Below are 288,358 nucleotides of genomic sequence, written 5' to 3'. Positions count from 1 at the left end.
CAATCAAGAAATGGGCAGAAAACATGAACAAACATTTTTCCAAAGAAGACATCCAAATGTTCAACAGACACATGAAAAAGTGCTCAGCATTGCTCGGCATCAGGGAAATCCAAATCAAAACCTCAATGAGATACCACCTCACACCAGTCAGAATGGCTAAAATTAACAAGTCAGGAAACGGCAGATGTTGGCGGGGATGTGGAGAAAGGGGAACCCTCCTACACTGTTGGTGGGAATGCAAGCTGGTGCAGCCACTCTGGAAAACAGTATGGAGGTTCCTCAAACAGTTGAAAATAGAGCTACCATATGATCCAGCAATTGCACTACTGGGTATTTACCCCGAAGATACAAATGTAGGGATCCGAAGGGGTGCATGCACCCCGATGCTTATAGCAGCAATGTTCACAATAGCCAAACTGTGGAAAGAGCCAAGATGTCCATCAACAGATGAAGGATAAAGAAGAAGTGGTATATATATACAATGGAATATTATGCAGCCATCAAAAGGAATGAGATCTTGCCATTTGCAACGACGTGGTTGGAACTGGAGGGTGTTATGCTGAGTGAAATAAGTCAAGCAGAGAAAGACGGGGATCATATGACCTCACTGATATGAGGAATTCTTAATCTCAGGAAACAAACTGAGGGTTGCTGGAGTGGTGGGGGGGTGGGAGGGATGGGGTGGCTGGGTGATAGACATTGGGGAGGGTATGTGCTATGGTGAGCATTGTGAATTGTGCAAGACTGTTGACTCACAGATCTGTACCTCTGAAACAAATAATACATTAGATGTTAAAAAAAAAAAAGGAAGAAGAAGATAACAGGAGGGCAAGAATGAAGGGGGGAAATTGGAGGGGGAGACGAACCATGAGAGATGATGGACTCTGAAAAACAAACTGAGGGTTCTAGAGGGGAGGGGGGTGGAAGATGGGTTAGCCTGGTGATGGGTATTAAAGAGGGCCGGTTCTGCATGGGGCACTGGGTGTTATATGCAAACAATGAATCATGGAACACTACATCAAAAACTAATGATGTAATGTATGGTGATTAACATAACAATAAAAAATTTAATTTTTTTTAAATTAAAAAAAATTAAACTTGCAACTGACATATGACCTAGTAATTATACTCCTGGGCATTTATCTCAGAGAAATAAAAATTTACATTCACACAAATACCTATACAAGAATGTTTATAGGAACTTTATTTGCAACAACCAAAAAGTAAAAAACAACCCAGATGTCTTTTAATGAGTAAATAAGCAGAAACATCTATACCACAGAATACCCCTCAGCAATATAAAGGAATGAACTATTGACACATACATTTACTTGTATGAATTTCCAGGGAATTAGACTTAGTGAAAAAAAAAGTTTTCAAAAGGTTACATACTGTATGATTCCATTTATGTAACATCTTTTATGTAACAAAACTACAGAAATTGAGAAAAGATCAGTAGTTGCCAGGGGCTAAGAAGAGAAGTATGAAGGAAAGAAGATTATGTGGCTATTAAAGTACAATAGAAGGAATCCTTTTGGTGATGGAAATGTTCTATTGCTTGACTGTATCAATGGTGATATCTTGGCTGTAATATTGTAGTATAGTTTTGCAAGATATAACCATTGGGAAAAACTGGGTAAAAAAGTACACAGGATCTATGTATTCTTTTTTATAACTGCGTGTGAATCTACAGTTATCTCAAAATAAAAGTATAATTTTTTTAAAGATTCTATTTATTTATTTATTTATTTATTTATTTATTTATTTATTTGTTTATTTGACAGAGACAGAGACAGAGACACACAGAGTAAGCACAAGGAGGGGGAGCGGCAGGCAGAGGGAGAGGGAGAAGCAGGCTCCCCGAGACGCAAGAAGCCCAACATGGGGCTCGATCCCAGGACCCTGAGATCATGCCCTGAGCCAAAGGCAGATGCTTCACCGACTGAGCCACATAGGTGCTCCTAAAAAGTATAAGTTTTTAAGAAGGATAATAAAGAAATATTATGAACAGCTTTATGATCATAAATTGAACAACTTAGATGAAATGGCAAATTCTTTACAAGACGTTAACTACTAAAGAGAAATAGATAACCTGAAGAGTCTCATATGTATTAAAGAAATTGAATTTGTAGGGGCACCTGGGTGGCTCTGTTAGTTAAGCAGCAGACTCTTGATTGTAGCTTAGGTCATGATCTCAAGGTCATGAGATGGAGCCCCACATAGGGCTCTGCACTGTGTGTGGAACCTGCTTGGGATTCTCTCTCTCTGCCTCGCCCTCTGCCCCTCCCCCACTTGCTCATGCATGCCCTTTCTCTCAATAAAACAAAATAAATAAATAGAAATTGAATTTGTGGTTTAAACCCTTCTTGCAAAGAAAACTCTGGGTCCAGAAGGCTCCACTGGTAAAGTCTATGAAGCATTTATGAAAAAAAATAATACCAATTCCACACAAATACACACACACACACACACACACACACACACACACACAAATCAAAGAAGAGAGAACACTTTTCAACTCATTCTAAAGTGCTAACATTACCCTGAAGCCAATACCAAAGATATTACAAGACAAAACTACTACAGATGGATATCCCTCATGAACATAGATGCCAAAATTCTACACAAATTTTTAGCAAATTGAATTCAATAATATATAAAAAGATGATATATAATAACAAGTGAGATTCATGCCAGGAACGCATGGTTCATTTAACATTCAAAAATCAATGCATTTCAATACATTAATAAACTAAAAAAGAAAAACCATACGACCATCTCCTTGAGGCAGAAGAAAGCATTTGATAAAATCCAACACCTATACATGATTTAAAAAAAAAAAATCCCTGCAAAATTGGATTAGAGGGCAACTTTCTAAGCCTGATGTAGGACATCTATAATACCTACAACAAACATCATTTCTTTAAAATCAGGAAGAAGACGATGATGTCTGCTGTCACAACTTCTTTTCAGCATTGTTTTTGTTTTTAAGATTTATTTGTTTGTTTTAGAGAGAAAGAACATGAGTGGGGAGAGGGGCAGAAGCAAAGGGAGAGGAGCGTACTCCTGCTGAGCACAGAGCCCAACACGGGGCTCAACGTGGGGCTGGACAAGGGGCTGGACACGGGTGCTTGATGCAGGGGCTTGGTGGGAGCTCAACACCAGAACCCTGAGATCAGGACCTGAGCCGAAATCAAGAGCCGGATGCTTAACCAACTGAGCCACCCAGGCACCCCTGTATTCAGTGTTGTGCTGGTGATTCAGTTCAATCAAGCAAAAAAAGTAAATAAAAGGCATCTAGATTTAAAAAAAATAAGAAATAAAACCTTTTATTCACAGAGGATATAATCATCTATGTAGAAAATACAATGAAATCTACAAAAAAAAAAAAAAAAGCCCCTCCTAGAAGTAAAAAGTGAGTTCATCAAAGTGGTAGAATGCAAGATGAATAAACAAAAATCAATTGTAGTTCTATATACTAGTATTAAAAATTGAAATTAAGCATTAAATATTTTAAGTACAGTTTAAATATCATTAAAAATATAAATACTTAGGGGGGCCACCTAGGTGATTAGTTGGCTAAGTGGCTGACTCTTGATTTTCCCTCAGGTCATGATCTTGGAGTCCTAGGATTGAGCTCCAACTCAGGCTCCGTGCTCAGTGCAGAATCTGCTTGAGTTTCTCTCTCCCTCTCTCTGTACCCCTCCCCCCACTTGCACACATACACACACACACACTCTCTCTCTCTCTCTCTCTCTCTCGAATGAATAAATAAAATCTTTAAAATATATATATATGTATATACTTAGGGATAAATCTGACAAAAAATGTGAAAGTTTAAAACACAAAACTACAAAACATTGCTGATAAACATTAAAGATTTTCTAAATAAATGGAGACATATACCTTATTTATGGGACAGAACACTCATTATTAACATACTGATATTCCCCAAATTGACCTGTAAAATTAATGGGATCCCAAATCCTAGTATACTAGTTGTAGAAAGTGACAAGCTGGTTCCAAAATTCATACAGAAACTCAAAGAACATAAAATAGACAAAATATCTCTGAAAAAGTAAAAGAAAGTTGGAAGGCTAGCACTACCTGATTTCAAAATGTATTATAAAGCTAAAATAGTTAAAGTGTGATATTATCGTAAAGACAAAAAAAGATCAATAGAACAAAATAAAGACTCCAGAAATAGACCATGTAACGATGATTTTTGACAAGTTGTGGAGGCAATTCAGTGGAGAAAAAGTAGTCTTTTCAACAAATGATACTGGAGCAATTGGATACACATACTTTAATAAAAGAGAAAAAGGACTTCAATCCATGTTTTGCACCACTATATGCAAAACTTAACTGAAAAATGTATCATAGATCTAAATTTAAGCTTCAAATTACCAAAGTTTTAGAAGAAAGCATAGAAAATCTTTATGAGGGCGCCTGGGTGGCTCAGTTGGTTAAGCAACTGCCTTCGGCTCAGGTCATGATCCTGGAGTCCCGGGATCGAGTCCCGCATCGGGCTCCCTGCTCGGCAGGGAGTCTGCTTCTCCCTCTGACCCTCCCCCCCCTCATGTGCTCTCTCTCTCTCATTCTTTCTCTCAAATAAATAAATAAAATCTTTAAAAAATTCTTTATGAGCTTGAATTAGGCAAAGAATTCCTGGATACAATGCTGAAATCACAATGCAGTAAAAAAAAAATTGATAAATTAGACTTCATCAAAATTTGAAAATTCTGCTCTTCAAAAGAGGAAAATAAGCACATGAAAATATGCTTGTCATCATTAGACATTAGGGTAATGCAAAAAATCACAGTGAGATACCACCATACATACCAATTAGAGTGATTAAATGAAAAAGATCATCCATACCAAATGTAGCAAGGGCATGATGGATCTAGAACTCTCATAAACTGCTGGTGGGATTGTAAATATCTTCCTTGGGAGAACAGATTGCTGTTTCTTAAAAAGTTATACATATGCTGACCATATGTGCCAGCCATTTCACTCCTGGGCATTTACCCATGAGAAAAGAAAGTATATGTCCACACAGTTATACACAAATATTTTAGCAACTTTATTTGTATAGCCCCAAAACTGTAAACAACCCAAATGTTTATCAACAAAGGAATGAATCAATAAGTTGTGGTATATCTATATAACAGAATCCTACCCAACTATGAAAGGAATGAACTGCTGATACACAGAACGTGAATTTTAAGATGATCATGCTGAATGAAAGAAGCCCAATATAAAGAAAGTACACACCGAATGATTCCATTTATGTAAAACTCTAGGAAATGCCAACTAATCTATAGAGACAGAGAGCAGATCAGTTAAGGACGGGGGAATGAAAATGAAGGAGTACAGAAGGCCCTGAAGAAACTTTCGGGGGTGATATATATTGTCATTATCTTGATTGTGGTGATGATTTCATGGTGTATACCCATAACAAAACTTATCAAATTGTGTACTTTAAATACATGTGGCTAATTGTGTGTCAATTATAACTCAATAAAGCCATTTAAAAAGAATGTGTGTATGACTCAGTTCTGTCCAGCAAGAATCAAAGAAAAGGTTGCTAAAAGTTTGGGGGAAAGTTCTTCTTTGATCTTAAAAAAAGTCATAAGAACTCTCTCTCTTTCTTTCTCTCTGTCTCCCTCTCAGTGTCTCAGTGTGAAAAAGAGAATGTATGTTGTCCATGGTATAGCTGGAAGCCATCTTTTGACCAAGAAGAAAGCCAGCAAGAGAAAACTGCTAACACAGAGACAGGAAAACAGAAAGAAATGCCTCTGAGGGGAAGGGAGCCAAAGTCCTCATTGCATTGGATCTGAAGTCCTGTTTATCTAAGGAGTTCAACTACACAATCTAATAATATTCCATAATTGTTAAATCATTTTGAGTTGGGATTCTATACCTTGCAGTGAAAAACATCTTAACCAAGATAAGCATATTCTCATTTGAGAACCACATTAATAATTTACAATACGCAATCAGGATGGAATTCTATTCCTGGAATTTAACCAAATTACATTTTTTTAAAAACTGTAGTCTACGTATATCTACTATGTGTCAGGTTTATAGGTGCTACAATACAGGGAATATCAGATGTTTATACCCTCCCAACATCTCTTTTTCCTTCTTTTAATTATAGCACTCCTGTTTTCCCTTAGCAAACAGCCTCTCTGGCACTCTTAGGTCATGTCTTTTAGTTGAGAGTTTCTTTGTCACTAAGAGTAGACATATGATTCAAAGGGCATTGTAGGAAGATGGGCAACTGACCCCAGATCCCCGAAGCCCCCTCCCAACCCCCCTCAGATACTTCTCCAAACAAGAACAAAGTTGGAGCAGGTAAGCAGGGGCACCTGGATGGGGCACTTGAGTCATAGATTTCATGGTCTTCTAAAGGAAAAGATAAACCCTCACTCTCCTTTGTTTGGAGCATGCATAAAGCAAAGGTCTGGATTTCATGGTCCCAGTGAAAGCTAGTCCTGGGAAACATATTAACACCTCCAGGAAAGAGCTACACATGCTTACTTATGTGTTTCTTTGTTTGTTGTGGGAGTTGACCTAATCCAGACAGACACTATGGAGGAGATCTGTACCCAGAGATGAGTTGCTCCTGGCCCCTGAGGCTAGAAAAGAGTCCTCCCTTGCACCCGAGGAGATTTAGAAGAAGAAAGACTTTCTTCCAAAGCCTCAGCTGGATGTTGACTATTGCCAGTTGCCTCACCACCAGCCCACAAGAGCAGAAACTTTCCCCCTTGCAAATTTGCCACTGCATAAAAGACCCTAACTACTTGACCCTTACTTATAGGTCAGTGTATACAAAGTTTGAGGTCTGAACAGGAAGTGGAAAATAACTACTTGCCCTAGTAGTACCAACAAGCCAGAGAGGAAAACCAAGATAAACACTTCAAACAGGTGTTTCCCTGAAATAGAACTGTTGGCAGTCAGATGAAAACTTTTTTAAAAAGTAATAAAATCACTCAAGAATATATAACTAAAATTTAAAAGATTAACAGTTAAATCTATGACAGATGCCCTAACTAGAGGGAAAAAAACTATCATTTAAAAAATATGTAATAACTCCATGTGTTTCTCACAGTGTGCACTTCTTGACTGAAGTAACTAAGATGAAATAACTAATAGAAATAACTGATTGAGAAACAAGACAGAGGATCATAGGGGAATGGAGGGGAAAATGAAACACGACAAAACTAGAGAGGGAGACAAACCATAAGAGACTCTTAATCTCAGGAAACAAACTGAGGGTTGCTGGAGTGGAGGGGGATGGGAGGGATGGGGTGACTGGGTGATGGACACTGGGGAGGGTATGTGCTATGGTGAGCGCTGTGAATTGTGTAAGACTGATGAATCACAGACCTGTACCCCTGAAACAAATAATACATAATATGTTAATAAAAATTTAAAAAAAGAAATAACTGATTGAAATGCCACATAACATATTCTAAAAATTAATGCATTGCTGAGGTTGCATGAAAGTCAGAAATTCATATGTTCTCAAAGCTGAAAACAGGAATGAACAGCTGAGAAATTGCCTGTCTAGGCCTTGTCACTATGTAAAAAGGAAAAAATTCTCTCCTGGGAATCCATAACCACTCAATTTATATGTGGAGGTCAAAAACACTTGAGTAGGGAATTTAATTTAAAGTGTTCCCAAACTAGGGGCACCTGGGTGGCTCAGTAGGTTAAACATCTATCTTTGGCTCAGATCATGATCCCAGGGTCTTGTGACCAAGTCAAAGGTTGTTGTCGGGCTCCCTGCTCAGTGGGGAGTCTCTTCCTCTTTCTCCCTCTGCCCCTCCCCCCACTCATACACATGCTCTCTCTCTCAAATAAATAAAATAAAATCTTTAAAAAATAGAAAAAAATTTTTAAAGTGTTCCTAAACTAATAATATACCCAAAGTATAGGCAAAAAGAAACATAAATATTCTCTGGAGTATTCAATTTTAATCTAAGCTTCAAAAAATTTCCAAAGATACAGTTTCAAGAAATGTAGACAATTTATTATTTTAAATGCAGTTGCTGTAGTAAATAGCAAATAAGATGTGGTTAAAGAGAGAACTGGTGAACTGGAAGATAAATCTGAAAAAGAGAATCAGTAAACTGGAAGATAAATGTAAAGAAATTATTCAGAATGCACTAGGAAGAGACAAAGATATTAAGAGATATTGGAACATAAAAATGACAGTAATAACTTCATAATGGTATTTATAATATTATTAGTAATATTAGTCAATATTGGGAAACACAATAGATTAGGATTTTTCCAGAATTGTTCAAAGATATTAAATTCTAAGATCCAAAAGCCCTATTAAAAAAAAACAATAAAATTAAAGTACGGCATTTAAAGTAGACCACATCTACATTCATCACAAGGAAATCAGAAAAAAAGGAAAATAAAAGAAAAAAAATCAGAAAAGCAGCAATTAGGCTGTTCCAGGCTGACTTTTCTAAAAGCAACAATGAAAGCCACTTTGAAAAGAAAAAAGTGACTCAAATTGACTTTAATATGATTGTACCTCTATTGCAGACGCTGAAGGGCTGGTGTTACTATTTTACAAAGTGACATTTGAGCACAGACCTGCAGGAAGTGAGGGAGTGCACCATATGGAGTATTGCCCAGTGTTTCAAGCATGGAAGACAGTGGATACATAAGATCCCGGTGGCAGTGTGGGGAGTGTGCTTGGGGTGTTCAAGGAGCAGCAATGGCGGATTTTCTGGGACAGAGAGAGTAACCAGTGGAGTGGAGATGAAATCAGAGAATCAGCAAACAACCAGATTATGAAGGATCTTTTTAGATCATTGTAAGGACTGTGGTATTTGTGTTGAGTAACTGAGGAAACGATTGGAAGATTTTGAACTGAGAAGTGACCTGATCTGACCAGGTGGATGAAATGCTTTAGAAATAATTTAGGTTCAAACCACCAAAAATTATTTTTCAATGGACCAATGTAATCTGGTACTTAGGAGGCTTTCTTCTGATCTAGTCTCTGGTAAGAATAGATAGATTCTCTTCCATATTTATAATCTCCATCTAACAGGCTTGTAAAAGGAATGGGATTCCTGAGTATTTCAGGTCACACTTGTATAATGATATTTCCAGGCATTGTACCATTCTGTTCCCCACAACCACCCTTTGTCCCGGTCAGGATGAATTAATTGCAGGAGTCTGCATGCACCACTATAAACTGACCATTAAATTCTTTTTTTATAATAGTGACTTTGGACTTGCATTATGTTCAGGATATTCTGCTTTTTCTCCTCCAGATCCATTCTCTCTCTCCACTTCTCTCCATCTTGCTTTGTGCCTCTGGCTTCCATTTAAGTCATCTTAATGGGAAACACTGGAGATGTATTGGGTAATATATTCTGTTGGCTCCCTCCCTGCCATGGGGTGAGCTGTCCGTGGCCAGTTCCTCAGTGAAGTGCCCAACTCTTTTCTAAAACTCTTCTCCTACAGCTACCAGCTCTTTCATGGTTCTGGGCAACCGTTCTCTCTCCTTGTCTTTGAAAGCCTAGGAGTGGCAAAGTCTCCCTTTTCTTGTTATCTCTGGGATGCTTTGCCATCACTTACTGGTTTCCCTTAACTTTGCCCCACCCCTGTCAAAAACTTCTTCATTAAATTCTCCTTCATGGCTCTGTTAGGTACCCTCTGCTTTCTGTCCACGCTCAGATTGCTCCACAGAGCAAGTTCAACCGGTTATATTTATCAACTTGGATTTTCTTTTTATATTCTGTACTTTTTTATTTTATGACATTATTTTTGAAAGTTCTACATTTTTATATTAAAAATAATAAATATGGACTCAATGATTTATATGATATATATAACATATATATCATACAGTTCAATACAATGAACTAAATATAATGGCCCAGGAACTAGAGAAGCAGATAAGAGGATCTTAGGCAATTTTGGCTGTTGAAAAGGGCGCCACTGAGAAAGTCAGTAGGACTTGGCCATCTATCTCACTGTCCTCTTCAACTCAGGGACTGTGGACCTCACTGCATGACAGCCTTGGGACCACCAGGGGTAGCTGTTCCCAGTGTGACTCCCAGCTTTATGCAGGGCTCCCCTGCTTCCCCAGATCTAACATCAGCTCCTGCAACTGTGCGGGCACATACACTCAACACTCACACACTCAGAAAAGGTTGGCTGGAAGGACTATATAATGCTGTAAAGACAATTCATTTATGTGAAATGACTGTACTTTTAAAGCATACTGAATTGAAATGGGTTTTTTTTTAAGATTTTATTTATTTATTTGACAGAGACACAGCGAGAGAGGGAACACAAGCAGGGCGAGTGGGAGAGGGAGAAGCAGGCTTCCCGCCGAAAAGGGAGCCTGATGCGGGGCTCGATGTGGGGCTCAATCCCAGGACACTGGGATCATGCCCCGAGCCGAAGGCAGGTGCTTAACCAACTGAGCCACCCAGGTGCCCTGAATTGAAAGTTTTAAAAAATTGTTGAAACAGTGAAATAGTCAATAGATAAACAGCATTATTTGAATTTGTTCTTTAACAAGTCCTGGGGTGCCTGGGTGGCTCAGATGGTTGGGCCTCTGCCTTCGGCTTGGGTCGTGATCCCGGGGTCCTGGAATCGAGCCCCGCATCGGGCTCCCTGCTCCGCGGGAGGCATGCTTCTCCCTCTCCCACTCCCCCTGCTTGTGTTCCCTCTCTCACTGTGTCTCTCTCTGTCAAATAAATAAAATCTTTAAAAAAAAAAAAAAAAACAAGTCCTGAAAATGTTTTCTACAGAAGTCTTGCTGCCAAAATGATGAATGGAGATCTATTATAATGGATATTACTCTTACAATGAGTTCTTCCAGATTTCTATAAAAGTTTGTCAGGAGAAATATATATGCAAGGACATGATTATTCTATTAAAGATATATATATATAGAGAGAGATTATTAGATATATTAAAGATATATATATATATATATAGGCATCAGACCATCACTTATGAATAGCCTTGACAACTAGATATGGAATCTTTCAGGAAATAGAAACCTCCTTCTTAAAAACAAGTAATTGACAGCTGTCTCAATGGGATGCCCATTAGCAAGTCTGATTTCACTCAAACCAGTTTTGTTGGCTTCAAGTAGCCTGACAAGCCACCCTGGGTTGCTGGGGACTGAGATGTCCTACACAAAGTGTTTCTATGCTAGAGCCAGAATAGTCCCGGGCAAACAGGGATGAGGTGGTTTTCTGGCTCCGTGTCTTTATGCCAATCAATAGAGGATATCTCTGTTATGAGTTGTGTCCCAACCAAAATTCATATGTTGAGTTCTTAATCCCCAGTAGTTCAGAATGTGACTGTATTTGGAGATAGACTCTTTAAAGAGCGAATCAAGTTAAAAATGAGGTTATTGGAGTAGTCCCTACTCCAATATGACTGGTGTCCTTATAAGAAAAGGAGATTGGGACACAGACACACTGAGGGACCCATGTGAAGACACAGGGAGAAGACAGTTATCAAAAAACTAAGGAGAGAAACTTCAGAAAGAACCAACACAGACAACACCTTGTTCTTGGACTTGTAGCCTCCAGAATCATGAGAAAAATTAATTTCTATTGTTTAAGCCACCTAGCCTGTGGTATGTTGTTATGGTGGCCCTAACAAACTAATAAACTTCTAATAGCCATCCTTGGTTCCGGTTTAGTGCATTTCAGCTGATGATTAGAGTCTAATCTCCGAAGCTTCTCTTCGCTTCACTTCTCCTCACTTCTCAGACAGGAAGACTTGTCCTCCCTAATCCCTTCACCTAGACTGTGACCTCTACATATCCCCCTTCTCTTTTCTTCTGGCACCTTGCTGCTTCATTAATCTTCTCTCTTTTATGAATTCTACTAACTCAGTAAACTATCTTTCAACGCTTCCAAACTTTCTTTACCCCTGGCACTCTATAAACGTTAGTTAAATAAACGAAGAATCACACTAATTTCTCTTTCCTTCCTTCTTCTCCCTCCAAACTCTGAGATTCTTTTGCATTTACTGCCTTCCCTTCTCCATTTCCCACTCACTTTTTAGGTTAGATTCTGGCTCTTGGCTCTCATCATTATACTGAAACAATCCCATAAAGTAACATAGGACCACGGCCACTGTTATCATCACCATTTTGAGCATTAGTAAAATTCTCTATTCTTCCAAACAGAGTGAACAGAGTGAGCGGAATACAGACTGTTTTTTTTTTTTTCCTTAGCTGCAGAACCATGCCCTATAACCATGTACGGGATTTCATAATGTCCAAATTCAACTGTCTTTTCTCATCCTCACCTTTCAGGAACTGACTTCAGTATTTGACACTGTAGAACACTCTGATCCCGGAAACTCTCTCTTCTCTCGTTTTCTAGGCCTTCTTCCTGCCTTCGATGGCACCTCAGGAGTCTTTAGGCATCTCCTGTCCCCACCCCTCCCCCAGCTTGCTCTTGCGCTCCCTGTACTCTCGCGTGCTCTCTCTCACACACACACACATCAATCCCAGCAATAATTATTCCTCCGATTTCTCTCTTTGGTTCTCTTCTCTTCCAGCTCTCTTTGGTCACTCATATTGGGTCACGACTACTATCATGCAGTTCTTTCTTGATTTAGAGCTCCAACCGTATGTCTCTCTGAGCATCAGGCTTGAATTTTCATTTGAGCATTAGTCACTTTCACATGGAGATCTCATTCAGTTTATCATACTTAGCACGTCTAAAACTGAACATATGATATTCCCATAGATTCTTTCTCAGTTGTGATGTTACCATTCCAATCATCCAGCCTAAAAATCTCAGAGCTGTCTCTCACTCTTTCTCTTACTCATACTGCCCATATAACCTATAAACATGTCCTATTGGCCCTATCTCCTAAAAATCTCTTAAATTCTTCTCCTTTTCATTTCATTGGAAAAATAGTTTAGTGTAGTGGTTAAGAGCATGGGTGCTGGAGGCAAATCAGCTAGGGTCAAATCCGGGTTCCCCTTCTACATATTGGTTATGAAAACTTAGGACAATGATTTGACTTCACATCTGTAAAAATGGGGGTAATAACCTATCTTATACAATTGTTGGAGAATTAAATAAGTTAATATGTATGTAGCAATTATTAACCATATGCTCACTCAACTTGTTTCCTCTTCCTAAATACCCAGCCAAACTGTAGTTCCTGGATCCATTGCATCGAAGTGGGACCATGGAATGTAAGCAGAAGTATTGTGTCACTTTCAATTAAAGACATTTAAAAGAAGACTTAACATTTCTTATGCTCTCTCTTCCTTTTCTGAGGCAACACTGGAAGCAACAAATAACAATGGTGAAGTTGGATGATGGAAAGATTCTGAATCGCTCGAGAAGAGCTGCCCAGGTGAGCCACCCAACCACAAACCTTTGCAGTGAATTTTGTGGGAAAGAGAAGTAAACTTTAAAACTTTTATTGTGTTAAGTCACCGAGATTTGTTTTTTTTATTTTTTTTAAGATTTTATTTATTTATTTGACAGAGAGAGAGACACAGCGAGAGAGGGGACACAAGCAGGGGGAGTGGGAGAGGGAGAAGCAGGCTTCCTGCAGAGCAGGGAGCCCGATGCGGGACTCGACCCCAGGACCTTGGGATCATGACCTGAGCCGATGGCAGACACTTAACAACTGAGCCACCCAGTCGCCTGACATTTGTTTTTTTTTTTAATAGCCGCTAGTATTATTTACTCCAAACATCATATAAATACACTGGAAACAATGTCACAAATTGGAAGAATTCGATAAATGATAGAGATTACTATTTCTACTACCATTACATTAGCTTGAATCCAAATCATCTTTCACTTAGATTATGAAAGGATCACATAAAATATCAACTCTTTCTGGTCTGAGTAGTTCATTTATTTAGGATGTATTTTGCTATAAAAGTCTTTGAAAAAGAAAGTATTTGTTTTGCCCACTTTTATTGTTGGTAAATTCCAGAATGACTATTGTCTAGAAGCAGCAAAAGACTATTATTTTGTGATCTCTATAAAGAGGAAAACAATAGATATTCCATTCCTTCTTGTCTGCCTCAAAGAAAAGTGTAAATGATGTCAGGACTTCTATATGTTCACAAACTGCAACTTCTTTCCCACCACCTGCATCTCAGCCTCCCGCATGTAGATGTCAAGTTGACTTAGATTCAAATCCTGGCTCTCCCACATCCTCTCCTTCTTCCTGAGTCTCTCCATGTATAGGATATGCTTTTATGGCCAATTCTTTGGTGAAACAATACGTACTTCCCCTGTTTCCATCAGGCCCTTAGTTTACAGTTTTTAAGAGAATAGTCTTTTTGAACATTTCATTATTATTTATGGGATATATTTTAAGTGCTATGAGTGTGCTTTAGAGAGGTGATAGACAAAAAATGTTAGCAGGTGGGTGCCTGGGAATAAATCTAGATTATTTTTTAAGATTTCATTTATTCACCTGAGAGAGAGAGAGCGCACGCACAAGGGGCTTAGGGAAAGGGAGAGACAGACTCCCCGCTGAGCAAGGAGCCCAACACGGTCCCAATTCCAGGACCCTGGGATCATGATCTAAGCCAAAGGCAGACATTTCACTGACTGAATCACCCAGGCATCCCTAAATCTAGATTTTTTTCTTTTAATTATTACAACATACAATTCTACTTTTAGGAAGTGGAAGTGGCAGTCTTTTTGTTATAAACTGTGTTTTAAAGTCAGACTTCATGCCTTGAACTCTCACCACTCCATTCATCTGGGGTTTTTTTCCTCCTCATCAGTTCACTATCATATTTTTTAAAATATTTTATTTATTTATTTATTTGAGAGAGAGCACATGCGAGCACAAGCAGAGGGAGTGGCAGAAGGAGAGGGAGAAGCAGGTTCCCTGCTGAGCAGGGAGCCCACTGCGGGGCTTGAGTTCAAGAGCCTGAGATCAGGACCTGAGCCAAAGGCAGGTACTTAACAGACTGAACCACCCAGGCGCCCCCAATTCACCATCACATCTTATCCACTATTCTAACATCCACTAAATGCTATCTTCATTTGGTTTTTCCTCTGAGAAACAACTGCATTGATAATAATAACCAACATAAATGTGAGTTTCCTGAGCATCTGACATGTATCTCATTTGACCCTTACAATACCAATATGGGGTGGGTATAATTATCATCCTGTCTTACAGGTAAGGAAAAGGAGGCTTAGAACAATGATGTTCCTTTTCCAGGGTCACACAGCGACTCAGGGCAGAACAGGAGTGCATTATTTTCTGTGAAGAGCACAATCAGGTACAGTTTCAAAGGTGAACTTAGCACTGGACTCCACAGCTGAAGAGCATAAGCACCTGGCAATACTGCAAGCATCGTGGGTTCTCTCCCTACCTATGCCTAAGGATTTGGTGTACCTCCATGAAAACATTCATTGTACTCTGCCTTAGATTATAATTTCAAGCACTCCTTTGTGTTTTGTGAGCTCTTTGAAGGCAGTGATGGCAGTACATAAATATCCATTTGCACTGATAGAAAAGATGTTAGTATCTATTAGATCAGTGACATTCTTCTTTTAATATATTAATTTTTTTATTTTTTTTTTAGAATTATGACCGTTTTTTTTTTCTTTTTTAAGTAAACTTTGTACCCAACACGGGGCTCCAACTCACTAGTCGGAGACCAAGAGTCATATGTTCTACCAAATGAGCCAGCCAGGCGTCCTAGTGACATTCTTTTTTAAAATGTATTGCTGTCTTTATCTTCATTGCAAGGGAATACAATTCTGGATTCTTTATATAATCTAAAGGGGAAGGTGATTTCTTTGCCTTCTCAGATTGGTTTTATTCTTAGTGAAATAATCCAGAGTACAAATTACTTTTGTTCCGGCTATTCCCTAAGGGGTCATTCTTCTAGTAGAGATTGTATCTTCTTTCTCTTTTGCAACCACTTACACAGGCTACTTGAGTGTCCATGCAATAGGACCTGCTAACTGTGCAAGCACCACACAGAATACGGCAAGCACTCCAGTGGTGGCGAAATGAAATGCTCCACTATCAGCAGGGAGAGATGTTGCAAAGCTGAGTGGGTTACCCAGTGTGTGTCAACAGTGGAACTACATTTGCCCTGTAAGCCTAGGAGAAAATTAATGTCAAGTCTTTTTTCTTAGGCTAAACGTTTACATTGTATAAGCTTTACATTCTCTCTCTCTCTCTCTCTCTCTCTCTCTCTCTCTCTCTCTCCCCTTTTGCTCTAGAGCTCGGTGAGGTAGGGTTATTATAATGTAACACATACATTATTGTTGCATATATACATCTTAGTCCGCTAACTTGGGCAGCTGTAACAAAATACCACAAACTGGGTGGCTTATAAACAACAAAAATTTATTTCTGGCTTCTGGAGGCTGAAAGTCGAGCTGGTCTGATGAGGCTTTTTTCCAGGTTGCAGACTTTTCATTGTATCCTCACATGGCTCACATGGCAAAAGGGAGGAGGTAGGTCTCTGGAGTCGCTTTCTCTCTCTCTCTCTCTCTCTCTACCAACAGCATACACAAGAATTTAATAATTTGTTCAGTTGTCTGAATATGATATTTTCTTTTAATATCCCTGAGTGAATTGAAGGATAGGAAGTGGGGAATCTAGCCTTTGCAGTGCTAAAGCCGTGTATTTGCAGCTGCTGGCCCATTCTTCAGGAATTGGTTTATGTATGCCAAAAGATAGGCTTGTAGAACAAATTGTCCCACAAATCATCATAATAGCTTCCAAATAATTTGTGGATTTTAAAAAAAGTTTTTGTGTGAGTTTTTTTTTAATTTTATTTATTTATTTGAGAGAGAGAGACACAGCGAGAGGGGGAACACAAGCAGGGGGAGTGGGAGGGGGAGAAGCAGGCTTCCTGCTGAGCGGGAAGCCCGATGCGGGGCTCAATCCCAGGACCCCGAGATCATGACCTGAGCTGAAGACAGACGCCCAACGACTGAGCCACCCAGGCACCCCAATTTGTTGATTTTTTGACTGTTGTGTGTGTGTTGTCTGATACAGCTGTCACTAGTCAAATGATACCCTTTTCGTGTCTCTGTTGACATGGAGGAGCATGTGTACTCCTCAATAACTTCCCCATCAAACTGATAGTCATTGGATGATGTATAGTCTCAGTACATGGAAAAACAGTCCATGGTGTTCAAATATTTCTGTGTCATTTGCCAGTGTATTGAAGGATGTGATAAAGGATACAAATCAACGGCCAGATGAAGCGATCCATAGGGCAAGGCATGGGAAAAGGACACAGAGCTTCCATGCTCTCTCCAGGCATGCCATTCTTCCCCCACCTCCACGTGTTCACCAACCTGGGAGCTCATGGAGTCTCTTCTAAGGGCACTAATCCAATCATGAGAACTATTTACCTCCCAAAGTCCTCATAGTACCTTCACTTTGGGGGTTAGGATTTCAACATCTGAACTTTCAAACATTCAGATCATAGCAATACAACATATAAATGTAAGACATTACAGATAGTTATTATACAGCACAATGTATAAGCCATAATGTTATGTTTATTGTACAAGTGAAGAAACTGAAGTTCATACAAACTATTACTTGGCAAAGGTTACACAGATAATTCAAGGCAAAGCCAGGTTTCCACCTCAAGTCTGATTTCAAGTCTAGTGAAACCTTTCCATTTCATCTTGGCTCCCATCGCCAAGACCTGTGACCAAACAAGTTGAGGTAGCTTCATGACCTGAAGCAAGTTGTACCCTTTACAGAAATGCAATTCAGGCCTGTTGTATCACCGAGACGGGTCTTAGAGTTTGCAAGACTCAGACGTATGGATCTGCATTTGTGAATCCCCATCACACACTAAATCATTTCTCATTGTCAATGTATGCCCTATACAGATCTCAATCTCAAAATTCTCTGGACAGGGGTGCTGGGTGGCTCAGTCGGTTAAGCATCTGCCTTTGGCTCAGGTCATGATCCCAGGGTCCTGGGATTGAACCCCAAGTCAGGGCTCCCTGCTCAGTGGGGAGCTGCTTCTCCTTCCGCTGCTCCCCCTACTTTTGGGTTCTCTCTCTCTCTCTGTTAAAGAAATAAATAAAATCTTTTTAAAAAATTAAAAAGTAAATGAGATAAAAAAAATAAGTGCCTAGCATACTCCCTCGCATATAATATTCACTCAAGAAATGATACCTAGGGGCACCTGGGTGGCTCAGATGGCTGGGCGTCTGCCTTCGGCTTAGGTCATGATCCCAGGGTCCTGAGATCGAGCCCCACATCGGGCTCCTGGTCTGGCGGGGAGCCTGCTTTTCCCTCTCCCTCTCTCTCTCCCCCTGCTCATGCTGTCTCTCTCTCTCTGTATCTCTTTGTCTCAAATGAATAAATAAAATCTTAAAAAAAAAATGATACGGGATGTGGGGCTCCTTGCTCAGTGGGGAGCCTGCTTCTCCCTCTGTCTGCTTCTCCCCATGCTTATGCTCTCTCTCTCTCTGACAAATAAATACAATCTTTAAAAATATATATATTTAAAGAAAAAATTTCTCTGGACACCAACATTTCCAAAACCCAGCTTCAGGAGAAGGGAAATTTATGTGATTTCACAGACTGGTGACAAACACCACACAACTTGTCCTTTCCATAGTCTTGATGTGTGAAATTCCACATCTGGGCATTTTTTCCTTTGTAGCCTGATAATGACAAATGCCCTTTGACACGTTAGGGTAGATGAATTCATAAGAAACATTCCTTAAAGCAGGTATGTACAGGGTATAGAAAAAGTGTTAGGAAACAAAGCAGGAATACATGAAAATTAACTGGTGAACCAAAAAGAGCAGGTGGGCAACTATTACAGTTTTGCTTACTGTAACGCACTGAATTGCATTCCCTAAAAGATAATGTTGAAGTCCTAAACCCCAGGTCCTTATGAACATGACCTTATTTGGAAATAGGGTCTTTACAGATGTAATCAGGTTAAGATGAAGTCATATTGGATTGGGATGGGCTCTAAATTCAATGACTAGTGTCTTAATAAGAGAAAGGAGAGGGAGATGTGGATGAAAAGATACAGAGGAGACACAGAGAAGAAGGCCATGTGAAGACAGAGGCAGATATGTGAGTGATGCAGCTAAAAGCCAAGGAATACTAAGGATTGTGGGAGCTCCCGGAAGCTAGGAAGAGGCAAAGAAAGATTCTTCTCTAGAGCCTTCAAAGGGAGCATGCCAATAACTTGATCTCTGACTTCTGGCCTCTAGAACTGTGAGAGAATAACTTTCCGTTATTTTAAACCACCTAGTTTTGGTAATTGTTACGGCAGCCTCAGGAAGCTAATTTATCTGCTTAACACCCCATCCTCAATTTTAAGTTTATTCTGTGGGAAAATTTTGAATTTGAAATTTGATTTAATCCATTTTACTAAATAATACTCTTTATTTTTTGTTCCCAAAATATGTCATGATGGCTCTACTCTTCTAACAATCCTATCTCTCCATTCTTTCATCAATGGGCTACCCCACCCCCACTTCCCCACACCCCACACCCCACATTCACTCTGCGAATGTTCACATCTGCCCAGTAAAGAAAACTACTTCCCTAATACTTTTTCGTTTCATGGAAGTTTGCACTCTTTATACTCATATGAGTGGCAAAAATAATTTTACGTACACTATATATTCATCTACTAAAATACAATATTGAAAACATTTCTAATAATGTCTTTTTTTATAGAAGTATTTTTAAAAATATTTTATTTATTTGAGAGAGAGAGCGCGCGCAGGCTGCGTGCGGGCGCCTCAGGGCAGAGAGAAAGGGAGAAGCAGACTCCCCGCTGAGCAGGGAGACCAATGCAGGGCTCAATCCCAGGACGCTGGGATCATGACCTGAGCTGAAGGCAGACGCTTACGGACTGATCCACCTAGGCGCCCCTCTAATAATGTCTTATAAATAACGACATGGGGTTTCTAAAAAGTCATTGTCTTTAATCTTTATAAAATTTCCTGGATTCCAGTTGTACAAATAACCTCTGGGAGTTAAATGAAATCGCTTCATGGTAGACTGTTGCTTGATTCCAAAGACATTGCAGAGACTCACCCCAAACCCAGTCAAAATGGATCTCTACACCCCTGCCAAACACTCCTTTGAGAACCCTGTGATTGCCTCGGGGAGGGGAGGGAGGGAGGAAAGGGGGCTGGGAGCCGGCGTGAAAACAATGGCCAACTTGCAACCGCAATCAAATGCCATAGCAACACCGCGTGGTGATTGCGTGCTTATTAGGGTTTTTAAAGTTAAATTTACACAGTTGTCACGGAACCCAGTGGTGAGATAATGAGCTTTACAGTATCTATTTCAGCTCAAGGTTTCTTATTCTGGGAGCTATTCTATCCTAAGGTATCCCCAGCCCTTTGCCTAGCAAGGTGCCAGGCACGTAAAGAAGCCCATAAGCTACAGAATGGTGGTCACAGGGAGACCTGTCTGCCAGTTCTAATAGTGCTCTCTCCAGAAAGAAAGAAAAAAACTCCCATCCGCTGGATCAGTATTCTCTTTATCAGCTGGGAACCAAAAACTATTGCTACCACCATTACTATAATTCTATCCACGGTAATTATCATAAAGGCCTGACAACACCCTACAGATGAACGTTCTGAATAACTGTCATAACCAGGAGATTTAAGACCTCACCCAAAACCAGTAGATGTTCAGAATCCACTGGACAGAAGTCAGTTATGATATAGCAATCCCATTTAATCTGTGGAGAGATCTGTGTAAACGAGACAACTTAAAAGGAATATATAGATGAGATTTCTTTTTATACACAGCATGCTTGGCTCCAGGCCGCCCCATCATCCCCTCCAGATGCTTGGGCCTGTCCTTAGGGCTCTGGATCGCCAGACTCCAACGGCCGCGCAGCCGTCGCCTCCGCGCCGCCTGCCTCCCGGGACAATTCGGCCCCGCGGGCGCTTCCAGGGGGGCGTCCCCGTCCGCTCCTGCCCTTGAGGCTTTGGGAGCGCCCGCTGGGGAGCCGGAGCTCCGCAGGGCACCCGGGCGTCCCGGCCGCTGAACGCGCGCCCCCAGTCCTGCGTCCCACAGCGGCCCTTAGGGGCAGGAGCCGAGCCGGGGCGGCGAGGCCGGGCCGGGGGCGCACGGCGCCCACAAAAGTGCGGGCTTCCCCCACCCCCGGCGGCGACCCCACCTCCCGCCCCCGCTGCGTGCGCGCGGGTGTCCGTCTGTCTTCTCTCTCGACGTCAGTGGGAATTTCCAGCCAGGAAGTGAGAGAGTGAGCGAGAGAGAAAGAGAGAGAAGTGCACCAGCGAGCCGGGGCAGGAAGAGGAGGTTTCGCCACCGGAGCGGCCCGGCGACGCGCTGACAGCTTCCCCTGCCCTTCCCGTCGATCGGGCCTCTCGCCGCCGCCGCCGCCGTCGCCGCCCTCGGCCTGCGCCCCGCCGCCGGCCCCGCTCCGAGAGCCCAGCGCAGCCCAGGCCGGAGACGCCGCGGCCGGGAAGGCGGCACTGCCGCGGCCCGGCCACCGCGCGCCCTGCGCTTCCCTCCGCCCGCGCTGCGGACATGGCGCGGCGCTGACTGGCCCGGCCCGGCGAGACCGCGCGCCCGCTCGCCCGGACCCGACCCGACCCGCACCGGACCCGCTCCGGCTCCGGCCGGCCGCTGCTTTTTCCTTCAACGGCCCGCAGGCCCGCGCCGCCCGGGAGGGGAGCCCACAGGCGCAGGGAGGCCGAGCGCGGACTCGCCACCACGGTAAGCCGAACTCGGGCCAGTGGGGGCCACGCCGGGGACGTGTGGCCCGAGTCCCGCCACCTACCCGCCCCGCACCCCCTCTAGCCCTGTTCGGACTTCCTCATTCCTGCGCTAACCGCTGGGCTAGACCGGACGGAGGACCAAGTTGACAGTAGTTGAGAGGCACATGGGCTTGGAGAGAGGGGCAAAAGGCACATCTGGACTTCGCAGGGGCTTGTTGGCCAGAGGGCCGCTGCTGCCCGGGCCGTCCTTTCTCCTCGCGTCCCAATGCCAGGCGGGAACCGGGACCTGTGGGGGGAACTCTCGCAAACTTTTTTTTTTTTTTTTAATGTTCACCCCCACCCCCAGCCCCTCCTAGCGGGTGGCTTGAGGGTTGAGGTGAGCTTCGGAGAGGGGAAGGTGGTTGGTGCAGTGCTGAACCAGATTTCACCTAAGGGCGTTCCATGAAATGAAAGCAGAAGTGTATGTCAGTCCTCTTGACTGGGAAAGCCCTCCCCAGCTCCCCCAAATTGAGTAGAACAGCCTCATTCCTTCATCTCCTACTTCAAAAAGAACACTTCTCTCTCACTCTCTCCCATTCCTTCATCTCCTACTTCAAAAAGAACACTTCTCTCTCTCTCTCTCTCTCTCTCTCTCTCACACACACACACACACACACACACACACACACACACACACACACACACACACACACACACACACACACACACCGACCAACCAGGATGTAATGTATTCACCTACTATAGGATCCGTATCTTTGTTTTCAAAAATCAAGGAGGGCCTGGTACTAACCCTACAGGGCCTGGCATTTGAGAAAAGAAATTACCTACTTAGAGCACTTTTTAGACACTGATTATGTAAAGCACTTGGACAACAGCACCGTGTATCATGCATGACCTCTAAAACAAAAATAATGATATAAACAAAGCCTATCCTAAATACAAGTTTTCTTATGGTCTTTAAAAATAGATAACAGTGGAGATGTTTGCCCTGATTTATTGGCCTATACTGAAACCTAAATGGGACTTGATGATATAGTACTTGATTATCAAGATTTAAGACCTTTTCATGGACTTCGTTAAGTAGGGTTTTTCAGCATTGCAGCTTATTAAATAACTATATTTAACTTAAAGATTTTGTTATAAAGCCCATAATCTGAGAACATGACTAGAGTTTTACTAAAACATTTAATAACTCTGGCATACAAATGTTCTGTAAACTGGTGATCTTTGGTAAACACTGAAGCTTGGGATCAAGATGTCCGGTGCTTATTTTTCTAGCAAAACATCTCGGTAGAATATTCTTGAATAGTTTAAATTGCATGGTGTTTGTTAAAACTAAAATGGACTCTTAATTAGAATAAAGTTCTTAGCTGAAGTATGTTTTTTTCCTCATTTTAATATTGTGCTTTCTAGAGATGAATCCTTTTACTGTTTGGTGCACTAAAGAAATATACATAATTTAAAGCAAAGTATTTTTTGAGCTTATGAGCTTGGGAAGACAGGAAATATAAAGATTTGTTTCCTGTAGCATTTTACGTTTATCATGTAATTAAGTTGCTAAGGGGAGTTGAACATATATCATAAATGGAAACATGAAATCTCCTGAAATTATTCATCCATATTGATATACCTGCAACTCCCCAATGCCCTCTGGAGCTTGTTTAGATAAAATGTCTTCCTGGGCCACAGCCTACTGGACAAATGTGAACACAAAGAAAGGCTCATTATGTGTAGATTTAATGCTGGCACTGAAATACTGCTTGCTGTGAATAGTAAATCACTTCTAACCTGTTTGAAAGACTTTTTAAAGGAAATATTATAATCCAATTAGGTGTTGGTGGGTTTGGCAGTTAGGGCTTGAAAATCTATTATCTTTGTTTGCAAATTTCAATTTGATCTTATGTTCCGCAGCTGGCATTCAGATGGGCTGAATAAACACCCTGTTTTTCAAACCCAGTTAGTAAATACTAGAGTATACATACAAAAATAGTTGTTCCCCTTTGTAAGCACTACTTTGATCTTCACACTTCCTTCTTACTTCTACCTCTTAAGTTCATCTGTGATGACTGAGTTGCCTTTGGTAAAAAGCTTAGTCTGAAATAGCTAGAATGTTAGATTTAGTGATCATTTTCCTCCTATTTCTCTTGTCATGTTCCTTGGAACAAACTGAAGCTAGTTTAAGAAACTAATATTTAAGGCTGGTTTTTACTACTACTTTCAGACTTCCAGATAATTGAAGTAAGTTACTACCTTCACTTTCCCGGATTGCTCATTGTGATAGATAGAAGGGCTAGATAAAGACCTGGCGGCTGCAGGAATCTTGGACTATCATTCAATCAGCAAGATCTTTTTTTTTTTCTTTTTTACCTAATTTATGAGAGGTATTCCCCTGTTCAGAAGAGGTGAAAGTTCTGGCTTCTGGGGGGAAGTGGTTACTTCATAATCTTCAATTAGTTTGAACTTGGGAGAAGTAAGAACAGTATTGACATTTTAAAATAATAAGTAAAAAAAATGTGAGTTTCCATGTGGATTTTTGATAAAGTAGTGAAAATATCATCTTTTTCTTCAGAATTTCTTAGAAGATGTGTTCTTCTGCGCATAGAGATGGCTGGAATAGAAAGTGTGTCTGGAAATGCAGAATAGTTTAACCAATAGAGTAAATACTCAGATTATGCTCCTCCAGTCTACAGATTGAACAGGAATCACATTAGCAGGAATGGATGCATAAGAATCAGTGGCTATGCAAATTAGCAGGGCGATTGTTTTATTGGTTTTCTGTTTATAGTATGAATCATCTAAGGTGGCAAGATCGTTACATATTGTAAGAACAGAAGAAGGAAGAGAAGGAAGAAAAGAATTTTAGTGTCTTAGGACACTTTTAAATGTTCTACTCTTACATCTACATTTATGTCTGATTAGAGTTAATTGACAACTGCTTCTTGGTGACCAGTAAACCACACTGAAGCAATTTGTGCTGCTTTCTGGGAATTCTCATTTGCACTCTTGCACCTTCCACAAATCCTGAACTCCCCTGTAATGTTCTTAGAGGTGAGCAGGTAAATCATCAGAAGCATATATACCCCTATGAGTTGACCCTGTCACTGAGGAGACCTTGAGGATTTTCAAGAACTAGAGGCATTCAGCCTTAGGAAGGAGTGTTTGGACTTGTGTCACAGTCCTACAAGTTAGTTTGGCTCCTTGACTTTTTTTTTTTTTAACAATGAAGATTAATATTTGAAACCACATAATTTGGTAAAGGTAGTAGAGTAGCGTAACTAAGACTCTTATCTTTGTAATATTTCATTAATGAGTACCTAGTGCCTCACTATTGAAAAAAATAGCATTCTTTTCATGATGATAAACTTGCTTTGTACCTTTGGTCTCTGCTGTATTAAAGAGGGTATTCCTGGGTGCAAATTAATGTGCTGTCTTTTAATATTTTGGGTGAGGTTGATAGACCTACCCTTGAAAATCAACTAATAGTTTAGAAAATAAGTTGTGAAATAATATTTTATTGCCTCACTACAAATAATTTAAAGCCTAACAGTTTTACATATAAGTAGTATAAGATGTCATTTGTTAAAGATCATAGAATCCTCAAGAGTAGATTATGAATGAAAACATTTAGAGTATTAATCATAAAAATATTGTATTTTAAATTTTAAAAAGAAATCAATTAATTATTATTCTCTCCTTATTTTCCTGTAGTAACTAATAGATTTAATTATCAGTAGTACAAGTTTCATCTGCTTTGATTTGTTGCCTATTTTTGAAATTAGAATAATGAAATGGAGGCTTAATTCCCCATTACAAATTGGCTTATTACTTTTTATTTATATTTCACCATTAGGCCAAAATATTATAACCACCTTTTATTCTGACCCATACTTTCAATAGATATTAATAAATTTAAACTATAGACTCAATTTCCTTAAATGTGAAAAAAAGATTCTGACTGATGGAGCTTTAAAGAATATAAAGATTCTATATGGCTTATTCTTTAAGAACCTAATTATTTTAAGAAATAATAGAAAGGAGGGGCGCCTGAGTGGCTCAGATGGTTGAGCATCAGGTCATGATCCCAGGGTCCTGGGATCGAGCCCCACATCTGGCTCCTGGCTTGGCGGGGAGCCTGCTTCTCCCTCGCCCTCTGCCTCTCCCCTGCTCATGCTCTCGCTCTCCCTCTGTATCTCTCTGTCTCAAATGAATAAATAAAATCTTAAAAAAAAAATAATAGAAAGGAGAGGAAAAGAGCTATCTGAAAGAATCAAAATCCTATAGTTCTGGCTGAAAAGAGATCATCTCTAATTTATACTGACAAAGGCGTATCTAACATTCAGCATTGCGCTTGTTGGTACTAGTAGGTCATCAATAACTATTTTTTGAGTGAAGGAATGGCATAAGTTTTGTTTTGTTTGTTCAAAATTAGGGCAGCTGTTTTCTACAAGGAACAAAAATTACACTATTTTGCCTTCTGGGAAGAAAGAAACCAAAAACTAGTTCTTGCTTCCTAGATATTATATTCTTATCTAAAGAGCACACAAAGTTTACTAGAACAAGGAATTTCTTAAAAAGTACCCAATGCCTTTCAAAAGGAAAGCATTTCATTCTGAAAGATGAGTTTATGAACTGGAAATAAAAAAGGCTTTTAGTTTCCAAGTTTTAGAGGCACTTACGAAGCCAGGTAATAAAGTAATTGAAATGATAATAGGTGCTTATGCAAGTGAAAAAGTGTAACTTTTTGGCTACTCTAGAATTTCCCTGAGCTCCATTGAAACTGTAATTTCAATAGTAGTATCTCCAAAAAAGGAAACAGTGCTACAGACACTGCTTTGTAATCCAAAGATTGTTAAAGCCTATCTAAATTAATCAATTAAAAAGTAAAACCAAAATATGTTAAGCCATCCAGAATTAAATACTTACCTAAACCTATAAAAAACGAAGGGGGAAAAGTTATTAGCTGGAAAACCTCAGGAACAAGCAGGCAGTTAGTAAGGTATACTGTATTTTCCACTTTCACACTTTAGTGATTTTGCAATACCCAGGACCTCCTCACATCGGGGTGTTGTTGATTATTTTTCACTTGTAGCATTTTTGGAAAACTGTCCTTGAAACGCTAAAGCTAACCGTGTGTTCTCTGTGGACACGATTTATGAAGTCTGCCATCCAGACTAGAAAAGAGCACAATGCCAGCAGTCCAGGCCTGGTGTCCTGACCCCAGGGAGAGTCAGAACCATGTTATTGGAAATTGCTGATTTCTGTCCCCCCTGCTCTGCTGCCCACTTAATTCTGGTGCTGACACGGACCTCTCTTCGAATCACTTACATACATTCAGGTTTTAAAAATGAAATTTAAAGAATTGTTTACAAAGATTTCTATGTGTAATCATTTTTATGGTTGCCAATAAACTGTGGAAGAAACTACCTGTGTACTTATATAACAAGTACACTATAAAGCTGTCATTGTTGAAAAGTACTCACAGCAGTGTTTGCTAGTTAAAATAATAAAATATAATCCAAGTACTTTGGTAGCTTCCCTACGAGAAGTTTCAGAGAAGGATAAATTCCGCTGTGTTCCGTTACATAATCAGCTCAGTCTACAGCTGATAAAGAGAAACATAACAAAAACATAAACATAAACAAAAACACAAAACTATAATGTTGGCCTTTTTTTTTTTTACTGTATTTGTCAAAAATCTATGGCCAGCTCATACATTTAATAGTGGAAAATAAAGCTATGGATTTTTCTTAGTTTTAAGGCTTTTGATACATGAGTATTTGTTGGTGAGATTTTTTCTTTAACTTGAACTAAAAAAATACAAAGCCTGCATAAAGTTAAGCATACCTCTATAGAAAGCATTTAATATTAAAAAAATCTGATTGCTAGAATGAATTTGGTCAAAATAGCAGTCATTTAAAAAAAATTGTTTGTTGTTATTGTTTATCATGTGATTCAGACTGAACATATTATGCTCTATTTCAATGTCAGGACATACCGCTCCCTCCAGAAGTCAGTTTTTATCTCCAGAAATCAATTCTAACATATATCAAGCATGAAAGAATAATAATTAAAAGTGATGACAGACTCCCTAATCAGTCTACCTGTTTATTGGTTCTGTGCCCACGCCTGCAATTCATTCAAATAGTGAGAATAAATTACTTGATTGTCTTAGAAAATAGGCCTTCCGAGGCAAGAATTTTAGGAATGGAGAGAATGACTATATTTTGAGGGTTCTATAAAATTAGATCTTGAACTTTCTTACTGACTTGAATATGAACAAGAAAAATAATCTAGAAAGTGAATCAGAATTCCAGAGAAAAGGATAAGTTCTGTGTATCATGGATGAGAAGGGGAGAGTCATGATGAAAAGAGAGAGATTGAAAAGAACTTTTTTTATAGGCATTTCACTGTGGATTATCCTATTTTTGATTAATTGCAAACAATGGCTATTGCCTCCTCATTCTGAAAACATTTTAGAAGTCACTTGTGATTAAGCAAACCTCAGTACACCTGGGAAATTAAAATCAAAAGCATGGTATTTGACAATTAAATGTATTTCCTTGCTCTCATGCCATAACATAGCATTCATTTGATAAAATATCTTGATGGTTTCTCTCCATGTCATTACCTAATTTCCCATTTTAGGCATTTAACTAAATTTAACAAGTACACCTTAGAACATTTTAATATTTCCTGACTATTTTATTTTATTTTAAGATTTTATTTCTTTGAGAGGGAGAGAACACAAGCAGGGGGAGAGGGAGAAGGAGAAGCAGACTGAGCAGGGAGCCCAAGGCGGGGCTGGATCCCAGGGTCCTGGGATCATGACCTGAGCCGAAGGCAGACACTTAACCGACTGAACACCCAGGTTCCCCTGACTTTTTTAAAACATTGCCTTAGCAGTCAGTTACCCTCAAGTTCTTTTTTATGATGGTCAGAGAAAGTATCCCATTTCTCTTAGAAAGTGTACTGTAATAGCCAAATAGGAATCAGTCCAAGTTGTTTACAAAGGTAGTTCAATCCTGTATTGAAATAAATGGATGATTGGCGGGGGGGGGGGGGCAGTTGTGCTATATTTACTAAGGATTTGTTAAACTGGAAGAATCCAGTCATTCAAGGCAAGCCACAAAAAAACAGTAATTTTATTGTGGAGCCACTTAAGTATCTTCACATAGATATCCCCATCAGTATGCCGGTACCAAATTTATGGTCATCCTCATTCACCACATTGCAGTCCCTCCCCCACCCCCCACGCACATTAAGGCATGCTGGTGTCAGCCCACTGTGATCCATTTGGTAGGTTCCCCGTGCCAGAAATTTAGGATCCCATTCTTCATGCATTCTCATTTATCTCCTCCAGTCCCCAGGTTCTATTAATTCAGCCTCCTCCTCGCCTCCAGAACATCCCTTCCTCCTTGAACTTCTAGCTTTCATTTTTGCAGTCTCCTGATTCATTATCTCCTTCAGTTCTGTCATTCATTCCAACATAAAGGTCAGCTTTCCAAAGCGCAAGTCTGATCATGTCACAAACTTTATATTTCTGAAATGAGTCTCTGTTGTCTTCACAGGCTCATTCCTGCACAGCTCACCTCCCACCCTTGCTCCTCCCCCACCCCTATTTCTCAAATCATCCACATCAGTTTTCAGTTCTTTACCTTCTGTGTGTTCTCCCTTTGAATGCCTCTGTATACTCACTCCCTGTGTGAGGAGTGTCCTTCCCTTCCTCGCCAACTACTCAACCTTCAGGGATGGTCCGGCGTCATTTCTCTCTTGCTCTCCTCTATCCATTCTCCCTGACCTCTCCATGAAGTTAGGTGCCTGCAATCCATGTTCTCTTGACTTCTTAGGTTTTCTAGACAGAAAATATGTTGAGGGTGAGGATTTTATCTTGACTTTTTCTTTGCGTAGCACCTGGTAGGTTTGCTAAATGAGTAAGTAAATAACTAGACAGAATGTCAGCAGGTATTGATGAGGTAGCTATTGATTAAACTGTGTGGCTCTGGGCAAATTAACTTCTCTGGGTTTCATTTTCTCTGTGTATAAAAATGAGAGGGTTAGACTAAATGACCATCTACTTCTAAAATTCTTTGTTTCTTTGATATAATAGTATTATTTGGAAGACTTCAGATTTTCTTGCTCTATTGAGCAAGGTCACCTTAAGGAAAATGCGTGTGAGAAGGTACAAAGACAATTCTTGACTGTCATTTTGATAATATGAGGAACTGTTCATTTTTGGATTGTGAGTTATCATTTATGGTCTTAGTCTAGTTTCTTTCTGACATCAGGTGTTTCTGGGGTTGCATCTTTTTGTTATTAATCTCTACTATATATTTACATTCATATTTCTCCAAAGAAATTGAAGACACACTTGATACAGAAATTGAATATAAAATACAATATTTTAACTCTAACTGGGTTCAGGTTCTCCTTAATTATAATTACAGTTGGAGGAGGAAAAAAGGGAAGTGGTAGTAATGTAAGCTCAATCCTCATGTGTCAGAACAAGAACATAATGTCTAAAATCGACAAATTAAGAAAAAAGATATAAACATAGTATTTGGAGATATGAAAAGAACCCCCAGGAAAACCAAAAAGAGAAAGTTAAGAGTGTTAAAAAGTCAGTCACTCTGAAAAGCAGGATTGGAGATGAGGAGAGGTGGGGTAGAGGAATCTTTGCTTTTTTGTAGAAGCTCTTCTACCTTTGCATAGTAAGATATCTTTTTTAACCATTAATTCATTTGAATATACATTGGGTCCTTTCCATGTGCCAGGTTCTAGGAACTGGGAAAATACTGAACAAGAGAGAAATCCATGATTTCATGGAGCTTATTAGATCATGTAATGTTTTCAGTTTTTAAAAATTTTCTCTTTACATTAGCCTTTTAAAAATTGAAGAATCACATAACTAAAAGATTGCATTAATCATAAGAGTACAGCTTTAATGACTTACCTCAAAGTGAATACACTTAACTTAGGTGGTGCTCTAGAAAGAACATCACCAGCACCCCAAAAGCCCTATTTCTGCCCCTTCATAGTCAGGACACCTACCCTTCACTCTCATTTAAAAAGTTTCACTAATGGAGCACCTGGGTGGCTCAGTCGGTTGGGCATCTGCCTCAGGCTCAGGTCATGATCTCAGGGTCCTGGGATTGAGCCCTGCGTGAGAAGCCTGCTTCTCCCTGTCGTGCTCCCCCTGCTTGTGCTCACGCTTTCTCTCTTTCTCTGTCAAATAAATAAATAAAATCTTAAAAAAAAAATAAAAGTTTTCACTAATGACTTTTGGATTATATGCGTGTTGATTCCATGAGTCCACATATAAATTCATCCACATACAATTGAGAATTGACTGAATGAATTCATTACTCCAAGGTGCTAAAAATGAGCTTCACACAAGTAAGAACTGTGCTATGATTAAAAGCCCTAAGATGAGTTCATTTGAGACTTTAATCACTAAACAAAATATAATTTGTAAAAATAAAAAACAAATCACATTTTCATATTAATTTGTCATTTACGAGTTTGAGTAAATATTTTGTTTATTGCCCAGCAGTCAAGGTCACTGACAAAGAGATATGGGAGAAAGAAGTACTCAAATCAGACCTTATCAGACCCGAAGAGAATGTAGTTTTTTCCTCCTTTATAGACTGACATTTGCATAAATTAAAGGATTTATGTGAGTGGTCAATGTGGAAATGGCTTCATAACTAGATTTAAGGACTGAAAGTTCCCTGTATAAGGCCTGGTTTTGATGCTTGCAAATCATCATTTGTGTGTTTGTGTAATTGGAAGGTCACTGTTGTTCTTATTTCTTCAAGGAAACCTTTTCTCCCTCCAGAGCGATTGTCACCATATCCATGGAACCAAGCAAGTATTGCTGGTTCACATGATTAATTCTTTTCATTTAAAACTTAAAGGATATACTTTATTATAGATATGTGAGGATAAATAAAAATGAAAATCCAACTGAAGTCATACTCAAATTTAAGAGAACTTGATTGTTTTCTCTATATCTGATCAAAATAATATTAATCTCTAATTCATAATTCGTGAGGTCTACTTCCTCTTCAGTCTGACAATACAAATACTCCAAAATGGTGCTCAAGACAAAGGCCAGACATGAAATTAAAAGTTGGTTGTACTACATTTTTTTAATTAAGTCTTAATTTTTTTTACAGCAGTTTAAGGTTCACAACAAAATTGAGGATAAGGTACAGCGATTTCCCATACACCCCTGCCCCTGTATATGCATAGTCTCCCCATTATCAGCATCTTTCATCAGAGTGGTACATTCATTACAGTTGATGAACCTACATTGACACATTGTAAGCACCCAAAGCCCATAGTTTTGTGTATGGTTCCTTCTTGGTGTTGTGCATTCTTTGGGTTTGGACAAATATACAAGGATATGTATCCATCATTATGATATCATACAAGAGTATTTTCACTGCCCTAAAAGTCCTCTGTGTTCCACCTATTCATCCTTCACCCGCTACCCCCACCATCATACTCTTATTTTTAGAGAAGAAACCTGTAGTAAATCAAATCCCTTTCTTATGCCACCTGAATGAAAGACCTCAAACTTTGAGTAAATGTATTGAATTGGTTTTTGTGTGGAAATGGAAGACAACAATATCTCATGAGTGAATTCAGTTATAACATGTAAGGTTTTATCTAATTTACTGTAATCTTTAGAGAACTTCTCTAGCTATACAAATTTAGATTCATCATTTTCATCCTACTATAAACAAAAATAAATTTTACTTAGAATGGAATCTGCCATTTAATATATATCACCCTTAATTATGATTAGAAAATGTCCAGAACATCTTTTTGACCCTATAAATTTCAGTCATTTATGATTAAGAAAACAAGCATAGGCAAAGATTGATACTTACGGAACATATTAGAATGCATTCTGATCTTTCTCAGAAAATCTCTGTCCTCCATGGGTACAGTGGACATGATACAGTAAGAATTTATATGCTTCTCTCACACAGGGAAAAGAAGTTATATTTACTATGTTTTATTGATTCTAAGAGGTACTTCTCTCCCCTCCCAGTTTAACATCTTGATCAAAATGTATTTGAGGATTTTCTAGGTATCTTTCTGTTACTGGTTTTGAATTTAATTTTACTGTGTTTAGATAACATATCTGTATGCTTTCACTTCTTTGAGATTTATTGAGGCTTGTTTTATGGTCCAGCCTACAGTCTGTCTTGGTGAATGTTCCACATGCACTTGTGTCTTCCACAGTTATTGGAGTGTTCTATACATGCACTTAGTTTTATTAATGATGTTGTTCCTACATTTTCTATATCTTTACTGATGTTCTGTTGATTTGCTTTCATCAATTACTGAGAGAAGAGTGTTAAAAATGTTAACTATAATTGTAGATATTTCCATTTCTTCCTTTAGTTCTGCCACTTTTGCTTCTTGTATTTTGAAGCTCTGTTAATATGTGCATACACGTTAAGATCATTATTTCTCTGTGATGAATTGACCCTTTTATTCTTAAGAAATATTTCTCTTTGCCCCTGGTAATATTTCTTCTCTTGAAGTCTACTGTATCTGATACTTTAGTATAACATGCTTTTGTGTAGTTAGTATTTCCATGGTATATCTGTCATAACTTTCTATCCTGATACTTTTAAACTACTTGAGTCTTTAATATTTAATTTTTAATAATTTCTATGAAAAGCATATATTTGGGTCTTGCTTTTTTTGTCCACGTTGACCATCTCTACCTTCTTTTGGTCTGTTTAGTCTATTGCCATTGAATATAATTATTGTTATGGTTGGGCTTAAGGTACCGTCTTGGTAATTATTATCTACTTGTGCCATCTGTTCTTTGTTTATTGTTTCCCTCCCTTCCTGCCATCTTTTGAATAAGTTTATTTTTTAAATTCCATTTCATCTTCTTCATTGCCTGTATTTTAAACTGTTTACTTTAGGGATTACAATATGCATCCTTGAGTCTACCACAGGTTAATCTGTAACATTTCATATATAAGAACTTGACAGTGGTATACTTCTACTTGTCCTTTAACCTTCCTCTGTGCTATTTTTGTTACACATTTTACTTCTGCATATGTTATAAACCCCAAAGTATATCATATTTTTTTAATTGCACATGAGAGAAAAGTCTTATATTTACCCACATTTTCATCATCTTTGGCATTTTTCATTCTTTCATGTAGATCCAAATTTCTATCCAGTATCATTTCCCTTCAGCATGAAGAACTTTCTTTAACAGGCTGCGGATGAATTCTCCCAGCTCTTGTTTATTTGAAAAATGTCAGTTTCACCTTAATTTTTAAAGGTTATTTTTGCTGAGTAGAGAACTGTACGCTAATCTTTTTTTCTTTCACAATTTTCATCATTGTTTCTGATAAGTCAGCCATCATACTTACCATTATCACCCCTTGTCCTTGGATGTTTTTAGGATTGTTTTCTTTAGCATTAGTTTTTATCAATTTGGTTGTGATGTGACTATGCATGGTTTTGTCTTTATCCAACATGGGGATCTTTGAGATTCTTGGATCTATGGGTTGATTTTTTTTTTAAACCAAATTTGGAAAATTCTTGGCCATTATTTCTTCAAATATTTTTTCTTCTCTCTCTTTCTAGGGCTCTAAATGACACATATGTTTAAGACCACCTGATTATCATCTCATAGGTCATTAAAGGTGTCTTAATTTCTTCCTGCCTTTTTTCTCTGTGCTTCAGTTTAGATAGATTTTATTGACTAATATTCAAGTTTATTGATTCTTCCTTCTAGTGTTCAATATGCTGATCAGGTCACCTAATAAAATCCCATTTTGATTTAGAATTTTCCATTGGTTCTTTTTCTTTTTTATTTCTATTTCTCTTCCAAGATTCCCTATCCACTTATTATGTTCATCTTTTCCTTTATATTCTTGGACATATTGCTATTTTTTTTAAAGATTTTATTTATTTATTTGACAGAGAGAGACACAGCGAGAGAGGGAACAAAAGCAGGGGGAGAGGGAGAGGGAGAAGCAGGCTTCCCTCTGAGCAGGGAGCCCGATGCGGGGCTTGATCCCAGGACCCTGGGATCATGATCTGAGCCGAAGGCAGACGCTTAACGACTGAGCCACCCAGGCGCCCCTGGACATATTGCTATTAACAGTTTTAAAGTCATTGGTTGCCAATTCCATAATCTGTGTCATTATTTTCTTTTGAGTCATGTTTTCCTACTTCTTTGCATGTTTTGTCCTTTTTGTTGTACATTGTGAGTACTACATTGTAGAGAGTATGTATTTTTGTCTTCCTTTAAAAAGTGTTCAGTTTTGTTGTAATACGCGATAAATTTACTGGTGAATCACCTGGTTTTATAAAGTTGGGCTTAGAGTAGTCTTTATTCTAGGGTATGTCCCTTATTCCAATAGCGTGGTCTTTCTGGGGTCATAGCTGAATGCTTAGATCGTTGAGTGATGTCTCTACCCTGGATGATTGGAATTTCAGTGTTTCTCATAGGTTCCCAAAACTTCTGGAATCTCCATTCAGCTCTTAGATTTCTGGCAGCCGTTTTTCTAGTAGACTTGTCCTGCACTAGTACAGCTTAGTATGTATTCATTAACCAGAAGTGACCCCTATATAGATTTCTGAGCCTTTTTGTCTGTGTAAATTCCTCACTTCTCATACCCTGCCCAGTGAGATTGCTGTTCTCTGTTTGGACTCTTACTTCCTTGTGTCATGGTTTGGAACATACTCTCAGTCAAAAAGTGAATTTAGAGCTCACCTCAAGTGTTTCCATGTCCAGTGACTTCCATTATTGTTTCAGTTATTGGTATAGTTTTACAGTTGAGTCGGGCAAGTTCAATAATCATTACCCTGTCATGACTGAAACCAGGAGTCCACATTTTGACAAATCTGAAATTGCAGTGCTTCCTACTATTAATATAATAACAATTTTTAAAAGTCCTTAGTATTTACTAATTTGGTGATACAAAGAAGCGAAGCTCTTATATCTACTTTTTAGGCATTTTATCCACTTAAGAAGATGGTAAATATATAAAGTTAAATTGTAGTAGACCAGTATGTTGTCAAGTGTAAAATCACCAGTACACCTAAGGGTTATAGCCTTTGTGTGGACTGCATAGCTGTAGGTTTTAGAGGAAGTACAGGGTTTCTGGGCAGAGGTCAGATTTGAGTAGAGGCTTGAGGAGTAGGTAATATGTAAGTAAGAAAGATGGCATTTCAGGATGCAAGGCTACCATGAACAAAACACAAGATGGAAATGAGCAAGGCATTTTTACATGATCAGTCTGTCTGTAATAAAGGGTTTTGGTTAGGACATAGTAATAGATGATGTTTATAATATGATTTAATGTAATAATATAATCTGAGTGGTTGAGGGCTTTTGACCTTATAAGGGAGAACAGTAGGGAGGCTACTACTGTCATTCAGCAGTGAGGCAGTGAAAGTTCAACTAGGGTACAACAGTGGGAATGGAAAGTTGGGGGGGGAAGATACAAGAAATAATATAAGGAAGAAATCAGCAGAAATTGGTTATTGACTGAATATGTGTGAAATAAGGAGAGGGAAAGGAGAAAAAGGTGACTGAATTTTTGACCCTGAGTACCTGAGACAATGATATATTGGCAGAAATTGGGAAGTCAAGAACAGAGCCATTGCAGCAGGAATGATTAATTTGATTTTAGATATTAGAGAGTTGAAAGTATTTAAAAGCTTTATAAATTGTTTTTAATGGTATCAGTGCTTAAAGCTAATAACACTGTATTAATACTTACATTTTGAAGGCTTTTCAGTAATAATTTTATTTCTGTTTACATTACATTATTTTTGACTAATGTACTTGTTTCATTTGTTTTATTAGGAACTGAATAAGCAAACACAGTAAAAATGAGTACAAAGGGTGGGGGCTGGGGAGTGGGTTCTGAATAGGACCCTAACAAAGAAAATGTAACTACTAAATTACCAAGATAAATAACCCATGCCCTACACACCCTCCACTTCCCGTGACCCTTACCATGTTGCGTTCCTTTTGCCTCTCTGTCTTCCTAACTATTGCATTAGTTAGCTTTCGCTGTGTAAAAAAGTACCACAAAGCTTATTAAAACACAAACATTTGTTATTGCCCTCAATTTGGTGATCTCTCTAGTAGGTCATCTGGTCCGGGCTGGCTCTGCTGATTTCTGAAGTCTTGTGGTTGCTCATCTGATGCTGTCTGGTTTAGGGGGGCGTCCAGTAGGACCTCTCTGCTCCACACGATCTCTCATTCTCCAGTGAGCTAGCTCAGGCTTGTTCACATGGCAGCAATGTTCCAAGAGAGCAAGAATGGCTGTTGCAAGGCCTCTTGAAACTGGTGTTTTAAACTCACACTTCTGTCTCATTCTGTTGGTCAGAGCAGTTACAGGCCTGCCAAGATTCAAGGGATGGAGGAGAAAGAGATTTTATCTTTTGTTGGGTGGGGTTGCAAAGAACATTTGGTCATTGCTTTCAGTCGACCACAGCTGTGGGCCCTGGGAATACACTCTTGTATACTTTGCTGTCTTTGGTAACTGACACATAGGAAGGCTAAATATTTTTTTTAATGAATGACTAAATTAATGGAGGGAGGAATGCATTCAAGGAATATTTCAATGTACCTTAGTTTTAAAGATATACATACTTTTATTATACCATTAGTGAGTATGGTGTTTTCTATGGACGTATTTTAGAGAGTCTCTTGATTCTCCTTCTATCCTTTGTAATTGAACAAAGGAGATATTCAAAGCTATTGCTGGAGTTATTGTTGTTTTGTATTTTCACCACATTTGACTGTCTCAGGAAGAACTGACTTGAGTGCATTGTCACAGTCCTATTCGGCTTTTCAGGCTATGCTATGGGTAGACTAGCTCCAACTGAACATGCAGAAGACCAGAAGCAAAGATGCTGGATGAAAATGAATAAAATTGTAAGTCAAGGAAAAAAATCATATCTGCCACTTAGGTAAATGAACGAACCATAGTCTGTGAAGTAAGATTAGCTCGCATTACTCTGTCAACCTAAGCAAAGGACTTACTCTCTGTAAACCTCAGTTTTCTCCTCCAAGACCATATTTCTCAGGAATATGGTGAAAAATAAGTGAAATACATGAAGCACTAGCTATAATTCCTGATTCATGAGAAGTAATCAATAAGTTTAGTTCTTTATACATGTGAACCAAAGTACTGTCATTTGATGGCATTCATCAGGGTTTCTCTTTGTCAATAATGCCACTTAGGGTCAGATATTTCTTCATTGTAAAGAGTTGTCCTGTGCATTATAGGATGTTTAGCAGCATCTCTAACCTCTACACACTAGATTCCAGGAGGACTATCCACCAGCATGACAGCTAAAAATGTCTCCAGACATTGCCACATGTCCCTAGTGGCAAAATATGCAGACATTTTATTCAAGAGTAATAAGGATAGAGAGAAAGAGGGAATGTGGCAGTGTATCCATACATGTAGAATAGGAAAGAAAAGTACTTGATTGTTCTCAGAATGCCTAAAACCCTTACTGTCTCTATTACTTTTCCCATAATCTAACATAAACAAATTTGTTACGCTCTAAGAAGATGCTTAACATTTACTATGTGCCACTGACTATGCTAATAAGCTTTGCATGAGTTAACGATTGAAGGTTGTATATGTATCTGCCATCTCGACTAGATTGGCATTCCACTGTGAACAGGGACCTTGTACCAGCCCCAACTGTGATGTATTTGTACTTCTGAGGGAGCTATTTTCTATGTTGGTCACATTGGTAGCATTGCACCCAAATAAAACATTAAGGAACTGAAAATGGTTGGAGGTGTGGAAAACATGGAAAGTGAGTATACAAATCTAAAATGTGGTAGATTACAAATACTGATTTTTTTTCAAAAAGTTTTAATAGAGCTATTTTGAGAAAAGTAAACCCACCATTAACATTTTTTTCATCATCACTAAACCGATATATCAGAAGAAAGATGTAAAAAAGTAGCCCCTTTAAAGTTAAATTTTTTCTATTATATTTATTTGAAGAGGATGCCAGTAGTGCTTAGAAATTGTTCACTCATTCATACTTCATGTGTGATTCACTATGTCATTAATTGTTAAAGATGTCAGAGTTAAACTTTAAGCTTCAACTTTAAGTTCAGCAGTGTTTTTCTCTTTTTTCTTAACATATATTTCTAATTACATAGATGAGTTAGAAAATTAAGACATAGGAATGTATAACTTAAGGAGTAATAATCTCCATGTCACTATATATGGATCCAAATTATTATTTTTAACAGCTACGTAACATATAAGCTATGAGTGTAGCCTAATTATAATTAAGCAATCTGCTATCAGAGGACATTTAGATTGTTTCCAGTTTTTTGCGGCAGTGCATATCCTCGTACTAATTTCTTTGCACATATGCTCATATAATTCTTTAGTACAAATTTCTGGAAGTGGAATTGCAGAGTCAAAAGATAATCTCAGTTGAATGTTTCCCGTTACGTGTAGTACACATGTGTGTATACCTTACAGTACACTTCCAAAAAATTCCTCTGTCTAGGGGCACCTGGGTGGCTCAGGTGGTTAAGCATCTGCCTTCGCCTCAGGTCATGATCCCAGGGTCCTGGGATCGAGCCCCACGTCAGGCTCCTGGCTCAGCGGGGAGCCTGCTTCTTCTCCCTCTGCCTCTCTCCCTGCTCATGCTCTCTCTCTCTCTCTCTGTATCTCTGTGTCTCAAATGAATAAATAAAATCTTAAAAAAAAATTCCTCTGTCTAGATAAATAGCCTTTATCTATATCAATTTATTATTCAACAGAGAAATGGTGAAAAGTCACTGTCTTTCCTATAATTTCATCCTCACTGCTCTCCAGGATGAGGTATTAAAATTACACCTAAGTGGTTTCTGTTATAGCTGATTATAATCTTGAAAATAGAGACACTTTATCTCTCTGATTCCCAGCTGTGTCCTCTGAATGGCACCTAAAATTCTGTTTTTCAAACTGCAGATTGTCACCCATTAGGGGGTTTGAAAAGTTTGTTGTTTTTCTTTTTAGTGAAATCTAATAGAACAAAAAGAGTATGTTTCCTTACAGTGGGCCCTGCCCAAAGAATGTGAATATATCTGATCCTAGAAAATTCCTCCACTTATAAGGAGGGAAGTGGGCTTGGTCTTGCTGCCTTCACTAAGAACTCTTTGTGCTGGCCTTTGAGGTCAGTGGTGCGATTGTCACAGATGTGCAGAAAATAATCCATTAGGCATTTCATATAGAACTAGTCGCGTGTTTAGAACTTAGCCAGTTATAACATTGTGCCTCTCATGTGAGAAACACAAACAATTCTCTGGAGAAGCTATTTTTATTGCTAGCTAGCTACATTTTCTATTTCTCTTTCCACGGGTGAACATTTTCCTGAAAACTTCACCATTGGAGGAGAGAGATGCAGAGCTTAGGCCCATCTTCTCACTAGTCAACCCAGTATCTTCCTTTCTGTTTCAAGGTCCTTCCTCAAAAGCACAGAACTGTGCGAAGGGAAAGTGAGAGGAAGGGCTCAGGGAGCAGGGGGGCAGGAGGGGCTTTCCCTGGTCTTTCCTAATCCTTCAGTTCCAAAAGCTTAGCTGGTATTTCAGAATTTTGAAATAAAACTTGCTTTTACAATTGATGCAAATATTACTCAGTGATTCATCCTTTCCAAAGAATTCTTGGTTTCTTTTGACATTTTATTTTTAAATTATGAATTAACATTGACATCACTCCGAGGGTTCCTGTTACCTCAGCTCTTTACGGTGAATTTAACTGCCTTACAAAGCCTGTAAAAGTTCAGATTTTAATCACCACCCTGGTATCTCTTGGGCTGCTGTTGGGCTTTTAAAACAGTGATATTTTGGCACACTTTTGGGCAAAAAGCATGGAGAGGATGTTGGCAGGAGGACTGTGTTTAATTGGGTATTTTGTTCAGTGCCTACAGTTTGGAGATCTTCATTAAAGTTTTAACTACAGTAAAGATCATGATAAGAACCCTGTGGCAGTTCTAATAGAGTAATTTTAGTTGAGTTTTTAAAATCAAAGTGAGGGCCACTTTATATTCAAAGGTCAGGAAGCCATCCACAGCCGCATGTACAGGTACACATATATATTCAAAGTAACAGGTACTCAATGGATTCTGTCTATTTAATAAGTCAACAGTCTCGCCTCTGCTTTTGAAGACCATAGGCTAAGATTGTTTGAGAGGATTCAGGTGGTCAGCCCACATTAATGGAAAGCCTAAAGGCAAAAAAGAAAAAAAATTGTCTTAATATCTTTCTTGGAAGTTTGGACTCCTGGGTGTTCTAAGAATAAGGATTTTCCACATGGAATATTGCAGCTGGCATTAGCACTGCATTTCAGTATAACACTTATTATTTTACTAGTGTTCTTCAAATAACTGAAAATTATGATAATGACTCTTTAATATAGATATATACCTAAGTACATGTAAAAATCCAAGTTTACAAAAAGAGCTGTGATTTGTTCTTTGAGTAAGCATTTATTAGTCAACTAACCTACTGCAAGCTCAGCAAAGTTCTACTGTTGTCAGAGGTCGATCCCATCAAAACCTCTCATTTTACAGATGAAGAAACAAGGCCATAGTGAGTTTCGTTGTATATCCAGAGTCACACACCCAAGTAGTGGAAGAACTCTGGAATTTTGAATGACTTAATTCCTTTTTACTGTATCAGGGCAATCCCCCCCCCCCCCCGTTTTTTAAGCTACTTATCTTAATTGATTACAGTCATTTGTCAATCTTCAGCAGTTTTATGTTTTAGACAAATATTTCTTTCAAATCCTCATGGAGTTATATTTATAGGACACACCTTTCTCCCTTCTGCTGAAGTTGGACACTGCTCTGTATCCCACTAGCAGTTCTCAGGAGGCTTGCTCACTCCTTGTCAGGCACAGAGGCCTCTGGCAGGAGAGGATGTCATTGAAAACCGGGGTCCTCTTTGAAGGATCTTGTCCTTTACTGGAGACGTAGTCATTAGACTGTATTAATAGAGAGACCCAGCAATGCCCTACGTCAAAGACCAAAGAGATTTCTTTCTCTCTCACATCACTACCAGTATTAGCTGCCACTCATCATCATCTCTGGTAGAAGCTGGGTCTTCTTCATGTCTAGGTTTTATCCAGAAGGAAAGAGAAAACACAAAACAAAAACATGGAGGACACATGTCAAGGGCCTTAAGCCCAGACCTAGAAGTGGCACAGAGATAGTTTGACATTCCACTGGTGAGCATTTCATCAAGTGGCCATCCCTCATTCTAAGGAAGTGTGGGGTATAGTCTAGCTGAGCAGTTACATTTCCAGCTACAACTATTACCGTGCAAAAGGAGAGTACAGATTTTGGCATACAGTTAACATTCTCAGCCCGAATCCCAAGTGCTTTATAGACTTCATGGGAAAAAAAAAAAACAAACAAAAAGCTTGTCTCAGGAATGTTGTATACCTGAAATTAATGTAATGTGTCAACTATATTTCAGTAAAAAATGAAAGAAAAATTTATTTCAGGAATTAATATTTGCTTTCAGCCTTTTTTGTCCTTTAATCTTTCACGTAAATAGATCTAAAATTTGATCTAGGTAAATTTAAGTAAAATCAGCCTGTATTTAAAGTAATGAGAAGGATATTTCTTAAGTAAGTAAATCCAAAATGATATGTGATTTTTAGATACTGTTTTTATCTGGCCATGTGGTTTCTCACTTTTTTCAGGGCCTCTGGGTAATAGAAGACTGCTAGGGCCTGCAGTACATTAATATCTGGCTGGGGTTGATTAAATCTGAGACTGTAGCCTTGATAATAAGGACTCTTACAATCTCTCTCTACCACTTTGTTTTTTTTTTTTTTAAGATTTACTTATTTAGAGAGAGAGCACGTGAGCGTGCATGCGAATGAGGGGAGGGGCAGAGGCAGAGGGAGAGAGAGAATCTTAAGCAGATTCCGCTGTGAGCGTGGAGCCTAACACAGGGCTTGATCTCAGGACCCCCAGACCATGACCTGAGCCGAAATCAGGAGTCCAACACTTAACCGACTGAGCCACCCAGGCGCCTTTCTATACCACTTGGACAACGGTAGGAAATGACTTACTGCAGTGGAACGCACTGGAGGGCAGAGCATGGCACACCATAGTTGTCCCCTCCTAGTGCTGCACAAATCACTGACCAGGCCCCTCTGACAGCAGGAGGACCTTCTCTGAGCTTTTCAACTCTAGAAGTGGGTAGAAAGCTTGGATACAGTTCTAGTACCATCGCAGAATTCATGAAAGGTTGGAAAGTAATCTACACACAGAGCTAAGACTAAATCCTTGAAGTCTAGATGGTGACAAATAGAAATGACCTCTAAGAATTTCAGTATGTATGATTTTTATACAGAGGATGAAGATTGGTTGCACCAAACTCCAGGACACTGTTGTGAGCTTGCCATGGTTTTGGATTGTACATACGTGGTAATTCTTTGATTGTGCAATTTTCCTGCTGGTAGATTTCAATTTCAAAAAGGAACTTCTCTTCTAAGGTTGATGTCCCCCCTCCTAAGACTTTTAAAAAGGATTATGTTTGGTCTTACTGGAATAATATAGTTTACTCCTGCATGATGGAATTCTTAAGTGTCATTACATTCTTATAGTCTGATTTTGTTTTGTTTTGATACACAGCTCCAGAATGGCAGAAGACGATACATATTTGGGAGGGCATGAACAAGTAAGTATTATAATCTCACTGATAATTTTTTTGTAAATGTATTCATATTTTTAAATATACAGAGGCAGCAGTAGTAGTTATCAGGAAAACTCTAAAATTGGTAGAAATTTATTTTAAATTGTTTTTGCAGTTTCCCTGTCCCTCCATGTGAGGTCAGAGAGGACGTGTCATATAAAATGAGTAACTTAAACCCTCCTAGCACACGTACTATTGCATAAAAATTATATATGCTACGGGTCAAATGATAACTACCATATTAGTTTCCCAGGGCTACTTTAACAAATGATCACAAACCAGGTGGCTTAAAAAAAAAAACAAAAACACAGAAATATATGGGGTGCCTGGGTGGCTTAGTCAGTTAAGCGTCCAACTCTTGGTTTTGGCTCGGGTCATGATCTCGGGGTTGTAGGATCAAGACCACATCAGGCTCTGTGCTGGGTGTGGAGCCTATTGGGATTCTCTCTCCCTCTCCCACTGTACCCTCCCCCTCTCCCTCTCTAAAAACAAAACAAAACAAAACATGAAAACAGAAATATATTCTCTCACAGTTCTGGAGGCTAGAAATATCAAAATCCAGAATCAAGATGATGACAGGGTTGGTGACTTCTGGAAGTTCTGAAGGAGACTCTCTGTTCCCGGCTTCTCTCTCCTAGCCTGCTGGTGGTTGCCAGCAATCCTCAGTGCTCCTTGGCTTGTAGCTGCATCACTCCTGCAGACCTGCCTATTTCCCTGGGTGTCTCTCCTGTGTCCCTGTATCCAAATCTCCCTCTCGTTTCTCTCACGAAGTCCCCAGTCACTGGATTTAGGGTCCACCCTTCAGTATGACATCTTCTTTACTTGATTACATCTGTGAAGACCTTATTTCTAAGTAAAGTTACGTACACAGGCACTGGGGGTTAGGACTTGAATGTGTCTTTTTGGGGGGAAACACAAAATATTTATTTAAAGCTTATCTAGTGTGGAGGCAAATTAGTGTAGTGAAAAGAACTCTGGCCTTAGAATTCAAATATATTTTTGTAGATGCTGACTTCTACTGATCAGCTCTTAAAACTTGAAGAATCACTTGGCCCCCCACCATCCCACTTTTCTCATTTGCAAAATAGGAATGCTAGCCCCATACTCACAAGGATGTTGAAAAGACTGAATGGGCAATGAATGTGTTTGGGGAACATATAACAGTTCATTATAATTTTATTTTCGGTTATGAAGGGATACCAATTTTTTTTCGCCCAACTTTTTACTTTGAAAAATTTCAGGTCTATAGAAATATTGAATAGTCCAACAGATCTTTGTTGAATATTTTGCTTCCTCCCCATCCCTCCCTCTCTTTCTCCCTCCCTCCCTCTGTATGTGCATACATACATATGTGTTTTATATATTTTATATTAGATGTATATAAAATGAACCATTTGAAAGCAACTTCCAGAGTCTAGGGTAATTACAATAGCACTATTAAATTTTTAACATAATGATTTTTAAGGAGTATTTCGGCTATTTATTGAGGCATTACTATGTACCAGAACATTGGCTAAGAAGGACTACAAAGTGATAGAGCTGCCATTCTAATAGGAGGAACAGAAACATAGTTTCTATATAGTGATAAATGCTGCCATAGTAGTTTGTACAGAATGAGCTAGAAATGTCAAAAGGGATCACTCTACTACCTGGAGGGAAGAGCAGAGTTATGAACGACTTTCCAGAGAAAGTCTTTGTAAGCTGCGATTTGGAAAATGTATTTTGCTAGACTAGACAAGGAGAGGGAACACTAGGTACCAGGACACCCTGGCCCAAGATTCATAATCATTTCACATTAAAACTTCACTGGCAACCACCTAAAAAATGGATTTTCCAAATGTATGCATGCAAACAGGAAAATAAAACCAAAAGTGAAATACTTTTCAAGGGATCTGGTATCACTTCTGCAAATAAAATATTGTGTAGCATTCACTACTCTTGACAATCTTCTGATTTATTTAGAAAGAATGAATATACATTGCTTTTCACATTAAGATGCTCTTTTTGAATTTTATTGTACAAATGGTGATATAGGATCAATCTAGGAACATTTTCTTTGATTACAGCAGAAGAGATATTTGGCCACTCATATTATCAAAACCCATGTTTTACCTTTCATTTTTAATATGCTATCTCTAACATTTGAAGGCAGACTCTAATCAGCATTAGGGTTGTTCTCCTTGGTTTTAGACCATGCTTTCCTGTCTATACACAGGAAATCTTATCAACAAGAGATGGTCCTTTAATGCCACACAAAAGTAAAACCTGCTGAAAACATTCATTTCGAGAGTTTTTCTTATGTGGGCACTTTTGTGATCATCAGCAATAGGGGTGGGGTACGATCTGATATTTCCATTTTTGAGGCGAGAGGTCCTTGAAGTAGGAGGTTTTTTTTTTCTCCTTGTCTCAAGATTAACGGTATATATTTCCTGAAGTGTACATGTCCTCAGTGAAATATCCCCAGTGTTTTTAACATATTCTGGAATTTGCTGTCCAACCGTGACCTGATACACAATGCAAGGTGCAGCGCACAACGTGGCTTCTGTCTTCCTTGTCTGAAGTGGAGTGTGCGCCTCAGTTCCAAGACCACCGCTCTTCCCTCTCCTCGGTTATTTTAGCCACTCGCAGGACCATAGGGAAGACATTTTTTTGCTAGGTCATCTCTTCTCTGAGACTGGCAAATACTCTGTAAGGTGGGGCCCATTTTTTACAATAGCATGTTTTTTGATTCCTATGTTTCCTTTCCAGTGAACAATGGATAGCATAGATGAACTTTACTCTTAAGCATTGAAGTGGAGCAGATTTACTGTTCCTCAACTGAAAATTTGCATACCTCACAACTGGATCTGAAATGTTCTTTATTTAAACACTGTGCTTCTTACTCTTGATTTAACTAGGCATACTAGCTCGTAGGTTCCAGGAACCTCCAACAATATAGTAATAAAAGAAAAAAAAAGGAGGGGTGCCTGGGTGGCTCAGTCGGTTAAGCATCTGCCTTCGGCTCCAGCATCTGCCTTCAGCTCAGGTCATGATCCCAGGGGCCTGGGATCGAGCTCCGCATTGCATCAGGCTCCCTGCTCAGCAAGGAGTCTGCTTCTCCCTCTCCCTCTGCCCCCTCCCCGCTTGTTTGCTGTCTCTCTCTATCTCGCTGTCTCGCTCACTCACTCTCAAGTAGGTAAAAATCTTTTTTTTTTTAAAAGGAGTAAATTGTAATGCTCCTTTTTCTTTTTGTTTAATACCAGCTTACTAACTAGCGTATCATAAAAAATGAAATATGGTTGGTTTTTGTGCGGTCCACAGACTTTAGGTTGAAACAAATGCTAGCTCAGAAGTACAAATTTTAAGTCCTGAATGAACTAAATGGAAAGGAAATTTTCTCTTGGGGTAAGTACTTATTAGTAACTTATCAAGATAGAATATATAATTCAATCAACACATATTGCTTGCCCACTGTGTTAGTTCTCTGTTGCTACTGTAACAAATTACCAGACATTTAGTGACTTAAAACAACACAAATTTATTCTCTTACAGTCTGAAGGTCAGAAGTCTAAAATCCAGGTGTTCACAGGGCTAAATTCCTTCTGAAGGATTTCTTTTCCTTGCTTCTTTGAGCTTCTACAAGTGGCCTGCATTCCTTGGCTTGTGACCCCTTCATCACGTCAGCTTCTTGTTTCCATTGTCATATCTCCTACCATTCACTTTGATCTCCTCCATCCCTCTTACTGAGCCCACTTGAATACTTCAGGATTATCTCTCTATGTCCATATGAGAGAGAGAGAGAGAGAGAGAGAGAGAGCACGAGCAGGGGGAGGGGCAGAGGGACAGGGACAAGCAGACTCCCTGCTGAGTAGGGAGCCTGATGCAGGGCTCAGTCCCAGGATCCCAAGATCATGACCTGAGCGGAAGTCAGACACTCAACAGACTGAGCCACCCAGGCGCCCTTCTGTGTCCATATTCTTAATTTAATAACATCTGCAAACTCCTTTTTGCTATATGAGATAGCATTCACAGGTTCTGGGGATTAGGATATAGTTGTTTTGAGGGGAACCATTATCCAGCCTATCACACCTGTTAAATTCCAGGTATTTTGCATTGTGCTAAGTAAGTAGAGGTGGAAAAAAAAAAAGTGAGGGAGCTCTGTGCTCAGTTATATCTGCTGCTTAGACTGTAAGTTACATTTTTAGTTTTTCTGTAAATTGCTCCGGGGCTGTTGCCTAATTCTTATAGGTCTTGAAGTTGTATGGCTAGAGCAGGAGTTTCTTTACCATCATCAGAGAAATATTTCTAGGATTTCTAGGACTATATTCTTACTCTCATATTTTTGAGAGTACAGCTTTAAATCATTCATTAAAAAAATATTAAGTATCCACTCTGCGATAAATATACACTGGGCCCTAAAGATATACTAATAAGCAAGCTACACCAGGTGCTGGCCTCTGTGGACTTTATAGTTAGGTCATTCTTCTCAGATCCCTTTGTCACATAAACATGGCCCAAACATGTAAAGTTCTGTACACATGAGAATTTCGCTAGGTCTCATGAACATGTTTTTAAAATCCTGACTTGAAATATTTTCAGATTTTTCTTTGTGCTTTCGTTTTTGTTCCAATAATTGTTTTAGGTGTTTCAACTTCAGATATTTAATACAATGTTGGAAAAGTAAAGATTGAATTATTTAAATTTTTTTTTTACAGATGTTTCATTTGGATCCTTTGACTCATACAATATTTAACCCAGAGTTGTTTCAACCAGAGATGCCACTAACTACAGGTAAGAAAACTCCTCATCCCTGTTACCCTGTCATTTATTTTGCTTTTGTTTTTTTTTTAAATTCAAGATTCCCTAATAGCTTCTTGTAGCAAGTCACTAATATGCCTAGAAAGGAAATGGTGATACATGTTTTAAAAACCAACTTTCACTAGACTTGTTGGAACTATATTTGCACAGACTATACTTGCACAAAAGTGGTGTTCCATCCCACTTACCCATTGTCTGACTTAATTGTTAGTGATATCTGTGAGGATGGCTCAGAAGGAATTTTTTTCCGGTAGCATTTTCCTTTTCACCCAGTCTTATTAGCTCTGGGTTCTTTATAACTCCTGTTTCCTTTATCCCAGATGCACATGAGGTATTCTCCACTTCTCACCTCTGTTCCCCAAACATTTATTTGAGCGTCTGTTGTGTGCCATCCAGTGTGCCAGGCACTGGGGAAACAAAGTTTACAAAAGTTTACAAAAATCATAAAAATCATCTCAGTAGAAAAATCATCTTTTAAAAGCTTTTGGCTTCATAGTCTGACCAATTGGATAAAACTTAGGTTAATCATCCTTCCTTCTAATATGACTGTATTATTGCCATTGACAAATTGTTGAATCTCATATGGATGATTTAAAAAAATCAGCTCCTTTAGTCTCTTTTTATTTATTGATTTGTATGTAAGCTTTGTGTGATGGCTCTTTTTATGTGCTCCTCATATCACTAGTGGGACTTAACATATGCTCTGAGGCAGCGTGAGTAAATTGTGGAAGTTGTATATAGAACAGAGAGTGTTGTATTTGGGGGATCTGTCTGGTTCAGTGAGTAGAGCATGCGACTCTTGATCTCGGGGTTGTGAGTTTGAGCCCCATGTTGGGTGTAGAGATTATCTTTAAACAAACAAACAAACAAAAAACCCAGAGACTTGTAATCACCGAGTGGACTTCAGCTATTCTATTTACCATGGACTTGCTTGTCCTCATTGGGAGACTTCATCCAGTTTGTATCATTCTCACTTAAAATTAATATTGTTACTATGGTAGCCACTTTTTCTTTTTTTAGATCAAAATATTCTGCATTTTTTTATCACTATTATGTATATCTAGGAATTCTTGGGAGGGAAAAAATAAATCTGCTATATGTTGACCTTCCCTAGCAGAAGTTGTATGGCTGAGGCCTTTCTCTTTACCCCACAGAATGTATTTTGTAGGCTGCTGTAGGAGAGATCTCGTGAAGTGCTGTCCAATCTGAGCTGTAGGTCAGCTTCCTGGGAACAAGTAAAGATCTTGGTAGCTTCTGTGTTTCCTGTGAACTTTTTATTCTGGGGTTCAAAGTTCTTTCTTAGTATCAAAGTTCTTTCTTAGCTTTATTGAAAGCCTAAGAACTTGGTTCTGTCGTCAGAAAACATAAACATTTCCATTTAATGCCTTGTAAATGCTAAATAGTACCCTGAGTAAATGCCTTCTTAATGTTTTTATTTCATCAAGTTTATGGAGGTTGAAATAAGATTATAAAAAGAAACATCTCAGTAAATATTATGTGGTCAGAGCTTCATGTTGTAGAAATTATTTTGCCATAGTATTAGAAAAACTCTTAAAATTATACCTCAAAATCTCATATTCCAGTTATTACCTCATCATTTTTATTGTTATGTTTTTCCCTCTCTGTTGCAGTGGCATAGTCCAATTTTTATGATCCAAGATGTATGGATGTTTTATTCACTTTTTAAAGGGTAGAGAGGTTATTTAAGCCAATATTAACTTGTAATTCTCATGGATGTTTTATCTTCTTGAAATCTGAAACTATTAGTTCTACTACTTGTTGAAAATTTTATGTGATACGGTACAACTTTTAGGTCTATAATGTTATATATACTGTTAAGTTAAATTTCTCTGCATAGTGGGATGTTACTTCATGGCATAGAAACGTGGCCAAAATAAAATTGGCATTAAAATGACTACATGCATATCAAATCTAATTTTCTAGTTGATTTAACTTTTGAGTGTGTTCCCTAAAAGAGAAAAATGGCCCCACTTCACTAATAAAATTCCCAAAACTTGGAATTTCACATATTTAAAGGAAATTAAGCCATACAGCAAAAAATAATAGCAAATCTTCAAGTATTTTTAGAAGAGTTAATAAGTGAGAGACTTGAAGTTTAACATAAACGTGATCTAACTCTTCTGTATTTTCCATGACATACAAAGGTTGCTTTTTTAGAGCCTTCTCTTATTGATACAGCATTCAAGAGGGAATGTTTTTATGAGTAGATTTGTTACATTATCACAAAGCTGTATTAGTAGTGTGAAAATGTTTCTATTTCTAAGCAGTTTTATTTCCCTGTCAAAAATTAAGTTCTAGCCATTTTTTGGAATTTTTAAATTGCAATTTTTTTCCTAAAAGTATTTTAAGGTATCCAGGATAAATTTCATACAGACAAGAGAAGATAATTTTCTTAAATTAATACTGCATTGGCCAGTCACTACCCATTTTTCCTTTCTTGTGTATGTTTTGCTTCAAATTCAGTCATTTTTCAACTGACTTCCTTATAAATTTCTTGCATAATAACAGGAAATAATTATACCTTTGTTTCCTCTCTAGCCTTATCCTGATTCATCATAACACTGAGAAGATAAAAATAAATTCTCTCTTAAGTTATAGTTGATTTTTTTAATTTCAACATGAAGATTTAAATCTTCTTCATAAACTTATTTATCTAAAATAATATGAACTTCTGTTATCTAAAAGAATGAACTTCTGGTTAAGAGACTGTGAAAGACTGAAATGAACACAGAAACATTCTCCTACAATTTTGTTAGTATCAGACATCTTAATTTGCAGTCAAATGAGTGAGAAACACCATATGCCTCTATTGCAGAGCTGAGGGTTATTATACTATTAACATAAAAACCAGCTGGGGAGCTTAGGGACTTTCTCATATTGAACAATTTGATTTTATACTACCAGAGGTTCTGATTTGCCTTTGAATTTTCCAAAGTCAGATATAGTCTGGGTATCGATTAAGCTTCTAGTCTTCTTTATGTTTTTGTCATAATTTATTGAAATGCAGCTATTGTCAATTAAATTTTTTACAGGATTTTATAAAATGCCTGTGCTGTTTCAGAAGAGTTGATATGAGAGTACTCAGTATTCAGAGATTGTATACAAACATCAAAAGCTATGAATTAGCAGGAAATGTCCACCAGATTTTTGGTGCAATAGACCAAATGAAATTGGGAGGGCAGGGAAAACAACCTAGCCAGTTGGGGAATGAAGGCAGTACTTGGGGATTCAGATAAGGGAAAGGAACCAAACACTTAGTTCAGGAAAGGCAGGTAGCCTGAGATCACTATCAGTGTATTTCACACATGTGGGCGCTAGCTCAGTCTCTTCTACTTTCACATTAAGCACGTTCTCTTTGAGGAATGGAAGTCAGTGTCTAATGAGGTGAAGGCAAAAGGAAATGTCATGGTGCCCAGGAAATGGTTGCTGCTTTTAACTGGTATTTGTGTCATTTTAAAAATGCTTTGTTAGTAGTCAAGATTTTGAAGGCTGTTGACATCTTCATCCTTGCCAGATGGACATCACACCTTTTCTTGGATTGGTGCAATGTGCTATCACCATTCAACATATGTTTATTTATCGTGGTTCTCTAAAGGCATAAAACTGTTATTAAAAATAAAGTTACTAGTCAAGTGAGGAAGGTAATTATATCAGTATGGAATTTTAGCTAACAAATGAATTTGAAACCTCTATTTAAAAACATAGTTTCAGGGTTTTTTTTTTTTTTTTACTTTATATTTTGTAGCAAATTTGAGAAGCCTCACAGTTTCTTTTGCTTTCTGTTTGTTGTTTTCACTTTTAGCAGATGGTCCATACCTTCAAATATTAGAGCAACCTAAACAGGTAAGAGGATTAAAGGGATGGGACTTCCTCTTTAAATGTGAGATCCATAAGTCTCATATTCGTATCTCAAGCACTGAATAAAATAATAAGTGAATTTTATGAAGGAAGTAGCTTATCTAGAAGTTTAGCAGCCTACTACCAAATTATTTGACAACATTATTTGTCTGCTTTACATTTCTCTTAGTCATTCTTCCAAGTGTCCTGAGCCTCAGTCGTAGTTCTGTAAAACCTAGATGATTACAGATCCTTACTACCTCACTATCTCCACCATCTCTGTGCTTAGCGGCCACTCCTAGGAAAGGCATAGGTTGTCTCCATTCATTTTCATTTATAAGGAAACAACCGTACATGCAGTTCATAGACACTAACTTATACCCATCAACCCTGTCCCTGCACAGACGGTAATTTCTTAGCCTTCCTCCTTCCTTTAGAAGCTCCAGCCCCTTCTGTTTTTTCTTTGGGACACATGACCTAAGGTATTACAAGTACCAGTGAGGTGTAGGTAATGTATTAGAATGGACAGTTGAGTCCTTCTCCCTCTGGGTGTTAGCCTGAGACTCAGCCCCTTTGGAGACAGGAGAGGAGCATTTTATTTTATCAGGTTCTTCCTCTTAACCACTAGATTTTGTCGGGGATGCTTGGGAATTGAAGTGGCTACCTCACCATGCCCTGACTCTGTGGATAAATATTTATTGGAAATTGGATGGGACCATTGCTATGAAAGAGGAGGAAAGAGAATCTTCATGTTTTTCTTAGAAGGTATAGGGGAGAGCTTAATTATGAGGGGATTTTTAGGAGACTAGTATAAGTCCCCCACAGAATGAGGGCAGAGCAAGTAAATCTCTGAATGGATGTGATTACCACATTTGTGTGAGACTGGAGATGCGTATACCTGCTGTCTTGCAGTTAATACCCAAAACCTTTCTTAATGTTTCTAGTAGCTCTTCTGCATTGTGTAACATCTAACAAATCCTAACTAGGTCAAGAACTTAAATAAAGCATCCATTGTGGTTACTGTAATTGTGACATGTGTTTAGATTTCAGTTAGAATTTAAAGGATAGAACTATCTTAACTATCATTATAAGGCTGGACTGAGATAAAAGTTTTTGATGCGGAGATGGAATGCCACATGAGACTTTGGACACTGTTCTGGTCGTTTGCAGTGGCAGACCGACTCCATGGGCTGCCAACATGACTTGCCTTTGCTTTACCTCCATGTCCAGTTCTTTAACAGTGACTTCTCACAAGAGGTAGCCAGTTTTCTCAAAGACCCTCCCAGTGGAAGTTTATCCCCTTGGAAATCTGTGCAGTGGTCTCGCCTCCTGGAAAACTTCCTAGCTTTCAAAATCTGCTAGCTCTTGAAAGTGAGAGATCAAACTAAAATCTGTGTCTCTGCGTACCAGGCAAAGCATGTTTTTCAAATATTTATTTTCAGAAGCATAAACAAGAATTTTTAAATGCAGTTCCTTATTATGGGTCCAACAGTTATAAGGAAAAATTGACACATATGATTTACCTAAAGGGCTGTGTAAATCCAAAATTCAAAATTTAATTCACTATGCGTAGATGTCTAAAAGCTCACCTGAGTAAAACAATGTGTTTGTTTACCAAGCTGATGTTATTTTGATGTCTGACTCCAGTGAAAGTAAAAAGATTGTATTTAAGTCAGACTTTCTGACCGGATGAATGTAGCCCTTGCCTTTGAGGTTGATGACTCATCGTAAGCAAATGGAGTTACTAAAATGAATGGCTGTGGATCGACAAACCTCTAATCTCAAAACTTTAGAATCAGAAACACATTTAGACTATACATGTGAAGACATCTTATCTTCCTGAAAAAAAATGTAATAAATTTCCATCCTCAGGCTAAAAATTCCTTTGCACAGAAGTTTAGATACTCTTATGCAATCATGAATACTATCTATTGTTTTTCAAACTGTTAGCAAGCTATTAAGACATGTCTCTTTACTCATATTCTATTTGACACGACTCCCAATAAGATATAGAAGTATATATGTATATATTTTTCCACCTGCCTAAAGGAATTTTGTTATTAAAGACAATGAATTACTTTATTAAAGTTTTTATAATAAAAGTTAGAAAAATGTTTTTTCTTTGCCACAATTTTCCCCAGCTCTGAGATGAGTCATAGCGTAGACTACTAATCTTTAGAATATCCAGTTCTGTCGCATATTATTCAGTGCTAATTATCTAATGCTTTTTAAAAACCAAGGTTGTATTTAAGTAGATTAACAGTCAATAAATATCTTTATGGCTAGTCACTTCTGGAGGCTCATGTCATGCATGCTGTTGCTTTTTCGTGCTTTTAGAAATTTCATTTAATTATTAAAAATAAGCCAAAAGCCTTTGTCTACAAAAGGTACAGGGCTGAACATGTAACTTATTTTTTGGTTTGAATTTGGTGAGAAGCAAAACAGAGGAATTGCTCCTAAGCTCACCTCAAAAGGTTTCCCTGGTATTAGGTTTGAAATCTCCTGAGGAGTCATATGCAAAAGTTGCTTTAAGTCCCAATTTATTGAGTTGATCATACACTCCAGATCCATGTGTGACTTGAGGAACTTTCCCACACTAGGGAATTTACTTCAGGCCTCACTCATCCCGTGAAATATGCTTTAGGACTGATCCCCTTTGGAAATCAGAAAGTTCTCAGAAAATATAGGGACAGTTCCAGATTGTTACCAGAGGTTTAAATTATTAGTTCAGGGCTCCTGGACCACTCAGACTATTTTGCAAGACCCTATGAAGCATAATGAAATGTAGTGCAATCTAAGGAGGGCAAGAATTTCTACATTGGCCCATGAGCTCAAAGCTGTTAAAACCTTTGCATTTGCCAGGCTTTGCAATTGTTGAGTATGCAAGGTAGAAAGCCCCTACCAGCAAGTAGTGGGTGTGCGGAGCTCCTGATGGCCTAGTGATCTAGCACTGTTTATATGAAATCAGTCCCACTGTAAAAATAAATGAAAGGTGAGGATGTTTCTTAAAGTATATTAAGATATTTGAAAAGGATTTAAAAAAAGAAAAACTGTCTGATTAAGCTTAAACTATAACACTAACACATATTGACTGACAGCTTTATAAAGTTGAGTCTTTCAGGAAAAATATTGAAAGCTCCCTCATTATTAAGCTTCCTTAATATCAGATCCATTTTCATAATCGTCCTTGCTTTATTCTTGGTATACAAATACGTACAATTATCACTGTTAGTTTTGTAAATCATAAAATGCTAGCACTGGATTAGACCTTACAGATGGTCTTGTCTAATCTTCTCATTTGTATAGATTAAAAAAAACAACAACAACAACATGGAACTTCGGTGTTTATCAGCCCACAGTAGTTCACATGGTTAAAGGCCTCCAGCTGTCTCTTCACTGATGTACTATATCTGTAGAATTCTTGGGTTAATAATATTGAAAGAGATTATCTGGTTTTGGATTATTCGGGTCAGTTAGTATATCAAGCTTGAGCTTGATGATATCAATAATCATAAAATCCAAAATCTTCTGAACTGTTGCATGGAGTGTGTTCTACAACACGGATGCAGTATATTTAACGGGACATTTCTGTATCCCCTCCTGAACCAACTGTAATCAGAGTAGATAAAGGAATTCCTTTAAGTAAGAGTCAAAGAAGCGTAAGTCAGTAATATGGCCAAGTTCAGAGCTTGGCAGCAGCAATTCAAGATGAGGAAGCTCTGATTCAAACAAGCTGCAGCATGTCGAGTCCAAGGCTTAAAATCTTCAGCGGCTCACTCTCCGCATATGCACAGCAGGAGAGGTCCTGCAGGGTTAGCCACAGCTAACTTAGCCACAGCTCAGTACACAAGTATCAGTTAACATCTATGTTTATAATAAGATTATGGGAAAAGTGGTTCTCATTTGCAGAGTCCTCTTTCACAGTGTATGTTTTTCCTCTCTCACCTAATACACACAAGAATTAAACATTTGTATATAACTTTGCCCCTATAATTTTTAACAAGTGTTTCTCAAACTTGTTGGCTCTGTATTCACCTTTGCAGAGAGGATTTCGTTTCCGTTATGTATGTGAAGGCCCATCCCATGGTGGACTCCCTGGTGCATCTAGTGAAAAGAACAAGAAGTCCTACCCTCAGGTCAAAGTAAGTCTGTGGTGTCCTTCTATATGATTCTGGAAGATTTGATTTCCTAAGAGCAAAAGAATGGAATGCTTTAAGTGAATACCATCTGCCTTTGCTCCTAAGCTGTTCGCATGATGATTATAATTTTTAAGTAGAAATTTGTCTCTTAGCAATAGAAGTGACACGTTTTAAGATTCTATTAATATTTCCATGGAGTAGAACTTACTTCAACATTAACCAACTTTTACTATTTCTTGATCACCTTCAAGTGTTTTTTCGTTGTAATACTTCCTGAAATTTTAATAAGTCTTCGAAAGAAGTGCTTGATTTCAGCCCTTTGGAGATTCAGTGAGAGACAACAGATGACTGGGTGTGTGGATTATGTGGCACGGTATTTAACAGCATGAACTCCGATCCAGGCTCTCACTGGTTTGTCCAACACTTCTAAACCTCTGGACCCTAATGTGCACGATGCAGAAATGTGAATGGTGTGTACCTCATAGAGTCTTGTAGAGAGGGAATGAGAACATGAATATTAGTGTTCCACAGAGAGCCTGAAAGTGCTGTAGGGCCTCTCCTTGAGCAACTGTACAACAACACATGCCGGTCCTAGGAACCTACTGCTTCCTGATGTGCCTACAACGGGCTTGGTCCAGCCTTTTACACATCCTCAAGTTCTTTTTCTGTCTGTTAGTTTAATTGAGAATATTGTTCTCAGAGTTAGTTTGAGTTTTTTATTCTCATAACATGACTCCGTGTTTCGTAGGCTGATTGCTAAGCGTTTTGCAGATAAGCCAGTCAATAATTACAATTTCGCCATTTGTAAAAGTTTTGTTTGTTCAGTAATTCAGGACTTTGGCAAAAGGTTATCAGCTCAGTTCCCACTAAGGTGTGTGTGCCTCTCAGGGTAGAACATTCTCATATCTTTTGTTGTTGGTTTGTTTTGAGGACTAGGTGAAGGGCAATAGGACAGAGCCTCAGTAAAACTGTGATGTGAAGGAAATTTGGCAACACGGAAATTTGTCTCTGGTGTTGCCAGCCTTGTGTTCTGCCTTCTCCCTCTCCTCCCTCTCCACCTCTAGGTGAAGGCCTCTCTAATTTCTTATCCCTGTTCCAAGACAGAAGACAAAATACTGTGATGTTATTCCTTACCTTTTGAGTGAAACTCACCCATAGTATCTAGCATCTGCCCTACCTGTCATGTTTGCAAGCTGGCTGCCGTGTGGGATGGAAGATGTTTTTCCCATTCAGGGTCATCAGGGAGGGTAAATATGATGTGTTTAACTCACAGAAGGAAACCACAGCCTTATGGTCTCAAGTCCTTTAGAATCTGGGTGAGGAAAGAGGAGCAATTAAACAAAGGAATTAGCATTTATTAAGCACCAAAGAGTTGCCAAATGCTTTACATATATGAGCTCTTCTAATCCTCTTTTTTTTAAAAGATTTTTATTTATTTATTGAGAGAGAGAGTGATAGAGAGCATGAGAGGGGGAGAGTCAGAGGGAGAAGCAGACTCCCTGCTGAACAGGGATCCCTATGCGGGACTCGATTCCGGGACTCCAGGATCATGACCTGAGCCGAAGGCAGTTGCTTCAACAACTGAGCCACCCAGGCGCCCCCTCTTCTAATCCTCACAACAATCCCCTGTAAGTAAAAAGTGTAATGTCTGTGAGGAGACTGAGGCTCAGAGAGAGGACTTCACTCACCTTTCTCAAGGATCGCTGGCTCTTCTTCGAAGGCTGTTGCTTGTCGAACTCTCCCGTGGAGTGTGTGCATGTGTGGTGCTGGAGGCAGGGACCGAGGGCACAGGGCATGGGAGGAAAAGGGCAAAAAGGAGCAGAGAACTCTTAACTCTGGAAAACAAGAGGGAGAGAGGCTGGGGGCGAAGGGGTACTCAGATGTTAGGGAGTCAAATCCACCACTTTTTCCCTTTTCTTTCTTTTTCTTTCTGTCTTCCTTCCTTCCTTCCTTCCTTCCTTTCTTTTCTTTCCCTTTCTTTCTTTCTTTCTTTCTTTCTTTCTTTCTTTCTTTCTTTCTTTTTCTTTCTTTCTTTCTTTCAGAGAGAGTGCATGCATGCAAAAAGTGAAGGAGAGGCAGAGGGAAAGGGAAAGAGAGAATCCCATGTGAGGCTTGAACTCACAACCCTGAGATCATGACCTGAGCTGAAATCAAGAGTCGGATGCTTAACTGACTGACCCACTCAGGCCCCTTCCAGTGCTTATCTTTTTAACATATGTGACTGTGTATCATCTATATAAATATTTTATGTGTTTATGGGTGTGTGCTTACAATAAGGATAATTGAAAGATACATGTTATCTGCTTTGGTATTGTTTATAATTACTGAAGAATTAACATTAAGAGACAAACTGGGTGTTTTGTTTTTTTTTTCCGGACTGGCTCTGTACCAAAAATGTAAATTATGGTATTTTCGTGAACTATTTACTTGAATTCCTCCAGTCTCTTGTGGCTAAGTAACAATTTTTGATACTAACAAATACATAGCATTACCTTTGTTGTAAATTTATTACCTAATTAAAAAAAACTTTATCCATTTATGCTCAGTCTTCATACATCCTTCTCATGTAGTGGTTGCTGCCTCACATTTACAAAATAATTTAGAAATGAAACAGCCTAGTGGAGACATTAGAGGTTCTTGTCAAATCATAGTTTCTGTATCAAGGAGTTTAATACTTAGTGGGAAATACAGGTATATAAACAATTAAAAATAAAGTCAAAATATAAATGTGTAAGATTGCTCATTATTACACCTGAGCTACAGTGTCATTATTTCACCCAATCATTTATTTTTTATTCACTAATTCAACATATACTTATTAAGCATTTAGTCCAGTTGTAAGAGAAGGAAGAACAGTTTAGAGAATCTGTTACAAACTGTCATTGTTCTTCTAGCTTGTCTTTGTTCACTGAGAGTTTAAATGCCTCTGCTGTTCATAACAGTTAAAGGAAGTCATTTTATTTATCTTAAAAGCTCTTACTCAGAAGGCTGGAGAAGAGGGAGAGAAAGACACAACCATGAGGCATTTGTGCTAGAGCTCTTCTCCCAATCTCACTTTTAATAGTGATCCTAAAAGGGGACCTTTCAGGTTACAAAGGGATTTTAAATCCCTACTCTCTGTAAAATTTAGAGGAAAGAGTTGCTCTCAGTATCTGTCTCTCCTCAGGAGGATCTTTACAATTGTACGTGTCTTCTGTTGTAGTGAACTAAGCACCCTTCTTGTGTGAGGCTGGAAGGGGGAAGCAGTGGGCCAGATACAACTATATCAGGGTTTCTCAGACTCGGCACTACTGACATTTGGGACCAGAAAACTCTTTGTTGTGGGGGGCTTGCCAGTGCGTTGCAGGATATTCAGCAACATCCCTGGCTTCTACCTGCTAGAAGCCAATAGCCTCTCGACAACTGTGACAACCAAGTTATCTAGGTATTGCCAGATGCCCCCTGGGGGGGCAAAATTACCCTGCCTTAGGACCACTGATCTAGATGCAGGGTCAAATCAACCGGAACCTTTCTCCTATGCGTACTTTTCTACTTATAAAGCTGTTGCACATGGGTTATATGGAATTGCCCAAGTATATTATTTTGCAAACATACGTACTTTTCTCCATTATTAGTAGATACTTATTTTCAAGATGATGATCACAGTGACTGTATAATTTCTTCTCGGATCTCTGAGCTAGCGTACTGGATATTAAAGAGAAAGAAAAGAGAAGAAAAAAGATGTCTTCAACCTTCCATATTCTGATAACTGCGTATCTAAAAGTTAACATAGGAGCTCTGTTGGCACTCGGGTATGAACTGTTGCAGAAGAGAAAGTGAAAGTGGAAACAGGCTCAGCCCAGGCAGCGAGGCTGCAGGGCCGCTGTCGGTGTGTGAGCAGTGGGAGCATCAGTGGAATTGTCCTCACCCTCCCTTCCAGTGGAGGAAGGTATAACAGGGGGTGCCCCACACTCACCGCAGAACCCATTCCTGCAGGAATTCAGAGGGAGGGCATTTAGATTTACTGGGAAGAAATGCTATTTCTGAGGTCTACATATGCTACATCCTTACTAAGTACATTTGTTCAGTTTTAACAGTGAAATATTACGGGCTCTGCCTTTTCCTCACCTCCAGCCTCCTACTGTTCTCTCTCTCCCTCTCTTCGAGCACACCACTCCCGTGAGAGGCCTCTGAAAGGCTCCCTGTGCTGTCACACGCAGGCAACAGCAAAGGGTCGGGGGCCACCCTGAAAGCTGCTGGGGTTCACTGTGACCCCTAACAACACTTTATAGAGTGCGTGAACGTAAAACCCACTTGGCTTACTCTCTTGCTAATTGTCCAGATATGATACTCAAGTTAAATCATTTTAAAACAACTCTAGGGGTCTACCCACTCCTTTTTCTACTGGAATTTTGTCTCATGCCTAAAACCCTATTTCTGATAAGCTGGGTGTAAGCCAGGCTTAGACGCACTCTTGCCATGTGGAGATTATTTCTAGAACTCAGGCTATGAGCTACGGGACCATCTGGTGCTCTGTATGCTTCTTTCAAGTCAGAATCCTGTTCCGATTTCTAGAGCCTTGCTGTGTAAGTCTTCACAGTCTTTTTATTTTTTTTTAAGATTTTATTTATTTATTTGACAGAAAGAGGGAGAGAGAGAGCACAAGCAGGCAGAGGGAGAGGGAGAAGCAGGCTCCCTCCTGAGCAGAGAGCCCGATGCAGCACCTTGATCCCAGGACCCCGAGATCATGACCTGAGCCGAAGGCAGACGCTTAACAGACTGAGCCACCCAGGCACCCCTTCACATTCTTTTAAAAAAAAATTGTTTTAATTACAAAATACTTCAAGCATATTTTAAGAACATTTAAAAATTGGTATGACAGACACCAGGTACACCATCTGGATTTAATAGATCTTAGCATTCTACCATGTGAGCTTCTAATCTATCAATGAAACGCAGTTACAGCTACAAGCCTTCTATCACTTTTTCCTTCTTGGTAAGTAAACCACTACTCTGAACTTTCATTCTCTGATATGCTTTAATACTTTTACTACGCTGAGTATGCTTCCATAAATATTGGCATTTTCAGGAGAACTAATTTTTACTGGCTTCCACCCTTATTTTCTATTATATTTCATGGCTCCTTTTCAGGGCAAACGAGAGTTAAAACTAGGCTCCGTCGAAGATCAGTGTTCACTTTGATCCTGCTGATTCGTCTTTATCAGCTAGAAAGAATTTATTCATTTACACTGTGGAGCTTATTCTGACTCACAACAACAACAAAATAACATTAAGAGAAAAATCTAGGGAAAGTAAATATGTGGACGAACCATTATATCTTGCCCTTTTTAAAGAAAGCTTTCCTGTTGTTAAACATTTAATATTCTATTATACTATCCAGCAAAATTTCTCTTTAAGTTTCCTCACTTCTGATTTCGTCACGAAGCTCCTAATGGAAGAGGCTGGTAGAAAAGCCCAAGTAGCTTCCTCGGGGCCAAGCTTGTCCCTGCCTGTTTTTGACTCAGCAAGGAGTGCCTAGGAAGGCTCGTTTCCCTTTTTCCCGAAAGTTATGCATCAGATTTTTTTATTAATCAAGCTGCTTTCCTCTTCACAGAGGTGGAAAGGCGCCAATAGGAGCAGCTCCATGGGGCTTTGTAAACTCCCAGTGATTCTTTTCCAGTGTGGCAGAAAGTACCCATCCTCCAGCAGAGCCCACTCTATGCCAAACAGAAATCAGTGTCAGTGACCTTGATTCTAAAATACAAATAGCTTACCAGTGGGTATTTTTATTTTCTCTTTAGTTATAAATATCAAATGCAATGGACTACAACTTGAAACACAGCTGATGGGAGTGTAACTATTTTTAATCGAATGTTTTCTGAAAGCTTGTCTCACATATGTGTTCTTTCCTGAGTGTTACATTGAACAGAAGGCATGTGTTGAAATATGTAGGTCAACAACAGCTTTTTTGTTGTCCCCCCTACCCACTTGATTTCTTTTTTTTTTTTAAATCTCCACTCTCAGTGCCTCTCACTTAAAAATCCTAAATGGTGAGTTCTGTCAAGGTCCAATAAAGACTGGCTGATCTGCTGTGGCATTTAAGGCTATCATATATCCTTGCATAACCTTTCCTTTGTATAAACTTGTCTGATCCAGGAGGTTTGCCATTTTAAGGATCTAGTTTTAATACGAATTTTGAATAATTTAATCTGACTCAATTTCTAAAAACAGGGAAGAAAATCACCAGTAATCAGTTAGGCATGCATATAGAACCTAGGTTCATAGCATTTATTAAAATTTCCATCAGCAACCCTAAGCTGTTTCCTATTTGCATATGTTCATAGGGGAAATAACAACATCCCCTAGGCAGAGAGCCCTGTGCTCTGTATATTGAGGAGAGGGCTTTGTGGCCTGGGTCCCTTTTTGTGGTTTCAGAGAACTTTGAGACTTCTGAATTTCTGTGCAGAATTTTATGCAAATGTACATACATTTTTCTGAAGAAATAACTTTTTAATCAGATATTCAAAGGGAAGGACTCAAACATGGTTAAGAATCAATGCTGTGAAGTACGTCTCTTTAGCTTTTTGATAGCAGCTAATTAAAAGATTAGTTGGTGTATATATATGTATAGAATGTCTTTGTAAATTTTTTCAGTTTTTATTTTTGTATATGTTTTCGCATTTTTTTAAATCCATTTTAAGTGAGTTGAAATACTTCAGGTTGCCAACATAAAGCTCAGGAAAGCCTCCCTTTACCTTGGTTGTAGGGTGGAAAAGAAGGGAGACTTACTATCAACAGACGAAAAAAGTGAATAGACTTCACTGCTTTTTCTCTCTTGCCCTTCCATATTGATGCTGATTCAGCATGAAGATAACCATTAGTGATTGAAATTAAAAGAGAGAAAATTCATTTAACAAATATTCTTTGAGCCCTGTGTGTCCGGTCCTCTCTAGGCAAGCAGACAAAACTCTCTCCAGTGTGCAACCACAATCTAGACTTCTAGATAATTTTTCTTTCCAGTAGTTCAGAAGTTTTGCATTTGGCCCCTTGAACAAAATATTACCTGGTAGAATATTTTTAAAAATAGCCCTCTAAACTCACCATATGTGTTCACTGTCTCTATTATGAACTAGAGAGGGCTACTCATTAAGGAAACTTCTAGCAGAGATCATAGCTGTGAAGCTTAACCCTTAGAGATTATCAAGGGAACCCCAGATTGTCTGAATTTTAAGTTTTGTTTTGTCGGTCCTGGCTTGGTGACCTTCCTCTGCTGGTCATTCTTAGTTTTCTTCCCTCTACTCTTCTTTAAATACATGATTGTATTTGGGACTGGGACTATTCTTCAATCTAAAGCAAATCTCTGATGGCTTCTAACCCTTGTGGTCTCAGTCTGAAGATTATATATAGTGTCTCCCCATTCCATTCAAGAATGTAGGTCTCATAAAGTCACATACTGGTAATTCTTCTTGATAAGATAAGAATATCCAGAAGTACTATGCCCTCAAAATGTGTAACACCTCCTCTTCCACCGACAAGCTGTTTCTCAGCCTGTCAGCTGGTCTAGAGGTGAGATGGTAGACTCCCCTGCAGTCTCAGCCTACTATTCTCACCTGCGGGGGGGCGGGTCCCAGATCAGAACCCTCTGGCCTATACTCGCCTCCCTGAGGTCTCCTGAGGGTGCACTGGAAGGTGCGTAAAGACTTTCACAGACTGTTCCTCTCACATCGAGGTCCCCATCAACCCAATAGAATGATTATAAGAATGGATTGTTGTGCTTACTTTCATCATCTCATTTAGGCATCACAACAATCCACTGAGGTAGGTTCTCTGATCCTCATTTGATAAATGAGAAAATCAAAGCCTAGAAAAGTTAAGAAGCTTACCCTGAGTCTCATAGTCTTTCTGGGATGGAGCCCAAGATTTCTGTTCAGACAGTATGATTTTTTTTTTTAAGATTTTATTTATTTATTTGAGAGAGGGAGAGAGAGCAGGAGTAGGGGAGCGGGAGAAGCAGGCTCCCCACTGAGCAGGGAGCCCGAAGTGGGGCTCGATCCCAGTACCCTGAGATCATGGCCTGAACCGAAGGCAGACCCTTAACTGACTGAGCCACCCAGGCAGCCCCAGACAGTATGATTTAAGAGTCCATACTCATGGGATACTATTCATTATTGAAATATTAAGGGTCTGTCTATTCGTGAGGGTCCTTTAAATCTGTGGTTCTCGGTCAGCAGAATCACCCAAGAGATGCATCAGAGATGCCTGGGACCCGTTCCACACATGCTAAATCACAATGGGTCGTTTAGGGGCGCCTGGGTGGCTCAGATGGTTAAGCATCTGCCTTCGGCTCAGGTCACGATTCCAGGATCCTGGGATCGAGCCCCACATCGGGCTCCCTGCCCAGCAGAGAGCCTGCTTCTCCCTGTCCTTCTACTGCTACCCCTGCTTGTGCTCTCTCGTCCTCTCTCTTTCAAATAAATAAGTAAAAATCTTAAAAAAAAAAAAAGCAACAATGGGTCGTTCAGCCAATATGGGATTCTATAATTCTGTGATAATTTCTAAGGACTTATGTCATATAATGACAAGATATAACAACAGATGAATGAATAGGTAAGTCATGGTATAATTGCAGAATAAAATATGCCACTGTTTCTAAAAAACAACATAATTAAATAAAATTTAAAAAAAATGAAGACTGTACAACACGGAAAACTGCTCATGGGCTAATGTTAAGAAAAAAGCAGGATTCCAAATTAAGAATATAATCTCTGAAATGATTTAACTCAGTGAATGAGTTAAAATCAAGATTAGAGAAAGTCTATTTCAATTATCAAATGGAAAAGTAGATCTGAAATAATTTCCTGGAATGTAGCACAGAAAGATGGAAAACTTGAAAGAAAGGGTGAGATAAAGGGTGCAGGAGAGAGAGCAACAGGTGAATGACTGAAGGCCTGGAAGGAGGTGATAAAGCTGTAGGTTTCTGGTTCTATGCTTAGAGGTTCTAGGGCTCAGGTAAGGTCAGGTGTGGCTTATGGACCACACCTGTAGGTTTTAAAGCATTAGCTCTGAAGTCAGCTAGTTTAGGGTTGGGCGTGATGTTGATTCCTTGTTTTGCCACTAACTAGCAGTGTTGCTCAACTTGGCCAAGCCTCAGTTTCTTCATCTGTAAAGTTGAGATAAATAATACCTACTCCATAGGATATGCATATAAATTAAGTTATTCAGTGCATGGCACACAGTAAGCACTTAAAAATGATAGTTGCTTTTATTTTACTTCATTTTATTTTGCTTTATTTTATTTATGAGAGAGAGCACATGTGAGCAGGGATTGCGGGGGGGGGGGGGGGGAGGGGCAGAGGGAGAGAGAGAATCTCAAGCAGGCTCTATGCCCAGTGCAGGGCCCAATGCGGGCTCAGTCTCATGACCCTGAGATCATGACCTGAGCCGAAATCAGGAGTCGGACGCTTAACCAACTGAGCCACCAAGGCACCCCTTTGCTTTTATTTTTATATACCCACACTAATTTAAGTGTTGAGTGACAACCTTCCTGATTGGTTTATGGAATCATGGAGTTACACAAAAGCTTCACCAGTCCACTAATTATTTTTAGCACAACCTCACTAATTAGTATTGCTTCCACTCTATTTACACCATGTCCTTCCTTCCTTCTGGGGTTATTAAAGTAGGAGATTGAAAAGAGATCCTGTGCCAAAAGCTTACTTGTACATGTAACACATGATTTCTTATGAAAATATAGGTAGTTGGAAGCCAGAAAGCAGTGTATTAAACTTTTGTTAGGCTCCTTAACTGTGTTTTCTTTGACACTATGCATGCACTGATTTCATTTGCATGAGTACTGTATTATAGTTTCCTAGGGCTGCCATAGCAAACTACCACAAACTGGGTGGTTTAAAGCAAAAGAAATTTACTCTCTCACAGTCTTGGAGGCTAGAAGTCAAAACTCAAGTTGTCAGCAGGGCCATGTTCCCTCTGAGGGCTCCAGGGAAGAATCCTCCCTCCCTCTCTCTAGCTTCTGGTGGTTGGGTGCTGGCAATCCTTGCCAGTGTTTGACTTGTTAGCGGCAGCACTCCACAGTTTCTGCCTTTGTCTTCACATGGCTGTCTTCCCTCTGTGTCTGGATCTGCCTGTCCTTTCTCTTATAAAACATCAGTCATTGTGTTTCAGGCCCACCATCGTCCAGTATGACCTCATCTTAATTAATTACATCTGCAAAGACCCCATTTCCAAATAAGGTCACATTCTGAAGTGCTGGGTGGACATGAATTTCAAGGGAACACTATTCAACTCATTAGGCGTATGTTCTGGCATTAAGCTTATAAACTAGTGGTCTCGAAGTATGGGATAAAGATCATTTTAGCCCCATTTTGCACTCAGAAAGACATTTACGTGTATCCATTGTGTTCCCTTATATATCATTAATATGTATTTAGGGAGTAGCAGAAAATCTTTCAAGTTAGAGAAGTTTGTCAGTATTTTGAATAATTTATTTAAGAAAGTAACTCCTGTGTTATTTCCCCCATTGAGTAGATGTTGGGCCTTCATGTGTGCTGGTAACTGTTTAATGACCGGCTCTCCAGGAGAACAAAGCAAAGCCCTGATTTGTAGTATTTGTCAGTTTCCTGGATGTAAGTACTCCCACCATGGTCAATTTCAAGCTATCAGTGTGAAATACTGGATTGCAAAATTTCTGGAAATTTAACAGCCAACTCCTGTGAGCAGGTCAGACCAATTCCATCTGTACCACTGCAAGATTTCATAAAGAGAAAGGTATGAGATCATATCCTAGATATTAACCCCAATGAACAATAGTTGGATCTACAGAAGATAATGAATTGCTTCATATAAGTATTAGAATTAAGTGAAGTAATTGACATAAAAGCACCCAGCACATCTATAGCATTAAGTGTTCACTCAGGATATGTTTATGTTTTTAATTAAAAAAAATCATGAAAATGTCTGTAACATGATTGTTAGTTCTGTGAGGGCAGGCAGGAATTTTTTTTTTCCTGTCTTGTTTACTGCTGTATCTCCAGCACCTGGAATCATATGTAGTGGGTGACCAATAAATTGTTTGGATTCAACATGCAGGAAATGCTAGAATCAGACTTCCCAAAAGAAGCACTAGTACTATCATAATGTAGTAAAGAAGAGACACTTAACATGATGTAATAATAATAGGTTGTTACTGGAAGCATCACGTCTTTGACCAGCCTTCAAGGCTTCACTCCAGTTGCTGTCCGTCTCGTTCTTTCCATCTCACCAGCCTTCTCTTCCTTTTCCTCCCTTACCGTACCTGACCGAGAATCAGGTGATCCATGTCTGTGTCCCAGTGAGTTGGGACACTATAACTTAGACCTTAGCCACATCTCTAACTTTTCTGAGTCAAAATGGGCCTCTTCTGCCTCAGACTCCTCAGAGGTCTCTCTCCATGGCAAATCTTCCCTACAGAACTGCTCCTCCTAGTATCTTTCCCTTCTTGGAAAATGGCAGTTCCATCCTTCCACTTGCTCAGGCCAAAACCCTTGGGGTTATCCTGAACACCTCTCTTCTTACACCCCACATCTGATCCATCAGGCCATCTTACTGGTTGTGCCTTCAGAACCTACCCAGGACGTAATCACTCGTCCCTACCTCCACTGCTGCCTCCCTGGTACAAGCCACTCTCCTTGTCTTCTTCTCCCAGTGGTTTTAGCATTCATGGATGATTCTTTACTGAATTATTTATTATTAGCAATTGATGATGACAAACTTGTGATTTTCGACTTATATCATTCCTTTTACTTTTTGTTAGTTGGAATTCTGTTTTAAAAAATCAAGCTTTCTCAAAAAAGAAAAATACAGAGCTTTCTCTTCTTCGCATTCCTTTAAAAACTTTTTTTTTTTTAGTATCAGTATGTACTCATTGGTCATTTTGTTAGTCAGTGTATTATAAGCCATTCCTGTCATTATTTATTTTGATGCTTAAATTGGTCCCAGTCTTGGCCAGTGAGAGTTATTTGTACTTGCTCCTCTGTCCTTTTGATATGTCCCCACTCAATTTTTGAATACTTCCTTATTTCTGAAATAATAGAATGCCCTAAGCTCACCCTGTACTTTCCCTGTGCCAACCCTGGATTCATCCATCTCTTCAAGAAGCCCTGGTTCCTTTTATCAGAGAAATTTCTTCCAGGTTTCATTAGACAGAGCTAGAAAATTAATTTTTTAAAAAAAATTTTTGAATTCATACCGATACCTCTAATTCCAGTCTAATCCCCACAGACTTCTTCCTTTCCTTCCCCCATTCCATATTTGTGTCACCTTTCTCTAATAATGAAAACCCTAGTTGCCAGCGATACCAGTATCCCTACTCATTTTTGCTCAGCCCCGTAGTACATACAGAATAGCTTCTAAATTGCTATACTGATATCAATACAAACTTAACTAAATATAGTTCAGACTTTCTTTGCAGTTTTCTTTTTTGACCTTCAAATATAGTCAAGAGAGGATATTCAAAGCAATGGGTGCAGAAGTGTCTTGGATTAAATTTTTATCCTTCTATATAGGTACGGTATCATTGGGATACATAGTCATCCTTTTTGCTGTGTTCAGTTTTAGGAATTTCCCATCCTTATTGATTTCATTTTATTTGTTTGAGTATCAGTATTTTTCAATCTCATTATCTACCATTTACATGAAATTAACTCGACTCTTTAGAAATCATGGTAAAGTCAAATTGTTTTGTTATTTTTAAAAATAGGAATATAGACACAAAAGGAATCAGTGAGAGCCTTGATGTAAATTGTGTTCTGGATTATTAGTTCAGAAACCTGAATCCATCTAAACCTAGGACATTCCATGTGTAGGTTTCAAAGGCTGCTTGGCTGTCCTCCCTTCCTCACATTCATGTAGCACATGTTTATCTAGTACACCCCACATGCCAGGCAGGGTGCTGAGCTATGCGCCCTGGTCACACACATGAATGTGATCATCTCTGCCTCCCAGGGCTACATGGAAACAGATATATACAGGATGGTAATATAGATGTTACCCAGATTTGCTGGAGGAATGCCTCTTCAAGGATGCTCTGCAGTGCGTGTGTGTGTGTGTGTGTGTGTGTCTGTTTGCGTGTGCATATGTGTGTGTGCGTGCATGTGTGTATCTTGGGGAGGGCTGGAGGAAAACACAGCCTTACATGGGATCACCTTCTGGCTTCCACACTTCCAACTCGCCCCCATCCCCATTTGTAACAGAATGCTCCTGGCATTTGATAGGTTTATTTCCAAACCAGAGGCTAGAGAGCTGGATATCCATCTCAAGCACCTCAGTAAGACCAAATCCCACCAAGTGTACCTCCGTGTCTTATTTGACAGGTTTCTGGAGTGGGAACATGGTTGAGATGCTGGAGATCCTCTGGTTTGGTACTTAAGGGGTTAACAGTATTTCTTTTTTTTTAAAAAAGATTTTATTTATTTATTTGACAGAGAGAGACACAGAGACACAGCTGAGAGAGGGAACACAAGCAGGGGGAGTGGGAGAGGGAGAAGCAGGCTTCCCATGGAGCAGGGAGCCCGATGCGGGGCTCGATCCCAGGACCCTGGGACCATGACCTGAGCCAAAGGCAGATGCTTAACGACTGAGCCACCCAGTTGCCCCTGACAGTATTTCTTGTGTTGATGCTGTCTACGGGAAGAATAGTTCCAGCCTTAGGGATCTTTCCCCAGCCACTTCAATGTGTTTTATCAATGTCTCCAGTGGAGGCCTTACCACATTTGCAGAAACATGAAGTGATAGATAACAAATAATTTGAGTTCAAATTTATTTTGAAAAGCTGGGGCAAAGGGCTAAATTCTTCTTTTTTTTAAGACTTCTTTATTATTTGAGGGAGAGCGTGAGAGAGAGAGCACGCGAGGTGGGGGTAGAGGGAGGAGGGAGAAGCAGACTCCCCACTGAGCAGGGAGCAAAGGGCTAAATTCTTAAGCAGTGATATTTAAAGGAGATGAAGGCATCCAAAAAGCAAATTACCACAGATACAGAGTGGGGTACGCAGGCAAAGAGATCTAGAAGTTTTAGGTAACAGTGGACTTAACATCACAACAGTGTGATGTGACCACCAAACAAGTAATTCCATATCAGGCTGCATTAACAGAAGTAGGGTATATAAAACCAAAGAGGTGGTGGTCTCGCTCCCACTCTTTGTTGAAAGGCCACTGGAGGAGAACTGTGTATACTGACAGGCACCGCATATATAGACAAATAGAAACCAACCTGAGTTTGTTCAGGGCAGAATCGTGACAGAACTCAACCTTCAAAAGGGAGTAGTCTTTGAACCTGAGATTGTTAATAGCCTGGAGAGTTTGGTTGTTATCAAATATTTGAATGGCTATCATGGGAGAGGAAAGATGAGCTTTATCCTATCACAAGAGGATGAAATGAGGAACAATGAATGGAAACTCTAGGAGAGAGCGGTTTCAGTTGTTACTGAGAGTTAGAGCTGCCTAAGGGTGAATGTATAGCCTCAGGATGAACGAAGTTCATTGTCACTGCACTGGCTCAGGAATAAACTGGAAGACTACAGGGCAGGGAAGCTAACTTATGTAAGATCCTCTATGGTCAGAAAAGTTCCTTTTTATTTATGTCTTTAAAAATATTTTTTTGCTTAATAAATTAATAACTTTATAATAAGGGAAATCAGGATTTGGTTATAAGGCAGTTATAATTTTCTGGCAAATCCCCAAAAATGGAAATTAATAACTTGCAGATCATTTCATCCAAGCATCAGTGTGTTTGAGTCATTTAATATACTTTGTGTTTTAGTCATTTTATACTGAACTGAACAATATAAAGTTATCACATTGAAGGGGTTTTTTTTTGCAGGTTTAAAGTCCTGCCATTTTTCCAAATTCCTGGCTGTTATTTTAGAGCTTGTTAGAAATTTTGGTGTTTCCCCCCTTCCTCCTTTTGCTTACATCATAGTATGTAGATGGTACAACATGTTGGTTAACCTCAGTCTGACACTTAGGTCGCGTTTTCTCTTTTGCTCCATCAATGTCTGGGATGTAAATTAGCCAATAAAGTGGCAACAAGAAATCAGACAAAGAAAATTTCCCAGTTCTACTCACTCGTAATTCTCCTAATTTAGTAGGGGTTTTCCACAGGAAATCACGGAAGAAGAGTTGAAATGCCTTATCTTATGTACTTTCCTTCTGAAGAAAGGAGCAGTTAATTGTCTTCTTCCCAGAGTGGTCCACATTCTTGTACAGGCAGCTGTATTTACTCTAGTACAAATTAAATTCTACATCAAATGATGTCTCTGAGTACTTTCAGTCATTGAAAGCCAAATTATTTAATTACTTCTTTAACCAGTGGGTTTCAGTGAAACTAATAGAATGGGTTTTGTAAGCAAGAAAAATATGTCGTGAGGATGATTTTATGCCTTTAAGAAGAACGAGATTAGTGATATCTAATCCCAACTAAATTTGAATATCCCAGTTGGAAGATAATCTTAATTATCTCAAATCATGTTTGAGTCAAAAACAATGTGTTGAGAGACTTTAAACTATTTAAAGATAATGTTAAAAAGTTATATTAATAATTTCTGTTTTCAAAGAGTAAATAAATCAGAAACCTAAAATTTTTATTTTGGACATACATCAGTCATACCTTTTATGTGGTCTAATCCTTCTAATTATTTTCATGTAGTTTGTATGGATTTAAAAAAAAACTTCCGTAGACTAAAATTTCTCCTTCTGACTTTGTTTTGCTTGTCTGTCCCCACTCCCACCCACTTGTGTAATTGACGCATTTCTGACATATCCCCAGAAGAGACCGATCTTTATTATCAAGACTTAACTACCAGCAGGGCCCTCCTTGAATTAACTGAAAATAAACACTGTGGGTACTCAATTTCAGTTTTAATGACAAAAGTTGAAATCTGTGCCTAACATAAAGGTTTTCTTTGTCTCTGAATTTTGATTTTCCATGCTATCAGAGGCCCCATTGCAACAGGTAATTTGAGTGTTGATTGTATGTTTTCTCAGTTTGTAATTGTGGTGACATGTTTTTAAAATGTTCACAGTTTTAAAATGGAGTTTATCTATTAGGTTCCTTCCAACTCAGAAATTCTGTGATCTTAAACTTTTTTTTTTCCCCTTCAGTTTGAAAATGTGATCTTTGGGTGTTGTCCTGTGTGTCCTATACCTATAAACAGGAATCATAGAATTTTAGAGCTGGAAGATGTATTAGTCATTATGTAGTGATTCTACAAAGACTTCAGGGGCCCGAGGAGGACAGGTGGCTAACCAAGGATCGCAGCAGTGGCTGTGGTTAGACCTCTGGCTGCTCACTGGAGCACGAAAACTTAGCACTAAAAATTAACCCAGATGTTCTTACCTGAAAATTTGCAGACTTCAGGAAAACATTCTTGCATACATTTAAGAATTTTGAGGCCATTTATGTTAAACACAATTTATTCATACTCGACCAACTGTGCTGTCATCCCTATTGTTTTCTCCAAACCTGGGATCACACTAAAAAATAAGTTAACGGCTTCAGGTGGGTTAAATTTTCCTGAGTTTGCACTCCTGGGATATTTTTCAGTGACTTAAAAACATAAACTGACACGGTGAAGTTCTGGCTGCTTTCTTTCAGGCGGGAGGGTGACAGTGCGTCTCTGGGATGCTGGTGGGGAAAGCCCTCTCCTGGCAGCCGTCCCTGGCAGAGTGTGGCAGGGATGGGGTGTGCGAGGTCCACTTCTCTGATCACCCAGGGCCTGTGGCCCACGCAGCACTTCCCTCCTCCAGCTCTCACTTCTGTTTTACCTGGAACCGACCTCGATGATTGTTTTCCAGCCATCCTACCACCTTGGCCTACCCCCAGCACAGTTGGGAAATTGTATGTCAGGGTTAAATCCCGCCTGAGAACTGAACTTATAAAACTTAAAAGAGGTAGCCTCGCTGCGGCCAGTCTGTGTATAAACGGCAGTTATTTTTCTCAGTGGAAACGTGCTTCAACAAAATAATCTCCTAAGAAATAAATACAGGGCCAGGGTTCAATGGCCTCACTGTGATTTCAAGCCAGGGAGTTAGTAGAGTTAGTAGAATTTCACACACTTTCTGTTAAAACTTTTCAGAAACTCCTCCTGGGCAGTCCCTCCTGGTTCTGTTAGTGAGACAAACCCTGTCACAGGACAGTGACCTCAGGGCAAGATAGCCTGGTAGGCCCTGCAGTCAGCCCCCTCTCCTCTCTGCTCGCTGCTGCCCCCCCAAGTGGTTAACCACTTGCTGCTCCTTCCTTCCTCCTTGTAGCCTGGAGCCAAATATTTTTTCATTCATTAGTTCTTCTTTTATTTACTTACTTACTTATTTATTTATTTATTTATTTATTTGGTGCTGAAACCCGAGATCGAACCAGACTCATTAATTCTTTTAAGAAGGATTGATTAAATCGATTCTGTTCCTGTGCCGGGGGTTAGGGAAAGGGAAAGAAGAATTAAATAGCCCCTTTGTCCTCAAGGATCAATCAGTTTAATAGAAGAACTAAAACATGTCCTGAAATAGCTGAAAGATGAAAATACTGTGTTTGTTTTGTTCACCGCTACCTAATCAGCACCTGTAGCTGGCATGTAGGGGTGGCTGAATAAAGTTGTTTGGGTTTTTTTGTTTTGTTTTGTTTTTTGGATGGAACAATGAATGACCTAATGGCTCCAAGACAAAGACAAAGAGCCAGCTAGTTAGGGTGGTCATAGAAGACTTTGAGTCAGAGATTGCATTTTGGCCCGGATCTTGAGGGAAAGGTAGAAATTTGAAAGCAAACCTCTAACTGGAGAAAAGAACACAAGCAGAAAAATCAGCAGCAAAGCCTCAAAAATAGAAATCTGAGGTTGAATGGGAATAGTGAATAATTCTGCTGGTGTGAAGAGTACATGAAAGAGAAAGGTAGGACTAAGGCTTGAGAGGTATGACCGGGCCAAATTGTGTAAGGCTCAAGAATTTGGCCTGGGTTTGGGGGAAAATGGGTAGATTATTACGTAAGTTTCAATACAAGAATGAGCTGCTATACTCAGCTTTGTGCCTTCACAATATAACCCTGGTAACAACGTGCCAAGGGATTTTGGAAGCGAAAGGCACAGGAACACCAGTTAGAAGAACTGCACTGGTTCTCCATGAGTTAAACTCGGAGGTCAGGCTGAGATGGATAAAAACTAAGGCAATGAGAGCAGAAGAGAAAGACAAATGCCAGAGATTTGGGGGGCTATGACCTGGCTGAAATTTGGCAGCTGATTGAGTGTGGAAGACAGTAAAGAGTCTAAGATGATAGGGAGGATTCAGGGCAATTGCTTAGAAGGGGGTGGTTTCATCAAATAGTACAGTAGGTTCCAGAACAAAGGCGATTAATTCAGTCACGGGCAGATGAGTTATAAAGATGTTATGGACAGGAAGATGCTCTACAGACAGCCGGCGGTGTTAACAGACGCTTAAAAGGAAGGTAAACACACGGGTTTTAAGTTAAGGAGTTACCTGCTTGGCACAGACAACTCTGGGAGACTAGAAAAGAACATCAAGAGAGTGATCATGGTAAAGATAAAGACTGAATCACTGAAGAAACTTCTCTTTGGGGAGGAAGGAGAGCACCTTAGCAGAAGTGTCCGAAAAGTAGGAGGGTAGAGTTTCTAGAAGGGAATGGTAATACAGCCCAGGTTTCTGAGAGGTTAAGTAGGAAGGAAGAATAAGAAATGGCTAGCGGGTTTGGAAACAGGGAGTCCGATCATGACCTTGAAGCACTTTTCCTTGGGGGGGTGCGGTGGATAGGGGATTTAGTTCATTTGCAAAAGGCTACAGGTTAAGTACAGCATAGGTGATGAGAGCTTTGTCGGCACACTTGGTAAGGAGAAATACCTTTTAAGAACCTTTCTCACTGGGTTATTAGGGAAAAGATGAAATGAAAGAATCATTCTCTTTTTCTGTATTTCTTGGTGTCGTGCCTGGCCCATAGGTTTGAATAAATGCTAATAACCTTTACAGTTGTCATCATTTATCAGGAAAGGGTTTTTTTTTTTTTTTTTTTTTTAGAGTAAGGGAGAAGACTATACATGTTTTGTGACTAAGAGGAAGGGTCCCTGTGAGAGTAAGGGAGGAGGGTAATTGAAGGAGGTCTGAAATAAGTAGGCACTAAGGGCAAAAACTGAGTGGTTAACTCTGGAAAAGGGAACAGCCAGCCCTACCTTTCTCAGAATTAGGGGAGGCTATGTGAAGTAACAGAGACATTTTGAGCCTGAGGAACAGTAAGGAGGAGGAGGTTAAACAGATTCGCATGCAGTGGTTTCCACCTTCTCAACAAAGTGAGAGGTGACCTCAGTTGCAGATAATCTGTTTAAGGCATGAAGAGACAAATGAGAATCACTGTCCTTTATTTTGTGCCTGCCAGGTACTGAAAACTATGCTAGACACTTTAAATGATCTTCTTTAATCCTCGTGAAAATTCAGAGATTATGTATTTGCATTCACATTATACAGATGCGAAAACAAGTCAAAAAGGCTAACTCTCTTTCCCAGGATCACATAGCAAATAATGGGAGGAGCGGGGCATTAGAGCCAGGACTGTCTGACTCCAGAGCCTGATCTCTATGGAAAGGGAGCCTAGGGGAGGGGAAAAAAAGGAGCCCCAGTAGATTGAGATCTTGCAGGTGTAGCTGTGCTGTCTCATGATCAAGTCCTGCGGGATGGTTATTGCTGTCAGTCACCAGAGTGAACATCAAAGAAGAGCCCTCTCACATGGGGAGGAAGGGACTGTGAAACCAGAGTGGACCAGAAATATGAATTCTGGGTCCCTGAGGGCAATAACAAGGCACAGAATAGAGATATGTTTGAGTCAGGGGCTAGGACTAGTTAGCACTGTGGAAGAATGCCTGATGGGCAACAGTTAGGGTGGGGAGAGGGAAGGACCTGGGGGTGTCTTGGACTTTAAGAGGAAAGCTGCTACCTTGGTTTTCCAAGGGAGATGATTTAAGAGTGGCCTTTCCTTCCCTTTCCTACAGCTACCAGAATTCCTGCCACTCAGCAGTTAGATTCCTCTTACCGTCCTGGGGTTCCAGAGCGCCTACCCAGACACCCTTCCACCAACATAGGCTAATGTGGTGCTCTGATGTAAAATAATCATATTCTAATTTAAATAGCCTACTGAGAGGTTACACTGGGATCTAGCCATGTTTTTTTTTAATATTTTATTTTATTTATTTGAGAGAGAGAATGAGCGAGAGAGCACGAGAGGGGGGAGGGTCAGAGGGAGAAGCAGACTCCCTGCTGAGCAGGGAGCCCAATGCGGGACTCAATCCTGGGACTCCAGGATCATGACCTGAGCGAAAGGCAGTCGCTCAACCAACTGAGCCACCCAGGCGCCCCTAGCCATGTTTTTCTTTTGGAAAAGCTAAAATAATAAGAGAAAGAATGTAGTTACCTTATTTCCACTTCCTACTTAGCACAGCTCTTTATATTTTAATAAATTGCCTTCCATGGATCACATTTTAATCATAGCTTAATTATTTCATCGTGCATTCACTAAAGATTCAATTATCGAATGCCCACAATATGACAAACATTATTGCAGGCACTGGGGATTTATCAGGAAAGGAATCGGTGTCCCTACTCTGATAAAGCCTCTATTCTAGTCGAGAAGAGAGGCAATAATCAATACAAGTAAAGTGTGTTGTAAATTAAGTAGAAAGAAGAATAAAGCAGGAGAAAGGAGCAAGGAATGCAGGGATTGCAGTGGTCAAGTTCCGACAGTGAGCCATGAAAGCTCCCCCCCGCCCCCCAGAGAGAATGGCATTCTGCAAAGTCGGAAGAAAGACACAATAATTTGCAGGTATCCGGAGAAAAGAGTGTTCCAGGCAGAGGACACAGCAAGTGTCGAAGCTCTCAGGCGGGAGTTGAGCCAGCCAGGTCCAGAACAGCAAGCAGGCTATGTGACTGCTGGGCTGGGAGCAGTAAGAAACAAGATCAAGGAGGAAATGGGGTGGAGGTGTCAGATCGCCCAGGACTGTTAGGATGGAAAGGCATTGGACGGTTTGGAGTTGTTTTAACTTCTTATCATGGAAAATCTTAATCATATATACGTGGAACAATATAATGAGTCCCCTCGTGCTAATCATTCAGCTTCCACAGCTTTCACTTTGGGAGGACTTTGAGCAGAGGAGTGACAAGACTTGACGTGACCTGACTTGAGCAGGATCACTCAGGAGAAAGGGCGGCGGGGAAGTGCGGCAGGCACAGGAAACACAGTTGGGAGACAGATCGCAGTGGCGGTGGGGAGAAGTGGTCAGAGTTGGGATATTTTTTGAACGGCTGACTAGATATTATATATTTTTTGCTGTGTTGGAAAAAAAAAAAAAGAATTTGAGCACGCACATAGTGCAGTAAGGAAGGTAAGAGATGTACCAGAATCCCACTGCTCTAGACTAAACCCCAGTTCCAAAAAACTGGCTTATAAGTGAACATTTGTAACACGATTGATTCATAAGTTACATGTTGTGTAGTCTTCCTCTATTCTTTTGCAACCATGGATGATTGGGCCATATAAAGGGTAAGGATTTATTTGTAGTTCACTAATGAGGTGATGACACCTGTTGAGGTACAAGTCCCAACAATTCTTGAAGTTAGGGAAAACATATTACTTATTTTCTGAAAGAATCATGATTTGTAAGCAGCTATATTAATGTAATAAAACAAAATTAAAATAGAACAGATAAAAAAGAAACATTAGGTCAAAGTATGACAGAAAACTCAAGAGTTTGAAAGCAGAGTTATAGGTAGACAGATTTTATTCCTCTCTCTGTGTAGTTGTAACACCCTCTTAGCGCATTTTGTTGTGTTGATGGCAGTTTGCCTTTCTTATTCCAGCCTGACATCTGAGTCATATGTGTTGTTGGTCAGGCAAGTAGGACAGTAAACAAGGTAAAGGAATGTGACTGACTCAGTGCACAGCCAGGAGCTCTACTGGAAAAACAGCCATGTCATCAACAGTGAATGGGTCAAAGAGGATATTTTCACATCATCCCACCTTACCAAGAACACCTCACTTACATTCAGAAGACATAGGGTGAATTCCAAGGTCCTCTGTTTCTTGGCTGTCTGACCTTGGGTTATATCACTTGTTAATCTGTCTCAACTTCTGTCTTCTTATCTACAAAATGGGGATGCTAGTGTCATCTCTGTCTACCCAAAAGGGTCACTGGGAGGCCCAGGGAGAACCGGGCCCTTTATAAAATAAAAGAGAAGGAAAGAAACTGGTGCCCCCCATGGAATTGGCCATGTGCCCGGCCCTGTGTAGTCCTTCAGCAGCCATCTGAGGTCACATTACTAGCCCATTTTGTAGCTGAGGAGCATGAGGCTCAGAGAGGTTACCTAACTTATATGTAAGGCCACAGAGCTAGAAGAAGAAAGAGTTGGCATTTGATCCCAGACTGGATCAATTTTAAATCCCCTACCTTAAAAAGAAAGAACCAGCTTTACTGAGCATCTTCCTCCTCCGTGCCAGAAAGTGTGTTAGACATGGTTCTGTCCTGTCTCATTTAATAAAGGTGATTCTGTACTTCCTGGGTGCTCAACAAAGAATAAAGAATAGTAAAATCTATTGGTCATCACCAAGAGAAGATGTGTAATGAAAACTATTATTTTCCTTCTTTCTCCTCTTCTCCTTCTTCTTCAACCCCCTCCCTGGGCCTCCTGCTCTCTTTCTTCTTTGTTTTATAATCTGAGGTGCAACCTAACAGAGAAGAATCAATGTATAGTTGAGTGGTGTCTGTGGCATGGTTTTTTTAATGAAGGAGCCTTGCAAGAGGGCAAGTGCACTTCTGCCATCTCACTACTAACTCTGAGACCTCCTTTCTCACAACACACACGAACAAAACCAAACAAACAGGTTATTCAGGAATAACTGTCTAGGCAAAGTGTACTAGGCAAAGGAGAGCTGTAGGACACCAGGAAGATGGGGTATTTACAAAAGAAAAAGTCATTGAGCCAGTGGTAGCCATGTAATGGAAAATGAGAATGGACTTTGGAGTTGGACAGACCCAGGTTCACAGGGCTGCCCATTACTCCAGTTATAGGAACGATGGCAGTTTGCTTCACCTTAATGTGTCTCAGTTCCCTCAGCTGTGGAATGGGGTACCACTACTCACCCCACAGGGCTGACGTGAAGATTGGCTGAGTTAACACGTTCCCTTGCCTTCCGTAAGAACAGTAAGTTAGGAGGTATAGATGTATGTGCTCTGGGTGTTTAACAAGCAAGAGAGGTAAGCCAATAACCCTTAAGTTGCCCATTGGTTTTACCGTCTTCTTGTTGCAATAAGTTGCATTTGCTTTTCCTGCCCCATTCCAATCACATTCACCCCAAAGGGGACAGTCGTGGAGTTTTGTGAGCTAAAGTGGTGAGGAGAGTGCCATGGAAGATGCATATTTAGGTCCTACCTTTGAAGAACGAGTGGTTCTAGATAGGGAAGAGATGGGAGGGACACCCCTGGGGAGATTGGAACCACTTGCAGGAAACCCTAAGAAGTTGGTGATGAGTATGGCTTGGGGGGACAGTGAGGAGGACTCTCACCACAGAGCCATTGTACATGCTGTTCTCAACCTGCTGTCTCCTACCCACCCCTTCCATTGTTACACTCCTGCCCCTCTTTCAGAGTTCAGCGCTCATTGCTCCCTCAGGAACCTTTCTCTGACTTCTGACCAGGTCAGATCCCTATTACCTATGTCTTTTGTAACGGCTTCACAGTTAGGTGTGTATGTTTCTCTGTGAGTTTCTTTGAGGACTATCAGCCCCGCTCTTTAATTCCCATCAGAACAGAGGTTATGTCTGTTTTGCACTCACATTGTATCCCTTCATTCCCCGACCTGCTGTAGTGCATGAAACATAGAAGGGGCCTAAGAAACATTCACTGAATAAATGGATATGTTTTGCTTTTCAGTGAAGTAATAGTCTGGATAGGAGAAAGGGTTTATATTTGAGATTGCTAATCCCATTAGGTGCAAGCGCGGTATTCACTCATTTAATCTTTAAAAACAATTTGTGAAATCAAGTGCATTTCATTTCATTTTAAAGATGGGGAAATTGATGTCCAGAGATGTTAGCCATCTTTCCCTATTGACCCAGCTATAGAATAAGTGGCAACAGAGGGATTTGAGCCTGGCAGCTTGACGTCTGAGCTCTTATATTGAATCAGATTGCCCCGTTGCTTTAGCGGAAGAGGGACAAAGTTAGGTACACAAGTAAAGTTAGGATAGATTTCTGTTTGAAAATTATGGATTTTTTTCCCTCCTCCTTCTGGTCACTTATCATCATCATCATGGTTATCACTTCATGAGAAAAACTAAACAGAAAAGAACTCCTTCGTGTGTCACGTCGCACATTCATGTTACTCTTCTGCCAAAGTGATTCGGTCAAATTTCCTCAGTAAGTAAACCGGACATTTCAAATTTTGATTCCCAGAAAATTTTGGGCTACTTCTCTTAGTCACCTTTTAAGAACCAGTATGAACTTTGCTAGAGCATGACAGAGAGTAACTTTGAATAAAAGGAGGTGATTTGACTAAGTTTGGTATTATATGCGACACTAGGTTTCTGTTTTTTACTCAAAAAGCAGATCTAGCCTGTGGTCGTCAGGACTATTGTGTCATAAAGCTCCTGGAAGAAAGGTTTAATTTCATCAAGGAAGCTGAGAAATCCTGAGCACCTCCAAGAATGATAGCTGTTACTATAATAACACAATTTATTACTAAAAAATTAACAAAGCCCAATAAAACATGGCACTCTGGGAAAAAACAAAAACTTAACCCTAGGAACAAAAGTGACTTGAATTGGTCATTTATTCCAGCCCCTGCCTTTAGACGGGAATTTTAAAAAATCATCTCAGGGCTGTTATATCTCTAGGTAGGGAAGTACATTACAGTAATCAATAAGATAATAAGATAATAAGATAACACCAAGGCCCAAAGATAATAGTTAACACTGTATATTGCTCTTATTTACTGGGCAGCATTCTAAAAACTTTAACATACTTGATCCTCATAACAAATCCGCAAGGCCCTATTTTTATCCCTATTTTACAGATGAGGAACTGAACACTGCCCAAGGTCACACAGCTAGTAAATGGTGGAACTGTCTTCAGACCTGGATAGTCTGCCCTTGAAGTACACGCTCTTCCAGTGTCCCTTGGTAGCCAATTACTCACATTTTCACCTTTGTCTCCCTGGCTTCACTGAAAGCTTAACTTGTATTTAAGCCCTTAGCATGTAAGAGCCTGCTATGTTCAGACTCTTTCAAAAATAACCCAGCCTTCCTGGCAGATACAGTTGCTTTCTGTAAACTTAGTTTTCAAGGGAACCACTATTCAAAGAAGTAGGGAGGCTGAATAAAAATAACCAAATTCTGTGTAGAACAAATGAATTTCTGGATCAGTTGCAAATAGCTTTCAGTCATGGCAGCATTCTCTGAAGTATGGCCTCCCCTAAGTTAGAATTCCATTGTCTTCATTTGCCATACAACCTGAAAATAGTATCATTTTTTTTCTGTCCCCACACTTCAGCTTTCTTCTTTCAGTCAGTATTTTGGAAAGTCCACAAAACCCAGGGGCCTCCCTGTCGTTGCCCTGTGGTCGGTGTAAAAACCAGATGATGCCATGCTGACCTGAAGTCTTTTAAATGGATCAAACTGCACATTAGTCACTGGCAAAGTTTTCAGGTCCTTTTACCTCAGAGACTACTCAGTTCCTCATTCTTGCCACCCTTCAGTCATGAAGTAATAGCAAGAAAAGATGTGAGTACTTTTTGAGGACACCTCGTACTCTTTCCTTCAGAGTGACTGATTCCTTCAGAGTGGTGACATTGAAGGGTCCTGGTATCCAAAGGCATTGGGCTCTAATTGCTAGATTCTTTCTGGTGTTCTGCTTAAGTGGAGAGCCTACCTGATTTCACCCAAGTGAAGCATTTCTTCATGCCTTACACTGTTGCATTCCTGTGCTCCGAGCACGTAGGAGTGAAATTACATGGTCTGTTGAGTGCTTTTCACTGTTCATTTATTGCTAAAGAAGTCCCTGTAGAATATGTCATCATAACAAAGGCTGATTTCACATGTTGACACCAAGGCCCAGAACCAGCATTGGCAATCCAGGGACTATTGCAGGCACAACAACCAAGTTTGGCGCAAACCCAGAACTTTTCATTCCCTGTCCTGCCCTGAAGGGCAAAGCCTTTCTTCTGCCTGTTTTAAAAGGGATAGCACTAAGTTCATAATTATCTTTGTGCCCAGAAGGCTTTTTTAAGTGCTATACCTGCTCTAGAAATTATTTGTGTTCGAAGGTGGCAGTCAAATCCAAATTTAATCCTCAGCATTCTTTGTCATGAGCTTGCTCTGCAAGGACAGGAGGCCACTTCATGGGAAAGGCCTTCTTCTTGGGAAGGTTTGGCAGCAGCTCTGGGCCAAAGTTCAGGCAGAGAGGCCCTAGTGTTTCCAGGGGAGCTATACTGTTGATTAGAAAGGATTCTGTCCTTTGCTCAGGGCGGGAAACTTCTCTCCCCAAAACCCTCTGCCAGACAATCCCAGCTCTGATCAACTTCTCCTCAACTCTTGCAGTGAGAGATTGCATTGGGAAAAAATCCATATTGAAAAAATCCTAACAAAACCCTGCTTCAATGGAATATGAATCCATTTGATGATATTTATAGTAGAAGTAGACTGGTTGAAGGGGATTCTGTCTTTTTCCCAAGAAATTTTATTGGCAAGTGTAGATTCTTCCTCAAGTTAATGTTGGAAAGACTTCCATCAAGGATTCGTTGCTAGATGGGATTTCGGTCTACTTTCTTTTCCTTCCAAGCTATGGGCTGCTTGTACAGAATAAAATATTTCTGATGATTGTATGGTTGGGAGATCCTGGATTTAGGTCAGTCACTTCTTCAAAAAGAGACAAGATGAGCTAAGGAAATAGGATGACCAGCTCTTCCCAGTGTTAGCCCTGAAAGCCCTGGAAACCCCCTCAGTCCCAGGCAAACCAGGATGGCTGGTTACCCTTTAAGGAAATATAGTGCATTTTCAATAGTTTGGCTGAATTTATCACAGTATTCTGACTTACAGGATTCAGGAAAGTAAAAATAAGGCCGTTGGTCCATTCTGTTAGTATGATTTTAGTACTGGGGCTTTCTCAAGGGAGGAATCCGTGGTCTACTAGAGGGGGCTGGAGGACCAACTGGAAGAGAAAGGGTGTCCAAGCTGTCTTTGCTTTAAAATGCCATTTTTCTCCATGCTACTTCCTTTTTATGGCTCCTGTCATCATTTTAAAAGTATGACAGTTAAAAAGATAAATGACCTTAAATAGAAAAATCTGGTTTTATAAAACAAGAGCTAAATAGGTGTCAGACCTAAGGATTGGCAGGTAGGGAGTGCACTTACTTGAATTGAAGAAACTTACTATGACCTGGACATATGTAACTCAGTTATCAGAGCTCATAGCAGAGAGTGCTGATGAAGGCTGCAGTGTCCTGACAGATCACCACAGGCCAAGTCCATAGGCTTGGATATCCATGGCCAACCTTCAGAGCCAGGTCCCTGGCAGGACTGTGTCTCCTGCCTAATCTCATGGCAGAGACTTGGGGTTACATTGCTTCTGCTTCCCTCTCTCCTTCCCTCGATTTCCATCAATCCATCAACGCCACTTCCCTTCCCATGGATCTTTTACCCAGCATTCATTCATGACTGAAAGTTGTGATGAGGGTACAGATGAAAATGTGTTCTCGGCTCATAGGAAGGGGGATGCTTCATGGCCACACAGCATCATCTACGAAGTGCTGTTCCAACTTGAACAATACATGCAACATTTTAAGTGGCCTGCTTCCTGGAGTATATCCTCCATACCCAAAACAACCAGCATTAGCATTTTACTTTATTTCCATCCCGTCCTTTGTTCATCACATATTTTTTATTAAAAAATGGAACTGTGGTCATATATGTACAGGTATGCCCAATTTTGTATCCTACTTTTTTACACTTACTGGTTTGTCATAAGCATTTTTCCATGTTGCAGTATGGTCAGATGTACTAACTTTTTAAATGTGCTTCTTACATAGATCTGCAACTATGTGGGACCTGCAAAGGTTATTGTTCAGTTGGTCACAAATGGGAAAAACATCCACCTGCATGCACACAGCCTGGTGGGAAAACACTGTGAGGATGGGATCTGCACTGTAACTGCTGGACCCAAGGACATGGTGGTCGGGTAAGTGAGGGTGTCTGATACTGTGGGAGGCAGGAGCAGATGCAACATGGCACCTGGGGAGTTTGACTGAATATGTCCTTTTCATTAGGAACCTTCCCAAGACTCTCAGAGGTCCTTAAGATGAAACTGTGAACTCTCACTTGGATTCCCAAGGAAAAAGAAACCCGCATGTCTGGGTTTTTTTGAGTTTGCATGGTGGTTCTGGCCTAATTATTTATAGGACCCCCTTTTAGTCTCAGAAGTGGCCCAGTTTGGATGATAAATTATATGGTCACTTAACCTATGAGGCATTTGTGCCACTTTTAGCTGTATCTTCCTTCTGGAAATAAAGATAAAGACAAATTAGAAGAAACCGAACTATGGCAGAAATAAACACCTTATAGACCGTTTTATACTCTTGATGATTCTTTTAATGAACTATTGAGTCTGGATTTATAGGGTGAACATTTTGAGCATGAAAAAGATAGATAAATATTGTTTCAGTTCTCTGCTATTTAGAAAGTGTACACAGAGAAAAAGTGCAGGAATGCAAATTTGTTTTGGCATTCATTAGACTTGAAATGTAAATACAAAGGGACATACTCATTTAAGAGTTAGACAGACAGAACAAGCAATTTTAAATGAATGAAAGATTGTAAAATAAATTCAGCCCAAAAGGAGTAAGAAACTTTAAATTAATTTTGTTTAATTCTTAAGAATATCCTTTTAGGGTTTCCTAATACTGGTTTAAACAGTTAATGATAAAATCCCAGTTAATCTGGACTATTCGCTCAAAAGAAAGGAATTGTTTAAATCAGCCGTAAGTAAGCATTTCAGGCTTTGAATTCCAATCAAGTTTTAAGTTGGTTGGTATTGGGGAGGTTGAGCTTTCATGTTCCTAGGTATTTCTTTGTTTGACTGTGAAAATATTCAAGTGTGAAAAACCTAGAGAGAGAGCTTTCTTTTAAGTCACTAAAATCTGATTCTTTTGATGTTAGAAAAAAAAGACTCTAGATTGGAGGAAGAAGCTTAAATTGATTTGAAAAATTCAGTTGTGCTTTATATGAACTTGTTTCAACATTCTCTTGAAAGGCTGGCCTGTTTCCTGTTGACTATCACAGTTGGTTCATCGTCTGTTTTGGAATACTCTTACAGTTCCCGGCTGACCTATGAGAGCTTTGAAATGCAGGGTAATTGTCAGAGTTTCAGACTAATTGATCACTTAGTGTTTCTGCGGATTTATCCCAGTAGGGTGCTGTCAGTTTGAAGTGTTGGTCCTGTTTAATCTGTGTGATAATCATATCCTTTAGAGGAAATTGTAGATGAAGTTCCTTGCTAATAATATTTGTTATTATAAAACGGCCAGTATGTTGTCTATAATTTGGTGTTTCTGTGGCTTGGCTTAGTAATCTTCTAGGATTTTAGAAGGAACTAATGGTTATTTGGTTTGAAACCTACAGCGGGAATAGAAGTAAGTTCCCTGTTTCTAAGGTAGGGAAAAAAATCCTTTACTCTCCTGCAGTGGGGTTCTGTTGTTGGGAGAACTCATTCATTCAGCAAACATTTTGAGCATCTTCACTCCTAAGTTTGATCATCAAGATGTCTCATCATAATGCTGTGGGATTTTTGTAACCCCTATAAGAAATTTAGTCAAGAGGATGCCACGTAAGAGTTACAACAGACTCAGTAGACTTTCTTATTTAGAGCGTTCTGTGAAACACTGGTACTCCCTTTATAATTGATTTTTAGTTGAGAAACTTTTGCTTACAGTGTTTTCTAAAATACAGCAATTCCTTCATGATTTGTCCCATTTATTTATTTATCTATTTATTTAAGTTTCTAATGTCAGAACCTGTTGCATTTTAGTAGAGAGAATATGCTAGTAGTCTGGAAACCAGAATTCTCTTTTCATTTCTGTCACTCTCAGCAGTAGGGTTAGGGGCAATTTATATGACTTGTTGAGCACTTTAAATCCTTCCCTTATAAAATATGAGTGTTGGGCTACAGAGTTTATCTCCAGGCCCTTTACCTCTCAAAAATTGCAGACTGAGCTAACATTAGCTAATATTATGACACAACATGAGCTGACTTGCAACATATGTATTTATGGAATGTCATCGATTACTATTATTTGGTTCCAACTTGTAGGTAAGAATAGCACCTAGGGAAATTTAGGAAGATAGCCAGAGTTATTCCTTAGACTTGTCAATACTAGAAATGGAACCAAGATAACCTGTCTTCAATAATACAGCTTAGGCTAAGAGTATATATTCATGAGCAGGGCACCAATCCAACATATCAAAAAGAATATATATGGAATAACTCAGGGGAGATAAATAACCTTTAAATTATCAAAGCCAGAGGGGAAGTTGGGGGGAGGGTGAAATAGATGAAGGGGATTAAGAGTACACTTATCTTGATGAGCACTGAGTAATGTATGGAAGTGTTGAATCACTATATTGTACGCCTCAAACTAATACAAAACTATATGCTAACTATACTAGAATTAAAATTTAAAAACTAAAAGCAAACTAAAAAAATAAATTATCAAAGCCAAAAAAATACTTTTCTTTGAGGTTCTCAATAAAATTTAGTTTCTATTTTCAAAGATATTTCGTTATCTAGATTAAAATATTCATGTTTTAGATAACTTGAGTCACAACTGTAGGTTTGAGTGCTTACATTTGGGGGATTTTGCCTTTAAAAATTTGTTTTTATTTAGCTTTAATTTTTTACATTTTATTATTTATTTAGTTAGCTTTTAGTGCCTGTCCTCATAAAAATAATTTTAGTTCGGTATTTTATTTTTGACCTTGAATATCGACGGTTTATTTCAACAACATTTTAGTTCTCTGAAATTTTCAATCAATGGAAACTGTTACTTGACTTTGCTTTAAGCCACCTTCCTCACCAATAATCACCACACCCTCTGTTTCCTGGCAGCCCTGATTTAGAGAGATCTGAAGTCTTGTTTGAGGACTTGTTTGATGGATCAGAATATGGTGTGGTTGGTAAATGTTCCTTGTGCACTTAAAAAGAATGATTAGTCTAATCAAGTTGAATGCATGTTCTATAAATGTCAATTTAGTCAAGTTGTTTGATAGTGTTGTTCAAGGCTTCTGTATCCTTATTGACTTTTTCCCTACTTGTTCTATCAGTTATTGAGAGACAGGTGTTGAAATCTCTGACGATATTTATGGATATATCTATTTCTTCTTCCAGTTTATAAGATTTTGTTTCTTGTATTGTGAAGCTCTTTTATTAGATACATAAACATTTAGGATTCTTATGTCTGCTTAATGAATTGATCCTTTTATGGTTATGAGATGACCCCCTTTTATCCCTGGTAATACTTTTTTGCTCAAAAATCTACCTTGACTAGGGGCGCCTGGGTGGCTCAGTCGTTAAGCATCTGCCTTCGCTCGGGTCATGGTCCCAGGGTCCTGGGATGGAGTCCCACATCGGGCTCCCTGCTCGGCGGGAAGCCTGCATCTCCCTCTCCCACTCCCCCTGCTTGTATTCCCTCTCTCTTTGTCAAATAAATAAAATCTTTAAAAAAGAAAAAAATCTACCTTGACTGATACTAATATATAGCTATTTCACCTTTTTTTTTTTTTTTAAGATTTTATTTATTTATGCAGGAGAGAGAAAGCACAAGCGGCGGAGGGGGGCGCGGCAGAGGGAGAAACAGACTGCCCATTGAGCAGGGAGCTCATCTCTGGGCTCGATCCCAGGACCCTGGGATCATGAGCTGAGCCAAAGGCAGATGGTTAACCAGCTGAGCCACCCAGGCGCCCCTCAGCTTTCTGCTGATTAATGTTAGCATTAATTTTTTTGCCCATCCTCTTAGTTTTAACCTATTTGTGTCTTTATATTCAGAGTAAAGATGCACTGCATATAGTTGGGTCTTACTTTTTTTATTCTATTTGACACTCTCTGCCTCTTAATTGATGTCTTTAAATAATCTCTATTTAATCTGATCACTGCTAGGGTTTGGTTTCACTTTACCATCTTGCTATTTGTTTTCTGCTTATCTTATCTGATTTTTGTTCCCCCTTTCCTCTTTTTTCTGTCTTCTTTTAGATTAATTATTTGCTATTATTTTATCTCCCTTTTGGTTTATACCTCTTTACAGTTTTTAGAAGTTGTTTTACAGCTTCCTATACTATCTTTAATTTATCATAGTCTACCTTTAAGTAACATTATACCTTTTCATATATAGTATATGAACAGTACTTCCATTTCTCCTCTCTCAGCCTATGTACTATTGTGTGCTCTGTTTTACATCTACAGATGTGATAAGTTCCACAATATACTGTTTTTTTAATTTTTGCTTTAAATGCTCAATTATCTTTTTTTTAATTGGTTTCATAGGTAGAATTTAGGTATTCATCGGTTGCATACAATACCCAGTGCTCATTACATCAAGTGCCCTCCTTAATGCCCGTCACCAACAACCCCATCCTCCACCCACCTCCCCTCCAACAACCCTCAGTTTGTTCTCTAGAGTTCAGCATCTCTTATGGTTTGCCTCCCTCTCAATTTTCATCTTATTTTATTTTTCCTTCCCTTTCCCCTGTGTTCATCTGTTTTCTTTCTTCCACATATGAAAGAAATCATATGGTATTTGTCTTTCTTTAACTGACTTATTTCGCTTCGCATAATACCCTCTAGTTCCATCCACATTGTTGCAAATGGTAAGATTTCATTTTTTTGGATGGCTGAGTAATATTCCATTGTATATATATGTATACCACATCTTCTTTATCCATTCATCTGTCGATGGACATCTGGGCTCTTTCCATAGTTTGGCTATTGTGGACATTGCTGCTATAAACATCAGGGTGCATGTGTCCCTTTGAATCACTATTTTTTTATCCTTTGGATAAGTACCTAGTAGTGCAGTTGCTGGGTTGTAGGGTAGCTCTATTTTTAACTTTTTGAGGAAACTCCATACTGTTTTCCAGAATGACTGCATGCTCAATTATCTTTTAAAAGAAATTTTAAATAAGGAAAAAAGTATTTATATTTAACCACCTACTTATCATTTGCAGTGCTCTTCATTCTCTTTCATAGGTCAAGAATTCTGTCTGGTAGCATTTTCTTCTGCCTGAAGCCCTTCCTTTCCTTTTTCTTCTACTGCTAGTCTGCTGCTGATAAATTCTTCAGTTGTCATACATCTTTAAACTCCTTATTTTGTCTCTGTTTCAGAAAGATATTTCTGAAGAGTATAGAATTCCAGGTTGACAATGTTCTTTCACATTCTTCAAATATGCTGCCCCAGGGTCTTTTGGCTTGCCTTGTTTCCAGCAAGAGGTCTGCTGTCATTTTGGTATTTTGTTCCTTTTCACATAGTGTGTCATTTTTTTCTCTATCAGCTTTTCAGATTTTCTCTTCATTAATTTTCATTTCCCTTCGCTAGTTTGAAGCAATTTTATTATGGGCTTTAGCATAGTTTCCTTCATGTTTTCTTTTTTGTGCTTTGGGGCTCATTAAGATTTTTAGATCTTTGGGTTTAAAGTTTTTAATTAAATTTTAAAACATGTCAGCCATTATTTTTCCAAAATATTTTTTCCATCCACTCCTCTTTTTCCTTTTCTTCTGAAACACCAATTATCTGTATATTTGGCTGTTTGAAATTGTCCCATAGCTCACTGGTGATCTGTTATTTTTAAAACTTGTTCTTTTTCTTGTGTTTCATTTTGGATTGTTCTCTGTGTCCTCAAGTACATTAATCCTTTAGCCTATAGTGTCTAACGTGTTTTTAATTCCATCTAGTGTATTTTTGTTTTCAGCCATTACAGTTTTCATCTCTGTAGGTTTGTTTGACGTCTCTTTTATATCTTGCAAGTACTCCTTAACATATTAAAGTTTTTTACCTTCTTAACCATATGGAATATATCTATAATAGCTATTTCAATGTACATATCTACAAATTTTGTGTTCTGTCTCATTTCTGGATCTGTTTCTATTGAGTCATTATTATTCTCATTATAAGCTGTATTTTTCTGTGTCTTTGCATGCCTGGTAACTTTTGATTGATTGGTATACATTTTGAATTTTAGGTTGTTGCATGCTGGCTTTTTTTTTTGTATGCCTTTAAATATTTTTGAACATTGGAATGAAATTAAATTTGTGAACAGTTTGATGCTTTCTGGACTGACTTTTAAGCTTTGTTAGGAAAACCAGATCAACCTTTAGTCTGAGGTTAATTTGACACCATTACTAAGCCAGTAACTTTCTGAATATTCATCCTGATGATTCATGTATTACAAGATTTATTGAACTATTCCAGCCCCACTGTGCTCCGAGAAATGTTTTGCCTGCTCCTTTCTGGTGGCTTTTCCCCCCCAAGTCTCTGGTTGTTTCCTCACACACATGTTCTGACCAGTACTTAGCTGAAGACTCAAGGCAGGGCCACTGTACATCTCTGAATATCTCTCAGTATGTGGTTCTTTCTTCTCTGGTTCTCTGCCTGTGAATTCTAGCCTCTTTAGCCTCCTCAAATTTTTATCTGTCTCCAAAACTCAGGGAGATTACCAGGTCCTGTTTAGGTCTCCCTTCCTATGCTGCAGCCTGGAAACTCTAGGCATTAACCTGAGCATTATTTTAAGAGTCACCTTAGTTGTTTTTCTTAAGGATCACTATCCTGTGCTGCCTGTTGTCCAGTGTTGGAAAACCATTTTTTCATGTGTTTTATGTTACTCAAGGCTAAAGGTTCAATACGGTCCCTGTTACTCCCCTCATTATCTGAAACAGAAGATTGGCTTCTGTATTGTTTCATTTATGTATTTATTACTGTTTTTTTATTATTATGATTTATTTATATATTATTGTTTCATTTATTACCAGAGTAAATAAATTAGTCACATAAAAGATGCCCTTTTAATAGGGATTAAATAATATACATGAAAATCACTTTCTATATGGTAAAGTGTAAAGTGTTACATAGGTGTTTGTCACTGTCACTACCTATACGTAGGTAGTGGTGGATGATCTACATAGGAGTACAGCCTAAAGGCCAAAAGATGAAGGTGTTGTTTCTGGAAAACTGCCGGTGCTTCCGTGCATATCTCACGATGTCATGTTGCGTATTTTTCCGTGCTGTATGAATTCATGCATTCATTTATTCAACAGACATTTATTAGACACCCATATGTCAAACACTGTTCTAAGCACTGGAGATCTTTGCCATCAGGAGCTTATATTCTGTTGGTCTGTTTTCTTCTCTGTGTGTCTCAGCTATTCTACCTTTTTTTTTAGTATAATTGACACACAATGTTACAATAGTTTCAGGTGTACAACATAGTGATTTGACAGATTTATACATCATGCTACTTCATGTCCTACTTTTTTCTGTCACTATCTGGACATGTTTCTCATTGTGTCTCTGGGCCTCTGTATGAACGCTCATCTCATTCTGCCTTCACCTCCTATATTTTCTTCTTCTGGTTCATCTGGTCTTCCCACACTATCTTATTCTTTGTTTCATCTAGTCCAGTTGTCATAATATTTGTCTTCCATTACTAATCTTTTTTCTTTCTTTCTGGGTAAAAGCCAGAGCAAAAGAAAAGTCTTTGCAAAAGCTTACAGGGATTTAAAAGATCTGTGTGCCCACTTATCTCTGAACTTTTCACTTACCACTCACCTCTTGTTGATTTTCCTCCAGTAACTTCGGCCTTCTTGCCATTGTTGTCTTTTGAAAACACGAGTTATGGTCCTACTTCAGGGTCTTGGCACTGGCTATTCCTTCTGCTTTGAACACTGTTCTTCCATATATCCACATCTTTTCGCTCACTTTGTTTGAGTCTTTGCTCAGTGTCATCTTTTCAATGAGACTTTTTCTGGCCTCTCCCTATTTTAAAACATCATGTCTTCTACTACTGTCTTTCCTTTTCTCCATTCCTACCTTATTTTTCTTGGTAGCATTTATTACCTTCTAAATTATACTGTAACATCTCTTCTTTGTTTCTTCTCTTTGGTTACACTAGCATATAAATTCTACGAAGGGTGAATATATTCCTGGGTGCTGACGAAAGCACCTGGGACACTGCCTGGCACTAATAAGGAGCTGAACAAATATTTGTTGAATGAATGGGTCTCCTTGGTAAAGTACTTTTTTGTTCGTTGTATTATGTTTATTGAGTATACTTTTTTGTTTCATGTACTTTATTTTTTAAATTTTTTTTACTAACACATAATGTATTATTTGTTTCAGGGGTACAGGTCTGTGATTCATCAGTCTCACACAATTCACAGGACTCACCATAGCGCATACCCTCCCCAGTGTCCATCACCCAGCCACCCCATCCCTCCCACCCCCCACCACTCCAGCAACCCTCAGTTTGTTTCCTGACATTAAGAGTCTCTTATGGTTTAAAAATATGGAAGCTTCACGAATTTGCATGTCAACCTTGCTCAGGGGCCATGCTAATTAATCTTCTTTGTATCGTTCCAGTTTTAGTATATGTGCTGCCAAAACGAGCGCTGTTCCATGTACTTTAAAAAATGAATGGCTGGAGTAATTTATGCCTTTTCTTTAAAATCCCTTAACTTGTTTTATTTAGGTTATTAGCATATTTTGCCCAAAATGTATGTAGACTTCACAAGATAAAAGGTTCTCCGTCCTGAAAACATGTAGCGTTAGATGGCATTCTAGTGGTAATAAGTAATTCCAGCCTTAGAGATAACCCGCAAGGAGATGGGACTCCACTATAGACTTTAAAGCCCCTCCAGAAACCCAAGGATGATCCAAAAGAAAAAAATCCTTCCAATTATAATATTCCTCTTATTCTTTAAAAGAATTAGATAAGTTAGTACTATATTCAGAAATTCTCCTAGAAAATACTTCAAAATGAGTCTAGGTAAAACTTCCTTACCAAGACATATATATGTGTGTGTGTGTGTACACCCCACTCCCTGAATCATAGTTTGAAAGTTGAATAAACCCTGAAAACCAAAAGATTTTGCTAAGTTTGCCACAGACTCATTTGGTGGCAAAACCCAGTCTGACCTGATGTGGAGTGGTTTATAGTCTTTATTATTCCATTTGGTGAGTCTGCTTTATATGTTTCACTGCAGACATAGTAATGTGTTTGATTATAGTGTGGACTCCAGCGATTGAGGGCTTGTGTGTTTTTTTAAAAGCCACTTTGCTAAAGTAAAACCAGACTCTCGTCATTGACGGTCTAACTTTTGGGGGTGATTGTTGCTGTTATTGTTTTTTCTCCAGCTTTGCAAACTTGGGTATACTTCATGTGACAAAGAAAAAAGTATTTGAAACACTGGAAGCACGAATGACAGAGGCATGTACAAAGGGCTATAATCCCGGACTTTTGGTGCATCCTGATCTTGCCTATTTGCAAGCGGAAGGTGGAGGAGACCGGCAGCTCACAGGTGAGTGTCGTGCTCCCAGCCTTGATCCTTTGAGATCAGCTCTCCTTTGCTTGTGTGTAGACTAGGTGCTCATCTGTCTGCCCCAGGTTTCTCCTTCTCCCAGACTGTACCCCAAGCTGCCAACACACTTTCCCTGCTCAGAAACCTTTGATGGCGTCCTACGGTTCTCTAGATAAAATCTGTACCTCCTTGGCCTGGTATACAAAGCCGTCAATCTGGCCCCAGCCACCTTTCCAGCCTTATCTCCAGTCCCACCACATACGCCCCTCTCCCCATCACTGCCCCCTGAACAGACTCATACAGATATGCAGATTCATACCTTCATATGTGTCTTCCTCGACCTAAAACACCGCACCTTGCCCTTTACAGCCTGTCATAACCAATGCATAAGCCAACACTTAGTTCCTCTGTTTTAGTTCCCTCTGTTTTACCTCCCCTGGCTCACCTTATTAGAAGGAATCTCTTCAGGCTCTTCAGACACATCATAAACTATTCTTTCTGGTAAAAATGCTATAATTTTATGTTTCCCTGCTTTTACTTATATTTTTTTTCTTTCAACCCCAATCCCTGTCCTACCACATGTGCCATTGCCGCTTTCACACGTTGTCCATTAGTCTGGTCATCCTGTCATCATCTGATACTCAGGCAACCCAGCCTCCATCAAGAGACAAGGAAGGAGTCAAATGCAGTTGAGTCATTCAGTTTCTCCAGAAGCACTTTTTGAATACCTCCCATGTGCCAGGCATTGTGCTAGGCGCTATGGAGTGAACACAGTCCCTGTGCTCCGGGAGCCTTTGGAAGACTTAATTTTCACATTTCACAATACAACGGATGCATAATCAACTTATTGCATTCCATGGCCTCACATCTTTTGTGCCTTTAACTGTAACTGTAGGGAGAAACAGGAGAGGTCAGAGAAAGAAAAGAAAGGAGAGAGGCAGTTTGATACACAGAGGACAGTTTTCACTATCATCCAGAGAAAATGCAAGTCTTCTTCTGATGCCTTTAATTTGGATGACATAAATGAGACAGTTTTTAAAATTGTATTAGCAATACAAACACTTTCAAAAGAAAAAAACAGATTTCTGTTTTCAATTCATGTTCTTTCTTTGGGCTTTATTAAAACATCTAAAGTGTTCTGGTTTCACTCTTTCTCTGGGCATGAATGCGCTGTGCTCTATGGTCCTAGATCGGGAAAAGGAGATCATCCGCCAGGCAGCTCTTCAGCAGACAAAGGAGATGGACCTCAGCGTGGTGCGGCTCATGTTTACAGCTTTTCTTCCAGATAGCACCGGCAGCTTCACGAGGCGCCTGGAACCCGTGGTGTCAGACGCCATCTATGACAGCAGTGAGTCCTTGACTTCTACCACGAGGCAGCTCGGTGTAGTGTCAAGTACAGACTTAAGCCAGCCCTGGGAGTTACTGACTAGCTCAGAGTCCCAGGGCCAGTTACTTAATCACTTGGAGCCTCACATTAATCATCTACAAAATGGGAATACTAAAATCCAGCTTGAAACGTTGATGTCTAGATTAAAAGTGAATGTTACGAGGTGCACAACAAATATGGTTCTCCTTCCTCCGATGTGCATGCTAGACTTTTATGTGCCATTTGAGGGTGACAGATCTCTTATTACTTTGAATCACTTATGGCATGAGGATATATTGTCGGTGCTCCTAGAAAAATATCTCAATATTTTCTTTTGAGGCTCTAAAGAGATGTTAATAAAAAAACAACTGTTATTCTTATCCATCTTCATTCTTGCATGTTCTAGCTTTTATCAAGATAAGGACTTCAAGTTAACTGAATGAGTAGTCTAGACAATATGTGACTTCAAAATTCTATTTCAGTCTGTAGTTCCTAGAACTTTTTAAGAGTTTTACTATGGTCTTCAACCTTTACCCTGCAGATTTCTTGTCTGGTATGCATGGGATTTATTAAACAAATCAGAGGGTGCAAGTGTGGTACTTAGGCTCACTGAAACTTTATAGAGTTTGGTCTAAGTAGAAAACTCCATGCCCCAAGTATACAACTGACCGATTTCTCTAATTTAAACAAGTTGGAAGGGAAGTGAAAGAGTTATAAAATGATGTAGACTTGTATACTAAAGATCACCTTAAAATGCAGCTGTGGGAGGGGGAAAAAAAAAGGAAGCTTTATACTATTACCACAAGAAACTTTTGCCCCTAACCACACAGAATTCTAATTTAGTCTGGGGAAAAGAACTATAACCTCTCCATTTTTCTTTTCTGTAAGATAAGAATTTATAAGCAGTTTAAGAAAATTGTGCTTTTTCTAAATTTTTAAGACTCTTGTAAATAGTATATCACTATCGTGGAAATAATTGAAGGTCTTGACCTACATGAAATTCCACAAATCCATTGGCTTGGTACTTCCTGAAACATCAGAAAAGCTCTTTCTCTTTCTGTATTAATCTTTCTTACTGTGTTAGTGGGAGAAACAAATATTGTTCCTTTCTGCCTCGTGTAATGGTAGTAATGAATGATCCATGCTCAAGAAGTGAGGACTTCTCAGGACTTCCGAAAGCTTTTTTATTTGTATCCTTGTTAAAGCAATATAAGTGAAAGCATCTATTTATTTTTTTAATTAAAGTATAATTAACATACAGTATTATATTACTTTCACACATAAAACATATCAATTCGATAGTTTTATACCTTGCTTAGTGCTCACCACGATAAACTGTTTTAACTTTCTTTGGTTAATGTGTGCTAGGGGCAGGGTTCCCCATAAGAGATTGGCTTATGAAGCTGAGGATAAAGCATGATGTTTGTTGTTTTTCTCCTGTGGACAGAAGCCCCCAATGCGTCCAACTTGAAAATTGTAAGAATGGACAGGACAGCTGGATGCGTAACTGGAGGGGAAGAGATTTATCTTCTCTGTGACAAGGTTCAGAAAGGTAAATACATGCTCTGATCTCAAAATGTGAAATGTAATTCTGAGTGTGTCTGTGAGTCACTTTTTAGCAGTAAATCCAGTAATATGCCTCTTCTGCCATAGAACTCCTTTAGAAAATTTACACATTCACCTCTTCCAAATATGTCTGTGTTTTTTTTTTAAACCCAGCTAATTCATTTTAAAACTTTCAATAGAAATTAAGAGAAATTAAAAAAAATAGTGATCATTGTAATCAGTGACATTTCAATGTTTCTGTACTTTAAACTTTGGTATCTGAACTTAGTTAAACTAAAATAAATGAGTAAGAGCCCATGCTTCACACACCTGCGTGCACACACACACACACACACACACACACACATGCACACAGAGTAAATAATGTTTTATATAGTGTAAAATTGTTAATTTAGTTTCTCTTATAAGGCTTCATTGCAACACTGAGAAAGCTTCTCTAAAACTTTAATGTGACACTGATGTCCATTATGAAAAAGAGAATAAGGACTATAGGGAAATTCTCAGCATATTTCTCATAATTTTCACTTTTAGGAAAGGTTCTTGGCATTTACCTTTCATTAGTAATGGTACAAGATTTATAAATTAGCAAAAGCTGAAGGAGATTGTGCTATTTTCTCAAACAACTCATTTTTAAAATACAGTGATAGAGAGTATAGTATAATAAAGATCTACTCACTACAAAGTGATGAGCATTTTCAAAGTAAAGAGTGCATAACTAAAAATATAGCTCTTAAACAAAAGAATGATGGCTTTAAAAAAAGAAAACTCTGATTTGAGGCAAATGGCCTGAGATTTAAAAGTCAGAAAAAAATACAATCCAATTTTAAGGTAAAAGTATATCTATTTTTATCCAAAAAAAGTTTACACTTTCTCTGCATATCCTGGTATCAGCCTTCTTTTAGCCCATTCTACTCAGGTAATATGTGTGCATTCAATGAGTAAAAACAATCTGACTACCTTTATTTATAAATGCAATTCTTAATCATTATCATTACATTGGAAAGGCTTATTAAGAGAAGTCTTGTACCTGGCTTAAAGAGTCTGAAAAACTAAGTCCAGTTTAGTCCTACCCAAAAGCAAAGGAATTGACCAGGAGATAAGGAGATGATTTATCCAACCCTAATATTTCTAAAATTCTTTTAAATAGAAATATGAACTTAGTTTTCATAAGTCAGTAGTACAGTCCTTCCTATAAAATGGAAAGTGAAGCCAGGGAGATGCCAATCTGAGTTAAGTCATCATATTTCTGCAGAGGTAGAATCCATGACACAAGTGTGAAATTTATACATTCTTATTTCATCCAAAGGGACTTGACTAATATAATATTTTTAACAGCTTCTCAGTATGGACTAGTAAGGTATTATAGGGAAGCAGCATAGTAGAATGTTTATGAGCCTGGAGTCTGTGTTCAAATTCTGGCTTCTCCATTTAATAGCTATTCAGCCTTGGATAAGTCACTTAACCTCTCTGGACTCCAGTTTCTCTTCGGCAAAATGAGGAGTTAATAGTATACCTGCATCACAGTTATTGTGAGGATGAAATCAGTTCATGTATACATATAAATCACTTAAAGTAGTGCCTGCCATATAGTATACTTTATATAAGTTAAATATTATTATGTAGATCTATATGAGTTTGAACCACCTTTTAGGATTCTGATATTCCTCAGCATCCTTCATGTTTCTCAGGAATGAATTGGGTTAGTGATGGAGAAATGGGAAGATCAAAGACTGATTAAGAGAAAAATCAGATTGAATAGGTAAATCTAGTATTCTCTCAATGTAAATGAAACTCAGGGTCCATTACTGTGGTAACTAATAAAAAAAAATTCAGTAATTTGTGAAAATTTTAAATGATTCAAAAGTCTATTTCATATTAATTTTTAAAAAGTTTAAGTACATAGTAGGTAGAATCTCGAACCAGCTGCATTTTTTCAGCATGCTTATCAATATTATTACTCTATGTGAAATTATACACCTGAATGTGACTGTTGGCAGATGACATCCAGATTCGATTTTATGAAGAGGAGGAAAATGGTGGGATCTGGGAAGGATTTGGAGATTTTTCCCCCACAGATGTTCATAGACAAGTAAGTGGATGATGATGGTGGTGATGATGATTTTACATTTTCTGTCCTATTGAAATTCAGTACTTAATCTCCATGTATGAAAAAGGAAAAATCATAAATACTTATTTAATTTTCATAAAAGAGTACTACTTTTTTAAGACTCTTGCAGGTCTCTCAGAAAAGTTACCAACCATAGAATTATGAGCAAGGCCTTGGACCACTGGCTCTGAGACCTTGTTAAGACATATCATTTGGATGTCTGGTCACATACCCATTAAGGCAATGGCCCTTGGGTCCTTTAGTGGAAATATTTTAAGTATTGGTATTAGTCTCTTCAGACTGCCATAACGAAATACCATCAACTGGGTGTATTAAGCAACAGAAATTTATTTCATCATAGTTCTGGAGGCTAGAAGTCCCAGATCAAGGCCTGACAGGGTTGATTCCTGGTGAGAGCTCTCTCCTTCTGGCCTGCAGACACATTTTGGCTGTGTCCTCACATGGCAGAGAGAAGAGAGGAAGCTCTCTGATGTCTCTTCCCTTCCTATAAGAACACTAATTCTGTCCAGTCACAACCTACTACCTTCATGACCTCATTTAACCTTAATTACTTCCGTTACTTCCACAAAAGCCCTTTCTCCAAATATAGCCACACTAGGGATTAGGACTTCAACATGTGAATTTTGAGGGGATGCACTCGTCTGCTATGGTGTTCTACCACAGTAATTATGGTGAGACCTGTTAAAGAGATATTCTAATGAAAAGTGTTGAAAGGAAGAGTGTTCTACTTGAGGCTGATATCATCATGATAAATCAGGAGTTCCCAGTGACAACTGAGGATATGACCAAGAGGCGAAAATGCTGTTAAGCATTTTAATCACTCTGAGTGATTGAGAAATACTATTTTCACCCCCCAAAATTGGAAACAATCCAAATGTCCATCAGTAAGTGGCCAGTTAAATGAATTATGGTGTATCTGTGTGAGGGAATATTATGCAGTTATTAAAGAGAATGAGTAATCGATGAACTAATACGGAAAAATCTCAAAAGTATAACATTAAAAACTTTTTAAAGATATAAAACAAAGTACATATAAAAAAATTGTTCGTGTTTGTATACGCATAAGGAGTCTCTGGAAGAATACAAAAAGAATGAGTAGCGTCATCGTGTTTCCCTCTGGGGGCCTCCTCAGAGTAGGAACTGCCTGGATCGGAGTGCCAGGAGAGGTGTATGCAGGTGTCTGCAGACACAGCGTATGCCACTGTGTACCTTTCTATATTTTACAAAGTCTTGATCCCTGGGAATACATTACATAGTCAAAAAATCGAACAAGAAACTGTAAAAATGCCAAACTGTTGTGACACTACCAGAAATTAATGAGGAGGCTAGCTTAGAGGTGTTACAGAATGTCCTCGATGTCAGAGCATTGGCCATCCTCACTTGAAAATACATGTTTCCCTTGCAGCATTTAGCTTCCTCTCCTTGTCGGCCGTCCTGCAGGCTGATTGTAGTACCACGTTCTTCACTCTCTCTTTCCACAACCAGGGTTTCTGATGTGGCTGTAAATAATTTTGGAGCATTTTAAGACTGATTTAGAAGAGAAAGAGGAGTATGCAATGTATTTTACTCACATGGTTATTTACAACTGGAAGACATTTGAAATATTAGACAAATGAAAATAAAGATTTGCAAAACATTAGCATAGACTTGTATTTCAATTGCACAGCGGCAATTTAATCACAACATATGGGCATAGAATTCTGAGTTTGTAACTTTCTCTAGGATGCTGTATTTTTTAGTATACTCTGTCTAAACATTGGGCATAAAGAATACGTTTAACGAGTAGCATTGCTGGAAAAAAAATATAGACCTACCCCAACATTTGGATCTTTGTATCCTGCAGTTCGCCATCGTCTTCAAAACTCCAAAGTATAAAGATGTCAACATCACAAAACCAGCTTCCGTGTTTGTCCAACTTCGAAGGAAATCTGATTTGGAAACTAGCGAACCCAAACCTTTTCTCTACTACCCTGAAATCAAAGGTAACTCGGTGGCTTACAATCTTGTGCTGTTTCCCATAAAAGGACAAAGCTGATTAGAAAAGATCAATTGGCCACTTCCTTTGAATGGTTTCCTAGGAATTAGCCCCCGGTCCCATGGTATTTATTTTTAGAGAAGAGAGAAGTAATATATTATTTTGGGGATCATGGAATTAAGTCTAGCCTTTCAAAATGGTGTTAACTTTTACCAAGCTTATATGAGATTTAGACATTTTAGGATTGGTCTTTGAATCTGAGAACCTGCCATTTGTTGAGGATCTTTGGGTTCTGCCAGTTAAGATGGCTGTTCAGGGAATCAGCCACTCCATCAACTGGCCTCAGGCAACAGAATGGGAGACTCAGCCACCATGCAGTGCGGAACCATAAAAATGAATAAAGTATCATTCTTTTCCCCACAAAAGACACCCCAAGAAGGGGAGAGAATAGTCTCCTTACATAGTTATAATGCAAATTAGGATTTTGATAAACTCCCAAAGGGAAGCATCCAAAAACACTTATTAGAGTTCCGAGGACCCTTGATTCGAAAGAAGCCACCAAGAAGCAGGCTTCTTCAAGGTTCTTCAGCCTGGGGGTGTATTTCAGTAGTTGGGTGAGAAACAGGGAAGGTAGGGGTTTCCTAGGCTTAAGAAACTTGAGGAACTGAACAGTTAGTGTTTGTTCAGAAAGAAGTGAGCCTTATGAGCACCAAGATGGACCACTGCAGACCAAGGCAGGTAAGGAAGGCCAGGGCCAGGCTCAGAAGTGCTGTGATGGGCAGCTGAAGAATTCTGATTGATTCTGGAGAGGGGAATGATCAGGCCTGTTTGGATTTAGAATGATGGCTCTGACATCCTTATATGGACACTGAGGAGACTATCTGAGTAGCAGACAAGGAGTCCAAAGAGTAATGCAAGAATCCAAGTGAGAAAAGGTGAGGTTCATAAAGGTATTAGTACAGAGAATGAAAGAAGAAGGTGGTGTCAAGAAGACCCAGATGCTGGTTGAGGTAGGAGGTAAAGGAAAAATTCAGGAGTCTAGATGTTTCTAGGAATCCCAGCCGAGGAAGGTTGTTACATGGTTGAGTTGGTAAAAGAATCAAGGGAGCAAAATTAGGTTTGAGTGAGCAAAGAGGGAGCCCAGTTTAAAACATGTTGCATTTTTAGGTTTCTCTGGCAAATTCCTAATAAGCTGATCAAAAGGCAGGACTGGAACTCCAGAGAGCAGGGTGGGAAATTCAGCATTGAGAATCCTCACAGAATGAGTATGATAGGCCCCTAAATGGGATAATTGTCCAAAGATGTGTCTTAGCCTGGAGTCCACTGACCCCCAAAGGGTCCAAGGATAGAAATGGACTTTAACATAATTAGCTTTTTTTATAATCCTATTTTGTATTTTACATATTGATAACTATGATTCTAAGAAGAGATCCATAGACTTCACAAGACTGAAAAAGGGGTCATGACACAAACAAAATCAGAAACCCCTGGGTTAGAGGGAAGTGAGACCATTGGGGGAGGTCAGTGAAATGATTGTCACAGGTCATGTCCTGACTGACGTCAGAAGCCACAAAGGTGCCGTAGTGATGGTGCACATGGGTGTTGGATCCTGTGATAGCCACATGTGATGCGGGATCCTTGAAGAGGGCTTCTTTTCCTAGAATTCACAGTGTGGCAGGAACATTTAGAAGATGATTCTATGCGTTCTTGTTTCTTTTCAGAGGTTGTGACCTGTCCCCTAATGGGTCCAATTTATAGTGCATTCCGTTACCATTGTGTGAAAACATTGTCAACAGAAGAGCCTTTTTTCTCCCTCCACCTAAAATTTCATGCAAAATCCCAGTACTTATGCCCAACAGGCTCTGGTTAAAGTGGAAGTGGGGAGCCAACCCACTCGGCCTTCCCTAGAAGCCCACCTCCCCTTATTTCTCCAGCCAGTGACAGCCTGAGGTCTTCGAAATGTATCAGTCTGCATAAAGATGAAAATCACTGCTTTCGATTAAACACTTTTCTTTAATAGACACAGAAGAAAAATATGGCTAATTTGGGGGGTACTTTCTGAGGGAAAAAACAGATTTCTTCTCCTAAAATATATCTTCACATAATGTCAGTTCTTTCACACAGAGAATTATGTTTAAAAAGGATACCCAGATTACCTACACGTGTATGAGCCTAGAAACATTCAAAGCTGAGCTTGGTTTCTAGGCCGCCTGTCTACCTTTTCCAGTGGTATCTGTTCATCAAAAGAGTAAGATACAGCGGGGGCATGTTCAGACATTCATTCATAATAGGATTTATCAGATGCTGGGGTTAGAGAATGGGGTCTCCTTAAAGTTCAAAATCCCCACCTGTATGCTTCAAGCACTTCCAGACTGTCATTGACTAAAAGTTCCATGTAATACAAACAAATAAAAAGAACCATCTGGAAAAATAAGAGAAGTTGAGCCCCACAGAGAGAATGGCCAACATACATTGTGATTAAGTCGTGTGAGATTAGAACTATTTTATTGAAGGTAACAAATTATCTTAGTCAATAAAACCTTCTGGATTATAAAATCCCAGGATGAAATAATGGCAAGGAGCAATCATCACACCAGACATATGACTGGTTCGAAAAGTAGCGGGCCATTTAATGTAAGAGTAAGTGTATGAGAACGAATCCAAACTATACACCCCAGAGAATCATTGTATACATTTCTCAGAAGTCATTGAACACAACTTCCACTGCCCCAGGCCCTGCAGTCACTCCTTATGTCATTGCCTAATTTTGTATTGTTCCTTGTTTTTATCAATACGTAAAATTGTCTTATCTATTAATTTGTATATCTATTGTCTTCTTCCATCTCCAATAAGAAGAATATCCTTTCAGTCATCGATTTGGTCTTTCATGTTCATTGCTACATTTCCAACATCTAGAACAGTATATGTCATATATTTTATTTTTTTAAGTAGGCTCCATACCCTCATGGGGCTTGAATTCATAACCCTGAGATCAAGAGTTGCATGCTCTACTGACTGAGCCAGCCAGGCACCCCTTAATATACATCATCTGATAGATGCTGAGATATATCTGAAAGCTGACTTATTTTTTTTTAAGTTTTTATTTTAATTCCAGTTACTTAACATACAGTGTTATGTTAGTTTCAGGTGTACAATATAGTGATTCAGCACTTCCATACATCCCCCATGCTCATCACAGCAAGTGCACTCCTTAATCCCCATCACCTATTTCACCCATTCCCCCCCCACCTCCCCTCTGGGAACCATGTTTGTTCTCTATAATTAAGAGTCTGTTTCTTGATTTGTCTCTTTCTTATTTTTCTCTTTGTTTTCTTTCTTAAATTCCACATGAGTGAAATCGTGTATTTGTCTTTCTCTGACTGACTTATTTCACTTAGCATTATACTCTCTAGCTCCATCCATGTCATTGCAGATGGCAAGATTTCATTCTTTTTTATGGCTGAATAATAATCCATATTATATATACATACACACATCCCACATCTTCTTTATCCATTCATCAATCGATGGACACTTGGGCTGCTTCCATATCCTGGCTTCTGTAAATATGAAAGCTGACTTATTGAGTGACCAACCAAGTTGCCCTCCTCATCCAAAAGGCTAGTAATTTGTTGGGTGCCATCAAGGAGGACATCAGACAAATAAATATAACATATTCTTTTCAATGTATAGAATCATCCATCCCAGAACTCTGCACCCTGTATGGTTATTGACATTGTACCTTATAAAAACTTCAGGGAGATGGTTGGGTTCAAGGAAGACAAAATAATAAGAAAGGGATGATTGAAAAGGTAAGAAGATAGTTGAGGAACTGCTGTATGAAAGCAAAAAAAGACCATGTGATTTTTCAGTCAGAAAAGAGAGAGATTCATAAGAAACAGAATCATAATCTTTAAATTATGAAAGGAATGCAGACATCTTTACTAGAACACTAGAACCTGAAAAATGAGAATGAGGTACTTTTAAGGCATACACACATCAAAAAAGGGTAGAGATTAAAAGTTTACGTTTGTGAACTAAACTATTACCATAATCATCGATTATTAAAAGAAACAGAGGGGTGCCTTGGTGGCTCAGTGGGTTAAGCGTCTGACTCTTCGTTTCGGCTCAGGTCTTGATCTTGAGGTCACGGGATCAAGACCTGCATGGGGCACTGCGCTCAGCATGGAGTCTGCTTCAGATTCTCTCTCCCTCTCCCTCCTGCTCAGTCTCTGTCTCAAGCAAATGAATAAAATCTTAAAAAAAAAAAAGGAAGCAGTGATATTTTGGAATGTTTCCCCAAAAATGGAAAGCTCCCTAGACTTGGGATCTGATCCTTACTCTGCCCTGCTCTCTGATAAGTCCCTTAATCATCCTGGCTTCTATTTCTTCTTCGTAGAAGGAGGGCTTGCAGTGAGTGACCACTTAGGTCCCTTCTAGAATAGGTTGATGTTTCATAGTACAACGCATGATGCCACTGTCAAAGGCAGACCACAAAGATAAATGAACACAGTGGGAAAATCTCCATGTTCATTTCTGGGGAAATTTAGACTGCAGGTTCTTTTATTTAAAAACCTGTCATAATGAAATTTTCCGTATCAGTTTCTTGTCATTGAAATCTTAAATGGGTATAAAATAGTTAATATTTTTAATTGACTCTCAAAAATTCCCATTTTACAGTGAAATATAACCATTGAACATCTCTGTTTTCTAAGTCAGAAGAATTACATAGCAAATACCAAATGATCTCTTTGCTAGAAAGCATGTCAATAGATAACATTCATGAAGATGAATAAATGGTCTGCTTCCCTCTTATGTTTCATATTTCTAGTGAATTAATATTTTATGTGAGATCAACTGTATATAGGATGAGTAATAAGTATGACTGTTAGTTGGTTATAGTACAACTGACAGAAAAATATTGTAAATCTATTCAAAACCTTTATTAAGGACATTTGTAAAATTTTTCCACTTTGAGGCCAACCTTTCTAGTGGAAGCACATTCTCTTCAAGTTGACCCATATTGGCTTTCTTCTTCCTAACAAGTCTGGACATGATCAGTTTCTAAACGATTATTTGTAAGGGTATTTGGCTATATCTTATTCCATGCTTCAGTCTTCCAGTGGCACTAAGGTCACTGTGAGGTAATCAGTAGGAGCATTCTTTCGAGCCCTGAGATGACTGGAACAACCACAGAATTAGAAATAAGTGGAGATCTTTCTGAACATAAACACTAACCAAAACTGACCTTGAAGAATCAGAAACAGGACGGTAGTTAAGTATCAGGCTGCTGACTGAAAAAAAGAACACCACACTGGCTGTTTACTTAAACAAAAACCTTCCATCACCCTTTTAGCCCAAAAGAGAAAAGGGAGAAAAAAATTTATGGTAGGAAGTCCAGAGAAGAGAAAGAAACGGAAACAGAAAGAAGAAACAAGAACACTGTAATGGACCACAAAGGCAGTGGGGCTGGTGAGAACAGGGAGTGAAAAGCAAAAGAAAAACAGCAACTACAAAAGGAATGAGGGTCTAGACCTTGACAGTCAGCAGTCACAGTGGGCATCACTGTATTCTAGTCAAGTTGTGCTCTTAGACTTTCAGCCTCCCATTTCCCATCAGTCACCACTGACTACCAATCCCTCTTTCCTGGTATTTCTGGGGTTCGCCCACTTGTATTATCATGGTGCCCACTAAGGAACGGCCCCCATCTCCTTATGTCTGGACTATCTCTGCCTCTTGCTTTGTCTCTTCATTTTGTCCCAAGCACCAATAACAGAAGAAGCTTCCTAAAATACCACCCTGTGCACATCATCCCCCAGTTCAGAAACATGTAGTGGCTCTCCTGCTGGTAAACCCCTTCGGTTCATGATCCAGAGCTCTACAGGGTGGTCCTGATCCACCCCATTTCTCAAGACTTTCTCCTGCTCAACTTTGACCTCAGCTAAATGGAACCACTACAGCCTCAGAAGCACACAGTGCACATTCCTTCCTTTATTACTTTCCCTCTATATCCCATCTTCAGATCATCCTCCCGTTGCCCTCTCCTGATATAAAGTTGATTCTTGGAAGCCTTTCCTGAGTTTTCCAGCCCATAGGGACTTACTAGAAGTGCTTCCATGAACTCCTGGAACACTGGTGCGCACCATGTATTTAAGGAACATAGCACTGTGGTGCTCTCTCTCTCCAGGTCTCCCCCTCCGCAACCTTGAAAATATATTGGGGGCTTCCTGACAGCAAAGACTATTCACACTTCTTGTTCTCCCTAGCACTTAGCTCATAGTAGAGGTATTATCAGTGGTAGTTGGTTAGTCATTGTTTGTGAATGACCAAATGAAAATGCTCAATAACAGTTTTCTTATTCTGTGTCTTTGGTATCTTAACCTTTGATGGGAAATCTAGTCATTCACTAATTTGAATGACACCTGGGACTTAAACTGTTGTGGAGGGGATTTGGGGGTGTACCGCTCTGGGGTCTCTCTGAGGCCAGTTCTCAGGCTTCAGATCCATTGGAATAAATACAATGCTTCCTGAAATTTGGCATCTCTTCCTCCTTGGGTGACTTCTGTTTCCCTTTAAGATGTTTAAAAATACCGTCAGAATCAGTATTCTTTCTGTGGCTAGTAGTGGAATTGAATCAGTCTTTTCTCCTCTGGTTTCTCTTCCTTTAAATACAGATAAAGAGGAAGTGCAGAGGAAACGGCAGAAGCTCATGCCTAATTTCTCAGATAGTTTCGGCGGCGGGAGTGGGGCTGGAGCCGGAGGCGGCGGCATGTTTGGCAGTGGCGGTGGAGGAGGGGCTGCCGGAAGTACGGGGCCAGGTACGAACCAAGTCTACTCTTTCTAAAGCTTCTCAGGGCGGCGGGGAGGCTCAGTCAGTAAGCATCTGCCTTCAGCTCAGGTCATGGTCCCGGGGTCCTGGGATCGAGCCCCGCATCGGGCTCCCTGCTCGGCGGGAAGCCTGCTTCTCCCTCTCCCTCTGCCCCTGCTTGTGTTCCCCCTTTCTCTCTGTCTCTCTCTGTCAAATAAATAAATAAAATAATAAAGCTTTTCACGTGGGAGAGCGTCGAATTTTCCTTTCCTAGGTTTCCCAGACTGTCTGTGGGTCCAGTGCCTGTGACGTTATTGAGTGCGATATATTAATTAAAATTTCCCAACAGAATTTTTCAAAGAAACGCACGTTCATCTTGCAGTACGTAGGTAACATCAAAAGCGGTAAAGAAGAAAAAAAGTCACCCAAGGCCAGTTATCTGAAGACTGTGTCTATTAACGTTTTGGTATATTTCCCCTTTCTTTCATCCTTCCTTCCCTCCCGTCCCTCCCTTCCCTACTGTCTTGGTTTTCTTTGGAAACATTGAAAGGATTTCATATTATATATACTACATTGTAGAAAATCTGAAGATAATAAAATCCTGCCATTGAAGGTTAACTTCTTCACATTTTTTTTTCTGTGCAATTATGCTATGTATTTTTTGCATTTGCAATTTCAAATTTCAAAAGCTGCAGTCCTCATAATGCATAGTATTTTAATCTCTTTACCTGTATGATTTATTATCAACACATCATGATTGTGTATATAGAGTCATATATGCTGCTTTTCCCTAATGGGTTAAAGGAACATAAGCATTTCCCTGTGGCAATATAAATTTTATGTAAGCATAATATTTTAAGCATCAGTTTAATGATTCGTAGCACTACTTACTTGAATGTGTTTCCTGTTTTTTACTGTCCTTTGCTGAACTCCTTTGTCCACATTGCTTTTCTTTTATTCCAGATTGTTTTTGTAAATTAGATTCTTTGGAATGGAGTAAAATTACAGTGTCAGAGAGTATGACGTCTAATACCAGCTGCTTCCCCCAAAGAGTTTTTTAGTTTTTTTTATTATGTTATGTTAATCACCATACATTACATCATTAGTTTTTGATATAGTGTTCCACGATTCATTGTTTGCATCTAACACCCAGTTATGCCCTCTTTAATACCCATCACCAGGCTAACCCATCCCCCCACCCCCCTCCCCTCTAGAACCCTCAGTCTGTTTCTCAGTCCATAGTCTCTCATGGTTCATCTCCCCCTCTGATCCCCCCCCATTTTTCCCTTCCTACTATCTTTTTTTTTTTAACATACAATGTGTTATTTGTTTCAGAGGTACAGGTGTGTGATTCAACAGTCTTACACAATTTACAGTGCTCACAATAGCACACACCCTCCCCAATGTCTGTCACCCAGCCACCCCATCCCTCCCACCCCCCACCACTCCAGCAACCCTCAGTTTGTTTCCTGAGATTAAGAATTCCTCATATCAGTGAGGTCATATAATACATGTCTTTCTCTGATTGACTTATTTCGCTTAGCATAATACCCCCTAGTTCCATCCAAGTCGTTGCAAATGGCAAGATTTCGATTTTTTTGATGGTCCCCAAAGAGTTTTACATACGAGTTTATGCTTCCACCAAAAATGCCTGAGAATGAACAGTGTGGCCATGTTTCCTTTGAGGAGTCAGTATTTTTTCTGTATTTTGTTTGGTTCACTTTTAACCGCCAGAGGTTATTTCAAGGTCCTCTGTGTCTGCAAGTCTGAGTTTGGGTGGTGACCACTCATCATTGGCTTCTCCTTTCCACACACTAGTGGGAGCCTTTCTCCAGCAAACACTCCTCCATGCTGCCCCAAGCCTGGGCATTGCCGGAGTTGCCAAAATGTAAACTTGATCAGAGTGGAATTCTGATCATCCCACGATCCCCTACAATGTGTCTTGCTAACTCCCAACGGAAGCACCATATCGGGCACACTGCCCTCCCACACCAGAGCCTGTGCTCACCTTAGGAAAAGACACCAAGCTTGGCTGAGTCTTTGTTAAAAAACAACAACAACAACAAAACACCAAAAAAACAAAACATCATGAGGTTTCAGTTGTTTTGCTTGCCATTTCAGGGTACGGCTTCCCTCACTATGGATTTCCTACATACAGTGGAATTGCCTTCCATCCTGGAACCACTAAATCTAATGCCGGGATGAAACACGGTAAGTAAGGTAGTTTTTTTAATAGTGAGAAAGGAATAAAAAAATTAATGCCAAGAAGTTTTTTATCATTACCTATCACAACATTGTCACCTTGGGAAAAAAAATTGATAAATGCCAATAAACTAAGAAGGTACTTTTCAAAAAAAAATATTATTCCCTGTGGTGAATATAAATTCTATTCCCAGTGCTGTGTTTATACTTATATATTGACTTTGTAAGTGGCATGACCAGGGGGAGGAAAAGAGCATTAAGAAGGGACATATAGAAAGACTTGACTCTTCAAACATAAAAAAGTCACCAAACTTAGCTATTCTTTCCCTTTTTTTTCTTTCTTCTCAAATACTATACTTTTGCAGATATTTTGAGTTTTATAGGAATGGCCTTTCCCATCAAATGCATCCCCTAATTTGCAGTTGTCACACCACGGGTTCATAATTTATATTGCACATCCATTCTAGTCTACCCGTTGAAGAGATAATACAATGAAGCCTTCCCATGTATGGAATGCCTGTTTTATGTCAGGGGCTGCTACATATTTTAACTGTAATCTTCACGATTGCTCTGTAAGGAAAATAGTAGTGTCTCCATTTTACAGACAGAGGACACTGAGGTTCCGACATGTTCATTCACCCCCTGAAGGCACATACCTGTTAACAGCAGAACCTGGATTTGAGCCAGTTCTGCTCATAAAACCTAGGTGTTCTCAGAGCACGTGTCAGATAGCGTGGTCGGCCCTAAAAGAGCACAGAAATGGTGCCCCAAGTAGCTCCCACACTAAAGAACGTGACTTGATATCACATCTTAACAACTTGCTTGGTTAAATAGCATTAGGAAAAAAATAATTCCTCTGTTTTTATTTAAACTTAAAAAATTCCACTTCCCAGGGGCGCCTGGGTGGCTCAGTCAGTTAAGCATTGAACTCTTGATTTCAGCTCAGGTCTTGATCTCAAGGTCGTGAGTTCAAAACCCCATGCTGGGCATGGAGCTCACTTTAAAAAAAAAAACAAAAACTACTTCCCTACAATTCACAGAAGAGCTGTATTTCTTTTTTTCTCCTTTACAAATAAACAGAATGAAAGGTAAGTCTTTAGAAGTATAAATAATTTTTTAAGATCTTAAAAGTTCCTCATCACAAGAAAAAAACTTTATGACTATATGTGCTGACTGATGTTAATTATTGTGGTGATCATTTGACAATATATACAAATATCAAACCATTATACTGTACACCTGAAACTAATGTAATGTTATATGTCAATTATGCCTCAGTAAAAATGTGTCTTTTAGAAGTGAGCATTTAAAATAGCCCCCAAACAGGTTACTTAATGATTTGACTGTTTTAAAAGGAATTTGAAATTACTGTTTTTTTTTTTTTTCCCTTTGCAGTAAACTTGCCTCCCATCTTTATCTGACAGTTGAAACAGTAAATTATAACTGAATAGATTTTACTGAGAAAAAGCTGATATTTTTGCTTTTATCTTAGGAACCATAGACACCCCATCTAAAAATGATTCTGAAGGTTGTGGAAAGAGTGTGGATAGAGAGGCGGCCAGCCTCCCTGGGAAAGTAACTGAACCCACAGAACAAGATAAGGAGTCCAGCACTGGGGATGACGAGGTTGCTCTGACGTATACAGTGGGAGTAAAGGGAGAGAACTGTAGGTTTCAGGGTAAGTGAGCGTACACACGATTACATTGTACTGACTGGTGAGGAGTTGGGTTGTGGTTGGAGGTGTGGAGACTATTGCCAAAACACAGGTTTATTTTCTGTTAATCTAAAAACGATGCATCAATACGTAGTTCAGTGTGCTTGCTCTTCAGAGTCCTGTGTGCTTTTTGAAAAACGTGTCTGAACATTTTATTCACACCGAGATTTCCGTTTTCTGCGTGTTGTTCTCGAATATAAAGTACTGAAGTTTACGTACGCGTTCTCCAATCATAATTATGCAGTTTTAGGGTATCCTGAGCGATCATCTAATTCATTTCTATCACAGATAATAGGGAAAAGTTTCCATAACTTTAATAGTCTCATCTCTCGAGACTGTAGCTTGACTGCCATACCGAAGTAGAACTTTGCCTGAAAATAAGGCCGTTTCCTTTTGCCCTGATGCCCTCTTTGAACAATTAGGATTAAGAGGGACCGAGCACTTCTGCGCATATTTTGAACCAGTGCTCATTAGAGAAAAGGGAAGGGAAAGATGGCAAATATTTCTACTTGTTGGCCACTTATGGTCTCTATCACATACTCTTTTTTTTTTTTTAACACCACTTTAAAAATGTACAAAGCATGGTTAGTTAGGTGGGGGGATCATATAAAAACAGGCCACCCATGGTTTTGGCCTGCAGATCTCAATATGCCTTCCCCTGACCTTCCAGAAGCAAACTTCACAAGCACACCGAAGGCCTGTGGAAAGTCTGTCTGTGTTTTTTGACACTTTGTCTAACTGGAGAGTTGTTTAAGACTCCAGTGAAGGATTATTTCATCAGGAGATGGATTATTTACAATATAGTAAATCAAATCAACATTATTTAGAGATTGAGTGTTCCCCTAAGATAACAGACATTTCTAAATTTGTTTCCCCTGACAAACCACAGACCGATTTTTCAGATCAGCCTCTGTATTTGTTAGTAAGCCAATGTCCAGTTGTGCTTTTTCTAGTGAACACAGTGCAGAAGTACTGAAAGGAGCATTTGCAACTCAAACGATGTGTGTCGAGGTATCAGAACCCTGATGCCGATGGTTTTGACCTCGAGCATGCCGTACCTATAGAGCAAGTATAGGAGGCTCAACTGTGATTGTGGTCGTTGCCTTGCAGATGAGCTCTTTCTAGAGAAGGCTATGCAGCTGGCCAAGCGGCATGCCAACGCCCTTTTTGACTATGCAGTGACAGGAGATGTGAAGATGCTGCTGGCTGTCCAGCGCCACCTCACTGCAGTGCAGGATGAGAATGGGGACAGGTAAGTCAGGACTTGTGCAAACAAAAGTTGTTTTCGGGTCGGGAACAGAGAAAATCACTGTATGCCCACTGGCTGGAGATAAAAAGAATCATTTAAAGGTACTGGGTCCTGTCACTGGAAGACTGTGGTGGACAATAATGTGTCAGTAAGGTCGCATCCCTACTTTGCTTCTCCTGTCCCATGGCTCTCACCTGTTGGGCCCTAGCGTAGCTCGAGTCCTCATCTGAGAGTACATCGTTCTGGGCAAGAAAACGAAGACGTGTGTGGGGAATGGTGGTACTTTTTCAAAAACCTTTCTTTATTTATTGGGATAACATGTGGAATAACATTTAATAGACCTATTTATTTATGGGATTAATAACATTTGCTTTATTTACTGAAATGGTATAATAATAAAATTTGGTCCAACCAGATCCCTCAAGCACTTGTTACCCCAACTGCGTATTTACGATGGCCGTGTACTCAAGAAAAAGCCCAAAGAAGACAGCGCAAGGACAACAACAGAACAATTAAGAGCCGACTGTCATTCTTTCCCAGGCACTGGTTCCTTCGCTCCTGCCTTCGTTACTGGTTGCCAGTCTGTGACCGGTCAGGCCCCTGTGTCTGCTCTACCTCACGCCGTGTGGGAGGCGAGCATTCCAAGCACCGGTGGTCAATCTCTGCTGTTACTGAGCTGATATTGGCAAAGCACCTGGCTCCTTTCTAAAACCGTTCTCTTGGGCCTTGCACTGAGGCTCCTAAAATGATCTCAAAAGCCTGTGAGAACAACAAGAGACAACGGCCCTCAGATTCAAGTCAAGTGCCTTATCTAAAACTTTCCAAAAATAGTGTCAACCCCGAGAAATCCTTTTCTGTAGAGGAGCTCTTGAGTGTTGCGTTTTAAGCCTCGGTTTAAACACTGAACCGAACGCTTTAGGAAAGTGCCAACCTCAGGGTTTCAAACAGAGACCTTTGTTCTCATTCCTTGCAGCGTAACCAAGGATGTGGTATAACCACTGGCCTTGTTAATACAGTACGAGAGGAACTGGTACAGCCTCCTTTGTGTAATGCTGTGAACAGCAGAATGCTTTTACGGGGTTGAAGACTCCAATTAGCATTCAGCAGCATAGAACCACAAGAGAAAGCAGCCAGTTACCCAAGACAACAGTGTTTCAGGTGACATTTTTATGGGCCTGCGGAATTGAGGAGCCTAAGAAAGATGAGCACATGGAAGCTAGCGGGAGCCTGCGGCCTATGGAGGGAGGGTTGCGCAGAAGCTACAAGGCGCATGCATTCAGTGGGTGCATGGAGGGGCAGGTGCAGGCACGTGTAAGGACGCATACGGAGGGGCCCAGGAGGTGGTCTTCCCTGCCCAAGCAGAACATGAATCCTTCGAGTCCCCTCCTGGGATCCCAGATATACTCCTACCAGCAGGCTCTCAGGGTTTGCCGCAGCTGGAGGTGGAGAGGGGAGACCCAAGAGGAACCCTCATGAGAATGTGGCCAGGGGAAAGCTGCTGGTCCTCACACCTCAGGGCTGTTTTCATTGAACTTGTCATGCTCAGCTAATAATCTGAGTCCTGGAGCCATTAGTCATCACAGAAAATACAATAAAGAGAAGAAAAGAACTTCTGGTGTTGGGGACATTCCCATGAGGGTGTGAAGATTTATGGGGGAGGGAGAAGGTACTTCTGCGGTGAAATGCTGAGCTGCGCATGGAAATTTTTAGGCAGTTTTGAAATATGACCTTTTTCTTGGTACATGTGCATCATGTCTGCGTCAGACTTCGGGCCCTTTTTAGAAGGCTTCTTCCAGCCTCACATTTCAAGAGACAGTAGTGAAACCTCGACATCATTCGTTTGCTCTCTCAAGTAATGAAGTCACAAGTTCGTTTTTTTAGGCCCTCTTGTGCCAACGTTAATCCCTAGTAAGATGCACTTACTGTTGCTAAGAAAGAGGCCTGAAAACATGACACCTCAGATGTTTCAACTGGACAAAATCTAGCCTGTGCCTCAAATCCCAGATGTCCTGCCACCATGCGATACTCAGTATGCTCTCCATCGCAATCTGTCCATACTTTGGCATATTCCTTATCTTGGGGGTTCATCTGCAGCTCTACAGAGCAGTGCCTATGTCCTCCTACATCGGGATGCCTTAAGGGATTAGGAAGAGGTGGCTTTGGAGCCAGATGGACTGGACTTGGGCTGGGCTCCCAGCTTCGCCACTCACTAGCTAAGTGACGTGGGTTGAGTTCTGTTATACCTGTGAGTCCCAATTTCATCATCTGAAAAATGAGGATAATATTACCTACCTCATTGGGCTTCTTGTTACAATAAATCAGGTCATATATGTGAACTACTTAGCATGGCCTGGTAAATAGAAGCTCTAAACCCAAAGTATCCACTTTTTTGAGTCCTTTCAAATTATTTTTAGTAGTAAGTTTTTTTAACAATTAAAAAATTGTGTCGGGACACCTGGGTGGCTCAGTCAGTTAAGCGTCTGCCTTCGGCTCGGGTCATGATCCCAGGGTCCTGGGATCGAGTCCCATATTGGGCTCCTTGCTCAGCGGAGAGCCTGCTTCTTTCTCTGCCCCTCCCCCCTACTTGTGCGAGCTCTCTCTCTTTCTCTCTCTCTCTCTCTGACAAATAAATAAAATCTTTAAAAAAATTTTTTGTGTCCCTAGGACTGATGCTTGGCACCTGCCAATATTTTCAGCCCTATTAGCATAAGCCCTGAGGCTCATTCTGTCACCCTTATTTTAGTGCCTGAATTGTGTGCCAGGGCTGTAAGGCTGACCCAGGGAGGACCAGCCCTGAGATCACAGGCCAGAGAGGGGGAAAGACAGAAAACCGCAGTTGCATAACCAAGCAGTAAACTTGAGGGGAGACCATGTGCTCTGCCTAGGAAGTTCGAAGAGGAGGTAAGGTTTGACCGGAATATGAAGGGTGGAGTAGGCACTGTCCAGGCAGAGAAGAGGAGCAAAACCATTGCAGGCAGGGGGAGTATTTGCAAGGAAGAAATAAAATCACATGTTCCTTCAGAAGTTTACCTCAAGAGTCCTCTCCCAGTAGTGAAATGCCTGACCCCACTCGCCCTTCTTGGGATCTAGGAAGATCTTTCAGAAGCCACCACACTGTATTTTGGAGGCGGCTGGAAGGTTAGGGGAGGTAACTACATTTTCCTGAACAGTTCCTAGGGCCGGGCATTTTTACATACGTCATCTGTATGTCAACAGAAGCCAGGAAAAAGCTAGAAGAGAAAATGCCCTGAACTATCACACGGAGGCAGAGTTGGGATTTGAACTTGCGTCTCTTTCCCTCGAGGCCCAGGTGCTTTTATGCCTCACGAGGTCAGACCAAAATGTCCCCAGAGGCCAGGCAGGCATGGTAAAAGAGTGTAGCTGCCTGCGTAGGCAGTAGAACATTCCCGCCTCAGATTCAAGACATTTGAGATTCAAGACATTTGGGGGCCAAATAAAAGGAAGTATGAGAACCAGGTTCGGTCTGCAAGTCTGATCCTTTCTTGGGAATCTTTTTTTTTTTTTTTTTTTTTTTTACACTAACCCTTTAGTTGATTCGTGTCACTCTGTTTTTGTTCCAGTGTCTTACACTTAGCAATCATCCATCTTCATGCTCAGCTTGTGAGGGATCTACTAGAAGTCACATCTGGTTTGATTTCTGATGACATTATCAATATGAGAAATGATCTCTACCAGGTAAGCGGAAATGCCAACTGAAGAAAAATCCAGTTTGTACATGCTTACGTGTGTGTGTGTGCATGTGTGTACGTGTTATTTCTAATGTTAACAGTAGCACAAATACAGTGCTTTGTTTTGTAGGTTAAATCCTAAAAGCCCATAACTTGGGAATATTATTTATGATTCAGGATCCTTTAATCTGTGAGTATAATAGAAATCACTCCACAAGGAAATTCAGCATCCTGCTGGGGGAAGGCAAAGTTCAAACTTTAGAAATCTGTCAAAGAGTTGATCCATTTTCTTTTTTTTTTTTCTTTTTCAAATTTATTTTATTCTTTTCATTATAATAAGTGTACTTTTTAATCCCCATCCCCTATTTCACCCATCCCCCTCCCTCCTCCCCCCTGGTAGCCATCAGTTTGTTCTTTATAGTTAAGGGTCTGTTTCTTGGTTTGTCCCTCTCTTTTTTTTTTTCCCTTTGCTTGTTTGTTTTGTTTCTTAAATTCCACATCAGAGTGAAATCGTGTGATATTTGTCTTTCTCTGACTTATTTCACTTAGCATTATACTCTCTAGCTCCTTCCATGTTGTTGTAAATGGCAAGATTTCATTCTTTTTTATGGCTGAATATTACTCCACTGTGTGTGTGCGTGTGTGTGTATGTGTGTGTGTGTACGTGTGTGTGTGTGTGTGTGTATCAATTCTTTGTCCGTTCGTCTGTCGATGACACTTAGGCTGCTTCCATGGTTTGACTATTGTAGGTAATGTTGCTATAAACATAGGGGTACATGGATTCCTTTGAATTAGTGTTTTTGTATTTTGGGGGTAGATACCCAATAGTGGGATTACTGGGTTGTAGGGTAGCTCTATTTTTAATTTTTTGAGGAACCTCCACACTGTTCTCCACAGAGGCTGCACCAGCTTGCATTCCTACCAGTAGTGCAAGAGGATTCCTTTTTCTCCACATCCTCATCAACGCTTGTTTCTTGTGGTTTTGATTTTAGCCATTCTGACAGTTGTGAGGTGATATCTCACTGTGGTTTTGATTTGCATTTCCCTGATGATGAGTGATGTTGAGCATCTTTTTCTTCTTGTTTAAATTGAAATATAATTGACATATAACATTGTATTAGTTTAAGGTGCCCAGTAATTCGATATTTGTATGTATCGCAAAAAGATCACCAAAATAGGTTTACACGTCATCCATCACTGCCTGTAGTTACAAATTTTTTTTCTTGTGATAAGAACTTTTAGATCTATTCTCGTAACAACTTTCAAATATGCAGTACAGGAGAACCTAGAGTAAACATGTCACTTCTGTCAAGAAAAATACAATTGAAAAAAATTAAGTTTGGAAAGCCAATAATGTGTAAGAATTTTGAAGTCTGCTGAAACACATTTGACAACATCTAGATTAAGTGTATATCAAATAAAGGGTGCTGAAATCAGAACACAGAAAAGTAAAAAAAGGTTGGTTGAGGAGAAAGCATCTTTCAAAAACAGAAAGCTCAAATCAAGGAAGACAGGAAACACCAGAGTTTTGCTCAGATTGGGTTTGAACAGGAATTCTGTGGGTTCAAAAGCAACTTGAGGAACCCTGGTACAGAGGTCCTCAGATGTTGCCAAGAGAAGGTAGCTGGGACCCGGTGAGGCTGCCTGATGGGCACGTGCAGACCTTAGGTGGGCAAAGGAAATTGGAGCTGCACTTGGCAGAACCAAAGCCTGGAGCCTGGTGTTTGGAGCCTGAGACCTGACCCAGCCACTCTGGCCAAAGGGGCGCTCTCCCCTCCCAGCCGCCTTTGCCCCCACCCTACCTGGCTTTGGTGCCAGTCTCCTGATCTCGCCCCTTGTCAGCTTTCTCATTTTCTCCTTCTGTTTGCTCCACCCAAAGTGACTTCCCAGCCCTCGTTGGCCTGGACAGTGTGCTCAAAGATGCCTGGTCCGAGCATACCTGTCACTCTAAAAATATGGCCCACAATCATGTACAATTAATTGCACAGTAAAGGTACCTGTTCCAGTTCTGAGTTGTTAAAGCAGGTGCTGTGAGTCATTTTTATCTCCTCGAAGCAAAAGAACTACAATGTTGACATGCAGCTCTCACTAGATTGTTATGTGTGAATAGGTGTTTCCTTATTAAGGGAAATAAGCTTCCCATTTGATGTAAGGCTTTCAGCTCCTTCCCTGGTGGTAATGCTTAATGTCAACGGAAGAACGAAGTTGGGGATTCTTCACTGACTCATAAAGTAATGAGGGTGAAGTCTAATTTTAGGTAGACATTTAAAGAATGTCTTCAAATTTTCATACCATCTTGGGGGTTGTTGGTATTTGGAGAGTCATCTGGCCCTGAAAGCTTGACTCTCTCAGGCTTTAGGACTGATTGTTCCTCTCAACCGGCACGAGCGTGCAAATAAAACTGGGAACGAATGGCACTCTGTCGCTTCTCGGTCCTCCTTTCAAAGACTGCCTTCGCTTCGCTGGCTGTAGGTCAGATTCAAGGAATTACTTGTTTTTGTTTATAAATAGGCCCTGCAAAGGACACCGCACAACAGGATGAGTAGTCGTGATTTATTATGTGCTGACCTCCTTACTGTATCATTTGGTGACGTATATTGAGACTCTCTCTGATGTGCTAGACACAAAAATCTTGAAACCACCACCTTTGACGCTTCTTGCCTTCCGATTTGGGGACTCTCGGGAGAACACAGGTCCATTTTCCCCCAACTTAGCACCGCTCTCATTCATGGACAGGGATTCTGGGATCCCCTGGTAATGCCTTCTAGGTCTCAAACATACACCCAGCGGCAACTTCAATTTGAGAACTAGAAAAGGCTAAAATTTGGACTCGTTTAGCTTTGTAAAGTTTCTCTGGTAACTATTCTCGATGGAAAAATTATACAGTTCTCTAAGTAATTTGGATTATTTGGCAATTGTCTTAGACAATCTCCCAAAATACCATTCACTAATCTTAGTACATTTCTGTGACCATCTGTCATGATCAAATCTCTCTTCCCACCCACTCTCTAGAGATACACTCAAAATAATCCCAGTGCATAGAGTTAGGATTCTTCTGAAAATTTCTGAAATCTTTTGCCTTCAAGCCCTCTCCTCTTCTTGTCTCCCCACCATAGATCACCCCTTCAGTGTGTTTGATATGGATTGTTTTATATGCAGATAAAACATTTATTAATGAGGGGTTTTGTGCATGTGGATTTTTTTTTCTTCTATGTTTTTAATTTTTATAAATATAATATATGTTCATAGTTCTTTAAATCATACATAAGGAAATACACTGGAAAATCAGAAGTTGCCCTCCCTGGCAGTATACAAGTCCCCCAACCCCACTCCCAAATATAACTATTGCATTTGTAAGTACTTTTCCAGATGGTGGCTACGTAAACATAGACACTTGAAATAAATATAGATATTTTACTATACTCTCACACACAGTCCACACTGTGTTATATAATCCTGGGGTTAAAGATCTAAAGCCTGAAATTTCATAGAAAACCTTCAGTGGGACTATGTTTTTAAAAAAAAAAAAAAGCTTCTCTTACTCATAGTAACAGAATTTGTATAACGTGAAAAAAATCATATTAAAACTACAGATAATTACAAATTTCTGAGTGGTATAATATTTCATAATTTCAGATCATTTTTACAATCTCATTCTCTCTCAGATTTTTTTCATCTCCCCAAATAGCATGTCATATTAATAAATGCACCTTTTTTTTTTACATATTTATTTCTTAAGAAGAAGGCTCTTGGCTACAGTATCTAAAGTTTTTGAGGACATCATTCTATTTCAAGCTGGGGTATAAAAGATGAAAAAAAGAGAGAATGGAAATTTGGTCCAAAAGCCTGTCTGGCTTCTGCTGTCTGCAGTTATCACTGTAACGGAGCGGAAGCCGCGGGAGCATCTTGCAGCGCCTCCTGGGCTGTGGTTGTCCTGCATCAGCCCCGGCGTCAGTGGCTTACCCTTGTTGTCGCTGCTGTGGCCAGGAATCGCCTACCGAGAGAGAAAGTTTAGGCAAATTGTCACTAGACAGACTGGATTCTGATTTGTATAAAAATATCTCATTCTGTCAGTGGCCTCAGTTCTTTGAAAGATACTTTCGCAGTTGTGTTTGTCTTGCTCATTTTGAAAACACTCAGCTTGCAAAACATCTCATTTGCATTCACCGAGGCACTACTTTGTGGGCAGAGTAATCAAATGGACTGTGTATGCACCTATTAGGTATTAGCGATTCGGCTCGCTTGTTCATCTGAGCCCTCTTACTGAGACGGTTCTATCGTCCTGGTTATGACATTTAGAATCCTTTGACACCTGCTATAAAATGGGGGTGCCCAGAGTTCTATTGATTGGTCTCATCACAGAGCCAGCCCACGGAAAAATATTTTTTACTTCAGCAAACTCACTTTCCACGTCAATATAGAATGACAGCACCTTTGTGAATTGGTTTCTATTGAGTAGTTAGTTCATTTCACCCTCTTCAGTAAAACTGTAGCCTTGCTTTGATTTGTTAATATACAAAATTATCAGCTGAAGATAGATTCCTGCTACAAATTCAAGGAAACTAAATTTATTAAGAGAAGAATTAACGTATCAGCGGTCAGCAGGCTGTAATGAGAAACAAGAAAGCGATTAAGAATTCTAAATATAAAAATAATCTTAATTATCGCGGGCTCAATATCAGTCCGGCATACACACTTCATTAGCATAGGACATGGAACAGGGCGTAACTCATTTGCAAAAGAGAGGAGTTAATCTGGCAATGGGAAACGGCCCTGAGGCATGAGGCCGCCTATTGCAGCGCAGCCACGAAACCCATAGGTTCAAGCCCGGGGAAGGGGCGGTTCAAGTGTTTGCCGCTGACCAGTGTATCTCCTGACCCTTCTCCACTCCCCAGACACCCTTGCACCTGGCAGTGATCACCAAGCAGGAGGCTGTGGTGGAGGACTTGCTGCGGGCTGGGGCCGACCTGAGCCTTCTGGACCGCTTGGGTAACTCTGTTTTGCACCTAGCTGCCAAAGAAGGACAAGATAAAATTCTCAGTATTTTACTCAAGCACAAGAAGGCAGCACTACTGATGGACCACCCTAACGGGGAAGGTAAGAGACGAGCAGACTTTGTGGATAACCTTCTCTCTCTGCTTTCTAAACAATTGGTAGCTACTTGCTAAATGTGTGTTCTTTGATTTGCACCCAAAAGTGCTTCCCTTAGTCACCTGGAGTTTGTCATCTCTCTTGAGAATTTCTGTTGCTCGCCCTAATTTCTTTAAAGATGATTTGGAATTGTTAGGAGGTGGAAAAAGCAGAGGCCTGAGCAAACACTGGTCTTGAGGTGTAGAAAGCATCGTTTATCCAAACAATGTTTATTTGCCCTCAGTGTCTCCTGAGAACATACGAGGAGACCGTGGGTTTCCATGCAGAACAACAGACTTGCGGCGCCTTGCCAGGCTCTCTGGAGCAGAGACACTAGATGTGCTGAGAGTCGACAGCATTCCCTCCCTGGGGTCCAGTTTTGCCGCCTTGTGAGCAGCCTCCCAGCTGCATGACCGTCCCTGTGCTTGGGCCGCAGGTCTAAACGCCATTCACGTAGCCGTGACGAGCAACAGCATGCCGTGCCTGCTGCTGCTGGCGGCAGCCGGCGCCGACGTCAACGCGCAGGAGCGGAAGTCCGGGCGCACGGCGCTGCACCTGGCCGTGGAGCGCGACAACATCTCCCTGGCGGGCTGCCTGCTCCTGGAGGTGACCGACGCGCGTGTTTGCCTTTGCGTTGAATTCCCAAGGGGGCATTAGGACCGTCTTTTCAAGGAGTGATGTCAGTAACAGCCTTTCCCCCTGAGGTCACCTCTCTTTATTCCATAGCTACTCGAGGCTTCGGGGTAGTCAGCTTTGGACAGTCGTGACACCATCGGCCCCTTCTCTCTAACTGCGCATTTCTCGAGTGGCAGAGCCCGCCCCACATAGCAACCGGGCTAGTAATAAGACCTTTTCTAGGACCTAGGGCTTCTGCTGACAGGAGAAGGTGGGGTCTAAAGGGGGAGAGAACCTTCCACTAACTCTTTCCTGTGTGGGCTGGATTTTAGGGTGATGCCCATGTAGACAGTACCACCTATGATGGGACTACAGCCCTGCACATAGCAGCCGGGAGAGGGTCCACCAGGCTGGCAGCTCTTCTCAAAGCGGCAGGTAAGGAAGGCGGCCTGGCGGGTAGAGCTGGAACGTGCTATCGGGAATGCAAACCCAACTCCTCCGGGTTGAACAGCCCCGCCTCCTTCTGTAAGCCGAGGAGCTCCTGCTGAAATGCAGGAGTAAATAAAAGTCACACTTCCACGGCCCCCTGGAATGGCACTGCTGGGACTTGTAATCCTGGGCTCCATCCTGATGGTCATGTCAGTCTTTACCCTCTAGTTCATCCGTTTGTTTTGGATATTGGTGGTTTAGGTTGGCTCCCATGACAGGAGATCTTTCTTAAAGTTGAATTTGATTCCTTAAAGAAATCGGATACAGTACCAGCCTCGGATCATGTCAGAAGTCTCCAGGAAAAAAGTTGATTGGTAGAAGACATTTTAAAATTTCCTTCGGCAAGAGAGGTCCCTTAGAAGTAGAAATAATAGGAAAAAACAAATGGACAGTGTATTGAGTACTACCGTATGTGAGGCACTAGAACTTGCTAGCATTTATTGACCTTACTATGTGTCAGGCCCTGTGCTAGGCCTGTCAGACGCGCTGTCTCATTTAATCTGCAACAACCCTTAGAGGTAAGTACCATTATTATTTTTCCCACCTCACAGCAGACGAAACAGACTGAAGAGACCTGTGGGACCCAGTCCTGGGGTCCTAGTAAAGGCATAACTATGAATCACACCTCGTCCATCTGAGCTTCCAGACTATTCTCTCTACTGTTTCTCTCCCCTGCTCTGCTCAGGGATCTGCAGGTGTTATTCCATTTAATTCTCTAGTTCTGTGAAGCATAGAAGATTATCCCTGCTCACCCTTGAATCTCTCTTGCCTTGTATACTTAGAACCTCAACACATGCTTAGTGGGAGTAGTCTCTCAAACCTTGAGCTACCTGATTTACTATAGAGGTTATTTAAAACTTTTTTAGAAAATAAATGCTTGATAAATTCAAGAAAACAGAGCGAGTTAAATACCTCTTTAAAAACTGAGTCCAGAAAGACGTACAGACTTTTTCTTTGGGAGCCCCACATAGTTCTAAGCAAATAAAATCACATCCAAATAAACAATTGCCTTTTCTTTTCTTCGTCTCGGTCAAGTCAAACTTTCTCTTGGACAAGAGACTCCGATTGCAGAATGTATGAATAGTTTGGGAAGTCACTGGTTATAATTAAGAAATGCCTTCATACAAGAAGCTATAACCCTTTCAAAAATGCTTTCTCTTGAATTCTTAATATCCCATGAAAGGAGTGGCGAGTAACAGTTTCTCCATGATATAAATGAAGGCACTCGGGTGAAAAACCTAGTCCTGAGCTCCCAGTCATGAAGAAGGTAACTTCGGGAACAGATAGCTTAGCTCCTCTAGCTTTCTCCAGCCCATAAATTGTTCCTCTTGTTTCTATTCTGTTTCCATGGTCAGATGGCACTCACTGCCTTCTAGATCAGGCCCGGGCTGGAAGGTTGAAATAAGAAACAGCATGAAGATCCTTCTCTGACTCTCATTAGGCCCTCTCCTGTTATTGAAGTTGGCACAAAGCAAATGATCTCCCAGCAAGATAAAAACAAGTTCTTCCCAGAAGGGTGTACTGAACTGACTACTGTTCGTTAGACATTATACTAAACACTCTCATAAAAATAGTCTCTAAGCCTCTAAGAGGTAACTAGCTCTAATCTCTGAGTTACTTTTGGTGTTTTCTTGCTGCACATTAAGAAACAGACTAGATTTTTCCAAGATCAGCCCTAAAATTTTCAATTACTGTACATCGTAGGAGAAGGTTTTTACGGTGTTCGTCTGTTTAAGGATCGGGACCCTGGCAGTGCTGTACCCAGGAATAAAAGTGAGCCTGTTGTCCCTATACAGCAAAGTTTGCTCTTTTGAGCAAGTGGGAGAACAGCCTGAGACATGTGCAGTGGTGGGCAAAAACTTGAACATTAAATTAGGTCCTGAATCCTAAGGGTGCAGCCCAGCCCCTGTAAATTGCTGCCGTTCCTCCTCAGCTTAAAGGTGTATCATTTGGTTGAAACCTGTCATAGAGAGTTAAATGTGAGGGTCAGGGTACTTCCAAGTCTTTTGTCTTTGAAAATGTCCTTGGCTATATAGAGTATCATAAGACATCTTTACAGTCAAAATAAATTAGAATTTAAAAGAAGTTCTCTGAATATTTCAGTGGAAGCATGTTTTATGTAATAAAAATTATCCAGGTAATTGCCTCGAGTAGCTGTTGTGCTTTGCCTTTGGAAATCTGACCTCTGCAGGCATTTCAGAGTCGACAGGATCGGGGTTTACCTAATGCTGTGTAACTTGACTTAACAGGTGCAGATCCCCTGGTGGAGAACTTTGAGCCTCTCTATGACCTGGATGACTCTTGGGAAAAAGATGGAGAGGATGAAGGAGTCGTGCCTGGAACCACACCTCTAGATATGGCCACCAACTGGCAGGTACGTGTGGCTCCAGTCTGTTTGATGGCAGCTCCGGAGGGAGCTAATGATTCAGGAATATAAGAACAGATGGTCTTCTTGGGTTTTTACTCCCCAAAGAGCAAGCCTTTTATTTTTAAGAAAGTCTGCTTATCAAGAGACATATTTATCTTGAAAAGCCTATCCATGAAAGATCTAGGTCAGCGGAGTTATGAGTATGAAAGTGTATGCCTAATCAGATCACGGTTAAGTTGTGAGAGAGGGTTCCGCAAGAGAAAACACAAAATTCACGCAAGAGTTTCCCGTTCTGAGCTCACACCAGAATGGTCCCCGTCTCCATTTCGGAAGCTAGGAGAAATGTTACAATTGGCTTAGAACTTTGCTAAGTGATTTCTTTACATAAAAAGAACCCAGGGATTCTTCTGAGGATTTTAATACCTATAAACATAGTAAATAGACTTAAACTCTTCCTCCAAACTCCAGTGACCTGAGGTCTGAAGATGAAAAGCAGTGAGTAGGTCTTCACGGCCCAGGGAGAAGAGCCAGAGGGAGGACACGGGTAGCAGACGGATCTCCAACACAACAAAATTGACTTTCTTAGGGCCAAGCGCTGCTGCACATCCAAAAACTGCTTATTTGCCCCTTCGAGGTCCATGGTGTTGAGCTGAGTGACCCTGGCAGAGACCACATGGTTCCCCTTTAATGCTGAGCACCTGGCTTTCCCAGAAGCCTCACCACAGAACACACAAAGATAACCCACTTCAGTGACCCCATGTCCTCACCTAAGTCAGCGAGCACAGAGTGACTGCAGAGCACACAGAAGGGTCTCCATAGCTACAGAATTGTGTTTTTCCTTTTAACCTAAGACTTTTCAGTTTAAAATGTAGCTGGCGCTGGAAAGAGAACATCAAGCCTTGTGAGCATTACCGTCCCTCAGTTTGAGCAAGTTTATAGAATTCGTTCTCAGAAGGCTTTTCCTAGGGAGGAGGGGCAGTGAGGAGGCATGGCTGGCTTCAGTGTAAGCTCTGCGTAAGCTCAGTCCTCATCCAGGCCCTCGGGGACACACCACTTACTGATGACTCTCCAACCAACACATGGCCGATCTGGTGGCTTGGACTGTCTTTGTCCTTCAGAAGGACCATGGTGCCGGCTCTCTGCAAGGTTGGCTTGGGTCTTCCTACCCACCTCAGAAGCCCCTGTAGAGCCCCGCCTCCTGGCCCCAGAGCCCCCAGGGCTTTTCTTCGCCCAAAGGGCATTGTCATGACTTTGTGGGTCATGGGACTAACTCCTTCCCATTCCTCCATCTTTGGGGTACTAGGCCCTCCTCAGGAGGACACAGTTCTTCATTACAAAGAAACTGACTCCCGTTCTGGTCCCTTTAATGTATAATGTTTCTCCACGGTTTTCTCCCCAACAGGTGTTTGATATATTAAATGGGAAACCATATGAGCCAGAGTTTACATCTGATGATTTACTTGCACAAGGTGAGTTCTTAACCAGTGTTCCCTCCACACAGTCATGTAAAGGGCTAAGGGAGAAGCAGCATCATCCAGGCCGAACTGTGAAAGGCTCGATGGCTTATTCCAGCATCGAAAGATCCTGGACATATGCAGAGGAGACCGTCCAGTTGTAATCTGCTAAAGCACACATACTGCTGTTACTCAGCGGGGCTGCTGCCGACTCCAAGTAAAGCAGCTTCAGTGCTCCCACTGGGAGCCCGAGGGCAGCAGCGTGGCCGTGCTCAGTCCCCGCCGATGTCTCCGGTCGCTTGGGACAGCTGTGCTTCTTCTTCATTCCTTCAGGAGACATGAAACAGCTGACGGAGGATGCAAAGCTGCAGCTCTACAAGTTGCTAGAAATCCCTGATCCGGACAAGAACTGGGCAACTCTGGCACAGAAACTAGGTCTGGGGATACTGAATAATGCCTTCCGGCTGAGTCCTGCTCCTTCTAAAACTCTTATGGACAACTACGAGGTAACCCATCACCTCACATTTGTACTTGACTCTCTTCTGTTAACGTCGCTGACCTGGGCATGGTCGTCCCCCCTGCCCCACCGCCCTTAACTCTGAGGAGGAAAATCAGTCATTACCCCTGTCCTGGGAGGGTGACCCAGGCCAGGGTGGAAACCCGCCTTCTGAAGAAGGCAGTTTTCAGATACCCTAAGGTGTTCCCGATTTTCAAATACTTTGGGATTTCCTGCAGAAATCCTAGGTAGAGGGTCAGGGTTGTCGCCGAATTCTGACCGCCCCCCAAACCAACTTGATAGACTGTGATCCACATGCGTTATCTTCCCATCCCCAAGAGCGTGCCTCGATCCCGTGTCGGGACACGGAGTCAGTTTTCTGTAAGGTGAAATCATTGTCTACTGAAAATGCCCTCGTTCGCTCTGGCTTCTCAGTGGTTTTCAGAGCTTCTGCCTAAACAGGAATACTGCATGACCTTGGTGGCAGGTAGGGTTTCACTGCCTCAGCCCCTCTCCCCCTTGCCGCCCTCCGCGCTTACTGGAAGCCGCTTGTCTGATTTCCTGAGCGGTCTCGGAGCTGACACAGGAAGCTCGACGCGAAGGCCGTGTGGCTCAGCAGCTGGCTTCGGTCTGAGCCCTCTTGGCCCAGGGCACTCGCAGAGGGGGAGTGGGGCGTGCGTCGTGGCCCCAGGCCACCTGCTGGCTCCCGGCTCAGGAACACTTTGGGAACACACACTTCCTGTCTCTCGCGCAGGTCTCCGGGGGGACAGTAAGAGAGCTGGTGGAGGCCCTGAGACAGATGGGCTACACCGAAGCCATCGAAGTGATCCAGGCGGCCTTCTGCGCCCCGGGAACTGTGGCCTCCGGCCCCGGGAAGGTGGCACCTCAGACCCTCTCGCTGCCCCTCTCACCTGCCTCCACGAGGTCGCCATTAGGTAAGGGAAGAACAGAACCAGCCCCTGAGGTAACCTCCTGCTCCCCAGGCTGTGTCTCAGCGTCTTGGGCTGTGGCTGTCCTCCCTGCCGTCATCCCCTGTCCCGTGTGCCTGTCACCCCCGCAGCTCACAGGTGCTCCCCTCTGTGCCTCTCCTAATGCTGCCGGTCAGGTGGGCTGCTCTCCCCAGAAGCAGTCACGTTGACCCGGGAGTCACTTGGATTCGTACTAAATACTAAAAACAACATGATGTGGCTGCTTAAGGCTAATAGTGTTTCTCTCACTTCTTAAATGTAAAAGAGAGAAAGAAACTCACAGAGCAAGGCGTAGAGAGCCAGGACTGGCCCCAGACTGGGGATGACACCACAGTTCCCACCACAGCACCCTCAGCTCCTCACCTCGGCCCAGAAGTGGTTTCACCTTCTCCCTGCGCCTCCTCCAGGCCCCCAGCACTGAGCCTCTGTCACCCACCTGAAACATGCCACAGAACGTACTCCCAACAGCCCAGTAACCCTTTGTCTCCCGCCAAATGTATTCTCACACTCTCTCAGCAACCACTCGGCGCTTGCTCTGTCTGGACCCTCCCTCTCTCAGTCCCCACCAAGAACACAGCAGCAACCTGAATTCCCGCGTCCTTGAGAGACCAACAGTTGGCCGTGTCGGGCAGAAGCTCTGCCATATCCTCCAGGAGGTTAAAACAAAAATCTGAGCCTCGTCTACGGACACTTGCTGCTCGCAGTCAACACGCACGTAGCCCCCAGTCCTTCCGCTGGGACAACCTCTCTTGTCCATCTACGCTTCATTTCTTGCCTCAGTTCTTGCAGCAGCTCCTGGTCAGTCTCCCTGCTTCCGGTCTGCTCCCCTCCCTTCAGTCCACTCGTGACACAACAGGCACTAAGAGTCTTTTTAAAAAGTAGCGCTATGCCCATACCTGTTGTGTACCTTCCAGTTATACCTGTCCACTCACCAAATCTTTATTGAACACATCCTGTGTGCCTAGCCCTGTTTGAGGCTCTGAAGATGGAGCAGTAAGTAATAAAGGCAGGGTTCCTTTATCCATTCTCTCTCGCAAATCCCTTTCATGTGCCTTTCCTCCTGCCCCACTTCCCTGTACCCCCCCGTCCCCCAAACCCTTTGCTCACAAGTCTGATCCCATCTTCGGACCGGAACCTTCTCTTCCCCTTCCCTGCAAAGATCTTCACCTCGTGGCTCCTTCTTGCCCTTCAGTTTCAGCCCAAGTGTCACCTTGTCAGGGGCCTTTCTAGGAGAGTAAGAACAGATGTGGCACACTTTGGAAGGAGTAATGTAGCCACCAGCAAAACAACCGTCATCTCCTATCTCATGACCTGATGCTCCTTCCACACAAAGAAATAGGAAAATACTTACATCTTTAACATTTGATTTGATCTCTGACTTGTAGTTATTTTTAAAATTCCTCCTACACATAATAGAAACCCATCAAAGATTGGGTGAGTGAATCAAATGAATCAATAAATCAACCAAATTAGTAATAAGACAATAGTGTGTCACTGCCATTAGGGTCTTTATATTTTAATACTGGAACTTAATATACGAGAAGATAGCATTTTGATTTGTGTATATCAGACTTTGTTTCTTTGATCAGTTTCTCTCTATAGGAAATAATTCAACATTGTTCAGATCTCTAAAGACACTTGTCAACAAGGACAATGTGACCTAATTGTTCATCACAGACTCCTTTTCATCATAATCACCTTATCTTTTTCTCTGCTACCGGAAGGTTTTTGAGGCAATGTGTAGCATTTACTAGCACGTGAGGCCCAGAGAAATATCTCATTTTTAGTTCCTACTTCAGTCACGCATTTATTTTGCCTGGGTTCAGCAATTTCCCCAGCTGGAAAATAGGTAATACAGTGGTTGGAAAAATACACCTGATTTCTAAGAAAAAAAGGCCCACCATGAGTTAGGAGAAATCAGAAAGGATTCTGATAAACGTGACGGTAAGAAAGAGATTTGAAAACATTTGCCTAATCTTGATGTCTTCACGGTTTTTCTGTTGCTCGGGGCTCTGCCTCCCTCGGCTGGCGAGCTCAGTAGGGACATAGTGACAGGCGGGTGGCACGGGGTGGGGGTGGGGGCCTGGGGACAGGCAGAGCTGCTGCCGGAGAGCCTCTTAGAGCCAGACTCGGAGCCCGGCTGGCATAGAAGGTGTATGAGAGCCACAGCTCTGCCTTTTCCCCCAGCTGTGCCCCAGTGAATCTGTGCTTCTTCCCCCAGACGAGGCCCGAGACGACAGCATCTGCGACAGCGGCGTGGAGACGTCCTTCCGCAAACTCAGCTTTACAGAGTCTCTGACCAGCGGCAGCTCCTTGCTGACTCTTAGCAAAGTGCCCCACGAGTACGGACAGGAAGGACCCATAGAGGGCAAAATCTAGCCTGCCGGCCCTTTCCCTCACGCCGTGTAAACCAAAGCTCTGAAATTCCACCATCGTCCAAAATAAGGAAGCCGAAGTGCATCCGCAGGAGCTCAGAGGAAAACCAGCCTGCCTGAATCTCTCGGAATTTCATTCAAGGCCCTTCGAAGTCGGCTTCTTTCCTCGGTTCTCACGGGAATGTTACTAGTCCCATCCACGAACACATGGTCCCGAGTGGTCGCCGGCCGGCCCGCCGCCTCGCCGTGGGCGATTTCGCTTAGTGAGCTTTCCCAGCTGCTTCCCGTTGTCACTGCTGCTGCCCCCCACCCCCGCACTCCCACCGGCATTAAAAGGCGGCCCAGTCCCCACCTGGTCTTCTCTCTGGCCGTCCACAGCACTGTCGTGCATTCAGATTAAGGATTATGAAAAGGGATATTTTTAAAATGAAAGTGATGTGGTGTATAATTAAAAAAAAAAAAAGCCTTGACTGCTTTTCCTAATGTGGTTATCTATGTGATTTGAAAAAAGAACATGTGATGTCATTATGTAAACGTAACAATCAGTGCTGAAAAAGGTCTTTTCCCCCCTTTTCTGCATTTTGCTATTGTAAATATGTTTTTTAGATCAAATACTTTAAAGGAAAAGATGTTGGATTTATAAATGCTATTTTTTATTTTACTTTTATAATAAAAGGAAAAGCAAATTGATGATCTCATTTTGTTTGATCTCCAGAAATACTTTTCTAAGATGATTCCTTATAATCATGGGATCATTCCACAGCCCGTTATCACATTCACATTCCCCTTTAGAGCCCAGTTTTTAACCCAGAAATGAACCAAAAAAAAAAAAAAAAGATCAAAAGAGCAGTGTTTTAAGCTGAGATGAAAGCTTTGGGTTTGTCGAATTCTCGCTTGGCTCATTTCATTCAGGCTGTACCGCCTCACCTCCCGCCACCTCATTGGACACCAGTCCTCCGCACCCCTCAGGGTGCTCTCAGGGCCCCTGCGAAGCATCAGGTCTTGCGGTCTCAGCACACGGGTGCTGTGATGAACACTGTGATATGCAACCAAGAACCCTCTTTAACGAAGGCCGTGTAGACCCAGCCGCCAGGAGCCCACTTGGCTAAAGGCCTCTCTACCTGTCAGTTCCTTTGGGGATCGCCTCGGCCACAGAGAGCCGCCCCACCAGTTCACGCTCATGTCCCTGATGCCCCCAAGTAACACCGATGGACGTAGTGTACAAAGGCTCCCTGGCGTGGGACGACGGTGAAGGGCCGTGTGTGCTCCCAAGCCCCCCTTGCTGGCTGAGCTGTTGTTTGGGTCTGTCACGGCACCGGTCTTCCCTCTGCCCAGGACGGCTTCCTCCCCAACCCTGCCGCAGACGCGGGTCCCAGGGCGCCCCGGCTCCATCTCAGAGCAGGCTTCCACAGAGTCCAACCTGCACAGGGGCTGGGAGCTAATGATGGCCACTTCTGCACAACATATGAAGTCATGCAATCTTGAAAATAACCCAATCAGGTATACAGAATTATCCCCAATGTACAGAGAAGGACATTGAGCCCCAAGAGTTCAAGTAGGCAGTGGCTAAGCTGCTTCTGAGTCTATATCCAGGTCTGTCTAGTTCCAGAGCTCATGGGCTAGAGAATTATCTTGGTGAGGATAAAAAGATTAAAATAATTGAGTCCAAAAGTAGACCCCAAAATATATAGGAATTCAGTACATAATAAATTTCAAATCAATGAGGAAAACATGGGTAATCACTAAGTAGATGTTCCGTCTGGTTAATCACTGGGAAGAAGTCAATCTGAACTCCTACTTCCCTTCATCAAAATAATTTCCAAATATATCAAAAATGAAACCATAAAAATGCTAGAAATACTGGAAATCATGGGTGAATAATCTTGAAATAGATTATTTGAAATAGAGGAGGCCCTTTTTAAGTAAGACTTTGTCCCCTGGAGGTAAATAGTTTGGGTTCTTCATTTCACAGTGTGCCCCAAAGAAATATTTTTTTTTAACTCTACTTCTATGTTTTATTACATTGCCATTTCTCCACATGCTCCAATCCGTTCTTCCAGTTTTTGAAAGTTGTATCCTTAACGTTTTTTTTTAAGATTTTTATTTATCCATGAGAGAGAGAGAGAGAGGCAGACGCAGAGGGAGAAGCAGGCTTTCCAAGGAGCAGGGAGCCCAGTGCGGGACTCGATCCCAGGACTCTGGGATCATGACCTGAGCTGAAGGCAGACGCTTGACCATCTGAGCCCCCCAGGCACCCCGAAAGTTGTATCTTTAAAAAAAATACCTTACTTTCCTTAATTTTCCAGCAATAAGCCCATGCCACTGTCCCCCCACCCGTTGCTCTCTGTGGCAGACGTTCCTTTTCCAGCTGGCCAACACTGGGTCTCCTGTCTACGAGATGTGCTCCTCCCTCATCAGTGTAGGCCTATGACAAGGATAGAAGTGATGGGCTTCCAAGGTTAGATTGGAAAAAGCAATGCAGCTTCTGCCCGGGCCCCCTGGGTAACTCCCTCTTGGAACCCTGTTACCATGCTCTGGGGGAGCCGCGTGGATACATGGAGAAGCTGCGTGCAGGTGTTCGGCCAGCAGCTGAGGTCACAGCCAATGCCAGCACCACCAGCAGATATGTGAGGGAGGGAAGCCTCGAGATGATTCCAGTCGTAGCCATTGGCTCACACCTGTCTAACCTTCAAGCTGCCTCAGCCGATGCCGCCCAAGTAGAGACAAACTGTTCAGCCGAGCCCTGCACAAATGGCAGATTCACAAGGAAAATCAAGGTTGATGGTTTAAGTCCTACGTGCGGAGAGTTACCATTCTCCAGGTCTCTAACCTGACAGCTCCCATACTAGAAAACCACTTTTAAAGTGAAACTGACTCCAGGAGGAACAACTAAGCAACTCCTGCCAAGACTAAAAATAACGTTCCCCTTCTTCAATAAGAAGCCCTGTTTCTCTTCTGTTCCAGAAACTTCCTCTTTCTCTCCTCCCAGAACTCAGTGTGGCCTGAGCCTCTGCACAGTGCTGGAGCAAAAAGGCTTTCGATGCGGTCTGTGCCTCTGAGGAGGTAGTGCCTTGCATACTGTGCCAGCAGATGGGGATAAATACCAGGAGGAATGCAGGCGATCAGGTGGAAAGCTACAATGCGCCGGAAATAAGCCTTCCCAGAAAGCCGGTCTCTCAGCAGGAAGCCATTTAAAAATAGCTTTCTCAGAACTTTGTCATCTTTACTGTGCAGGCATCACCTAGACTTCAGCAGGATGGGCAGTCTCTGCTGGCAGAAGGAGGTCCTCCCCACCCACCTGAGTCCCCTGCAGTGGTCCAACGGGCCGTGGATGGTCCTAGTCACTGCATGGACCGCAGCCTCACAAACCAGACCCTCTGCACCTTCGCCAGAGAAAGGAAAGGAAGGAGCCAGGCAAATTTATGTGCAGTTCCCTTTGCATTGATGATTTCTACCTTCTACATGATAATTGTCAGGACATCCCTATGAGGCACATATTTAACCCCAACTTCACAGCGAGGAAACAGATAATCTGAATATTAATTCACCCCAGATTTAAATCCAGGTCTATCAGATCCCACACGTTACTCTTTAACCATGTCTGAAGACCTTTGAAGGAAAGAGGTTGTATTTAAAAGAGTAAGAAAAAAATCCATACAATTCTGTACGAGGATGATGGAGTCAAAATGTACCCCAACCAAAATACAAAATGAACCCAGAATATCACTGAAGGGATGTGTTGCTTAAATGTTAACCTCACTTGATCTTCCTTCTAAAACCAGGCTAAGATGCTTAAGTATGAATTATTCATGGACTGGAGGTCACTAGGGGCATCTCTTTCTCCTTATTGAGCTTTCGGGGGGAATTTTCTTTCTGATTTGTGCTTCCCCAGGTAATGGGCTTGGGGAGGCACAGGAGTCAAGAGAAGGTGAAACCAGAATGCTGTCTATTTTGGGGTGCCTGGCTGGCGTAGTCGGTAGAGCATGTGACTCTTGATAACAGGGCTGTGAGTTCGAGCCCCATGTTGGACATAGAGATTACTTTAAAAAAAATGCCGCTTATTTTCTTAAGCATCACAGAACTTAGAGCTGGGCAGTACCTTAAAGATCACCCAAGTAAATCATCCAATTTGTCATCTTTTTTTAAACACCTATGATAGGAAACATCTTGTCTCCCTGCTGCTTCATTTAAACATCAATCCCAGAGACTATAAATTCTTGTCCATTGGTTGGGGGAGGCACAAAAGAGGGGCTTGAAATTAAATGGATTCTCTCATTCTCCATTATTTTTTTTTTAAGATTTTATTTATTTATCTGACAGAGAAGGAGACAGCGAGAGAGGGAACACAAGCAGGGGGAGTGGGAGAGGGAGAAGCAGGCTTCCTGCCAAGCAGGGAGCCTGACGCGGGGCTCGATCCCAGGACCCTGGGACCGTGACCTGAGCCGAAGGCAGATGCTCAATGACTGAGCCACCCAGGTGCCCCCTCATTCTCCATTATTGTGGATTCCATTATGTCTACAATGGCCTGCTTGCATTACCCTGGACAAAAGACAAGTTCTACACATTGTTCAAGCTTCATAGAATGAGAGGGAGGAAGGGGCTGAAATATCATTTTTTCACTTCCGTCAACTAGCTTTTCCATCTTGATCTCTTTCCAAAATGATCATTTCATTGAAATATCACAACAATCCTCCAGGAGTGAAGATACGTATTCAGTCAAGATTTTTTTGAGCGTTTGTTGCGTGCCAGGTGCTGCAATAAGTGGTCATCATTCACTAACTCGTATTACTTGTTTGAAAACCCTGTGAAGAAAAATTTGTCCCTATTTTACAGATGAGTAAACTAAGGCACACATAAAGCATTTAACCGCAGGATCTCCCGATTGCAGTGAAGTGGTTTCATAAGCCACACTTGCAGTAGGGACAGGGGTGGGGGGGGGTATGTCTCTTCCACTTAGTCATGAAAGGATCCTGGCTACAGTCACTCTTCCTCCCACCCTTGGCTCCCAGGGTCCCAGTCAGCTGAAAGGGGAAAGGAGCATGGAGGAGTACGTGTGGGAGTTTTGAACGGGTCACTTCCTCTCACACTGCCCTGGAGAAAAACTTCAGTCCCATGGCCATGGGACTAAGAACAGGGAAGTGATAGGGGTGATCAACTTTTGTTCCCAATATTAGGAGGGGGGTTGATTTTGGTGAACAGATCCCGGGCTCTGGCATGGATCAAAATTCTATACCTGACTGTAGGAGGAGCTTGAACCTGAAGGTTCTTTCTAATTCTAACTTGTATGCAAACATTCCCTCACTCTTGAAGAGTCCCCTGCAGTCGTGGTAAATGGCTATAACCAAAAGCAAAACCATGTCCCAGGATTAAGAATGAAACATGCACTGTAAGGACAGTCACAGTTCTTCTTCAGGAAATCCTCAGAAATAATCAAGGCTATTAGACCAGGTAGGGTGGGGGAGAATTACAGCAAGGGCTTGTTGCCCTGGCACTGACTCAAGGAGGACTCCTGCTCTCCAGCCCCTGTCTGTAATTCCTTAAATGCCACACAGTAGACCTTGGGTTTGTTGATGCTGAAGATTAAGAGTCTTCAAGAGGCCATGGCCCTTGGGATCCCACCCAAAGGAGAAGGGCAAGCAAGTGATCTTCCTTGTGATCTGCAGAGAACTGGCAGGACCTTGATTCCCATTTCGCGGATGAATGGGAAAGGAGCAGAAATGGGTTCTTAGGGAAATAATATTCCCTCCAGGCCAGAAGAATAGCAAGTGAAACAGAATTCTAGAAACCCCTTCTGGGATTCCTAATTCTGAGGACTCAGGAAGCAGGGTTGGTGCTGAAGATGGTCAGATGAAACCTCCAGGCACATGAGGGGAGTGTGTAGGATCGGGGTGGGGGGGGTTCTGAGTTCATGCTGGATACTAGACAACCAGGTTGCTAGGACTATTCTCTGGCAATAAGAGATTTTTTTTTTCATTTCAAAATTGATGTGCCATTGTCCTTCCCTTTCCTAAGGCAAGAATTAACAACAAATTATTTTGTTTCAGAAATTCAAATGAGAAACTTCTAGTTACGGATTTTTTTTCTTTTACAAGACACCTTTTTATCACTTTATTCAAATGTAAACGTTCCCTTTTGCTTTTGAAATAAATTTCCTTTTGTAGTTTTGGGGGAAACAATCCAAAAACAAAATCTTAAACTTTCACCTACACAACATTTTCAAATGTTTATTCTCATAACAATCTGAAAAGGAAACAGGGAGGGGTTTTAATTCCCGCCATTTTTCATAAAATGGCCAAGCCCCCGACGTCCCTGGAGGTTCCTGGTCTAGTGGAAACAGTGAGGGCTGGACTCGGCCTTCAGTGCTCACACTGCCCTCCTCGGCCTGGCACTGCAGCCCATTCCAGAACGCGTGGCTGCTCCGAGGGGGAGGGTCACATGGGCAGGCCCCGGAGAGGGAAGAGAAGGCGGCCGAGTGCTGGCACTGGTGGCTGGCAGAGGCGCGGGAAAGCAGCATGGGGCCAGGGGTGCACGCGGCAGCACGTGGCACTGCGCACCAGTCCCTGCGGGCAGCGCCCCCCTCCCATCAGCCACCAGCCACCACCCCCCACCCCCCACCAGGGGCCACGGGATCACGCCGGCTGTCCTCCCTTCCGGCCCCTCTCGCCTCCTTTGCTTTGGGGCTGTCCGGAGCGGCTTCTCAGCACTCTGCCGGGTTCTGCATTTTCTTGCCCCTCCTGTTCCCCCAACAATTTAGCCGGGGCCTCCAAACTCTCCCGCGGGCCCCCCAAGTTAATGTGGGATTCCGCCCCGCAGCTGAAGCGCAGCCTGGCCCAGAGAAGCCAGAGGGCCACAAATCATAGCCCGGGGAAGCCCCACGCAGCTGCCCCCCAAAGTCCCGGCCTGCGCCCCTCCTGCCACACGTGAGACCACCTCCCCGGGGCCGGGACCTCCCCCTCCCCCCCGCAGGGGTCCCAGCCGCCCAGGACCTGTTCACCCACTCCTGGACCCCAGCAGTCCCCAGTTGATCTGGGAAGGTCAAAGCCGCCCTTGGGCCCTCCTGACTTCCTACCTGGCCCAGAGCACCTCGAGTGATGGTCAACATACGCGCACTGACATGAGCCAGGGACTATTTTAGTTCTGAAAGGAAAAGAGACTCCAGATTTAAAGCTTCAAGAAAGAATGTGTGGGCAGCGAGTCGCCCACACGCCCACATGGCCGCCTCCTTAGCCGGGCTCTCATCGTCACCAGCCCGTCCTGCCGTTCTTCAGATGACGCCTTAACTGGGGTTTCCGTCCCTTCCCACAGCTCGCCGTTACTGCGCCTTGCAAGAGCTCGCCTGACTTCCCCCTCCTCCGTCACCTCTTCTGGAGGCTTTGTGCCGTTTTCATGACCCGTCGTAATGAAATTAGGGTTAAAAATCATAATCCCTCCTCCACCCTTCTTCGGCCTCCCTGCCTCCCTGCTTCCTTCCATTTTTCCTCCCTCCCTCCCTTCTCTGTCGGCCTGTCTTCCTCGTCTTGCCCTTTCTCTCCTTCCTCTTTTTCTTTTCTCTCTCCCTTTCTTTCTTTTTTCCTTTTTCTTCCTCCACCCTCCTTTCTCCCTCCACCCTCCACTTTCTCTCTCTCTCTTTCTTTCTTTCTTTCTTTCTTTCTTTCTTTCTTTCTTTCTTTCTTTCTTTTTCTTTCTTTCTTTTTCTTTCTTTCTCTTTCTTTTTCTTTCTTTCTTTCTTTCTTTCTTTCTTTCTTTCTTTCTTTTCTTTCTTTCTTTTCTTTTCTTTTTTCTTTCTTTCTTTCTTTCTTTCTTTCTTTCTTTCTTTCTTTCTTTCTTTCTTTCTTTCCTTGAAGAAAGACTCATCCATTCCAGGGCACTGGCCTCCAGCGCTCTGAGGCAGGGAGGGGCTGGGGGTGCCAGGGGACACCCTGCAGCCTCTTCCCCAGAGTCTCCTGTGCACCTTCCTCAGGGGAAGCCTCCTGGAAACCAGCACCCTGGCCCCACTGGCCCCATTTCCTGTGCACAGGAGGCCTCTGCTGGAAGAAGCAGAATTTTGCACAATCATGCAGCAGCTGGTCTGCCTCTTGCTCCTCAACTTTTTTTACTTCAACAAATTTGGAAAGAGGCTTACAAGAAAAGGGAATTAGAAACTTCTTGGGCTTTCTGCCTGAATGTTTTTCCTTCAGTTCAGGTCACAGAAGCCTGATGACTATTTTCCCTTAGCAGAGAGGACTTAAATTGTTTTTTCTTCTGGCAGGAAACCCGTAAACTCCCCGAGGCCTGATCATTCCAGCCAGGGCAACCTCGTAAGCCAGCATTTACTACTTGCCCATCCTAGGCAATTGTACATCCTGCCTCTTAGTTAATCCTCACAATCCTATGAGATCCTAATTCCTATTAACCCTATCTTAAAGATAAGGAAACAGAAGTGTGGAGCTTAAGTGGTTTGTCCAAGTTCAGTACGATCTAGAGCCAAATTTGCTTATTGGAGGTTCCATATCAGAGCATAAGCCACTGCATTACGTGAGGCCTTCATGTGTGTACACACTCCTACACACACACTCACACACACTTTGGATCTTTAACAAGGGAAAATCTAATTCATTGTATTTGCAAGTTCGATGAGCTAAAAATCTTTTTGTTCAAGCACCAAAAACATAGATAGGGAAACACTCCAATCACCCAACGTGGGCTGGCTTCCTGTGATGAAAGAGCAGGGTTCTTCCTTCACTCACCTGGGCAAGTCAGGCCTCCACCGCCTTCCTTACCAGAGGCATCCAAGTGCAGGCAAGTGACGACCAGGAGGCCCTCGGCTGAGAGAAAACCTCGGCATCCACACCACCCTCTCCAAGGCCCAGCTATGTCTGACCTCCAAACCCATGCCTGCAACTGTTCGAATGCTTCTGATCGCAAAGTAAGAATACTTCTGATTGAATTAAACAAATAGTGGCTTTCTTTTCTTATATCATTACAAGATGAGAGATAGATAGATTTAGATTTCACATGGAATGTTCCCCTGTTGGCAAGTAATTCAACCTTTCAAATCACTATTTGTGCCAACAAAATTTCCTTCTGGCCAAATATGACCTGTGTGACTTGACCCACACTTTCTACAATTGTACCTTCAGGATGACCAGGTAGAGTGATGAGCTTAAGGCTTTGGGAAGGAATCAAGTTCTTTAACTCTCCCTTTCCATGTGCCACTGCTGGCCCCTCCCTCCCAGCAGGGACCCTGGCTGATACCGTCCCCAGCCATCACCCAGTGCCTGAGCAAGTTCCTGTTCTGCCCACCTGCCTATGCCTAGGCTTTCTTTGATGGCTTAACACAGAGGAAATGATAATTATAATAGCCAACATTTGTTGAATAGTTATTGTGTGCTATCAATATCTAGGCATCATCTAATTTAGTCCTCACTAGTGTTATTATTTTATTACTCCGATTTTTATTTTTTAAAAGATTTTATTTATTTATTTATTTATTTATTTATTTATTTATTTAGAGAGCATGCAAGCGGGGTTGTGGGGGACAGAGGGAGGAGGAGAGAGAGAATCCCAAGTAGACTCCATGCTGAGTGGAGAGCCTGATGTAGGGCTTGGTCCCACGACCTCAAGATCACTACCAGATCTGAAACCAAGAGTTGGACACTTAAGAGACATCAAGGCGCCCCATATTACTCCCATTTTTTAAAAAAGATTTTGTTTATTTATTTGAGAGAGAGAAGGAGAGAGAGAGAGAGCACGAGCTAGGGGGAGGGGCAGAGGGAGAGGAAGAAGCAGACTCCCCATTGAGCAGGGAGATTGATGCGGGACTCGATCTCAGGACCCTGGGATCATGACCTGAGCGGAAGGCAGATGCTTAACTGAGCCACCCAGACACCCCTCCCATGTTTAAAGATAAAGAAATTAAGGCACAGAAAGACTCAGTAACTTATATGCAATGTCACACAGCCTACTAGTGGTGGGTCTGGAACTGAAACATAAGTACGTCTGATTTCAAAGCCCACACCCTTAACTGCTATATCAATTTGGATATTTTTGGTTGTAAAATCAGAATACCCGACTACAACTGGATTACACAAATAGGGCCTTATTTTTCATAAGAAGACCAGAGTTAGATAGATGACTGCCGGGTTAGCTCAGCAGCTCAGCCTCTCTGACATCCCCTGGTGTCAACAATGATTCCTCAAGCTCACAAAAAGGCTATAGCCCCTCCAAGTATCAGATCCTCACACAGCAACTTCTCAACTTCACCTAACAGCAGAGTTCCTCCTCAGGTCTCTTTCTTGTCAGACAGGAAAACCTTCCCACCCCAAACCCCATATTAAGTGTCAACTTGTATTTCATTCCCCAGAAATGGGTTACATACCTCACCCTAGACCAATCATTGGCAAAGAATAGAATTAGTATAACAAATTACAGTTCAGTCCCTGGGGCTGGACAAAAAGTCACCTCTATTAGCAGAGAAGAGGTAGATATGGCTGTAGGGTGGCTGGCCCATAATGTCTGCCCCAACTGTTGGGAATATATGAACTGTCTCTCAGGATCCAGTACATTTTACAAAAGCCTAAGTAAGTAACAATAACAGAGTAAGGGGGCGCCTGGGTGGCTCAGCCTGCTTCTCCCTCTCCCTCTGCTCCTGCTCTCTCTCTCTCTCAAATAAATAAAATCCTAAAAAAAAAAAAAAAAAAAAACCCACAACAATCACAGAATAAGAACAAGGAGGTTGTTCTCACATGGATGACGAGCCAGGAAATGAGTACCTAGTACTCAACCAGAAATATCCATGAGCCTGACACCCCATTTCCTAGGAATTCTAGGTGACTTTGGTGTTACTGCCATCCCTTGTACAGCTCTGTACTTTGTACTATGGTCACGGCATAATGCACCACAAGCTGTTGCTCAATAAATCCTGTGTAAACGCTCAGACCCCACCTAAGGGATTAAGCTGCATTATTGTTGCAAACATTTTTTTCATGGCAGGATTCAGTAACCCATGTCGAAAATAGAAGGAGAGGTAGTGATAAAACCTGACAGAGTGAGGCAGGATCCTTCTTTCTGCAAAGCGCATTCACGATTTGGCCCCTATTCAAGGGCTCAAAGATGTCTTGGAAGGTTGCCCAGCCTCAGCTTAACAATCACAAGCTCAGAGTCCAGCCTCGCTAACTACCTGGTCTTGTGCTTTTCCTTCCCTATCTATTAATTACAGTGAAGATCTTTTAAGACTCTTTTCTCAATTGAAAAACTTTTTTTCATTGGTATTTTATCATAAACTTTCAAAACAACTTTCCTAAAGTGTTGAACAAGATGGCCTTATCTACCATTACTCCCCCAATCACTGTCACATTAACCTTACAGGACTTGTCACCAGCTGAAATGGCCTTATTTGTCTACTTGCATGTTGTCTGTCTCCCCCTGAAACCACTTAAAAGCATAAAGTTGAACAAAAGTCAAAATGGCTACACGAGAGCTTCAGCAAACTTGATTTTAAAGCAACCTTTTTCAGGGCGCTTGGGTGGCTCGGTCTGTTGGGCGTCCGACTCTTGATGTCAACTTGGGTCATGATTTCAGGGTGGTGGGATCCAGCCCCGCATCAGGCTCTGTGCTCCACAGGGAATCTGCTTGAGATTCTCTCTCCCTCATCTCTGTCATGCTCCCTCGCTTGCTCACTCGCTCTAAATAAATAAAATCTTTAAATAAAATAAAAATAAAGTAACCCATTTCCTCTCTTCCACAAACTTCCCCTCCTCCCTTCTTAGCCTTTGGTTTCAGGATCCCAGGCCCACCCTTAAAAGGACTAACAGGACTAAATGAGGCTGGCAGTATATACAATTCCTGTGGAAACCAGCTAGATCCTGTATTTCCCTACAAACCCCCCAGACCCTTTCTCGGGGGCGGGGGTGGGCGTGGGGCTCACAGTTTTTGAAGGCCATAGCCGGCTGCAGCCTCCTTTGCCCGGCAAAGCAATGAAGCTCTTGTTCTCTTTATCCCAAACTCTGTCTTTGAGTTATATTTTGGCCCTGAAGCCCAGAGGTCGGATTTTGACAACACCCCTACCATGGACAGTCCGTGAGAGCAGAGCCTCATCTGCCTTTTTTCACTGCAGCACCCCCGTGACCAGGACAGCACCCGCTGCTCAGATTGTCCCTCAGTAAATGCTTGATAAATGAACGAATAAATGAAGCTCAACAGTCTTTACAGTCAGAACATAGATGTGTCTTAATCCTGGTTTTGTCTGTGATTTTTAGGGTCTTGTACACTATCAACCATCAGGTGGTTGATACCCTCTGATAAGTCTATGAGAAAAGAAGAATTCTGGGCAGATTTTGAAATGCTTTGAATTTCATGCACAAATAATGCCCACTGGTTTTTCTCCCTAAATCTCACCACGTTGGGGAGCAAGTGTCATACCTAAGAGCCCAAGAGAGGCTTCTTTCTGTCTCAGGTCCCTGTCACTTTGGGACTGTGTGAGAAACTCAGCTTTATTTCTCCCGTGCTCCAATTCACTTTCATTCCAACAGAGAAAACAATCTTCCTATTTATATTCCAAGTGACTTTGAAGACCTCTCAACAACGGAAAGTAGAGTAAGAAAAAAAAACAAGAGTTACAGTGAATGTGAATGAGTACCATATTTATTGTCCTCTTGGTTCTCACAGGAGAAGACAGAATCCCATGAACTGACCTCTCTTCATCTCACGCTCGAATGTGCTTTGCATCCAGCCCTGCAGCAGGGCCCCACCCTGCTCTTTCCACTGTCTCTGTTAATGTTTGCATAACTATTAGCAGAAGAGTCTCAGAAATCCAAAGTCAAGAGTTAAGTACATCAGACTCTAACCCAGTATGTGTGGCAAAATAAAATCTATTAAAATGGTAGAGATGACTAAACACAGCGCCATACATGAGCTGTGGAAGACCATTTCCAATGTTACCATTCTCTTACAGAAATAACATGTATACAGCACATTTCTCTCCTTGTACCAGTTGTTGTCAGCATATATTTAGGTCTGTTCATTAATTTAGTCTTCCTTTACAAATTCATTTCTTTTCTGATATCTTTTTCCCCTCTTAAGAATATGTCTGGAGGGGCACCTGGGTCGCTCAGTTCGTTAAGCGACCGACTCTTGATACCAGCTCAGATCTTGATCTCAGGGTCATGAGTTCAAGCCCTGCACTGGGGCCATGGAGTGTACCAAAAAAAAAAAAAAAAAAAAAAAAATTCTGGAAGACATTTGCCTTCAAATTTGCTTTAGTTTTACTCTTACCTCATGTGTTAATTGGGTAATAATGATTATGATGTTAAAAAGTACAACCACCATTTCCTTAGCATTTATTTTGTTCCAGCTGTTCAGTCCTCACAACTACCTTTGAAGGTTAGAGATTATCATCTCCATTTTACCAATGAGAAAACTGAAGTCCATGTCAAGTGGTCACCCAAGCTCACAATAACCAATAAGCCTCAGAACCTGGATTCCAATCCATGTCAGTGTGGCTAGAAGCCCAGCCCTCTCTAGGACAGGAGGGTCACCCCCCAGGATGGTGCTTCCATTCACAGAGCCCTCATTATGTGCCAGCACTGGGCCTAGCCCTTAGCTAAATTTTAAATTTATTCTTCAAGACAAACTTACAAGGGCAGTGTACGTATTCCCATTTCACTATAAGAAAACTGAACATAGAAGTGAAGTAACTCGATTAAGGGCTAGTAAGGGCAGAACTATGATACAAATTCTGGTCCATCGATTTCAAAGCCCACCTCACAGGGCTCCTGGCCTAGAACATCCTCTAGTTTAATGGAGACAGGATTTTCAACATGGACAAGAAAATTATATATTTATCAAAGAAGAATCTTCTAAGTTGCATCCCCAAGCCCCAGGCTTTCATATATATATATTGAAATAACTGAACACATAAGATGAGGAGACTCTTAGATATTGAAGGAGAGGCCTGGATTGCCTGGATTTATCATCTTTTTAGTCACTGAACCATGGCCTACAACTTCTCAGGTTTAAAACCGAATCTATATCTAATTAGTCTTGATTTTAAAGCCAAACTCTCATTGCTATTCCATTCCATAACTGATTACATGATTCTTCCCAGAGAAAACCACTCAAATACCTTAATCTAGATTCTTTAAATTCTCCCAGTTTATCAAGTAGAATAAAAGTTGGCTAGAGCTAACGGGAAATTAATGCCCAGCACACTAATGGACACAACTGAATGTTTACGGAATGATTAAATAAGCCACAGATGAAATATCACATTGTCAATGCAATTTATGTAACTTTTATTTTTTGATACAATTTTAAACTTACAGAAAGGTTGAAAAAGCAGTACAAAAGAATTCCTACACATCTCCACCCCTTAACATTTTGCCACATTTGCTTCATTATGAATGCAATTTATAAACATGATCGTACATAATAAAATAATTTTATAGCAATTTATAATTAATCAATATTGATAAAAATGAATTATTTATTTTAAAAAAAGATTTTATTTATTTATTTGTCAGAGAGAGAGAGAGCACAAGCAAGGGGGAGTGGCAGGCAGAGGGAGAAGCAGGCTTCCCGCTGAGCAAGGAGCCCAACGCAGTACTTGATCCCAGGACCCTGGGACCATGACCTGAGCTGAAGGCAGACACCTAAATGACTGAGCCACCCAGGCGTCCCAATAAAAATGATTCAAACCCAAGCTAAAAGAAATACCACTTTGCTGCCAGGGTCAACAAACACAAATCTAATTCACAGCTTGTGAATTGGAAAATTCACCGGATTCTGCCACATCTACAAGCCACACATAATTATGGGTGACAACCTATGTTAGGATACCCAAAAATTTCCAGTGTCCACAGTGATGTCCATTTCAACGTGAGCTTATTTTTCAAAGGAGAATCACTCTAAATGGCCTTTGCAAAAAGAAGCTGTTATTGTCAAAACAATATTTTTTTTTGAGAGAGAGAGAAAGGTGTGGAGAGGGGGAGAGGGAGAGAGAGAATCCTAAGCAGGCTTCACACCCCGTGGAGAGCCTGACTCAGGGCTCAATCCCATGACCCTGAGATCATGACCTGAGCCGAAATCAAGAGCTGGATGCTTAACCGACCAAGTCACGCAGGTGCCCCAGTCAAAACGATATTTTATAACAAAACCCACAAATGAAAATGGAATCCTACCCAAAAAAGTAATCAAATGGCAACAATCAATGCCCCAAACTTTCCAACAACAACCAATATGGCTACTACCCAGAACTCTCTTTCTATTGTGACAGCTGAACCTCCATTTTCTCAAGGAATAAAAACAAAGCAGCTTTATTTTGATTATTCGTTATTTTTTGAGGCTAACCATGAGAGGCCTACATGAACCTCTCAGCCTTCCACATTTGGTTCCACAGATACTGCAATCGTCATGTTCCTGTGATTCCCTGACAGGACTTTATGAGTGGACTTCCTTTTCTGGGTAGGAAGCAGTGGTAGGGTAAAACTGGGTCACGTGGTGCCAGAGCTGGAGGGGGAGGGCTAAAGTCACAGGCCTGGCACAGGCTGAAGGACACCGATGCCCAGCCTTGCTGGAAGATGTCACCTGAGTAAGCAACCTTCCCCGACAGAATGCACCATACAAACTCTGCACAGAAGGATGAATCGGACATGTGGACATGTGGCAGGTGGACACATTTCCTTGCTTCTTCATCTTGTCTCTGGTTGTCTTCGGCTCCAGCTGGGGCCTTAGAAAGGCTTTATTCCAGGATCCGCTGAAAATACAACCTGCACTCCCTCAGTAAATATCCGTCAGGGAAGTCACACGAAAAGATTGCTCCAATTCGCTCTTGCTGGTGGGCTTCCAAGGGTAAAATAATACAGTCCGCGTCTTTTCAGTCATGAGGAAACCGTTGTCACTGAATCTCCCAGGGATGCTTCCTACATCTAACCAAACAAAGGGAGCAACGGTGGAGGTTTCCAGATCAAAAGCAAATGTGTCACCTTGCTGAGAGATGATGGCCTGAAAGAAAAAGATAAATTAAGTGAACGGTGAGGGGAGACCTATCTGTTCTATCCACAATGCCTATCAGAACATTTACGTGGGCCAACAGGGAGCACATCTCCTCCAGCTTTGGCTCTGTCACTGCCAAAGTCTGACATTCCATGCACTGTGTCAGATACTGAAAAATACATGGAAATTTATTTAAGGCTGTGGGAAATTACCAAACTGTAATCTCCAGCCAAGTGTAGAAATATGTCGTCTCCAATTATTAAGGAGAATATTTCACAAGAAGCTCAGAGCTTTATATGTTTTACATTTTTTCTCAGGGGATCAGGAGAGGAACATTTTGGCATAAGGGCTGGGAAGTCCCAATGACTTTCTCAGGATATATGTGGAGCTAGCACCACCATGGAACTTGTTCTTCTAGAAAGATCCAGCAACCTAGGCAGCCGCCTGCCAGGCATTTACAAAAGCTCTACCATTAGAGCTTTCTCTCTCATGCTGCATAGTACCATAAAGTCACATTATTAGCACTTTTAACACGTGCAAATCTCACACAGTATCAGCAATTTAATTTAATGCATTTAAGTGCATATTAAGTGCAATTTAAGCCCTGTCATTCACTAGCCAATTAGCGCACGCTAAAGTGAGGCTAGGCTGGGCTGTGCCCCTGGGGGTAGGGGTTTGTGAGGTTCTCTCAGTGCGAGTGTGCAGCTGAGAGTGATCTGGTATTTAAGGCTGTGCCTCTGACATGAAACGTGACCCCCTCAACACGCAGACACACCACACTGTAGGTCTGACGTTGCACGTGATGTGTGGCATAGAGAATTTCAAGGCGCAGTTTTTACTCTATATAATTTTGGCCTTACGTATCATGGAGGGTTCTGAGTTATAAACAAGAAAACGTACTTTGGAGGAAAGAGCAAAGAAACTTAACAAAGCGTATTAGGTGTCTCTGGGAGTTTCGGAGAGTCAGGTCTCAAGCTGGATGTTAAATTCCCAAATCATGCCGCCCAGCGGTTGGGTGAAGACCCTAAGGCAGTCACAGGCACGCCACTCGCGCGGCTGGCCCCAGCCGGCCTGCAAGGCTGCCAGGGACGCCTCAGCTACTGTTGCTCCAAGACCAAAGCCAGAAGGGACACTGATGCCTGCCCCCTCATACTGCCTGCTTCCGATCCGAAGTCTCATCTCTATATATGACGGCAGAGCCCAGGGTCAAGCTTGTAGCCTGGCTTCAGGGAGGTATGGTCAACAACTTCCCAGCATCCTACTGGGGACAGCACACCCGCCTGCCTGGCCCGTGTGAAGCCTGCAGTAAATGCTAACTATTATTACTATTGTTATATCCCTTTAGGAAGGGCAAGTCTCACTGAAGTCCAGACGCGGTAGGACGAAGGAACAAGTTCCACTTCTCTCCCACACCCACTTGTCCCAAGGTAATGAAGGCCTGGTTTAGGAAAGAGAAAAAGATTTCGAAATCCTAAGTGTAGAGACTGCAAATTTGTCTGGTGCGGTGTTTCGGTTTTGTTGCCGTTATTGTTGTTGTTGTTTTTCTGGAAAGAAGCTGTGTAAACGTATGGCATTCCCATCAGGCTGCTCTACCTCAGTTACCACAGATGGCTTACATTTCAGCATGTGAACATTTCACTATTAATTAGAAAGAAAGGTATGTTTTCATCTCAAGGACTGAGTTTTAGTACGATTATTTCTAAGTAAATGCAAACAAACCCTGTCACTTAAGCATTCTCAGTGAAGTACAGGTCTGAAACAAATTTAACTTTCACTAAACAGAGAGTAAAACTTTCTAGAGAATACATTCAATCACCGTGTGTCGGGGAAAGGGTAGGAAAGGTTTTCAATCAACTAGACAGACTGCACGTTCTCCAGCTGCACAATTTTTATAACAACACATCCTGGTCATCCCATTTGTTTCTTGGCAATTATAGATTTGGTGATTAAGCTACTTTGAAGCAATAAATCAAAGAGAGCAGAGGGAAATTTTTAAAAAATTCATCGATTGTCCTTAAACCCTCAAAGTCAGAGTGCTTCTGCTGGGGCTGCCTGGTCCCCCCCGTTACACAGGTTTGCTGGCTTGTCAGGGCGGCACATGACACTTCAGGGATGAAGCAGGAAAGGCCAGGGACAGAGCCTGGAATGCGGTGACAAGTCCTGCTGCCTCTTCCTGCCCCGCCCACTCCAGCCCACTAGGGGCCAAGGGGTAGTGCTGGTGGCAGGAACCCTAAACTCTGACAGACACTGAATTAGAAAAGCAGTTATTTGGTCTTTGCTTCCAGTGGGAAGAGACTAACATTCCTCAGGTCCCGGGGAAACTCAGTACCAAGGAGAAATTCTGCAAAATGCAGGATGCCATGTGCTTGCCCCAGAAGCAGGGTACCCCTGCAAGGCCACGGGGACCCCAGGCCACTGGTACTTACGGTGATGTGTGCCTTGTGGAGCCCCACGCTCTCACTCAGTGAAGACAGGAAGTGATAGTTGGCTGGGCTCACAGGTTGGCTGTCAGCTGAAAGGTAAAAGGAAAGCACACAGCTCTGCCGTGTGCAATTCCCACAATTCTCCAACAATACAGGCACCGACTCCTTATAGAGGAGAACGGCCTTCCCTGCTTTCAGGACAAAATGCTCCGTCTCAGAGGAGCACAATGGCTCCAGGGAATGCCACGTGTGGACTCTCACCTGGGGAGAAACAAGACAGAGCAAAAGCAAACATTCTTGGTTACTATCTTTTTTTTTTTTTTTAGAGAATAATAGATGGAAGTCAGAATAGCAGACCTAGTTAGGAGCCTATGAACCCTGGGCTTAACCGCAGCTCCACTGAGTACCAGAGCTTGTAACAGAGCAAGTTACCCAACTCCTCAAAGGCTCTGTTTCTTCACACGTAAAATGAGAATAAGAACAGCACTAACTTCACTGGCTGTTGTGAGAGTTAAATAATCTATGGAAGACACAGGACCTGGTGCACTGTCATTATTCTGTAACCGTGACCTATTTGCAGTATCCTCCAAACTGCAACCACCTGAGACTCTGGAGTTCCTCCCTTTTTGCCTCGCATTGTTTTAAATACAGGTGTATTTTTCCATATACATTCGGAATTCTTGTACAGATTTTCACTTTAACAAACCACTTTTAAGGATTTCTTTCCGTCAAGTTCAGGCTATTTCCAGCTTCTTGTGATTATATAACCTTATATTGTAGTGGCACTTTACAATTTATAATTTGCTTTTGTCTAATTATTTTATTATTTATTTTATTCACTGCCCATTGAAATCCTTCAAGACAGGCTGACAAGTGAAGATATGATATTCACAGATGAGGAAACTGAATCACCAAGGCATTAAGCCTTCAGGTCACGGGATAAATGGCAGAGTTTTACCCTGAAGGTACAGGTGTTCTGAGTCCAAGGACAGCCCATTTTCTGCGACAGGCACTTAGAAACATTTCAATACAAATTAATTTCTCTTTTCTTTTTCCCAGAAGAAATATAACCAATAACTAAAGAGATGACCAAAAACACTCATTCTATCTTAGAAAAAAACTCCAAGCAACTTACAGTGAGCTTTGCCTTGCAGTCAGAGCGAAGGTCTGACACACCATAGATGAAAAACACGTCTTGATCCTCAAAACCCACTGGCAACAGTGGAGCGAAGAAATGCCGCGCAAAGTAATGAAGCATTTTCCACTTTCCTCCATACTCTAAAAATAGGCAAGTTAAGAGATGGGCAGGGTCAAGCAGTCAGGGTCATCTCCCCCATGGTCCAGCTATGCTGACTTGTCATGATTCTAGGGCCTGAGCATAGCAGGGAGATTCAACAGGGGCACGAACCCACGTTCACTGAGGCCTCGGGGCATTCCAGTCTTTACCTCACGGCATCCTCACATGTGAGTGAGGCAAGCATTCCCATCCACTTTACAATGAGGAAAGGGAGGCTCAGACCGTACATCAAACATGCCACAGGCAGTACTCTGAGCCCAGACCCAACTCCTAGGCAGCACTTTCTCATACATAATTCTTCTTCCAATATTCCTTTCTACTACATACACATGAAAGAAGGAAATCGGTAGCATGGCAGTAAAATTATTACACGTATTAGCAACTGTAAGAAAATACTGCACTTGTATAAAACATTATAAATATTCACTTATATATATATATATATATATGAATAATATAAATGTTAAAGGGAGGGGAGCCTGGGCGGCTCAATCGGTTAAGCAACTGACTCTTGATTTCAGCCCAGATCATGATCTCCGGGTCATGAGATTGAGCCCCGCATCTCCATGCTCAGCAGCTCAGCACAGAATCTGCTGGAGATTCTCTCCTTCTTTTTCTCTCTGCCCCTCCCCCCTCCCGTTCGCACGCACTGTCTCTCTCAAATAAATAAAATCTTTTAAAATTTTTAAAAAATAAGAGTTATAGGGAACATAGTCAATAATCTTGTAGTAACTTTGTATGGTGACAGATGGTAACTACACTTATCATGGTGAGCATTTCGTAATGTACAGAAATGTCAAATCACTGTCTGGTACACCTAAAAAAATATATAAACAGAACACTTGGGAAAAAAAACAATTAAAAAAGTGACAGAGTTATTTAGAACTCAAAGTCTCCTTCCTTTTCCCATAAGCACAAAAGCCTCCAAGTGAAATAAAACAACCATTATCACAAATGCCACCAGCAAGTGCAGACTCGAGGAGAACATCCAAACAGATGACAGTTAATGACAGTTGCCCCGATACAATTAGAAGCTTTTGAGAACCTATGAATTCTGTGCCCTGTTGGCATGTCCAGGATGCTAAACCCCCAAACTAAAAAACGTCACCATGCCTCTATTCCAAAAAGCTCTTTCCCACAAAGCACTGTACCAATGAACAACTTCCAGAGAGATGGTGGGGAGGGGGAGAGGGCAGAGGAGGGGTGAGGGGGTGTGTGTAGGCGGGGAGGATCATGTCCAGAATTCACAGTGCAAGCTGCTGAGATGGAGAAAAGTGGTTTGAAGTTCAGAGAGAACCAATTTCTTCCAGTTTTCTAAAATTTCAACTCTCAGTGCTTCAACTGCAACTCCTAATATTTCCCCTTAAAAACAACAAGCAGGGAGGGGTGGAGAGGCCTTTCATATTAGATCTATAAAATGAACTCGAACTTACAAAGTTGACCTTGAACAACATGGGGTTAGGGGCACCAACCCCTGTGCAGTCAAAAATCCACAGGTAACTTCTGACTCCCTCAGAACTTAACTACTAAGAGCTTACTGTTGACCAAGCCTTACCGATAACGTAAGTGGTCAAGTGACACATATTTTGTACATTATATGTATTATATACTGTATCCTTACAATAAAGCAAGCTAGAGAAAAGAAAATGTTATTAAGAAAGTCAGAAGCAAGACAAAATACATTTACAGTACTGTACTGTCTTTACCCAAAAAATCTGCATCTTCGTGGACCTGCAGAGTTCAACCTCATGTTGTTCAAACATCAACTGTATTTGGAAAGTTTTCTCCTAAGTTAAAGATGGCTCAGACCTGAGGTAACTTACAGACTCTCGTGTGGTATCCATTACAGAAGAGACTTCACATGCGTGGTTCCAGCTTCATGGCCACACACAGAACACAGGAGGACAGCAATTGAAGCACAAGGTCTCACTGGGACACACACTAGTTACTCATCAGTGACAATATGGCTACCAATATAATATCCTGCATAGTCAGCTAAAAATGCTGTGGGATTTCTGGCTTTTCCATTAGCTCTGTGCCTGTCCAAGCTTATGAGCCAAGCAAAATAAAATGCCCCAGTGGATTTCTGTATTTGCAAAATTATAACTAAAAATGAGACTAATTTTTTTAAAAGGAAACGTGTAAGAATCTATAGATTCCAAGCAGCGATGATCCCTTTAAAGGATCACCATTTCAGATAAGAGGCATGACACATGCCTTCCCCCACCCCCACCGGCACACACTATAAGCACCAGATTCATTAAACCAACGACACAGAGTTAAACAGACGCTATGAGGCTGTCCAGACCAGGAGCAGACATAGCATACCTTGTCACAACTCCTCCCTGGCACCTGTTTTCTGTACCAGGTACAAGAAGATGGTGATCCTCTCCACAGAGGCACTGTCCTGAGAGACTTTAGAAAACAAATTCTTGCTCTGCCATCATACTCCTGGTTCCTGGGTTTACTCACCCTTTCTAAAGAACTCGTTAAAATAATCTGCAATACAGTCGTTTAAGGGAAGATTAACAAAGACTGGGCTCTCCCCATTCTCGAACCAAACTCTGCTTCAGGAGTCCACGACCTCATCCACGTACAAGAAGGCAGAGTCAGGGTCCAAGTGTCTCTGAACAATATCTCTTTGTCCAGTTTTAAGCTTCCCAGAAAGGCGACTCTCCCCAGTCTACCCCTGATTCTCATCCAATACTCTTGGATGGTGCTGATAAACAGTTTGGTCAGAGAAACCCGATCGAGACTCCAATTTACCGCAAGAGGGGACTCGGCACACTAATCAAAGCACACGGGGAATGGACTCCTTTGGATTTGCATTCACAGCTAGTTTAAGAGCCTCACCCAGCAAAGAGGCTTTTTTACTGTATGGCCTTGACTCACTTTTGTCCCCAAATTCTTGTGTACATTATTAACTGAATTTCTTTTCAAACCACCACCAGTGAACACCAAAGATTCATTATTACTCCTTGATTTTCAAAAAATATATCAAAATAGAATAATTCAAACTGCAGGCACCATGCCAGTCATCATCTCCCTGTTGCCAACGGAACTGATGCAACTGATAACCCCTCCTACGTGGATTTCTGACTCCACCACGTTTCCAAGAGATAAATAGGGCAAAAATAAAGATGACCTTATGGGCCTAGAGGGGAATCCGGGAAAAGGACATTTTAACACTCAGCTGGGCCAGCCTTCCACTTGGCTGAATTCTTCCGAGGAAGAGCAGCTTACGTAAGTGCTTCTTTTGCCTGGAAATTCCTCCTAATCAAATTCAAAATTTTGAGACACATGGCTGAAACCTTCATGCATGACTCTACCCCCTTCATTAGCCAGCTTTTGTGACTCTGCACAGCCCCGAACTCGAACAAGGCTGCCGCGAAGGCCGCCGCCGCCGGAGCACCCCGGAAGGTGGGCAGGGCGGCCGCAGTTCACAGGCTGCGGGAGGAGCCCCTCCACTGCGCTCGGGTCTACCCGGATTAATCTGACCCCTCAGGCTCCGTGCTTTCTCAGTGCATCTCCGCACCGGAGTTGCTTTCTCTCACAGACACAAAGAATGCTGCAACACTTACCTAGAGAAGCCCAGGAAGGAGCCTGCCAGATGTCATTCAGCTGCCAATAAAGTGCACCCATGGTGTAGCCTTGCCCATCCACTATCTCGCTGCGACTGCGGCGGTAGAATTCAGTCTCTATTTTGACACACTGAGCCTGCATCACCTGATTTGGGGGAAAACATCGAAGCACACGTGTTATTGTTTGACCTAAGTGTCTAGATCTGAGAAAACTGCAGGCTTGAGGGTGTTTTTTTAAATCAGGTTGGATAAATTAGGGAATCTGATTAGCATTATGTCTACCATTATTATACTAGATCTGTAACTAGCCCCTCAGTATGTCAGAAGGGTTGTCTATAACAGCTGATTTATTTGGGAGTCTTAGTGTTTCGTTTATTGTAACAATGGGTGATTGAGGAAATAGGATGGTATGAAAGGTTCCTTGCTAATGATAGTGTAGGCAATGATGGAAAGCAGACTATTATTATTCCAGAGTAAATGGTATATGTAGTCAAACACTAAATTTTCTTGCAGTGATGGGTTTTACAAATATATTCATAGCTACTGAAGAAAAAAGTTTTATTAGTTTAGATTAGAAAAAAATTCTACAGGAAAAATAACATTATTATGACTCTTATACTGTCCAATCCCTAACCCCTTTTCTCTTTTTTCAAGATTTTATTTATTCATTTGAGAGAGACAGAGAGAGAGAGCATGAGCCCGGGGAGAGAGGCAGAGGCAGAGGGAGAAGCAGATTCCCTGCTGAGCTGGGTGCCAGACATGGGGCTCCAACCTAAAACCCCAGGATTACAACCTGAGCTGAAGGCAGATGCTTAACCATCTGAGCCACCCAGGTGCCCCCCCAACCCCTTTTTTCTACTCAAGCAATTGTTCTTATATCATGACTTCTGATAATGAAAAATTTCTTATGAATGTAATTCCTTCATTATAGCAGAACAGATGGTAAATTGCAGCAATGAGACAAGTGAATTTAGTTCCTATTGAAGAGGCACTAAAGAATTTCATGCAGGACTCTTAATTATTGGCAACATCATTGAAAAATCACTCTTTCATTGCTGCTGTTATCACGTACTTTTTAAAAAGATCTTATTTATTTTATTTTAGAGAGCACAAGCCAGGGGGAGAAGAAGAGAGGGAGAGAGAGTCCTAAGCAGACTCCTCACTGAGCGCGGAGCCCGATGCGGGGCTCGATCCCACCACTCTGAGATCACGACCTGAGCTGAAACCAAGAGTGGGAGGCCCAACCAACCGCACCACCCAGGCACCCCTGTTATCCCATGCTTTTAACTTAGAGTGGTAGTAGGAGAAGCTCATGAGTGAGAGGTTCTTAGGCTCATTTGGAGAGGTCACCAAGGAGAACCTGCAGAGACGGTCAGAGCTGCAAGGACTCCTCATTAGAGTGGGGCCTGGATTTTCACAGAGGAGGGAAAAGAAGGATGCAGAGAAGGTCTCTTGAAGACTAAGCCCAGATGCTTTCCTAAAAGCTGGAAGAGCTCAAATAAAGGTAGAACCTTTAAATAGGGTTAGGCTGGCTAACAGGTGAAGGTATGACTTATATGAGGTGGGGCCACAAAATTCCAGAAGGGTGAAGCAAGAAGAAATCATGGTATTCAATAAAGATTTAGTAAGCACCTACAGTATGTGTTACATGCTGGTAATGGTCCAACCCTCTCCCAGCAAAAAAATACACGAGCCCATCCTCATGGAGCTTATTGGCTTGTGCAGAACACAGGACTTAATCAAAGAGTCACGCAAATAAATGTAAACTTTAAACAGTAGTAAGTACTAAGAAGGAGGACTGAGCAATTTTACGAGTGTAGACAGTAGGGGAAATAGGCCTAGCCGAGGAATGATGATAGTCTCAAAGAAGAGGAAAGAGAAAAAGAGAGAGGGCAGAACCTGGCAGCCGGAGAGGACATGTGTGTTGAGCAGAGAATTCACAGGCGAAGAACTAAAAGGCACAGAGAGCCAGGAACAATGGAAGGGAGGCCAGTGAGATGCAGGGACCAGACCTGGGAAGGTTTTGGTGAGAGGCTACCGGAAGTCACAGAAAGCTTTTAAGCTCAGTGGGTGAAGGGACCAGATTTGCATTCCAAAAGAAGATGCTGCTGACCAAAAGAAGAAATGGAGGCACCGGGGTGGGGGCGGTGTCTACAGTGCGTTTAGGGCGACCATTCAGAAAGCTATGAAAACCATCCCAGCAAGAGATGATATCAGCTGTGAGCAGATAAAGAAATGTCCTTATTCAGGAACCAGACCACTGGGACCACAGCAATGAGAGCAGTGAATACACTCTAAAGAAAGACTCTCACAGACGAAGTGGAAATGGTGCCAACTGAAAATGACCACAGGATACAATCTGCATGTATTTAGTCCAACACTAAGTCAGAGGGAATGAAATAGAAAAACAGACCTATGAAATTTGATCTGTCAGTCAAGCCAATCTGCAATTATACTCAGAAATCTCTTGCCAAGTTCCTTGTAAAAATACTAATCTTATCTGAACTAAAAAAAAAAGAGAGAGAGAGAGAGAGAGAGAGAGAGATTTATCTACTTCTAGGCCTGCATAGGTAGGCACAGAGAAATTAAGTCCCTTTGTAAGCATTCATGTATGTTGAGTTATGGTACAAAATCAGTGCTGTGGAGCAACTTCTAGAAAATTCAGTGAAGATGAAGCAGCCCAAAAGTGGAAATCTCAGTAGAAACAGATTCTAGGGCAGCATCATCCATGCCCACTAGAGATCTTTACCTTACATCAGCATGGAAAGTAACCTTTATAGTTGTTAGAAAGATTTGATCTCTGAACTCATTTATATCACCCTGAGCCTCCATATAATAGCCCCACCAACCAACCTAAATTTCGCCTATGTGCACAAAATCAAGCCAGCCACATTCTCTGCCTCCACAGGACACACACCCAAGACCCTAAACAAGAGGAAATCTCAGTTCTCATCCAGAGAGTCCTGAAAAACAGCCATTGCTTTATAGACTGTGTGTGGAGTGATCATGAGAGGAGAAGCTGAGGAAGTCCTCACCAGATTGGTGAGTAACAATAGGAGGAGAGAGGTTCTAGTCACCAGACATTCTAGAAACTGCTGGTCCAGCCAAGCACGGGCATCGAATGGCAACCACCATGGACAATCCACTTTTGGTGCCAGCCCACAATTCTGGAACTCCCAGTACCTGAAGTACCCCTGAAGTCTGGGCAATTCCTGGTATACCAAAGAAGCCAAAGAACCTGCAACATTCTGTTATTACCCCAGAGACTTGGTTCAGTGTCAACTCATGGGTGGTATGGAAGGAGGGGTGTCATTTATGAAGTTTGGGACTGGAATCACTTTCCTTGGATCCACATTTATAAAGTAGGGTAAGTAGGAAAAAAGTAAAAACAGAATTCTGAGGTGGGAACAAAATATCAGTGTATACCACAGTAGGAAATTAAATTATCTCTTTCAGGCAAAAATGAAAACTTCTAGGACAAAGCCATGCTTGTGCTTAGCTGGATCTAATCCAGAGGACAATCAGATATTTTACTGATGGCCTTGGTAGAGGTGACCTACATTTTCTTTTTATTCATGTAAGCTTCTTTTCAGGAAAAAAAAGATCTCATGAGCATCGAATTATTTACATTGCTCCAAATTCTTTTCCAGTCTTTGTGAACACATATTGTAGCATATACATTTAGTGTTCTAGTCTCACTTAGGTTTCACATATGTACATTTCCATGCCCTAGAACTTGCTAGCATCTCTGTGCTTTAAATGGTTATACAGTTATACCACAGTGTGATTCATCATTCTCCAATTATTAGGCATTTGAATGGTTTCCAGTTTTTTCTTTCAATGCAAGAGCTAAGAACATTTTATGATCGTGTGTTGCTTCTTTTGGCAATAATAGATGACAATGTTAAACTCTTTGCTGCATATTGCTATATTAGGTTCCAGTCAAGAGGCTGCTATAAACTGGTGGCCTCCAGACAGAACTTTACCCCACACAGACTTTTTTTTATTATGTTACGTTAGTCACCATATAGTACATCATTAGTTTTTGATGTAGTGTTCCATGATTCATTGTTTGCATATAACACCCAGTGCTCCATGCAGTACGTGCCCTCCTTAATACCACCCATCACCGGGCTAACCCATCTCCCCACCCACCTCCCCTCTAAAAACCCTCAGTTTGTTTCTCAGAGTCCATAGTCTCTCTTGGTTCATCTCTCCCTCCAATTCCGTCCCCCTTCATTTTCCCTTCCTTCTCCTGACGTCCTCCATACTATTCCTCATGTTCCACAAATAAGTGAAACCATATGATAATTGACTCTCTCTGCTTGACTTCTTTCACTTAGCATAATCTCCTCCAGTCCCATCCATGTTGATGCAAAAGTCGGGTATTCATCCTTTCTGATGGCTGAGTAATATTCCATTGTATATATGGACCACATCTTCTTTATCCATTCGTCTGTTTGAAAAATGCCATTGGTATTTTGATTGGGATGCCCCACACAGATTTTAACTGGCCCACAGAGGTGGGTGTTTTTTGTTTTTTTTGAGGTTGGTGGTCTTTTTTTTGTTTGTTTCTTGTTTGGATATTGTTTAATGTCTTAAGTCCCAGCCTGTATGTTCCATTTTGTCACAATTCCCAATAATCATACTCCTATCAATTTAAATTACCTTCCTAGCCCCCAGAAACATTTGAGTTTTCAGTCTCTATTTTAATTTTCAGAACTACTTGCAAGATATCTTTATTTTTGTATATCTGTTCTAACAATCTTCTCGCTGTAATTTATCTTTTCTGGTTTAATAGATAAATATTAATAATCTTTTAGAATTTTTAAACTTAAAAATTTTTTTTACATACATGCAGAATTCCTACCCCTTGCTAGCAATGAAAGGAAAAGGACACTAGGCAAGCCCTAACTAGTGGCCTATCATAGCTGAACTTAGTGTGAAGGAGGATAATCAAGGCTCTTGAGTGCTCTGGTCTCTAGCATAGTGCAGTACACTCCACAGACAGATGGTGCCATGTGCCAGCATCATGGATCTGGGTTTACCCGAACCAGTAGGTGCCAGCTAGGGCTAATGAAGGACGCCTTTGTTCATAAAAATGCAGAAGGCCACTGCCCACTATCCTTCCTAAAGGGTTGTTGTACAATCCCACTTCCCTGGAAAATGTCTGGAACTGCCTCTTTCCCTTTAAAAATTGTACCTGTATTTATACACTCATGAATCCTTCCCTAAAGAGGACAATCCTTACATATAAGAAGGATAAATGCTTAGTCATTTCCTAGGCTACTCAGTCCCACTGTTAGCAGACAAATCTTATTTTAGTTTCAAAAAAGTCTATTTTCAGCAGCTTGCTTGATTACACTTATGAAATCAGTCTCCTTGGAGAAACAGATGGTAGGGTAAAAAGAAATTGGACCAGGATACTAAGACCTAGGTTCCAGCTTTGCCACTGTGATGGAGATTGCTAGCTGTTTACAAAAACCCATTTCCCCTGTCCTCCAGAGTCACAGAGCTATAGGTGGGCTCCATCCTCCAGAATCACACCCCTTACCCTTGGAACTAGGGGTAGCCATGTGACTAAGCCCTCCTGACAGAATGTAATTTATATTCTTCATTTACTTAAAATTATCCTGACAATAAGAATTTCCAATAAAGCCATGTTTCAATTGATATAATTCATACCATACAATTCACCCTTATAGCTTCCAGTTTGTTGGCTTTTAGTATTATCACAGGTGTGTACTCTCTCCACTACCTAATTCCAGAATGTTATCACCCCAAAAGGAAACACTGTACTTACTATACTGGTTAAAAGCAGCTCCTCATTCTCCCTTCTCCTCTGCATCTGGAAACCACTCATGTACTTTCTGTCTCTGTGGATTTGCCTATTCTGGACATTTCATGTAAGTGGAACACATTTTGTTTATCCATTCATGAGTTGATAAACATTTGGATTGTTTTAACTTGTTGGCTATGAAAAATGCTATGAACATTTGTGCATAAGTTTTTGTGCAAACACATGTTTTCAATATTCTCAGATAGATATCTAAAAGTAGAATTTTGGGGTTCTATGGTAACTCTGTTTAACTTTTAGAGAAACTGACAACTTTTCTACAGCAGCTGCACCATTTTACCTTCCAACCGGCAACATATGAGGGTTCCAATTTCTCTACATCCTTACTGTGATGGTTGACTTTATGTGTGAACTTGACGGGGCTAAGGGATGCCCCAAATGGCTGGTAAAATTATTTCTGAATGTGTCTGTCAGGATGTTTCTGGTGATTGAGCAGACTAAGTAAAGAAGATCCAACCTCACCAATGTGGGCTAAGGATCATCCCATCAGTTGAGGGCCTGAATAGAATAAAATAGCAGAGGAGGGCAATTTCTCTCTCTCTTCTTGAGCTGGGACACCCATCTTCTCCTGCCCTCAGACAATGCAGCTCCTGGTTCTCAGGCCTTTGGACTCCCGGACTTACACTGGTGGCCCCTCAGTTCTCAGGCCTTTAGAATCAAATTGTTTTAAACCACTGGTTCTTCTGGTTTTCCATCTTGTGGATGGCAGATTGTAGGACTTCTCAGCCTCCATAACCATGTGAGTCAATTCCTATAATAAATCCCATATATATCTGTATAGATATCCTATTGGTTCTGTTTCTCTGGAGAACCCTGACCAATACACTTACCAATACCTTTCTTTTCTTCTAGATATTCCAGTGGGTGTAGGGAGTATCTCTTTGTGGGTTTTGATCTGCATTTCCCTAGCAACTAATGATGTTAAGGGTATTTTCATGACACTTATTGGTCATTTTCTTTGGAGAAATGTTCATTCAAATCTTTTGGCTGTTTTTTAATTGGGGTTTCTTTTTCATTATTGAATTATAAGAGTTTTTAAATATATTATGGATGTTAGATCCTTCTTACATATATGACTCAAAAATTTTCCCCCGTTCTGTGGATTATCTCTTCACTTTTGTGATATATTGGCTTCTGATACACAAAATTTCTAATTTTGATGAAGTTCAATTTATCTATTTTTTCATTGGTTGCTCATGCTTTAGGTGTCATATCTAAGGAACTGTTGCCAAATCAAAATTCACAAAGATTTACTCCTATGTTTTCTTCTAAGAGTTTTATGACTTTAGGGGCACCCGGGCAGTGTTGAGCATCTGCCTTCAGCTCAGGTCATGATCCTAGGGTCCTGGGATCAAGCCCCACATCGGACTCTCTGCTCAGCGGGAAGCCTGCTTTTCCTTCTCCCACTTCCCCGGCTTGTGTTCCTGCTCTCGCTATCTCTCTGTCAAATAAATAAATACAATCTTTAAAAAAAAAAAAGAGTTTTATGACTTAGCACTTCCACTTAGATCTTTGATTCATTTTAAGTTAATTCTTGTATATGGTGTGAGGCAGGGATCCAAATTCATTTTTTTACATGTGGATATCCATTTGTTCAAAACACTATTTTTTCTCCATTTTATTGTCTTCACACCCTTGTAGAAAAATCAGTTGACCATAGACTTATGTGTTTATTTCTGGACTCCTAATTCTATTCAATCGATCTATATGTCTGGCCTTAGGTCAATACCACACTATCTTGATTACTGTAGCTTGTAGTTAAATTTTGAAAGTAGCATGTGTGACTCTTCCAAATTTGTTTTTTTCCAGATATTTTGACTATTCTGTGTACCCTGCATTTCCACATGAGTTTTAGGATCATTCTTCCCATTTCTCTGAAAATAGTAGTAGGAATTTTGATAGGGATTATGTTGAATCTGTGGATCACTTTGGGGAGTCCTGCCATCTTAACAATATTAAGTCTTCTGATCCATGTCTCCATTTCTTTAATTTCCCTCAATAATGTTTTGTAATTTTCACAGTGCAAGTCCTGCATCTCTTTGGTTAAAGATATTCCAAAATATTTTATTCTTTTGATACTATTATAAATGTTATTATTTAGTTTCATTTTCAAATTGTTCATGCTTAGAATACAGCTGATTTTTTTTTTTAACATTTTTATTTAGTTGAGAGAGAGAGAATGAGCGATAGAGGGCACGAGAGGGAAGAGGGTCAGAGGGAGAAGCAGACTCCCCGCCGAGCAGGGAGCCGGATGTGGGACTTGATCCCGGGACTCCAGGATCATGACCTGAGCCAAAGGCAGTTGCTTAACCAACTGAGCCACCCAGGCGCTCCAGCTGATATTTATATATAGTCATTATAATAATTAACTTATTAGCTCTCATAGGTTTTTTAAGTGGATTTTTAAAGCTTTTCTTTTTTTTTTTTAAAGATTTTATTTATTTATTTGAGAGAGAGAGAGAATGAGAGATAGAAAGCACGAGAGGGAAGAGGGTCAGAGGGAGAAGCAGACTCCCTGCTGAGCAGGAAGCCCGATGTGGGACTCGATCCCGGGACTCCAGGATCATGACCTGAGCCGAAGGCAGTCGCTTAATCAACTGAGCCACCCAGGCGCCCTAAAGCTTTTCTATATATAAGATCATCTCATCTGCAGAGAGAGATAGTGTTACTTCTTCCTTTCCAATTTGGATGCCTTTTATTTTATTTCCTTGCCTAACTGTTTTGACTAGAATCTCCAGCACAGTGTTGACTAGAAGTGGCAAGAGCAGGCATCCTTGTCTTGTTCCTGATCTTAGGGAGAAAACGTTCTGGGTTTTTTTTTCACTATTTAACATGATATTAGGAATAGGTTCTTCATAGGTGCTCTTATCAGGCTGAGGAAGTCCCTCCTTGTCCTGGCTTGTTGAAATTTTTTTCTTCATCTATTGAAATGATCGTGTAGTTATTTTCCCTTTATTCTATTAATACAGTGTATTACATTGATTGACTTTCATATGTTGAACCAATCTTACATCCTGGGATAAATCCCACTTGATTATAGTTTATAAACCTTTTTATATGCTGCTGGATTTGGACTGGTAGTATTTTGTTGAAGATTTCTTTCTGTCTATATTCATAGAAGATATTAGTCTCTGGTTTGCTTTTCTTATGTCTCTCTCTGGTTTTAGTATCAGAATAAAAATGATTTCACAGAATGAGTCAGGAAGTGTTTTCCCCCTCTCCTTTTTTGGGGGGAAGAATTTGTGTAAGATGGTGCTAATTCTTCTTTCAATATTTTTTAGAATTCAGTAGTGAAGCCATCTTTGTAGAGGACAATTCTTTGATTACTAACTCAATCTCTTTAGTTGTGATAGATTTACTTAGATTTTCTATTTCTTCTTGAGTCAGTTTTCATTATTTGTGTCTTTCTATGAATTTGCCATTTCATCTAGGTTAAATGACTTACTGTCATACAATTATTTACAGTATTCTCTAATCACCCTTTTTATTTATTTGAGGTCAACAGTAGTGCTCCCTCTTTCATTCCTGATTTAGTAATTGGAATCTTCTCTCTCTTTTTTTTTCTTGGCCAATCTAGCTACAGTTTTCTCAATTTTGTTGATCATTTCAAAGAACTAAATTTTTGGTTTTGTTGATTTTCTCTATTGTTTCAATAAGGCCTCTTTTAATGTGCCAACTTTCTGATGTCTGCTTTAAGTGCTGCAAACTGATGTTAAAATTCAACCAAACACCTCAGTAGTTATAGAATTTCCCTTATCTCAATTGTGAAAGGATATAATATTGTAGTTTAAAAGGCAGAAACTTGCTCCATTCATTGCCTGAAATCTTGGGAAAATACTTAACCTTTCTGAGCCTGTTTACTCAAATATAAAATGAAAACAGTAACATAGATGTCTGGAGATGTTGTTAGAATTACGTAAGAAGATATACAACACATCTCATGGCCCAGGGCCAGGCATTTGGTAGACACGCAAAGAATCCTGACTGTCTCCTTGACTGCTAAATTACATGTTGCATATATATATATTAGTATGTAATGTACTCTATTAATCACTCCTCTCTTTTACTGACCCCATCCATCTTAAAAGCTCAGCATAGCCTGGATCTTCTATCAAATCTCAGTGCTACTTACCAAACAAATAATTGTTCCAAGGTAGCAAGTATCATCAACACCTGAGCTTACAACATAGTATTCCTTTTTTTGTTGTTGTTCTTGTGATCAAGTTACATGCAACACAGGAAGATAAAATGGACCCCTAAGGAATATGAATCTCTTAAGGACATCCCCAAGCATCTAGCCCTCATTACATGCTTAATAAATATGTGAAGAATAAATGAAGGCACTAGAGGGAGCTATAAGCTAAGGGGTTAGTAAAGATTGTCAACAGCCCAGCTTCCTCTCTTAAGTGGCTAGTAAGAGGCCATACTGGCAGAGTTAAATTGATCAAGTTTAGATATGTTCGTATAGACAGTCCTCAAACTAAGCAATGAGCCTGTGCAACATCACTTAAGAGAGTGTGCCTAAGTAAGCAGGCTATTTGGAATACAATATAACAGGATAAGGTAGGAAAATGAAAGGTGAGGCAAGATTATTTTGGAATATTAGAAGAATTAAAGAAGTAAAAACCGAGAACGATACTTTTGCTGTTGTAAGATAAGGAGAAGATAGGAAAAGATCTAAATGTGAAGAAACTTACTGCACAGCTTTCTCAGCCAAGATTTTTCTGAAAGTTGCAAAAAATTGCTCTATAGAACATCTTAAGAAGTGGTACACAAGCAGACACTTCAGAATAGTATGACAACAATGAGAAAAAGAAGAGAGGGTGAAAGCAGGAACAGAAAAAATGGACCAAAGAAAGGTTTTTATTTCTAATGCACATGTCAAAGACGATTGTTCTAAAATCAAAGTAGCAAGGGGGAAAAGAATGTTTTACTCTAACATTTCCTGTCTATGTTTCAGTCAAGAAAATTCAACACTAAGAACAAAAAAAAAATCATAATTCTGATTGTTTTTTCATCTCAGATCCCATCTAGTAGTACATCAGAAAGTTCTAAGGTAGAACTAACACAATCCAATTCCAAGCCAATGCCTGATAAAACACCAGTGCTAAATTATCATATGAAAGCCATCACCAAAACCCAGCAACAAATAATTCCACTTGTACACCCAGCTCCTAACTATGTACCGCTAATGCTAATGAGTTCAGAAAGAACAATTATTTTTGTCAGTTCTCTGAATGTGGTTTCGAGAAAATAGAATAAAGTAACAGTAATAAAATGAACAGCTGGGAAGAGGACAGCCAGCATGAAAAACAACAGCTGAAAAGGTTCCCGCATGTGCACACACACACACACACACACACACGAGCAAGGATCATCCTATTTCATATATCAAAACTGAGACACTTTTATAGAATATTGTCTATGAAAAGCTAATAATGATGAACTTCAATACTTTAAAAGGGACAGATATCAACTTTATCTTTTACCTTGTGTTCTATGAGGTAAGTTCATAAATTACACATCAAAACTTCCCTAAGTGATAAGCTTATGGTTAAAACATTAAAATTTTCTTTATTAGCTTATCACCTTCTAAAAAGGAGTATTCTTTTGGCTTAGAGTTTTCTGCTTCAGCTTCCATCCAGATTTTTTTGTATATAGGAGAAAGCTGATGAGAGTAGGCATGAGTTTAGATTAAAATTGGTATATTTTTAGGTACTAAGATGCAAAAATTAAAATGTGATCATGTTTAACAAAAACTTCAAATCTATTTCAGATCAACTCATATGACTGGGATTAGGCTCCTGCCTTCTCTCTCTGAACTTGAAACAAGTATGGCAAAAACATCAGATAAATAAGCAGTGGCTTTAATATAGTCTTATGCATGCATGTAGTTCACAGGTTCCATGAAATAAAATTGGCAAATAGAGAGAGTAAATGGAAACATTAAGCAGAAAATATTACCTAAAATTCAGCTCAATAGTTTCTTACAAAGTTAAACATAAATTTCCATATAACTCAGCAATTTCACGCATGTATTTCAACTCAGAGGAAATGAAGATGTGTGCACAAAGATTTGTATGCTAATATTCATAGCAGTATTATTCATAATAGTCAAAAATTGGTAATAATCCAAATGTGCATCAAGAGATGAATGGATATATAAAATATGGTATATCCATTACAACAGAATACTATTTAGCAAGAAAGAGAAATGAAGTACAGGTGTATGCTACAACATGGAAGAACTTCAAAAACATTATGCTAGGTGAAAGAAGCCAGATGCAAAACATCACACACTGTATGAGTCCAGTTACATGAAATGCTGAGAAAAGTAAAATCTATACAGACAGAAAGCAGATTAATGTTTACCTGGGGCTGAAGGTGAGAAAGGAGAGTAACTGCAAATAGTCACAAGGATCTTTTGGGGATGTCAGAAATGTTCTAAAATTGGATTATGGTCACGGCTGCATGACTCAATAAATATTCTAAGAATCACTTAATTATACACTTAAAATGAGTGAATTTTATGGTATGTCAATTATCTCTCAATAGAGCTGTTTAAAAAATAATCCAGGAGCGCCTGGGTGGCTCAGATGGTTAAGCGTCTGCCTTCAGCTCAGGTCATGATCTCTGGGTCCTGGGATCAAGCCCCATGTCGAGCTCCCTGCTCAGCGGGGAGCCTGCTTCTCCCTCTCCCTCTGCCTCTCCCCTCGCTTGCACTCTCTCCGTCCCTCTCTCTCTCAAATGAATAAATAAAATCTTTAAAAAAAATTCAGTAAGGTGCATAAATTAACATGCAGATATCTTAATTGTATGCTTCAGTGAATTTTATCTTGTGTATACACCCATGTAACCAGCACCCAGATCAAGATATAAAGCTTTTTTAGCACTCCACAGAGTTTCCTGATATGCAATTCTAACCATAATTCACTATCCCCTCCACAAGAGTGGTTACCACCAATTTGCTCTCCATCATCTTGACTCATTTTGTCTATAACTAAAACTTGAATGTTTCTTTTGCTCAACATAATGTTTGTGAGAGTCATCCAAGTTAATGCTGATATCAGCAGTTCATTCTTTTGTATTGCTATGGAATATTCCATTACATACCATAGTTTATAAATTCTTCTGTTAAAGAACATCTAGGCTGTTTCCAGTTTGGGGCTATTATGAATAAAGCTGGTATGAACATTATTTTAGATGTCTGTTGGCAGACATATGCACTCATTTTTCTTGGGTACATAGCTTGTAGTAGAAATGCTGATTCAGAGAGGAAGCAAATGTTTAGCTTGGATAGAAACTGCCACAAAATTTTCCAAAGTGATTAAACAAATTTCTATTCCTACTAACAATGTCTACAAGTTCCAGCTGTCGCACATCCTCACCAACAGTTGGCATTGTCAATCTATTTAATTTTAGCCATTGTGCTAAAATGACATTGTGTACCTTGTAGTGTAGGGGTACCTAGCATGATTTTAATTTGCATTTCCTTGATTGAGAATGAAATTGAACACATTTTCACATATTTACTGAACACTGGATATCTTCTTTGGTGAAGTGCCTGTTCAAGGTTTTTGTCCATTTTTTAATAGGTTATATCCTTTTCTTATTACCTCATATAGAAGTTCTTTATTTTGAATACAAATCTTTTTATCAGATATATGTATTACAGATACCATTGCCCAATCTGTGGCTTATCTTTTCTCTCTCTTACTGGGGTCTTAGTTTACAAAAGTCCATAATTTTAATGAAGTCCAATTTATCATTATTTTCTTTTATAGTTAATGTTTTTTATGTCCTGTTTAAGAAATCTTTGCCAAGGTTATGAAAATGAGACCTTTCGCAGTTGATTCCTTGATCACTGATCAAATTAATTTTTGTATATGGAGTCAAAGTTCATTTATTTTCCTACAAAGATACCCACTTGATACTGTACTGTCTTATTGGTAAAACTATCCTTTCCCACTGGATCACAGTGGCATCATGGCCATCAATCAAGTGATTATATTATACGTAAGTCTGTTTCTGGACTCTACTGTGTTCCATTATTCCATTTTATTCTTGGGGAAAGCTATTTTCTTAATTACTGACACTTTATAGTGATCGTGAGCTAGGGAATATTTTAATGCACAATTTGTTGTAGAACATTGTGAGCTGTTTGTTCTTTGTAAGAGAGACAAATGCCAAAAATTAACTATTTCAAGTATTACATGTCATCATTTATCTGTTTTGAAGAAGATAAACTCCTCAATCAATGAAATAAAAACCTGAATATTTCTTCACCACGTGAGGCTTACAAAATCTACATGTTCCCCTATGTTAACTTGAAGGAACCAGTTGAACTCCAGAATGAAAATGCCTTACCTGAGTAAGGTAAATAGTATCTTTGAAAGTCTGTAATGGATCTGTGCTTTCCGGGAGTTTGAAATGAAATCCAATCTGAAGCAGCATTTCATTATTACCATCTGCATGATGTTGTCGATGAAGTGAAAATTTGCTGTTGTAAGACCAGTCCTCTTCAGATGAAACCTTTCGAGTAAAGAATAAGAGGCACAAATGGGGAAGTTAGGAGTTCCACACACTTCTGACAAACTCAAAAAGTACTCTGCATATGGAAAAGAGCTCAGGGTTTGTGCTGTGACTCTAATTTCACAGATGGTAGATGTTTTTGCCATCATACTTGTTACTGGTGAAAGAGTAGCCCTGTGCAAAGTTGAATCACAAAACCAGGATTTGGCATCTATAACTTCCCTTACTCAAACCTGGAAAGTTACACTTTAGCATTTCTATCAAAAGCCTTATCTTATCAAAACATTATTCCTGTTTTTAGAACATTCATGTGCTTATTTTTAAATGTCATTTATATGTCATTTACTTTTATTCAAGTAAATAAATTGTCACAAAAGAAAAATGGCCTGAAATCAGCATTCTGTTAAAACTGTCAATTCTTTAACAGGAATAAAATATGACTATTAAGACAGTAAATGCTTAGCACTTGCTCATTTGTTTCTCAATTACTAAAATATATTTGACATATACAGATGTTTAATTTTGATATAGTTGAAGACACAAACCAAACAATGATACTCTTTTCCCTTAACAGTAAATCTTTTTTTAAAGCCGAGTGCAATTTATGTGATCTTTCTGTCATCTCTTTGAGAAGCTATCATCAGGTCAAAGTGAAAAAACAAGAACAAATACCATACATATGTTAGTAGTATACCTTTTACAGAAAAATAGACAATGATTCTGGCTTCTAGGCCTATGATTTAATGCCCTGTTAGCATTTGAGAAAGATATAAGACAACTGCTGTCTACACCTGAAAACATCAGTTTAATCCAGGTTATGCAAAGACTTTGAGAAACAGTCTACCCCACCCTAAAAAATCCCTGAAAATTAAAAATATTAATCCCTGTTCATAAAATATGACTTATAATTCCCTATAATCAAGCAATGTACAGACCAATCACCTTAAAAGGAAAAAATTATTCTTTAGGAAATTGTTTATACCAAAATGTAAGTAGTGTACATTACCCATGTTTGATGTGGAAGTTTTTCCAAATTATACGTATTTTCCAAAACTATTATCACCAGACAGTTTAGAGAACTAATTATTTCAGTTACTTATTTAAAAGAGGTATTAGTATTTACAGTCATCTTGTACACATTTGAGATGTACACATCTTTATCAACAGGCTTCCTTTCTTTCAATGCTTCTTCCTTTTTAAAGCCTGAAACACATCTTCAGGCTTCTCAGCCCTGATTGGTAATGATATGAATGTATCCCATAACTGGTAAACCTGATCTTCTGTTATGTGGAAAGCTTTCTAACTTCTGATAGCCATGGTTAGAGCATCTTCTAAATTTCAGCTGTAACAATGTTATCAGAAGGAATTGAAAGTGCCAGAGAAGGCTCTAATTGTTTTAAGACTATTACCTCACTTAATCTTCATGACAACTCTACAAGTTGGTATTATCACTCTATTTTAGAGATGAGGCACATCTCTAAAGGTTCAGAAGTTTCAGTAATTTGTCCAAGACCCTAAGCTAGTTGGCACAGTCTAGCTCCAGCCTCTAGTTCTTTAAACCTAGATGCCTCTGAAGAAAATAAAATTTTCACACAAATCCTATGGCTAGAATGGATTGTATTAATAATAAAAATAGCTTACATTTTATGGGTTGTAGCTATGTGTCAAGAACTGTGCTAAGTGCTTCAATGTGTAAATTAACTTAATCTTTACACATGATCACATGCACACATGCATACCCGCATGTACACACACACAGACACACACACACACTCTCTCTCTCTCTTTCTCTCTCTCTCCCTCTCCACCCCAGAGGTATTTTACTACTACTAAACCCAATTTACAGATGAGGACATTAAAATTCAAAAAGATTAAATAATTTGTCCAAGGCAATATAGCTACTGTACGGCAGTTCTAGTGTTAAAATCCAGATCTGTTTATTCCATAGCCCAAGCTTTTAATCACTGTGCAATACTGATAATGGACTATTGAAAATATGATTAATTTACAAAGAAGTAAAGCATCCCAAACTAGAAAGGGACATTTTAATATTTTTGTTAAGTACATGAAAAAAAACTCTAACTAAAAACCTAAGTTTTATGTAAAGTTATTCTTCTGGTTTCTTTTATTTTCCGAATTACCTAATTCAAATCCTCAACTAAGCAATGTAGCTCAAAAAAGAGGTAATGGTTAAATCAAGGGTTCATAATGAACAGAACTTCACCTTTCCCTATTTTAAAACAGTGTTTAGTATCTTTGAACATCATCAGGCATTTCACAAAAACATGGCAACTGCATTATTGTCAGACGGTAAACAGAAATGCTAATAGATTTAAGAAAAAGGTTTAGCAGTTTATAACACTCACCCTCCCGAAATGTAGTGAAATGAAAATGGTTGAGCTTCTGGTGTTAGATAATAAGTTTGTATCCAGATATGCTACTTGGCTATCTGGGGATAATGATGGAACTCTCACTCTCGAGTACTTTGATTTCCTCCCAGACCTCAGTCAAAGGGTTGGGGGAGGGGGTAGATTATTGTTAAATGAAACAATGAGTCTCTGGTAAAGAGCACCTGCTCAGTAAATATTTTTGCTTCTTTCATTCCTTCCTTCCCATTCTAACACCTGTTTCCACCTGAGTCAGGATACTCAACTCCATCCTCCTTCATTTTGAAACAATAGTATTCCTAAAAAATCCACCCCATAATATGGGAGTAATAAAAAAAAAAAAAACAAGGGGTAGATCTAAGGTTATGACATTACTTATTAAAGTTAAAAATACAGGGCACCTGGGTGGCTCAGTGGTTAAGCATCTACCTTTGGCTCAGGTCATGATCCCATGGTCCTGGGATCAAGTCCCACATCAGGCTCCCTGCTGAGCAGGGAGTCTGCTCTCCCTCTCCCTCTGCCCCTGCTCACGCTCTCTCAAATAAATAAATAAACAAAATCTTTTAAAAAATAAAGTTAAAAATACAATATAACTGCATTGTGTGGAAGCAAATATAATTGGGTTCAGGTGGTAAAATTGAGGAAGATTTTGAAATTGTCTTAAATTTTTTTGTGTGGTTACTTTACACAAGTAATAGGGGAGGGAAACAAAAACTAAAGGTACATGATATTTTTTATAACTTTTTTTAAAGTTCTTATTTACTTATTTATCTTAAGAGAGAGCACACGTGCATGTATGAGCGGAGCAGGGGCAGAGGGAGACAGAGAGAGAATCTCAAGCAGACTGTGATGAGCGCAGAGCCCACGACCCTGATATCATGACCTGAGCTGAAATCACACTTAACTGACTGAGCCACCCAGGGACCCCCAGGTACATGATTATTTCAACAGATGCAGAAAAAGACCATTTGACAAAATCCAACACCGTTTTATGATACAAACACTCAACCAACTAAGAATAAAAGGGAACGTCCTCAACCCTGGTAAAAGGGATCTATGAAAAACGTACAGTTAACATCTTACTACACAGTAAAAGACTAAAAGCTTTCTCCCTAAGAAAAGCAATGACACAAAGATGTCTGTTCTTACCATTTCTATTCTGTGTTGTACTGGAGGTTCTAGCCAGGGCAATTAGCCAAGAAAAGTTAATAAAAGGCATCCATATTGAAAAGGAAGAAGTAGAACTAATTCTATCTGCAGATGACATACTCTTAAATATAGAAAAACATAAAGGATTCACAAAAACTATTAAAGCTAATAAATAAGTTCTGCAAGGTTGCAGAATATATGTTCAATCTACAAAAATCAACTGTCTCTTTATATACTAGTAAGGAACAATGTGAAAATAAGTTAAGAAAATAATTCCATTTACAAAAAGAATAAAATACTTAGGAATAAATTTAACCAAAGAAGTATAAACTTTGTACAATGAAACTACAAAATAGTGAAAGAAGACATCACATGTTCATGGATAAGGGGACTTCATATTGTTAAGATGACAACACTTTGCAAACTAATCTACTGATTCAACCAATCCCTATCAAAATCCCAGTGGATTTTTTTGCAGAAACTGGCAAGGTGATCCTAAAATTGATATGTAAATGTAAGGTACCCAGAACAGTCAAAACAATCTTGAAAAGAAGAACAAAGTTGGTGGAGTCACCCTTCCTGCTTTCGAAACTCACTACAAAGCCATAAGTAATGATGACAGTGCATACTGGCATAAAATAGACAGGCAGATCAATGGAAACAAACAGAATCCAGAAATAAACCTTAACATTTATGGTTAATTGATTTTGACAAAGGGGTCAAGAGAATCAATGGGGGAAAGAATACTGTTTTCTTTTTTTTATTTTAATTTTATTTTATTATGTTAGTCACCATACAGTACATCATTAGTTTTTGAAGAATAATGTTTTCAATAAATGATGTTTGGATAACTAGATATCCACATGCAAAAAGATGAACCTGGACATCTACTTCACACCATATAGAATAATTAACTCAAAACAGATCACAGATCTAAATGTAAGAGCTAAAACTAAAAGACAACACAAAAGTAAAATTTTGTGATCTTAGGTTAGAAAATTGTTTCTTAGATATAATACCAAAAGCACAAGAGATAAAAAAGAAGATTGATAAGGACTTCTTCAAAATTTAAAACTTTTGGGGCACCTGGGTGGCTCAGTCGGTTAAGTGTCTGCCTTTGGCTCAGGTCATGATCTCATGGTCCTGGGATCGAGCCCCATGTCAGGCTCCTTGCTTGGCAGGGAGCCTGCTTCTCCCTCTCCCACTGCCCCCTCCCTGCTGGTGCTCTCTCTCTCTAATAAATAAAAAAATCTTTAAAAAAATTTTAAAACTTTTGGGTGCCTGGGTGGCTCAGTTGGTCGGGTGACTGCCTTCAGCTCAGGTCATGATCCTGGAGTCCCAGGATCGAGCCCTGCATCAGGCTCCCTGCTCAGCAGGGAGTCTGCTTCTCCCTCTGACCCTCCCCCCTCTCGTGCTCTCTCTCTCTATCATTCTCTCTCTCTCAAATAAATAAAATCTTAATAAAAAAAATTTTAAACTTTTGTGCTTTAAATGACACCATCAACTAAGTAAAAAGAAAACCTATAAATTAGGAGAAAATATTCGCAAATCATATATCTGATAAAAAAAATCCAGAATATATATATATATATATATATATATATATATATATATATATATAAAACTCTTTTCATAAAATTCTTTAATTTAAATTAACTTTAGTTAACATATAGTGTATTATTAGTTTCAGGGGTAGAATTTAGTGATTCATCAGTTGCATATGTATGAAGTCAGTGCTCATTACATCATATCCCCTCCTTAATGCCAATCACCAAGTTACCCCATCCTCCCCATCAACCTCCCCTCCAGCAACCCTCAGTTTGTTCCCTATAGTTAAGAGTCCCTTATATTTTGCCTCCCTCTCTGTTTTTATCTTATTTTATTTTTCCTCCCCTTCCCCTATGTTCATCTGTTTTGTTTCTTAAATTTCACATGAGTGAAATCATATGGTATTTGTCTTTCTCTGACTGACTTATTTCTCCTAGCCAAATATAGTCTAGTTCCACCCATGTCATTGCAAATGGCAAGATTTCATTCTTTTTGATGGCTGAGTAATATTTCATTGTACATATATACCACATCTTCTTTATACATCCATCTGTTAATGGACATCTGGGCTCTTTCCATATTTTGGTTATTGTGGACATTACTGCTATAAACACTGGCAAACACAATTCAATAACAAAAAGACAAATAACCTAATTAAAAAATAGGAAAAGGGTTTGAATAGACATTTCTCTTAGGAAAATATAAGAATGGCCAACAAGCACATGAAAAGAGGCTCAACATCATTAGCCATGAAGGAAACGCAAATTTCCTACAAATGCAAATTTCCAGGGAAATGTTAAAAAAAACAAAAAGGGAAAATTAGTGTTGACAAAGATGTAGAGAACTTGGAACCCTCATACCTTTCCTGGTGGGAATGTAAAATGGTGCAGTGATTGCAAACTATGGGAAACAGTTTGGCAGTTCCTTGGAATATTAAACATATAGTTACCATATGACCCAGCAATTCCACTTCTAAGTGTATACTTAATAGAAGTGAAAACATATGTTCACCAAAAAATGTATACAAATGTTCACAGCAGCATTATTCATAATAGCCAAAAAGTGGGAATAACACAATGTACATCAACTGATTAAAGGATAAACAAAATACAGGACATCCAAATGGTGGACTATTATTCAGCAATAAAAAAGAATGACAAACTATTACATGATACAACATGGATGAACCTTGAAAAGTTTATACTAAGTGAAAGAAGCCAGCCTAAAAAGATCACATATTTTATGATTCCAATACATGAAATGTGCAGAAAAGGCAAATATATAGACATACAAAGCAGATTACTGGTGCCTAAAGCTGGGGTGGGAGGAACTGAGAGAGTGGGGAGTAATTTGTGTATAGAGTTTCTTTGGGGTGATGAAAATGCTCTAAAATTAGGTCATGGTGATGGCTGCACAACTCTGTGAATATACTAAAAACCATTAAAGTGTATCTTTCAAATGGGTGGATTGTATGGTCACTGAATTATATCTCAATAAAGCTGTTTAAAAAAGAACACATACTTCCAAACTCATTCTATGAGGCCAGCATTACCTTAATCCCCAAACCAGGCAAAGACCCCATCAAAAAGGAGAATTTCAGACCGATATCCCTGATGAATATGGATTCCAAAATCCTCAACAAAATCCTAGCTAATACGATCCAACAATACATTAAAAGGATCATCCACCACGACCAAGTGGGATTTATCCCCAGGATGCAAGGGTGGTTCAACATTCACAAATCAATCAATGTGATAGGACACATTAATAAGAGGAGGGAGAAGAACTATATGGTCCTCTCAATTGATGCAGAAAAAGCATTTGACAAAATACAGCATCCTTTCCTGATTAAAACTCTTCAGAGTATAGGGATAGAGGGAACATTCCTCAAGTTCATAAAATCCATCTATGAAAAACCCACAGTGAATATCATCCTCAATGGGGAAAAGCTGAGAGCCTTTCCCTTAAGATCAGGAACACGTCAAGGATGCCCACTCTCGCCACTCTTGTTCAACATAGTACTAGAAGTCCTAGCAATGGCAATCAGACAACAAAAAGAAATAAAAGGTATTCAAATTGGCAAAGAAGAAGTCAAACTCTCTCTTTTCGCAGATGACATGATACTTTATGTGGAAAACCCAAAAGACTCCACCCCCAAATTACTAGAACTCATACAGCAATTCAGTAATGTGGCAGGATACAAAATCAATGCACAGAAATCAGTTGCTTTCTTATACACTAACAATGCAACTGTAGAAAGAGAAATTAGAGAAACGATTCCATTTACAATAGCACCAAAAACCCTAAGATACCTCAGAATAAACCTAATCAAAGAGGTAAAAGATCTGTACTCTAGGAACTACAGAACATTCATGAAAGAAATTGAAGAAGACACAAAAAGATGGAAAAATATTCCATGCTCATGGATCGGAAGAATAAACATTGTTAAAATGTCTATGCTACCCAGAGGATTCTATACTTTCAATGCCATCCCAATCAAAATTCCAATGACATTTTTCAAAGTGCTGGAACAAACAATCCTAAAATTTGTATGGAATCAGAAAAGACTCCGAATCACCAAGGAAATGCTGAAAAAGAAAAACAAAGCTGGGGGCATCACGGTGCCCGATTTCAAGCTATATTACAAAGCTGTGATCACCAAGACAGCATGGTACTGGCACAAAAACAGGCATATAGACCAATGGAACAGAATAGAGAGCCCAGATATGGACCCTCAACTCTATGGTCAAATAATCTTCGACAAAGCAGGAAAAAAAATGCAATGCAAAAAAGACAGTCTCTTCAATAAATCGTGCTGGGAAAATTGGACAACCACGTGCAGAAGGATGAAATTCGACCATTCTCTAACACCATACACAAAGATAAATTTAAAATGGATCGAAGACCTCAATGTGAGACAGGAATCCATCAAAATCCTAGAGGAGAACATAGGCAGTAACCTCTTTGACATCGGCCACAGCAACTTCTTTCAAGATACATCTCCGAAAGCTAGTGAAACAAAAGCAAAAATGAACTTTTCAGACTTCATCAAGATAAAAAGTTTCTGCACAGCAAAGGAAACAGTCAACAAAACAAGGAGGCAACCCACAGAATGGGAGAAGATATTTGCAAATGACGCTACAGATAAAGGGCTGGTATCCAACATATATAAAGAACTTCTCAAACTCAACACCCAAAAAACAAATAATCAAGTCAAAAAGTGGGCAGAAGACATGAAAAGACACTACTCTGAAGAAGACATACAAATGGCTAACAGACACATGAAAAAATGTTCATCATCATCAGCCATCAGGGAAATTCAAATGAAAACCACATTGAGATACCCCCTCATACCAGTTAGAATGGCAAAAATGGACAGGGCAAGAAACAACAAATGTTGGAGAGGTTGTGGAGAAAGGGGAACCTTCTTACACTGTTGGTGGGAATGCAAGTTGGTACAGCCACTTTGGAAAACAGTGTGGAGGTTCCTCAAAAAATTAAAAATAGAGCTACCCTATGACCCAACAATTGCACTACTGGGTATTGACCCCAAAGACACAGATGTAGTGAAAAGAAGGGCCATATGCACCCCACTGTTCATAGCAGCGATGTCCGCAATAGCCAAACTGTGGAAAGAGCCGAGATGCCCTTCAACAGACGAATGGATAAAGAAGATGTGGTCCATATATACAATGGAATATTACTCAGCCATCAGAGAGGATGAATACCCAACTTTTACATCAACATGGATGGGACTGGAGGAGATTATGCTAAGTGAAATGAGTCAAGCAGAGAAAGTCAATTATCATATGGTTTCACTTACTTGCGGAACATGAGGAATAGTATGGAGGACATCAGGAGAAGGAAGGGAAAACGAAGAGGGGGGAGTCGGAGGGAGAGATGAACCATGAGAGGCGATGGACTCTGAGAAACAAACAGAGTTTTAGAGGGTAAGGGGGAAGGGGGATTGGTTAGCCCGGTGATGGGTATTAAGGAGGGCACGTACTGCATGGAGCACTGGGTGTTATACGAAAACAATGGATCGTGGATCACCACATCAAAAACTAATGATGTATTGTATGGTGACTAACATAACATAATGAAATTTAAAAATTTTTTTAAATAAAATAAAATAAATAAATAAAAAAGAACACATACAATTCTGAAATTGAATCCATCTATGAACCTGAATCTGTAGGAACAAGGAAAGTGAAATGCCACTGTGAAAATCAAATACACCAACATAAAAGAAAAAAGGAGAAGGAAGGGGGGAGGAAATAGAAGAGGAAGGAGAGGAGGCAAAAGAAATAATATGACTGATAACATTAGATAAAACTTTACTTATCACATTCATTTCTCTTACTGTAGCAAACTATCCAGTTCTGAGTATCTGTAAATGATAAAACAGTTGTTGGATATACAGAAACTAGCAAGTGAGAATTACTTTCATGCATGATAAGAAGTCAGGCTTAAGCAACCACTGGTTCCCATTTAATTTTTAAATGTTAGGGAAGGAACATAATTAAAAGTAATATCAAAAAGTTATAATCCTCAAAATGATGACCGCAAGAAATTTAGCTCCCCAAACTTTAAAGAAAAAAGTTCTCTTCTATGATCTTCCTAAACTTTCATTTAAATAATAAGCACATTTTATTTGACTTTCTGAACCACTGTTGAGAAAGTGACATGCCCATCGCCTACCATTCTGAATCATTGGGAAATCAAAAGTGGCTTACCTTTTCTAATGTACTGAAGGAAGGCCAGGACTGATATCCATATTCAGATACAAATCGAGCTTTTGGGAAAACTTTCCAATTCCAGCAATCACTGATATAATCATAAAAATGTACATCACCAAAATTATTGTCATATGGGTTGACAGAGAGCCAGCCTTCTTTAATAGATTCGGCCCCATTTGTAGGGCTGGATATGATAAAAGGACGAGTCTTGTCTTCCTGAGTCCAGAAATAAAATGATTTAAAAGATACTTTCAGCTGGTAAAGTACATATAATTTACTTTTTTATTAAGTTTTTGTTTTAATTCCAATATAGTTAACATACAGTGTTAAATTAGTTTCAGATGTACAATATAGTGATTCAGCACTTCCATACATCACCCGGTGCTCATCAAGACAAGTGTCCTCCTTAATCCCCATCACCTAATTCACCCACCCCCCTCTGGTAATCATCAGCTTGTTCTCTATAGTTAAAGAGTCTGTTTCTTGGTTTCTCTTTCTCTTTTTTTCTTTTTTTCCTTTGCTTATTTTTTTGTTTCTTAAATTCCACATATGAGTGAGATGATATGGTATTTGTCTTTCTCTGACTTATTTCACTTAGCATTACACTCTCTAGCTCCATTCATACTGGCGCAAATGGCAAGATTCCATTCTTTTTTATGGCTGAGTAATATTCCATTATATATACCATATATACCACACACACACACACACACACACACACACACACACACACACACACACCACATCATCTTTACCCACCACAATACCATTTACCCATCTATCACCTGGACCTTTAGGCTGCTTCCATAATTTGGCTATTGTAAATAATGCTGCTATAAACATAGGGGAGCATGTTATCCCTTTGAATCAGTGTTTTTGTATTTTGGGGGTGGATACCCAGTAGTATGATTACTGGATAGTAGGGTAGTTCTGTTTTTAACCTTCTGAGGAACTTCCATACTGTTTCCCACAGCAGCTGCACCAGTTTGCATTCCCACCAACAGTGCAAACGGGTTCCCATTTCTCTACATCCTCACCAACACTTGTTGTTTCTTGTGTTTTTTATTTTAGCCATTCTGACAGGTGTGAGATGATATATCACTGTAGTTTTGACTTGCATTTCCCTGATGATGAGCATCTTTTCATATGTCTGTTGGCCATCTGTATGTCTTCTTTGGAGAAATGTCTGTTTATGTCAGATCATTTACTTTAAAAAAAAAAAAATACTGTCAAGTTCCAGAAATGCCAGGGGCTGACAGAAAAATAATAGAACCATTAACCTTCTGCCTTCAACAACCACCAGTACCTGCTATTCACCAATCCTTTATATCCTTTTGTAATTAACACTTAGCTTATTACTCAGTACCTGCTCCTAATTTTTTTAATCATGTCATGCCTCTACATTACCTTCTAACAACAAGGGCAGTGTACAGTCTACTGCAGAATTTCTCATCCTTGGCATTCTTGACATTTTGAGCTTGATAAATTTTGTGTGTTGGTGACCAGGGAAAGGGAGCAAGGGGAAAGGGAATGTTTAGCAGCATCCCTGGCCTCTACCCACTAGATGCCAGCAGTACCCCTCACACACGAAAAAATGTCTACAGACATTGCCAAACGTGCCCCTGTCACTTGTGGGACAAAAATCACCTCCACTTAAGAAACATAGGTCCAGTGCTTAAGAATAAGAAGTTAAGGTGCAGATATAAAAATAATACCCAGAAATCGGTAGTATTTCCATACACTAATAACAAAATAGCAGAAAGAAATTTTTTTTGAAGATTTTATTTATTTATTTGACAGAGAGACACAGCGAAAGAGGGAACACAAGCAGGGGGAGTGGGAGAAGGAGAAGCAGGCTTCCCGCTGAGCAGGGAGCCCGATGCGGGGCTCGATCCCAGGACCCCGGGATCATGACCTGAGCCGAAGGCAGACGCTTAACCAACTGGGCCAACCAGGATTCCCTCAGAAAGAGAAATTTTAAAACAACACCATTTACAAATGCACCAGAAAGAATAAAATACCTACGTATAAACTAAACCAAAGAGGTGAAAGACCTCTACTCTGAAAACTATAAAACACTGATGAAAGAAACTGAAGATGACCCAAACAAATTGAAAAATAGTCCATGCTTGTGGATTGGAAGAATCAATATTGTTTAAATGTCCATACTACTCAAAGAAATCCCACAGATTCAATGCAATCCCTATCAAAATACCAACAGCATTTTTTACAAAACTAGAACAAATAATACTAACATTTGTATGGAACCACAGAAGACCCCAAATAGCCAAGGCAATCTTGAAAAAGAAAAACAAAGCTTGGAGATGTGAAAATTCCAGATTTCAAAATATACTACAAAGCGGTAGTAATCAAAATAGTATGGTACTAGCATAAAAATAGATATATAGAGCAGTGGACTAGAATAGAGAGCCCAGAAATAAACCACTGAGTGTATGGTCAGTTAATCTATGACAAAGGAGGCAAGAATATACAATAGGAAAAGACAGCCTCCTCAATAAATGGTGCTGGGAGAACTGACAGCTACATGCAAAAGAATGAAACTGTATCTCTCTTTAATATCATAAATAAAAATAAACTCAAAATGGATTAAAGACCTAAATGTGAGATCTGAAATCATAAAAATCCTAAAAACCATAAAAAAACACAGGCAGTAATTTCTCTGACTTCGGCCATAAGATCATTTTTCTCAGTATGTCTCTTCACACAAGAAAAACAAAAGCAAAAAGAAACTATTGGGATAACATCAAAGTAAAAGGCTTTTGCACAGCAAAGGAAACCACCAGCACACACACACACACACACACACACACACACACGTATCCAAAATATATAAAGAACATGTACAAGTCAACACCAAACAAACCCCAAATAATTCAATTAAAAAATGGGCAGAGGACTTGAATAGACATTTTTCAAAAAAAGACATAAAGATAGCCAATGGACACATGAAAATATCCTCAGCATCACCCATCATCAGGAAAATGCAACTCAAAACTAAAATAAAATATCATTTTTACCTATCAGAATGGCTAAAACCAAAAAGACAAGAAACAACAAGTGTTGGTGAGGATATGGAAAAAAGGGAACCCTTGTGCACTGTTGGTAGGAATGTAAGTTGGTGCAGCTACAGTGGAAAACAGTATGGAAGTGCCTTGAAAAATTAAAAATAGAAATACCATATAATCCAATCATTCTACTACTGGGTATTTACCCAAAGAAAATGAACACACTAATTCAAAAAGATATGTGCACTTCTGTGTTTATTGCAATGTTATTTACAGCAACCAATATATTGAAGCAATCTAAGTGTCCATCAATAGACAAATGGATAAGGAAGATGTGGTATATATATATAATGGAATCTGGCACAGCCATAAAAAGATGAGATTGTGTCATTTGAGACGTACCTAGAGGGTATTATGGATGGATGCACCTAGAGGATATTATGGTAAGTGAAATAAGTCAGACTGAGAAACACAAATACTATATGATTTTACTCATAAGTGGAATCTAAAACAAAAACAAATGAATAAACAAACAAAAAGCAGAATCAGACCTATAAATACAGAATAAACTGATGGTTGTCAGAAGGGGATGGGTCAGCAGTTGGGCAAAATGGGTAAAGGACAGTGGGAGATACAGAGTTCCAGTTATGGAATGAATAGTTCATGGGAATAAAAGGCACAGCAGGAGAAAAAAAGAAAATAATAAGAGGCTATTGAGTCAGAAAGACTTCAGTTTAAATCTCAAATCAGAACCTTATTATTTTTGGACAGCTCTAAGCCTCAACAGTCTCATCTGTAAAATGGAGAGATTGGGAGCCCTTCAAAGGACTACAGTAAATGGTAAAGAACTCATGTGTGGACGACATGGCTAATGTCCACCAAAATTCATGTTCCCATTTCCATAATATAGAGCTGTTTCTAGGAAGTGACTTTCTAACCTCTGCATCACTGTGGGGCCATGTGCCTCATTCTCATCCTCCCGGAATCATGAGCTCTTAACCACTGAGCTGTGAAATGAAAATCCTCAAATATTAAAATTCATTTCTTAAATCCATCAGATATGAAAAATGTAATACCAACACTATGAGTAAAAAGATTATAAAATAAATGTTTTATAAATATTAATTAAAGCTTATACCATAGCAGTTTGTGTATAGAAAAATTCTTCATGACACATGACTAAGCATATCAGATAACCTAAAAATCCAAACCTAAGTTTTTCATGAATTCTCACCGAAGTTTCTTCACATAAATGAATAGTGCCATGAACTGAACACATTTGGGTGCCAAAATCACATACTATTCTTTTAAATATATCCCTTTTCAAACTGCCTCAGGATATACCCAAATATTTAAAATATCTAATTACAGGGGCGCCTGGATGGCTCAGTCGTTAAGCGTCTGCCTTCGGCTCAGGTCATGATCCCAGGGTCCTGGGATTGAGCCCCATCGGGCTCCCTGCTCAGCGGGAAGCCTGCTTCTCCCTCTCCCACTCCCCCTGCTTGTGTTCCCTCTCTCGCTGTGTCTCTCTCTGTCAAATAAATAAATAAAATAAAAAAGAAAATAAATAAAATAAAATATCTAATTACAGATAAAAAATTAAAAGGACAATCAGATTATTAAATCACATATTAAACATTAAAGTTTTTAAAAGTTATATCCTTTGCAGGGATTATTGCAAAAACAAAATAAATGCTGCTTATTCCCCCTGGGGAAAAAAAAAGCTAACATATTATTATATAATGTATATATAGTAAATACAAGTATAATATGCCTATTAAAAAGTAGTGATGAAAGAAAACCACCATAAAGGAAGGGCTCTATGATGGAGTTGGGAACAAGCTCTTTCCTTTCCCTTTCTCCTTATTTCACATATCAACATATTCATATATATCAAGTTCTGCTTTAGCATTTATAATCACAGAATTTTAAATGACACATGAGACCAAACGGACTTAACAGATATACACAGTACATACCATCCAAAAGCAACAGAATACACATTCTTCTCAGGTGCACATGCAATGTTCTCCAAGACAGATCATCTGTTAGGCCATAAACCAAGTCTTAACAAATTTAAGAAGACAAATCATTCAAGCATATTTTTGGACCCCACGGATATGGAACTAGAAATCAATTATAAGAAGAAGGCTGGAAAATTCACAAATACATGAAGATTAAGGAATATGCTACCGAATAACCAATGGATCAACAAAGAAATCAAAAGAGAAATTGAAAAATAGCCTTGAGACAAATGAAAATAGAAATACAACATACCAAAACTTATGAGATGAAGCAAAAGCAGTTTAAGAGGAAAGATCATAGACATAAATGACCATTTCAAGAAATAAGAAAAATGTCAAATAAAGAACCTAGCTTCACATCTCAATAAACTAGAAAAAGAAGAACGAACATAGCCCCAAGTTAGTAGAAGGAAGGAAATAACAAAGATCAGAGCAGAAATAAATGGAATGGAAACTAAAAAGACAATAGAAAAGATCAATGAAACCAAGAGCTGGTTTTTTTAAAAAAAATAAAATAAACAAAACTGACAAACCTTTAGCTAGACTTGCCTAGGGAAAACAAAAAAAGAGAGGACTCAAACAAAATCAGAAATGAAAAAGATGTTACAACTGATATCTCAGAAATACAAAGAATTTTAAGAGACTACTATGAACAACTATACATCAACAAATTGGACAACCTAGAAGAAATGGATAAATTCTTAAAGACATACAATCGTCCAAGATTGAATCATGAATAAATAGAAAACATGAACAGACCAATTAACTAGTAAGGAGATCGAATCAATAATCAAAAATCTCCCAACAAACAAAAATCCAGGACCAGACATCTTCACTGGTGAATTCTGCCAAACATTCAAAGAATTAATACCAATCCTTCTCAAACTCTTGCAAAAAATAGAAGAGGAGGGAAAACTTCCAAGTTCATTTTACAAGACAAGCATTACCCTGATACCAAAACCAAACAGAGTCACCACAAGAAAAGTACAGGCCAATATCCTTGATGAACATAGATGCAAAAATTCTCAACAAAATATTAACCAACTAAACTCATATAAGTAAAAAAAAAATCATATACCATAATCAAGTGGAACTTATTCCAGGGATGTAAGGATGGTTCAACGCCTACAAGTCAATCAACATGATACACCACATTAATAAAATGAAGTATAAAAATCATATGTTCATGTCAACAAATGCACAAAAAGCATCTGACAAAATTCAGCATCCATTTATTATAAAAACCCTCAACAAAGTGGTTACAGAGGGAACACAGCTCAACATAATAAAGGCCATATATGGCAAGGCCACAGCTAACATCATACTCGATGGTGAAAAGCTCAAAATTTTCCTCTAAGGTCAGGAACAAGACCTGGATGCCTACTTTCACCACTTTTATCCAACATAGCATTGGAAGTCCTAGCTAGAGCAATTAGACAACAGAAAGAAATAAAAGGCATACAAACTGGAAAGGAAGAAATAAAGTTGTCACTATTTGCAGATGACATGTTACTATATGGAGAAAACTCTAAAGACTTCACAAAAACCTGTCAGTATAAATACATTCAGTAAAATTGAAGGATATGAAATCAATATACAGAAATCTGTTGCATTTCTATGTACTAATAATTAACTACTAGCAAGAGAAATTAAGAAAGCAATCTATTTACAACTGCATCAAAAAGAATAAAATATCTAGGAATAAGTTTAACCAAGGAAGTGAAAGACTGACATTATTATTGAAAATTCTACTGAAAACTATAAGACATTGTTAAAAGACACCGAAGACATAAATAAATGAAAAGATATTCTGTATCATTGATTGGAAGAATTAATATTGCTAAAATGTCCATACTATCCAAAGCAATCTACAGATTCAATGCAGTCCCTACCAAAACCACAATGCATTTTTCATGAAATAGAATGAATAATCCAAAAATTTTTATGGAACCACAAAAGACCCTGAATAGTCAAAGCAATCTTGAGAAAGGAGAACAAAGCTGGAGGCATCATGCTTTCTAACTTCAAAATATTTAACAAAAGAAAAGTAATTAAAACATTATGGTATTGGCATAAAAACAGACACATGGATCAATAGAACAGAATAGAGAACCAAGAAATAAATTCATATATGTATGGCCAATTAACTTATGACAAAGGAGACAAGAATATAAAATGGGGAAAGGACAGTCTCTTTAGTAAATGGTGTTGGAAAAACTGGACAGTCACATGCAAGAGAATGAAACTGAAAAACTATCTTCAACCATGCACAAAAGTTAATGCAAAATGGATTAAAGACTTGAATGTAAGATCTGAAATCATAAAACTCCTAAAAGAAAACATAGGTGGTAAGCTCCTTGGCATTGGTCTTGGCTTGATTTTTTTGGATTTGACACCAAAAACAAAGGCAACAAAAATAAACAAGTGGGACTACATGAAACTAAAAAGGTTCTGCACAGCAAAGGAAACCACCAACAAAATAAAAAGGCAACACACTGAATGGGAGGAAATATTTGCAAATCATATGCCTGCTAAGGGGTTAATATCCAAAATATATAAAGAACATGCCCAACTCAACAGCAAAAAACAAACAATTCAATTAAGAAACGAGCCAGGGATCTAAACAGACATTTTTCCAAAGAGGACATACAGACAGCCAATAAGTACACGAAAAGGTGCTCACTTATTATCAGGGAAATGCAAATCAAAACCACAATGAGGTATCACCTGACACCTGTTAGGATGGCTATTATCAAAAAGGTAAGAGATAACAAATGTTGGCAAGGATGTGGAGAAAAGGGAACCCTTGTGCATTGTTGATGGGAATGTAAGTTGGTGTAGTCACTCAGGAAAACAATATGGAGGTTACCTAAAAAATTAAATGTAGAACTACCATATGATCCAGCAATTCCACTTATGGATATTTATCTGAAAAAAATAAAAACACTAACTCAAAGAGATATATGTACCCCCATGTTCACTGCAGCATTGTTTATAATAACCAAGATACTGTAACAATCGAAATGTTCATTGATGATGAACTGATAAAGTAAACGTAGCATACACACACACACACACACACACACACACACTGGAATATGACTCAGCCATAAAAAAGAATGAAACCTTGGAGCACCTGAGTGGCTCAGTCAGTTGAGCATCCATCCAACTCTTGATTTCGGCTCAGGTCATGATCTCAGGGTCATGGGATCAAGACCTGCATTGGGCTCTGTGCTGGGCATGGAGCCTGCTTGGAATTCTCTCTTTCCCTCTGCCCCTCCCCACTTGTGATCACTCTCTCACTCTGTAAAAAAAAAGAAAGGAATGAAATCTTGCCATTTGTGACAACACAGATGGACTTTGAGGGCATTATGCTAAGTGAAATAAGTCATAGAAAAGCAAATACTGAATGATCTCACTTATATGTGGAATATAAAAACAACAAGAATAAGTTCATGGAAACAGAGAACAGACTGGTGGTTGCCAGAGGTATGAGGTGGGAGGTGGGGTGGAATTGGTGAAAGTAGTCAAAAAAAAAAAGGAAAGAAAGAAAAAGTAAAAGAGTCTCTACGTCTCTAAGAAAGGAAAGGAAGGGAAGGGAAAAAGGGAAGGGAAGGGAGGGGAGGGAAGGAAGGAAGGAAAGAAAAGAAAGAAAGAAAGAGAGAAGGAGGGAGGAAGGAGGGAGGGAGGGAGGGAGGAAGAAAGAAAAATAGAAAAGAAAAGAAATATCCATAGAACACTTGAGCCCGCTCTGTGCCTTCTTCTCTCTGTCTATGGAAATCTTCTGGCTGGGGTATTTGCTTCCAGAGGTAATTCCAGATATCCACAATGGACACACACACACACACACACACACACACACACACAAGAATGAGAGCAACTTCCACACAAACACTATTTGCACTGACAATCCTGGAGTCTCTCAGCCTGCACAACTTCTCTACTTACAACCTGCTCTACAAAGCATATCTACTTACACAGAAATCTTTTAAGTTCTAGGTGAAATGCTATGTTCCTAGGAAACATAAATATCCATAGTTACAGAAGTTGTAAAACCAAATTGGATAATAACTATAGGAGAAATGTAGATGAGGGAGGAGATAATTCTTGCCCCCACAAAGGCACTGGGCCCAGATTGTTTTATGGGTAAATTTGTCTCAGTAAAACTGATAACCTCTATTTTATTTAAATTGTCTCTAGACATTAAAAACAACAACAAAAGGCTCCTAACTCATTCTGTGCAGTGAACACAAACATATACACATATACCAAGTGCCACAAGCTGGGTTCTCCAGGCTAAATCTGTCTCACAAATAGTTTTGTTTACATAGCATTTTTTAAAATACTGAATATAAATGAGACTCAATATCCATATCCTATTACCATCGTCCCCTCTTCTTTATGAGCCTCATCAACTCTACTTACTTTTTTAAGACAAATTTGGCTCCTCTAGGCATATGAGTTTACAACTCTTACCACAGACTGAGTTTGCTTGTGAACATAAATTTTTAAATTCTAACCAAAATATTAGCAAATCAAATCTAGCACAGAATAAAAGAACAAAGCGTTATAGCTAAATAAAGTTTATACTAGAACTAGTTTGTCATTAGAAAATTAATTCACAGGATTCACTATATTAATATATTGAGGAACAAAAAGAAAGAAAGAAAGAAAGAAAGAAGTGGCATATCAATAAATCATCTAAAGTAGAAATTCTCAACCTTTGGGGTTCCATGGATGGGCTCCAGAAAGAGTCCATGATAATCTGCAGTTGTAAACACAATATTGGTGTATGTGTGGTGAGTTCCACAGATAAGTTAATTCTCAAATAAGTCCAAAACCCATAAATCCATTCACATGCTGCAGCATTACAATGGACTGTTCTGTATTAAAATATTGAAGGTTGCTCTAAAAAAAGGACACAAAGATATACTATACTAATATTCAAACTGATCCATTTTTAAAACAGGTTCTTAAATTCTGTTGCATGAAAAATCATTACTTACTGCCAAGACAATCTTCCGAATGTTTTTCACATACAGTATCACATAGTCTTTGATGTAGGTATGCAGTTCACTGGCGGGTATATTATACCAATTCATCATCAGCGCTGCTTCATTTTCATTATTTCCACTCCATGCAATGATGGAGGGATGATATTTCAGTCTCCTGATCTAAAATTTCAGAAAACATAAAACAATTTTCAAATGATCAACAAGAAAAAAAAAGCCTCAGAGCTATAATTATTCATAAAATGATAGCCATTGCATTTCTGCACATAAATTCTTATGTACCAGAAAACTCATTAGAAAATGGCTTATAACATTACCTGTGGGAATACATTTTAAGAAATCTCTGATTCTTTTTACCTAGATTTTATAAACACCAGTAAGATGGGGTTCCTCTTCTCTACTGTATAAAACCTGAAGAAAATATAATCCCTTTTATTAAAAAAGAAAAATAAATCAACTTCATCATCATCTGACTTGCCACAAAAAGGCTCTAAGAAACACAAAAGGCAGGAGACATTACATTACAGAGGAGTCTCTCAAGAACAAGTTGGAGTTTTGTGTGAAGAAACAAATGAGGAAGAACAACCACTTCTGCTGAAAGAGGGACTGAGGTTGTCAAGGTCTCCACTGAGATCAGGAAACCACAAGGATAACCAGAGAGGGTTTTACAAAGCAAGTGAGTTCCCAGAGATACTCTGTAAATTAAAGACAAATATATGGAATATCCTAAAGGAAAAAGGATTAGGGCATCAAGAGGATGTCTCCAGAAAGAACTATCAGTGTCATGTCCTGAGAAATCAACTAAGCTTAAGTAAGTTACTGAATATATCTGAACACGGAAAAAGAAATTAGAGAATCTGTCTGAAAATCTTGCCAGCCTTAAGAATTGAGCCTGCACGAACTGGGCTTTCTGTGGACTGGCCCTACATAAAGGTGAAAGGATCCAGTTCTTCAGACACCCTGGGAGATGTACTCCAGCAGAAGAGGGCAGTTAAATCTCTTTGAGAACACAATGAGTCAATGGTCAAGAGAAATCCTCTGGACCACAGTTTAGCAAAATAACCTTATTGGTTATAGCTTCTCTTCCATGTAATGCATGGTTACAGTGATGGATCCCAGCTGATGTTCTCACTGTGGCCTCCATTCAAGATGCTAAGTATCTCCTACATGAAACAGAGATGCATTAAGGATGCATTAAAGAGATTTATCTCATTCTTAAAAATTACAGGTGATGGGTATTAAGGAGGACACATATTGCATGGAGCACTGGGTGCTTTACGAAAACAATGACTCATGGAACACTACATCAAAAACTAATGATGTACTGCATGGTGACTAACATAACATAATAAAATTAAATTAAATTGAAAAAAAATTACAGCCTTGTGTTTTTCTAAACCAGCCTTATGAATGCTATTTCCTTTATTTGCCTCTGTGCGTGCCCAGGTAAGTGACGACTGCTACCAACTGGGACTGGCACGTTTATGGTGCTACTGAAAACACAAATACTGAAGAGGCAAAAAGATCCAGTGACTCTGTGCTACACATACCCTTCAAACGGACCCAGAATTTTTGAGAAGCTTCACTTTAAAATCTTAACAAAGTCTGCATAAAAAGCTCTCCTCTTTAATAATACATAAAAGAATTGAAGGTACATAGATACCATATTTTATTTATTTGTATGAGAAAAAATCTTAAAAAACTGAAATGTCTGCAACCTACACAACTATAATTAATATTTTTTAAGCTCATCCATCCATCTATCCATCTATCCTCCTGACGAATAACCCAGCCGAGCAGTGGGGATTACAGAGAGGAACAAGCCCCTAGGCTGCAGGGAGATTACAAACTTGCAGGGGAAACAAAACATTGAACAAGTAATTCAAAGTGTAGCACAGGTCATAAAGGGCAAGTGATGTGATCTAGACTTGCAAATATAGAAAAGGTTTTTTTCCCAGAAAAATTCATGCTCAAGGTAAGAGGTGCCAGAAGAAAATGAGAGAGGTGGTCCATAGGGAGGGTGAGGGGGAAAATTTTCCAGAGCATAGACGGCACAGAAGAGGGTGCTTGATGGGGCCAGGGAGGCCAACAGAGACAGGATAGTGCACAGCATCTTTATCTGGAGGACTCTGAGCAAGAGATGAGTCATTTGTACTTTTTAAACCTTTTTTTAAAAAATAAAACAGATACAAAAAACAAATTGTGAAATAGCAAATTACTGTAACACAATCACCCTTGTAACCACCACCCAGATCAAGAAAGGGAGCCCCAGAAGTCCTCAAGCAGTCCTTCCTAATTGTAGTCCCATCCTGCTTCCAACAGTAACCACTATCTTGAGTATTACAGTAATCATTTCCTTGCATTGCTTTTGGTTTTCCATGCAAATGTCCATCCACAGATATTATAACTATGAAATCACAGATTTTAACATGCTTTCTGGATTTCACTCCATTGACACTCTTACCCTTATTGAATCTCAAATTGTCCCACTTTTGGTTGGTGAGAGTTTTATCAAAGTTCTTTTAACATATCTTTGATAGTTTCCTGGTCATCTGTATGTCAAAATATTCCAGGGCCATCTATTATACTTCCTGTCCCAGACATGGAATCAGCCATTTCTCTAAGAAGCCCTTCTGTTAGTGGGAAAAATTATTTCAACAGAAGGATACACAATATTATTAGGTTGTTCTAGTCCTTTTTGGTGAATAGAGCTAGGTTATAATCACTTCCTTGCACTTATAGATCTATAAATATAAGTGTGTACATATGGAATGCAAAAGAAATCAAGGAGTCAAGAATCACTTTAAATTTCTGACCTGAGAAATGCAAAGACTGGCTTTGCCATTTGTTGAGGTGGGGGAAACTACAGGAAAAGCAGGTAACTACAGGAGAAGGTAATGCAAGTTTGGTTCAGACATGTTACATCTGAGATGATTATGAAACCTCCAAGCAGAGGTGCCAAAAGTAGGCAGCTGGAAACAAGAACCAGGAATTCAGCAGAGATGTCAGAACTGGGGACAAATGTGAAAGTCGTCAGCATAGAGGTGGTGTTAAAGCCTTGAGACTGGGTGGAATCACCTAGGAAGTCAATTATCCGACTGTGATTTTCATGGGATTTAGTAAAGAGAACAACAACAAAATACAAAACAAAATGAGGAGAGGTTTAACAAAAGGCAAATGAAACATTAGCATTTTCCCTCTTCTTGGAATGGTAATGACATACCTGGTGAGCAACTTCTGCTCTCACTGAATTCATGAATTCCCGATCGGTTGGATAAAGGGCACAGGCAAACATAAAATCCTGCCATACCTGTCAAACCAGTAAAAAGCAATAAACTACTTCCATAGACTTGATTACACAGAAAGAAATTCTTCATTCTGAACTTTGGGAATTATCTTTCAGGCAAATGAAAAAACAAGTTAGCCTGATGAGTGTGACCATTTGAGCACTACTATGATTGAGGCAGTGGGAGAGGCTCTCATACAGACCGCACGACTTTCCAGAACTGCACAAAACTGTGGGGGGAACCCGCGAGGAGAAAATGCTACATAGGGAGAAAACAAAGAGAAGGAAAGGGAATTCAAATAAGGAAACAGTGAGTGTGTTGAAGGGAATGTGAAATTCGAAAAGAACCTTACCCCAGCCCCTCCTCACTTGCAATACTTTAATATTCACTGGGAATTTGGTATTGAGAGATGGACCAGATTGTTTATAAAAGAATTAACTTTTCATGGCCAAAAGGATTACTACAGGGACATTTTCATAATGAAACCACATAAGTTGATCTTTCTCTTCCTTCCTTCCTTCCTTCCTTCCTTCCTTCCTTCCTTCCTTCCTTCCTTCCTTCCTTCCTTCCTTCCTTCCTTTCTTGAAGGAGACAGAGAGAGTGTGTGTGTGAGCTGGGGCTCAGAGGAAGAGAAAGAAACATCCCAAGCAGGCTCTGCACGATGCAGGGCTCAATCTCACGACCCTGAGATCATGACCTGAGCCAAAACCAAGAGTCAGATACTTAATCAACTGAGCCACCCAGGCGTCCCACATAAGTCCATTTCTAGAGAGGCTGTTTTGATGCAGTAGTTAAGAGCACAGGCCCCAAATCAGTCGACCTGAGTCAGAAACTTGGTTCTACCACATACCCACTGTGTGGTTTTGGGCAGGTTATTTGACCTCTCCTCCATGTGTCAGTTTCCTTACTGGTAAAATGGGGATGGAGAACAGCAGTAACTACTTCATAGGATGGGCATGAAGATGAAATAAAATAACAGATGCAGAGCACTGAGAACAATGCCTGGTCCTCAATAAATATTATAGAATATTGTCACATTATCATGCCCATCAGCATTATCAATATTATAATTACTATTCTTCTATGGAATGCTTTGTATTTTAGAACTGTAATGCCAGAACTAAAAGATTATATTTCCTGTGCTTAACCCTCACCAATGCAAAACATGTTTGGAGTACTTAATAACAATATTAAGCATAGCTTTTCTTCATTGAATTTTATGATTTTTCTTCTCTCTAGGTCTTGTTAGATCTCCTTAAAGTTAAAATTTTTAAATATGTTTATGCATACCCTCATATCAAAAAGAAAATTACAAATATAGAATGCTTACCACTTAAAAATAATTAAATAATTATGATATTCACCATCAGCTATGGTTCTGGGTTTGCAAGATGCTGTTTATTCCTCTGCAAAAAATGGATTATCAGTCCTGGCTCTGAAAAAAGAAGGAATGAGCCATAGCACCCACTCAGAACACAGGAGCTCAAAGTGAGGATATAGTAACATATCAACCAATAAAATGCTGTTGACTACCCACCATTATTCCTAGTTCATCACAGAGTCTATAGAATTCATCCTGCTCATAAATTCCTCCTCCCCAAACCCGGAGAGTATTCATGTTAGCATCCACAGCAGACTGCAAAAGGAGCCGTAACCTATAGAAGAAATTTTTAAAACAAATGTTAATTTGAAAATCTGGGGATGTTTAAGAAAGATTTAAAAAACACATGGTGTGGGCGCCTGGGTAGCACAGTTGGTTAAACGTCTGCCTTCAGCTCAGGTCATGATCCCAGGGTCCTGGGATCAAGCCCTGTGTCGAGCCCCACATCGGGCTCCCTGCTCAGCGGGGGGTCAGCTTCTCCCTCTCCCTCTGCCTGCCGCTCCCTCTGCCTGCCGCTCCCCAGCTTCTCTCTCTGTGTGTCACCCAAATAAATAAAATCTTAAAAAAACACACACACACATGGTGGTTGACAAATACGTTTCAAATCTCTTAGAAAAACACATTCTAAAATTATGATGATTTGGATATAATGCTAGGTGAAGAAAGTGAGACAAAATTATATACACAATAACTGTAACCACATAAACAAAACTGGAAAATTGTGGGTTATACATCTTTTCTCTGCCTTCTAAATTCACACTGTTACTATACTGTTTTCGACACTAAATTTTTTCTTATTCTTATAGAAAAAGAAAACATTTGTAAACCTTAGGAAGTATGAGCTAATTTTATACAACCATTTCAAATCATAAGACAAAAATCAGTTTGCATATTAGTACCTGGCTTACTCACTTACTCTTATCTCCTTTTTTCTTCTTTTTTTAAATTTTATTTATTTGACAGACAGAGAGAGACAGCAACAGAGGGAACACAAGCAGGGGGAGTGCGAGAGGGAGAAGCAGGCTTCCCACTGAGCAGGGAGCCCAATGCGGGGCTCAATCCCAGGACCCTGGGATCATGACCTGAGCTGAAGGCAGACGCTCAACGACTGAGCCACCCAGGCGCCCCTCTCCTTTTTTCAATTCCTCCAGTTCAGTACAGATTTTCCTCAATTTACAATGGGATTATATCCCAATTAGCCCATCATTGTAAGTTGAAAGTATTGTAAGTCGAAAATGCATTTAATACACCTAACCTACCAAACATCCTAGCTTAGCCTCACCTGCCTTAGATGTGCTCAGAACACTTACATTAGCCTACGGTTAGGCAAAATCATCTAACACACAGCCTAGTTTGTAATAAAGTATTGATATCTCATGTAATTGAATACTGTACTGAAAGTGAAAAACAGAATGGATATATGGGCACAGAATGGTTGTGAATGTATCGACTGTTGACCCTCAGTATGGCATGACTGACTGGGAGGCCTCGGCTTCTGCCACTGCCCAATATCACAAGAGATTACTGTACCACATAGCGCTAGCCCAGGAAAAGATCAAAAGTCAAAATTCAAAGCAAAACTTCTACTGAATGTGTATCTTTTTTACACCATGGTAAAGTCAAAAAATCACATCAAACCATCATAAGTAGGGTACCGACTATGTTTCTTTCTCTAGTAAATTAAATTTCCTTTCTGATTTTTCCAATTTCTATTCACATCACCCACAGGATGATGTACAGCCACTCCGAGAACATCTACCCTGCATTTCCAGAACAGAGCCCAGAGAGGAACCAAGAAGCCCCCAATAACTGGCTGGCCAAGGACCCAGAGCATTGTGCCTCAGCGGGTGTACTAATGGCCCAGCTGTACTGAAAAATCACTGCCCAAACCAGCCAGATGAGAGGAGCCAGGAGATGAAAAGGAAAAGAGGCAGCAAATTATCTGTGTCTATGTCTGGAGAATAATTTCATTTTCATATGAAATTCAAGACAATATATACAGTTTAAAGTAAAAGCAAATTACTACAACTTTCAGCAAATTCTAAACACCAAATAATATACTACAATGCATATTTATACATATGTAAATAAGTTAAACGTGTTTATTTTCTCTTCACAAAGTTTATTTTTACTATCACAAAGACAGTTTACAATCGCAATCAGGAAATATTATTTTCTTATGAAGTGCTATTCTCAAAGCTTCGGATAAACACTTTAAATTTTCTTCTAGATTTAAAATTGTAAAGCTTTTTTAGTTCCTTTTACTAAGGTAAAAGTAAAAGAATATACAAATAGCTTAGAATGAAGAAGGAAATATGGGTTTCCATTTTTTAAAAAGAATGTACAAAAATATTTAAGGTATTCTTTGAAAAATAAAAAAAAAACAAATTTAACCTTTTCAGGGATTATCCAAAATGTGCATTAGTTATTTTCTTGTTCCTCCAGAGGAAATATATAATAGTTTTCTAGAAATTGGATGGTTTCAGCAGTCTCAAGTCATTTAGCTGTTAAGACTATCAATAGCTAATGAAAATGGAATATATGATTTAAAAAGCCTTTCCATTCTAAAGTTTCCATCATCCTAGAATTCTGTCTTACCTCTCAGTTCCTTCCACTGGAACCAAAGAAAACAAAAATGAGTAATTCTTTAGCTTTGTGGGACTGTTAATAAAAAGAAAAACAAGAAATAAAAAATGATAACTTACAAGTCAGAGGTTACGCGATCCTGGAATGAATCTGCTGGGATCCAGTTGGAGCCTTTCAGAAATATGGGCAATCCATTAATTTTGAAGTAGAAACTCAGACCTCGAGATCCTTCAATGGGCTCTTCTATAAGTTCCACTGTCCTAAAATAAACCTATTATGAACAAAATTAAATACTGAGTATCAAATTTAAAACATAAGCAAAGAGATTTTTTTTAAAAAGGAAAGCAAACTTTTGAACAATTTACACGAACATAATTTAATGTTAATTTCCTATTTGCTATGAGGCATTTAATGTGGAAGTACACATTTCAGAAAAAAATAGAATAAATTATTGCCAGATTCTATCTTTTAATAGATATAAAATATAGAAACTATTAAAGAAGAAATATATTCTAGTCTTCCTCATGAAACAGGCATTTGTAATTCCATCAAAAGAAATATATTTGAAGGATGCCTGAGGGGCTCAGCTGGTTAAGCATCCGACTCTTGGTTTCAGTTCAGGTCATGATCTCAGGGTTGTGAGATCGAGCCCCATGTCAGGCTCAGCACAGAGTCTGCTTAGGATTCTTTCCCTCTCCCTCTGCCCCTCCCCCCGCCCACTAAAATAAATAAATCTTTTTTTTTAAAAAAGAAATATATTTGAAGATAACATTTCAAAATTAGAACAAAAACTTGTACTATTTCACAAAAACGGGGGAGAAATCCCACCAGTTAAACTGATGTATCCTGCATATAAAAACACACTCTCACTTCAGTGTTGCTAACATGTGCCAAAATGTGCATCTTAGAAGCAAAGACATATAGCACAAGCAATTTAATCCCAACTAATCATCACATTAAACTTGATGCTGGAGCTCTAGAGATGTAAGTGGTGTTTCAGCTGGAAGATGGAATAGGAGTGCATACTCCAAAGTTATAATTGGTGTGTGAGAAGAAGCTGAGACCTTTGTCTCTGTGACACTCTAGCCAGGTTTTCCCACAGTTAAGCAGGAGCAGCAAGACTCGATAAAGAAGATTGATGTTCCTATTCAAATCTTCATTCCTTCCAGCCATGAACTGGATCAAAGAATGAGGAACATGGTTCTACGCAAACAAGGCCTAGCCTTGAACCAAGATTCAGCTTTTCTTCTCTAATTAAAATAAATAAATGAGGGATGCCTGGGTGACTCAGTCATTAGGCGTCTGCCTTCGGCTCAGGTCATGGTCCCAGGGTCCTGGGATCGAGCCCCACATCGAGCTCCCTGCTCAGGAAGCCTGCTTCTCCCTCTCCCACTCCGCCTGCTTGTGTTCCCTCTCTCACTGCATCTCCCTCTGTCAAATAAATAAATTAAATCTTTAAAAAATAAAATAAATGAATGAATTAATCAATTTATTTCATGAAATAAAAGTATCCACCATTCTTCTACTTCCTTACCCTTGCCCTTATGACTGACAGACAAAAAGATACGAATGAACTTTATGAGAAGACATAGAATAAGGCTTGGTTGAGGAGGATCTTGACATGGAATTACCAAAGCTCCTTTAGGATTGCAAAATGTAAAAAATGTAAAGTGATTTTCACAGATAACTTTTAAAACACCTTGATGGGTAGATTCAAATATCTAGAACAGCAGTTCTTCAAGTATGGCCGGGGGACTACAAGGGACCCCTTGGAATCCTGCAGGAGGTCCTTGTGTTCAAAAAAAAAACAACAACAAAAAACTATTTCCATAGTAAAGCTAAAACATCATTTGCCTTTTTCACTCTCACACTCTTTTGAATGTATGGTGGAATTTTCCAGAAGCTACATGATATGTGATGATATCATCACTTTGTTGGCTAATGGAATGCATGCTTGCATATTGTGGTGTGTTCTACTTCTATGGTAGAGGTTTAGTGTTTAAAGAGGTGTGTTTTCAGAAATTAACTCAGTTTGTTCTCAGCTTCTACTGTGTGCTTAGTAGTGGTGTCTCGTTATTCTTGCTGTAATGTCTGTAACCTCACTGTCGTTCAATAAATTCTCCTTTTGAATCTCAAAGTTTCCCTTGCAACCTACACAGAAACACAAGAGGAAGGGCGCCTGGGTGGCTCAGTCGTTAAGCATCTGCCTTCGGCTCAGGTCATGATCCCAGGGTCCTGGGATCCAGCCCCGCATCGGGCTCCCTGCTAGGCAGGAAGCCTGCTTCTCCCTCTCACTCCCCTTGTTTGTGCTCCCTCTCTTGCTGTTTCTCTGTCAAATAAACAAAAAATCTTTTAAAAAATAAAGTAATACATGCATATTTATATCAATTTTCAAATTATTCCAAATATTTATTTTTTAGGATTTTATTTATTTATTTGACAAAGAGAGAGAGAGAGCACAAGTAGGGCAAGCAGCAGGCAGAAGGAGAGGGAGAGGGAGAAGCAGGCTCCCCGCAGAGCAGGGAGCCTGATGTGGGACTCGATCCCAGGACCCTGGGATCATGACCCAAGCCGAAGGCAAATGCTTAACTGACTGAGCCACCTAGACACCCAGTACATCATTAGTATCCGATGTAGTGTTCAACGATTCATTATGAGAAGCACATGTATTAGCTGAGAGAGTTTTACAGTTGACATTGCTGAATGCCTACTGGATAAAAAGTCAGAAAATGAGATCACCACATTGTCACATTGCAATGATACAGTTAAATCATCCAAAACATGATTTGCAAACATGTAAAACAATGTCATTCTCTCTACATTAAGCTGCAACAGGATACTGAACTGATCTCTCATCTGAACTATCACAGTTTGCCTGAGAAATGGATGAATCTAGAATGATGGACTTACTGTTTGCTTATATTTGTTAATCAGCACAATGAATCATCAAAGATCTCTTTTATGTGAATCTTTGGCAACAAAATACAAGAGATGCTGAAATATTCAAAGCATTGAACAGTTTCTTTGACTCTCAAGGTTAGCAACAACTGTGTTAACATTTGCCCTGATGTTACAAAAGCAGTGGTGGGTAACACTCCTGGTGCCTCAGCAAAAATCAAGGCAGTAGATCTGAACTGTGCTGTCACTGTATCTTTCACCTTCAGGCATCAGCAGAAAAAAAAAGTCAGTTTCACTTAAGAATGTCCTTGATAAAGCAGTAAAAATTACTAATTCTATCTTAACCTTGAGTAGACATTGTTATAATAGTCTGTGTGATGAAATGATAGAATGGGAAACACAGATAAAGTCCCACACAATGGATTTCTTGAGGAAAAGCATCTGGGCCACTGCGTGAGTTGTAAACTGAATTAGTCACCTGGTTCATGAAACTTCATTTTAACTGGAAAGAACTGCCAGACAAACTATGGTTATTCAGAATTGGCTATTTGTCAGACATTTTCTTGAAAATGAATGAAGTGAGCCTTGTCACTTCAAGGAAAATAAGTAAAAGTATTGTGGACAAGGATAAAACTCAAACTTACAGGTAAAAATTAGGATTTAGGAAAACTTGTATCCACTACCATGAGCTCAAGCGCTTCCTAATACTTAAAAGACTTTTCAGATAACATCAGTGTTGTATTAACAAATGTGAATGTGATATTATATAATGGAATGTTTCAATGTTTGGAAACACTTGGAAATCTCAAGACACTAATATTTTTCAAATAACCAACACACTATATTATGATATCACATACAAATAAAAGATCCATTAAGAATGAGTAAGTCATGGTAATAAAAGGTACAGCATAGAGAACATAGTGGTGTTGTAATAACATTGTATGGTGACAGGTGGGAGCCGCACTTGTGAGCATAGCATAAGGCACAGAGTTGTCAAATCACTATGCTCTACACCTGAAACTAATGTAACACTGTCAACTATGTCTCGGCAAAAAAAAATAATTTAAAAGATCCCTTAAAGGTGCAAGATATAAAACCAACAGATTTCAATTTAACAGAGGACAAACAGTTCATTAAAATGGCTTCAGATTCCACATTGCAACTAACCTTTAAGAAACCACCACTACTTAAGTTCTCCTGTAGTACCAAAGAATAGCCTCGATTATTTGAAAAGGCTATTAAAGTACTCCTCTCCTTTCCAACTACGTATCTATGTAAGATCCTTTCTTTTTCCTATGTTTCAATGAAAACAACATGTTGCAAATTGAATGCAGAGGCAGATGAGAATCCAGCTGTCTTCCATTAAGCAACACATTAAAGAGATTTGCAAACATGTAAAACAATGTCATTCTCTCTACATTTTCTGTTTTGTAAATATATCTATTCTTCATAAAATAACTCATATATTAACATGTCATGGATTTGGTACTGTGATTTGAAATGAGTAAATATTTAATCCTCAGTTTTAAAATCTACTCACATAAACAAAGGTACGTTGTGGTTCTCAATAATTTTTATGAATGTAAAGTCATTGTGAATCCAAAAAAATTTGAGAATCACTAACCTAGAAAATAAAACTCATTTATGTCTTTAGACCGATTAATGCTACAAATACTATTAATGATAAAACTTATCTTCCCCAATTTTTTTCTTTTCTGTTCAACTTTTCTCGTGAAAAGACAGCTATCCCCATCTTCCGCTCTTGCAATAACAATTTTATGACCCAGGTCAAAGTAAACCCTAAAGCCCCTGACAGTTGTCAGAGGTGAAGCAGGAATTACCAGCCACCTTTCGTTCTGGACATTCTTCGACAGGTTAAAGGCTCGTGGGTCTATGATTAGTGTCAGTCATTCTCCATGTCCTCTGGGAGTCCTGATAGGTAACATAAAAGCCTTCTTCTACAACAGGTATTTTACTTCAGAGGAAATAATAGGCTTTGAAAGCGGTTTTTTGAAAAGACCCCTCAGTAACACATATTTACATCCAGAGTGGATTACAAGATCAAAACTATTTTAAACAGCCCAACAAAATAAATTATTGTCTAAAAGTAGAAAAAAATACCTAAGAACCTAAATATGTAAGCCAAGCAGTTTGAATTTAAATTTTTTTAAATTTCCAAATTTGTTGGGGCACCTGGGTGGCTCAGTCGTTAAGCGTCTGCCTACGGCTCAGGTCATGATCCCAGTGTCCTGGGATTGAGCCCCGCATCGGGCTCCCTGCTCAGCGGGAGGACTGTTTCTCCCTCTTCCACTCCCCCTGCTTGTGTTTCCTCTCTCGCTGTGTCTCTCTCTGTCAAATAAATAAATAAAATCTTTAAAAAAAATTTCCAAATTTGTCTATTGTTGATGATTCTATTAGCAACTCACTAGGTAAGTTTTTAAATTAGCTTTATGATTACATTTCAAAGTACGGAATAGCTGAACACATTTTTTAGACAAGAGTTAGGAATATCTTAACTAAAGGGCTTAAGAGGTGTGTGACTGATAATACTGTACTTCTCAAATTTCTTTCTCTGGCAGACCAGATGATGATGTAATGAATCATAGATTCATAAACTGCATATCACTTCTCAGCTGTTTGTAATCAAATACTAAAAAGGCTGTCATAGTTGGGGCGCCTGGGTGGCTCAGTGGGTTGAGTGTCTGACTCTTGGTTTCGGTTCAGGTTATGATCTCAGGGTGGTGAGATCGAGCCCCAAGTCAGTCGGTCAGTTGGGCTTTGTGCTCAGTGGGGAGTCTGCTTCTCCCCCTCTCCCTCTGCCCTGCTCATGCTTTTTCTCTCTCAAATAAATAAATCTTAAAAAAAAAAAAGCTGTCATAGTATCACTAGATACTACTGATTTTCTTCTTAATAAAAAACCTTATTTCCAAATATTAACAAATGTTACCTGAAATATTTTTCAAATAATTTTCATGGATTTTCAAAATACACCTAAAATCATTTCACCTACATTAGGTATTTTTAGAGACAAGCAAATGTATTTCTGTCTGCTCTGAAAGTGCTTTAACATGCAGAAGCACTGAGAAAACACGTGCTGGGTTTCCACAAAGAGCTGTCCTCACACAGGCCTGAGCAAGAGGACACAGGAGAGCCTCGCTTTGTGGAGCCCTAGAAACGTGCAGAGAGCGCAACCAGAAATTAACAGCTTCAAGTTCACACCAGCACAGTTGTAGACAGAGGTGTATTCTTCATATCTGACAGAACAGACAGAATCACTTTCTAACAAGCCCCTCTTCTCCATGACAAAATTATTTTCAGTAATAATAATGAAATGAAATGAATAGTGATAATATCCAGAAAAGAAATGCAGACACTTTCCTTTATTTAACTTTATATGAACAATCATACTATTTTTAAGTAAAATAAATATTAGAGTAGAAAAAAGGAAAAAAGTGGGCGCCTGGGTGGCTCAGTCAGTTAGGCATCTGCCTTCGGCTCAGGTCATGATCCCGGGGTCCTGGGATCGAGCCCTGTGTCGAGCTCCCTGCTCAGTGGGGAGCCTGCTTCTCCCTCTGCCTCCGCCTGCCACTCCCCCTTCTTGTGCTTGCTCTCTCTCTCTCTGTCAAATAAACAAAATCTTAGAGAAGAAAAAAGGAAAAATAATGGACTCATTCATGTATTTGATTATATTAATGTTTTTGAAAAAAGTAAATAATATGTCCATATATTGGTTCATTATGGAAATGAATAATAGTTGTTATTTTGAGCCTTAACTTCTAACAATGTCAAGAACTTTGTCAAAATTGATCTTCTTTGTACGTATATGATTTATAAAGAATATAGGCAGATTTGCCAATCTATCCTTGCGCAGTTGATAAAGGAACACCTCTTATTAATTTTAATTTGAAATGTTTTTTTCAAAAGAAGCCCAAAATATACAAATATTTTGGGAAAGTATGAGACGTAAAGGTAAGTCTGACAGAGATTCATAAAAATCCCACTTCTCATTAAATTCCAAAAAATGAAGTAGTATCCATGCCTTTGTTTCTTTGAGAACCACTCAAAGTGTTTACAAATGCCTCTGGGCTGAAAAATTTCCACTTCTCAAGTATGTCTTCTGAACACAGCAAAATCAGAGAAAAAGAAAATGGCCAAATGATAGTGAACACAGACATTATTTGATCTGTTGCTTTAGAACAAGCATCCAATTCTTGGTGAAAATGACTGGGGTATTCAACACTGCTGTTTTGATTTCTCTTGGCAATGTAAGATCAGCATCTTGTTGTTCCCCTGACACTCTTCTTCAGAATTGGATTCTTTTTTCCTATGTAAACATCCTTACAGTTTGTTGTTGCACAGTGAAGAGCCTTCACCAAAATTTCTGTGCGCTTATCTTCAAAGAAAAGTTTGAAAGCTTGGTATTTCACTGTACATCGTTCAAGGCAGATTCTGGCTATTTGCAAATATGTTTGTATCTGATTAACCTCATCTAAAATTCTACACCAGGAAAAAAAAAAAGATAATTCAAAAGAGAAAAACTGCAGTAGCAGAGGACAAAATCTGAGCTGATTCTCACGCATCCACATTCCTTTGGATCACGGAGTACTTCGAAGTGGAGATTAAGTTTTCAGAATTTACTGTGTCCTTACCTCATAATGAGCATTCCATCTTGTCTAGGAAAGACTTTCTGTAGCTTTTTCCAACAATGAGGTGAGATTTAAAAGAATGAACAAAATTTTTCCCAAGTTCCAGAAAACATCACACATGAAGAAATGTTTCCCAAAAAGAAAATTCCACAAGGTTCAGAGAATGATTTCCAGAAGACAGAAATAAAATTTGAGATTAATCTCTTTGATTTCTATATGAACTCCACTCTGAATACTGGCCACATATGCATCACTCTCCTGTCACTGACGACAACAGAGGTTTATGAAACAAGCAACCAGTTGTTTCAAGATATCCTCTGTGAGTTCAGCTGCAGTCTTTCCAGAAACATAAGAATGACTTCTTTATATCAACTCTTAACACCTTTCATACAGACAAATCTAACTTGCACATTTGATCTCTATGAAGCATCTGAAGTGCTACCAAAAAGAATTCCAAGGTATTTTGTTTTTTTTTATATCTGCCACTACTAAAGCATACACTGATGTCATGTTTCACTTTCATTCTTTCTTTAGTTTTAGTTTTAAAACAATTAACAATTCCCACAACTATATGGTCAACTAATCTTCAACAAAGCAGGAAAGAATATCCAATGGAAAAAAGACAGTCTCGCTAATAAATGATGTTGGGAAAAAACTGGAATGCCACATGCAGAAGAATGAAACTGGACCATTTCCATACACCATACAAAAAAAATAAATTCAAAATGGATGAAAGACCTAAATGTGAGACAGGAATCCATCAAAATCCTAGAGGAGAACACAGGCAGCAATCTCTTCGACCTCAGCCATAGCAACTTCTTATTAGACATGTTTCTGGGGGCAAGGGAAACAAAAGCAAAAATGAACTACTGGGACTTCATCAAGATAAAAAGCTTCTGCACAGGAAAGGAAACAATCGACAAAACTAAAAAGCAACTGATGGAATGGGAGAAGATATCTGCAAATGACACACCTGGTAAAGGATTAGTATCCCAAATCTATAAAGAACATATCAAACTCAACACCAAAAAGACAAATAATCCAGTTAAGAAATGGACAGAAGACATGAATACAGATTTTTCCAAAGAAGAGATTCAAGATGGCCAACAGACACATGAGAAGATGCTCACCATCACTCATCATCAGGGAAATACAAATCAAAACCACGATGAGATACCACCTCACACCTGTCAGAATGGCTAAAATTAGCAACACAGGAACCAACAGGTGTTGGCGAGGATGTAGAGAAAGGGAAACCCTATTACACTATTGGTGGGAATGCAAACTGGTACAGCCACTCTGGAAAACAGAATGGAGGTTCCTCAAAAAGTTAAAAATAGAACTACCCTACAATCCCACAATTGCACTACTAGGTATTTAGCCAAAGGATACAAAAATAGAGATTCGAAGGGGCACATGCACCCCAATGTTTATAGCAGCACTATAAACAATAGCCAAATATGGAAAGAGCCCAAATATTCATTGACTGATGAAGAAGATGTGGTATATATACAATGGAATACTACTCAGCCATCAAAAAGAATGAAATCTTGGGGCGCCTGGGTGGCTCAGTCGGTTGAGCATCCAACTCTTAACTTCAGCTCAGGTCATGATCTCAGGGTTGTGAGATTGAGCCCCATGTTGGGCTCCATGCTAAGAGGGCAGTCTACTTCATGCTTCACTTCCTCTCCCTCTGCCCCTCCCCCTGCTTGCATGCTCTCTCTTCCTCTAAAACAAATATATAAATCTTTTTTAAAAAAAAAAGAATGAAATCTTGCCATTTGCATTGACGTGGATGGAACTAGAATGTATTATGCTAAGTGAAATAAGTCAGAGAAAGACAAATACTACATATGATTTCACTCATACGTGGAATTTAGGAAACAAAACAGATGAACATATGGGAAGGGAAAAAGAGAGAGAGGGAAGCAAACCGTAAGAGACTCTTAATGATAGAGAAAAAACTGAGGGTTTACGGAGGGAGGTGGGTGGGGGATGGGCTAAATGGGTGATGGATATTAAGGAGGGCACTTGTTATGATGAACACTGGGTGTTATATGTAAACGATGAACCACTAAATTCTACTCTTGAAACCTATATTACACTATATGTGAACTAACTAGAATTTAAATAAAATTTGGAAGAAAAAAGTAACAAGGAATTTCAACTCTAAAGATATTAAAATTAGTAAAATATTTCATATATGAATTCAAATATGCACTTACCAAACAAAATATTACATATTACACATCACAGTTCACACTTTCCTCGATTTAAGTTTTTTTTAACAGACTTTTTTTAGAGCAGTTAAGATTCACAGGAAAATTGAGGGGAAAGTACGGAAACTTCCCATATACCCTCTGCCCCCATAGTGCATGGCCTTCCTCATTACCAGCATCCTCCACTATGATGGTACATTAGTTACAACTGATAAGCCTATACTGACACATCATTATCACCCAAAGACCTAGTTTACATTTTACTTCACTCATGGTGTGTTACATTCTATAGGTTTGTACAAACGTATAACAATGTGTTATCATTATGGTATCATACAGAGCAGTTTCACTGACCTCAAAATCCAGTATGCTCCACCTATTCATCCCTCCCTCCTCCCCACAGCCCCTAGCAACCACTGATCTTTTACGGCTTCCATAGTTTCATCTTTTCCAGAATGTCATATACATGGAGTCATACCATATGGAGCCCTTTCAGATTGGCTTCTTTCACTTAGTAATCATCATTTAAGCTTCCTCCAAGTCTTTTCGGGGCTTAATAGCTCATTTCTTTTCAGCATTGAATAAAATTCCATTGTCTGGATCCACCAGGTTTACTTAGCACTTCACTTACTGAAGGACATCTTGGTTGCTTCCAAGTTTTGGCAATTAGGAATAAAGCTGCTGTAAACAGTGATGTACAGATTTTGTGTGGACATAAGTTTTCAGTCCCTTGGATAAATAGTGAGCAGATCGATTGCTGGATCGTATGGTAAGAGTATATTTAGTTTTGTAAGAAACACCAGACTGTCCTCCAAAGTGACCAACTGTACCATTCTGCATTCCCACCAGCAATGAAGGAGAGTTTCTGCTGCTTCACATCCTCACCAGCATTTGGCATTGTCCTTTTTGGCCACTCTTTTTTGTTGTTTGTTTTTTATTTATTCATTTGACAGAGAGAGCGAGCAAGCGAGATCACGAGCAGGGGGAAGGGTCAGAGGGAAAGGGAGAAAGAAGGAGGCCCCCCACAGAGAAGGGTGCCCAACTCTGGTCTCCATCCCAGAGCCCCAGGATCATGACCTGAGTCACCCAAGTGCCCCATGTCTTGGCCATTCTAATAGGTGTGTAGTGCCATCTTGTTCTAATTTGCATTTTCCTAATGACATGTGATGTGGAATACCTTTTCATATGCTTATTTGCCATCTGTATCTCTTCAAGTTTCTGTTACGGTTTTTGGCCCATTTTTTAACTGGGTTATTTTCTTATTGTGAGTTTTAATAGTTCTTCATGTATTTTGTTTAACAAGGTATGTCTTTTGCAAACACTTCTCCCAACTGTGACTTGTTTTCTCATTCTCTTGACATTGTCTTTGGCAGAGTAGAAGTTTTTAATTTTTTTTAAAGATTGATGTATTTATTTGAGAGAGAAAGAAAGAGTACAAGTGCAAGTAGGGGGAGGGGTTTAAGGAGAGGCAGAGAGAGAACCCCAAGCAGACTTCCTTGGAGTGTGAAGACTGACACGGGGCTCAATATCACGACCCTGAAATCATGACCTAAGCCGAAATCATGACCTAAGCCGAAATCATGACCTAAGCCAAAATCAAGAGGTGGACGCCAAACCAACTGAGTCACCCAGGTGCCCCCACCCTGGGTGTTGTTAATTTTAATGAAGTTTTTATGGATGTTTTTAATTTTAATTTTAATGAAGTTCAGCTTATCAATTATTTCTATTTAAAATTTTAAGCATAAAAATAAAAATTCCAAGAGGTCACACTGAAGTAGCTCATGTTAAGTTTTTGCTTTTTTACAATCACTCTGCTATTGTTGTTTCTAATCTACTTTTAAATACAAGAATATGTAATAAAACAGAGAATGGGGACATAAACTATTCCAAAACAAGTTTAAACTATTTTAAACTACTATAAACTTGCTTTCAAAATGACTATATGCAGCTGAGTCTCCATGATCCTGGGGACAACTAACTGTATAACTAAGAGTTCTCCAAATTTACTTCCATGTAGAATATAACATTTATTAAAGAGTTAATAATTAAAATGTGCTAAATTGAAGCCTACGTATGTTACTAAAACTCAAGAATAATCTCACAGATGGATAAAACTTAGACCAACAAAAGATTTTGCAAGGAGGAGTATTTAATCACTGACATTGTATAGAATTGCCAGACATACTACTAATAATATGCAGGCCAACCTGTAACCTACACATAATGCACCCACTTACTGCCTGTACCCAGGGCTAACTGCTCCCATGACCCAGCCTGGGTAAGCCACTACCCATAGCCATTTTGGAAATGTTTAATTAAAATCTGACAGAAAGACAAAAGGGCGTGGGGCACCTGGGTGCTTAGTCCTTCAGCTCAGGTCATGGTCTCAGGGTCCTGGGATCAAGCCCTGAGTTGGGCTCCCTGTTCAGCAGGGAGTCTGCTTCTCCCTCTCCCTCTACCCCTCCCCCTGCTTGTGCACGCTCTCTCTGTCTCTTTCTCTCAAATAAATAAATTAAATCTTTAAAAAAAAAGACAAAAGGGAAATTTACTAAGATGAACAGTGTCCCTCAAAATTCATGTCACTCAGAAACTCAAATGTTTTTGCCCTAGGAAACCTGGGACACACAGAGGGAGACATACTTCACAGTCTCTGAACTCTCAGTGTTGATCAGAAGTACAGAGTAGTCAGAAATACACCCTGATTATTCTGAATTCCATATTTTTTAGCTATATACTTTTAAGGTCTTTAAAGAGCAGCACTTAGAAAGAAAAAGAAAAAAATTTCACTGGCATTGTGCTCTCTTTCTGCTCTGTAGATACGGCAAAGATGAAACTGGGAACTTAAAGAAACAAAGAACAAAGCAAAATTTGAAAAAAGAAAAAAAGAGGAATAAATCTCCATTTTTGTTCTAATAGCTAGGGGCAATTTTTTACCTCTTCTGGCTTAGGAACTGTGCAATATAATTTCTAATCCTGGATTACATACTATTACATTATCTTGTCTATTTCCCTACAATAATTTAATTGGAGAATCTTGATGCTAAGTCAAATACAAACAACTACCTTCTGTTGCTTTTAGCAAGATTTACCTTACATAGGGAATACATGGGAGAGTCTTACAAAATAAGTGGTGCTAAAGAGAAATATCAACTAATTGATTTCCTATTTTTCTAGAAAGGTAAACTGTAATAGTCCTTCAAACATACTTATTATGTCTCTGACACATATTAGGTAGGAATTCAGTATAATCAATTAGTAGGATAAAAATATTCAATTAACCTGGGCAGAAGATAGCTAAACAGTGATTAGGAAGATATTTTTATCCCATTTACCCAGAGTAGCCTCTCCCACTACACTTATACACAAAACTTCCTTTGTTAAAAGAAAGCTGACTCCACCAGACTTGCATTCTAGGGTCCCCGTGAAATGACTTTTTGGACAGAATTTATAATATCCCAATGCCTATCTTTTATTTTTTAATTTATTTTTAAAATTTTCTATATTTTCTTCATATGACCTCCCTTCAACTTACAGTATGTGCCTCAGCGTTATTTCTTTCAACAATAAAAAAATTTTTCAGTCATCCAGATATTCTTCCCTGTTCACAAGGAAATGTAGTCAGCCCTTTCCCCTCCTACTAGACCCAGTACATCTCTGCTACATGGGCTGCATCCAAAATTTGTAACTTCCCCAAGGCCTTTTGTCTGAGTTAACTGTGCTGCTGTCTTGAGACATACTCAGTAAAACAAAAAATAAAAATGCAGATGTCTAGGACACCTGGGTGGCTCGGTGGGTTAAGTGTCTGCCTTTGGCTCAGGTCATGATCCCAGGGTCCTGGGATCGAGTCCCTGCTTCTCCCTCTGCCTGCTGCCCCCATCCCCGCTTGTGTACACTCTCTCTCTCTTTCTCTCTCTAATAAATAAAATCTTTTAAAAAAATGTATATGTCTAATCTCAATGGAAGAGAGGCATAAAAGATACAAAATTGAAGCAAGATGGATTTCAATAAGAGTTTAAAAATAGGAACAGTTATACATAGAGCAAGCCCAAGATAACAACAGAACCATCAGGATACGAGAGCAATTGAGGTGAGACAAGGAGGTGCCCGTGACAAGAACAAAAGTCCTGACACAATAGCTTGTACTGGGAGGCATGTGGGCATGTGGCGTAAAAGTGAAATATAAGCACTCTGGAAGGCAGTTTAGTACGCTCTCTCAAAGCTGACCAACACGTGCCCTGAGATCCAGTGATTCCAGTCCCAGCAGAAATGCTGTGCTCTGACTGATCATCAATAATGTTCATAGTAGTGTTACCCAGAATGGCCAAGACTGGAAACTACCTAAATTTCAACAGCAGAATGTATCACACATTGAAATATCACACAGCAATATAAATAAACAAACTACAGCTATATATGACCACATATCTAAATGTCACAAATACAATGTTGAGCCAAGTTAACCAGACACAAAAGAATACATACCACGTGGTTCCCTGTACACAAAAGTTAAAGACAGGCAAACTAAACTATAGTGTTACAAGGCAGGATAGTGGATCTTTAGGAAGGAGGAAAGCGCAGTGATTGGGGAGGCTCACAAAAGGCAGGGGGAGTTTTGGAGGGGCTAGCAATGCTCTATTTCTTGATCAGGGTAACTGTTACATAAACATTCTTTTTCTAATCGTTCATTAAGCATTTCACATATGTTCTGTGTATTTTTCTGTATACGTGTTATACTTCACAATAAACAGAAAATAAAAAGAAATTCTAATCTGACAACACGGATGGACCTAGAGGGTATTGTGTTAAGTGAAATAAGTCAGACAGAGAAGGACCAATACCATATGATTTCACTGACATGTGGAATCTAAAAACCAAAACAAACAAATAAACAAACAAGAGCAGAAACAGACCCAATTTCTGTTTCAACAAATTGATGGTTGCCAGACGGGAGGGGGTGTGAGGATGTGTAAAATGGGTGAAGGGGAGGGGGAGCTACAGGCTTCCAGTCACAGAATGAGTAAGTCACCGACATAAAAGCACAGCACAGGGAATATAGTCAATGGTACTGTAATAGTGTCACACAGTGACAGACGGTAGCCACACTTGTGGTGAACATAGCATATTATACAGTTATCCAAACAGTATACTGTACACCTGAAACTAATGTAACATTGTGTGTCAACTATACTTCAGTTTAAAAAAAGAAGAAAAGAAACCCCAATCTGACACTTTCCCACCAAAGAGATAAGACTAAGAGACCCCTGCCGAGACAGATAAGGATGGCAAGTAGCAGTCAAATTTCTTGCTTGCTGAACGCTGGCAAGTCTGAAACCATTGAAAACATGAAGAAATTTAGGGCTGCCAAGTGTTGAATTCCCGGGAAGAACCACCCTGGAAACACAGGTCAATTAGGTATTATTTCTCATTTACAAAATGTGAAATTAATCTACACTTTAATCTAAATTTCAAAGGCAAACACTGATTCCTGAAACTTGCAGAGAGCTCAAATTTTTATTTCATTCTGGTTTCCTCTTTTGGGCAATCAGAATCGTGGGGAGGCACAAGAGATCCTCTGATCCAATCTCTACCATCCCAGTCTAATGGACAAATGGGTATAAATACTCTTCAAAGTTCCCACTACAAACGCATGCTGAGGTGTTCCTCAGTGGCCCATTCTAGTGCGCACAACCTTGACTACCGCACAGCCGCTCCCATGGGTGACCTTGGTCTCACATGCTCCACTCTAAGTTCACTTCCTCCTCTACCTCTATCCTATGAGAGATGAATGAAAAATTTCCTGAATAGCAAGTTAAAGAATTAACAAACGTGTCCTCAGCTCTCTGAGGTAAATTACCCTATTCCTTTAACCTCTTTTTTCTTTAATCACCTTCATGGCTGTTTTCTGAGCCTTCTAATGACCAGAATACAAAACTGATTTAAATGTTATCGTAAGGTATTAATAGGTTAACTAAAATAGACATAGAACTACTATTCCTATAACATTCCAGAAATAAGAAGACAATTTCAAAAACCACAGCAGGGAAAGAGACCTAGTTTTGGACCCAAGCCTCACCTCAAACTTTAAAGTGTTGCTCAAATACAAGGGATTTCATTAGCATGTGTACAAGCAGGGTAGGCGGAGGGTCCAGAAAACAATTTCAAACCATACCACACACCAAGACACCTTGTAAAAGACCACCAAAGCACCCGAACATGTCATAACCAGAAATCAGTAGTTTATCCAAAGTGAAGGTATTCCGACTCTCAGATAAAGAGATTCCATTCTCAGCCTCAGCTGGGCCCTCGATGCTTCCCCAGATCCTATCATGTTGCCTTAGCCCCTTCTAGCCTTTTCTCTATAGTGGCTACCTCAAGACTTCACTTTCTCAAATTTCTAACTTGCCCCCCATCCCTCTCAACAAGACATTACATCCTAGCGCCCAGGAGAGAAAAAAGTTACCTGACCAGAACTCCCTAAACTTTCTTGCTCAGGTTCACTTTTTCCTGGTGAGACAGCTGAAAGAAGAGCTTGCAATTCCCATAGAAAGAAACTATACCTTACATGGTCCTACAGATCTTCAAAATTACTTCCATCCTCAAGCTCCATCTTTTCCTCTACATATGTTATTTTATTTTTAACCCTATGACAACAAAAACAGAGCCCCTGGCCCCCCACTGAATCCATCCACTGGTGTGGTGACATCATCCTCCCCTACCTTATCAGAGACCGCGCCCTCTCCACCCCCTCTCTGGTTTTGAACTGTTTTCAGTCTCGCCCTGCTTACTGACTCCTTCCCATCAGGATTTTGTTATCATTGCTCTTCATTCTCTTAATGGCGTTCTTTCTTATGTTGCAACATTTGAACTTATAGGACAGTTGCAAAGGTAGTACAAAGAACTCCTGAATACCCTTCACCCAGAGACCCCATTCAAGTTTTGTTAGTTGCCCCAATAACATTGTTTATAGCAAAAAAGATCAGGCACTGCACCGAGCTGTGACATCTCTCTAGTCTCTTTCAATGTGGAATAGTTCCTCAGTCCTTCCTTGATACTTTTTAAGATTACAGTAGACTGAAGTGCATTTGAAGGTTTTAGCTAATGGAGCTCAATCTGAGATTGCCTGATGCAGATCCAGGTTATCTGCTTTGACAGGACTATCACAGCTGTATTCTTGTTGCAGCCTGTTAGGTGGACACCATGTCATTTTGTCATGTTGGTGGTGATAACCTTAATCACTTAATCAAGATAATGTCTGCCAGATTTCCCCATTGTATTTTTTCTCCATTATAAATATTTTGTTGAGAGATGCTTTGAGGCTATATAAATATCTCATATTTCATGCCACTTTTATCCTCAGCTTTAGCATCCATTCGTATTTCTTACCTGAATTACTTATAACTATGGGAGTTATCAAATGATTATTATTCTAGTTGCATTATTCCTTCTACATTTATTAGTTGATATTCCACTTTAACAAATCACTTTCCTTTCTCTCATTTACTTGTTAAATGGTTTATAATCTTTTACTACCACTCTTTATTTTAATGCTCAATTTTTTTCAGATTTGGCCAGTGGGAGCACATTAAATTGGTTCCAGTGTCCTTTTGACTTATCCCATCAATCTATTTTTTTTTTTTAAGATTTTATTCATCTGAGGGAGAGAAAGAGCACGTGCACATGAGCGGGGGGTGGGGGGGCAGGAGGGAAAGAGAATCTTAAGCAGACTCTCTGCTGAGCACAGAGCCCAACATGGGGCTTGACCTCAAAACCCTAAGATCATGACCTGAAATGAAATCAAGAGTCTGATGCTTAACCAACTGAGCCACCCAGGTGCCCCAACTTATCCAGTCATCCTTGAGTACCTTCTTATTTTCTAGTGCAGCAAGATAGTCTAAGCTCTAGCCCCAGCATCCATCATTTCTCCAAAGAGCCCTGATCCCTTTAAGTAGACAGTGTTATTTAAAGACCAAGATCTGAACACTAGCTCTGTTCATTGTTACTAGAGTGCCACTATTCTCAGGACCTCTGGGAAGGCCTGGAAAGAGCTAGAAAATGTGTGTGTGTCTGCCTGTCTGTCTGTCCATCTGTCTATCTATAAATATACACACATGCATTTACATCTGTATAGTTCTATTTTTATGCATATGCTGAAAATCATGAGTTCACACTATTAGCTCCAATTCCAATCCATTCTAGATTTTCTCTTTTCTCTTTCTAAAAATATTTTATTTATTTATTTGAGAGGGAGAGGGAGAGAGAGAGAGAAAGAGAGAACAAGCTGGGGAGAGGGGCAGAGGGAGAGGAAGAAGCAGACTCCCCGCCGAGCAGGGAGCCCGAAATGGAGCTCAATCCGGGACCCTGGGATCGTGACCTGGGCTGAAGACAGACGCTCAACTGACTGAGCCACCCAGGCGCCCCAGTGTTTCTCTTTTCTATATGTATACCACCTTCCTCCATCCATGAAAAAGCTAGATCCTCAGTATTTCGATATATTGACTTATTTGCACAGTCCCCTGCATGTAGCCAGTCTTCTGACCCCAACTAGCCATCATTCCCACTTGGCTCAAGGGAGGTTCCCATCAAACATTTCTCAGAGTCATCTCTTCTCACTGTCTCCACTTCCTCACCTTTAGTCACTTCCTGACCCACTGCAATCTGACCTATTCTGGTCGAGTCCAGCAGTCAGTCATCTCATTATTACCAAATCGAAAGGATCTTTCTCACTCCTTTTCCAACTTGAGTTCCTTGCAGCATCTGACACTCTTTGAACACTCTCTGCTTCTTAAAATACTCTTTCCCTCTGGGTTCTGTGACTCCCCAGTCAACTGGTTTTGCCTCTACCTCTTTGGTCATTCCTTCTTCAATTCCTCCATAGGCTTGTTTCCTCCCCCCTTGCTTAATTATGATGATGCCGGGTTTTGTCCTAGGGCTCCTCTCCATGCAGTCCCTGAGGTAGTTCATCCCCTCCCATGACTACAATTAACTTATTCTGTTGATTTCCACTTCCAATCTTTGATCTAGATCTAATTCCTAAGCTCCAGACCTATATAATGAAATGCCCATCAAGTATCATTCCTTAGGTGCCTCTTAATCACGCCACACAAAACACATCTAACACAGAAATAATTTCCACCCTATCCTGTCGCTCAAACCTGATCTTCTTTCTGAGTAATTCCGTTCAAAGAACAGAAATGCAACCTGTTCAGTGGCCCAAACCAGCAACTTAAGAACCATTGCTAACCCACCCCTCTCTCCCATCCCCACATCAACAAGTCTGAGGGTATTAACTCCCAAATCTCTCTCAAATCTATTTCTTCAGCAATTCTATAGACTGAGCAATCATCATCCTGTGCCTGGATCACCACCACAGTCTTCTAACTGGCCTCCCATTCTTGTCATTCTTCCAATCTGATCTGCACAATCCTTGTAAAACAAATATGGTCATGGCTCTCTCTTTCCCTGCATAGAATTCCCACTGCCCTTAAGGCAGTCCAGTCCTCCACATCGCTTCCCAGACCCTGCATGAGCTTGCCCCAGCCTACCTTTATGAAACCACCCCTTCTTCTACTTCAAACTCAAACTCAGCCACATTGAAATGATTTTCACCTCCACAATCACACAATATTCCTTTGAGCCCCTGGGCCCTGACATATGATTGTCCCTCTGCCTCTTTGCTACATTGTTTGGTCAAATTCTACTCATCCCTGAGAACACAAATATCACCTTCTCTGGGAGTCTTCCCAGAATGCTCCTGCTCTGGTCCTTCTACGGTACTCTATATTTCTCTAGCATGCTTATTATATTTTATTGCAACTGTTTGTTTAATTATTTAATTTCCCAACCAAATTGTTAGTTTTACTAAGACCTCAGAGAGAAGTGGAAACAATGTCTTACTCACTGCTCTACCACCAGAGCCTAGCCAAGTGGCTGAAACCCAGTAGATGCTCGCTAAGTATTTAGTGAATGAATGAGTCTCAAAAATAACAAACTCTATAGTTGCCACAGCCAAAGGGTATACTTCACAGATATACATTAACACAAGGCATGGAACAATACACCTTTCACTCCTGGCCAATTCAAAAAATGGCATCTCTGTATGTAATAAACAATAACGCAACCATACTAGCCTGAATGAAAAGAATTATTTCCCACAAACAGAAAAACACAGAAGTTCCTCTTCCTTTCATAAAAATAAGACACGACAACTCAACATGTGAGAGAGCAGACATCTTGTACCAAGACGGTTAGAATAAGAGTGAATGTTTTGGCCCTTTAGACAGCTGTAGGATATTCTCCCTACACATTGTGGACACACACACACACTCACACACAACGTCTCAGAAAATATAGAGCATGAATAAACAAAGAAAAAATAGATAATGAGCTTCTAAAGCATATATTTCCATATTTAGCATGGTGTCTGGCCCAAAGGACAGGTAACCCCAAATGTGAGAGATGAAACCAGAGTATAACCCCAGCTAACTGCAAACACCAAAGGTTGATGCTGGGGGAAGGAGGAGACCTACGAAGGGGATTCAGATTGCTACTACTTATAAGCCAGATCCAGGTTATGTCCTCTTTACTGTCCCATTTTACATATAAGGAAATGACACTTGAAGGACTAAATAAGTAGCCTAGAGCTAATAAATGCCTAAGTGTAGTTCTTTCCAGTCCTCAGTGCTATACCCCAAACCAGGCAGGACCTAGTCATTTCTTTAGACTAAAGACAAATTTTCCTTTCAATATCCTCTAGCTAAGGTTACCATAAGGTTTATTCACAGATTTAGAGACAAAACAGATGGCTATACCTTCAGGAGGAAACATTTTTATTGTATTTTTAATTTTTTAATTTTTATTTTTTTTAAGAATTCTTGTTAATCTAGATGGGTGTGGTAAATGTATCGCAGTTACATTTTTTAAAGATTCTATTCATTTATTCATGAGAGACAGAGAGAGAGAGAGAGAGAGAGAGAGAGAGGCAGAGGGAGAAGTCCCCTGATGTGGGACTCAATCCCAGGGCCCTGGGATCATGACCTGAGCCAAAGGCAGATGCTTAACCGACTGAGCCACCCAGGGACTCTGTATTCTTTTTAATAATGGTCCCTGACAGATTGAGGAGGGGGGCAAGATTTTTCTAGAGGTACTTTGAGAGCAATACTTTTGAGTACAGGGACTATTTTTCCCCACTGTCTTCTCTAGATAGCTCCAGTTTCAATCTTGACTCAATTTTAGAATTTTTAAAGTGACATGAAAAGGCAGTTTTACGTATAATGACCCATATAAGATGTCTTAATTCTAAAAGGAGAACTCAAGTACACTGCTTTGGAAAAGGGATCCTGAGGCTCACCTATCATTTTGCCTTTCAGAATCAGAGAGGCTTGAGGATACAAAGCACACTGTGAGAGGGGGGAATGGATGAAACTGTAAGCTCCGTGTCAGAACCTTAGTCCCCTTCTGCCACTAGATTCCCTGAATGGTAACAACCAGTCTTATATTCCCCAGGCAGGAGAGTGGAGAACTTCCTCACTGGCAAAGCTAAACACACACACACACGCAGGCACGTGCACGCGTCCACGTGCACATGCACGATCTATAGCTACTGACATGTGGGCATCACCACATGATAAAGCTGGATTTCCACCTCAATAATGAATACTGAACCTCATATAGGACTTCTTATCTGCATTTTTGTGAGTTAATCTTCAGAATGGACACCAAGGATCACCAGACATTCAAGGATGACCTCTAATGGGAAAGACAGAGATCAAAACAAATGGAAGAAATAAAGAAATATGGAAAACAAAACAATGCAGAGAAAACTTGAAAAATACTTATAGTAATAATTAACATTTTAAGAGAAATGAGAAGATATAATTAAAAAATATAAATAGGATGCAATTTAAAAATAAATTAAATTTATTTCTCTTTTGGAGAACCTGGCTGGCTCAGTCAGTAGAGCATGCAACTCTTGATCTAGAAGTTGTGAGTTCAAGCCCCACACTAGGTGTGGAGATTACTTAAAAACAAAATAAGGGTCACCTGGGTCGCTCAGTTGGTTAAGTGTCTGCCTTCAGGCCAGGTCATGATCTCAGGGTCCTGGGACTGAGCCCTGCAACCTCGTCCTGCTCAGCAGGGAGTCTGCTCCTCCCTCTCCTGCCCACCCCTGCTTGTACTCTCTTGTGCAAGTGCTCTCTCTCTCTCTCTCTCAAATAAATAAAATCTTTTAAAAATTTTTTTTCAAATTAAATCTTTAAAAAAATTAATAACATTATAAAAACAAAAAACTTTTTAGAAATTTTTTAAAGTGACAACAAAAATGAAGAATCTAATTTTAAAAACTGAAGATAAAATCAAGTAACTCTCCCAGAAGACAGAATAAAAAAATAAGATAGAATACAGAAAGGAAAGTCTAAGAATATTGCTCAGTCCAGGAGGTCCAATATCTGATTAATAGTTGTACCAAAAAAATAAAACAAAGATAATGAATGAAAAATTATGAAAGATATAACAAAATTTCCAGATTGAGTTTCTAGACTGGAAGAGCCCACAAGGATAACTAGCAGAACAACAACAACAAAAATCCACTCATTTTCAAATTTTTAAATTTAGATTATCAGAGGTAAAGAAATCCTAAAAGCTTCCAGAAGCCAACAAAAAGAGTCCTATACAAGAAAAACAAAAATTAGAATGTAATTATATTTCAAAACAAAAATACTAAAAGCTAAAAGATAATGAAGCAATGTCTTCAGACTGTGAAGGAAAATTATTTCCAACCTAGACTTCCATACCCAGCCAAACTATCAAGTGACGGTGAAGACAGACTTCATGTATTTGCATGTCTACTCTGCAAGTTCTCAAAAATGTTATCTCCTACACAGCCGTTCCCAGGAATCTATAGTGTACCAGCAAATGTGGAAAGTCAGATTAAAAAAAAAAAAGAAACATGGGCCCAAAGAAACAGGGTTCCATGTTTAATCCAAAAGGAAGATGAAGAGAATACCTAGAATTCCTAGAAGACAAATAAATAAAATTCCAAGAATAATAATAAAAGGAAGTTCCAGGACAACAGTTAAGTAGAATCTCTAGAGAGTAACCAAGCAAGATCAGGGAGATGAAGAAATGGCTCTAGAAGAGAGTTTCGAGAGATAACAAAAATTAGAAGAAGAAGAATAGTAACAATAAACAATGGATAGGGCACCTAGTGAGTGTGACTAAATTTAAAATGTATTTCAAGTATGTCACAGAGTTTGTACATGATTTAGAGGAAGATAAAAGAAAAACAAAGCACCTGGTAACCTGAGGCAATTATTAACTCTAAGGAAAAGAGAAAGTTGCAAAAGAAAGGAAATATGATTTTAGGACACCATGCAATTCAGCTTTGAACAGTATATATATAATATAATAATGTAAACACTGAATACGAAGTTAACAAAAATGGCCACTGGACAACACTGGAAGGGCAGAGGGAGGTAAAATGTGTACATTGGGGGCCAAGCAGGGGTCAACAGAGAAAATCATGTAAGAGAGCTATATCTTCATCCTCTAGGTTTGAAGTCAATAGATAATACATCAAACTGAAAAATTAGAAAATGCCCATAGAAGCAGGTTATTTGGGAAGGTGAAGATAAACAGAAGAAATAAGTAAAAGTTAAAAATGATTGATTCTGAGGAATAGAAAATAGGAATAGGAAGCATTGGGCAAGGTACCCTATTACCTTCTGGTAATATCTGAGCTTTAAAATTATACATATGTACTACTTTGATATAATGTAAAATGTAAAAACACAGTAGGAGAATATTTATAAATAAAATAATATGTAAAGCCTGATCCATTTGTAAATATAAATACACACACATACACACACACAGAAGCTTCAGAATGCATGTAACTGTTACTAATGACTGTCTCTGTGTGATGAGATTACAGGAGTTTTGCTGGTTTCTTCTTTTCCTACAAAGATCTGTTTTGCTATTTTAACAAGAAACATACTTTTTCTTCACAAAGTATTTTAAAGTATTCGCTTACCTTAGCTGATTTTTCAATACTTAAGCCTCCATCCAGTTTAAAAAGAATTGTCATGTTGTAACCAGTCTGGTTTCCATGTCCATGAGGCCACCAAGTTTCTACGGTAACATTCTTTGAAGAAACAATGTAAGTCATTTTATGTAGTTTGTGGCGTATTTTCAGCAAAATATTATAGTGATTAAGTGCATTATATCAATGTCTCATAGAGTCAATCACAGAAATTCTAGGTTCTATATTAGGCCAAATTATACCAATCCATACATAATACTTAAAAAATCAACATGCTAAGTGTTTCAGCATGGATTAATATACCAAAAGGGAAAGGAAAGAACAGAATACCATGGGTTTCCAGAAAAACAATTTTTTTCATTTCTAACACCGAAGCTTACATTCATTCTGTATTCTTAACAGTTAGAATTGGACTTTGAGGTTGACTCTTTTTCCAAGCCCAGAACTAGAAATTGTTTCTCACTTTTAATCTTACTTTTAATCTAAAATTCTCACTTTATCCGAATAGTCACAACGTTGCTTTACTCCATCCTGTTCAGTTCACAATGATCAATTAGAGGAATAAAAAAAGGAAAAAGAAAAGGGAAAATCCAGCCCACTTCTACCCATGAAAGATCAGGAGTTTGGAATTAGAATTCTGCATGTAAAATAAGCACCAATATTCAAAATAATTTACTGTATTTAATAATCACTGGAATCAGAAATAATCAGAAATTATACAGAATTATACAGAAATAATCACAGTATTTAAATGTAATGCTTATAATGTATTTTGGATTTAGGATACTGCAAAGAGTGCAGAAAAATTAAGATACAACACACCTGACTTCTTGAGAGAAAAGGATGCTAAATCACATGTTCTCCATTTTCTTAATCTTAAAATTTGGGAATATCGTTCCTTAGTTCGTAACATACACAAAATATACGAGAAGTTAAAAGTGAAGGAGAAAATGGAAAAGTACATTTTTCTTTCATTCTCAGCCCCTTTTTTCTAGCCATTTCTTTTGAATAGTATTGCTTTTCATCTAGTGGTTCTGAGGAAGTACCATCATTCACCTTATTAATTTTCACAAACAGCTCAACAATCCTTTCCCCAGGCTGAAGTTCAATGCTGTATGTGTGCCGTGTCTGCAGTTTAGGGATGGCTACGATCACTTGACCAGAAATTGGCTTTGAGCTGACAACATCAAAAGAAGACTCTATTTCAAGATTCCACCCCTGGGTATGGTTATCTAAGGCATAGAGAAAAAAAAAAAGAAACATTTTATATAACATATATATATATATGAAATATGCTAAGCATTATTGCTGCACTCCTTAGGATTCATTGAAGAAAACACTGAAGCAGCTTCTAAACTAATAAGCACTCCACTGATCCTGTCATGAGAAAAAGTCCAGTGGAAATTCTCATTTAATCTTTAGACTTTAATCATTCATTTTGTTTTTTTGTGTTTTTTTAAATCATTCATTCTGAAGAAGAGAAACCAAAAGCATATATTTTATATATACTTCTACTCTAAAAATGTTACAATCATAAGTCATAAAACTTTATATATAGGGCATGAATAGAATATCTCAAATGAAAATATAACTAAGATTGATACATGCTCATTCCTTTTTATAAAGCAAAGTAAAAATACACAGTTTAAAGCCATATAAGACATAAACTGAGATGTAGTAGAATTAATCAAATGTGAAAAAAGAGAGATATACAGTTGACCCTTGAACAATGTGGGTTTGAATTGCATGGGTCCACTTACATGATTTTTTTCAAAAAATATACTGGAAATTTTTTTGGAGATTTGTGACAATTTGAAAAAACTCACAGTTGAACTACATAGCTTAGAAATACCAAAAAATTATTGTAAGGGTACAATATATAGTACATATACAAAATATGTGTTAGTCGACTCTATGTGTTATTTGTAAGGCTCCTGGTCAACAGCAGGCTATTAGTAGTAAAGTTTTGGGGGAGTCAATGGAGTGCCTAGCTGGCTCAGTTGGTAGAGCTTGCAACTCTTGATCTTGGGGTTGTAAGTTCACATCCCATGTGGGTGTAGAGATAACTTTAAAAAAAAGTTACATGTGAATTTTCAATTGCACAGGGAGTTAGTGCCCCTAATCCTCATGTTGTTCAATGGTCAACTGTTATTTTAAATGTAGATTATTTAACCAAGAAATATTTACTGAGAATATTCTATGTGCCATGTACTTTGCTAAATGATGGGAATTACATGGTGACCAGGATAAACATGGCCCCTGACCGCCTGAGTTAAGAGTCTAACGGGATATATAGCTAAATACAAAAGTGACATAATACCAGGATGGGAGAAATATGAGGTTGTTCTGAGAAAACATTCACAGGAAGTAAGGTCACTTAACTTACAGGGGTGAGGGAAGGCCCTTCAGAATAAACAGTATCTAGCTGAGCCCAGAAGGATGCTTTAGCTAAGTTCAGAGGCAGATGAGAAGTTTTCTAGGCATGATGAAAACCAAGGGTGAAGAGCCATGAGTGAGGAGAGCAATGCTTTTAACAAAAACTTGAGCAATAATGAAACTGGTAAGGGAGATCAGAGAGGAAGTAAGCAGGGTCCAGCTCATCCTGGCTCGTGTGAGGAGTTTGGCAACTTTACCCTAGATCAGTGAGGAGCCGCTGGAGATTTTTCATCAAAAAGGAAAACATGGGGCATCTGGGTGGCTCAGTCAGTTAAGCCTCTGCCTTTGGCTCTGATCATAATCCCAGAGTCCCAGGATCCAGCCCCATGTCGGGCTCCCCGCTTAGCAGGGAATCTTCTTCTCCCTCTGATTTTCCTCCCCCTTCCCGTGCTCTATCTCTCTCTTTCAAATAAGCCTTAAAAAAAAAAAAAAAAAAAGGAAAACACGATCAGATCTGCATTTAAAAAAAATTACAAAGGGCTCCCTCACAATGACATAGCAGGATAAAAACAGAAGAAGCAGACAGACATGAAATTTCTATCTGTGCAAAAGGGACAGAAGGTGCCACTTGGAAAATCTTGGAATGGAGAGGAAGAAAAGAAAAAGAAAAGGGAGCAAGACTGAAGAGGGAGGCCACAGGGAGAAAAGAAAGATGAGACAGCTGCCTAAGGAATAACCCTTCAGGAGTGGAGTTTGTGAATGGGGTAGAACGTTTCAAGAGGGTTCTGAAGTAGTGTTTTATATTATGTGCAACATAACCCCTTCCTCCATCATCCACTAAACTTACATTGTTTAGTCTCCAGAATAGAATCCGTGTTTGGTTTTGGTTTTAAAATAAGACAGTATGCCAAAGGAGGCTTTGGGCAAGAGCAGGGTAGAAAAGCTGACTCATACTTTTTAAGTTACACAGGAGAAACCAGGGATGGAGTCCCGAAAAAGGTTGCATAGGCAGGATGTGAGAGCCACTAACAAAAGTTCTCATTCCTGACTGCCACAGAAAGGACAGTGACTAGTGCAGATACACTTAGTTTGTATGATCTGGGGCAAGAAACAGGAATTTCCTGCTGAGTGGCTTCTATTCTTCTCTGTGAAAAAGAAATGGGAAAAGGTTGCCTGCTGACAAATATCTTAGAGACCATTTGCCTACAAATAAGGAGCGGACTAATAACCATGGCTCTGCTGCAGATGAAGGAAAAGTATGTATGCTGATCAATGAGCAAAGACTTTATAACTGGCATTCCTTACAAATGTGGAGCCACTTATCAGGCTTACTGTAAAGATGATCATAGCACGTCTCATCATCTGTATCCCACATCAACCAAAAGTAGAGATGGACTGGATGCACACGGAAGTAAAACTAATCCTGAACTTAAGAACTATTTTATTTTTTAAATGATCCATTCCTTTTTTTAAGATTTTATTTATTTATTTGAGAGAGAGTGCACAAGCTGGTGGGGGTGGGGGAGAGGAGCAAAGGGAGAAGCGGATGCCCTGCTAAGCAGGGAGCTGGACGTGGGGCTCAATCCCAGACCCTGAGATCATGACCTGAGCCAAAGGCAGACGCTTAACCGACTGTGCCACCCAGGTGCCCCTTAAATGATCCATTCTTAGGAACACTAGTCAATGATCCTTGAATTGATTTGTTCTGATCCAGCCAATTCTGGAGTTTACCCGCCCATAGCCTCCAAGTTTTTCTAAGATATAGTAAAGTATATCAAGACAACCACACTTGTTTGTTAAAGATACTTTCTTCCTACCAAGTATATACTAAGTCTCTCAATTTTCCCTTTACAGCGTTTTTATTGTTTTTAAACAGAAGCACACAGTACTATCTGATCCAAAGGTATTTATTTTCTTAAAATATCCCTAAATCTTTGACAGCTACATGACCTTCAGCTCCCTATCATATTCCCTCTGGCTTCCCTTACTATCTCTTATTTCAAGAAATAATAATAGATAACATTTACCAAGAACTTCCTGTGAGCTAGCACTGTTTTATGCTCTCAACATGTATTAACTTATTTAAGCATCACAGCATTTCTATAAGGTAAATTCTATTATCATCATCGTTTAGATAAGAAAGCTGAAATACAGAGGAGTTAAGTAACTTGCCCAAGGGCACACAGCTAGTAAGGTGCAGAACTTGGACATGAACCAAGACAGTCTGAAACTAGAGACTGTACACTTAACCTCTAAGTTATGCCAATTGTAACCAAATAATGTCCCCCCAAAATCATGTCTTATTGGTGCTCAGAATTTTTACAGCAGGGAGGGGTTTAATTATATAAGGGATCATTTATTTTAATGATACCAAGTGATGACAGACATCAAATATATCTTTTGCCTGAGTCTTTAGCCACAACAGCACACAGTCATAAGACTTTTGAACTAGATGTTGACAGATCCCCCAGTGTACTTTCTGGTAAGTGTTTAATTCCCTCTAGACCATGGCTGACAAACAACTGGTCTTTGGGCCAAATCTGACCTACCTCCTCTTTTTATAAATAAAACTTTATTGGAACACAGCTGCTATGGACTGAATTGTGTCACCCCACCTCTCCGAAATTCTTATGTGGAAGCCCTAACTCCCCAATATGACTGTATCTGGAGGTAAATTTTTAGGAGGTAATTAAGTTAAGTGAGGTCATAAGGGTGAGGCCCTAATCTGATAGGTCTGTGGTCTTATCAGAGGAAGAGATCTACCTCCTTCTTTCCCTCCCTCCCTTCATCTCTTTCTTTCTTTCTGTCTGCCTCTCTGTTTTTCTTTCTTTCTCCCCACCACCCCAATCATGTGAGGACACAGCAAGAAACGCAGCTATCTGCAAGCCAGGAAGAGAGTCCTCACTACAAACTCATCAGCGAGCACCTTGATCTGAGCCTTCCCAGCTTCCAGAACTGTAAGAAATCAATGTCTGGGGACACCTGGGTGGCTCAGTCGGTTAAGCGTCTGCCTTCAGCTCAGGTCAGGATCTCAGGATCCTGGAATCGAGTCCTGCATCGGGCTCCCTGCTCAGCGGGAAGCCTGCTTCTCCCTCTTCCACTCCCTCACTGTCTCTTTCTCTGTCAAATAAATAAAATCTTTAAAAAAAAAAAAAAAGGAATCAATATGTATTGTTGGAGCCACCCAGCCTGGGTATTTTGTTAAGGCAGGCTACAACAACCATGCTCATTTGAGTACACGCTGTCTTTGGTTGTCTTTGTGCTACAATGGCTGAGCTGAATAGTTACAATAAAGGCCACATGGCCCAAAAAGCCTAAAACATTTACTGTCTGACCCTTAACAGAAAATGTTTATTGATCCCTACCCAAGAAGGCTATTCTAATCTCTCTAATATCTGCAATGAGAAAACCGTCTGCCTCACAAAATAGCCTTCCCTTTTTGTTAGCCTTGACTACTATAAAGTCTTCACATTGAACTGAAATCCCCTTTTCTTTAATTTCTACAGAAAGATTTTAGTTCTGCTCTACTAATAACCAACCAAGTTCAAGCTGACCCCTTGGATGTTTCCTATCACTTCCTCTTCGGTGGAAAATCAGCTGCTTATAAAAGCCTCTGGCAGGAAGACAAATAATGCAGTTCCCAAAGCTTACTGGCAGTTTCTATTGCTTCTAACAGGGAAAGTTCTCAAGTAAGTCAGCAGTCCTCTGGGGCTCATCCAGCTAACTTCCTTGGGTGCTGCTAACTAAAAAAACTAAGGCTGCAGAATTCAAAAACCCAATATGAACACTTGTAAGTCTATTGTGTCGTCAGCAGAGACACTATACCAACATATTTAGCCCTCTCCTCTACTTCCAAATGGAATACAACCCTTCCTTCCAGAAGCCATGGAGAATTTAACTTAATTTAGTCTCCAAAAGCACACGTAGAGTTTTAAATCATCAATAATTTTCCTGGTATTAACTGGTCACTTCTTCTTACTTGTTACTTTTTAAACATATAATCCTGTTTCTAGTTAAGGAGAGCTCCCTCTTATAAATGAAGACCCATTTCTAGAATACAGCTTCCTGTCATACCTCTCCTAGCATTGACAAATTACCCTTTCCTAAAGAATACCCATCACTCCTACCGTGAATAGCCAAAGCAATCTTCAGAAAGAACAAAGCTGGAAGTATCACAATTCCAGATTTCAAGACATACTACAAAGCAGTATGACACTGGCACAAAAATATACACATAGATCAATGGAAGAGAAAAAAGACTCCAGAAATAAACCCATGATTATATGGTCAATTAATTTATGACAAAGGAGGCAAGAATATACAATGGGGAAAAGACAGTCTTTTCAATAAATTGTGCTAGGGAAGTTGGACAGCTACATGCAAAAGAATGAAACTGGACCACTTTCTTACACTATACTCAAAAATGAACTCAAGATGAGCTAAAGACCTAAGTGTGAGACATGAAACCATAAAATTCCTACAAGAAAACATAGGGAGCAATTTCTCTGACATCAGCCTAAGCAACATTTTTCTAGATATGTCTCCTAAGGCAAGGGAAACAAAAGCAAAAAGAAATAAGTAGAACTATATCAAACTAAAAAGCTTTTGCGTAGCAAAAAAAAACCATCAACAAAATAAAAAGGCAAGCTACTGAATTCAGGGGCACCTGAGTGCCTCAGTCAGTTAAGTGTCTGCCTTCAGCTCAGGTCATGATCTCAGGGTCCTGGGATCGGAGCCCTGAATCGGGCTCCCTGCTCGGTGGGGGGGCCTGCTTCTCCCTCTCCCCGTTCATGCTCTTTCTTGTTCTCTCGCTCTCTCTCTCTCTCAAATAAATAAATAGTATCTTTAAAAAAAAAAAAAAAGGCTACTGAATTCAGGAAGATATTCACAAATGATATACTCTATAAGGGGCTAATATCCAAAATACACAAAGAACATATACAACTCAACACCACAAAGACAAATAATCCAATTAAAAAATAGGCAGAGGATCTGAACAGACATTTTTCCAAAAAAGACATACAGTTGGTCAACAGACACATGAAAACATGCTCAACATCACTAACCATCAGGGAAATGCAAACCAAACCACAATGAGATATCACCTCACATCAGTCAGAATCGCTAGAATCAAAAAGACAAGAAATAACAAGTGGTGGTGAGGATGTAGAGAAAAAGGAACCCTTGTGCACTGTTAATGGGAATATAAATTGGTGAAGTCACTGTGGAAAACCATATGGAGGTTCCTCAAACAATCAAAAATAGTAATACCATATGATCCAGTAATTCCACTACTGGATATTTACCCAAAGAAAATAAAAACACGAATCTGAAAAGATATATGCATCCCTATGTTTATTGGAGCATTATTTACAACAGCCAAGATAAGGAAGCAACCTAAGTGTCCACTGATGGATAAATGGAGAAAGACGACATGGTGTGTATGTGTGTATAATGGAATTCTACTCAGTCACAAAAAAGAATGGACCTAGAGGTTTGGTTTGTTTTTTTTAAGATTTATTTATTTATTTATGAGAGAGAGAGAGAGAGTGTGTACAAGCTGGGGGAGGGGTAGAGGGAGAAGCAGACTCCCTGCTGAGCGGGGAGCCCCATGCTACAGGGTTCTGCCCCAAGATCATGACCTGAGCTGAAACCAAAAGTCGGACGCTTAACCGACTGAGCCACCCAGGTGCCCCTGGATCTAGAGGTTTTTATGCTAAGTGAAGTAAGTCAGACAAAGAAAAACAAATACTGTATGACTTCATTTACATGTGGAATCTAAAAAGCAAAACAAGCAAAAGACAAAAACAGACACATAAATACAGAGAACAAACTGATGGTTGCCAGAGGGGCAGAGGATGGAGGCGGGGAGAGGTGGTGGGCAAAATGGATAAAGGAGAGTGGGAGATACAGGCTTCCTATTATTAAATGAATAAGTCACAGGAGAAAAGACACAGCATAGGAAATACAGGCAATGGTCCTGTAATAGTGTGGTACAGTGGCTGATGGTAGCTATACTTATGGTGAGCCACAGCATAACATACAGACTTGTTGAATCACCTGAAACTAATATAACATTGTGTGTCAACTACACTCCAATAAAAAAATAAAATAAAATAAAATAAAACAAATAAAAATAAATAAAAAATGGAGACAAAAAAAAATAATAAATACCTATCACGCCCAGCTCTCCTGCAGTGGAATGCAAATAATTCCAAAAATGGATAAAGTACTGGGGATGGGGATAGCTAAGAAGAAAAATTACTAAATGACTCAAAATCCCTTCCCAGGTCTCCTTCCCAATTACACCAAATTTTACAACCTCTCCTCACTCTGACTAATCAACTCGAGCCCAAACAACACAGGAATTCTATCAAAATATGGTAGACAGGCAAGGCTGACCTGCTCTCTCTACAACTTGAGGCCTTCGCTGGCCCAAAGACTCAGGGATGCCCTAGCTGATGCCCTGCTCCCTGCAGAAGAGACCATGCTCTAGAGTTTGTTCCATATAACCTCAATCAGGCAGGCAACCCAGAGAATGGCAGAGAATGTGGTTCTGGCCACTGACTCATTTTCAGGTTTTTCCAAAACTGATTCACTGAGGTCTCTTTGAAAACCAACCAACCAACCACCATGAATCTGACTTGGATGGAAATTTGTATAAAGAGTAGGCAGCTATACAACCAGAATAATGTGTGCTGTTTCTTCATCCAAACAATCTTCAAGACAGTTCCAATTTGTGTAGATGTGACCAATACATTAACCTTTAAAATCCTCTAAAATATGCCAGCTTGCTCCTTTTATATTCCCATAACTACTTCTTTGTCCAGATGTGGTCAGAAAAAAAAAAAAAAAGAAAGAAAGAAAAGAAAACAGCTTGGGGCGCCCGGCTGGCTCAATTGGTAGAGCATGTGACTCTTGATCTTGGGGTTGTGAGTTCAAGCCCCATGTTGCGTATAGAGATTACTTAAAGTAAAGTCTTTAAAAAATAGCTTTATTCAGTTGTCTAAGAGAAAAAGAAAAGTGTAAAAAGATATAGAAGTAGAAAAATAAGAGATGGCTGAGTTACTTGAATTCAAAATGTGTTCATAACTACCAGAAAGACTCAAACTATATCCTAACCCTTGTTTTACCTGATTATAATTAAGCTGCAAGTATCAATGTCTTTATTTAGTCATGTGTCTAGCTTCAAGAAAAACTGAACTCTTCTGTAAGTAGAATTTCTTCTACTTATACCCTCACTAGGTTGTAATGACTGCTGTAACTTCCAAACACAAGAAAAGAACTATGGAATGTTAAAGGAAGAAGAAATTTGGCAATCTCTGCATCACTTGTCGATGAGGTTCCTGAGGCCCCAACTATAGAGCCTAGCTCACAAGTTCCTGAGCCAAAGGATAAGTCAAGGGCCCAGGTTTCCTGACTCTAGTGTTCTCCACTTTGCATGCATTTCTCACAGAAGCACCTCTCAAAGAGAAAAATACTAGCAGGCACACAACAAAATTTGTGTATAAACACTGAGGAACACCAAAAGCAAAGATACTTTTAGGATCCAGGAATCACACTACTGGGTGTTTACCCAAAAAAATACAAAAACACAAATTCAAAGGGATACATGCATCCAATGTTTATAGTAGCATTATTGACAACAGCCAAACTATGAAAGCAGCGCAAGTGTCCATCAATAGATGAATGATAAAAGAAGAGGTGGTATATAATATACAATGGAACATTACTCAGCCATAAAAAGAATGAAATTTTGCCATTTGCAACAATGTGGATGGAGTTAGAGAGTACTAGGCTAAGCGAAATAAGTCAGTCAGAGAAAGGCAAATACCACATGATTTCACTCATATGTGGAATTTAAGAAACAAAACAAATGAGCAAAGAAAAAAAAGAGAGAGACAAACCAAGAAAGAGAACAAACTGATGGCTACCGGAGGGGAGCTGGGTGGGAGGACAGGGGAAATAGGTGATGGGGATTAAAAAGTACACTTATCATAATGGAAAAAATAAAATAAAATTATAAAAGCAAAGGTACTTTTTGCCTTTCAGAATCCTAAGTCCAAATATCAAATACATTCAATATGAAACAAAGCATTTGGGGGGGGGCGCGAGGAGGAATGTAAAAATAAAATGTTAGCCTCTTAATAAAAGAGTCTGTGAAAAAGAATGCTGAAATCTACAAACATAAAGAATGTGTCTGGGACCCTCTACTAAGTGCATAATTATATGTTGCCGCAGTTCCTCCATTTGTCAAAATACCATTTTTGTAACCTAAACTATCTCACAAGGGCATGACAACATTTATGGGAGCATCAAAGAGTACAAATATATTTCTTGAATAATTACTGTCTGTAAACCTTGACAGGCACTATAAATTATATCCCAACCCAAAAAAGCAAGATGTTGAATCTACTTAGAGAAACAAAATATACCCAAAGGGCACAGTTAAGGATACAGGATGGTATCTGGGGGGTTAAGAATTAACACGGAGATGGAAGAACATTCAGGTCAGCATGGGAAGGATCTGCAAAGGATGGCAGGTTGCTTATGTAAGATGAAAAACGATGCTTCATCTCATGGGGGGTGGGGAGCTATTCAAAGAGAGCTGCCTTGATTAGCTTCACCCTGCTGAGCATCTAACAGCTTCTCCTTTTGCCCTCCTGAATCTTTAATAGGCGATGAAGAGCTGCAGTGAAGAAGTATCCCTGTGCATGTGAAGAAACAGCAACGACAACAAGCTGAAATGACCAAGCCACAGAATGTTTCAGTTCAAACACAGGATATCTTCCTGTGCTCCTGCTAGAATTATAGGACAGCCTTCGGCAGCTGCCTTTCAAAGAGCTAACAACAGCTTGCATTAGCCAGAAAGGCAGGCTCACAGTTAGTTACAACAGCTGTTTTCCCCTTCTTTACCAAGCAGCAAGATCTCCTTGCTTACTCAGCAGGACAAAATCCTCAAGAGATGAAAACTAAGACAAAACAGACCCAAAGCAAAATTTCCCCCAAACAAAGATAAATTTGTAAATTCCAGAGAAAAAAATCTATTCAGGCAACAAGGCAGCTAGCTAATCACAGGAGAGATTAGTCAAGCAACCTACCTACCCATAAAGATATTTTCAAGGGTGAATACTGTTATTTTATGGGTAAAGTAATTCAAAGATGAATGAAAAAGTCATTCAAAATGAATGCGTTCAAAGAATGCATCAAACAAGGCATTAAGCAAGATTGACAAATCTTTGCTATATTGTAAAATTATATTCCCTATAAGCAAAGGGCAGCAATGACCTTCAATACAGGCTTCTGTTGGGCAGGCCAGGGTCTAGGTGAGAGCTAAACTAACTCCTCCAACTCAATTGCCAGGTCTTCGAGAATGAAGGAGGGAGCACCTTAGGCTGAGGCAGCAAGTAAATGTGGATAGGGTGGGGGAAGGCAGCATCTCTGGGGTGGTGGAAGTGCCCAAGCATGGTCAAAGATCCACAGCTCACCTCAGCTTGAGAGGAGGATTCATATACTGAAAAACTTCTCTATACTATTTTTTTAAAAGATTTTATTTATTTATTTGACAAAGAGAGACAGCGAGAGAGGGAACACAAGCAGGGGGAGTGCGAGAGGGAGAAGCAGGTTTCCCGCTGAGCAGGGAGCCCGATGCGGGACTCGATCCCAGAACTCTGGGATCATGACCTGAGCCGAAGGCAGATGCGTTATTAACCGACTGAGCCACCCAGGCGCCCCTCTACTATATTTTTCTGACTGTGGTAACAAAAGATTAAACAATGTAGCATTTCATCAGAACATACTTATATATTTGGACTTAATGTGTTTATGTAAGCTTATGAAAGCTCATAAAACTATATGATCATCCTTCCCTAATAAATTTTAGGGCATAATATGAACAATTCACATCAGATTACAGATATGAAGGACCTAGTAGCATGGAAAAGACAATCAATAAATGAATATATGTCTCTCTCTGTCTCTCTCTCACACACACACACACCACCACCACCGGCGCCGCCACATGGGGCCAGATACCTTGCTTACAAATGACTTAATCTTTGGATTGGGGCATCCAGCCCTACCAGCTATCTTCTCCCCATCCCTCCTCCCCACACACCTTAAAAAACCCAAGTCCAGCCAGACTTTCCCCTCCTCTCCCCCAGCAGATGGGGTCATTCTTCCACCCCCTCCCCAAAAGAAAAGAACAGGAGAATCTTCCTGGGTTTCTACACCCAGTAAAAAGCCTCTGAGCTTCCCTTTTCAATACCAGGGTCAGTCTTTCACTGTTCAAAACACTGAAAATGTGGGTGCCCTAGAAGGGCTACTGCTGTTTTAAATAAAACCTGATTAGAATATTTCAGGGCTAAGGGGGAATTATTCAAATAAATATTTTCTAGTAAGGTTTTAAAGAACGTCATGTCAGTGAATTGGTATCTCTTAATACCTTGATCGATGACAAGAGCCTAAGACATAACGGGAGTAATTCTTGTTTTCCTTTGCCCTCCGTATTTTTTTCAAATATAAATTTGCTTTTATTATCTTAAACATTAAGAATAGGTGAAAATCATTGAGGAAGCTGAGGTTAGGGTAAAATCAAACAAATGACCACAGAATATTTCAAAAGTGGAAAAGTTTAGAAACCACCACTATAAGGACTGAGAATACAGAAAAGGACTTATGTACACATATACATATATGTATATAAATTAATATAAATATATAAATATATACATGTATTACATAGATATATAAAGTAAACTAATTCATAAGAATTTCAAGTTAATTTTTAAAAAGTCAAAGAGACTTTTTTCTGTCATACTGCACACAATTAAATTGGGGAGTTATGGTCAGTCATTTGATCTTCAGTGGTAAACTTACTAATTCAAATGCAGAAAAAAAATTGAACGTTTGGAAAAACAATAAGGTTATCTTTTTCTAGCCGCGATAGGGAGAAAGCAGAAAGTGCCACACAGTCAAATCAGTTAAGCCTTTCATAATGAGTTGGCTGAAATTACTAAATAGATTGTTATTAATTAATGACTTTCTTCCCTTATTACAGAAACAATATAGGCTCGAGACAGAAATCTAGAAAAGACAGTTGAGCAGAAGAATAAAATACAAACTATCTGTATTACTGTTCTGCAAGATAGCTACTGTCTGCATTAGTTTTGACCAACCTCATTTCACACTAAAATTTTAAAAATTAACATACGTGATTTTAAAGAAAAGTTATATGTATCTAGTTTCGATTATGAACTAATCCTCTTAAAAAAATTTTAGTGCCTCTCACAGTGCCTGCCCCATACTACATACCAAGTAAATACATAAAATATATTAGCTTATTCTCTTTATTATTTTTCAACTTTTAAATGTCTATTGATTTCAGTGATGATTGCGGTCTTCCAAAGGAAAACTGGAAAAAGAGTTCTGGGAAAAAAAAAACTCCTAAAGGAAGTTCCTCTCCTCACTTTCATATGTTTATCCTTCAATTTTCTTTATTACATCAAATAACCAAATTGAAATCTATAAAATTAATCATATTAAGAATTACTGCTTAATATGCACAGGGCATATCCTCTGAACAGGAAGCGTATTTTTCTCTATGCTAAGTACAAAATATATTGCAGTCACAAAATATCAAAAATGTAGTTGATATGGGGAATTGATTACACGGAATCTAAATTAAATTTTAAACATCATTTAAATCGATTTAATTCCAATAAAATTCACACAGTCACTAGCGACTAATAAACTGAACTCTAATGACTCATATTTAGAAAGATACGTTTAGTTTCATATTCAAAATTTTAAATTAAACTAGAACAGTGTTATTCAAATATTTTCAGGTATCAGGGTAACTAGAACTCATAGTACATTTTGCAAACCACCTAAAACATTGATTAAACTTCAAAATGATTAAATAAATAACTCTTTGCAAAATCAGACCCCTCCTTCCACTAGATTTTATTATACCTGAGAAAAAAAATATCGGTGGGAATGGGGAAGAATGAACCATTCTTTGAATTTAGTAGCAAGACTCAGTTCAAGTTACACCTCTGAATAGTTCAGAAGCACTAGAGAGCTACGAACAGCCACATTTATACGTGCAATTTAAATCGCACCTTTTCATGCCCTTTTCCCATTTAAAAATGCCAGCAGCACCTAACAACCCCAATTACCCGTCACCTCTGATTTGCTTTTGTCTTCTGCCTTTAGAAAACAGATTTGGCTCGATGGAATAGCAATCTCGGGCCACCAAGGCCTTTAAGATAACACAACTCCAGTACTGACACACCACATTCTTGCTGATTCCAACCAGTTAGGCCTGCCTGTAACTGGACTGAGCATTGTGAGGTATCATTCAAGATCCCCCTTCGCTTGTTTCCCTGACTTCGCAAACCCTCCCTGATCTTCAGTTTTCTGAACTACTGGGCGGCTCCCATCCCACAAGCCTATTACACAGTCTTGCTTGGTGCAGTAAATTGTTCACATCTCCTATCCCCACCCCAACCAATGTGCAGGCAAGAGTATATACTCTAGGTTCTTTCTATGCCAAACACACACGGTGCTGGGCAAACAACTCAGTAACTATCTGACCGGTTTTTCACTGATTTGTTGACGTCAGTGAGATGTCTGAGGTTTTATTCAATGCTCCTTACTTGTGAATAGTTCCTTCGGCTGAAAAGGTAGTATTCTTTACCTTACAAAACTTTCTTTATGCCTTGTTCGCCTTCCAGTTTATTTTCAACTCTTAACAAGGCTGGTACGGGGGCGCCTGGGTGGCTCAGTCGGTTAAGCGTCTGCCTCTGGCTCAGGTCATGATCCTGGGGTCCTGGGATCGAGCCCCGCATCGGGCTCCCTGCTCAGCGGGGAGCCTGCTTCTCCCTCTCCCTCTGCCTGCCATTCTGCCTACTTGTGCTCTCTATCTCTGTCAAATAAATAAATAAAACCTTAAAAAAACAAACAAACAAGGCTGGTACGTCACGGCTTTTAGAGGAGGAAACGTGCAGTGAGAGTCAGCCCAGTGATGTGAGCGAATCAAGAACTCAGCACAGTCAGAGTTCTGAAAGTGAGAACAGAGGCTGTGAAGAGGAGTATAAGGCAGCAGGTCCAATTCTTTTAGAAGGAACACTTAGCTCAGAGAAACCTAGAGCTGCTTTGGCTTTCTTTCTTTTTCTTTGCAAAATATGTTTAAAAGTATCTATCTCCCTCTTTCCTATTTTATATCGTAAATGTTCATGACAAATCAGTTTGTATGTATTTTTCATGCTGACAAATTTAATGTGCCACAAAATTTTTTAAGTGAGTCTCTGAAAAGTATATCTATATATTCAAATTATAAACACAACTTTTATTACATAGAGGAGGCTCAAAAAAGAAAAACAAGAAATCACATCTCTTAGCTTACCATATATAGGGGAAAACATGAAGTAGTTCAGATGACAAATGTTATAGGCTTCAATTCTGACATCTTTCCAGATGCCCTGGGTAGGAAAGGACGGCCCCCAGTCCCAACCAAAGGAACTCTGCTCCTGTAATTTCAAGAGGAAAAAAGAAGACAGATCCTGGTTACCATGAAATTTAAACACGATGAAAAACCTGTTCTTTTAAAATATTATATACATATATATTAGTTTGCTAGGTCTGTCATAACAAAATACTATAGACTGGGTGGTGTAAATAACAGAAATTTGTCTCACAGTTCTAGAGGCTGGTAAGTCTAAGATCAAGGTGTTGGCAGGTCTGGTTTCCTCTGAAGCCTTTCTCCTGGCTTACAGACAGCCACCTTCTCACTGTGCCTTCACGTAGTCTTTTCTGTGTGTGTGCATACACACACACACACACACACACACACATTTCCTCTTCTTATAAGGACATCATTCATATTTGACTATCTCCCACACTAAAGGTCTCATTTTAACTTAAGCACCTCTTTAAAGACCGATTTATCACCAAACAAGGTTACGCTTTTAGCTACTGACGATCAGGATTTCAACATAAAAATTCAGTGGGGACACACAATCCAGTCCATAATAGTGTTTGTGTATATGTGTGTGTCCCATTCAGAGCATCTAAAATGGCCTACAATGATCCCCTCCTGGTATTCACACACTGTGTAATCCCCTCTCCTCAAGCATGGATTAGACCTAGTGAAATCACTTCTAACCAAGAGAATACAGGAGAGGTGATACCATTTCCAAAATTAAGTTATAAAAAACTGCACCTTCTGTTCTGGGTGCTCTCTCCCACTCTCTCCTGGCCATGAGGGAAGCCAGCTGCCATGTTGTGAGGCAGCTCTGTGGAGAGGCCCACATGAGTAAGTGAGCTTGGACGCCAATCTGAGGCCCACCGACAACCACATGAGTGAGCTTAGGCCCAGACACTTCAGGCCTAGTAGAGCCATAAGATTACCACAGCCCTGGTCCATACTTCACTATAACCTCACGACTGGCCTTGAGCCTGAGGCACCCAGCTAGGCCAGACTCAGATTCTTGACTGACAGAAACTAGGATATAAATGTTATTTTAAGCTGCTAAGTTTTGGCATAATTTGTTATACAGCAATAGATAACTAATACATGAACCTATGCAACATAGTTAAGTTTCGCAGAAATGTTTTAAGAACATAAAATCTGATTATGTACATTTATTCTTCAAAAGCATATGACATTGAAGCAACACAGCAGTCACTCTTTAAACTGCTCCAAAATATCTCTGAACCAACCATTGTATTCAACTGTAGTAACTATAAAGGACATTCTATTTAAGTGTAATAACTATAAAGAACGAGGAAACATTTAAAAATAAAGATAATTAACATGTTGAGGTTATGAGCTCAGCTTTTAAAAAGGAATAAGCACCACAGGAAGTACTAAGCTCTTTCTGAATGGAACATTGGTAGAATAGAGCCTGAGGAATTGGCCAAACTGTTCTCATTTAAGTATTATTTCCTAAGATCTGTATTTATCTGAGATAGAGATAAATTAGTTTCCATTACAGAGAAAAACAAAGAACTGAAACCACTTCAGAGCATTCATATTTGTCTAAATTCACCACTTCAGGATCAGATTCTCATGTTTGGGATGAGAACCATCTTGGAGCTATTTATTAAAGAGTTTGTAAGTTCAGGTACGTAATTCCTTTATTAGAGACAGAGATAAGGAGGAGGGCAAAAATATTCAACGTCTTATAAGGCAGACTATTTTCCCCATCAAGGGCTACAAATCACTCTTATTCATACAACTTCTTCAAATAAAAGTTTTCACTTATTCAAAAGAGATTTGTGAAGTGCTTTTTATATTTCAGGCTGGGAGACATCAATGTACAAAACAGACAGTCCTTCCATTTATAGTGCTCACAGTATGGCAAGAAATTCAGGTACTGAATAAATAATCACAAATGCAAAAGACATTGACAGGGAACAATATAATGGGAGAGAGGAAGGAAAGGTGTCAAGACAGGTTTCCCTGAATAATAGTGACTTTTATATGGAGATCTGAAGGGGAAGTACGACTTGTACAGTGTGTTTAGGGGAGAAGGAAGTAAAAGCATCCCTTTCAAAAGAAACAGCGTGTGCAAAGGCCTTGAGGTGCAAGAGACTATCACACATTCCAGGAGATGGAGAGAGAACAATGGGAAGAGATGAGGAGAAGACAGGAGAAGTGGGCGGGAGTCAGACCAAACTAAGACCTGTTACTTTAGCTTAAAGGCAATAAGAAACTGTTGAACAGTTTTAAGAAGGAGCCTGCTACAACGATTTTTGTCTAAAAAGAGCATTCTGGCTGCTCTATGTAAAATTAATTGGAGGAAGGCAAATAAGGTTGTAGGTTGCAGTTAGGTGGCTGGGGTAATATTTCATGCAAGAAATGATGATAGACTGAACTCAAGCATGCTAGTAGAAACAGAGCCTGGGGAAGATCAAAGAACTATTAAAGAGGTAATGTCCAAATGGTCAAAATGACTTAGGGATGGATTGGAGGACAGATAACAGAGAGAGGGAGTTATCAAAAATAACTCTTAGGTTTCTGGTTTGAGCAACTATTCCGAATGGCATTCCATTCAGCGAGACAGGGAACCCTGGAAGAAGGGTTTAGATCCAGGTGTTGGACATCCTGTGCTTTAGGTTCCTGTGAATCAGGCAAGTGAAGATGCCAAGTGGGCAATCCAGTATGAGATCTGGAATTGAAGAGAGGTCTGGACTGAAGATACAATATTATAAGTTATTAGAAATTTGACTGGTTATTGAAGAAGTAAAGCTAAATGAGATAGCCTAGAGAGGTATAAAATGAGAAGAGGAAAGTGTCTAGAACAGACCAAAGCATGAATAATACAACTTCTAAGAGGGGTAGGTTGATCTGGATAAAGCAACTTAGAAGCAACGGCCAGAGAGGTAGGCAGAAAACAAGGGGGAGGTGGAGAATATTGCTAAGAGGGTAGCTGAAGGGATGTGTCCCACCATCCAGGCTGGACAGAGAAGGAAGCAGAGACAAGAGGGGACTTGTCTTGATACCTCTATTCCACTAACTTCATATAATCAGTTACACACTTAGAAGTCTGTAACTACAGAAATAAGTCTCCAAAATCAGTAAGAACACTACCCTACATTTTGAATAGCTATATAGCACTTTATAATATGCAAAATGCATTTACATTATTATTTCACTGTATGCTCCTATCAACAGTCAAGAAGGGAAGGGAATAGCTCCATACATAAATGATGGACTTGCTTAAGATTGTTCTGGTCATAAAGCCAGAATTCAGATCTAAGATTCCTGACTTGCTCTCCAATTCATGTCTCTTTCCACTGGACCATGTTGGTCTAGCCAGAAACATCAAGATGCAAGTCATTGCTCTGGTAAGTTTGCCCCAGGGTTAGTTTTCCACACACCCTGAGAGCAGAATCTTGGGTCTGATTCCAGATTTCAGTGATGAGGGCTTTGTTCTATCTAGATAACCTGAAAGTATGGGTTTTTTTTTTAAGATTTTTTTTTTTATTCATTAGAGAGAGAGAGAGAGAAAGAAAGAGAGCCCAAGCAGGGGGGAGGGTCAGAGGGAGAGGGAGAAGCAGGCTGGATCCCAGAACCCCGGGATCATGACTCGAGCTGAATGCACATGCTTAAACGACTGAGCCATCCAGGTGCCCCGAACGTGTGTTTTATATGCCACAAACTGAATGGGGGGTGGGGGTGGGGGACAGAGGAAAACTACTACATGGGTATATGCATAACACATGTATACTTTTATTGAGGAACTGAAAAGTAACATTAGGATGCAGGAAGTCCTCATTTTGATAGAAGACTAAAGATAGAAGAGGAGAGAGAAAAAGTGCAAACTCTAGTATTCAAACCACTGTGCCATTTAAAGCCAAAGGCCAAAAACAAAAGAAGAATTTGAAACAGAAGTATAAGTACACAGTATTCCACAGAATAGCTGACTGCTCAGTTACAGTCTGTTCCTTTATGGTAGTATAAACAAATGGTCATACTGAGACACCGACACAAATTTAGGTAGGTTGAATAAAACAAGAGGAGGTATCATTTTGACCTTAGTACTTATATTAAGGAAACATAATTTAATGATAAATCCATCCAGCCTAAAGAGAGCCACTTAACTTAAATGATCAGAATTTATCAACCGAGGCTTTAGTTAACAAGTACTGGAAAAATACTTAGTATCTTCACAGTGAAACCAATAATTACATTTGTTGTTAAAACTAATTGCCAATTTCTAAGAAAATTTAAAATAGAATTACCATATACTCCAGTATCCCACTTCTTGGTATCTATGCGAAAGAACTGAAAGCAGGATCTCAAAAGAGATATTGGTACATCCATACATAGCAACATTATTCACAATAGCCAAAAGGTGGAAGCAACCCAAATGTCTATTGACAGACGAATGAATAAACAAAATGTGGCACGTACATACAATGGAATATTATTCAGACTTAGAAAGGAAGGGAAATTCAGACACATGCTACAACATGAAGAACACTATGCTAGTGAAATAAGCCAGGCACAAGACAAATATGCATGATTCCACTTATCTGAGGTATCTAGAGTAGTCAAACTCATAGAAACAGAAATAATGGTGGTTTCCAGGGGCTGGGAGGAGGGGAAAATAGGGAGTTGTTTTTTATTTATCTATCTATCTATTTATTTATTTATTTATTTTTAACTATTTTATTTATTTATTTGTGAGAGAGAGAGAGCACAAGCAGGGGGAGTGGCAGGCAGAGGGAGAAGCAGGCTTCCTGCTGAGCAGGGAGCCCGATGTGGGGCTTGATCCCAGGACCCTGATACCATGACCTGAGCTGAAGGCAGCCGCTTAACCCACTGAGCCACTCAGACATCCCTGGGAGTTGTTTTCTAATGGGTATGGAGTTTCAGTCTTGCAACATGAAAAAGTTCTCGAGACTGGTTCCACAACAACATGAATATACTTAATGCTAGTGAACCACACATTTAAAAATGGTAGAGATGGCAAACTTTGTGCTATGCATATTTTACCACAATTAACAATTTTTAAAATAAAAATAAAATCAAAAAGTTAATGCCACATAGAATATTAATCCAACCACATATTTGAATAAACTCAAGTCATTTAGACTCAAATGGAACTCAAAGAAGAATAATGTAATTATTCCAGAAGATAAAAATCACCTTGTGGATGTGAACCTAGCAGTAAAATATAAGAACACATCAGCAAATATATTAATATTTATTAGAATCACTAATAAATATAAACCTTACACTCTGGTGAAAAGCTTGATAAACCTAAATGTTAAAAAAATAATAATAATTTGTAGGGGCACCTGGGTGGCTCAGTCAGCTCTCCCTCTCCCTCTCTCAAATAAATAAATAAAATCTTTAAAAAAATAATTTGTAAAATTACATTATCAGTCACTTATTTTTCTTCTTTTCCTAAGTTCTGAGGCATGCTTCAGGAAGGAAATCTAGGAAGACAAAGATTCTTCACAAAAATTCATATCATCTTTTGGTTCTGATTTCAAGTTTTCTTTTTTTAAAAAAAATAGATTTTTTCACTTATTTGACAGAGAGAGACACAGCGAGAGAGGGAACACAAGCAGGGGGAGTGGGAGAGGGAGAAGCAGGTTGCCCTGCGGAGCAGGGAGCCCGATGTGGGGCTCAATCCCAGGACCCTGGGATCATGACCTGAGCCGAAGGCAGACACTTAACGACTGAGCCCCCCAGGCGCCCCTGATTTCAAGTTGTCAATCCCATAAAGCAGGAAGGAAAGAGAGGCCCAACTTCTGAAATACTACTGGTGTCTTCAAACAAGCACTTCACATGGCGGCACAGCCCATCCTAAAGGCTAAAGGCCCCTCCATTTGCAAGACCGTTACCTTTCGAATGAAGTTGACGTGGCACTGGCCCTTCTGCACAGGCGGAGGGCAGTCCGGAGGCACGGAGTAGCTGTGAGCTTTGCTCCGCTGGGCCGCATACAACACTGATGACTGGAAACACAGCTCAAGGGAGTTCACCTCTCTAACCACACTGGTAATATCAAAGCTCTGCATTAAAGGAAAGAACAGATGTGGAAGTAGCCACGTGTGTCAAATTTTAGATAGAGATTATATAAAAATGTATGAAAGATGCATAAAATAACGGAAATCTTTAGGGTTAGCCTTTTTGTAGAAGAAATAGTATAACCTAGTTGCCTGCTTCTAGGTACAAGTGAACACATTCTCCTACCCAAAAGTAGATTTCTAGGTTTTTCCTTCTATTTGTACTGACAGATGACGGTCCTAGGCAAAGAGAGCAAGAAGAAAATATCTTTAGCCCTGGAATGTCTGCTCTGGCTATTTACACTTGGCCTTGAACTGCCAAGGAATTTCCTAGATGCTTCGTGACAACCTGACTCTCTGGTATGAACAGCGTGTATTTCTAAGTCATAAGTTATTTTTGCTTTGAAAAGTCTACCCTTGAATGGAGATCAGGATATGATATCTTAATGTAATTATTCCAGAAAGAAAGGAACATTTTCCTTCTTAATAGCTTGTCAACTGGTGTTTCACATGAAACTCCGGATCACCAAAAACAGAGAAGCGAATAGCATTTGCTGAACACTTCTCATGTGCCAAGAAGTGTGTCAAACATTTTATATACTTAGCCTATTAAGTCCTCACAACAACTCCATAGGGTCTGTGGTGTTTTCATCATTCTACAATGAGGCAACTGAGAAAGAAAGTAACTTACCCAGTGCTTCAAAGAGCTTGTACCAGCCTGCACAGGCAATTATGCACTTATGTTTCACTAATCACAACAATTAACACACAAACACATGTAAGTAGGTTCTAACCTGGTATCACTGTATACTTACATATCTTTTGAACATGTTGCCTGTTTTCCCAATAGGAACACTATTTAGCAGGACTTTTGCAACTGTATCGACGCCCTCAAAAATCAAATTCACTTTCTGCCATTTGCTTAAAAAAAGAAAAGATTTTTAAAACAAGCTGTATAAAACATTAACTTAGATAAATCCTTTTTTATTAGTTAAAAACTAAAGGAATAAATACTTCACAAAAAATACACATTCTTAGAAGGCAGTTTCCAATGAAATTTTCATAAGTATTGATTTAATACATTTCCTAAAACTTAAATTCAATTAATTAACATATAGTATATTATTAGTTTCAGAGGTAGAGTTCCGTGATTCATCAGTTGCATAGAACACCCAGTGCTCATTAACCTCATGTGCTCTCCTGAATGTCCATCACCCAGTTACCCCATCCCCCCACCCACCCTCCAGCAACCCTCACTTTGTTTTTGTTAAGAGTCTGTTATGGTTTGTCTCCCTCTCTGATTTCGTCTTATTTTTCCCTCCCTTCCCCTATGATCCCCTGTTTTGTTTCTTAAATTACACATATGAGTGAAATCATATGATAATTGTCTTTCTCTGACTGACTTACTTGCTTAGCATAATACCCTTGTTATGTTGAGTGATCTAGCTTATCTTTCTTCATAACATTTCAATTGCCATAAAATCATGAGCACAGCTTGTAATTTCCAAATGTACTGACTTTTTTCTAGGACTTTACAAAATTCTTATGATAATTAAGTTAAATAGTAGATATAAAGCATTTTCACAAAATATTACATTTACTGACACTATCTAAGAGAACATATTAACCAACTAACAAGTAACTATTAATGAATATTATGTGCCCAGCACTTTGCTAAGCCCTACAAGGAACTAAAACACTCTCTGAACTTAAGGAATCTGCAATCTAGTTGCCAGTCTGGCCTAAAACACAGGAATACAGGGAAAACTTTCAATCTCTTCTATTTTATAGTACAGTCTTGTTGGACAGACCACCGGAGCTATCAGAGGTCATGTCATAAGGAAAGACTTCAAGAAAGAAACAAGAATTTAAAGACGAATAGAATAAATAAAATGTGCTATATCCACGCAACAAAATATTATTTAGCAATAAAAAGAAATGAAGTACTGGTCAACGTGACAACATGGATGAACTTTGAAAACATTATTATGCTAAGTGAAAGAAGCCAGTCACAAAGGACCACATATTGTATGGTTCCATTTATGTGAGATTCCCAGAAAAGGAAAATCCATAGAAAATGAGTCAGTGGTTGCCTAGTGCCAGGATAGGGATGAGGGAATGGGGATGTTGAGAATGGGGAATGACGGCTAATGGGTATGGGCCTTCTCTCTGAAGTGAGGATAGTGATGGTGGCGCAACTCTTTGAAGATACTAAAAACTACTGAATTGTAGTGCTCGCTTCGGCAGCATATGTACTAAAACTGGAACGATACAGAGAAGATTAGCACGGCCCCTGCTCAAGGATGACACGCAAATCTGTGAAGCGTTCCATATTTTTATCCTAACAACAACAACAAAAAACTACTGAATTGTCTACTTTAAAAGGGTGAATTGTAGGGTGTGTGAATTAGGTCTCAATAAAGTTTTTTGTTTTTTAATGAGTAGAAATGTCTAGGTAGGGGTGCCAGTAAGTGTCTGCCTTCGGTCATGATCTCAGGGTCCTGGGATCGAGCCCTGCATTGGGCTCCCTGCTCCGCGGGAAGCTTGCTTCTCTCTCTCCCTCTGTCTGCTGCTCCCCCTGCTTGTGCTCTCTCTGTCAAATATATAAATAAGACCTTTAAAAAAATTAAAAAAAAAAATGTCTAGGTATAAGGTAGACCCCCCAAGGAAGAACAAATTAAAAATAAGGAAGTGCTAACAGCATCAATACATTAAGATAACAGGCTAGTGGGCGCCTGGATGGTTCATTCAGTTGGGCCTCTGCCTTCGGCTCAGGTCATGATCCCAGGGTCCTGGGATCGAGCCCCGCATCGGGCTCCCTGCTCCGCGGGGAGTCTGTTTCTCCCTCTCCCCTTCTTCCTCCCCCCACCCGGCTCATGCTCTCTCGCTTTCTGTCAAATAAATAAATAAAATTAAAAAAAAAAAAAGATAACAGATAGTTTCAGGGGCACAGGTTGTGCTAAAGAGCTAAAGGGAGGCATCTGGTCAAGTCCACAGGGCAAGATGGGACACAGCAAGTGGGAGAGGAATAGGCAAGATTAAGCAGCATTTTCATAGACAGGCAGAGAAAGTTAAACTGGTTTTGTCAATTAAAAGGAAGACAATTAAATTGTCAGGGCGCCTGGGTGGCTCAGTTGGTTAAGCATCCAACTCTTGATTTCAGCTCAAGTCGTGATCTCAGGGTTGTGGGACTGAGGCCCCCCAACACCCACCCGCACCCCGTGGAGCCAGCCTCAGGCTCCCGTTGGGCTGGGAGTCTGTTTAAGATTCTCTCCCTCTCCCTTTGCCCTTCCCCCGCTCATGCTTTCTCTCACGCTCTCTCTCTCCCCGCCTAAAATAAATAAATAAACCTAAAAAAAAAAAAAGAAAGGAAGACACTGTCATTCTTCTTTCTTTTTTTTAAGATTGTCTTTATTTATGTACTTGAGAGAGAGAGGGAGAATCTTGCACAGACTCTCCCACTGAGAGTGGAGCATGAGGTGATGCGGGGCTTAATTTCAAGACCCAGAGATCAGGATTTAAGCTGAAACCAAGAGTCAGATGCTTAACCGCCTGAGTCACCCAGGTGTCCTGACACTGTCATTCTTGAGCAAGAACATCATGGCAAAACCAAAATTTGGGGAAGATGAATCTACTGTTTGGGGAAGATGAGTCTAATGTTTCCATATACTTGTGTATGGAATAAAAAGACAAAGCAAGAAATTTAATTATGCAGCTTTGGGCTAATTGCAGGCACTCACTAACAAAGGCCTAGGCAAATGTGGAAACTGGGAAATGAGGAGAAAGGGGCTGAATCAAGAAAAACGATAGGCAGAAATTAACAGGACTCAGAATCAGACCACATACAGAGATGAAGAAAAGACAGTATAAGCCAAAAACACCTTAGGCATAGAACATCAGCAAAATGGGGTTACATTAAGAGAAACAATAAGACTGTTACAATAGAAAGTACACTTTAAGTGGGAAAGTCAATTGTTTAAATTTTGGATATGCTGAGTTCAAGATGAAAGAGAACCCCTTACAGAGATATTTTAAGTATTATCTGGAAATAAGAGCCTGGAGCACAGCAATGTTGCGATGTTGAGCACCACATTCTGGATTTATCTCTCTTTCAAGAGGCTAGTAAATAATTACCCCCCCCAAAAAAAGTCATACAAAAGGGACAGAAGATTTTTTTATTTAGCAATAATGGTGGTAGATATAACTGGGTTACTTTCTGCTACATGGAACATTACTGAAACTGAACTATGCTTTTCCTCATGGCTTCATGACATAATATAAGGCCAATGCCATGGCCTCGATGGCTGGTTAACACCACATGGAACAAATGATATATCTTGAATCCTACTTGACAAACTGTAAATACACACACTCTATTGATTATGGGGTGGGGGGCAGAGAGAAGGAAATGGAAATAAGAGAATTGACTAGGTGTAGGTGACTCCATCATAAGCCGTGGAAGAATGACTGAGTGAGACATAATTTCATGACTGATGATCAGTGGCACCATTCTTATATATAAATCAAAACATAAATCAAATATTCACTTTTATCAGACAAGGCTTTAGTCTCACAAATCTCTGACATGCAACCTAAACAAACAAAAGATTATTGCAGAGAAAGAAAAAGAAGATCAATAATAATAACTAAATAAATACACATGTGATATAGATATACACACAAACGTACCTAATGTTAAAGGGGATTTTAAATTTCTTGCTATAAGTCCAGTTATCCAAGGAGATCCATCTGTAATTAAGGTCATTAAATCTGTAGTAAGGATCCTGTTGATAAAAATTATGGTAGATGATTATGCAAAAATAAATAAATGAAATAAATTATTAACAATAGCTATCTGTCACCTAAAAATTAATGAATTCTTGGCCTAGGAGTATAAGCATTTCATATGCTGGCACATCCCACCCTCAAGGCTAAAGCTCCATCGGTTTAACTTCCGAGAAGGTTAACATAGCATTCAGACAACTAAAAAATGTTTTTTAAAAAAGTCCAACAAAATTCCTCAATGAAAGAGCTTTGAGAGAGAAATAACATAGTTTCATTATCAATAAGAACATGTGTGGAGATGAAAATTACCTGCCCTTGTTCAAACCAAACACAGAACCTCTGAGGTATTAGCAGAGAATAAGAGTCAGAACTTCTGGTGTGTGGCTCTCAGTCTTTTCTTTTTTTAAAAAAGATTATTTATTTATTTATTTATTTGACAGACAGCATGCGATAGAGCACAAGCAGGGGGAGTGGCAGAGGCAGAGGGAGAAGGAGGCTCCCCGCTGAGCAGGGAACCCGCAGGAGCCCCATCCCAGGATCCTGAAATCATGACCTGAGCCGAAGGTAGATGCTTAAACTACTGAGCCACCCAAGTGGCCCTCACTCTTACAGCCCTTTTATTCTCACCGTGCTTATTGCTGCCACTATCCCAACTGGCCTCAGGGGGAAGGGTTCTCCTCTACTACCCAAACATCAGCAGAACTCCCACTCCTTGGATTCATCTAACATTTCCGAAGTTATTTTTCACCAAGTTTTACTAAGTGAGCACAAAAAGGACCTCTACAGAGAATACACAAGCAGCACAGATACCATCAAACTGACAAACTTCAGGTTGCCTATATTATCCTAGACCAGGTCAGCAAACTACAACCCATGGGCCACATGCAGCTCACTGCCTGTTTCTGTGTGGCCAGTGAGCTAAGAATGGACACCTGTCAATAAATAAAGCTTTACTGGAACACAACCATGCCCATTCTTTACAAATCATATATGGCAGCTTTCGTGCTACAGTAGCAGAGTTGAGTTAGTATAAGAGAGGCCATATGACCCATGATGCCTAAAATAGTGCCCAGGACTTTACTGAAAATGGTTGCCAATCTCTGCCCCAGGCAACAGGCCTGCTGGGTGTTCACAGATGCTGTTCTCACTGAGTGACCAGCCCCGGGTCCTTCCTTTCATAATCCTTAGAGCTCTTTCTTCTCCTACCCATCTTCCACGCTTTACCTTCCAGATGAGGACACAGAAAAGAACGTGGTAAGTGAAGCTTTTTAGTCCATCTTTCTGTGAACAACATCACAGCTACACAGAGGGAAACAGTGCAGTCCTCTCCAACTGGGACAGGGCCAAGGGGGATTTCCTCAGGGACCGCATCTCCAGATGGAGAAGGAAAAGCCAACTTTGCCTAACTTCCACCGATGACCAAGTTAGTTAGGTTGGCAATGGCCAGTTGGGCACTTGCTCAGAGCACAAGTCAGTAAGAGGCACTACAACATGGCTGGGTGTATACCAAGATGGAAAGAATGGTATCGGTCAGAAATTGCTCCTGACTAGAAGAAATATTTTATTTCTAAGATTTATTTTTAAGTAATCTCTACACCCAATGTGGGGCTCAAACTCACAACCCCAAGATCAAGAGTTACATGCTCTAACGACTAATCCAGCCAGGCACCCCTGGAAGAAATATTTTAATAAGCTACTAGGGAAGGGTGTAGTTAATGAGATTTAGTAACAACTGATAATCACCAAACTGACTTTTAAGGGTGATTAACAGTGAGGTTTTAGTCTGCTAAGTGGGGTGTGCCAGGCCCAGCCAACTTGTTTCCGTTTCTGCTCTTCCCACACACACAGGACTCAGCATATACAATGAATAAGCATGGAATAAATATTTAAGGACACAGGTTTAAAGAAGTACCTAATTATTAGCCTGTCCATGTGTCTCCACCCAGCCTTATTTATAACTCTATAGTGTAGACTTAGTCCAATACAGTTAAAAATATCATGAGAAGGAAGGTGTGAAGGCTAATGCAGTTGCAACATGTCATCCTGCTAAGCCATGGGGTTGGCTGATGATCTGGCTTGTGGGGCACAAGTCCCTTTCCTGTCTCCCAGCCCCTTGAAGGAAGCTACTTGTTGAGTTCAAGAGGGCAAACTTCTCAGATATATTTTTTCTAGACAAACAGAATTTAGAGGTTAAAATTTTTCTTTTACTTGAAAGAAGCCAATCTGAAAAGGCTACATACTACATGACTCCAACTACATGATCTTCTGGAGAAGGCAAAACCATGTTAACTCTAAAAAGATCAGTGGTTGCCAGGGCACCTGGTGGCTCAGTTGGTGGCTCTTGGTTTTGGCTCGGGTCATGATCTCAGGGTTGTGAGATCAAGCCCCACTGAGCTCTACATGCAGCGGGGATTCTGCTTGAGATTCTCTCTCTCTTCCTCTCTCTCTGACCCTCCCCCTTCAATCTCTCTGTCTCTCTAATAAATAAGCAAATCTTAAAAAAAAAAAATCAGTGGTTGCCAGGGATTAAGGGAGAGGGGGTGAATAGGCAGAGCACAGAAGATTTTGAAGTCAGTGAAACTCCACTAAATGATACTATAATGGTAAATACATATCATAACATATTTGTCAAAACCCACAGAATATACAACACCAAGAATGAACTCTAATATAAATTATATACTTTGGGTGATAATGATGTGTCAGTGTAGGTTCACTGATGATAACAAATGTACCACTCTGGTAGAGGGATGTTGATAATGGGGAGGCTGTGCATGTGTGTGTGTAGGCGGGTGTATATGGAAACGTCTGTATTTTTCATTCAATTTTGCTGTGAACCTAAAATTACTCCAAAAGATAGACTCTACTAAAAAAAAAATTTCCTCTAAGGGAAAATATCTTACCCCCTAAAATAAAGATTGCAGAACCTTAGATTACATTTATAATAACTATTCCAAATGTTAAGCAACCAACTTAATTTAATTCCAGACTGGTCTGATCCCCTTTGCTCATATTAAAATTCTGAGTCCTATTTAAAGCCAACAGCCCATTCTCTCTGCTCCTCGATGATAGCTGTTCTTCTGGTCCTTCCGCTTAATTTGCAGTACTCAAACTCACTGCCATGTCTTCTGAAGAAGGGAAGATTTTGTGGGAGGGCTCAACTTCAACACCAATAAGCAGACTGGAAGACCACTTTGGCAGCTCTGGTCCTATCTCTGAGGTGGTTCTTGTCAGGGACTTGTGAGACTCAGCAATCCTGGGGTTTTAATTTCATCACCTTCACCAAACCAGAGCGTGTCTCAGATGCCATGAGAGCCATGAATGGAGAGTCCCTTTATGGTCATGATCCACATGGATCACTCTGGCAAGTCGGCAAGGGGAACTAGAGGGGGTGTCTTTGGGGCCCAGGGGGGCAAGCTTACAGCTACTCTAGAGGTGGTAGGGACCAGGACTATGGGAGTGGCAGACATGATGACCTAGAAGATATGGATATGGAAGGCCAGAGTGCTCATGACCACTACACTGGAGAAAATTACAGAGACAATTTTTACAACGGAGATGAGGCATGTGTACCTAATGTAGATACACAGGAATAAAACTCCTGATTCCAGGATCATCCTTCCAAATGGTTGTACTTACAAAGATTTTTAAAGCTACATTGAAACATCTGTTTTAGTGCATCAACTTCTATTTTTGAACTAACTCCCAAGGTAGCTTGTTAAAGACATTTTAGAAAGCTCCATGTGTTTTTTAAAATTTTTCTCCCATTTGAAGACAAATCCTGGGACGTTTGTAGGGTCTGATATTTTCCCTTTTACCACTTTTTTAGTTTGGGCTCTCAGAATTACTGGTTCTGGGGAAAAAAAAGATAATAATGCGCATTTAGGGACATTTTAGAAGCCTGTATACAATGTTTATCATGAGTGGGAAGCAATTTCCAAATAAAATCATAAGACATCAAGAACATGATTAGAGGTGTTTTGTTTGTTTTTTTTTTATTCGAGGTCACCACCCTGGTTACACAGAAGTTTCTTTAAAATATTTGTTAATGTCATTTTTTTTAATACTGGAAGAAAAAAATATTATGTTGTGTCTCATTTAGCATTTAGGATGTCCTTCACAGCACCGATTAAAAAGTTGAAAACTGAAAACAAACAAAAAATGAATTAAATAAAGCTAACAGCAGTTCAGTGTTACACCTGACGACTAAGAAATCATGTAAGTCACTGAGTTGTTAAGCAAACCCATGAGCCCTAAAAAACAATAGAAGTATCATTTGTTGTCCAAGACAGGTACTCACATACTCTTATCTTCATAAGAAACATATGCAGTAAATACCATTTACAGAGGAAGAAACTAGAGCTCCAAAAGGTTCCACTCCTGAGGTCCCACAACTAAGCAGTACATCCAGGAACTAAACCAACTCAGTCTAACACCAAGGTCTGCATTCTTTCAACTATCCTACAGTGCCTCATGTCACATACACTCACAGTTTCAGATGATCACCTGACCCAAGGGGAGAGATATTATCATCATTTCCATTTAGTAACAAACAGTCCAAAGCTTAAAGTTAAATGAAGTGCTGAAGCACTGATTCAGACCCAGGACATCTGGCTCCAGAGTCCACACGCTCAATCATTACCTGATACCGCCATTAACGTCACAAATACCACCAATAGTTACAATGTCAGTGCTACTACCAAGCAGGAACCAGGAGATAAACATGCTATATAAAGCCTGTGCTAGTTATTTATAATTGGCATTTACCATGCTTCCTGTCTATCAACAAACTATGTGGCATCACACCATACAAATGACATTATCAGTCTTGTTTTTCTCTGTAAGCTTCTGAACTTCATCTGTTACGACTGCTTATAGATATATAAATTCCTTAACCAGGTATAGCTTTTCCACTCCCCAATTCTGCTTCAATCCAATGCCTGATTCTATCCCAGACATAATTACTTTAAATGGAGTTTAAGGAAGTCTTTGCAACTGTTTCATACATAGATATTTTCTTGGACACTTAGGCAAAAAAATAAAGTTTAAGAAAACATTTATTTAAAAATGAGCAAAAGAAAACAATATATTGAGTAAACAACATATTAAGATATACAGATATTTGGTAAAACCTTAATTTGTAAAAAGCAATAAAATCGTAATTCAGGATAGTAGTTACCTTAGCAGGAGGTAGATGATGGGACTGGAAGAGGCAAGGTGATTGCAACAATGTTAGATATGTTCAGGCTCATAAACTTGATGGCAGGTGCATGGGTATTCACTTAATTATTAGACTTTAAAAATCACAAACACACATGGGTGTATAACTTTCCATGTATTGGATACTATATAGTAAAAAGAAGAAAAAAATGTTCATAGGAAGCCAAGCTCCTCTAACCTACATAAGGGTATTTATGTGTTCCATTCCGAAGAAGCTGCACTCTCCAAACCTCAGTTTGTCCATCGCCAAAAGGAGCTTCAGCTACAATTCTTACTTCAGAAGATGCACAGGTACAAGAACTCAAGTTCATGAGTCAAAACATTTTGGTTGGCCTTAACATCATTTTCGCCTAAAATCCTTAAACTAGTAAATATTGCTTCATGTCTACCACAGCTCTAGGTAAAAAGGGGTTGCAAGTTAAGGAAACTCCTTGTTTTCTGACCAAAGAGAATTTAAAAGGAGAAACAAGATGCTTTTCTTAGCCCACTCCACAGCGCCAGGCTAGAACTCATGAAAGATTAGCATAAACGCCTGGAGAGAGATTCTTGACTGACATGAAGGGTCAGAGGAGCCACAGATCACACTTGCTCAGGGAGCAAGGTTGGGCAGGTGAACAGATCCACAGCCATAATTCTTGCCTCTGAGATGAAGCTTGGAGAGGGGGGTGCTGACAGGTAAGAACAGCAGTGGGGAGCAACCTTGTTTGCATGAGTTCAAGTCCCAGCTCAGCCTTAATACCCGTGGGACCCTGTGAAGCTCATATAACACCTTTATACTTCTGTTTTCTCAGTTCTAGAACAGGGATAATAATAGTACCTCCCAGGATCAGTATGAAAATTGCAAGAGGTAACATGTGGAGAGTGCTTAGAACTATTCATTGTGTATAGCATTCAACAAATGATAGCTGTCGTTAACTGTTATAGGTACTGATCTGAAATGACTTCTAGGATATGTCAAGTTAAAGAAAAAAGTCAGTACCAAACAATATACATAGAATGTGATCATTTGTGGAGAGAAATGTATATAAATCTATTATGTATATAGACATATATCACAAGATACATGAATATACACAAGAATCTGGTTAACAGTGGTTGTTTCTGTGGAAGGGAACTAGAAAACTAGGAGACAGGGATGCAAAGATACTTGCTTTCATTACGTATCCCACCTTTAAATTTTTTTTTAATCATTACAATTAACCTTTTAATCATTACAATTAAAAAAAATTTTTTTTAATCATTACAATCATTACAACTGTACCCTTGGGGGTACAGTTAACAATATGGTGTTCCTAAACCCCATGCAGTCAAAAAATTTGCTTATTAACGTTTGACTCCTCAAAATTAACTACTAATAGCCCACTATTGACCAGAAACCTTACCAATAACATAAACAGTCAATTAACAGACTTTGTATATGTATTATATACTGCATTCCTAGAATAAAGTAAGCTAGAGAAATGAAAATGTTAAGAAAATCAGAAGGAAGAGAAAATACATTTACAGTATTGTATTTACTGAAAAAAATCTGAGTGTAAGTGGACCCACACAGTTTGAGGATCAATTGTTTATCCTTTACCTATTTCTAAAAGTCATTAAAATTAGCTGACCTCTTTTTAAAAAAGAAAACAATAAGCTAGGTTGATAGCAGTACAAATGACTAGGCAGGAACGGTTATACGATGTTGTAATTTGGACCTACAAAATCCAAAAAGTAGCAACATACGTGAGAAGAAACAAAAATGGCATCAAAATTCCAGGCCTCATTCACTGAGAAACTGTTGGTGCTTTTATTAGAAATGGACAAAAGAAGAGAAACTAAGGATTTGGGAGAATTGAGAGAAGAGGCATTTGGATATATTGGGTTTCAATACTCCATGAAGACATTCAGGTGGAAGAGTGGAGCAGAAATTCCAGCCACAAATCAGCAGAGGACAGAGGTAGAGGTTAAGGCAGCTGGGCAGTTCTGGCACAGAGCCACACAGTTCTCGCACAAACGGCAGAAACTAAGAGACTTCCAAGAGACGGAGAACAGAGAAGAAGGGATGTGTGGACTGACCCTCAGGACCTGCTTGCATTTATCAAGAACTTTTAGCAAATGGGATGCTTTTGGTGGTATATTTTGAACAGTATATTGTGTTCGTCACTGTTTTCACTAGACATCTTTAAATTAAAACAGTAATTGTTCTCTTTGCTTACTATTTATTCTTGCCAACAGGCAATAGGGGATGTGAAAAGATGTGGGTCGAATCCTTGTCCCACCATTTAATAGATGCAATGATCTTAGGCCATAACTTCTCTGAGCCTCAGTCAGTGTAAAAAATGATAACCTTCTCCACAGGGTTGTGGTGAGAATTACAGAGAGGGTCAAGGAGAGTGCACTGCACATGGAAGACATTAAATCATTACTACGTGAAGATGAGTCTCATAGCCTAGGCTGACTATGTACACTTACATGTGATAAAGACCAACCAGCCCTTACCTAAAGATTCAACTCTCAGATGTTCCTTTGATCCCCAGTGTTGGGCCATGAGAAGCAAACCCTCTTCACAAGCAAACACACCCCACAAGGCATCAAACAAGGAAGCATTATGTCCAGGTTTAAGGATCAGGATTTTCTAAAACTATCTTTTTTTTTTTAAACAAGGTTTAAAAACCTCAGGGTTATCTCTTCCCCAAAACTGAATGACTATTTCTGCTCAAACTTAAACTTCAAATACAGAGTCCTAAACTAATTTATCTCCTTAATGTCACACATTGTTTAAGCAAACTTTTAGAAAACATACAGACCTTTAAGTGACTCCTTTCCTAGAAGCGTTTGAGATCATTTTGCATCATAAAATGATCAAATAAAATCAAATATTCTATTTTTAAGTCTTTCATAGAAGGTGAGTACAGACACCAGAAAAAGTACCTTCTATTTAAGAATAAATTTATATTTGGTCATTTTGGACCATAATCATGAGACTTCCTCCTCTGAAACACAACAAAAATATTCAAATGGGTGATAATGGTATTATACTTAGAGATCCATAGTGAAATGTTTGAGGATGAAATAATGTGATGTCTAGGACTGCTTTAAAATAAGGGGGGGTGCATAGTGAATAGAGGAAGAAACAAAATGAACTGTATTGAAGGCAGGGTGTCGGGTAAATGGGAGTTCATTTTGCTACTTTTTTTGGTATTTGTTTGAATATTACCATAACAAAAGTTTTAAAAGTATATCTACATGACAATTGCCTCTTGGCTACTTCAAGAGTTCAAAAATACACATTTATCCACACTGATGCACATATTTTATTAGAATTTATTGATGAGTGATAATCGGTAGATTAGTGCCTCCACAGACAGACTCATGGCTCATAGGACAGAATGACAGCTCCTAGGACAGAATGATTAAGACTAACTTATTAATCACATGTATAGCTACCATATATAATCTTAACATTTATATTTTACAAATTTACACATCTAAAAAATCTTCTCTGATCATTTGTCCCAATTACATAAGAAGGATATAAGACAGTCATAAAATTTAGAGAAAAAGTCCTAAGCATTTGGTGCCTACCATTTTTTAATATATGTGTATATTCATATATTTATATTTTCTTCTATTTTTAAGTGTAGATTTCGAATATGAACACATCTTCATAATGGAGTCTATGCAGTTATTAAAAATTATTCTAGATCTATACTTATAGACACTTATAGATACAGAAAGATGTTCACCATACATTTTAAATGAAGAAGTACTTACAAAACCATTTCAGGAATTGATTTCATATTATTGTATTTGTATATACTTAGAAAAATCTGGAAAGATACACATAAAAAATTATACAGTGGTTACTTCTGCTTTGTAGTATGCTTTTTATTGTTTTTCCCTTGTTCTTTATATTTTATATTTTTGTGTATCAATTTTTTTGTTCAAGAAGATTAGACATTTGTAATTCTTTAAAAAATAATTTTAAGAGAGTGAATAGGAAAATTATCAGTATGTGAGAAATTCATACATGAAAAAGTAATGTTTTATATCAGTGAACAAAAGAGAAATTTTAAAATTATGGGATATAAAAACCAACCATTTGAAAATCTCAAATGGATCAATATTTTAAACATGTTAAGGGAATTATAAAGATACTAAAAAAGGGAAATAATTGTAAATATTTATTTAATTGGGAAAGAGGGAATTACTTCTGAAGTATAATATCAAAGACAAAAACAATCATAAAAGGAAAAAACCTTACAAGATTTTCAATATATAAAACTTTAAAACAGCTATATGACAAAATAAATCATTAACAAAAGAGACATTTTGAAAATATATAACAAGAGGTCTAACAAATCTGTATTTTAAAAGATGAACAGCCAACAGAAAAATAAAGAACATGAATAAGTAACCCCAAATCACCAATAAACATGAAATAAACATATAAAAGATGTTCAACCTCACTATAAATTGTGTTTAGTTTTGCTTTTTAAAATAATGTCCAGGCGCGCCTGGGTGACTCAGTAGTTGGGCATCTGCCTTCGGCTCAGGTCATAATCCCAGGGTCCTGGGATTGAGCCCCGCATCAGGCTCCCTGCTCAGCAGGAAGCCTGGTTCTCCCTCTCCCACTCCCCCTGCTTGTGGTCCTGCTCTCACTCTCTCTCTCTGTCAAATAAATAAATAAAATCTTTTAAAAAATAATAATAATAATGTCCAAATGGGGCACCTGGGTGGCTCAGTCAGTTGACTGTCCCACTCTTGATTTTGGCTCAGGTCATGATCTCAGGGTTGTGGGATTGAGCACCCCCTACCCCACCCAAGGCTCCCTACTCAGCGGGGAGTCGGCTTGATATTCTCTCTCTCCCTCTCCCTCTGCCCCTCCCTCCACTCACATGCACCTGCACTCTCTCTCTAAAATAAATAAATAAATCTTTTTAAAAACTAAATAGAATAATGTCCAAATCTAGCACCTAAAATGAGCACTCTGATAAAATGATGATGGGAATGTAAAACTGTTACAGTTTTTTTTTTATTTTTTATTGTTATGTTAATCACCATATATTACATCATTAGTTTTTGGTGCAGTGTTCCATGATTCATTGTTTGTTCATAACACCCAGTGCTCCATGCAGAACGTGCCCTCCTCAATACCCATCACCAGGCTAACCCATCCTCCCACCCCCCTCCCCTCTGAAACTCAGTTTGTTTTTCAGAGTCCATCATCTCTCATGGTCCGTCTCCCCCTGACATACTCCCCTTCTCTTCCTCTCCTGTTATCTTCTTCTTTTTCTTTTTTCTTAAAATATGTTGCGTTATTTGTTTCAGAAGTACAGATCTGTGATTCAACAGTCTTGCACAATTCACAGCGCTCACCGTAGCACATACCCTCCCCAATGTCTATCACCCAGCCACCCCATCCCTCCCACCCCCAACCACTCCAGTAACACTCAGTTTGTTTCCTGAGATTAAGAATTCCTCATATCAGTGAGGTCATGTGATACATGTCTTTCTCTGATTGACTTATTTCACTCAACATAACACCCTCCAGTTCCATCCACGTCGTTGCAAATGGCAAGATCTCATTCCTTTTGATGGCTGCATAATATTCCATTGTGTATATATACCACTTCTTCTTTATCCATTCATCTGTCGATGGGCATCCTGGCTCTTTCCACAGTTTGGCTATGGTGGACATTGCTGCTATAAACATTGGGGTACACGTACCCCTTCGGGTCCCTACATTTGTATCTTTGTGGTAAATACCCAGTAGTGCAATTGCTGGATCGAACGGTAGCTCTAATTTCAACTGTTTCAGGAACCTCCATACTGTTTTCCAGAGGGGTTGCACCAGCTTGCATTCCCACCAACAGTGTAGGAGGGTTCCCCTTTCTCCACATCCCCGCCAACATCTGTCGTTCCCTGACTTGTTAATTTTAGCCATTCTGACGGGTGTGAGGTGGTATCTCATTGAGGTTTTGATTTGGATTTCCCTGATGCCGAGCGATGTTGAGCACTTTTTCATGTGCCTGTTGGCCATTTGGATGTCTTCTTTGGAGAAATGTCTGTTCATGTCTTCTGCCCATTTCTTGATTGGATTATTTGTTCTTTGGGTGTTGAGTATGATAAGTTCTTTATAGATTTTGGATACTAGCACTTTATCTGATATGTCATTTGCAAATATTTTCTCCCATTCTGTCGGTTGTCTTTTGGTTTTGTGGACTGTTTCTTTTGCTGTGCAAAAGCTTTTTATCTTGATGAAATCCCAATAGTTCATTTTTGCCCTGGCTTCCCGTGCCTTTGGCGATGTTTCTAGGAAGAAGTTGCTGCGGCTAAGGTCGAAAAGGTTGCTACCTGTGTTCTCCTTTAGGATTTGGATGGACTCCTGTCTCACGTTTAGGTCTTTCAACCATTTGGAGTCTATTTTTGTGTGTGGTGTAAGGAAATGGTCCAGTTTCATTCTTCTGCATGTGGCTGTCCAATTTTCCCAACACCATTTGTTGAAGAGACTGTCTTTTTGCCATTGGACATTCTTTCCTGCTTTGTCAAAAATAAGTTGACCATAGAGTTGAGGGTCCATTTCTGGGCTCTCGATTCTGTTCCATTGATCTATGTGTCTGTTTTTGTGCCAGTACCATACTGTCTTGATGATGACAGCTTTGTAATAGAGCTGGAAGTCCGGAATTGTGATGCCGCCAGCTTTGCTTTTCTTTTTCAGTATTCCTCTGGCTATTCTGGGTCTCTTCTGGTTCCATACAAATTTTAGGATTATTTGTTCCATTTCTTTGAAAAAAGTGGATGGTATTTTGATGGGGATTGCATTGAATGTGTAGATTGCTCTAGGTAGCATTGACATCTTCACAATGTTGATTCTCCCAATCCATGAGCATGGAACGTTTTTCCATTTCTTTGTGTCTTCTTCAATTTCTTTCATGAATATTTTATAGTTTTCTGAGTACAGATCCTTTGCCTCTTTGGTTAGATTTATTCCTAGGTATCTAATGGTTTTGGGTGCAATTGTAAATGGGACAGACTCCTTGATTTGTCTCTCTTCTGTCTTGTTGTTGGTGTATAGGAATGCCACTGATTTCTGTGCATTGATTTTATATCCTGCTACTTTACTGAATTCCTGTATGAGTTCTAGCAGTTTTGGGGTGGAGTCTTTTGGGTTTTCCACATACAGTATCATATCATCTGCAAAGAGTGAGAGTTTGACTTCCTCTTTGCCGATTTGGATGCCTTTGATTTCTTTTTGTTGTCTGATTGCTGTGGCTAGGACTTCTAATACTATGTTGAATAGCAGTGGTGAGAGTGGACATCCCTGCCGCGTTCCTGACCTTAGGGGAAAAGCTCTCAGCCTTTCCCCATTGAGAATGATATTCGCTGTAGGTTTTTCATAGATGGCTTTTATGATATTGAGGTACGTACCCTCTCTCCCTATACTCTGAAGAGTTTTGATCAAGAAAGGATGTTGTACTTTGTCAAATGCTTTTTCTGCATCTATTGAGAGGATCATATGATTCTTGCTCTTTCTTTTGTTAATGTATTGTATCACGTTGATTGATTTGCGGATGTTGAACCAGCCTTGCAGCCCAGGAATAAATCCCACTTGGTCATGGTGAATAATCCTTTTAATGTACTGTTGGATCCTATTGGCTAGTATTTTGGTGAGAATTTTTGCATCCATGTTCATCAAGGATATTGGTCTGTAATTCTCTTTTTTGATGGGGTCTTTCTCTGGTTTTGGGATCAAGGTAATGCTGGCCTCATAAAATGAGTTTGGAAGTTTCCCTTCCATTTCTAGTTTTTGGAACAGTTTCAGGAGAATAGGTATTAATTCTTCTTGAAATGTCTGATAGAATTCCCCTGGGAAGACATCTGGCCCTGGGCTTTTGTTTCTTGGGAGATTTTTGATGACTGTTTCAATTTCCTTAGTGGTTATAGGTCTGTTCAGGTTTTCTATTTCTTCCTGGTTCAATTTTGGTAGTTGATACATCTCTAGGAATGCACCCATTTCTTCCAGGTTATCTAATTTGCTGGCATAGAGTTGCTCATAATATGTTCTTATAATTGTTTGTATTTCTTTGGTGTTGGTTGTGATCTCTCCTCTTTCATTCATGATTTTGTTGATTTGGGTCATTTCTCTTTTCTTTTTGATCAGTCTGGCCAGGGGTTTATCAATCTTGTTAATTCTTTCAAAGAACCAGCTCCTAGTTTCGTTGATCTGTTCTACTGTTCTTTTGGTTTCTAGTTCATTGATTTCTGCTCTGATCTTTATGATTTCTCTTCTCCTGCTGGGTTTAGGCTTTATTTGCTGTTTTTTCTCCAGCTCCTTTAGGTGTAGGGTTAGGTTGTGTATTTGAGACCTTTCTTGTTTCTTGAGAAAGGCTTGTATTGCTATATACTTTCCCCTCAGGACTGCCTTTGCTGTATCCCAAAGATTTTGAACAGTTGTGTTTTCATTTTCATTGGTTTCCATGAATTTTTTTAATTCTTCTTTAATTTCTTGGTTGACCCATTCATTCTTTAGTAGGATGCTCTTTAGCCTCCATGTATTTGAGTTCTTTCCGACTTTCCTCTTGTGGTTGAGTTCTAGTTTCAAAGCATTGTGGTCTGAAAATATGCAGGGAATGATCCCAATCTTTTGGTACCGATTGAGACCTGATTTGTGACCTAGGATGTGATCAATTCTGGAGAATGTTCCATGGGCACTAGAGAAGAATGTGTATTCCGTTGCTTTGGGATGGAACGTTCTGAATATGTCTGTGAAGTCCATTTGGTCCAGTGTGTCATTTAAAGTCTTTATTTCCTTGTTGATCTTTTGCTTAGATGATCTGTCCATTTCAGTCAGGGGGGTGTTAAAGTCCCCCACTATTATTGTATTGTTGTCAATGTGTTTCTTTGCTTTTGTTATTAATTGCCTTATATAATTGGCTGCTCCCATGTTCGGGGCATAGATATTTACAATTGTTAGATCTTCTTGTTGGATAGACCCTTTAAGTAGGATATAGTGTCCTTCCTCATCTCTTATTACAGTCTTTGTTTTAAAATCTAGTTTGTCTGATATAAGGATTGCCACCCCAGCTTTCTTTTGGTGTCCATTAGCATGGTAAATGGTTTTCCACCCCCTCACTTTCAATCTGGGGGTGTCTTTGGGTCTAAAATGAGTCTCTTGCAGACAGCATATTGATGGGTCTTGTTTTTTAATCCAATCTGATAGCCTGTGTCTTTTGATTGGGGCATTTAGCCCATTTACATTCAGGGTAACTATTGAAAGGTATGAATTTAGTGCCATTGTATTACCTGTAAGGTGACTGTTAACTGTCTGTTGTCTGTGTTCGTTTCTGCTCTTTGCTGCTTTTAGGTTCTCTCTTTGCTTAGAGGACCCCTCTCAATATTTCTTGGAGGGCTGGTTTCGTGTTTGCAAATTCCTTTAGTTTTTGTTTGTTCTGGAAGCTTTTTATCTCTCCTTCTATTTTCAATGAGAGCCTAGCTGGATATAGTATTCTTAGCTCCATATTTTTCTCGTTTAGTGCTCTGAAGATATCTTGCCAGTCCTTTCTGGCCTGCCAGGTCTCTGTGGATAGGTCTGTTGCCAATCTAATGTTTCTACCATTGTAGGTTACATATCTCTCCTCCCGAGCTGCTTTCAGGATTTTCTCTTTGTCTCTGAGACTCGTAAGTTTTACTATTAGATGTCAGGGTGTTGACCTATTATTATTGATTTTGAGAGGGGTTCTCTGTGACTCCTGGATTTTAATGCCTGTTTCCTTCCTCACATTAGGGAAGTTCTCTGCTATAATTTGCTCCAGTATACCTTCTGCCCCTCTCTCTCTCTCTCTTCTTCTTCTGGGATCCCAATTATTCTAATGTTGTTTCGTCTTATCGTATCACTTATCTCTCGAATTCTGCCCTCGTGATCCTGTAGTTGTTTCTCTCTCTTTTTCTCAGCCTCTTTATTTTCCATCATTTGGTCTTCTATATCGCTGATTCTCTCTTCTGCCTCATTTATCCTAGCATTTAGTGCCCCCATTTTTGATTGCACCTCATCAATAGCCTTTTTGATTTCGATTTGGTTAGATTTTAGTTCTTTTATTTCTCCAGAAAGGGTTTCTCTAATAACTTCCACGCTTTTTTCAAGCCCAGCTAGTATCTTTAAAGTCATGATTCTGAACTCTAGGTCCGACATCGTACTAATATCCGTATTGAGTAGGTCCCTGGCTGACGGTACTACCTCTTGTTCTTTTTGCTGAGGTGATTTCTTTCGTCTTGTCATTTTGTCCAGAGGAGAATAGATGAATGAGAGAACAAAATGCTAACAGGTTTACAACGTCCCCAGCAAATATACTGTATACAAATCAGAAAAGACCTGAAACCAGGGGAAAAGAAAGGGAAAGAAAGAAAAAAGAAAGAGAAAAAGAAAAGAAAAAGACAAAGAAAGATAAAAACAAAAACAAAACAATACAAAAAAGGCAGAATATGATCAAATATGATCAGGCTAGTGCATAGATCAGTGCCACACACTAGATTTTGGGCGTATTTTGGTCTGTTAGAAAAAAGTGCCTCCTAAAATTTTAAAGGAAGAAAGACATATATGTACAAAATAAGGGTTGATACAATGAAGGGATGGAAGATGACTGTAAAGATGAAAATTATAAAAGATTTTATAAAAGGACTTGGTACGATAAGTTGTTTGAAAAAAGAAAGAAGATTTAAGAAAAAAAAAAGGAAAAAGGGAGAGAATGTGATCAGGCAGGAGACTAGAACAAAGCCATACACTAGTGATTTAGGGTATATTTTGATCTGTTAGAAGAAACTGTACCTCAAAATTTTTTTTTAATTTTTTTTTAATTTTTTTATTGTTATGTTAATCACCATATATTACATCATTAGTTTTTGGTGCAGTGTTCCATGATTCATTGTTTGTTCATAACACCCAGTGCTCCATGCAGAACGTGCCCTCCTCAATACCCATCACCAGGCTAACCATCCCCCTACCCCCCTCTTTAAAATTTTAAAGAGAGAACAACTTATATATATATGCCAAAAATAAGGGTAACTACTATGAAGGGATAAAATATGACTCTAAAAATGAAAGATAAAAAATGTTTGTTTTTTTTTTAAAAAGGGATTTATAAGATGTTGGTTGAAAAAGGGAAAAAGAAAAATAAAAAAAACAGTCAACAAAAATTAACTTTGATGAAATAATGAATCATGGTAAAAAAAAAAAAAAAAAAGCCATGAATCTATGTGCAGTATTCCCCTAGCGCTGGAGTTCTCCTATTCTCCTTGATCGATCAACTTGGTCTTGGCTTGCTGGCTGTTTGTGCTGATCTTCTGGGGGAGGGGCCTGTTGCTGTGGTTTCCAAATGTCTTTGCCGGAGGCGGAATTGCCCTGCCCTTGTCGGTCCGGGCTAAGGAAGCTGCTCTGGTTTGCTCTCAGGAGCTTTTTTGTTCCCTGCAAGCTCTCGGTACAGGTTTGGAGGACCAGGGCAGAAATGGTGTCCTCCCAATCTCCACTCGGAGGAGCTGAGAACTCGGGGCCCCGCTCCTCAGTGTGCCCCCAGAGAAAAGCAGTCACTTCCGTGTCCCCGGTCTCCGGACGCACTCCGTGCTCACCCGGCCTGTGATCGAGCATTGCTATCTCTGGCACCCGACCCCGCGCGGAGTCTCCAAACCCAGGAGATCCCTGCAGTGCGTTTCCGCACCGCTCCTCCCCGGGAAGGAAGGGGAGTCTCCCCGGATCTGCTGCTTGTTGGGTCCCTGCTGGGGGAGCCGTGCCCCGACTGGGCCGCAGATCACAGTTTATGGCAACCCCGAGCTGAGAGCCCGCGCCTCTGCTCCGTCTCTGCAGCCGGCTTCCCTGCTCTGATACCTGGGAGCTCTGGCGCACTCAGGCACCCCCGGTCTCTCTGTGACCCCGAGGGTCCTGAGACCACACTGTCCCGGGAGGATTCCACCCCCCGCTTAGCCACTGGAGCGACGTCCCTCCTCGGAGCCGGCTTCTAAAAGTTCCGATTTTGTGCTCCGCGGCTCTAGCACTTGCCAGAAGCGGCCGACGGAGGCCCCCTCCCCCGCCGTCTATCCTCCCGAATATCGCCTCGGATTCACTTCTCCGCACGCCCTACCTTCCAGTAAGTGGTCACTTCTCTGTTCAGAGAGTTGTTGTTACTCTCCTGTTCGATCTCCTGTTGAGTTCGTAGGTGTTCAGAATGGTTTGATCCCTATTCAGCTGAATTCCTGAGACCAGACGAAATCTAGGTCTCCTACTCCTCCGCCATCTTGCTCCCTCCCCCTCAAACTGTTACAGTTTTTATTGAGAAAAACTTATAAGTACATATTAAAAGGCTAAAAAAGTGCATACCCTTTGAATCAGCAATTGCACTTCTAAGAAATGTCTAAGAAAATAAGGATATATGCTAACTAAAATTTAGTTAAAAGGATCTTCATCAAAGAATAGAAAAAAATCAAGTCAGATAACTATCCAACAGTAAGTGATTGATCATATGATAGCAAATATATACAATGAAATCAAAGAGCCCTTAAACATGGTTTGTAGCAATATGTTTATCATATGTAAAACCATCAAAAATATTCTATATAAAAAATTTGTTACGCTGTATATTTAAATAATTATCAAAAATGTGTACAGACAGAAAAGTTCTGAATGGATATATTTTTAAATTTTAATAGTAGTTATCTCTGAAAGCCAGGTTTCCAAGTTTTCTTCTTCTCATCTATGTTTTCTAATTTTGGCACACTGAGAATCTTTTATCTAAAAGAAATGAAAAATGTGGGACACCTGGGTGGCTCAGTAGGTTGGGCATCTGCCTTCGGCTCAGGTCATGATCCCAGGGTCCTGGGATCGAGTCCCACATCCAGCTCCTTGCTCAGCGGGGAGCCTGCTTCTCCCTCTGCCTGCCATTCCCCCTACTTGTGCTCTCCCTCTCTCTCTGACAGATAAATAAATAAAATTTTTAAAAATTTAAAAAAAAAGCTTTTCAAACTTGCACCACTGAGGAATTGCATAGGAAATCTGAGACTATTCCTAACAAAAGTCCCCTTATCTAAACACTTAGTATATCATATGGTGATTAGTTAGGTTTTCTGCCTCACAAGAATGGGACCTCCTACAAAACAGGAACTGAGTCTTATTCATTTCTTTTTTATTATAATGCATACTTTATTTAATGTGTGGTATAACAGTAGGCTGAATGAATGAATGATAACCTTTATCAGGGAGCTCAAAGGCTCTCCAAGACACCTAAGATTTAGATCCTGTATAGGAAACACAGCCGAGTCACCTATGAAACACCGAAGGCTAGCCAAAGGAGCCTCTCAGTAAAGATGAATTCTATTTAACTAACTGCTCAGACCAAAAAATCCTGAAGTTTTCTTTGACTCCTCTTTCTTTCACACCTCACACCCAATCCATTGACAAATCCAAATGAATAAATCCTGTTCATTTGGTCTTCACACAGCCAAAATGACCTTCTAACAGGCAGATCCATTCATGCAACTCTATGCTCCAAACTCCCAATACATGTAGAATAAAATCCAATGTGTTTCCCATGGCTTACAAGCCCTGCATGATCTGCTGCAGATGCCCTCTTTGAACACATTCCCTTCCGCGATGTCTCACAGGGTTCCAGCCACACTGGCCACCTTACTATCCCTAGAACTTGTCAAGCACGTTCCCACCTCAAGGCCTCTCCCCTCTCCACACCCGTCTTTTTTCCATCTTTGCTGGGAATCCACTTCTTTTTAAAACTGACCTTACCAAAAAGATCGCTGCTTAAAAGTCACTTTATCAAAATGGCTATCTTTAACCGCTTTATTCTAATAGCAGTCCTTCTACCCTCGCTTCCTCTAATAGGCTTTCTTTTCCGTGCACCACCTGCCAATATATTATCTATTAATTTGTCTGTTGTCTATCTCCTCCACTAGAATGCCTATTGGGACAAAGAGTTTTTCTTCACCACTCAATTTCAGGCACTTTGAATAGTGCCTGTTATGTTGGAAGTACCGAATACTTACAAGGTAATTAGCGGAATAAATAAGTAAATAACTTTGGCAAGATATGTTTCAAGTTCTCCGTATAAACACAGTATCGGGGCCAATATCTGCTCTAAACAACAGAGTTATTTCCTGAGGCCAACACCAGGAAGGGAAGTTGGAATGAAGCAGGTGAAATAACAGCAGCGTATTACTCAGTAATACTGATGTTGCTGATGATCAGGCCCAGAGTTCCCCAATCCCCAAAAGCCTCCCTGACCTCTCATCCCACTACCATTTAAAACCCACATACACCTTATTGAACTTAAAGTTTTTCTAAGAATTTCTGAACATTATTTAACAAACACTGTAAATTATTTCCATGAGGAAAAGTCAGTTATTTCATACTCTGACAACCTCCTTCTCATTAGCTAGTAACCAAACACTATTTCTTAATATGTAGCCTTGTAACATGGAATAATCATCTGATTTGCTAAAGCCACTAATTATTTCTCACTGCCCTTAATTTTTCAGTAAAATGAGGCAAAGAGAGACCCTGCAAAATAAACACAGGCATTCTCAAAGCATGTGTGAGGGAAGCCTCAGGGTACCAAGGTCAGCTGTGGTCTATGTCACAAGTAGTTTGTTAACTAATAGTAGTTAACATACCTAAATTTGAGAATTAGTTATTTTAAAAAATAAACTGGACTATGGTCAGTGTCATTTACAAGCTTCACTTCCTTTCTGATACATATTTCTTGAAAAAAAGCTCATGTGTACCAGATCAGAAATGTTGCATAACCCTACTTGATGATCCTGTCATTTAAGTAAACTGTGAATGATATTCCTCATAGTCAACCACAGGAATATCATAATTTTTCAAAACACCACGGTAAGGGTAGTAAAGTTGAGAACTCAGGCTATGGAATGGAGTCAGGCCAGCCTGGGCTAGACTTCCACTTCTGCCACTTAGTTGCTGTGTGATCTTGGGTAAATTCTCTTAACTTCTCTGGACTCCATAACTCCCTATCATCCATAAAATGCAGTTAAGAAGATCTACTCTTGTAGAGATGTTATGGGGGCTGGGATAATGTACCAAGTACATCTTGTCCCAGGCAAGAATGATTCAAGAATGGGAAAGCCACATGCAGCTGATGGAAACAGTGCACAAAAACACTGGAAGGTGGGAAAGTCTGTTTGCAAACCTCGGCACACAGGCAGCCAAATAGAAAACCGTCCTCCACAAGGAGTCTATAAATTGGAGCATCTGTTAAGACACACACACGTATCACGTGCCCTGAGAGGAAATGGCATCTTTCTTCACATCCCAATCAGCCTTAAAAATTATTTAGCCTTTACACTAGTACTAATAATCCTAACCTTACATTTGTATGTCTCATCCTCCTCACCCTAGGAGGGTTGCATCAATCCCAAATCTGACTCGCTGAGGTCTACAAGTGAAAGAGGAAAACTAAGACATTACTGAATATAGCTAACACTTAGCAAAACTATTGTCCCCTGAAGTGTCCATATAGTAAAACAGTAAGCCCCTGCCTTATGCTTTGTCAGAACAAGTCCTTTCTATACACTCTACAGTGAACTATAGCAACAGGAAAACCGCCAGCAGAAATACCGTATGCCCTGTATGAACTTCCGCTTTCCAGAATTAGAGATGTCCCACACTGGGCCGGTCCGTCTCCACCAAGCCCGGACCCCAGGGGTGCTCTCAGCCAACAGTACATAAATTGCCTCAGCATTTCCCCGCCCCAGACCACAAGACGCAAAGGGAAAGTTAGGGCCAAACCCAGGAACACAGCCTAAAGCTTGGGGTTGCCAAGCCGTTCCTGGGCCCCTCTCAGGACGAGGGGCATGCGGGTGCAGGTTCCGGCGGGGCGGCCGCACACAGTACCTGGATGAGTCCCCGCTGCAACAGGGCGCTGTGCACGCAACCGGGGACCCTCCCCGGCAGCTCCAGCGAGCCGTTCCCGCTGCGGATCCTCCAGCTTCCCCGCAAGCTGAGGCTGCGTCCCAAGGCAGTGGGGCCCGCTCCGCACAAGGCGAGCAGGAGAAGCAGGCGGAGGCGCATATCGAGAGCGGGTGCTACTGCACCCGGATCCGCGGCCGCAGAAGCACGAGTCCCTCGGGAGAAGCCGGGCTCTCGCTCTCGCCGCCAGGGCCCCGCCCCCGCCCGGGCCCCGCCCCCAGGTCAGCTGAGCGGCTGGGACCGCCCTGGCCCCCGAGGCTGCGCGGGCTGGCGGTCAGCGCCCAGCTCTGGTGGCTGGGCAGAATCGGGTCCCGGTCTGGTACCTCTGCAGGCTGGGCAATTCTCAGCGCTTGTTCCTGCTGCTCCGATGTCTGAACAGGAGGCGAGAACTGTGCAGGGTAATTGGTACATACAGATTCCTGGGCACATTGTGGCGCGCAAAGCCTCGGGGAGCTCAAGGACAGACAATAGGATGACGAGACACAGCTAGAGAGGCTCCTAACGGCTACAGAGAACCGAAACACCGAGACACTCGCCGCCTCAACTCCCCCAGATTTCCCCAGACCCTCATCCACACTGCAAGGGCCTGCCTGGTGGCAGTAACGGTCACCTCCTGCAGCTCCACAGGTGGTCTCAGAGCGTACTCCCACCCTTCAAAGAGTAAACAGTGACTAAAATTACCTCGTTCGTAGAGTCATTTTTTTTTAAATAAGACTTTTTTATTTTCTTATTTTTTTTAAAGATTTCATATATTTGTTTGACAGAGACACAGCGAGAGAGGGAACACAAGCAGGGGGAGTGGGAGAGGGAGAAGCAGGCCTCCCGTAGACCAGGGAGCCCAATGCTGGGGCTCGATCCCAGGAGTCTGGGATCATGACCTGAGCCGAAGACAGATGCTTAACGACGGAGCCACCCAGACTCCCCTCGTAGAGTCATTTTGAGGGCTGAGAAAATCCGTGCACAGCGTGCAGCGTAGGGCCTGGCCCAGAGATAAACAGCACGTTATTTAATGTTAGTGGACTACGACCCTCTGTTTTTAAAAAGCCTCACAGAGGAGGCTTGCTGAGGTTGCAGAAATTTGCCCTAAATGCGCTGGCAAATTTAAAATCCTCTGCCGCTCGGTGAGTGTGAGACTTGAACTGGAAAGTTTCTGAACTCACAAATGTGGACGGCACACTTTTTTCAGGTTGTTATAAGCATAAAATGAATTAGGCTGGGGTACCCAAGGAATAGCACAGGCTTATTTCAGGTTTCATTGTCACGTGGTCTACTTAAGTCCCATTTTGCAATAGGATGTAACAGTGATCTTAGGAAGGTGACACGGAATTTTACATTACATAAAATAGATTTATTCCTGTGCTGATGTTATCTCCCTTGTTTCCATATTTAGGAGGAAGCCTTTGAAGAGTTCTCCCTTCATCAAATCTGAGCTTTATTTTGGCTATTTACAATGACCCTGGAATTGCCGGAATCTCTAGACACAGGGCAGTATTTTACTTTTACAGAGTCATTATTTTTCATAAGCCTAGCATCTTGGCTTTAGGGATATTATGGATTACTAGTCCAAACCTCTGGTTTTACATCTGAGGGAACAGAGTCCAAAGGAGTCAGGTGACTCCCCTGTCATACAGTAGCAGACAGGACCAAAATTCTCCAATTCTGGCTTAGTCTCCTTGTAGTAGAGCCTATTGATATTGAGAAGGCTCTGACTGGCTCAAAGCCTTCCTCACTTCAGCAGCGTTCTTTTGATAGGAACAAAGCTCTCAATTCAAATAATATGCCATAACTCAGTGCATTAAATAGTCAGCCCTGGTCTGTTTAAAACTAATAACAAGACATAACAGCAAGAGTAGTAAAGGAATTTTTTCATAAATCTCAGAGATTCCATTAAGCCAGGTCAAAGGAAAACTCATCCCAGCAAGTATGTTTTGATATATTCTGTTATTCTATTGGGAAATAGTTTAATGTGGCGCCTGGGTGGCTCAGTCAGTTAAGCGTCTGCCTTCAGCTCAGGTCATGATCTCAGGGTTCTGGGATCGAGCCCCAAATCAGGCTTCTGCTCAGCAGGGAGCCTGCTTCTCCCTCTCTCTGCCCCCCGCCCCTGCTCATGCACACACCCGCTCTCTCTTAAATAAATACATAAATAAATAAATAAATAAATAAATAAAATCTTCTTTAAAAAAAGAAAAAATAATTTAAGGAATCTATTTTAAGAAAAAAAAAGAATACACACTTTTCATTTCTCCTTTCATTCCAGGACACAAACAAGGCATGACTTGGATTGCTTCACCTTGAAATCAGAGAGCTTTGAGAAAATCAATCCCCTAATAAGTATTCTGCCTAAAGTTTGGATTGGCACAGGTAATATGACAAATTTTCATTTTGTTATAGGATAATTTTTTGTCCATTATTTCCAGGAAGGATAAATCTTATTTTTAGCCATAAAAATTTTTAACTGAAGTAATTTAAAGCCACAATATGAAACACAATTTTAAAAAATAGTCACAAGTCCCTACACTATATAAATGGATTCTATTTTATCATCTCATTTGATGCTTTCTAAAATTCAAATTGTTTAGATCAAATGATAGTTTCCTGGTTTAAAAAGACAAGGCTTATAGAAGTTAAATGATATGCAGGGTCAGCATCCTGCTATAGAAGACCAATGAGGGCTTTTTGGCTCACATGACAATGCTTCCATCATCTCTAAATATATGAAGTTGGTAAACTCATTAGATTAGAACACCAAGGTATACCAAGGCCAAGGATGTTCCAATCCCATGAGATAATTACATAAATTATAATGAGGGGAAGAAAAATGACTCAGAGTGTCTGCTTAATCCCCAAAGCTAGGGATAGTAGGCCAGAAGTATCTCCCTAGAAAGTTATACAAAGACCTCTTAAACTCAACAGTAAATTCACAAATAACCTGGCTAAAAAATGGACCAGAGACCTTAGCAGACAAGTCACCTAAGAAGATATACAGATGGCAAATAAACATATGAAAAGATGTTCCACATCATGTATCATCAAGGAAATGCAAATTAAAACAACATGAGATACCCCTACACATCTATTAGAATGACCAAAATCCAAAACACTGACAACACCAAATGTTGACAAGGATGTGGAGAAACAGGAACTCTCATTCATTGTTGATGTGAATGCAGAATGGTAAAACCACTTTGGAAGATACTTTGGTGGTTTGTTACAGAATTAAAAATGCACTTACCTTCTGATCCAGCAATCACAATGCTTGATATTTACCCAAAGGAGTTGAAAACTTATGTCCATACAAAAATATGCAAAGGCATATGGGTGACTCAGTCAGTTAAGCATCTGACTCTTGATTTCAGCTCAGGTCATGATCTCAGTGAGATCAAGGCCGGGCATGGAGCCTGCTTAAGATTCTCACTCCCTCTGCCCCTCCCCCACAACTCGTGTGTGCATGCATGCATGTATGCTTGCTTTCTATGTAAAAAAAAAAAAAATTAAAAAAAATACATGTGGATGTCTATAGTAGTTTTATTTGTAACTGTTAAAACCTGGAAGCAACCAAGATGTCCTTCAGTAGGTGAATGGATAAGTAAACTGTGGTATGTCTGAACAATGGAATATTATTCAGTGCTAAAAAGAAATGAACTATGAGCACTGGGTGTTATATGCAACAAATGAATCATTGAACACTACATCAAAACCTAATGATGTACTGGGGCACCTGGGTGGCTCAGTCGTTAAGCCTCTGCCTTCAGCTCAGGTCATGATCTCGGGGTCCTGGGATCAAGCCCCACATCGGGCTCCCTGCTCGGCAAGAAGACTGCTTCTCCCTCTCCCACTCCCCTGCTTGTGTTCCCTCTCTCACTGTGTCTCTCTCTGTCAAATAAATAAATAAAATCTTAAAAAAAAAACCTAATGTTGTACTATATGTTGGTTAACTGAACATTAAAAAAAAAATAAATTTGAAGAAAAGTGAGTCAAAAAAATCTTATGACCAATAAAGATATCATATAACAGTGTATTACTATGTATTATATAGAAAATTTTGACACAAAAATGGTGTTTGTTATTTTGATTGCATTTCAAAACTACTAAATTAATCTTGAAAAACAAAAGAAAAAAACTAAAAACAAAACAAACAAAAAAAAGAAATGAACTATCAAGCTGTGAAAAACAGGGAGGAAACTTAAATGCATATTACAAAGTAGAAGAAGCCAATCTGAAAAGTCTATATAAAATATGATTCCAACTATATGACATTCTGGAAAAAGTAAAACTATGGAGACAGTAAAAAAGATGAGAAGTAAAAAGATGCCAGGGGTTAAGGAGGGATGAATGTATGGAGCACGGAGGACTTTTAGGGCAGTGAAACTACTCTGTATACAGAGTATACATACAGTATATATAACAGTGGGTATATATTGCTATACTTTTGTCAGAACCCAGAGAATGTACAACACCGTGAGTGAAGTGCAATGTCAACTATAGACTTTGGGTGATAACGTAGGTTCATCAGTGGTAACAAATATACCATTGTAGTGGGGGATATGAAAACGGGGAAAGCTGTGTATGTGTGGGAGCAGGGAATGTATGGGAAATCTCCGTAGTTTTCATTCAATTATGCTGTTAACTTAAAATTACTCTAAAAATAGTCTATTAAAATATATATTTCTAGAAATTCCCTGGGTCAAAGAAATAAGACTTCCTGTGATTTGTCAGGTAAAGATCTTGGAAGTCATCACTGCATCCTAAAAATAAGTAAAAAGCTGAACTGAAAATCACTAACTCTTCGTAGATCCCTCAGAGAATTCAGGTGACAGCAAACCACTACCCCCAAAACTGGAGAGATAGGTAGATACAGAGAATCACAGCTTACCAAAGCAGAAACCCAAGAGCAGAAAGCTCCTCAGGAACAGATACTAGGGTAGGAAAACCTAAACTACAAATGATGAATTGCTGGAAGTTGAGAGTTAAAAACTCTATCGGGGCCCAGTCTCAGGGGGTTACCCCATGCTTTTGTGAGTTTTGCTTTCTGGAGCTTAACCAAGTTCTCACACTGAAGATTAGAGAATAATGCCCTGATGCTTCAGCAGGGGGAGGGGAAAAGGAACCATTTTGAAATACATCAGACTAGTCTGTTCTTCTTAACAGGACCTGTCATCAAGAGAAACTATTTAACCAAAGCCTAACTAACCCTTTGGGGTTTTATCAGGGTCTAACCAACCTAGAAGAAGGGAAATACCAACTCCAGCCCTCTCTAGCTATCCTGCCCACTAAGGAGGTGAAAAAAAAATGAGAAGCTCTTATGAAGTTCATAGCTCAAGGCACAAGCTCACTAAAAACCTAAGCCTAATCATAGGACTATAGAAAGTTTCCCCTCTCTTGGGGCACCTGGGTGTCTCAGTCAGTAAGTATCCGATTCTTGATTTCAGCCCAGGGTCATGGGATTGAGCCCCACAATGGGATCTGCACTCAGTATGGAGTCTGCTTGTCTCTCTCCCTCTGCTCCTCCCTCCTCTCTAAAATAAATAAATAAAATCTTAAAAAAAGAAAAAGCTTCCCCTCTCCCCACATCCTCCCATCATATTACCAAAGGCCTATTTACCACAGTTCCTTTCACCCAGAACACCATGTATGGCTTTCAACAAAAAATTACAATGCAAAAAACACAATTTAAAGAGGCAGAGCAAGTACTAGAACCAGACTCAGATATGGCAGGGATGTAGGATTAACAGGCCGGGAATTTAAAATAACTAACTATGATTAATATGCTAAGGGTTTTAATGGATAAATAGCATGATAGAGCAAATGGGGAATGTAAGCACAGGGAGTCTAAGAAAGAAATTCTAAGGAAGACTCACAAAGAAATACTAGAAACTAAAAACATGGAGAAAAATGAAGAATGTCTTTGATGGGCTCATTAATTGACTAGAGATGGCAGTGGAGAAAATCTCTGAACTTGAGGATATGTCAACAGAAACTTCCCAAATCAAAAAGTGAAGAAAAAAGACTGGGGGAGAAAATGGAATAGAATATTCAAGGACTGTGGAAGAACTTAAAAAGGTGGAACAAACAATGTGAATATGAGGAGAGGAAAAAGAGAAAGGAACAGAAGCAATATTTGAAGAAATAATGACCAAGAATCTGCCCCGAATTAATATCAGAGGACAAATCACAGGTCCAGGAAACTCAGAGAACACCAATCGGAATAAATGACAAAAACAAAACAAAACAACAACAACACCCAAAGAAATACAACTAGGCATATCACATTCAAACTTTAGAAAACCAAAGATAAAGAAAAAATCTTGAAAGAAGCAAGCGGGGGGAAAAAACCCTACATTTGGAGGAATAAAAATAAGATTACATCTAATTTCCCTTCAAAAACCATGCAAGCAAGAAGACAGTGGAGTGAAATGTATAGTGTTGAGGAAAAAAAAAAAAAAAGGATTGCCAAACTAGAATCCTGTATCCTGCTAAATTATCCTTCAGAAGTGAAGGAGAAATAAAGATTTTCTTTATGAGGGAGTATGTTGTCAATATACCTGCCTTGCAAGAAATGTAAAAAGAAGTTCATCAGAGAGAAAGCAAATGATACAGTTTCAAAAACTTATATCTACATAAAGAAATGAAGAGCATTAGAGAAGGAATAAGTGAAGATAAAATTAAAACTTTTATTTTTCCTATTCTTAATTAATCTAATAGATAACAGTTTGTTCAACATAATAACAGTGACAATGTATTTGATGATTATAGCTTGAATATAAGTAAAAGGATTGCCTATAATGACACAAAGGACTGGGAGGGAGGAACTAGGAATACTTTGTTATTGTAAAGCACTTGCACTACCCATGAAGCAGTATGATGTGTTTTGAATGTGGACTTTGACAGTGGAGTTGTAAAAGGTATATTGCAAACTCTAGGGCAACTATTAAAAAAAAGTTTAAAAACAATAATTCATATGCTAATTCAGTAAGTAAAGGAAGTAAATAGTGTACAGATTGTGAGGGAAGATATAAAACTATCTTTGTTTACAGATGCTATGATTGTGTATGTAGAAAATCTGAAAGAACAACAAAAACCTCTGGGACGAGTATGCAATTTATAGCAAAGCTGCAGGGTACAAGACTAATATACAAAAGTCTATTATTTTCCTTTATATCAGCAATGAAAAATTGGAATTTGAAATAATAAACGCAAGACTATTTACATTAGCACCGCAAAAATGAAGCATTCAATATAAATTAACAAAAATGTATAAGATCTATATGTAAACTTACAAAACTCTGATGAAAGCAATCAAAGAAGAACTAAATAAGTGGAGCGATAACTCTATGTTCGCAGATAAGAAGACTCAATATTGACAAGAAGTCAGTTCTTCCCAACATGATTTATAGATTCAATGGAATCCCAATTAAAATCCCAGCTAGTTATTTTGTGGATTTTGATAGACTGATTCTCAAGTTTATAGGAAGAGGCAAAAGGCCCAGAATAACTAAGACAATATTGAAGAAGGCAAACAAAATTGAACACTATCCTATCAGGAGCTCAACTGGTTTGGGAGAAAGGAGCTGCCAAGTGTTGGAACAACCAATCAAACCAATAAGGAGCCAAAATGAAAGTAACAGTGAAGTCTTTAAACACTTACTGTGATGGTATGAACAAAAGGCTAAAACAGAGAAGATGCCAACTCCCCCCTGCATCATTTCCCCCATGAAATGGCATACCAGTTGAGAGTCAGGTGGATCAGCAGAGATGTGGGCGTTGTCTCACTGTTGAGGGAACCCTGAACAAAAGGATCTGGCTGCTTTATGGACCCTAGGGGGAGAGAGGAGAGGAAGGGCTAGGAGTAGAAAATTGCTGGGTACTGAGTCTAAGTAGGGATAAATGTGTTTAAGGTTTCCCACTTGTCCTGCCCAATAAGGACATACCAGCAGAGTCAGCTGAACAAGACATTTGCCCAAGATCTCAGATAAAGAGACCTAGGAATGAAGTTACAGGGGCTGGGAATGTAAATATGTGAAGAGAATGAACAGCCAGAGGGACATCAGTTCTTCACAGCAACTCCCTTTAGAGATTGTAATACTTGGCTGTATACCAAGTCTGGTATGGGGGGATGGTTTTCTCCCATGAGGCCTGTCAGGTAAAACCTTGTAATTGCCTATAGTCAGGCCTGAAAAATTACACTTACATCATGCAATCCAACAAATCTGATAGTCCTGGAGATTTATCCATGGAGGATATAGAGAGTTTGGGGCAAACTCCAATAGTAGAGTCACGGTGTAGATCCTTATATTCTGGAACAAAGCTATGTACTTCACCATAAAGAACCTACTCTGAAAAATATGTCCTAGTATGCTACTGGGTCTTAGCAAAGACCAAACTTCTGACCATGGTACATTAAAGGACTATGCAGCCTGAACTGAGGATTATCAAATCAACCAAGTCATAAAGGTGGGCAGAAGCGTCAATGTCCCATTGTATGTAGGAAGTGATATATTCAAACTCAAGCAAAGCCCAAAGGACTCAAGTAAACTACATGAATAAGTGGTCTAGCCTTCCATGTCACTTATCTTTGCAACACTGATGACCTCAAGGGGAGTTCCTTATGACCAACTAACAGAGGCCTGATTCACATGTAGGTTGGTGCAATGTAGATTGGAACTAGCCATAAAAGGAGAGCTGCCAGCCACATTACAGCCCTATTCAGGAATGGCCCTGCCTGACATTGGTGAGAGGAAATCTTCTCATTACACAGTGTTGTGAGACCTATGTTTGACTTTTCACTTCATGTGAAAGAAGAGCCTGGGCTACAGTTCTATATTGAACATCTGAGCAGAGCCAAAATGTTTGGTTGGAGCCTTAAAAGGGCCTCAGAAGAGGAGTACCTGGGTGGTTCAGTTGGTTGAGTTTCCGACTCTTGATTTCAGCTCAGGTCATGACCTCGGGGTCTTAAGGTTGAGCCCCATGTTGGGCTGCACGCTCAGCAGTGAGTCTGTTTCTCTCCCTCTCCTTTTGCCCCTCCCCCTGCTTGTGCTTTCTCTCTCTCTCTCTAAAATAAATAAATAAATCTTTAAAAAAAGGGAACCTTAAAAGAAATGAGGGTGGAAAATAGGTGACATGGAGGTCTGGGTAGATAATATGCGGATGGACACAATAGGCGTGGGCACGACACACGCAGTTTTGTTGTTTCTCACATTAATGCTCACAAGAGAACACGTACCACAGACGAGGGTCTTGAAAATCAAGTTCACAGAGAGCCCAATTCTATGGATTTTAGCCAGGCTCTGTGTGCACCACTCCAATACTTGACATTGAGCATATGAAGAAAGTGATCATAGGAGCAAAGATGAAAGCCAAGCACAGACACAACAACATGGGATTTCTCTCACCATAGATGATGTTACTTACTGCCTTTGCTGGCTGCGCAACCAGCCCGAAGCAGAGACTGAGGCTAAGTTCTAGATAATGGTAGCAGCCAGCCACCTGTTGGCAGATTGATTACACTCAACCCTTTCCTCCTTGTTGGAGCCATCAAATTGATTTGCTGGAATTATTACATATTCTGAAAATGTTCTGCCTTCCCTGACTGCAGTGTCTCCATAGCACCATCCTAAAGTTATAGAATTCTTTCTTTTGAAATGGTATCCCTATGACATTGCCTTAGAAAATAGACCCACTCAATGTCAAAGGAAATGTGAAGATGGGCTCATGAACTTAAGAATCACTGATTTTACCAAGTACCCTATCACCCAGGACCAGCCATCCAGAACAAAACAAAACAAACAGCAAAACAGTGGAAATTTCAGCTCAGGTGTCAGCTAGAGAACAGTATCTTGTGAGGTTGGAGCCCTTTCCTTCAGAATGCAGTATATACACTGGTCTCTCGCCAATATATCGTGCTATGTCTCCCAGAATTAGAACACTCAGGTATAAGAACCAAGATGTAGAAGTAGCTGTTGCCTCTCTCATCATCATTATCAGTGACTCACTAATGGAATTTGTGTTTCCTATTCCTGAAACTGTTGACTCTGTTAGGTCAGAAGTCTTGATTCCAGGGGTGAGAAAGTTACAGGGTTCCACCCAATTGGAAGTGTGACTAATATTATGGAGTCACTTTGGGTTCCTCTTACTACTGGACAAACAGGTAAAAAAAAAAAATAGAGTTAATGTACTGGCTGGGGTAATGAATTCTGATTACCAGGTGAAGCTAGAGTTGCTACAGCCTAACGAATGCAGGGAGGATTATGTTCGGAACCTTGGGGAGTCAGTGGAACATCTCTTACCACTTCCATGCCCAGTGTTAACTGTCATTGGGAAATTACAATAACCATAACCAGGTAGAATCAAAACAACCCAGCATGCAACCTACATGGGCCTCAGTAGCCCCAGGACCCAGGCCTAAATCAGTCCCATGGTTATTCTGGCTCCTGTCATCACTTTAAATCTCAGATGAGGCACCATGCCACAGAAGCTAGAATCAGACATTCCCAGCAACTGCCCAAAGGTGCTTTCCTACTTTCTCTGACTCATTTCCCTTTTCCTACACTCTCACTATTCTGGGATTGTACCTCCCAAAGAAAACATTAACAATTAAACTTTGCCTCCATCTCTGTTTGCTCGGGAACTCCAACAAAGACAATCTTCTCTCTCAATTTCTATTCATTAGCTTACTTGATCATTCTAGGCTGTCCAATAAAAATTAGACATCCAGAGCTCTTCAATAGAAATATAATGTATGACTCATAAGTAATTTTACAATATCTAGTAATCACATTTTTAAAAAGTAAAAAGAGGGGCACCTGGCTGGCCCAGTCAGGAGAGCATGACTCTTGATCTTGGGGTCATGAGTTCCAGCCCCACGGGGGAGGGGGGTAGAGATCGCTTAAAAAAAAAAAAAGTAAAAGGAAACAGGTGAAATCAATTTTAATACATTTTATCTAAACCAATATATACAAAATATTATTTTAACATGTTGAATATAATTATTAGTGAGATATTTTACAATATTTTTCAATATAAGGTTTCAAAATCTATTGTGAATTTTATGCTTACAGCACATCTCAATTTGAATCCTAACTTTTGATCTGTATTCACTATCATAAATTTACAGTGAAAAAGATTCACGCACCAATTTGTTCTGAAATATCGGGGGACAATTCTCCATGGATCTCGTATTTCTGAACATCTTATGAGCAGAGGCACTGGATACTTTTGTTCTGGACTATCTTGTAAAGGATATTTGTATTTCAAACAGCCTTGGAAGAAGAACACCCACCCATGTCTTAGTTTAGGTAGTCAGGCAGAGAGCAAGTTTTCCCTTCCAATGGCTTTTTGTTCTATTTAGGCCCTCAGTGGATTAGATGATGCTGAGTCACATCAGGGAGGACACTCTGATTTACTTAGCTTACCGATTCAAATGCTAATCTCTTCCGGAAACGTCTTCACAGACACACCCAGAAATAATGTTTAACCAGTTATCTGGGCATCTTGTGTCCTAGTCAAGTTGACACAAAAAAATCAACCATCACAGTGTACAGTTCAGTGAGTTTGGCAAATGCATATACTCGTGTAATCACTACCCCCATTAAGAAACAGGACATTTAATCCTAGAAAGTTTCCTTGTGCTTCTTTCTAACCATATCTGCCCCCCGCCTTCCCAGGTAACCACTTTTCTGATTTCTATAACCATAGTTTAATTTTGTCTCTCCTTGAATGTCATGCAAATGGAATCGCACACTATGTTTTTTTTTACTTCTCTTGTTCAGTATAATGTTCTTCACATTTATCCACGTCATTCATCCTTATTCTTGAAAGATCTTTTTCTTGGTGTAGTATTCTAGGGTGATAGTTATTTTTCCTCAGTGCATTGAAGATAATATTCCACTATCTTCTGTTTCCAAGATTTATTGAGAAATCTTTCATTTTTGCTCTTGAGTCGATCTACTTATTGTTTCTTTGAAGGTAACCTACTTTACTTGCAGGAGTGGCAGTTCTATGTGGACCCCCGGACTACAGGTAGGATGCACACAGGCTGTGCAGAGGCTTTTAGAAGTGGGTTCTGGTGTATGACACTCCAAGACACAGGAAGCTGTGTGTAGGCCATACAGGAACATTGGCTGATTTGCAAATATTGAACCACTCTTGCATCCCAGGAATAAATCCCACTTGATTGTGGTGAATGATTTTTTTAAATGATTATTGGATTTGGTTTGCTAATATTTTGTTGATGATTTTTGCATCTATGTTTATCAGAGATATAGCCTATGGTTCTCTTTTTCTGTAGTGTCTTCATCTGATTTGGTATCAGGGTAATGCTGGCCTCATAGATGAATTTGGTTGCTTTCTTTCCTCTTCTACTTTTTGGAATAATTTGAGAAAAATAGATATTAACTCTTTTTTCAGGGTTTGGTAGAATTCCCCTGTGAAGCCATCTGGTCCTGTACTTTCAATTGTTAGAAGTTTTTTGATTACTGATTCAATTTCATTGCTGGTAATTGGTCTGTCCAAATTTTCTATTTCTTCCTGCTTCAGTTTTGGCAGATTGTATGTTTCTAGGAATTTATCCATTTCTTCTAGGTTGTCCAATTTGTTGGCATATAATTTTTCATAATATTCTCTTCTAAACCTTTGTATTTCACTCTCTTCTGGCCTGCAAAATTCTGCTGAAAAATCCGCTGGTAGTCTTATAGGGTTTCCCTTGAATGTAACTATTTTCTCTTGCTGATTTTAAAATTCTCTCAAAAAATAAAATAAAATTCTCTATCATTACTTTTTGCCATTTATTTACTATGTGTCTTGATGTGGACCTCCTTGGGTTGATTTTGCTGGGGACTCTCTGTGCCTCCTGGATCTGGATTCCTGTTTCCTTCCCCAGATTCAGGAAGCTTTCAGCTATTATTTCTTCAAATAAATTTTCTTCCCCCTTTTCTCTCTCTTCTTCTTCTGGGATCCCTATAATATGAATGTTATTAGGCTTGATGATATTGCTAAGTGCCCTAATGCTCTTTTCATTTTTTTTTCTCTCTCATGTTCAGCTTAATTGCTTTCCATTACACTTTCCTTCAGGTCACTAGTCCATTCTTCCTCCTCTAGTCTACTATTTATTCCATCTAGTGTATTTTAAATTTCATTTTTTGAGTTCTTCATCTCTGGTTGATTCTTTTTTTTATGTTTTCTACCTCTTTGTTAAGGGTTTCCCTGAGGTCCTTCACTCTTTTCTCAAGTCCAGTGAGTATCTTTATTACCATTACTATATATTCTCCATCAGGCCTATTACTTATCTCCATTTCATTTAGGTTTTTGCTGTGATTTGGTCCTGTTCTTTCATTTGGGACATATTCCTCTGTTTCCTCATTTTGTCTGTCTGTATCTGTTTCTACGTATTAGGAAAGTCAGCTATGTCTTCTGCTTTTGACAGTAGTGGCCTTATGAAGAAGAGGTTCTGTAGTGCCCTGCAGTGCAATATCCCCTATTTACCAGAAACTCACTTCAGGGATGTCTCCTATGAGTGTTGCATGCACCCAGCTGTTGTGACTGAGCTGCTTTTGCCTTCAGTCCAGTTATCAGCAATGGCTCTCTTTGCCTATTTTGGGCGGGGTTTGGCCTTTGTGTTGTTAGTGGGCCAGTCTGGGGCTGCCTTGGGCTTGAGTCAGACCACATTTGCCAGAGATGCAGTACTACTGATGGGAGAAGGGACCTGGAGTGGAGGCAAGGTAGGTAGTGAGTATTGGCAACACGCTGGTTCCTGCAGGTGGCCTGTGTGTTTATGGGAGGGGAGGATGAGGGAGAGAAATGGTGCCCTCCAGCTCTTTTGTTCCTGAGGAAATCTCTCAAAGATCCCTGCCCCTCCAGCACATGCTCTGAGATTAGTAAACAAATCTCCCTCAAACTGCTGTTCTGCTCTATCTCTGTGAGACTGCTGTGCTATCTCTTGAAGGGTTGGGACTCCGTTTCCTCCTGCCCTCCCAGCTTTCCCACTGGCCTGCTGATTTTTTAAGTTCCAAATTTTAGGTTTCATTGATTTTAAGAACTTGTGAAATTTGGCCCTCAGGTTTTCAAGGCCCAATTGGTATGGGGATTCATCTTCCCAGTGTGGGTCCTCCATGACTGGTGTGGGGTCTGCTCTTCTCCCTTTTTTTCTCCGTGGCATCCCTCCCTCCTGCGGACAGTCCTGTGGGTCCATTTAGCTCCCAGTTGTGTCTCCACACTTTCTACCCTCTTTGATGTGGCCACCTTTCTACATTTAGCTGTGGAGAGTCTGTTCTGCTAGTCTTAGGGTCATCTTCTTGGTTATTTACACTGATGTGGCAGTTATCTAGTTGTATCCATGGTACAAGATGTGCTTAGGGTCCTCCTACTCTGTCATCTTCTTTGTGCTCTTTTGCAATTCTCTATGAATTTTAAAATCATCCATTTCTGCAAAAACAGTCATTAGGATTTTGATAGGGACTGCATTGAATATGTAGATTGCTTTGAGGATCATTGCCATCTTCACAATAATAAATCTAATCCACAGTAGGGTCCTCTTACTCTGTCATCTTCCTCAGAAGTCAATATGTGACTTTTCCTGTCTGGCTTCTTTCACTTAGTGTGTTTTCAAGGTCCATCCACATTGTAGTATGCATCAGTACTACATTCCTTTTTATGGCCAAATAATATGCCATAATATGAATATACTACAATTTGTTCATTCATCCATTGTTTCCACCTTTGGCTACTGTGAATAATGCTGCTATGAACATTCATGTACAAACATTTGTTTGAATTTGTTTTCAATTATTTGGAGTATGTATCTAGGAATGGAATTGCTGGGTCACGTGGTAATTCTGTGTTTAAGTTTTTAAGGAACGGCCAATCTGCTTTCCATAGAAGCTGCATCATTTTACATTACCACCAGCAATGTAAAATGGTTCCAATTTCTCCAAATCCTCACAAACACTTATTTTCCATTAAAAAAAATTATAGCCATCCCAGTGGATAAAAAGTGGTATCTTATTGTAGTTTTGATTTGCATTTCTCTAATAACTAACGGTGTTGAGCATCTTTTTCATATGTTTGCTGGCCATTTGTAGATCTTTTTCAGAGAAATATTCAAATCCTTTGCCCATTTTTAAATTGGGTTACTTGTCTTTTTGTTGAGTTTTTACAGATTCTTGATATATTCTGCAAACTAGACCCTTGTCAGATGATTTGCAAATATTTTCTCCCATTCTGTAGGTTGTCTTTTCACTTTGATACTGTCTTTGGACATACAGAAGTTTATAATTTTGGTAAGTCCAACTTACCTATTTTTTCTTTCATTGCTTTTGCTTTTGGTATCATTTCTAAGAATTTATTGCTAAATCCAGAGTCATGAAATTTACTCCACCTGAGAGTTTTATGGCTATAGATCTTACATTTAGGACTTTGATCCATTTTGAGTTAATTTTTGCATGTGATGTGAGGTAGAGGTCCAAATTCTTTTTTTTTTTTTGCATGTGAATATCCACTTGTCTTAGAACTAATTGTTGAAGAGCCTATTCACATTGAAAGGTCTTAGCACCCTTGTTGAAAATCAATTGACCGCAGATGTGTATGGGTTTATTTTTGTATTCTCAGTTCTATTTCATTGGTCTGTATGTTTATCTGTATGCTAGTACCATACTCTTAATTACTGTAACTTTGCAGTAAATTTCGAAACAGGAAGTATGAATCCTCAAACTTTGTTCTTCATGATTGTTTGATTCTTTGTGCTCTTTTGCAGTTCTCTATGAATTTTAAAATCATCCATTTCTGCAAAAACAATCATTAGGATTTTGATAGGGACTGCATTGAATATGTAGATTGCTTTGAGGATCATTGCCATCTTCAGAATAATAAATCTAATCCACAAATACAAGATGTCTTTCCATTTATTTAGGACTTCTTTCAGAAATGTTTTGCAGTTTTCAGGGTACAAGTTTTACGCTTCCTTGGCTATTCCTATTTTATTCTTTTTGATGTTATTTTAAACGGAATTTTTTTATTTTTTAAATTAATTAATTTTTAAAATTTATTTGACAGAGAGAGACACAGTGAGAGAGGGAACACAAGCAGGGGGAGTGGGAGAGGGACAAGGAGGCTTCCCGCTGAGCAGGGAGCCCGATGTGGGGCTTGATCCCAGGATACTGAGACCATGACCTGAGCCAAAGGCAGACGCTTAATGACTGAGCCACCCAGGTGCCTCTGGAATTTTTTTAAAATTACATTTTCAGATTGTTCATTGCTAGTTATAGAACTACAGTCAATTGATTTGCGTGATATCTGTACCCTGCAATTATGTTGAATTCCATTTTTAGCTCTAATAATTTTTTAAATTGTTATTCTTTAGGATTTTCTATATCATGTCATCTGTGAATGTATAGTTTTACTTCTTTCTTTACAATTTTTGATGACCTCATAATTTTAATATCTGAAATTTTTGCAGGTCACATGGCTCCCATTCATGGTGCTATATTCCTTTGTATATATTTTTTTCTTTCTGGTATGTACCTGTGAACTATCACTGAGTCCCTGCAGAGTGTTTGCTTCTGCCAGTACCTGGCTGCTCTGATTTGGAACTATTTTAAAAATTCAATCTTCTTGGGGCGCCTGGGTGGCTCAGTCATTAAGCGTCTGCCTTTGGCTCAGGTCACGATCCCAGGGTCCTGGGATCAAGCCCCACATCAGGCTCCCTGCTCTGTGGGGAGCCTGCTTCTCCCTCTCCCCCTGCTTGTGTTCCCTCTCGCTGTGTCTCTGTCAAATAAATGAATAAAATCTTAAAAAAATTAAATCTTCTTTCTAAAAAGATATTTCGCTTGAGTTTTCTGGGACCACCTAGGTAGTAAGATTTAGGGCTGCAAATCTTCACAAAGGCCTATTACTGCAGATTCTGAGAAAATATTCTCCTGCCACAGAGCACCAACGTTCAAGAGATGCAGACTCCTCCCTATACGTATTAGGGAGGGGCTTCTCTCACTTGACACCACTCTTCAGATGCATTCTGGGCTTCGCCAGGGTCACAAAAATTACAGTTCACTTGGTTTTTCAAGTGTTTTTGAGGTGAAAGTTGGGTTTCTGGTTATATTCTGCTTTCTTTTTGGGCTCCTGGCTTCAATTTGTTTTTGGCTTGTGAGTACTCCTTTCTTGACTGATTATAGACACATTAAAAAAAATTGTTTTTCCCAGGATCTTTTTTTTTTTTTTAAAGCCGAACGCAGACGCTTAACAACTGAGCCACCCAGGCGCCCCTTTCCCAGGATCTTTAGTTGCTTTTTTACAGGGGAGTTGGTCAGCATAATCGTCCATACTAATGGAAAGTGAACTGTCCATCTATTGATTGTGATGCTATTTTTCTTACAGTAGTCAGAGAGTAAAGAAGGTTCCATTCATTACATCAGTCCCCCTTATCTGTGGAGGGTATGTTTCAAGACCTCCAGTGAATGCCTCAAACTGCTGAAAGTATTAAACCCTCTATATACCATGTATTTTCCTATACATACATACCTATGATAAAGTATATTGTTATAACTGTATAAGAAAAGTTACGTGAATGTGGTCTCTCAAAATATCTTACAGTACTGCGCTCACCCTTCTTGTGATAGAAGAGGATAAAATGCCTGCGTGATGGGATTAACTGAGGTAAATGTGACATAATTAGGCTACCACTGACCTCCTGACGATGTAACAGGATGATCTGCTTCTGGACCACAGTTGACGAGGAACTAAGACTGTGGGTAAGGAAGAACTACTTTTCTATAGTATATTGTAGTTTTTTTTTTTTTTTTACTTTTGGTGTTAAAAATATAGCAAGAAACATTTTTGGTAAAGTCCACCGTTTAGACTTTAAATATTTGGCCACCTAACAATGTGCCTGGCAGTCATCACTAGATTGAGGAATATAGCAGAACAAAAACAGACAAAATCTCTAACAGAGCTTACATTCTGGATAGGGTTGAAGAAACAATAAATATTACATGCAAGTTGTATAATATTGAATATGCCATGGCACACTCTACAATGGCAGGGCTGTTGGTATTTCATGAGGAATAGTTGAGAAAAACCACTCTAAAGTTTGACATTTGAACACTTATAGAGAAGAGGGAGCCGTATGGCATCTGAGGTAATTCTAGGCAAAGAGAAGAACAAGGCAGACATCTTAAGATGAAAGTCCCGCATGTTCAAGTCTCACCAGAGGCCTGTGTGACCGAGCTGAGGGAGCTGGGGAGTGGTGGAGCAGAATATGCTGAAGCAGCAGAGGTGGTGGGAAAAGTCATTACAGCTTATAGTTCACCTTAGTAATTCTGGTTTTACTCTGAGATGGAAAACGGTTAGGTTTGCAGTGAGGACACGTCATGTGGCTTAAAAGGATTATTCTGGGTGTTGTGTGTGGGACAGACTGCTGCAAAGTAAAAAGCAGGGAGGACCACTGAGGAGGCTATTGCAATAATCCAAAAGGTGTTGGAGCGTTATACCATGGTGGCAGCGGTAAATACAGGGAATAAGTAGATTGAGTAAAAATTAAAAGTAGAACTGAAAAAAAAAACCCTGAAAGGATTGCTGTTTAATTTGTGTGAGAAATCAAGGCTGATGCCTAGGCTTTGGGCCAGTGCAACTCAAAGGAATGTTTACATTTACTGAGGCCGAAAAGGGGTAGGGGTGTGTGTATCTGTGTAGAAATCAAGTAGGTTTTAAGGTAGCTTTTAGGTAGCCAGATGGATAATGAGTAAGGAGCTATACAGTTTAGGAGAGATAGCTGGGAGGTCAGCAAATGACAATGGTTAACTATGTTCTCTTAAGCAACCAGGGCACGAAAACTCCAGTTGTTTGGTCTTGACACTATTCAAATTTAACATAGCAACAAGGTACTGAGTTACTTAAGAGGCTCACACAATAGTATGCACAATGAAAATGAGTTATTTCATAAAACCATTTTCAGTACAGGAAAACTGATGGCTCTTAAAATTTTTTAAATTTCATCCAGAAATAGTGCACAATTTGGATAACTGACAATGGGATCTTAACTAAAATTCCATGTAAAAGAGCAATTACCAGAAATAGTGTGCCAGAGTTAAAATTCATAAAAAAATTCTCCAAAATGGAAAGTATCAAATAGTTATAGGGTAGCAGGAAAGAATGCAAAATTCTCATTACTGGGGACCTAAAGAAAACAATCTTCCTAGCCTTTCTAGAAAAGTTCTTTTACACAGTTCTTCCATAACTCTTCTTGGGGGGTTGGGGGTGCAGGGGTGGTCATGCTTTTAAATCCTGTTTCCAAATACCTTTACAATTTATATTACGTTGGGGCTGTTGAAAGCTTTAATAGCTACTTTTGAGTATGTTCAATATATGCTAAATCCAGTGAACACTGCAAACACTCTAAACATGAATCCTTACCCTTTCACTAAACCCCCTCCCCCCCGAAAAAAACCAAAAAACTACTAAGCCATTTTAGGCCACAAAATGAGACCAGTGTTCAAATCCTTGCTCAGCTTTTCAACCAACACTTGGCCAACTTTTGTACCTGGTTACTCTTTAAATACTACTTGGCCATTGGTTGAATTATATATACACAAATAAAGCTAAATGTCATAAATTTGAAGGTCACTGGGTTAGACAAATTACTTGTAGGATGTTAAGTAAATGTGTAAAACCACCTATACTTCAAAGTGCTATAAATTTGTCAGATATAAAGTGGAAATGTAGTATTTGGGCATCCAACAGTTCTCTTATCCCTATGAAACAGCAAAAGAGGTGTCAAAAAACTAGCTATAGGGCTCAAGGACTGCTGCTGTGGGCTGTCAAGAGCTAGATTTCAGAATCACTTGGATGGCTTTTTAGAACAGAGCACTGGGTTTCTCAAATTTTCTCAATCAGTAGACCTGGAGTGTGGTCTGATAATTTCCATTTTAAAGAACTTCCCAAATGATACTGATTACTAGTCTTTGAACCACACTTTTGAGAACTAGTCTTAATTCTTTATAGACCACAGTTTTATAACTATTTTAAGAGGTTCAAAATAGAACTCACACACAGTATTAAAGTGTGGATTTCATGTCAGCTGGAATTACTGAGACCAAAGTGTCTTTAAACACAGACTTTAATGGTAACAATTCCTTTAAGCTCAATTAACCTTAGCTATTACAAGTGTTAAGCAGATGTCACTATTAAGACAATATTCAGTGACTTGTACTGGTTTCCTCATAAAATAGAAGACAAATTCACTTAAAAGTGTAATCAACAATCATTTAACAGTTTTGTTATGCCAACACAAAACATGGCTAATTTGAGTTACCTCCAAAATCACTAACACAGCATGATCAGTAACTGAAGCATATTTTAACTAAGTCATTAAAAAAAAAAAAAAAAGTGAGTGTTTCACTACCCCTGAGACCACTAGTTAACTGTGGTTCATACTTTTAAAAATTGTGAGTACACCCACACAAGAAAGCAAACAAGCTTTTTAAAAAATCTGGTATCACATTGCAAACTTGCCCAGGAAAAAGGAGTCACTTAAAATATAATTTACCATTAACAGGTCACATGGACTATACTTCTCATAGATTGAGAAACTCAGTATTAAAAATTTGAGTTTATGCATGAAAAGATCTAGGAAATATGTAAGAACCAAAATCAATTTTTAATCTAATATGCATCCAGTCCTACACACGGCACTAGTAATGTATATGGGGAAAAAGGGCAAATTCTTGGATTCTTTTGAAGGTTTCATTGGAGATGATCTCAAGTCCGGTGTCCATACATTCAAAAATGTTGGTTTTCCAGGTACTTTACTGTTCTCTTAAACCTGGAGAAGCCATTATGGCTTATTCCCTTAGAAGTGACGTAAGAAATGTTGTAGAAAGCATCAAAGATACAGAGAACTGGACACATCTAGTAATTATTATGACAAGCAATGGTTTTAAGTCATCTCTATGAATACGTAAGGTTGTCTAAGGCTAAAAAAAAAATCAACTTGAAAGTCATTTAGGAATTCAGAAGCTCTGACAAACTGTTTATTCACAGCTGGCTTTCAGTGATATGCCTACTAAAGCTATTACTTTGAGAGTATAGAATAAGTAATTATTTTGAAAACAGAGCAAAAGAACAGTATTTCTTACCTTATGGAGCAGTAGGCTACTAATTTTTCATTTGCAATTTGAATCCAAAATAGCTTTAACAGTATGACATCTACTTTTAAGGAGTAATTTTTTAAGTAAAAGATGAAATGAAAAAAATTCACTCGTTGGAAAATTGTATAGCTGGGTTGATATTTCTCAATGAAATGCTTAAATTACAGAATTAACAAAGTCAGAACATCTTCGGAAGGCATGCATTTCACTTGCAGTTTAGAGAAAAACCTTAAGTCAATAAACCATGTCCAAACTACGTATTAAAATGTTTATAAAAAAATCAAGCTTTAACATTTATTTT

The 288,358-nt window shown here is 39.7% G+C and overlaps 2 protein-coding genes, 2 non-coding genes and 1 pseudogene across 7 annotated transcripts; 3 read left to right on the top strand and 2 right to left on the bottom strand.

Annotated features, from left to right (window-relative positions):
• Window positions 1-21,354: 21,354 nt before the first annotated feature.
• On the top strand, window positions 21,355-131,159 carry NFKB1 (nuclear factor kappa B subunit 1). 2 transcript variants are annotated; one of them, XM_028091231.2, is made up of 24 exons: window positions 21,355-21,726; window positions 43,404-43,449; window positions 48,159-48,234; window positions 52,085-52,125; window positions 56,163-56,261; window positions 84,346-84,494; window positions 93,706-93,869; window positions 95,059-95,217; window positions 96,683-96,787; window positions 98,799-98,890; window positions 100,773-100,911; window positions 107,579-107,722; window positions 109,834-109,923; window positions 111,407-111,592; window positions 112,739-112,880; window positions 116,459-116,573; window positions 121,462-121,663; window positions 122,133-122,302; window positions 122,644-122,746; window positions 125,050-125,174; window positions 126,571-126,637; window positions 126,956-127,128; window positions 127,873-128,053; window positions 130,308-131,159. In XM_028091231.2, the coding sequence occupies exons 2-24, from the start codon at window positions 43,411-43,413 to the stop codon at window positions 130,463-130,465; spliced, it is 2,919 nt and encodes a 972-aa protein (XP_027947032.1). In that variant the 5' UTR covers window positions 21,355-21,726; window positions 43,404-43,410; the 3' UTR covers window positions 130,466-131,159. The 2 variants fall into 2 exon arrangements, with proteins under 2 accessions (XP_027947032.1, XP_027947033.1); XM_028091232.2 differs by having other exon boundaries at window positions 21,645-21,726; window positions 52,088-52,125.
• Window positions 92,852-92,961, bottom strand: LOC114199345 (U6 spliceosomal RNA). The gene has a single exon (XR_003607274.2). It is a non-coding gene; the product is annotated as a U6 spliceosomal RNA (small nuclear RNA).
• A 13,548-nt stretch (window positions 131,160-144,707) lies between the features above and the next one.
• MANBA (mannosidase beta) lies at window positions 144,708-267,109 on the bottom strand. 3 transcript variants are annotated; one of them, XM_028091211.2, is made up of 17 exons: window positions 266,858-267,109; window positions 245,653-245,747; window positions 241,779-241,884; window positions 240,802-240,969; window positions 234,845-234,968; window positions 220,117-220,292; window positions 219,052-219,162; window positions 195,379-195,530; window positions 192,830-192,947; window positions 191,229-191,315; window positions 188,000-188,167; window positions 177,941-178,159; window positions 167,956-168,120; window positions 153,732-153,876; window positions 149,989-150,131; window positions 148,857-149,114; window positions 144,708-146,439 (listed from the first exon to the last, which is right to left on the bottom strand). In XM_028091211.2, the coding sequence occupies exons 1-17, from the start codon at window positions 267,032-267,034 to the stop codon at window positions 146,215-146,217; spliced, it is 2,637 nt and encodes an 878-aa protein (XP_027947012.1). In that variant the 5' UTR covers window positions 267,035-267,109; the 3' UTR covers window positions 144,708-146,214. The 3 variants fall into 3 exon arrangements, with proteins under 3 accessions (XP_027947012.1, XP_027947014.1, XP_027947013.1); XM_028091213.2 differs by lacking the exon at window positions 177,941-178,159; XM_028091212.2 differs by lacking the exon at window positions 191,229-191,315.
• On the top strand, window positions 243,195-243,301 carry LOC114199343 (U6 spliceosomal RNA). The gene has a single exon (XR_003607272.1). It is a non-coding gene; the product is annotated as a U6 spliceosomal RNA (small nuclear RNA).
• Window positions 248,870-249,262, top strand: LOC148164881 (RNA-binding protein 3 pseudogene; annotated as a pseudogene).
• Window positions 267,110-288,358: the final 21,249 nt, after the last annotated feature.

Source organism: Eumetopias jubatus, unplaced genomic scaffold, assembly GCF_037043125.1.
Source record: "Eumetopias jubatus isolate StellerSeaLion01/CBP00866 unplaced genomic scaffold, mEumJub1_p1.0 scaffold_2, whole genome shotgun sequence".
In the NCBI taxonomy this organism is placed as follows: Eukaryota; Metazoa; Chordata; class Mammalia; order Carnivora; family Otariidae; genus Eumetopias; species Eumetopias jubatus.
This window is presented reverse-complemented; position numbering and strand designations above follow the sequence as displayed.

What these genes read in the sequence shown, in the direction of transcription:
- MANBA (XM_028091211.2), bottom strand. Translation starts at nt 267,034, where the DNA reads ATGCGCCTCCGCCTGCTTCTCCTGCTCGCCTTGTGCGGAGCGGGCCCC. An exon ending in AAAATCCCCTTTAACATTAG is followed by an intron (nt 241,885 to 245,652) that starts GTACGTTTGTGT and finishes TCTTTTTTTAAG; the next exon opens with CAAATGGCAGAAAGTGAATT. An exon ending in GCAACATGTTCAAAAGATAT is followed by an intron (nt 240,970 to 241,778) that starts GTAAGTATACAG and finishes CCTTTAATGCAG; the next exon opens with AGCTTTGATATTACCAGTGT.
- NFKB1 (XM_028091231.2), top strand. Translation starts at nt 43,411, where the DNA reads ATGGCAGAAGACGATACATATTTGGGAGGGCATGAACAA. An exon ending in ATTTGGGAGGGCATGAACAA is followed by an intron (nt 43,450 to 48,158) that starts GTAAGTATTATA and finishes TTTTTTTTACAG; the next exon opens with ATGTTTCATTTGGATCCTTT. An exon ending in AGCTCTTCTCAAAGCGGCAG is followed by an intron (nt 122,747 to 125,049) that starts GTAAGGAAGGCG and finishes TTGACTTAACAG; the next exon opens with GTGCAGATCCCCTGGTGGAG.